The 288,358-nt window shown below is 36.2% G+C and overlaps 7 protein-coding genes and 1 pseudogene across 13 annotated transcripts in view; 5 read left to right on the plus strand and 3 right to left on the minus strand.

Moving 5' to 3' along the window:
- tle2b (TLE family member 2, transcriptional corepressor b) overlaps positions 1-3,918 on the minus strand; it is an 86,325-nt gene extending 82,407 nt beyond the window's left edge. For both annotated transcript variants that reach the window (XM_056447579.1, XM_056447578.1), the window contains exon 1: positions 3,330-3,918. In XM_056447579.1, coding sequence (XP_056303554.1) covers positions 3,330-3,353 — 24 coding nt within the window. In that variant the 5' untranslated portion in view covers positions 3,354-3,918. The remainder of the gene's footprint in view (positions 1-3,329) is intronic.
- A 34,892-nt stretch (positions 3,919-38,810) lies between these two features.
- Positions 38,811-91,559, minus strand: tle5 (TLE family member 5, transcriptional modulator). 2 transcript variants are annotated; one of them, XM_056448260.1, is made up of 7 exons: positions 91,138-91,559; positions 60,462-60,550; positions 51,655-51,718; positions 47,074-47,118; positions 44,257-44,319; positions 42,745-42,819; positions 38,811-41,294 (listed from the first exon to the last, which is right to left on the minus strand). In XM_056448260.1, the coding sequence occupies exons 1-7, from the start codon at positions 91,162-91,164 to the stop codon at positions 41,067-41,069; spliced, it is 591 nt and encodes a 196-aa protein (XP_056304235.1). In that variant the 5' UTR covers positions 91,165-91,559; the 3' UTR covers positions 38,811-41,066. The 2 variants fall into 2 exon arrangements, with proteins under 2 accessions (XP_056304235.1, XP_056304234.1); XM_056448259.1 differs by having other exon boundaries at positions 38,811-41,297.
- Positions 91,560-95,518: 3,959 nt separating this feature from the next.
- LOC130216025 (guanine nucleotide-binding protein G(q) subunit alpha-like) lies at positions 95,519-148,899 on the minus strand. Of its 3 annotated transcripts, XM_056447907.1 has the most exons (8): positions 147,986-148,899; positions 121,467-121,651; positions 120,953-121,107; positions 115,092-115,220; positions 114,680-114,808; positions 101,704-101,833; positions 99,691-99,844; positions 95,519-99,578 (listed from the first exon to the last, which is right to left on the minus strand). In XM_056447907.1, exons 1-8 carry the CDS (start codon positions 148,119-148,121, stop codon positions 99,388-99,390), a joined length of 1,209 nt encoding a protein of 402 aa, XP_056303882.1. In that variant the 5' UTR covers positions 148,122-148,899; the 3' UTR covers positions 95,519-99,387. The 3 variants fall into 3 exon arrangements, with proteins under 3 accessions (XP_056303882.1, XP_056303884.1, XP_056303883.1); XM_056447909.1 differs by lacking the exon at positions 115,092-115,220; XM_056447908.1 differs by lacking the exon at positions 114,680-114,808.
- LOC130216700 (guanine nucleotide-binding protein G(q) subunit alpha-like) lies at positions 148,228-163,866 on the plus strand (annotated as a pseudogene).
- A 1,847-nt stretch (positions 163,867-165,713) lies between these two features.
- LOC130216242 (guanine nucleotide-binding protein subunit alpha-11-like) lies at positions 165,714-176,033 on the plus strand. 2 transcript variants are annotated; one of them, XM_056448140.1, is made up of 9 exons: positions 165,714-165,820; positions 166,620-166,741; positions 167,897-168,048; positions 171,213-171,397; positions 172,773-172,924; positions 173,119-173,247; positions 174,730-174,859; positions 175,511-175,664; positions 175,752-176,033. In XM_056448140.1, exons 3-9 carry the CDS (start codon positions 167,916-167,918, stop codon positions 175,952-175,954), a joined length of 1,086 nt encoding a protein of 361 aa, XP_056304115.1. In that variant the 5' UTR covers positions 165,714-165,820; positions 166,620-166,741; positions 167,897-167,915; the 3' UTR covers positions 175,955-176,033. The 2 variants fall into 2 exon arrangements, with proteins under 2 accessions (XP_056304115.1, XP_056304116.1); XM_056448141.1 differs by lacking the exons at positions 165,714-165,820; positions 166,620-166,741 and adding an exon at positions 169,337-169,439 and having other exon boundaries at positions 167,980-168,048.
- Positions 176,034-192,994: 16,961 nt separating this feature from the next.
- Positions 192,995-201,866, plus strand: LOC130216642 (serine/threonine-protein kinase pim-3-like). The gene is made up of 4 exons (XM_056448530.1): positions 192,995-193,060; positions 197,804-198,185; positions 198,953-199,117; positions 201,769-201,866. Exons 1-4 carry the CDS (start codon positions 192,995-192,997, stop codon positions 201,864-201,866), a joined length of 711 nt encoding a protein of 236 aa, XP_056304505.1.
- Positions 201,867-208,246: 6,380 nt separating this feature from the next.
- Positions 208,247-221,897, plus strand: LOC130215887 (guanine nucleotide-binding protein subunit alpha-11-like). Its single transcript, XM_056447748.1, has 8 exons — positions 208,247-208,362; positions 209,840-210,003; positions 213,918-214,102; positions 214,181-214,335; positions 214,473-214,601; positions 219,768-219,897; positions 220,002-220,155; positions 220,263-221,897. The coding sequence occupies exons 2-8, from the start codon at positions 209,856-209,858 to the stop codon at positions 220,463-220,465; spliced, it is 1,104 nt and encodes a 367-aa protein (XP_056303723.1). The 5' UTR covers positions 208,247-208,362; positions 209,840-209,855; the 3' UTR covers positions 220,466-221,897.
- Positions 221,898-232,537: 10,640 nt separating this feature from the next.
- LOC130215886 (guanine nucleotide-binding protein subunit alpha-11-like) lies at positions 232,538-256,185 on the plus strand. 2 transcript variants are annotated; one of them, XM_056447747.1, is made up of 8 exons: positions 232,538-233,085; positions 233,786-233,941; positions 236,510-236,694; positions 237,561-237,715; positions 239,300-239,428; positions 242,188-242,317; positions 243,995-244,148; positions 255,787-256,185. In XM_056447747.1, the coding sequence occupies exons 2-8, from the start codon at positions 233,791-233,793 to the stop codon at positions 255,987-255,989; spliced, it is 1,107 nt and encodes a 368-aa protein (XP_056303722.1). In that variant the 5' UTR covers positions 232,538-233,085; positions 233,786-233,790; the 3' UTR covers positions 255,990-256,185. The 2 variants fall into 2 exon arrangements, with proteins under 2 accessions (XP_056303722.1, XP_056303721.1); XM_056447746.1 differs by lacking the exon at positions 255,787-256,185 and adding an exon at positions 248,178-251,446 and having other exon boundaries at positions 232,665-233,085.
- Positions 256,186-288,358: the final 32,173 nt, after the last annotated feature.

Below are 288,358 nucleotides of genomic sequence, written 5' to 3' on the forward strand. Positions count from 1 at the left end.
TAGCGCCAGTTTATCAGGAAGTGACGATTTTGTTCCCTTTGACTCGTTGGATGGAATCGCTGCTTTATTCCCACATCTTTTATGTGATATTCTAGTTTTGTGCATAAAGTAATTCGCATTTTTAGAAGGAAACATAGCTAATGTTGCTTTGTAGTAAGCCAAAAAACACACTGCAACTAGTGGAGGTTTAGTCAAAAACATATAGCATGGTAAGTGCAGTCCTATTGTCTTAGGTCTTTTAAAAGAATCAAACATACTGTAAAAGAGCATTTACTGACCTACTCCAACTCACTTGATGAACTGCTTTCATTATATCGGAAAAAAAAAATGAACCAAGGACTGCTACTTTATCAAGTTGTGCCATAAAAATTCATTAAAAGGTCTATATAAACACATTTTTGAAGTTGAAATTCAATAAATATACAATGAAGCATACAATTGAGTTATTATACTCTTCTGAAAATTCCTGAGGGTACTAAATGCAGTAAGTACTGCAATAAGTACTTCTTTATTCTAAACATTTTTCCTCACAAGTGCCTACTAAAAGAAATTGTTAAAGGAAGCATTCAGAGGAATGAAAATAAATTTTCATCCTTCATAATCTAAAAATTAAACATCCTCATCCCTCCCCAAAACAAAAACCAAACATATATGTTGCTGTGTAAAATGTAGCTATGGTATATTCACTAGCTAGACATTTTCTTTCCTATCTTCACCATTGAATCACAAGCTCGGAGTCAGTTTCCATATAAATGTTCATATCATGAAACAACACACACAGGCAACTGCCTGCAAAAGCCTCATAAATCCAGCCAGTGCAAATACAGGTACTATTAGCGAGAGCACAAACACGGCTCATGTGCTACGTGCGCTAACACACTCGTATTACAGCCACTTATTTGTATCAGGTTCTCCAACTGCTCATCATGTCAAACATCCACAGACCTCCTGCAGAAAGAGTTCACAATTCTCACACTTTTCACACAACATCTGCAGACTCCTCACTCTTAAATATTGACAGAAGACCAGCATTAAACGCTCGATCTTAAAAACAATGTGTTGCGAGGTTCGAACAGCTTGGGACGTTTTTGTTCTGTAACAGTCGGAAACCGAAGGTGTGGCTGCAGTGGATTATGAGCTTTCCCTGCATAGCTTTTTTTTATTGTTATTGTTTTTGGCTCAGAAGCACGGAGCCCTGTAACCTTTCTCTCATCCCACCTTCCAATCCCCCTGCTTCAGATAACACTAACCACAAAAATCCAGTGGAACCAATTACCAGTCCTCCTGATGCAGTTTGCCTTGCAAATCAGGCCTTAACCCATTCAATAGGCAGGCATGTGCAGACTATGACACATGCAGACACTCATTTCACACTCATAGGCTTCATGCGATTTGCACTGGATGGTGCTGAATGGTCAATGGAAAACTACCAATCTGATTGGTAAAGTATGCAAAGACAGATTGTTTATTGCTAGGAAAAAATAAGATGAGGGCTAGTTGGCAAGGCATTATTATGAGGTTGTTAAGGAATTCTAAGTGTTTTCATGTATACTATGGCTAATTCGCACAGCACAGACAGATGTTGACCAACAGGCACTTTGTCGGATCAGTGTTACCGACATGTTGCCGTTGGTCGGCGCAGTGAGAATTGGCCTTTAACTGTGTTTTGGTTGGTTGCATACTGGTCCAAGTAGCAAAGAGTAATCTTTAAAACAAAGGTTACTAAGTTTTTGCATTGATACCATAGAAAAAGCATTTGGGGTTCTGCAAGGAAGCTCTTTAAACCTCTCAGATATTTTCTCCATGATGAAGAACCTGTTTGTATAATTATTCTTTATGGAATGATGCAATGCTGGGCTGTTTTATGAATATTTTAACGAAGATGTAGGGTTAGCCCATATTTTTCGCAAATTTGAGTTATAATATTCTACAGTAGCATATTTTAGAGTGTAGGAGCCAGTGAAGTGATGACTATTTTAAAATGTATGATTAACAGCAATGCTTTTACAAGAAATAAAATCTAACCATCTGTTTTTGTGATTTCTGAAAATAGAATTCTCACGAACATGGACATGTCTAAAAGTTACAGAACAGGAAAAAGGTGCAAGCATAAAGGCAATGTTTATGCATGGATACACAGACCTTTCTCACACCTTTTTACTGTTGTAGGTCATGTTTCACAAGCCATGAGGGTAAAAATAAAACCTGGCTGTAGATTTCACTGGTCCTTTGGAGTTTGTTCACTGTATCATTAAAACAGCATCCAATCTCTCAGACTGAAAACCTCTGGACATATTTATGCATTAAACAACTAAACTGTACTATAAACATTGTTCAAGATTACCACAAAAATAAAATTGTTATAAAATGTTAACCTCAAAACCAAAATAAAAGATATACTGTATAGAAAATTGTAATGCAGAAATGTCCTGCCAATTTTTAGCTTTATGTAAAATGATAAAAAGTATGATTCTGATGAAGAAATGTTTGAGTTTTAATTCATAAGTTATTAAGATTTTTTCCCTGTCAACACTAATCCCAGTGGGAAAAATGTTCCAGTAAATTGTAAATACAATAGAAATGAAAGGTTAAAAATAGTATGATAAAATGCAGAACTAACATTTACACCATGTATGCTCTTGCTGTTTTAACATCTTACATTGTTGACGTTTCTTGATTTTAAAAGGTCCGTCCAGGTAAACTGGGCAAGTACATCATCAGCATTCATACATTATCAAGGGACCTTTCATTCATTACAAAACATATCTAATGTCTTCATTGATGAAGTGGAAAAGACATTTACCAACATCCTTTTGTCAAGTGTACATACAAACCAAATCAGTCTCAAGAGACCCGTCATTCATTCAGAAACACATCAGACGCCTTGTGCTGTCATATATAACAAGTTTCGACTTGTACTCTGTACCACAATCAAAACAGGCTGCAACATACGGTAGATTCTTTGGATTCTAAATACATCAAAGATGGGTCACAGATAACAAATAAACTTCCCACAGCGAGACCTATCCAACCCCACCCACATACACACACACATATATATCTAAAGCACTCTAGATGTACCCAAACGCACTATGACATCTATTAGAGGAGGCGTTGAGAAAGGTTCATTACACAAACTAATACAGCCACACTATTGTGTTTGATTCCTCCCACACAACTTTCTATCAGCTTGCTCTTGTGAACACCTAGGTGAAGCTGAATATGCCTATATGGGACTGAAAGTCTGAAGAGATGTCTCTCTCTCATCTGATAGCTTCATTTGTTTAGTTTGTTGAGGACGTTGGAGGATGAGATAGAGGAGCACTTACCGGGTGTCTACCCTGTGGGTACATGGTCAACGGAGGGATGCCGGTTTGACGGCCAATGCACTGACCCTCCTTACTCTTGTGTTCCCCCTCTACCAGGGGACTGAGCCCCGGATTGAGCTCGGGAACCCGGCTCTGTCCTTTCGGAGCCGCAGAAGATTGTCAGTGCATCTGACAAGGAGTCCTCCAGAACAGATCCCCTTACTTCACACTTGGACTGGATTTCCCCCCAGAATTCCCTGATGTCCCACTTTGTTACCGTCCGACAGATCAGGAGAACGGGAGAAGCAGGGAATTCCGAAGAATCACGTCCAGCTCTCCTTAGACTTGTCCTTCTGCAAATGTCCCCAACAAGCTACAAAAACAAACACGTATCTCCATTCGAGTCTTCCAACCTTGTAACAGTCCCTCAAAACTACAGGGCTTCTTTGCAGAGGTCTAAAAAGACAAGGGAGAAGGAGGAACGGGCTTTGTTTTTAATCTAAATCTAGAGAGGAAGAAAAAAACACACACAGGAAAGCAGGAAAGAACAGCAGGTCACTGGAAGATCCAGCAGGCTTTTCAGCAGCGAGCCCTAGACTGTAATATATTGTGCCTGTTGGCTTCAACACAAACACGACAGCCTGCTCAAGCTGCAGTTAAGGTGGACCGGCTGAGATAGATGGAGGATAGATAGACGGAAAGATTGAGACTGAAATAGACACCAATACATGTGTGCAACCAATGATACAATTTCCTGTTATCACTGTAATCATTACACTGTTAGGTGATGATTATGCAGACAAACCTATGAAAGGAAAAGGACACACATAAGAAATCTATTTATCCTTGATTAATTGGAAAACAAATTTAGATGTTTGCTTAAGTGTCTCATATTTTTCTACTATGAAAAGACCTCTTACCTCAGTAATGTCTCATGTGTTTCTTCTAGATCAGCTCTCGTCAATTTCTCAATGTGTGCTCCAATTTTCCCTGTCTGATATCAAAATGAGATATTTTAATATGTACTCATCGTTTTTCTCATCAAATATCCGAATTATGCTATTTACATTAAAAACACAAATATAAATGCATTGTATTTTAAGAATTTCTTAAACATAAATGTTTACTTACTATGTGTTAACAGCTGTCTCATTTGGCTCTCAACGTATTCTTCCTTTATTTTGAAAAACTATCACAAGCAAAACCTATAGGCTAAAAGGGGGATAGTTCATTAAAATGTACTCACTGTTTACTCTGTCAAGTGGTTCCAAGCCTTTAGGAGTTTCTTTCTTCTGTTGAACATAAAAAAGATATACTGAAGAAAGCTGAATGCCTGTAATCATTGACTTCCATGGTCAAATATGTCTATGGAAATCAATGGTTAGGCTTCCAGCTTTCTTCAAAATGTCTGCTTTTTTTGATCAACAGAAGAAAGGAACTCATTCAGGTTTGGAACAAGTAAAATGCGAGTAACTGATGATATTTAGGGGTGAACTATTCCTTTAACCGAGATCACAAATAAGTCTCCTAAGCTTTGAAAAGAGCAACCTCTGAGCAATTAAATTTCACTATCATAAAACAAAGGATCTAAAAAAAAAGAATGAAAGAGAGATGAGGAATGAGCCAATTTGCCAGCAATTCCGTGAAAGCACCATGTGTGTCCATCCCCACATTTGCACATACGCCTCCACCAGATGAGCATTTATCTGCGCTTTGAGAAATAAATGGGCAAATTTAGTTGTGATTGTATCATTTATGACTTGATTTAATACAGAACAAGCTTACTTTGCTTGTTTATGTGCCTGAAAAGACACACAAACCCCTACCAGACCAGTATCGTTCTCATCTCTTCATCTTTCTCTTGGTCTCCTCAGTCATCCTAGCGTGATCTCAGAGGTGTCCCTTGTTAGTCATCTCTCTGTCTGCGACACCTCTCAGGTCAGGGATTGCCCTAATCGCCGTTATCTAATTGTGCGGATTAGAAAGGTAATTATTCACATGACTCTCTCCCTCTTACTGATACGTGATGAAGCTGGCTGAGTACAAACAGACATGAAAATGACCGATGGGTCTTGACAATAATCTGGCCTTAGCTAGACGGGCTTCTGCATCCTGGTATAGGTAAAGGGTAAGCAGGCTTAACACAGGATCTGAAATAAGACAATAGGAAAAGAAGAGGAGGAAGGACTGGGTAAGGTATCACAATTGCTGCATTTTATTTTATTTATTTATTGCTAACATCAGCAACTTACGGCTATTTCATGGCAAAATGGATTGACATAAAAATATTACATGATAAAACAAATTCGTATTACAATAAGAAATAAATTAATAAAATTCACACAAAAAATATATTCAAATGTAAATATTTTTCAGTTCGATTTTTGATAAATAATTTAGGACTCTTCCTGGTGGTACCTTTTTAAAAAATGTCCATCAAAGTACTCTCCTTTAAGAAAAAAATTGTCTAATTGTGTTCAGATTTTCACATCCCAACAAAACATGTTTCATGGTAAGGGCAGCTTGGCAGTAATTACATTTAGGTGATGCTTCGTTATTCAGTATACAAATGAGTCAACCTAGAATGTCCAATTCGTCATCAAGTATAAACCAGGGGTCCCCAAACTCGGTTCTGGAGGGATGGTGTCCTGCAGGTTTTAGCTCCTACTTGCATCAACACACCTGCATGGATGTTTCTAGAAAGCCTAGAGCTTGATTAGCTAGCTTAGGTGTGTGTGATTAGGCTTGGAAGTAAACTTTGCATATATGCCCCTGGTATAGACAGTTTGTTCATGCCTGGTCTCAAAATTATAATTTGCATGTCTTTCATTTATTTTCAGGTTCATTTTGTGTTATTTATAATTTATGCAGTTGTCCCATTCCCTTTGCTATGTTTCGTTTATATACAGATTAATAGTAGGTTACAGGTCATCAGCAGGAATTAAACATTCTGTCACTTTAAAGGAGATTTGCTGCTTCATCTGCCAGTTCGTTCCATGCAGTCTACTGCATTTTTAAATACTTTATTTGATTTTAAGTTATTCTGGCTTTTTAACATTTCTGTCTTATACAGTATATGTACATAAACACGCATACATACACACTGTATCACTAGTAGAAGTAGTAGAGAATATTAAAAAGCTCCTTGCATGTAAATAACTAATAATGGAAACAAACAAAGCTAACGTTACTCATATTTAGGTTTCAGTCTTTATAAGTAGGCCTAAGTTGGTATATTTACATATTTTTGTCCTATTTTCTGTCTTCTAACTATACAAACAGTTGAAGTCAGAGTTATTTGCCCCCCTCTGAATTGATTTTTTTTAATATTTCCCAAATTATGTTTAACAGAGCAAGGAAATTTTCAAAGTATGTCTAATAATATTTTTTCTTCTGGAACAAATCTTATTTGTTTTATTTCAGCTAAAATAAAAGCTGTTTTATATTTTTTTAAAACCATTTTAAGGTCAAAATTTAAGCTATATTTTTTCGATAGTCTACAGAACAAACCAACGTTATACAATAACTTGCCTAATTACCCTAACCTGCCTAGTAAACCTAATTAACCTAGTTAAGCCTTTAAATGTCACTTTAAGCTGTGTAGAAGTGTCTTGAAAAATATCTAAAAAATATTATTTACTGTCATCATGACAAAGATAAAAGAAATCAGTTATTAGAAATGAGTTATTAAAACTATTATGTTTATAAATGTGCTGAAAAAAAATCTCTCCATTGAACAGAAATTGGGAAAAAAAAACAGGGGGGCTAATTATTAAAGGGGGCTAATAATTCTGACTTCTACTGTACAATGGTATAAATGGCTTGTCATAACCTTGATAAGCACAATTTTCCACAATTAATCGAGTTAGCATCTGATAAACATTCACATTTGATCCAATACAGCACCAGATAAGATTCGTTCCTAAACAATGTAATAAAAAAGTTTCTTGTCCTAATAAACTCATAATAAAAGGAAAGAAAGCACATTAGTAACATGTGTACATATACTGTACAATATTATAAACTGTATTTGTAGAAAGCCATTAAACGTATCTGAGGCGAGAGTCCTGTCAGCTTTTAAGCGGGAAAATAAGGTGGAAAAAACTAACTGCGATGTGGCCTACGTAAATAATTTTAATGACTCCACTATTTATTTGTGTTTAATATATAAAACACGCTATTAAAATATCAAGAGAGTGAATTACACGAGATAAATCAGACCCCTCACCTTTCTCCAGACCACCTTAAAACTTCGCGGCTGCCGAGCTGTCTCCAGCGCTTCGCTGATTGGCTGTAACGACCCATCCGTTTCAACCAATCAAACCCACGGAGACCCACGTTGGAGCTTGACATCGAGCTCGAGCCGACCAATGGCAGCGTTTGCGGTTGCTGGTTGGCTGGGATGTGTGAGAAGGGCAGTGTACAGTCTTCAGGGATTGTGGGCATTGAAGTTCCAATTATTCCGCACCCCCGCCGCTCCCGCCCCCATCTGCCAATCACGCAGCAGAAATGATCACCTATGACTGCTAATGAAAAATGATCAACATGTAGCACCTAGTGTCGACTGCCTCGAACAATTAAGCGAAATAACAAATAAACACTCTCTTTATTTGGTGAGTCATAGTGGCTCTATGATAACCTTGTAAATTAATGAGCAGATTGCTTATTAAACAGATGAAAATTCTGTCATCATTATTCTGTCATGCTGTTCCAGACCTTTACGACTTTTTCATGTGTGCAACAAAAATAAAGAGCATTATAATAGCTGTCTCATCTTTATTATGTACCACTGTTTCGTTAGGTTGGATGGTTTGATCATCTAATGCACTGTAAAAATACAGTGACGATAATTCAGATCATATTGAGGCATTTTGGGGACTTTACATTCTACTTTTCAGCTACAATAGCCTAATATTTAAAATATTTATAGTTAAATTACATATAATACACTCAAAAAATATTTTTAACTTGTTCAAACTACTTAATTAAAATGAGCTGAAACAACACAATTGTTGAGATTTCATTGCGACAACTTAATTTTTTATGTTCAATCAACACAAATTTGTTAAAAGTGTTAAACATGTGTTGGGACAACATGAATGAGCTCTGCATTTTTTACAGTGTACTCGTACTACTAAAATAAAAAATTGATAATAATTAGCCTGATTTATTTTTGTGGCTTTAAATATTTAATATAACATTTGTACATTTTAAAGTTTATATACTGCATGCACTAAGATTCATTCACTTTCTTTTCGGCTTAGTCCCTTTATTATTAGAATGTCCCTTATCCAGAATGTTTTAGGCAGCGGATATCTTTATTACTAATACTAATACTAAGATAATAATAATAATTATTAACATTAGTTGTGGTAGTAGCTTGTTTTGTAGTTTAAAAATTACAATCTAATCAATAGGATATAAAGAATATATTTAAATATCTTACCATCTTGAACATAATTAAAATGTTCCTATGATCTTTTTCACCTTCATTTTTTTTTCTATCAAACCATATATATTCATTATCATATATATATATATATATATATATATATATATATATATATATATATATATAGATAGATAGATAGATAGATAGATAGATAGATAGATAGATAGATAGATAGATAGATAGATAGATAGATAGATAGATAGATAGATAGATAGATAGATAGATATAAATGAAGAGTTCAGATGCAAAAACGATTTTTATCAGGCTCCTTTGTGTAGGTTCAGTAATATCACTTTCATGGCAAAGCTTAAGTCCTTTTTATGGTCTTTAAAGCGAAATATCTCAACATAAACAAAGGAGGCTGAGAAAAATGTAAATTTTCTATATATATTTCAGACGGCACTTAGAGACTAGATATATATATATATGAGTAGTATCAGACTCGTAGCATTCAGATATGGCTGTATATCATCACTGGTGGGAGGCGTGCCTTAGTGTCCCACCAGTGATGATATACGTTTATGCGTTTAAACAAAAGTTTGACAGCATAATCATATATATATATATATATATATATATATATATATATATATATATATATATATATATATATATATATATATATATATATATATATATATATATATATGAGAAAATCAAACATGGAGAGTTTCAAAAACCTTTTGTAAGAGGAACTACTTTCTTCCGCCATTCATTCACATCTGCAGCTGACATCAGATCAGCAGAAACCGTTGCAAATTCACTAACGTCACTTTAGACGTAGAATTTAAATTATTCTCTTGTGCAATGTCTAAAGTGTTGACAAAACAGGTGATTTTGCTCACATTTTAAGATTATATGGCTGAACGGAATGAAATGCCACCAGTCTACAGAGATTTCCCAGTATTTCTCTGTTACGATCGGGATATCACAATAATTAACCCTGAAAAAGCCAACGTGGCGCAAACACTACAAGATTACTGTTGCGTTTGTGATAAGGAAAAATGCTAAACATGCAGGCATTTCTTCTTTCTTATCATTTTATTGGACTAGTCTGCAGTAACGAAAGCAGGAGATTCATTAGAAACAAACAGATGGCCAACCAAAAGTAACTCAGGGTTATACAAAGAGTGGCCAACACAAAATCCGTACATTCCTGATATGTGAGTCCCTTCTCACACTCAATACACTACAATTATATGGTATAAATACAGCACTACAACATACTAAAGGGAGAGATCGACTTAAAATGTTATTTACCAGTTTTATAATGATTAGATCAGCGGCAACGTCAACCATCTTTGCTCTGCTCAATGACAGGCTAATGGCCGCCAACGCGCTCTCTCAGAAATTTATTCATTCATTCATTCATTTTCTTTTCGGCTTATTCCCTTTATTAATCTGGGTCGCCACTGCGGAATGAACCACCAACTTATTCAGCATATGTTTTACCAGCGGATGCCCTTCCAGCTGCAACACATCACTGGGAAATCTCTCAGAAGTTATAAATATTTAAAATAGGCACTATTCTTATAAATAAACTGCATAGTTGCAATCTAAACAACTACATTCTCATCTAAAAAAGCCTCAAAAGTACATTTTGTTGTCCAACAGCTGCAATATTTGGCAAACTGTAGTAAGTTTATTGATCTGCTGTCACTCTATGTGGGCGGAGTAATACACAAGGGGTTTTTCCCTTTATTTCATTAACTAAATTTTGCTTTAACATCAAATCACACACACACACACGCACACACACACGCACACACACACACACACACACACACACACACACACACACACACACACACACACACACACACACACATAATACAATAATAAAAATGTACAGAATACACATACATTAATTTGCATGTTTATAATCTACATTTAACCAATCAAGAGTTTCACAGTGCAGTGTTTTGTTACAGTGAGATGTTTGTGCGCGCTCAAATGCACGTTATCCTGCTGTCGAGCACGCGCATGCACACAATGAAAGAAAAGAGAGACTAGCTCTGTCAGTGAGAATCGATTGCTCTGATAGATGGGGTCTATTCTTTAACTGAACTAAGCTCCGGTTGCTAGCGAGCGCATCAGTGTGGTCGGGCCTCCATCTCTCCAGTAATTAACTTCAGGCTTCACCTGTTGTGGCAGTTTGGATCGGAGTATCGTCTCGCGCCATCACACACGACACAAGTCTTTTCTCAGTCATCTGCCTGTGAGCGTGTCACCAACTACAGATCTTTATCCAAATTGTGTTCTCGGTTTCAGCAGTTTGCTATGTACATATTATTCTAGGACACACAGACAGACATCTAGCAAACACGTCAGTGTGCTAATGAATCTGCCTCTCGCGTTTATTGACGCCATTGTTAGAATCGCTATTTACCATTGTACAACAAATTTTCTCAGGGAAATTTGAAAATAAACGTAAACATCGCGTCAAGCTGCAGATTTCAAACAGAAAGCTGGTTGGATTGAAGATGATTTTTGTGCGAGACGTGTTTCATCTACATCTCTGAGTACATTTATCTCTCATTTAGATGAGTAGCATAGCCTATTCTGGCGAAGACGGATATGAAATCTTTTTAGTTTAGTTGTCAAATCTTTTATCATGAATTCTGATATTCTGATAATAAAAACTGATTCCATGAAATAACTAAACACAGAAATCTTACTACATTTGTAAAAGAGGAGCGATAGGATATGCTATACCGAATGCAGCAGAGTGCTAGTTGCTATGCAAATGCTAATAAACTAATCAAAGCACCTTGGAAAGTAGCGGTTGTTGCTAGATCAGAAGTGGCTGCGGCCGGAAGTTAGCAAAATTTATTTATATTATTTATTAAATTTCCCATTAATTGTATTTTATTAACGTCTACCCCACCCCAACCCTAAACCCAACCATCACAGTAATGTAAAAACAGTAGTTGTACCAAGTATTATTTATGTTATCTATTAAATTACTCAATAATAAATTGTCTTTTTTAACATCTACCCCACCTCAACCCTAAACCCAACAGTCACGGTACTGTAAAAATATGAATTATTGTTATACAGTGTCATAAAAATTGCTGCAACATTGACGGGCATATCACACTTTCGGCTGGCCTTGTATCCTAGACTTTACTGAAAGTGGCTCATTTTGTTAAGCTATCAAGGCAAAATGTGTCATTACATTAAATATTTACACATCAAAGACAAAGATAAAAGACCTTTGGGTGTTTAATAGCTTAAGCGTTGCTAATGACACATTCGAATTATAAACAATGGAAAAATAAAAAACTATCTATTTAAAGTTGTTGATCGTATCTATATTTAAGTATTTTGAGAAAGTAGGAAGACTAGCTACATCCGAAATCACATACTTCCATACTACACAGTGCGCTAAAAACAGTATGCGAGAAGTACCCGAATGACCTACCACTACCGGCGAGATTCTGAAGTGTGCATCCGATGCATGCTACGCTATCCGATGATGCCCCGTGAGAAAATTCATAAATGAGAGTGAAGCGACGCAAATGAAGCGGATATATCATGTGATTATGACAAAATGGCAGATGCAGTATGTCCGAGTTCCATTCATACTACAGACGTTCATACTGTATAGAACGTACTTTTCTAACGGCCGTGTAGTAAATTTTAATTCAAATGCAGTACCTATAGGCGATTTCGGACGCAGCCTCTATTACATCCTTCACAGTGCTTCATGGGAGTGGGCGGAGGTTTAAAAAAAAGAAGAAAAAGAAGGTATATTTGTGTTCTGCCTCTTGCTTATTGGTGGAAGTGTTTAACTTTGTTAACTAAGTCAATTAAGAGACAATGCTGCCCTGTCATCGACAAGTTTTTACAGCACTCTGTTAAGTCTATGACAGAAAGGGAAATGCTAGCTCATGTACTGAAAGAATTACAGGACTTCAGGGTCTCATTTGAGCAAAATATCAGATCAGTGTAAGTGTAGATCAGATCAGATAGCACAGCCTGATCTCACAAGGTACATAACTATTTACGTTTTGTCAGTTTAGTGGTTAATTCGTATGAATACATACAAGTTCAGTCGGGCGAAAAATTTACAGTTTTGAAGAAAGCGTGGCACCCAACAGCACCCCACCTGAACCCAACCATCATAGGGTGATGAGCAAATCAAACTAAAATGAATGAGGTGTAAGAATTAATATGAATAAGTGACTAAATCAAAAGGTTACGAATTGTGGTCAAATTGTGTTGGATTGCATGTAAAAATTAGGAGTTCTACAACTTGCCTACTTCCTTCTTTATCAGGGCTCACCATTGCGAAATGATTTGCTCCATTGATCTTGAAGTTATGTATGTGTAATATATACTACTGTATATATGTCTATGTATTTTTGCATTTTTTCTAAAATAGTTGAATGAAACTCATTTTGGGTGATAAAACAAATACAAATAAATATTCTGAGGGCTTTTAAACTTAGATGAAAATCATCAAAAATGTTGTCAGTGGGTGGCAACTTTAAAACAAACTGCTGGGAAATGAATTAAAGAGCATTATGTGTAATGTAGTTTGTAAAAATGTAGTCATCATTTTATAAAAGTCAGATTAAAAACCTTGGTGTAATTCTACAGGCACATTGCCATTTTTACAAGTGATTTGAACGCATCTGATTACAACATGTAGTGATCTTTACTTGCTGCTGTATAACCTTGCTGTTACGAGAAGCAGAGGACAGTCTGGGTGAATTATGACTGATCCTTTGCTGTCCTAGAGATTGATGGATAGAGAGTGAATGTTAGATGTTGACATTGAGAGACACATTTGCATATCGTCTCATGATAGAGTCTAAAAATAATATTTATCATTCACTCATTCTTTTTCGGCTTAGTCGCCACAGTGGAATAAACCACCAACTTATCCAGCATATGTTTTACGCAGCGGATGCCCTTCCAGCCACAACCCAACACCGGGAAACACCCATACACTCTCATTCCCACACATACACTATGGAAAATTTAGCTTACCGAATTCACCTACAGCGCATGTCTTTGGACTGTGGGGGAAACCGAAGCACCCGGAGGAAACCCATGGGAAAACACGGGGAGAAAATACTCCACACAGAAACTGACACAGCCGGGGCTCAAATCAGCAATCTTCTTGCTGTGAGGCGATCGTGCTACCCACTGCGCCATGGTGACACCCAAACAATATTTGTATGTATTAAAAGCCAAGATTAAAATGACATTCACAACCAACTTGTTTCTTTAATATGACATATGAGTAAAACACAATATTTAATGGCGGAATTAATGAGGCTAATTAACATTAACCAATGGCCCTGCATAGCCTACTGTAGGTGACATAAGAAAATAAAGTCGTTTGAAGTTATTACATTTTGAGTAAAGATCACTTTTTCTTTTTACAATAGGACTAGGAACATTATATAATAATAAATAGGGTCAGTTTTGATTTCATGCTGACGTTGTAGTCACATGACCGCACCACATACACTTTGACACTGAATGAAATTATCAATGGGCAAATCAATCTTTGTTATACTTCTAATTTCTCAGGTCTTATTTCCTTTGGATTGATCTTAAGCATTATGTAAGTGTAAAACGACGGCGAAGGTTCTTGTGACCAGATGTAGTGTGCGAGAATGGATAGAGCTCAAGAAGGAAAACAGGGTTTGTGAAATAATCAACAGAATGAGAGAGAGGACAGGAAGATTAAGAGAGAAAGTGTATGCGCTCTGCCTGAGGGCCAGACAGTGCGAGTAAACACTGAAAAATTCCAGATACCGTGTTTTGAGAATCCGGAGGGAGTTTTGTGGTTTAAATGGCCTAAAAAACAGCTCGGCTTAAACTCATAGGGGAAGTGAATTAACAGGCAGAGAAGAGGATTTATGCGATTTATTATAGGCACATGTTTCAGTCTGAGGACACGGCACAGTGTGCGGGAAACAAGACTACGCACACACAGACTTTACGGACACATCCACAAGCAATCAGGATCTGAATTTAAGTATGGCCTGCAATAATAAAGAGTACACGATGACAACATACCCCAATAACGTGTCGTAATAAAACAAGAAGTTGTTTTAACTAACACGTTTTGTACCAACATTCTCCCTCCCCCAGGATTTGAACTTAAATCAATTGCATCCTAAAATTGCAGCAGATGTATCTGGCTTTCATGGCTTCAGAATTCATAACCCTAATTTCTTTCCATTAGTGGGTCAATGCAGCGAGAAGCAGTACCAGACTTTTATTTAGGACACGTTTTTACCTTCCCATGATACTCTCTGAGATCCAGCCTGGTATGGAGAGCAAGTGAAAAATGTGTTTTATTTTTACCGATACATTAACAAAAGCTACACACTTTGTAGAAGTTTTGGTATACAAAACTTAAACATTTAGAAGTCAAGTATTTCTATATATTATTAAAAACAGTAATAATAATAATTAGGCGACACGGTGGCTCAGTGGTTAGCACTGTTGGCTTCCGGCAGCTAGCTCTCTGCAACCCTCACATGGTCGCCCACTGAAGCTAAGCAGGGCTGCGCCCGGTCAGTACCTGGATGGGAGACCACATGGGAAAGCCAGGTTGCTGCCGGAAGTGAGGCCAGCAGGGGGTGTTCAACCTGCGGTTGATGTGGGTCCTAACACCCCGGTATAGTAAAGGGGACTCTATACTACGCAGTGAGCTCCGTCTTTCGGATGAGATGTTAAACCGAGGTCCTGACTCTCTGTGGTCTTTAAAAATGCCAAAATTTGCCCACTGACCTCTGTCCATCATGGCCTCCTAACCATCCCCATATCATAACTGGATTCATCACTCGGTCTTCTCTCCACCAATCAGCTGGTGTGTGGTGTGCAGTCTGGTGCAATATGGCTGCCGTCAAGTCATTCAGGTGGCTGCTGCACACTGGTGGATGAGCAGAGTCCTCCCTTATTTCACGCGGCCACCATTTTAAAACACGAAAGCGAGGCTGAGGTGGGAAGGATCCTGGAAGTATAGAATCAGCACTGTAAACATTGCAACAACATGCTGTGGACTACAAACTTTCAGCTGTTGCCGCGATTACAAAACAGATATGGTGTAAACATCACTTGAATATCATTCAGTTACGTTTAATTAAAACAATTAAAAGCATATTAGGCATCAAGCAACACCACAATCTCTGTCAGAGTAATACCCTTGTGTCCTCCTAGACTTCAGTTCATGGCACCAGGTAAACAAGTGGGGGCTTCCCTGCTTGCTTCAGCCTCTGTAACCTGGTGAGTGATAAAACAGTGCAGTCCTCTGTAGCACATCCTTGTGTTGTCTGTAATAGTGTTGTCCCGGTACTGAAATTTTAAAAACGTCCATTTCCCACTAACATTTAAGCGCCGCTGAGCGCGTTCATATACAGTGCTAATTAGGCATAGTATTCACCAGCGCTCAACAGAAATGACTGTGATTGGCCGTCAAGGTCATCAGTTCACTGCACTTCACTGAGTGCAAACACAGATACACGAAGACTGGAGCGTTTTAAAGCCGCGAAGATCAGTCGAGTCATCAGCGGATCGCTCATCTGTTTGCACTCGGTAAACAGTGGTGAAGTGCAGTGAACCGATGACCTGCACGGCCAATCACAGTCTTTTCTGTTGAGCACTGGTGAACACTATGGCAATCAGCGGTGTTGTGTTCAACAGTGTTTAAATGTTAGCGGGAAATTGACGGTTTTTATAAATTTCAGTGCCAAAATTCAGTCTCATGACAAGTCTAACATAGTGAAAGAATCAGTTCATTAACTTGAGTTTGATAAATAGCATCTAAAACGTGTGTTTGGGAAAGAAAACTTTAGCTAACTGGTGCATATTCCCTTAACTTAGCTTAGAATGAGGTCTGATATTCAGAACGGACGTTTGGGTCACTCGGAAGACGGTGAAATGATAAATTTGTGTTGCTTTCTCTTTGCTGATAAGATATACATCCAGGTACAAAATTACTGTGTGACTCAGGTGATACTTCCGGGTTTCTTCCCACCGCAGCCTCGATTTCGCTTTTTTAATGGCGGCTGCGTGAATAGGCGCTATATAAATGTAAGAAATTATTATTATTATTATTATTATTACAAGAAGCAAGAAGGTCACTGGTTCGAGTCCCAGCTGGGTCAGTTGGAATTTCATTGGCGGTTCATTCCTCTGTGGCGACCCTTAAAAATAAAGGGACTAAGCCATAGGAAAATGAATGAATGAACAATTTTGCTAACCTCATAAGATTTTGTGGTTTTAACAGATTTTCAGGTTATATATGTAATATCTGACAATGATCTGTTTATGTTACAACCTCAGTGCACCCAAGCGTTCAGCATGTAGTATATTATTTATTTATTTATATATATATATATATATATATATATATATATATATATATATATATATATATATATATATATATATATATATATATATATATATATATATATATATGTATATATATACACGTACACACTACTTTTTAAACAGTAACAATATACTAAAGTTTAGGTTTTTTTAATAGTACAGATGACAGTATTGTTAAAGCAAAAATAACTATTTAATCCTGTATTATGCATGCCAGGCTTATAGGAAGTGATAGAAAAATACTACAGTGGTCAGTCACCATAAGGCGGTTCACCTTTCGCAGTCTCGCAGATTTTTTGGTGCAATTTGACATCCTTTTTTTACAGCGCATTGTGTTTTGCATCCTGATTGGCTGTAGAACATTGTCAGTCAATCTCCGTGCCGTGTCTCCTGTACAGTACCAAATTTGCCAAATTTACATAAATCTTTGATCGCTAGCAGTGTGATTCTGAAGTGCTGTACTGTATGTGTGCAAGCTTTCTCCTCAACAAATCCCATAATGTCGACAAAACATTCTGCACCGTCAAAGGCTAAAGGAAGGTAGAAGTTACACGAGTGTTTAAACAAGAGACAAAAATGTGAAAATGTTAATGCCTATCTGAGAAAAGTGTATAATGTGTGTAGTGAGGGGTTTTACAGCCTTAAAACATCTATAATATAAAATAAAAATAAAGCTGACCGTGGATTTTACCTATTGCAGGATATTTTTAGAACATAACTCGATTACAGCAGTCCCTCATGTGCACAAATGTCCAAAAGTTTGTCATTGTAGTTTTGGTTGTCGAGTACTCATTCATGCCTATAGACTGAAAATGTGATACACATGTGTATGGTGTTATTGCTTTCACAAAGTTGTTTTGTTGTTTACATGGAGATAATAACTACTGTGTATTAGTAAGGTCACTGAATCCACACTGAATCCAACATTTTAATTCAAAATATTTGCATGAAATTCAACCTCACATTGTGTCAATTGTGTTGACACAAAGCCTCCAAAACTTTTTCCGTCATAGAAAATATTAGGATCAGGTTAGATTTGTTTAATTTTTCGCATCTATATGAAGCATTTTGAGATTTCTGACAGTTCTAAGTACCGTACAATCAAATATCAAACTCCAGAATGCTGTCTCTTTGGTCACAGAGCACTTTATTACAAACAAAGTGCAAAATATAGACGGAATTTATTGGATGGTCAAGAGCCATTGCTGTACCTTTCACATGCCGATGTTTGCCAAGCGATTCTCTGTTCACGATTCGTTTATGAAAATTTGTGTTAGGTGGCTGCAGTATCACAAGCAAAGTACCGAAATGCCACTGATTTCCTGAAATATGGATTGGATTTGATGATTTTGTGTATTGGACTAAGCATCACTGCTTAAATTGACTGAATTGTTTAGCGGCTTGGCGGCTCAGTGGTTAGCACGGTTGCCTCACAGCAAGAAAGTCGCAGGTTCGAGTTCCAGCTGGACCGGGAGTTTGCATGTTCTCTGCATGTCTTTGTGGGTTTCCTCCAGGTGCTTCAGTTTCCCACACAGTCCAAAGACATGCTGCACAGGTAAATTAGGTCAACTAAATTTGGTCATATTGTGTGGATAGGAGAGTGTGTGGGTGTTTCCCCAGATGAAGCAGTGATTAAGCCAAAAGAAAGTTAACCCTCTACTGCACGGTGTCACCATATGGCAACATGATACTTATGTTCATTTCCCTGCCACTGTTTCTTTAAGACCATTTTTTTTTGGAAAGAGAAGACCTTAGAGTAGCCAATGATGCGCTTTGGTTAAGTCACATGACATGCTGTGTTTTTCTGTAGTGGGATTTCTGACAGACTGGCGTTTATTGTGAATAGTTGCTAAATGAAAATGTAAACGTCAATAAAAACAAAGGATCAAATCATCTCAGATCCACAAAAAAATCTGAAACATCACCTCCAGTAAGTTATGATGACATATTCACAACTTGATCCATTTGTAAATGGATCAAATGTATGTGTTACCAAATGGCAACACTGTGCATTAGTGGAACATGCAATATTTCAATGGGTTAGCTAGCTAGCAAGGTCAGGTTACTTGTGTGTTAATGGCATTTGCATTATGGATGAAATCTAGATATGAAAACAGGGAACAGTGTATTAGCGAGCACCACCATGCTCTATGGTAAATGAAATAAGAAAAGGACAGAACTGGCTCTTCCTGCAGATGAAAGTGAGGATGAGATGGGTTTTAGTGACCATGAGAATGATGCAGACTGGACATTTGACAGTTCAGGTAAGTTAGCTCTGAGGCAGAAAAGACAGGTGTAATATAGTATATAGGATAATATTTCAATATTGTTAGCTATTAGCTACATTATTCTGATGCATCTGGATATACTAGACTTGTTATTCATTAGTTATAATATTTACTGGAGAAAATATTTATATTTACTGTGTGTTGTATATATGATAATGCAATATTATGATTGTTTTCAATAATATTCAGCAAAAAAGAATAAATGAAAGCTGCCTATAATATGAGTTGTGGTAAAGTGTGTATAAGGTGTCATTTATAAGTTCTGTGTTAAAGCTTATAATACTGCAACACCAATTAAATCATTTCAAACAACAAAATTAATTATAAGGAAAGTTTTAAATTTGAAATTTCTAAGTTAGATTCACTGTTGGACGTTGTTGGCATCTGGCAACAATTCATAAACTACCTTAAAAAAAAACAATTTCCAAAATTTTTTACAGCACTTCAATTTAAGCCATTTTAAGCAAAGAAAAACAGTCAATTTTTTTTTTTCAGATTTATCATAATGCGTGCGGTAGAGGGTTAATGAGTCTCGCAAAAGACTAAGTAACATGCTAATTTCTGTGCATGACAACTTTTTCAGATATAAATATGAAAAAAAAAAAAACATGAAAAAAGCATCAGATTTCAGTGTGCAAAGACGTTAAAGCATTCAAATCTGTTTTTTACAGTTAACATTTTTAGGCCCTAACATGTAGATGTTGTGTAAACGAATGCCTTAAAAACACATAAATATTGCATAGTAAACATCAGAGGGAAAACCCAGATGAATATAAATTATATAAATGTGATACATAAACTTGAGTCTGATCATTTTTAATGTGATGATGAGAAGATATGCGCATAAACTGGTTTTAAACATTTAATAAAATCCTTTATGCAGATTAAAAAGTCATTTTTGCCCCAAAACCTTGAATAACGGCTAAACCGGGCGGTGATCTTATCGAACACTATTTCAAATGTTTCATTCGTTCATTTTCCTTAGGCTTACTGCCTTTATTCATCAGGGGTCGCCACAGCAGAATGAACCGCCAACTTATCCAGCATATGTTTTACACAGCTTCCAGCTGCAACCCAGTACTGGGAAACACCCATACACTCTCACATGCACAAACTTACACAACGGCCAATTTAGTTTATTCAATTCACCTATACAGCATGTCTTTGGACTGTGGGGGAAACCGGCGCACTCGGAGGAAACCCACGCAAACAAGGGGAAAACAAACAAACTCCCACAGAAATGCCAACTGGCCCAGCAGGGACTTGAACCAGCCACCTTCTTGCTGTGAGGCGACAGTGCTAACCACTGAGCCACCATATCACCCTCAAATGTTTCACTAATTCTTAAATATCTTAGCAAAAGTCCATCAATATTATGTTGTTTAAATGTCCTCCAGAACTGAAGTGTTTATTGCATAAACTGATTTTATATGCAATGTTATTAATATATTGTGCCAATTTTTAGGAAAATTGTTTTTCTCAGAAAATTGAACGGAAACTACTTCATTGGTTTATGTTGAAACATTAAATCTAATTTTGTGCACAAGTGAAGTGTTCTGTAATGTTAAAGGGCCATGAAACAAACTGGAACTGTGTCTTTTTTAAAAGGAGACGAGTGTCAAATCCGGATTCCACCATTTCCACAATCAAAAAGCCCTCGGGTAAAAAAAATGTTCCTTACAAACATATTTTTATCGCATGTTAGCAGACCACTGTAATCCACACGTGATCCACATGCAAGCTGTGCTGTCATCGCTGGTAAATGGAAACAAAACCTTTGTTGCGTCACATTTATAAACGCAACACTGACGACCCATGTCTCCCAGCCATTCTTCCTCTTCTAGTTGTTTGACTTACGGTTGGCAACTCAACGTGGCGTCTCTCTGAACACTGTAACAGGTAAAAACGTCTTCGAAGCTATATCATGCATATTAATGAAATTGCATCTCGTTCACAATAGAGCGCGCTGATTGGTTCAAACCAAGTCTTTCTCATGAATTAATGAACAGATGTGCTGAAAACTCAATGACGTCGCTTTGCACTGGCCGGTACAAACAGCCAATCTCCACGCTGGAATTTACACAATGATCTCATCGCTGTGACGTGGCATCAAAATTTCTTTTTTTTTAAACCGGAGGAACGAATTTGCTCTAAGCAATGCGAAATCAACAAATTTTCACTTGTTAGCTAAATATATGTCCTAATAGCGTTATTTAGCAACGTGGGACATCTATATGACTGTCAACATCTCAAAAAATGTTGGTGTTTCGTGACCCTTTAATGTAAAACAGCACACAGAACATTCTGCAAAATATCTTCTTTTTAGCTCCATGAAAGAAAGTCATTTGGATTTTGAACAACAAGAGGGTTAGCAAATGATGACACAATTTCAGCTGAAGTATTTATGCCTTTCAAGAGGTTTTGCAGTAATGTAGTGTTTGTTGTTGTTGTTTTGAAGGCATAATTGGACAAGGAAAGGATCTTGCAAATAAATGAGATGAAAGTTCTCTCTCCATGCGCAGCTGCAGAGAGGTCTGGCCAGTTGGCAGGGTGCCCGGCCCATGTCATGCCAATTAAGTTCATCAGCTAAAAGTCTTCCATCTGGGAATGCCGCCTGTTACAGACAACATTAACCCCTCCCCGATGCATACCGGAAAAACACAGCCTGAAAAAAGGGATGTAAGGATTCTTTCTCTCTGACACTTTCTTTCTCTCCGACCTTATCGATCTCCATCTCTTTTCTCCTTTGAAGCGGTTTAATTTTCTTTTGGTTTGATTCCAGCATTAACCCTTATTGTTTGAAACCGCGTTGGATTACAGTGCTCAAATAAAAATGGCTTGTGGCTATGTGCAATTGGCTATTACAGATCACAATCCAGCTAAATAACTCCATCTGCTGGGAGCCTTGCATTAAAGAGGCAAATCAAAATCACAAGAGTGTTCAACATCACCCATTTAACGCGTATTGTGAGGAAACTAAAGCTCGAATGTACCACAGTGCAGCTGTAAAACGACATTTCAGATCATAATGTTCTCTTAGCTTCTCTTTCAGTCGACTAACACTTGAAGAGGAGACGTGCCTGGTGGTCTCATTTGAGATTTCGGTCTGCTAATTACATAGGAACCAAGCATCTCATTGCTTTCATGAGTGAGGGGCGAAAGTGTTAACTAATTATGACGTTATCACATTGACAGTGAATTACATAACAATTCAATGCAAGCAACAGCAACAAAGACTACCAGTGGGAGTGAAGATATTGTTTACCGTCAACCACAATACTCCTTTCTTACTGATATATCATTCTTCAAGTCTCTTTTCATCCCTCCCCCCTCATCACCCCTTTTTTGAGACACAAACAGCTTTTCATGCCAGTGACCTGTTCTCCGTTGGGCCCTGGAGGGCCTTCTATTCCAGCTCTGACTGAAATTCACACTAAATATTGTATGTAGAGAAAGTTGGAGCGTAGGATTATAAATCACATTTATATTCAGACAGTTTGAGACTGTCTGTTGTGAATGTTCATAGGCTGCACTGCTGGATTGCGCGTCGGTTATACACTCTCACGCACATTCATACCTGAGTGTCAGGTAAGGAAATATCAGACGGGAAAAAATAACCTCGGGCACTGCTTTTGACTGACTGCCATTCTGAAAAATGAAGGAATGGAAACTTCAATTCAGGCTACATAAATATCAGATGGAGTTTGAGAGGAAATATTTTATTTTAAAGGATTAAAGTTGTAATTTCCCCCGAGACTCATATGTGTAACCATGGCTGTTTTTAATTATGGTTCCTGGGATTTAAAGTGCATGAATAAACTATAATTTTGTACTGAAGTAAGTCAAAGGGGGTCAACCTCTTCATCTTTAATATACAACTCTTTTTTTTTTGATTGATGTCCCCACAAGTCCAGTTAATTTGTATGTTTACAAGAGGTCAAGGACCATTAGCATGATTCACTTGTGATAGATGCCTTCAATGCATTAACATGAGACCAGAGGCTTCATGTGAATTGTACTGAACCGGCAAAACCACATGTACAGAGTCCAACCTAGCTCTTAGTCTTTACACATTGTGACTCCAGCCTGCCTAGTGTCTGCCATATAACCGCTCCAGTGTTGTAAAGAGACCACACAATGACCACATGCCGTTCACCAAGCCACCACTGTTTGGCAACAGTCAAAAGTACAGCCTTGTGGGAAATCATTTGGATGAGAAAGCAGGATCGGGGCGTCCACTAGAGACTCATTCAGCAGCGCAAGCTCCTCCTACTATTTTTTTAGCTATATTATGACAGGGGAATATAGGAGGACGGAAAGTGAAGCGGGGTTGTAAAAGACCTAGAACTCAAACCTTAAGCGCAGCTCTGCTACTACATGGCAATCTGCTGACTGCATGGTTATGTGACTGCACTGCATTTATCATATCATTTTCAGAGAAATACCTACTGAAGATGATTGGTTTGTAACAGGGTTATGTGCCATCCAGGGTTTTTATTTTCCTCTAAAGAACTGTTAGCCAACTGTGGTTGCAAGCTACATTGTTGCCAACATAGTTCAAGGATTTCCGATGCATTCAGAAATCACATGCTTTCCTAAAATGTAGTGTGTAAAAAATAGAGGTGTGAACCTACGCTGGTCTCACGGTTCGGTTACGATTATCATGCTATCGATTCGGTTCAATTCGATATCTCGGTGCATCGACGATGCTTTCCATACAGTTTTATATTTTATTCACAGTCGCAATTCTTGTATTAAAATGTATGAATATATTTATATACTATTTGTAATACAATTTTGTCATTTAATACAAACAGTCATATATATAAACTGTACCTTTAAACAACACGAGCATTTATAGCAAATAATATAAACAAATATAAATATCCGCTCACTTTCTGATTCTCTTACACCCCTTTGATTGGTCACACGCCAACAAAAAGGGCTGCGATTGGCTCTTGTGTGCTGCGCTCTTCACAGATGAGTGACACTGATAAGCGGAAGTGGCGATCACAGTAGTGATGGGAATTTAAGGTCATTTTACTGACTCTGACCTTTGAGTCTTGTTTATTGAGATGAACGAATCGTTTTTAGAGTCATTTCGTTCTTTTCATTTAATTTGCCAAAATATTATTAAAATGTTACAAGTTGCTTCCAAACTTCTCTACAACTAGCCCAGACGTTGACCACACTACAAACAAGTCATAACTAGAATGCTATAAGAAAGAGAAAATCATCATTTATTGTTTACCTGGTGTTTTGTCTAAGATTATCAGCTCACCTCTTTGGACAGGTCTTCAAATTTGAGTGGTTCGTTCACGTCACACAGACCCAAATAAGCTAAGCTTAAACAATGCATACAGTCGGAGCCGAAAGGAGCCATGATTCGTTCTCTCGAGTCTTCTGGTTTTTGAGTCGTTCGTTCATCACGTGGCAGCATGTAAAGAGAGATGAATCAAATTCGAAGACTCGATATAAACGATGAACGAATGACTTAAACCCGATAGAAGACTCGAAAAAGAATCTTCTGCTCCCCCTGCACAATTGTGCGCGTGCGCAAATAAACAAATCACCCCGAAAGGACTGGTCACTCTCGAGTCATACAAAAAATTCGTTCAAAATTAACGAATCGTTCAAGAACGACTCCTCGCTTGATGATTCATGATCGACACGGTGGAGAAAAATCTGCAGGCACGCGCTCGTGTCTGTATCCAGAAGTATTACTGTAAAACAACCTAAAGGAGAGGAAAAGTCACGCCAGCAGGTCAAATGGGCCACAGTGAGTGAGAGAGAGAGACATTAAGTTTACTTTCATTCTCTCAATCGCAGTGAAATAGAGTCTTCTGCTGTGTCAGTGAAAGACTGATCCAGCAAACACACATGCAGTGAAATTGTGCAGTTTTTGTGTTTTTAATTAGTTGGAGTGTTGTAAATACTCGCGCTCAGCCGCTCACCTCCCTCGCCATAGTCAGCTATAGCACATATGAGGTAAATGACATCAGTACATAATAACCGGTTATGATTATTACTGAACCGATACCGAATTGTCTGCGGCTGCATCGCGGTGCACCAAAGAAACAATTCATTTTGACACAACTAGTAAAAAAGTCGAGTTGTACGTCCAAATTCATAGTACAATCCCCAATCAGAAAAAGTTGGGACGGCATGGAAAGCACAAATAAAGTAGTAATTTACAAATTTACCGTATGAACACAAATCTTTCAGTGCGTAAAAGGCAAAGGCCCAAGCTTAAGTTGAACTACCATGATCTCCGATCCCTCAGGCGGTACTGCATCAAGAATCGTCATTCATCTTTAAGCGATATCACCACATGAGCTCAGGACTACTTTAGCAAACCTTTGTCAAGTACCACGGTACGCAGTTACCACAATGCCACCGTGCCACCTATGAAACATTAACATGTGCAAGATGATCCTCTATTGTATTGTGATATTTTTTTTTGAATTAGTAATCTTAAATCAAAGTCTGTTCGTGTACTTCCACAATTGGACTGGCAGTCGTTCTCTGCTGACATCCGTTTAATATTCTCAACTATGCCTCTCTCACCGTAGGTTTGCTATGAGGGAATGACATACAAAAAGAAAACTCCGCCCCTACACAATATTCTGCTTCAGTTGGAAGCACATCAATATACTGAAGTAAAAGTCTCATCAACCTCCGGTCACTCTTTTGGAAACACAGCCCATAATTGAGAATGACTTTAAAAATGTAATCCATGGAAAGTTACGGAAGATGGTGGATGAGTGACAGAATAGGTGTAGGAGCAGGAACAGACTGGAGAGGTGAGAAAGAGTTGAAAAGTTGAAGCAGAGACAGACAGTGGCAGATGGAAAGAACAATATGGAAAAGAGTGACAGATCAGGAGAGGAAGGAATGGGTAGATTGACAGCGGTCGGCAGAGGGAGAAGGGCAAAAGGGCAGTATTGTGCCGGTAGCCCGAGGTGTTTTCCTACTTCAGACGCCTGATGGATGGAGGAGGCGGTAAACGAATGAATAAAGAATGAGAATTTCAGATGAAAGAGCTCTCCAGGAATAACAGATTCTCTTCCATCAACACATCCAGACTGAGAGAGAGATAGAGGAAGCTTACGGTTCAGAGCGGACTGAAGTTTCTACTACTAACTGATCTACAAATTTTTAAAGAAGAGTTCATCCGAAAACGAAAACTCTGTCATCACGTACTCAAGCTCATGCTGTTTCAAATATTTATGAATCTATCAGAGAACATTAACTGAATGAATAATAAAGCAGCATGAACAATGAAAACAAACACAAGTGATTGGCTAAGTAACTAACTAAATAACCAACCAACCATTCAGAATGAGGCAAACAAGCTTTTATTATACTAAAAAGCACATATTTAAGCAGTTCCTTATCAAATTTACAAAATGTTAATTGAGTTTTCCAAGTATTATATCATTCAATACATTGTCAAATATAAATCTGTTTCACTTACTGTTCAACAAACTGTGTTATTTGTGACGAATGTACAATTTTAAGGTAACACACAGGCCAACACAAGCATATCAAACACAAAGCTCAACCAGCAACCAACTCTTCAACTCAATAGTTTGCAGACCACTAATGACGCACAGGTCTCTTACCAAAGTTTTTAACTTTAGTAATTTGGTTAGTAAACTTAGCTTAGTGGTTAGCACTGTCCCCTCACAGCAAGAAGGTCGCTGGTTCAAGTCCCGGCTAGGCCATTTGGCTTATAACTATGTGTAGTTTGCATGTTCTCCTTGTGTTTGCATGGGTTTCCTCCCGGTGCTCCAGTTTCCCCCACAGTCCAAAGTCATGCGCTATAGGTGAACTGGGTAAACATAAATAAAATTGGCTGTAGTGTACGAGTGTGTATCTAAATGTAAATGGGTGTTTTCCAGTACAGGGCATCCACCTCATAAAACATATGCCAGAGTAGTTGGTGGTTCATTCTGCCATGGCGACCCCTGATTAATCAGGGACTAAGCCAAAAGAAAATGAATAAAGTTAGAAAACTTAAGTAATTAAGTTGATAATCAGTATGTTAACGTTGTCTGTTAATGTAGATGCTTTGTACTTAAGGGTCCAACATTAAGGCCGGTGCTCACTGGGATTTTTTATAATCCTGAACGATTGTGGCATGTCAGACTGCACGAACATGGCTCTGATGTCATGTTCGTAAGATCTCAGCTGTCATAAAGTCAGACTGAACGACAATGAAGACGCGCCAAACACGAAAGAAAACACCCCCGGAGTTTGACGTCATCCACTCGCGACACTTTCACTATCCCGCGTTCTGAAATGATTCCAAACAGCAAACGTAAACAATCTGTAGTGGCAATTTTGCACACGGCGTGTCTAATTAATAAAACCAGGAAGAAAAAAACTCTTTTGACATTTCCCTGCAGTCATTTGAATTGTCGCATAGATTGCGTCATCAAATTTGGAGCTCCTATTGGTTTTTGGACTGATGCTCATCGCAGCTGTTGTCACACTGCAGGAAAGATTCTGAAATCTTCTGACACTCCAGAACATCGGAGGAAAAATCTGATCGCAACGGGTACTAAGCGGCTGTCAGTGAACATGTCAAACCAACGATCAAAGATCACAGATTTTAGCCTAGGATTTCAGGAATCTGTTAGGATTTCCCAAATTTGTCTTAGATGACAAAACCGTGGCTGAAATCTCACAGTGTGAGCAGGGCTTTAGGCTGAGATTAAAGTTTATCACCATTGCCTGCAGTAATGGTGTAGCATTTAAATACTTAAGAGTAACAACCTTCAGCGGGAAGACATGGTAATAATTGAATATCCCTACCTTTCTTGCAGTGTTCTTTGTAAATGAACATAAAAGTATCGACTGACTAATTAACTAACACTTTTATTCAAGATGAGAAGCAAACAAGCTTCTGTTGAGTACCATAAAGATTAAGTAACATCTTTCTGTCCAGAACAAATGGCAGTGAAGTTTCAATTAGACCAAAAATATTACAAAGGTTTACAAAATAACGAAAGTATTAATGAACTAATCATAGAGAACCAAGAGGAGAAAAGTACCTGAAAGGCAGACAAGTGGAATGAGTAACACCTAAGGTCGAAAAGTTTAGAGAGATTGATTAACTTTCATCCATTCAGAGTAAATTGTAGATCAGTTTAAAACTAAATAACTACAATCCATTTAGGAATAGAGGTAGCCATACCGTTAATATAAAAGCATCCAAAAAGTTGACAGAATAACCAATTAAATTATACTCAACAAAAATATAAAAGTAACGTTTTTATTTTTGCTTTCAGCTTAACTCAAAGATCCAAAAAACATTTCTAAGTACACAAAAGGCCTATTTATCTCAAATATTTCTTACGCGTTTGTCTAAATCTGTGTTTGTGAGCTCTTGTCCTTTGCGAAGATAATCCACCCAACCTCACAGGTGTTGCATATCAACATACTGATTAGACATCATGATTATGGCACAGGTGTGCCTTAGGCTGGCCACTCTAAAATGTGCAGTTTTATCCCATTGCACAATGCCACAGATGCTGCAAGTTTTGAGGTAGCATGCTATTGCCATGTTGACTGCATGAATGTCCTCCAGGGCTGTTGCCTTTGAATTGAATGTTGATTTTTCTACCATAAGCAGTCTCCAAAGGGAATTTTTAAAGAGAAATTGCCACTACATCCAACCAACCTCACAACCGCAGACCACTTGTAACCACGCCAGCCCAGGACCTCCACATCCAGAATCTTCACCTCCAAGATCATCTGAGACCGACCATCCAAACAGCTGCTGCAATAATCGATTTGCAGAACCAAAGACTTTCTGCACAAACTGTCTCAGGGAAGATCATCTGCATGCTTATCATCCTCATAAGGGTCTCAACCTGACTGAAGTCTCCATCATAACCAACTTGAGTGGGCAAATGCTCACATTCAGTGGTGTCTGGCACTTTGGAAAGGTGTTCTCTTCAAAAGTGAATCCTGGTTTTCTCTGTGCATTATGGTATGGGCAGGCATAGGTATATAACTGGCATTTTGACATCAAACATCTCAGTTCTTGCATCGCCAGCATACTTACTCGACATGTCACCCATTGAGCTTGTATTGGATGCTTGGGATTGCTTTAGCTCACAGTGTGTTCCAGCTCCTGCCAATATCCAGCAACTTCACAAAGTCATTGACGAGGAATGGACGAGCATTCAATCAACAACCTGATCAACTCTAATGCCGAGTTCAGACTGCATGATTTTCAAAGTAGTCGTGTCACAGATGTTTTCACACTGCATGATTATCTGAGGTAGCGTTGCGTCTGTGTCATCAGTGCTGATGCTCGGCGACAGTGGGTTTCACATTGCATGACTTTAAAATAGGAAAAAAAAAAAATCAGTTTTCCGCAGACAACGTTGTCCAAACTTTTTCTCACAACCAAACACATGCGAGAAGTGACATGAAAACAACGAGGTCACGTAATATATCTTTCATTATTAACTACATAATGAAAAAGAGAAGGCTTTAGTGCAGTAGAAAATGTACTTATTTTGCTCATCAGCAATTTCTCCTCAACTTTTTTGTACTTTTCAACCCGGTTGTGATATTGCTCAGATGACACATCAAACAGACACGGGGCTCCTGCTAAATTTACACTAGTTTTTCCTCCATTTCTTTGGTCCAAATAAACTAAAAACTAAAATACTAGTGACTGCTGCTCTCTCATTGGCTGTAGGTAATCGCCGCTGTTATTTTCAATCAGAACATATTTCATTAATTTGAATCACCAACAGCTCCAGATATAAGCATGCCAAATATCTCACCAGCGTCGGCACCTCATCTGCGATTCTCTTAGATTGCGTCTTTGATAGTTCCAACACAATCTCATGGCAATTCGTAACTTTTTGACTTAGTGGCCAATTCGTACGAATTTGTACGTTCTAATTCGTACAATTTAGTACGATTTGCTCATCCCCCAATGACGGTTGGGTTTAGGGGTGGGGTTAGGTGTCACGCCTCCTTTTTAAAATCGTACAATTTCGTACGAACTCGTACGAATTAGCTACTAAACTGACAAAACGTAAAATACTTACGTTTTCTCGTGAGATCAGGCTGATAGTTCATACTGTGTGAATGTTACCTACGTGAACGAGCACCGTTTTTTCTGTGATTTCGGGCATTTGTCTGCGATTTGTCGGCATTCGGGCATTTGTCGGCGATTTCTCAAAACCTTAATTATATTAAAATTAAGGTTTAATCCCTGTTTTATGCTCCAAAACAGGAATTAAAATTGTTACAATGTTTATTTTTGTTCTTGGTGCAGTTCTCTTTCACACAGCATAGTTTCTAAATGGACCAAAATAGCGAAAACAAGTCAAGTGGAAGTAAACTCGCGTCACATTGGTCAGAGTTTCAGAGTTTATTTAGAGTCCCGCTCAGCAAATTATTATTTAATTTATGATGATGAGCAATAAGACATTATAAGTGAAAAGCTGCCCTTTAATTTTGACACCCACAGACACATACCAAATATAAATCAGAGGTAAGACTTTCTCATACAGAGCCTTGGCTAGAATTATGCATTATAGGCTTTACATTATAGAGAGAGATAACAGATAAACCAAGACTGCAGTTCGGCTCTCGTTAGTAGTTCAGCATGCTTTCACTTTCGTATTTGGCATGAAACGCACATGTACCTGTAGGAATGACATCCCGCCCTACTCATAATTCTCTTTAATATAGCCATATATACCTATTACATATCCATAATACACTGTGATATAGCCTGGTTCGTTGGACCGTATTGCTTTCTCACTACAATCGATCCGATTCAGAGTTCGTTTCATTCGAGCCGAGACCACCTCATTCAGGCGATCTCAGACCAATTGATTTGGCACGATTGCTGGATTCACATATGTCAAACGAACCGTGCTAACTGGGGAAACACGCCAGGTTCCGAAACAAAAGTCAAGGTGTGAAAGCACCCCAAGCGAAAAAGATTTCTGGCACTGCATGAGGCAAATGGTGGTCAACATCAGAAACTGGCCTTGACTGGTGGTCATTTTTTGTGACGATACATTATAGGGGCTTCTTGCTGACCCGAGTTTCCATCAAAGGTATTCTGACTATAACTGTACCTACAGGTAATTTTAGATATTCTTTGATCTGTTTTGGAGGTGGTGTTTGATGGGATCTTTTCCATTAGGACTATTCTTTGATCCATTATTACTGCAGTTGCTTGTTTCAGGGTTTTGATGCCATTTTGACATTTGAGTTAATTTTCGATGAGTATCCTAAAATTTGCTATACGTTTTCCCTCCTCTAAACAATGTTTTTCTCTCTTAAAAAAATTATTTTTTTCTGAACAAACCATTTTTCATAACAGTTTAGAAAGTGACACATTGCTGACCGACCTCCGTAATAAAGAACTATTAACAACACCTGTTTTGTTTCCACAGAATGAATGAATCTCATTAAAGTCTACACTCTCAGAAATAAAGGTTCGCTAGCTGTCACTGGGTTGGTACCTTTTCAAAAAAGGTTTGTACTTAAAGGTAAAACTTTGTACTTAAAGGGTCCATATTGGTACCTAACAATTTTATGAGGAACACTTTTGTACTTTTTAGGGACTAATATGTACCCTTGAGGTATTAATATGGACTTTTTAGGTACAAATTTGTATCTTTTGAAAAAGTACCACCCCAGTGACAGCTCACATACCTTTTGGTATTATTTTGAACACATCCCTTCTAATTATTCAGAACAAGCAGCACGCGACACAACATCTAGTTTTTTTCCCTATTACATTAAATCATATGCATTACCCAAATCTCACAATAACAAATTACAGTGGATATAAAGTTTTTACAGCATTTTAAAACACAATTGTACATCTAAATATGCATCTTAGCAATACCCAACCCCAAAATAGCAGTACCTTTCTACTGCATTATGAGATAGATGTGTGTACAGCCAGGAATTCATTGGACTTCAGTATATTTTAAGGCCCCACTGCTGCTCTCCAGCCCAATTCTATTGTTTAGAGGATGTTTTTTTTCCCTTTTCTTCCAGAGATAAATGCTCTCAAATCTCAGAGCTGTCGGCCATGCAGTGCTTTCTATTTACAGGAGAGGTAGAATGAGAAAAGGAGGAGAGGATGGATGAGAAGAGAGGAGGATTAGAAAAACAGTCTGACAGTCCGTCTCTCCCATGGTTCAATACAGTCATTGGGAAGCGAACAAGAGAGATATCAGAAGACAAGAGGGTGAAAAGAAAAATGAGCAAGATAAAGATGACTACACTGACCCTCTCTGGAAAGAAAGAAGGGATGGGGTGAAAAAAGACAGAGCGAGAACAATGAGATGATGAGTTTGAAGCAAGCCTGAAAAAACAGAACAAAGAGAAGGAGAGATGGATGGAGAGAGAGAAGGACTGACAGGCCACATGAATAAACCAGAGCTGGATGTGTCTCCATTATCATGCAGTGAGAGAGAGAGAGAGAGAGAGAGAGAGAGAGAGAGAGAGAGAGAGAGAGAGAGAGAGAGTCGATCATGATTAATCAATGGCTGCTCGTCTTTAATAATCACCCTTTCACATGTCTCTTTTCCCATCCTCGACACAAGAAACCTGCCGACATCAGTAAGGTCAGTAACCTTTACAAGTGAAACGCAGCAAGTTGTGTTTATTTTTATGCTTTACTAGTGACTATTTAAAGATTTGTTGCATTTTTTGTTAGTTTTATTATGTATTTTAATAATCCATCATATAAATAATTGAAACTTGAAAGTGACGAGCCTTTAATTAAAAAAGTTAAATGTAAAATTAAGGTTTAAGCTATTTTTTTTGTTTAAATAAAATACAATTTTACTGTAATAACATTTCTTTACTGAGAATCTAATGAGAATATTCACACACACAAACACAAAAAAGCCAATTAACAAGGCTTCAAAGAATTTGTTTCAATGAACTTTTTCTGGGGATTGTAGCTCATTTGACTTTTAGATGGTTAAGTGTCATCTGGACACATACCCATTTTACAACCCGTATGCTTGCAACTTTATTTTAGCCTATATCTCGTCATCCATTTTAATCTTTAAAGCTGGCTTGATCTCACCGGGCTCTGTAAATTGATCACAACAGCTTTTAAGCATTAAAACCGTTGTGCTAAACGCCGCGAAAGCGACGCGAAATAAACAAAAGCCTGCCTTTCTGACAGCATTCTGACAGAAAATAGGCCACTTTCATTTTTATTTAAGCGCTAGGCTCAGATCCAGAGAAATCCTGAGAGACTTTGAGACAGAAAGAGAGAGAAAGAGGTTTTACCAGCAGCTGAAAACACCGAGACAAGGGCAGACTGTCATTCAAAAACCACAATCACGAGGGAGAGGCGCGGGAAAAAAAACCCGCCAAGATTACACTGGCACATATAGCGACGACTGAGAGAAACCTCCGCATCTTCAACACCACGATTAAAACACGATGACGACTGGTGTTAACAGGTAAACATTGGCCTACTCTAAACCAAACGAGAAGTTCATCCTTTTCTGTAGTAAATCTACACGGACGACGGAAAATCCAGTTTTGAACGTCTAAATATTTTAACTAGTGGACGTCGAATTTATAAAACCTCTGAGGAGTCTTTGTTTATCGGATCAGTGCAAGAATAACCTGCAAATACTTTTTTATTTGTGGTGATAAAATTATTATTTTAAATACTTCAGAGGTGAAAAACGTTATGGACACCGCACCTTGCTTACTATCCTGTTCAAATGTTTACTTTAACAGCAATTAGCCTATGATATGACATTTAATTGGCAAGCATAAAAATTAACAAAACACACATTAATTCTAAACAGCATGGACTCATTACTGTAATAACGCAAAGTCATAAAATACTGATTTTAAATTTGTACTTGACTTGAAAATAAGACTTTAGTTTCATAAACTAGGGCTTAATTAATATTTAAAAATCAAAAATAGCAAACTCAATACCATAATGCAAAAAAGCTAACTCAGGGTAGTCCAAACTCAGTTCTGGAGGGCCGGTGTCCTGCATAGTTTAGCTCCAACTTCCTTCAACATACCTGCCTTTGAGTTTGTAGTACACCTAGAAAGAGCTTGATTAGCTGGTTCAGGTGTGTTTACTTGGGGTTAGAACTAAAATATGCAGGACACCCTAGGACTTTGGACACCCCTTAGCTGACTCTTAAAACCATAATTTTAAATAAATAAATGAACTCTACTTACTGTAAGGACAAAAAACTTTTTAAAGAACTTTTCACTTCCATAAACCGTTCACTCATTACCGTAATGCTATAATCATTATTAATAATAATAATTCCTTGCATTTATATAGCGCTTTTCTGGACACTCAAAGCGCTTTACACATAACGATATCATAATTAACTGACTTCAAGTCTCTTAACTTATTTTTGTCTTGGAGTAATGAAAATTTAGTTTCAAGGGGTTTTTCTTAAAAAAAAAAAAAAGTTTTTTTAATTACTGCAATGTAATTAAAAATTGTAAATTAATAAATAACATTACCATAATCAAAAGACACAAGTTCAAATTATTTTCTATTTATGCAATTTTTTTATCTTGAAATTAACAAGAAATAATGCTGTATAAAGCTCACTGTGCATGATTTTTTTCCTTTACCAAAATTTCTTCATTACCAAAGCATACAATTAGGTCTGTATTTATTTGTGTTTAATACAGACCTCATTTCAAGTCGACAAGTATTTTTGTGTATATACAAAAATGGTTATATATTTGTATATATATTTTGTATTTGTATATATATTTTGTAAAAAAAGTGCATATATATATATATATATATATATATATATATATATATATATATATATATATATATATATATATATATTACTATAACATATGTAAAAAAATATATATATATACATGTGTATATAGTGTGTATGTGTATATATATATATATATATATATATATATATATATATATATATATATATATATATATATATATATATATATATATATATATACATATACACACACTATATACACATGTATATATGTATATATATAAATATATATATTTTTTACATATGTTATAGTAATATATATATATATATATATATATATATATATATTTACACATACACACACACACACAGTATATATGTGTGTGAAGAGTTCAGATGCAAAAATCTCTAAGTGCCATCCAGAATTTTCATCTTAAATGAGCTTTTTTCTCAGCCTCTTATGTTTATACTCAGTTATTTTATGTTAAAAGCGATGAAAATAAGCTATTCTTTGCCATAAAATTTATATTACTTAATCAAGAAAAGGAGACTGAGAAAAATTCTAATATTAGAAGAAAATTTCAGATGGCACTGGTTTTTGCTATATATATATATATATATATATATATATATATATATATATATATATATATATATATATATATATATATATATATATATATATATTTCATAAAACAGAACTCATGCTAATGTACAGGACAAAAAAACCCCACAATATTACTTTTCACAAACAACCAAAATAAAACCACGGACATTTTCTACATCGATTTGATTGATTTTTATTTGTAAGGCACCAGAAGCATTTCCTTACTGCAGAAATTTCCATTTATGTATAGTAAATGTTTATGTACTTTGTCTGTTTTTAATATGGAATGAAGCTATTTTATAACACAATTATTTTGCACTGTAGGTTGTACAATATACATAAAAATCAGGAGCTTAAAAAACAAACCGATAACAAAACAGACTTTTTATAAAGCACAGAAGGCTTACAATGCTTTTAACAAATGGCAAAAGGCAAGCAATGAAGTCTGGGGAGAAGGAAATGGCAGAAAGAAAGGAGGATTTTCGGCGACAACCTGTTCTTAAGTGCCTCTAAAACACAGACGTGTTCAAGACTGACACAAAAGCATCTGTTTGCACATAAAGCTTCAGGTCTATGAATAATGTACACATACAGTACACCTGCGGCCTGCTTTTAGAAACACTTCGCATTCGGCTCGATACGATTTTCGTTTACACAGCGACCACTACTTTTTTTTTTTTTTAAAAGTCTAAAACTAAAAAGATTTGAGCTAGCCATGAGGATACATCCTGACACTTCTTTCATAAAGACACAGAAAATAATAGAAGTTTTGTTTTGAAAGCCCTAAGATATTAATAGTTGGCTTTAACGATGTATTCTTATGTTGGCACAGCCGTGAGTCAAAACCGCGAATTAAGACGAGACACTGCAGGCAAAAACACATAAAACTGGCACATTCTTACAGCAAATCTTTAAGAAAACATCCACATTTTAAGTGTTTCTTTTGTTGCACGTTATCAATTTGTGTCTGAAATTTTCTAAAGGCTATCAAAGAAAAAAAAAATCTAATTTAAACCCGACTTTATCCAATATTACGATTTTTGCGCTAGAAGTGAATGCAAATTGATGCATATTTAATTTAATATGGTCTCATTTGCATATTTAAGCATAAAATATAAAAAAATAAAACTTCCAACTGGGGTAATAAGTCCAACATGGGAAGTTTGACGATAAATATTCATTCACTTTATACCCTGTTGACCTGCGGTGTCTTGCCTTAAGGCCTCCCTTAACATGCGAATCAGCTTCACTCCTGAATCCGATATGGTTTGAAATCAATTAGCATCAATAAAAACAACATTCAAACGAACAGATTATGAAACATCCAAACAATGACAAAACTATAAAAAAAAAGCCTAGTTTTCATTTACAGATTACATCGAAAAGAAAGATAGTTGGGGGGCGAGGGGGACTGGTAGGGGGAATGGAGTGGTGTACTTTGGCATACAAATGCATCACAATCTATGCCTACAATACTGCTATACCTCCAAATTATGCTTTCAGTTCGTCTTCTGACTGAATAAATGTTATACTGATATTTTTTTGGGGCACAAACCAACAAAGGGCGCATAAATGCCACAACTCCATACTAAAGTGACCCTCAGGATGTAAGTGTGGACTTGCTATGGACTTACTGCCCCCTCTTGGTTGAATCTCATACTACAACATGACACTGCGAGACTGAATATACACAAAAGTGAACATTTTATATCATAGCCTTTACCTTAAAACAAGAAATGTCCCTTGTTAAAAATCAACCATAGTTTTATTATAGTAAAAGTGTAGTAACTTTGCTTTTTGGCTTAGTGTTAACCATTTGTAGAACATGTTTTTACTTCAAATACCATGGTTAAACTGGTTACTGAAGCAAAATCATTGTTAAACTGCGTTCATCATGTTTTAACTTCAAAACAACGACATACAATTTTGTTTGTAAGAAATTAATGACAATTAGTGCAGCTAAATCATGGTTAAGGCTGTGGTTACCATGATTTAACTACATTAACTACAGATTTTTAGAGTAATTTGTGGTAAAACCAAGGTTCATTCTCCTAAAGGTGTTCCTGTAGAGCCATCAAAACAATGAAGGTGCTTTCTCAAATAAGATTTTCTTACAACTTACCTTCCAAACACCGTGTCTACACCAAAAAAAAAAACACGCTATAAAAACAGTGAATCCACACTCACAAACTCCAAGCGCTAATGACATGGAGGACAGATCCGATTCATTGGCGTGCAGTAAAACCCAGATTGAGTTTAGTGTAGACAGGGTGTAAGAAAAACGAAATTTTTAAATGACTCTCACTATGTAGACAATCAACATTACTATTTTAAAAAAAGACCAATAATATCATCTTTTAAACAGCGTCCCTTTTCACTTGGTGAGCAGGTTAGCTAGCATCTCAGAGGATTCATCTAATACTCTCTAAGACAGCACAACAAACACATTAGAAATCAGGCAGATAGATATACAGTACGTCGAAGTGCCGTGTAGAGATATTTTCTTTCTTCGTTTCAACACTATTCATCAAGTTTCATTGAGCACTTTTAAAGGGACAGTTCAAGCAAAAATGGTAATTGTGTGATTATTTACTCACATTCATGTCGTCTCTAATCTGTTTGACGTACTTTTATATGTAAAACACAAAAAGAGATGTTTTGAGGAATGTCCAAGCTGTTCTGTTCACAATGAACAGCTATATGGCAAATTATTATGTTAATAACAAATGTATTGAGTTTCTCTGGTTTCAGAACATTCAGAACATACAGTGCTCAGCAGAAATGAGTACATCTGTTGTAAAATGCATACAGGATATAGGATGCTTTTCAATATTTGTGCATAGACACATTAGATTAGTTAGTACCAGAGCCAAATCTGAAACTAATCTAACATAATAATTTAATCAACACAAATAAATACACCCCGTATAAAATATAAATTAGAATCATAATGAATGTGTGTGTGTGTGTGTGTGTGTGGTTGGGGTAGGTGGGGGGGGGGGGGGGGGGGGGGTATTAAATTAAAAAAATATATTTTCACCCACTACATTTATTTAAAATGTTAGTTTGTAGTATTTTTGTACATCATCTCATTAGAATTAAAATGAATTATCTTTCTATTCTTAAAGCTGTTCAGTGACCAAAGTCTTATGTAAATGAATAAAATTGTTGTTTTGTTTTCTCTATTCAATGAGAAAAGGATAAAAATATTACTTTGTGTGTACTTATTCATGCTCTCCACTGTATAGATTATATTTGTTATTTTTTTTACGGCACTATGTTCTTTTAAAAGCTCGACAGCTTTATTCCCCTTTCATTTTACTGTGCAAAAGAGCAGCTTGGACACTTTTTGAAATCTCTCTTTGTTTCCTGTAGCAGCCTTATCAATGTTTTCTTACATTGCTGCTTCCATAATTCTGCTATTTAATTGAATTGATACTTTTTCACACAATGAAGGTGAATGACCATAGCTTACAAGCAACATTTTTTAATGATTAACGACTTAAATTCTATATTAATATTAATATAGATCATTAATAACTTATAGTTTCTGATTTAGGTGGCTTATGCTACATGATATGTTACCATGTTTTGCACTATGGTACAGGAGTCACATTGACTACATTCTTTATGCTTTTATTGTGTTTTCAAAGCTTAACAGCTTTTATCCCCATTCACTTCAGTTGTATGTAAAAGAGCAGAGCAAGCATTTTTAGAAACATCTCTTTTTGAAGTCAGTCAGTCAAACAGGTTTGAAACAACACCACAGTTCAATAAATTAATCACGCCACATGCATGTTGTTCTAATCACATAAAAGTATTCAGTATTCAGAGTAGTATCCAAGCAACTTTTTCTATAAAATGAAAGTGACTATTAAATGTCAAAGGTAAACGTATAGTTCATCCAAACATTTCAATCCATTTACTCATGCTTCACTTGAAAACGACATTTATTTGAGTTTCTATCTTCTGGTCAGAAAAAAATAAGATATTTAGAAAAATGCTGGCACCCATATTTTTTTCATACTACGGAAGTCAATTGTTCCCAGCTACCAGCATTCTTCATATCTTCTTTTTTGTTCAACAGAAGAAAGAAACTCATATGGGTTTAAAACCAAACGAGGAAGAATAAATTAGATTTGGGTTAACTATCCAATTAAAAACCTAATATACAATTATATACTGTAGACTAAATTTGTGATGCTTTTAGATCTCACAACTTTGGTCCCCATTCACTTCAATGTAGGGAAAAAGAGCAGCGTGAACATTCTTAAAACATCTCTTTTTGTTTTGTTTTTTGAAAAAAGTTAAACATATTTGAAACAAGAAAAACATCTCAATCCTCGTGTTGTTCTAAATCATTATTACTTTTTTAGCATGTTTTTTTGGTTTCAGAAGTGTCCGAACTGCTCTTTTCAACATATTTCTAATATTTCTCCGCCTTCAGCTTTATTAAAACTACACAAATTATATAGACTAGTTCATTGTTTTTAATAATCATATCTTTGTCCCCTTTGACGCTTGATAAGAGTTAGTTCCCATTCATTGTAAAAAAAAAAGAAGAGGCAGCTTGAACATTCTTCAAAACATCTGCTTTTGTGTTAAATGAAAAAAAAAATTAGTCAAACAAGTTTGGAACAACACAAAAGCCCTCATTTTTAACTCGAACTGTCCCTTTAAGGTAGAATAGATGCAACAGCCGTGCTTTCTTACAACAACACAGATCCTTTAAACTCTAAATGGATTATGCCGCGGCTAAGTTTTTTGATTCAACGTCGCTTTTAGTCTCCGAGTTACAGCCTGGGGCCAAAGTGCTTTTGACTCAGTTATTGTAGATTGTAGCTTTAAAAGGTGAAAGATTTTAAGAGGAAGAGAGAGTGAGCGGGGGAGAAGGAAAAAAAAGGAGAAAAAAAAAACCAAAGAGGAATTATTACCGAAGGGTCGATGGTCCATTAACGGTCACACCGTTTTTTTCCACAACGAGCATAAGAAATATACAATATATATAGATATATACATATAGCAGGCAAGAAAGAAGTGTAAATAAAATCAAATCAAGCATCCGTAACACAATAAAAAGGAGGATCAGTATAAATACATAGAGAGAAAGCTGGTGGAATGAACCAGAACGAATGAGTTTAGCAATTCAGAGGGGAGATAGAAAGATAGAAGGAAAGTGGAAAATGAAGGAAAAGAAAAGGGGGGGAACAAGTGCTTCTGCTCTACGCTGAGCTCTGGATGATGATGATGATGATGATGATTGGGTTTGGCCGTCGACTAGTCGGATTTGTCTCCGTCCTCCTCGCGGTGGCTGTCGGACGTCTCGCGTGTGCTCTTGTCCTCTTTGGCCAGCTGGGCTTGGGATGCCAGGATGCTGGAGAGGGAGAAGAGGCCGGAGCTGGAGGTGACGGCGGGCAGGCCGGCCGGCTGGCTGAGGCCGAGGGGGAGAGGGGTCATGGGCAGCGCCAGCCCCTGCAGCTGGGAGAGCTGGTGAGCCTGGAGCTGCTGCTGCACAACACACACACAGGCATGCAGTGCTGTTACTTCAGGAATATGATCGTACTTTCTTAGATGAGTTTCAACATGGTTTTTCATGAGAGATGCACTAAAATTAAAATTCTGGGCCAAAACGGCTGAATTAATTATGTATTATTTCAATAAATGATATAAAGTAATAATAAATTTAACTCAATAACTTCTTAAATAAATCATACTGTTTTATAAAGCACAAGTCAATAAAATAAGCACATTTTATCAACAGTAAAATTGTTTTGGTGAAAGTGAACGAGTCGAGAGGCGTCAATTTTACTAACGTTTCCATGACAGCACAGTAAGGCTATTACAAGCAGCAGGAGCAAGTATACTACATAGAAATGTGTGTGTTATTTGAGCAGACTTTGCTTTTCCAGTGAGCCCAAGCAGTTCATGCATGGATAAATTGTGCGGAATATCCACAGAGTGTAATATTGAACTAAATTTGACAGCAGTAAATGCACAAGCAAGTGAACGGTGCAGCAACAGACCTCCATTAAACAGCACAAGCCATTGAAATGAACGGGTTTCATACTATGACTTTATAGTGAGCCATTTTTTATATGCGTAGTGAAAGTGCTTCACACCACTTGCGAGTACAGCAGGAGGAAAAGTGAGACTGGTCAAAAACCTAAAATGCCATTGCACATGCATCCCTAGTTATCAGTGAAAAGGAGGGACAGCATGACCATTTCTCAAAACATCTCCTTTTGCGTTTTATGGAAAAAATAGGTCAAATACGTTTGAAACAGAAGAAAATGTAAAAAACAAAGCCTAATTTTCACTAAAAGTTTGAAAAAGCAGAAAAGAGGCAAAAGCAATGCCTTCTTGGTGTGTGTCTGTGTACACAGCTATAGAATAAATTAAGAGAGCACTGTGAAACATTTTTCATTTATTATTTCATCTTTAAACTACTGATCATACTGTCAACCATTGTCATTTGGAGTATTTTCTGAGCATAAAAATAAGGCTCTTCAGAGATGTAGAATTGTATGTAGAATTTTAGACGTCACAATAGCAGTGTAACCTCAGAAGAGTTAGGAAAGCAATGTTTGGTAGAATAACCCTGATTTTTTCACCGAACTCATTATTTGAAGACAAAATGCTCTAAATTAAATGATTTTATTCTATTTTAGAAGAAATGTCCTCAGACCTTTAATAGAAAACAAATATTAACACTTTACTCAAAACCCTAATAAATCCAGTACATCCAGAGAATGTACAAGTGCTCGTAAATATCCACAGGTGTCGTGCACAACAATGATGCAGGAAAATCATTCAAAATGTGTTTCTGTATAAACCGCCTGTCACGAACTAACTCAAATGCATTTGCATAAACATGGCCTACTGTATAAGCCTGTGTATGCACCCACATGAGCCTCTCTCAAACACAAACATGCGCACAAACACACACACAGTTTACCCGTATGATGGAGTTCATCTCTGGTGGAGTGACCTGTTTGGCTCTCTCTATCGCCCCCAGAACCTGCTGCTGGTGCTGAAAAAGACACAATCACATCACACCTCACACAACACACAACACTCCTATCCTACAACCATAATAATGTCATGCATTTACACCACAAATACATGCTCTCCAACATCCTACACTCAATTTATCCACCTTTTTTCTTAAGTATGTCCTAAGAATTTGATATGTTATGAAATATATGAAGTGATTTGTTTCAGGTCTTTTGAAAGGAATTTCCCCCAACAGGTAGCGCAACCCATAATTTGAAACACATTAGCGATTTGATGAAAATGTTACAAGATTTGCAATTTTCATTGATAAATTATTATTTAAAAAGATAATTCGGTTACAAAATAGAATGTTGGAAACCATTGGCATCCATAGTATTTATTTTTCCTACTATGAATAAATGGTTAAGAGTTACAACATTCTTCGAAATATCTTCTGTTGTGTTCAACAGAACAAAAAAACCTAAGTCAAACAACAAGAACAAGCGGTTTGGAAAAGGTGAAGGTTGTGTAAATGATGACAATTTTCATATTCACCCCAGATGTTCACAGTATGATCATACACTCACTGGCCACTTTATTAGGTACACCTTACTAGTACCGGGTTAGATTTAGAACTGACTTAATGTCGACACATATCGGCATGCATGTAAACAACCAGGATCAGGAGAAGCACAGGTGAGGCGCGCGGGAATGGCTTTCTGTGCACATGCGTCAATTTATTTTCACCAGCGATGTTTCGGTTGTACATAAAGAATAACAAACTTACGTGTGCAAAAGGCACCAAATGTGAATAGCCCCTAACAGCCCCTTATTCTGAGATAACCACTTAATACATTTGCATAAAGTAAATCTTATCTCAAAACTGTTACTGGGGCACTTTTTTTTTTTGCACCGTCTCCCTATGCCACCCCCAGCAAGATGCCACTCTGGGCGATCGCCCATATTGCCCATGCCTAAATCCGTCACTGCCTCTGACCTCTGGCATCAACGAGGCATTTGCCCCCACAGAACTGCCGCTCACTGGATATTTTCTCTCTTTAGGACCATTCTCTGTAAACCCTAGAGATGGTTGTGCGTGAAAATCCCAGTAGATCAGCAGTTTCTGAAATACTCAGACCAGCCTGTCTGGACCATGTCACATTCAAAGTCACTTAAAACGCCTTTCTTCTCCATTCTGATGCTCGGTTTGAACTGCAGCAGATCGTCTTGACCACTTCAACATGACTAAATGCATTGAGTTGCTGCCATGTGATTGGCTGATTAGAAATTTGCATTAACGAGCAATTGGACAGTTGTACCAAATAAAGTAGCCAGTGAGTGTATGTGTGTGTGCGTGTGTGTGTGTGTGTGTGTGTGTGTGTGTGCGTGTGTGTGTGTGTAAATGTGCAGTGTGATGAATATAGTGAGTGTGTGAGTGTTTTGCTTCAGACTAAATGCTGCGATCTCTCTGTACCTCTTGAGACAGGTAAGGCAAGACTTGAGCACAGATCCCATTTAATCTCTTCACGATCTCTGCCTGCAGGGAGAAGCGCACGCACACACACACAGATACATACACAGGCGCACACACATGCATACACAGAGCTCAGCAAATTCTTCCATTTCGAAATAATCACAAATCCTCACAGTTGCTCAGCATTTAAACATAAACAGTTCTTTTAGTACGACTATACAAAGTAATTACAGTAATCTATCACTTGAAATCTATAAGAATTAATACACAAAACAGCTTATATAATAATATCTTACGTTTTAAATGCATGCATTTTTGGCAAACATCTAATAAAGCTATTAAAACACAACAAAATGTGTGAGAGAATCGTTTAAATCAGTGTTTCTCAACCACGTTCCTGGAGGACCACCAACACTGCATGTTATGGATGTCTCCTTTGTCTGTCACACCCATCAAAGGTCTTTCAGTAATGAGCTGATGATCTGAATCCCGTGTGTTTGGTTAAGCAGACATGGAAAATGTGCAGAGCTGGTGGTGCTCCAGGAACGTGGTTGAGAAACACTGATTTAAATATACAGTGGGTGACACTTCAAAATGACCATTAATGCCACGTGTGGCGCCCCAGCAGTATTGAGAGATAAAGAACGTGTGTTTAGGTGTTTTTGCGACTGTGCTGCCAGGGGGCCCAAAGGGACGGGATGTGACAGAAATATAGCTAGTAAATACCCTGCTACTTTTACGAAACGGTGTGTCTATAGGTTGGGCTATTTTTATATACAGTGGTCAGCATAACTGAGTACACTCCATTTAGAAAATGAATATTTTTATGCAGTTCTCAGGGAATATAGGCAATGTATTTTGGTGCATTTAAACAAAACAAATATACTTATTAAAATAATATTTTATTGACCGAACATATTTAGAAATTGAAAGATAATACAATTAAATTATTAAAATACAAGCTAAATATTGCAAAAATAAATGACAACCTACAAAATTTCAACTAAATTTGTCAATTTTTCTTGATTTTCCCTCTTTTAAATTTGTATTTAATATTTTTCAATAACATATCAATTTGTGTGTACTAGTTTTTGGACTGTTATTGTAAGTTACTTTGTTAGATAAGCTCCACATTTGGCTTCAGTACTGACCGATCTAATGTAAATGCACAAATATAACTGTATAGTTTCCTATTAAAAATATGAATTTAAAAGATAGATTTGTGAGGGGTGTACTTATATACACTGAGCACTGCACACCTACTATAATTTAAAAGACAGCTGCAAAGTGGGCTCTATTATTTAAATTCTAAAATATTCTATAATATTAAATGGTTGTGCAATTAGGGTATAGACTGTACAGCACCTGTCGAACAACGAAGAGCCGGTAATTAAATGCGTATATATAAATGTATATAACAAAAATTGATCAATAATTTATAAAGGCCTGCATATACAGTGTATATTCAAAAATATATTGTATATTTACACTTTCAACAATACATAATAATATAAAATGTAATTAAATAATGGACTATTGTAAATAAAAAATATACAAAATAAAAATGATAATAAAATTATGTTTTTTTTTTCTTTAAATGTTGTTTATAAAAAATTATACATACATTTATATAGACACAATATATAATAACTATATGTAAACTATGAAAATAAAAATGTGCACTATTACGATTTTACATGCATATCTAGAAACACAAATGCAATAGTTGAGTAAATATTCTACATATACAAGCATTACTCAATATAAGCTTATTAGATAAAGTATACACTACAGTTTACATTTTATAAAGGGAAAATATTAATAGATAAACACAGAGAATGCTCATGTCTGGATAACATGATTTCTCCGAGCATTAAAAAAAAAAAGCCTGTGCGAGCTTGAGGGAAAAAAAAAAAACATGCAGTGGGACAAAGAGAGGCAACAATAACCCTGTTTCAATAGGCTGCCATGCTGACAATTCATACAGCAGAGAGAGAGAGAGAGAGAGAGCGAAAGAGAGAGAGAGTGTGTGTTTGAGAGAGAAAGAGAGAGAGAGAGAATATGTGTGTGTGTGTGAGAGAGAGAGAAATGACTGCATACCAAACACTGGATGCCTTATTCTCTGCATTCATGACTGTATTTCAGTCTCACACTCGCTCTCTCTTCCGTGCCTGGCTGATTTTTTTTTAAAGCATATTTCACCTGTGTCACATGCAGGCCAGGACTGATGAATTGCAGCTGCAGCAGCAGTAAAGACGTGACTTTAAAATGCTGTTTTGTGTTTTAAACGTACTAACTGCTAACCCTCTGATGACTGACAAATGCTGAAGATCAACACTTACTGCGGACTTCCATTCTGTGGGCAATCAGACTGTTTTAATCACCAAATCACTTAAATATAGTCAGTTTGGCGTCACTACGAAGGTTTTTAAAAAGAAGCTTATCAAATCCGCAATAATTTGAGCTAAATGTATTTATATTTCACTGAACTAATCATTAAAAATATCCCACCTATCCTAACCTGGACAGTAGAGTCAAACATCAGGTAGTGAATAAACAATTCTTCCTAAATAGGCATTTTCTTGGTACCTCACTGACTGAAGCAGCAGCATTTAATAACTTTGATAAATGAAAAGGCATGTTTTTCTCATCATCAGGAGACAGTATCTTTTTCAACCATGAAACATCAGCACGATTCATTGTTGCTACCTTGTGGTCAAACTAAATAGTGTCACACAATTCAAAGTAAACGATTGTTTTGAAAAATGGCGTTGGAATAGTGCGCTTTGGGTTAAACGTAAAATTGGTCCAACTCACCTGCTTGTGCATTTCGATGTTCAGCCCATAAGACATCTCGTAATACTGTAAAGAAAACAATCCAATTAATACATGAACGCACAAAACTGAAGATTAGAGGGCTTTTTTCCTCATGCAGATTTTGCCATGCGATTACCACAACTTTGCGGTTTACCAATAGAAATCGAAGACATTTCCCAGAGCAAATTTCACAAGCACTAAACATTTTAATATAAACTAGGCGCAATGACTGTCAGAAACCAGTAGTGTAATTTAGTCTTCTTTGTATCATTTTTAGGGGTTTTCACCTTTGTGTGGGGAGCAGAGAGAGGGGAAGGATTGGCAAAGGACCTTGAGCCAGGAATCGAACTTGGGTCGCCGTAAACAGTGTAGTGTCACGTGGGGATGGATTAACCACAAGGCAATAAGTGTCAAGTGCAAAGGTCTTTCGTCGGTCCAAATGTCTCGTAATTTTTGTGCATTAAAAAGAAAAATACAACCTCACGGTGTCAATCCCAGTTTAAACACTATACCTTCAAAATTATTATGCTTCGTTAAAAAAATTAAGATATAGTGCATTTTTCGTAATCACATCAAGCATTTTGAGAATTTAGAGCCACCACACAAGCAAACAGTAAAATTCAGAATGGCGTCTGACGTGATCACAAAGCACTTTATGACAATCAAAGTTAAAAATACAAATGTGATTTTCATCATTCTCACAGCTCAATGGCTCCGTTCAGCATTTTTAAAGCTCATTTTTCGAAGCATATTAAATACCTACATGACAATTTTGTAAAAAATAAAATAACGATTACGAAAAAAATGAACAGGCAAGGGTTAAAGATTTTCCCATTCAGATATTGCTATAGGTTAATTTTTCATGTGGTTTTGGCAGTTCAACTAACAGAATTTGGGAACTTTATGAAAAGGTGAAAGATATCTTACAATTTTACATGCAATTTTGGCACAATGACCAAGTGAAATTTAATTTTGTGAATTGACCATGGTTACCAACAGGAATCAGAAATTACATACAAGGCGACCGATTTCACCGTTTTGTATTTCCACTTCAGTCTACTTTTCATGAAGATTAATTTAACAAAAAAAAAATTAAAAAAAAACACGTAGGAGTAAAATTTCCAACATAATCTCATGCCAATTCGTAACTTTTTGTTTTAGTGGCTAATTCGTATGAATTTGTACAATCTTATTCATAGAATTTAGTACAAATGGCTCATCTCCCAATGACAGTTGGGTTAAGGGGCGGGTGCCACGCATCCTTTTTAAAATCATATATTTTCGTACGACTGATCTTGTACGAATTCATGCGAATTAGCCACTAAACAGACAAATTATAAAATAGTTACGTTTCCTCATGAAATCAGGCTGGAAATTTCCCATTGCAAATTTCACAGATTTTTATGCAAATCAAAGTGATTGAAGTGACTGAAAAAAAGAGAGAATTTACAGATGAGGGAATTTAAAAATGAGTCCAAAATTCTGTCAATTCCTTTCGTTTCGTTTTTTTATACAACCTCACGCTCTATCAACGTCATTTACACAAATAAAATTTAAATCAGCTTAGCAAGAATGGACAATTTAGAGCCACTGAACAAGCGGACGCAAAACCTGTTAAGGCGTCAAATTTGATCCACTTCGTCTTAAAACAAAATTATGACAAAATACAAAATATAAATCCCTCTGTTTATGAAGAGAGGACAACAAAATCATCCAACAAAAACTCCATTCTGTATTTTTACAGATTTTTTTTTTAAAATGCCAATCATGCAATCGGTTTTTGTGCATATCATATTTTTCAAATGCCAAATACGGAAAGAAAATGCGTAGGAAAATTTGGCCTTGAGTGTGCAAAGACCTTTAGCCTGGCTCATCATTTGTGTGTTAGCACACAACCTCGGCTGCGAAACAAGAGCAGAGAGCATCAGTGATGGAGCCAGAGTTGGATGAGGGTCGGCTCTGCCAAGCAGCAGTGGGTCCCTAAAGCAATTACCACCAACGCAAAGAGGACGCCCACCCTCCCCATCAGGCAGCGGGTGTGGACAGAGCGGGGCAACCCGATAGGCTATTAGAGGAGTGAGGGAGGGCGCGCTGGCTGATGCGTGTGAGAGCAACGGCGCACAGATTAAATGAGATTAAGCCGGTCGACGGATCAATTAGAGGCGGAATATCAGACGGCAACACGAGGCTCCGGCCGGAGACAACCAGGTTACAGAGGAGGGGGGATGGAGAGAAAGACAGAGAGGAGGATGGACAAAAGAAAGAAAGGCAGACAAGGTAAAAAAAAACAGAGAGAGAGATGATGGGGGTGAACCAGGGAGGAAAGGAAGTCCAAGCATATGAGATGAAGATTTTTTTTTTTACCCAAATGGATTTCGAATTGCATTTCGTAGAAACACACATGCATCAATAAACATATTAGAAAAATTAAATGATTGTTGAAACATGTAACATTTAACATACTAAATATTAGGGCTGACCTTGCGATATTTTGTTGCAATATATATTGAGACATGACTACAATTTCAACAGATGACTTGAATATCTCTATTTGGAAAGGATTGATCATTTTAGATTGATTTGGATGATTCTGTAGGTGAGCGCATCTGCATATAATTTAATAAACACTCTATAAATACAATAAAGAAGCAGATACAATTGAAATAAACATTGTTTTGCCATTTGCTATCTAACAGTATCCAGGTAGTATCCAGGTACAGTAATAATAATACACTTAGATGAATCGTTACTAAAGCTAAAGATGGTAAAATTTCTAATGCCTGAATGTTTTTAAAACATTTATACAATCACAGGCCTCAAAAACATATGCAAATGGTGAATTAGTATACAAAATTAACATTGTACATCCTGTGATGTGACTATTGTGAATGATCGCATTGCGCTATCGATGCTGAAACGATATATTGTGCAGCCCTATTAAATATGTAATATTTTACATTAGAACTGACAATGAACAGAGAACTTAAAAATAAATCTAAAATGATTGTATAATATAATAAAGCAATAAACAACAGACATATAATGTATAAGAAGTAAATAAGATTGTAAATCAAATAAATAAGATAAAATTAATTAAGTACACAACAGTATAATAACACAGAATTTTTGTACTTGAACAGACTCCCCAGAAAACTGTCAAATAGAGATATTCAAACCATCATTTTGAAAATGGATACATATCGCAATATTTATCGCAGAAATACAAAATAAATTGCAATATCAGATTTTTTCAATATAGTGCAGCCCTAAATATTAATATTACATTTATTTATTACATCTGTATGTTGTGTGGTATAGCAATCAAGCGACACATAAAAATAAATCAGGGGATACACAACGCAGTATTTAGGGAAAAAAATAAGGAAACGATATTTCATTCATAGGATACAACTCAAGTTAAAGTGAAAGTAAAGCATAAAGTGTGCTGTGAACAGTTTACGTTGTACTGGCGCTTTCAGTTACAATTGTAATCAGCTTATTGTTCAACTAAAATAAATGTTTATTATTGCTATTAGTATATTACTTAACGACAGTGGGGCTGAAAGTAGATAATCCTCATTGAAATATGTCAAAATGACGAACAACCTTCAGTTTTTTCTGTCTCTGCTAAACAAAATATAAAAATAAATATTACATTTATTTATATATATAAAACATTTTCAATCCTAATATAATATAATATAATATAATATAATATAATATAATATAATATAATATAATATAATATAACATAATATGATATGATATGATATGATATGATATGATATGATATGATATGATATGATATGATATAATATAATATAATATAATATAATATAATATAATATGATATAATATAATATGATATAATATAATATAATATAATATAATATAATATAATATAATATAATATAATATAATATAATATAATATACAGGGCAGCATGGTAGCACATTGGATAGCACAATCGCCTCACAGCAAGAAGGTCGCTGGTTTGAGCCCCGGCTGGGTCAGTTGGCGTTTCTGTGTGGAGTTTGCATGTTCTCCCTGTGTTTGCGTGGGTTTCCCCCGGGTGCTCCGGTTTCCCCCACAGTCCAAAGACATGCGCTTGGTGAATTGGATAAGCTAAATTGTCCATAGTGTATGTGTGTGAATGAGTGTGTGTGGATGTTTCCCAGTGATGGGTTGCAGCTGGAAGGGCTGCGGAAAACATATGCTGGATAAGTTGGCGGTTCATTCTGTTGTGGCGACCCCAGATTAATAATAAAAGGACTAAGCCGAAAAGAAAATGAATGAATGAATGAATGAATGAATGAATAAAATATACACTCAAATCTGAAATCATCTATGGTTCCAAGTGAGCTACTGTCACCCTAAAAAAAAACATTTGATTCATGAATCCTCTTGGAGAGCAGCAGGTACAGAATGGTAATAGAGCAGCGGAAAGACAGCACTGAAGCAGACTGAGAGTAAGACACAATGAGACGCGACAGGTAAGGGTTAGGTTAGTGTCTGGCGGATGTGAATGTGTTCCGGCACATTGAGCCTACGGCGCATCCCTCTGGAGGAGAGCAGACTTACCATGATATAATGACGCTGCATTTCTGACTTCTCACTCGCCAGCTTGTCACATTCCAGCTTCAGACTGGACAGAAGAAAGACAAAAACCAACGGTCACTGGACGAAAAACAGACACTAGACTGACATTATGCAATAGAGTCTGAACAGCTCAAACTGGTTCAGAGATGCTTTCAGCCTTTTGCACATTATGATCAGCACATTATAGAAGACGCAATAAGCAATTTGTTTTAGGAAAATACAAAAGATGTGTGTTTGCTATGTATTAAATCAATTTTTGTGATTGCTCTAGACTGCAGCATTAATGTTGACAGCAAATTTTGATTTAGTTTTTGTATTCCTTTCAGATCTATTATGCTTTAGGCAGAATAAAACCAAACTGAATCTGAGACCGCACCAATGCGCTGTTTTTTGAGCTCATTGAGTCTATATATTTACTTAAATTAATGTCTGTAAATATATATTGATTTAATGTTTATATCAATTTCATTAATAATGTTGAATATACAATTTATGTACAATACGTTTATGTTAAATTCATTTAAGTGCCAAAATATAACCCACAAGCTAGTAAAATGAGTAAGAAGGACCCAGGAACTACCAAAGAATGGACTTGCAACCCATTGGTCAACAAATCAGGTGAATCCAATATATATGCGCAAGAAAAAGATCAACTGCTGTAGATTGTTTGCTCATATTGGAAGGTGTGCGACACTGGGCATTTCCCAGGTGTGCCCAGTTAAAAACATTTTCAGAATTATTTTAGACAAACACAAAACACCTGAACACTGCAGTGCTTTTTAATTTCAATTTTCTCCATAAATAAAACTTGCATCAGAGTTGCAGCAATGTTTTGTCAGCTTGTCATCCTTTGAGAAAACAGTTGATGGTTGCCTAGCAATCTACATAAATCTCCTACTGGGCCTACTGGTAAAATTGTCAAGCATTGACCGGTCCACTAATATTATTTACTGTCATCATGGCAAAGATAAAAGAAACCAGTTATTAGAAATGAGTAGGCCCACACGGATTCTCCGCGCGCAAAATTCTGCAGAATTCCACTGATTTTCAGCCCATTATTAATTCTGTTTGTTTACTCTTGTAAATGCGTCTAAAGTTATATTTATACAGTTTTTTAATTAATTTCAGTAATATTATTGACTAATATGAAAATATTAATACGAATTATTTACAATGCAGTTTGTACAGTAATATTTTCTGTCTTTTAGTAGATATATTATATAGAAGATTTGCTTTGTTTACAAAATAAAGTGGATCTAAATAGATTTGCATTGTAAACATTAAAAATTAAAAGGGTATTACTTTTTATTTCATATAATAAGGTCTTAGGTATGATACTCCCAAAATCATTCCGCATAAATCCGCAGATTTTTAACAAAATTCTGCACAGAAATAGCAAAAAATGTCCGCAGATTCCATCTGGCCATAGAAATGGGTTATTAAAACAATTATGTTTAGAAATGTGTTGAAAAAAAATCTTCTCTCCGTTAAACAAAAATTGGGAAAAAAAATAAACGGGGGCTAATAATTCAGGGGAGCTAATAATTCTGACTTCAACTGTATGTATGTACGTATGCATGTTTGTATGTATGTACCCTGAGCTCCTGAAAACCACAAAAAATTCATTGCGTGTTTACATACACTTGGCTAATAAAGCTTATCCTGATTCTAAACAATTCTAATTCTGGTTCTAATTGTATTTACATTGTAAACCTTATATAAGTTTTATGCGGTTTTACTATACTCAAAACAATTCTGTTTAACAAACAATAAATCCACAGATTAGTTTTTACTGCACAGAAATAGCAAAAAATTCAGTCTGGCCCTGTTTAAGGTCAATTTATACTTCTGTGTCGATACTTGATAGTTACGATAGTCACTTCACGTGGATAGTCCAGATATACTATCTCGTAGATAGTTGCATACCCTTTGCTTTATCCTGATGCAGACCCTGAATCGCACCTCTCAAAGGATATGTAACTACACAATAGAATGAGTGCAAGATCTGTGATTGGCCAACTTGGTAGTGGTGACAAGTGTGGAAAGGGCTGAGTGCTGTGGGAGCAGAGCGAGGCAGGTTGTGCGAGTGTTAAACAAATGTCGACTCCCGCCGAGATGTTCCAGAAAAGATTCTTTTGTTTTTTGTTTAATTTATAGTTCAAGTTGCTGAAAGTTTGCTGGTTCCCACTTCTTACTTTCCTAAATCGGTGTGATTTTGGGCTACGGCTTTAGTAGGATTGCATGCATTTCCAGCAAAAACTCAAAACGTTGGTAAAGAAACTCAACATACTCAACATTGCCCCCTAGCATTTCAGAAGAGATACTGCAAAAATACACAGATGTTTAAATGCTCACAACAGCTTTAAGTATTTGCAAGGTACATGCTGTAGGGTACAGCAATCGCGTGACGCAAAAGAATAAATCAGGGACAACACAATGATTAAGGAAAAATAAGCAAACGATATTTCATTCCTAGGATTCATATCGAAGTGAAAGTAAAAGTAAAGTATAAAGTGTGTTGTGATCAGTTTACGTCGTACTGGATAAACACTTCCAGTTTCAATTGTATTGTGTGAGTTGTCCAAATAAAATAAATGTTTATTATTACTATTAGCATATTATTTAACAACTGTGAAAGTAAAAGTAAAGAATAAAGTGTGATGTGATCAGTTTACATTGTACTGGAGAGATACTATCAGTTCCAATTGTATCGAGGGTGTTGTCCAACTTAAATGTTTATTATTACTTTTAGCATATTGCTTAACAACAGTGAAAGTGAAAGTAAAGCACAGTTTCAATTGTTTTGAGCGTGTTGTCTAACTTAATTGTTTATTATTACAATTAGTATATTACTTAATGACAGTGGGGCTGAAAGTAGATAAACCTCGTTGAAATTTGTCAAAATGACGAACAACCTTCAGTTTTTTCTGTCTATGCAAAAAAAATAAAAATCATGCCGTTTCAGATCAGCATTTCAATGTGTGCGCTTCACATCTGCTCCATCTCTTCTCCAACACATTGACATTTTTTTTACTTTTAATGAGACAAATACTTGCTTGCTTTCCTGCAGGTGGATCAGTATAGGCTACATTCCAGTTCAAATGTGCACAACTCGCTGACATGCAGGACATTCACTCTGACTGGATCTATTTCAGAGCGGCCCGTCCCTAACATTTTAGTTTTGTCGTATTTCTTCATGAAAATGTATAATTTTTTACTATTCAATTCAGTTTTTTTATATAGTATATTTAAATTCAATTATTCAGCAACAAAACAACCACAGCAAACTAGAACTAGCTAATCAGAAAAGCCCTATGCCTGTCAATCATTCAGCATTTACAGATTTTTTAATCCTTGTGCACTGTTCAAATTAACTACCCTTTTGTTATGTTAGAAATGAAAACATCCACTGAATTAAAAATGCATCAGATAAATTTTTTTCTTTTTTTTTTCTCCATGAATCTGTTAAATCAACCTCAGTCCTGATCAAAACTACTAAATTGCTTAGAAAGTTACAGGATTTTAACTCTTTAATTGCCAAATTCACAAATGATGTCACTGATTTGGTGAATAAAAACACAGAAAATGAAGTATTTTCGATATAAAAAGAAAGTATTTGTGGACAGTTTTTTTCCCTTTTATTACAGTCTTGGATATGTGAAAGATTAGAACATTGCCCTTAATGGATTGGGAGATTTTCGTTTTTTCTCCCTAATTTACTGTTAGTGGCTGTTTTTGCTCTACTGACTTCCATTATAAACACATTTGATGGCACATAAATACACAGTCTTTGTTTTTGTTTACCCCATGTAGTTCTGAGACCTGAAATGCATATTTAGATTTTCTCAGACACATCAAAATAACACTCAAGACTTTTTTTTTTTTTGCACAGGCCTATCTAAAGGGTTAAAAGAGTTCACGTGGATGGTCCAGCACAGCCTTTGCACAGTCGCATACCCTTTGCTTTATCCTGATGCAGACCCTAAATTGCACCTCTCAAAGAATATGTAAATACACATTGCAATAACACAGAGTGAAAGATCTGTAATTGGCGGATTTGGAAGCGTTGACAAGTTTAGACAGGGGTTAAAGCTGTGAGAATGGAGCGAGGCAGGTTGTGCGAGTGTTAAACAAATGTCAAGTCCCGCAAAGAAGTTCCAGATTGATTATTTTGTTTTTTGTTTAATTTATAATTAAAGTTGCTGAAAGTTTGCTGGTTCCTTCCTCTTTTTTTCCTAAATGTGTGTGATTTGGGGCTACTGCTACAGTAGAATTCCACGCATTTCCGACAAAAACTCAAAACGTCGGCTAAGAAACTCAACAAAGTGACAGAGGCCTATCTAAAGGGTTAATGGTACCAACTGATGGTCAACAGAAAAATTGACAAATTTTACCTCTTCCCAACAGGGAAAACCACCAACAATCAAAAATCCATGATTATATGATGTCATGGTTTTGTAATCAAAAGAATGTGGTTATAATGGAAGTCAATGGGGCAACAACAGACACCAACAGTAAAAGTAGGGAGAAAAAATGTAATAAAATCAAAAACAATGTTTCTTCACGTCCAAGACTTTGACAAAAGGTTTAAAATAAAAAAAAAACAGTCCACAATTATTTATATTGAAAATGTCATTTTGTGTGTGTTTTTCACCAAATCAGTGACCTCCTTTATGAATTTGGCAGTTAAAAGAGTTAAAATCCTGTAATTTTCTAAGCAATTTAGAAGATTTAGAAGAAGAAAGAACTGAGGTTGATTAACAGATTTATGCAAAAAAAAATGTATAATATATATGCATTTTTACAGCAGTTTAATTCAGTGGATGTTTTCATCGCAAACACAACAAAAGGGTAGTCAATTTGCCCAGAGTGTATCGTTGAGCTTTTTTTTTAATTCAAAGCATTTAACTCAAAATATGGGTCAAAACAAGATTTGTCACCAAAATCATTCTGTGAGCTGAAACAGAAAAAGTTAAGGCCAAATTAAGATCAAAATCACCCCAGAGTGGATGAAATATCCCCAATAGTACATAAGGGTTAAATATCAGAATTTGAAGAGAGCAAAATCGTGGGGCAAAGGCAGAAAATGCTTACAGAACCGTTAATATGTTGATTATTTTGTGTGATTAGTTAAGTGGATAATAACACAAGCAACGTTTTTGTGAAACGGGCAAGCATCAGACAAAAGAGCAAGTAGACGATCCATATACAAACAAAGTGATATGACAAACTGGGGTTTTTTGTTATGTTGGCGTACAACAAGCATTCTGTTTCTTCATCCCTCTTCAGACTGCTGCTTCCACTTATCCCAAAAAAGGGGGGGAAACGGGCTGTTATGACTGTGTAACATATATTGGGGGTTGTCATGGCGACCATCCTCCCTGCTGCCAGGCTACCTGTGATTGGCCATGCCAGCCACTGATTGGTCGAGACCTCCTGAAGGTTCCAAAGATGCTCTCGGGGAGAGAGAGAAAGAGAGAAAGAAAAAAAAGACGCCAAAAAAACGACACATTGATGGAGTTTTATTGCCGTTTCTTTCCGCCTCCAAATCGCTCCTGCTGTCATCCTTATTTTGATTTATGTATTCCCTGATCTATTTATGCATTTGTGGAAGGGAGCGACAGCTCGGCGAGGCTCTAGGGACCGCCTGCAGTACATTTCCTTTAAAAGGCTGAACGCAGCACCAAAAAAAAAAAAAAGCCCTTGTCTTTTGAATCTCAATTGAAGTCAATGGCGGCGAATCCATGCTCTGAATGCACATACAAAAAAACGTAGGGCCTATTCTTCTGTGAACACGGGTTAAATGAGGGTTTGCTCGTCGCCATGGGAATAGGGAGGGATAGACATGTTGCCTTAAAGATGGGACAGTAGGAGCGTCTTTGTGTCTTTAAAGAGTCTTCCGTCTCCGTCTACAGGAGTCAAAGCATCAGACGGATCAGATCACAGTGGTAATCGACATGGGATTGCGGCACTGGGGGAAGCTTGTTAGAAGCGATAAATGTAAAAAAAAAAAACATGTCAGCTAATAGTGAGTTTAGTCACGGCACTTTGTAGAGGGCCACCTTAAAGAAACAGTTAAATAAAAATAATTGCTGTTTTTTGAAAGCAAAATGAGAATATTTGATAATGTAGTGGTCGTATTTTGGAGTGTAGTCTGATTTGTGAGCAATATTACTTATATGATATGGTTCTTTCAAGGATAGTTGACAGTCTGGCATGTCAATGACAAAATGAACTCTCAGAATCCATCAGAGAAGTCACAAAATTAATTACAAACTTTGACTCACTCTCTCACTGAATCAAGTTCCTAATTTGATTCCTAGGACTCCTGTATACATTTGTCTTATGAACTGATTCTTTTAACCAATAGCAGACGACAACTCCGAATCAGTCTGGTGGTTTTTTACATCCTGATCTCACTTAGTCAGAGAAGTTACTGACTCATACTCTGAATCATAGTCCTTCTGAATTAGTCACAGATTGAGTTTGCTGAATCAATCAGTATAGTTAACATGACACACTCACTAAATCGCGAGTTGTTTCTTTTCAACTGGTTTTTCTCTTGTAGCTCCCATGAACTGGTTCTTTTAAAGGATTCATTCACCCAAAATAAAAATTCTGTTATTAATTACTCTCATTTTGTTCCAATGCCCTGAGACCTTGTTCATCTTCAGAACACAGATTAAGATATTTTAGATCAGTGGTTCTCAACTGGTTTGGCCATGTTGACCACATTCTTACATGGTCATCAAGCCTCAACGCCCACACCGGTGAAGACGAGTCGTGCAGCTTATCACTGCCGGCTTCCCATTGAAAATGAATGACTTCCGGCTACTTTGACGCTCTTGCTGCCTTTGGTCAGTTACGGTTCTTTTAACGAAAATAACACAAGAATACTGAATCAATCTATTGGCTCCATCTCACAACAGACTCATGACTCAAACTGAATCAATCAGACTAGTTAATAAGCTAGCATCGGACTCACTCACTGAATCTTTCCTACTCGTAACTGTAGTTGGATTCAAGAACAAAACTACTTTTGAATAAACTGCACTCAAACTAAGTGAACTATAAAACTAAACTGATCTGCCAATTCCTTCACAAAATGAACTCACAATCAGTCAGACCAGCTACTGAAAATGACATCTGACTTACTGAATCGTGACTCGTAAATCAGACTAGTAATGGGATGGTTATGTGCTGGTGGCATCCAAATGTTCACAAAAGTGCTTTAACCCTTGTGTACTGTTCAAATTGACTCCTCTTTCGTTATGTCGGTGGCTGTTATTACCCCATTGACTTCTATTATAACTACAATTTTTGATTGCAAAGCCATGACATCAAATAATCATGCAGTCATGATTGTTGGTGTTTTTCCCTTTTGGGAAGAGGTAAAACTTTTCATTTTTACTGTTGATCATCAGTTCGCACTATTAACCCTTTAGATAGGCCTGTGCAAAAAAGTTTCTGACTTTTATATGGAGTACTATGGAGTAAATTATAGTGTTTTATAAATACACTTACTATGGTTTGAGAGCTCAACTCCTTAATTTTTATTTTCTCAAACATACCATAGTAAGTACACAAAGATCTCTCTCACAGTCCCACACACACTGTATTTCATATAAGAATATAATTTATCCAGAAATTAAGCTTTTACTGCACTGCAACTGATGATCAACAGTAAAAATAGGAAATTTTACCTCTTCCCAACATGGGAAACCAGCTACAATCAATAATGCATGATTTTGTGTCATGGATTTGCAATCAAAAAATGTCGGTCCCACTTTATATTAAGTGTCCTTAACTAATATGTACTTACACAGAAATTAATAATTCGTAACAATGTACTTATTGTGTAAATACATGTATTTACTGTGTACTTATGCTTGATTAATTACCTTTATGTAAGTACATCTGTAATTTTCTTCTGTAATTACATTTGTAATTTTCTTACATTTGTAAATACACTGTTGACCATGCCTTACACCTTAACCCACCCTTACCACCAAACCTGTCCATAACCCTACCCTATATCCCAACCCAAGAGCACCATAAGTGTTCTCAAATACATTATGAACACAGTAAGTACATTGTATTTATTTTTTGATGCAAGTACATAGTAGTTAAAGACACTTAATATAAAGTAGGACCAAAATGTCATTATAATGAAAGTCAATGGAGCAAAAACAGTCACTAACATAACGAAAGGGCAGTCCATTTGCTGCAATGTTGAGTTTTTGAAAAAATTTCGAAGCATTTGCCTAAAATGTGTCGAAATAAGATTTGTCAACAAAATTTCATCAGTTTGCTCTAACAGAGAAAGTTGTGGCCAAATTAAGACTCAAAATCCCCCCAGAGTGGATGAAAACATCCTGAGTAACACATAAGGTTATACACATAAAACATAAATAAAACATGTCTATTTTGTAAGCCTGCTTCGGGTATATCTGAGACAAGTGAACCAATTCATCACACTTGAAACAAGAAACCAAATCAACAGATTCTATGAAATGATCCAAAACAACAACAACAATATATTTCTCAAGCAAGACATGGCCATTTGTTTCCATCAGTACACCAATAAAAGTCTGAAGTGAAAGTGAATGTCAAGGTTATACATTAACATTGATTTCATGTTCCTTGGTCAAAAATAAATGAATAAATACTACAATGTTTTATAAAAAAGAAGAACAATACAAGACTGGAGTGATTCAATTGAGTTTTAGTTAAGTGAACTCTTTAGATACTGAATGTGTGTGTGAGTAAGTGTGTGTGTGTGTGTGTACCTGTGGTATTGTGCTTGAAGGAACTGGAACTCGTCCTTGATGCGGTCGCACGAGTCTGACGTTGTGAACTTCAGCTGCTGTGATGAAGCCTGGAACGAAAACAATTTACGGTGGTCAATCGCATTATTCAGAAAACGTGTGTTGCAACATCAGCTGGCCATCTGAGGGGCGATGATGCACCGCCGCAGCCGTTTCAATGCCAAGAATGGAAAATTTCAGCCAAAACAGATGCGCCCGTCTAAACGTGGGGAATTCTGTAATCAAGAGTGAATTCAAGTGTACTGTATAAAAAAAACATTGAAAAATAAAACCTCGAAGGCTTACTGCGACATTCAAAGCTCATAATTTTGGAGGCGTCTGTCATGTCTGGAGCTTCACATCAGTCGTGGTTTCTGAATTACATGTATTGCGCTCGCAGGTGAGATTATTTCCCTAGTGTGGACGCCACACCTGCAGGGAAAATGCAGATGTTATTGGAGCGGTTTTGCGCTTTTCAGAGTGGATTTTTACTAGACATGGTGATTCGCTGGCACTTTTCCCAATAACCAACTGCCATTCTCGAATTTTGATGAATGCAGGCCTTGCAGCTTTCAGTGTAATTCTAGTATAGCTGAATAAAGAAGAAACCCCAAGACAATCTCTGGTGTCTTCCGTGTTTCAGATTTGGGCTACTTTAAAATGATCCCAAATTTATATGTTGGGTCATTTTGACAGCTCGAGTACATGACAGGAGACTTGCCTCAAATATTTCGGGGTAAGAGGGGGTTCAGTGACAAGAAAGCTATTCCTTGGCACTATTCAAGCCATTACTTTCAGATTTAAAATTAAATTAGCATATACAATTTAAATCAATCAATCAATCAACCATTCCATCAATCAGTCTATCTATCTATCTGAAACTACATCCCTTTAAATCAGTCTTATTTTAGTATAACTTTTTCCTTCACTTTCGTCAATCGGTGAAGTTTGTTCCTCACCACTGTCGACATTGGCTTGCTCGGTTTGGGACTTGTGGAGCTGCACATGGATGAATTTGCTCTTCAGCACTTAGACTTTTAGCAGTTAAAATTAAACCACACTGAACTGAACTAAACTGAACTTTAACTCTGAAAACTGTTTCAATTTGCTGCAATCTTCTATGTGAAGCTGCTTTGACACAATCTACCCTGTAAAAGCGCTTTAGAAATAAAGATGAATTGAATTGAAAAAGTATAACAGACATACTACAGTTTTAATGATACTTATTAGTTATCTCTTAATATTTTTCCTGTACATTTCCTTTTTATTTCTTTTTGTGTCCAAGTTCGCTTTTTAAGATCTAAATAGTTTTTATTAGTATTCATATTATGTTTTAGTTACTTAAAAAAACTAGGATTGTCGCCAGATTATTAATTAATGTTGTGATACGATAGTAGCTGAAGTATCATGATACAATTGTGATATTAGAATTCAAACTCAAATTCATGAAATAAAGAAAATTGTCAGAAATACTGTATTTTATGTTATAATAGATCTACTTGAATTGAATTAATAATTCTATTATTACTAAAAAAAACTATTTGCACATCACTTCATCTAAAATGTATTTATTTTGGTTATTTTGTAGATAACTGACCAACAAAAAATACATTAAAATAAAGATACAAATTATACCAAACGAAATTAGTTACAAAAACAGCCATTTCCAACCGAATGAGGCTTTATGAAGTGGTCAAAAATTGTTTCAATGTTTCCTGTATCTATTGTTCTTTTTTTCAGTCTTATCAGGTAAGGATCCAAAGTAATTCAAAATTTCACTTTGATTAGGGAGTCGCTCTTTTTAAAAGATTGTTGCGGTTGTTGTAGCTACTAAATCATATTGACAGGAGCAGAAATGAACTGATTCAGATTCAAACTGAAGCATCGGAAAACGTGCAATGGGCTACCATGAAGGTGCAAATTTTATGGTATCTGAAAACTGGACTGACAGATTTTCAATTTACTAGAACGTCTATGTTAAGCTGCTTTGACAGAATCTACATTGTAAAAACGCTATAGAAATAAACATGAATTTAACTGAATTCTACACAATTTTGCAACCTTAGAGGGCTCCATAAACTATTAAAATAAAATGGTCTATTGTTGCACAAATGTGTGAGCATTTTAGTGATTCCACATGCAACATTATATATTGTAGATAGACAGTTATTGACGGTACTACTGTTTACAAACTATAGTGGCAACGCCATATTTTGGAGCCATTGTATCATGATACTACCATAGTACCGGTAAACTGTGCAACCCAAGTACATACTATGTAAAAAAGAAAAATATTAACTTGCCAACCAGATACATTAACAGGATTTAAATGTCCTATAAAATTACTACATAAAAGGAACAACTTTTTATACAGATGTAATGTTTTAGTTTGAGTTAACTACAAGAACCCTTCATATGTTCTCAATAACACAAGACTTGAACGTTAACAAAAAATAAATATTCCAAGTAGGGCTGCCCGATATTGGAAAAATCTGACATTGCGAGGTTTTGTTTTTCTGTGATATTTATTGTGATATACTTTGAATTTTTGGTCACACTTTAAGGTTAAATTCTTGCTCCTGGCAAACAATTCTGACTTTTGCTTCAATCAACTCATAACTTGCTCCTTATTAATAGTTATTAAGGTAGTTTAGGTATTGGGTAGGATTACGATGTACAATAAGATTATACAGAATATAGGCTAGGGATGCTTTGATCGATCAACCGGAGATCAGTATCGGTCAATAATATAACGTAATAAACAAACTACAAACATAGATACATGCAACAAAGCAAAGATAAAAGTAAAATTAAAAGTGCATGCTAGGGTTGTCACAATTCAGAAGTTCGGTACCAATCGATACTAAAGTTTTAAAAACGTCCAATTTCACTGACATTTGAGCACTGTTGAGCACGTTCTTAAACAGCGCTGATTTGCCATTGTGTTTACGTGGTCAACAGAAATTACTGTGATTGACCGTGAAGGTCATCAGTTCACCAAACTGACATTCTTTTAAATTTTAGTATCGAATGGTACCGAATTCCAGTATCATGCATTTTAATGTAAAAAATTACACTGCAAAGTCAACTCAACATTGCATATCTATGCGATGGGACTATTGTGAATACACACATTGCAATATCGATGCAGAAATTATATATTGCGCAACCCTAATTCCAAAGATAGAGTACACAATATAAAAAACAATTAAAAACTATTGTGTTAATACAATTATAGAAAATATACTTTAACATTACCACAGCAATATATGCTATCAAAATAGCACTAATAATTATTTATCATTCATAATTCCACTGATAAATCATCTAACATTTTTTATCTCGATAATAAAATAACCACATTAACAATAATAAACGTGATGTCCCTTGTTAATTGTGACGTCACGCCAAGCAGCTTCTGGGTCCAAGCGCCATATCAAACATGGGGAGACTCAACAAATGGTAATAAACGTTTACAAAGCGATGTAATACTTTCGAAAATCACAATCGCAAAATATATATTTATGCCTAATATCCGATGGCCAGAAAGTGATAAATGTTTTATAAATTGTTAAAATATTGATGTCTGTGATGCAGCAAGTCCAGAGACTGATGTGTACACCATGATTTTATATAAGATAATGTGTGATATGACTAAAAAGTTATATTAAAGTTATATACGAATATTTTCTCATTTCAAATGAGTAGCGGCTTGGACACGTTATACGACACCGATACGTCACGACTAAACAAGTAGATAGTGCTACTAGTAATAACAAAAAGCAAACATAAACAAACAAATTTCAGACAGCGGTCATCAATAAGCATGCTCTGTTGTGATTTATTGACTGCTCTTGATCTCTTCTGAACAATCGAGCAGCTGATTCATCATGTTATTTTACAAATTGCCAACCTGTTCTTGACTCCGTTTTCAAGTGTTTGCATTTTTCGTTTCAAAAATCCCGAGCCACTCTACGGGTGAAGAGCTCGGTGGATGAAATTCTCCAAACCCACGGTACGAGCGGACCAACCTTTAACACAAACTGTGTACTTAGCCCGAGTGCTCCGTGCTCTGCTGCATATGAAAGAGAGGCTTGTGTCAACAGCGAGCACTTAGAGCCCAAACAGTCAATCTTTTTCAGACGCCGCTAACAGTAGGCCTCACATTTCTGCATTGGCTATGGGAGATACGGTTTCCTTGGGGAATTCTGGGGGATCGGGGCAGAGTGTCCGGCAACGAGGAGATCATGGGTGTTACGTACGACACAATACTCGCTTTCAGCGGCTGCTATGTTGACCTGTTTGCTACACCATCACGTCATCTGGACTGTTTCAGTTAACGCTGAACAGTGTTGGGCTGTGTGTTGAACAGAGAGAGACTTTAAAACCGCCGTTAATACATTAATACATGCGTGTTGAAACAGATTTACACATCTAAACATGTGCTTAGGGGCCCCTAAAGAAGTTTGCTCTGAGCAGAATTATGGTGCTTTTTTAATAATGACTGAACTTTGGCAGTTTTTCTTGTTCGGGGTTTTCACCTTTATTGGATAGAACAGTAGAGAGTATTGACAGGAAAGCATGGGGACCAGAGAGAGGGGAAGGATCAGCATAGGACCGCGAGGCGGAATCGAATGTGTCGACGCACTACCACTACACCACTGGTGACGACAAACTTGGCAGTTTGACATTTATTTATTTTGTGCTAGGTAACCTTTGGAAAGGGTACCCAAAAATATAGTATGGTACGGTTCACTTTTTGGTACCCTTTGACAGTGAAACGGGCATAAAAGCGCACCAACCATTACCGTACCACGCAGTGAAAACGGGCCATTACTAATGCTAACTAGATCTAAATCAGGTGTACCCACTCTTGTTCCAGAAGATCTATCTTCCTGTAGAGTTCTGCTCCAACCCTGATCAAAAACAAGTAAACCAACAAAGTAGGATCTGAAGGAACACTGGTAATTAAAGACGTGTGTTTGATCAAGGTTGTATATGAACTCTGCAGAAAGGTAGATCCCCAGGAATAGGAATTTTAAGTGAAGAAGTGGGTGAACAAGTGAGCAAGCGACTAACTGAGCAAGTCAATAATAAAGTAAATGAACAAATAATTGAGTAAGTGAATAAGAGTAATCAAGCGTGAGTGTGCAATTAAGCAAGTTAATAAGCAAGCAAAAAATCAGTGAATAATCAAACGAATGAGTAATTGATTAAGTGAATAAACAAGCAATGAACATGTAAGCTAGTATGCTAGAGCAGTGTTTCCCAACCCTGTTCCTGGAGGCACACCAACAGTACATATTTTGGATGTCTCCGTTATCTGACCCATTAACTTCAGGTGTTGGAGTCTCTTCTGATGTTATGATAAGTTGATTCAGGGGCGTTTGATTAGGGAGAGGTTGAAAATGTGAACTGTTGGTGTGCCTTCAGGAACGGGCTTGGGAAACACTGTGCTAGAGAACGAACGAATAAATGACCAAACATACATATAGAAATGAACTTTTTTGCGTGTGAATTGAGATAAGTGTGCTATTTTTGAAATATGTTATTCCCATTTAACATTTCACAAAGAACATTTGTGTTTATCCCATTAAAGTAGACCTGAGCTGTACAAGAATAACTGGAAATAGATTCTCGGAAACATGGCAAAAATAGCAGCTGAGTGATTTGACTCTTTAAACGTGACTCATCGCCTCTACCGGCTACAGATTCAGTTCACGAACGTAATGGGATTCAAACCTGCAACCCTTTGGTTAGCAGGCCAAATCATTCACCACCTACACCAGCCTTAATAAAGCGATTGGAAAGTTGCAGAGCTTAGTCTAATGATTTAAAGCTTTAGAGCAAATCCCGTATTCACTTTTAAAAGCAGAAAAACCACACACAGACGCACTCATGCAGCACGAGAGCCAAAATATGGGACAATCCCTAATTTGACTCTGCTTCTGTGCGCTTCTCCTTTGAGATGCAATTAAACCATTAAAAGGCTTTATACGCTGGTGGGCAAATTGTGAGTCTTCTGTGGCTAAATGGGATTCATCATTCCCGTAATTTACAGTTGTGCCTCCCACCCCACCGTTTAACAGAAAAAGAAATGTTCTAGAAAATTCTTTCAACTCTAATGTCGGCACTTTTTTTTCCCCCTGTCCCAAGGGATTGCGTACAAAGGCCCAGATGTAGTTATCTGAAGAGGAGAAGTGAGGCTTTTCACACTTGAATTGCAGTGAATGTTGTGAAAAGCCAGCAAACTAAGAGGCATTAGGACCACTAGAGCCAAATTCTCACTGCCAGTCTTCCTGTATCTGATGCGGAGTTGGAAATAGCAAACTAATCATGCTAATTCTGCAGTATACAGTATGTGCACCAAGCAAAGCAATACAAGGCCCAATGGGATATTTCATTCGCCACATTCTGTAGTATACAACAACATGCTGCAAGGCATACTGTATTCCACAATGTATTCTTAATATTTCATTATTTTATCCAAACTCACATAGAAGTCCTACAGAGAATGGAGAGTCTTTAAATGAATGATTTTAACAGTGATATTTGTTCTTTGGTTAATGCTAACCAATACATTTAAATGTCCTCACCCTTTACTTACACTCAAGTGGTTCAAAATTGGCAAATTTATTTCATTTGTTGTACAAAAAAAAAAAACAATAAATAAATTATATATATATATTCTGAAGAATATTGGAAAAAAGCACCCATTGACATGCACTACCTGACATGTCGCCTTGACAAGTTTTAGGAACAACAAATAATAACTTGACTTCTAGTTGATCATTTGGTATCAAAAGTGGCTTATATGAAAGGCAAAGGCCTCTAAATTACGCTTATTTTACTAAAAAAAATATGATCATGCCTTGATTTTTAACTATTTAATTAGGACAGTAAGGTCTGATTTTTCTTAGACAAAAATCGAGTCACTTAACAGAAATAGTGTACAGTGTAGAATATAAAGTCATGGTGCAGTGGAAAAGAGTTAATATTGTGTATGACTCCCATACATCTCTGCAATGACTCAAATAACTTAATAGAGTCATCTAAAATGGAAAAGAAAGCGTTCTTGCAGGACTCCCAGAGTTCATCGAGATTCTTTGGATTCATCTTTAATACCTCCTCCATCTTACCTCAGACATACTCAATAATGTTCATGTCTGGTGACTAGGCTGGCCAATCCTGGAGCACTTTTGGAACTCTGATGTGGAGGCTGAAGTACAAGAAGTAGTGCTATCCTGCTGAGGAATTTGCCCTCTCCTGTGGTTTATAATTTAATGGGCAGCACAAATGTCTTGATACCTCAGGCTGTTGATGTTGTCATCCAGTCTACATATCTCTCAAACACCCCCATACTGAATGTAACCCCAAACCATGATTTTTCCTTCACCAAACTTGACTGATTTCTATGAAAATCTTGGGTCCAAGCAGATTCCAACAGGACTTTTGGAACGATTGAAATGAAGATCAACAGATGATTCATCTGAATAAATGTTCTGCCAGTTTTCCAAATGATCAACTAGAAGTCACGTTATTATTTGTTGCATTTACAACTGGAATCGACGACAAGACTTCTGTCATGTAGTGTAGTAGGAATAAAAATGGAAGTCATTGGCGTATTAATTTTTTTTTTTTCAAATATACTTCAGAATATCTTTGGGTTGAACAGAAGAACGAAACTCAAACAGGTATGGTACAAGAGGAGAATGACTAATTAATAAAATTTTTGGGTGAGGTATTCCTTTAGTAGCATAAGCAGTGTATTATTAGGCCGTAATATACATGGCTAAAGTCCAAGAATTAAGGCAACTCAGCATTTTGACACATAAGCAGGTATTTGACCAATCAAGTCGCAATAAGCCACAAAAGAGGGTCTAAATAGTGTTTTATGCTGATGTCTCTTTCTGAGCGCGTTTCAAGTGTTTGCACCACCAAAAGTGTCCTGTCAGTTTTTTCACATTACTCAAACACATCCTAATCTTCCTTTGTTCATATCAACAAGGGACCAAGGATGATGTATACAAGCAGCACTGCACTGCATGGATGAGTTTACAGTGAAACAAAAAAAATCTATGTGTTCTGACATTATTATATTTCACCCAACCCACCTATCACACTTCTTCTGACATGCTGTCATCCCACGCTTGCAAAACATTTTCACAGATTTCGAATCGAGCACTTTATTTAAAATAAATAAATGCTTAAATAGGCCAGTCCTAAATTAAACGCAGTTAGCACTCCAGTAACTTTACAGTGTGGCTCTCAGATTTTATCCACAATATCGTCATTTTTGTTCTGAAGATGAAGGAATGTCTTCAGATTGATATGAGGGTGAGTAATTAAACAAGTCATGAGTGACATGACGTTAATACCACCATGTCTGCATTATTTATTTCTAAAGACGGCCCCATACTGGACAAGAAGCACAGTGCTGTTGAGTCTATGACAACTCAAGGTTTCGCTTTGTGGTGCAGCAAGAATTTGAAGCACAGAGTGGTGCCATGACTTGAAGTTTCTTGAAGTTTGTTCATTCATTTTCCTTCGGCTTATTCCCTGATTTATCAGGGGTCGCGCTACAGCAGAATGAACCACTTAAGTTTGTCCGTATTTGCCCAAATAAAGTGAATTTGGCAGCATACATAAATGAGCCTGTTAACATTTATTTTGCTGTTAATAGACACGGGCAGCACAGTGGTTAGTACTGTTGCCTCACAGCAGAAAGTTTCTGGTTTAAGTCCCAGTTGGGTCAGTTGGCATTTCTGTGTAGAGTTCATGTTCTACCCGTGTTCGTGTAGGTTTCCTCCCGGTGCTTCGGTTTTCCTCACAGTCCAAAGACATGAATAATAGGCGAATTGGGTAAACAACATCGGTTATAGTGGATGAATGTGAGAGTGTATGGGTGTTTCCCAGTACTGGGTTGTGGCTGAAAGGGCATCCGCTGCTTAAAACATATGCCAAATTAATTGGCGGTTCATTCTGCTTTGGCGACCCCTGATAAATAAGGGACTAAGCCGAAGGAAAATGAATGTTTGAGTGTTTCTAGATACTGTTGCTGTCCATTTTGAAACACAGAACTGATTCCGAACTTTTCTGAATCAATTCAAAATCTCTGGAGAAAGAATCCCAATGCACTGATGAAGCTTACAATAAAGTATTGCATTATATATCATTAGAAGTTTTCCAAATGCCATGGCTTAAATTTTATCTCAAAGATGCTCATGCACATTTAGAATCCATAATACAATCAGGTATTCAAACATATAACACTGAAGCAGTGTTGGGCGGTAGCGTCGCTACTAGTGATGCCACTAGCGTCGCTACTAGTGATGCTACTAGCTTAACTACATTTCTCAGTAGCGTGGCGGTAGCGTCGCTACTTTCTAAATCAAATAGTTTTTCAGTAGCGAAGTAAGTAGCGCAGTAGCGTCCACACAAGCTACATTTACCGATCACAGATCAATAAGTGACGGCACCAACATTCACGGAGCTTTGAGGCCGGTGTCTAGCCAATGAAAGCAAATCCATATGATGGCGAGAGTGACGATTTCTTCTTCTTCTTCCTGTTTTACGGTGGTCGATGAAAAACTTTTTGGTGCGTTACTGCCACCTCTCACTCTGGTCTGTGACGTTGCCAACCAATTAAGCTAACAAGAAACTTGCTTCATGGTAAGATGAGGGAGAGGAGTTATTTCTGAAGCAGGATTCCTCGTGACCATACTTTGAGAAGTACATGTTAAGATGCAATACCATTAATTGTAATGCTGTGCTCGATAAATACTTTAGTAATTTATAATAAGAACTATAATGTTTTTGAACTACACAATAGTGAAGTACATAAATTAATTTGTTGTGGTGCTTAATATTAATTATTTCCCTTTACAATAAATTACTATAGTATTTTAAATGTGAACTTTTTTAAATGTGTATTTTAAATGTGTAATTTTCAATAAATTACTATAGTATTTTAAATGTGAATTTTTAGTTTTTGCTGTTATATACTATCATTTGTTTCGGTTTGGTACAGCTACTAAAGAATATTATTTGCAGTAAATAATTGAACTGAACAATTCAGCCTCATATGTTTCATTGACTGGTTTATAGATCAATAGGATATGATGGACTTGGATTCAAGTTGCTTCTATTTTAAAATGAAAATTGCAAAAATAGCTTAGATGTAGCTAAGCTACTTTTGCCAAGTAGCTTTGAGCTTAGCTTGCTACATTTCCCAAATGGTAGCTTTTAATGTATTTAAGCTACATTTTAAGTAGCGTAGCTAATAGCTTAGCTCACTACATTTTTCAAGTAGCTTGTCCAACACTGCGCTGCACATAGCGACAATTTCTGACCGTTGAGATTCTGCAGTTTAGTCGATTCCTGACTACTCCTGACCAGCTTATTTGCATTTAAAGATACACACAAGCAAAACATTGGTTTTGCTGGCATCCAAATCGGCAAAATGGACAAGCCTAACTAAAATGTAGGGTATTTTGAGCTCAAACTACACAAACACATTCTGCAGGTGCCATTATTATATATATATATATATATATATATATATATATATATATATCGTCAAAAATGACATCATAAGACCTCTTCAAAGCAGTTCGATTCTTCACAGAGAAAGAAGCAACATGGGGGTTGGAGAACCGGAAGCCAGCCTGCAAAATTATAGTGAAGATTAATCATGTGTGGGGCAGGAAGTTGTTTTTGATGATTATCTCTTCACCAAGCCTCGGTCTTAGTCCCCTTTCGCTTTGGGAGAAACAGTGTTATCCCGATCCCCGCTTCAATCCGTCCTCATCGACTCGTTTGAAAGAGGATTATTCACCTTTTATCACTTCAGACGCCGCATGCTCCCAAACACAAGCTGGAAAGGCCAAGAGTGGCAGTCAAATTACAGACAAATAGCTGTCACACGGCATAAAGGATACACAACACAGCGGGTAGGGGGTAGTGAAAGAGCGAGCGATGGGAACGTCAGTCAAAAAGTGAGCACAAACAGCACAGAGCTTCGAAACTGAAAATTAAAAGCAGGCGGGTCAAGGTGATTGCGAGATTACAGGCAGAACAGTGGCGATCGTGATTGATGCCATGTTGGTAAAGAGCTCGGCACGGGTCAGAGACTCCGGAAGACAGCCGATTACTCCCGACCCTGTAACAAATGGCACAGCCACAGGAGGCGAGCCACTGCCCACAAATAATGACCCCTTGGAAAGATCCCTGCAGACTTCTGGACTTCACATTTCACAGTAAAACCAAAACAAAGCCAGATTGGCTAATTAACACTCAGCTGTCCTGTCAGACTGTGTTATTTAAGTAATATTTATATACTTTTAATTCAAGTTTCAGCAGCTTTAGTACTTCAGGGTAAACTTATTTTGTCTCCCTTTGTTTCATACATTATTCGTTTCTACTTTACCTAAACTACAAAAGAGTGCTGAAAAATTGTGTATTCTGGTTAAGATATAATCAGTAGGTTGGCGCCATTCGTCAAAGTCCATTTTTTTTTTCCAATTATGTACGACTTACATTGACAAGAAAATATCTTACATTGAAGACAAAAATACACATTTCTATTCTATATCTGATTTATTTTCACATATGAAAATGATATCAACTCCAAGTGCCGTTTTATTACTTACAAGTTCATAGAGTACGTCTAAATATGTAGTAAATTAATGTAATGAGGACTGAGTTTAGCTTGATCTACTAAAACAAGACTCAAAAACCAGACAGATTTTATTCAGAAAAATAAGTAGATGTTTGGAATAACTTTGATTAACTTTACTGGTCAAATTTACTGTTTGGTATTACTGCTCCACTGAATGTCTGCATTATAGGCTGAAGTCTCGTCATTCAGGTAATTGTGTTATATTTTCTTTCCTTTGGTCAAACTTTTGTCATACTTCATTTTAAGGTGCCATTCTCACTGGTAGTTTGCTATTTTGTCTTCGTGGTGGGACAAATTATGTTGAAGCATGTTTTCCCAGGTTATTGATGCACTCAGTTTTACTCTGTTTGTATTTTGTTATAAAAAAACCTGTTGTTTAACCCTATCAAATACCTAAACCCAAATATTAATAAGCAGCAAATTAGTTTTAGCTTAGTCTCATTTAATTGTTTGTTATCATTCAGAATAAAGCTGCTCACTACACATCTACATGTTAGCCACGAACACAGAGATCTACCTTATTTAAAACATTTTAACTATGTTTAATTCACAAAATGAGTGGGAACCCTACTGTTAAAGGCTATTTCTGAGATGATATCTTTAGTCCAATATATCATCTTATTTTTGTTTTTCGTCATGTGTATTTAAAGAACAGCTAGAATTTGCTATTCTTTTAGTTTGTTTGTTTGTTCTTTTCTTTTTTTCAGACCCGAGTTTGACAATGTATAAATGGTCAGAAGCGGGACATTTCACTGCTGAAATTCCCATCTCCGACAGTGTCTAGAACGCAGCATTATATTATTGGTTTCACATTAGGTAGTTCCGCGTTAATCTCTCTGAAGCAGCACCAACTCTGGCATTATTCTGACGCCATTTGTCATGGTAGCATATAGTGCTGTACGATATTGGAAAAATGTGATATTGCTATATTTTATTTTTCTGCGATATCAATATAGTTTCATAAGATGGTTTAAACAGCACTATTTGACGATTTTTTGGGGGAGTCTAAGAGTATTCAGGTACAGAAATTGAATCTTACTTGAATATTTTCTTTGTCTTGTTTCTAGAACAAAGTAGGGTTGTCATGATACTGGAATTTGGTACCAATTGATACTGTCATTTTAACAACGTCCATTTTCCGCTAACATTTGACAACTATTGAGCACGTTCTTAAACCACGCTGATTTGCCATTGGGTTCACATGCTCAATAGAAATGACTGTGATTGGCTGTGAAGGTCATCAGTTCACCGAACTCACCGCTGTTTACTAAGTGTAAACACAGGTACAGGCACACTGGAGTGTTTCAAAGTCACGTCGATCAGCTGGTTTGTCTATAAGCTGACCACTGATGAATCGCAGCTTCAAAACGCTCCAATGTCCCTGTATCTGTGGTTACACTCAATAAACAGCAATGAGTTCGGTGAACTGAGGACCTTTACGGCCAATCACAGTCTTTTCTGTTGAGCAAGTGAACACAATGGCAAGTCAGCACTCTTTGAGGACACACTCAACATTGATGAAATAATAGCGGGAAATGGACGTTTTTAAAATTTAAGTATCGATTCCAGTATTGTGACAACCCTAGTCCAAATATCTAAAATTTACTTTGTTTTGTTTTCAAACTTCAGAAGGAATAAGGCAAAATTAAGAGGTTATTCCTTAAAACAAGCAAAGGTATCCACCAGTGAAATAAAATAATCGAGCTTTTTCTTTGAAATGTAGATATTTGCACTAGAAACAAGACAAAAATTCTAATACGAAAAACATTTTTTGCATAAATCATATAAATTCTGTAAAAATACAGTAATTACATACAATTTTGTAGCTCCTGGTCAACTTTAATCCAGACTCAAAATTGCATATCTTGCGATGTGACTATTGTGGATGCATACATTGTGAAATCGAAGCTAAAACCATATATCAGACCCCCTAGTTTTTCCATGTTTTTTTGTGATTTTTTTCAACAAAAATGACTGATTTTGTGGCGGTAATTCCCAGACATTTGCTGACAATTATGCGATTAAAAATATATACAAACGGAAAAAATTATATGTATTTACTATATTAGGTAACCTACTATGTTAGGTGTGCAATCTGAAAAAATGAAAATGACACAAAGCTTCGTTATTTTAGTCTCTTGACAAGACAAATCTAAAACTGTAGAGATTAAGCCAAAGGAAGGTTTTATAACTCTTAATTTTATCCACGATCTTACTTTCGGTCAGATTTCACTCCCCGGAGCATCTGACATCATGTCACACAAAGGACATGCGTTAGGGATTCCCCAACCGTATTACATCTGATTGCCGTAAAAGTCTTCAAGGCAGGGAAGCGTTTGCTCTTGTTAAGTGCAGGGAAAAAGTTCAAAATGACAAATGATTTAACAAAATCATTTATCGATTTAAGGCTCATCATAATACCAGCCATACATGTAAAGCACAAATAATGTCCTTCAATTCGGTCACATCTAGCGGCCGTCACCCTTAAACCAATCTCATCTCTTGTCTGTTCTATTGCTGCGTTTGCTCCAACTTTCTTTTACAGTCTAAAGCATGTCAAACGCACAAAACACCCAATTCGCGCCACAAGATGCCAATATCGCATCTTTGCTATGACTACATGTAAATCACTCGCGCTTTGTTGGCGTCTGCTTACTGCACAAGCTGAAAACTCCCCCACGCCCCCTTCCATGTAATTTAATGATTGTGAGGGCACAGGTGAGACGTCATTTTTCGAGAGACACTCAAATACATCACGTGCGCTTGATTATATGGTTTGGAATTTGATGTTTTATGAGATTATTTGTTTAATACAATCGAGAAGTGTGTTTTCTTTGAGCAGATAAAATTACAGGTTCAATTCGTATACATAATTGCTTATATTTAAATTAAAAAAATGTATACTTTAAGTATTGTTGTCACAATATTGGTGTTCGGTACCAATTGATACTGGAATTTTAAGAACATCAATTTCCCGCCAACATTTGAGTGCTGTTGAGCACATTTTTAAACGGTGTTGATTTGCCATTGGGTTTAAGTGCTCAACAGAAAAGACTGTGATTGGCCGTGAAGGTCATCAGTTCTAGAGCGTTTTAAAGCCGCGAATCATCAGCAGCTTTAAAACTTGCTTATAGACAGCTTATAGACAAACCAGCTGATCGACGTGACTTTGAAACACTTCATTGTTCCTGTACCTGTGGTTGCACTCAGTTAAAAGCAATGAGTTCAGTGAACTTCACGGCCAATCACAGTCTTTTCTTTTGAGCAAGTGAACACAAATGGCAAATCAGCGCTGTTTAAGAACGTGCTCAGAAGTAGGGCTGTGTGATTTGGGGAAAATATCTAATTGCGATAAATTTTTTTTTGGTAGATATTGCAATTTCAATTTAATCTGCGATTTAATTTTGTGGTCAAGCTTCAGCTCAATAATCTGTATCGTAGCTTCTTTCTGCTACAATGCAGCAAGTGTTAGTTTTAAAAAGAAACCGAAAAGATTTTAACTTACTACAAATTGTTTTTAAATTTCCAGAAATTAAACACTCACTTTTCTCTAGAGCAAACAGTAAGCATAAATAATATGACCTTACCTTTCTGTAAACAAGTTGAACTCAAATTAGGGAGATATTGTAGCTTATTATGTAAAGAAAAAATAATAATGATAAAAATATAGAACACTCAGCAAACTAGCATGGTTAATAAGAGCCTTTCTGTAGCTTATATTGTCTAAAAAAATAGGCTAAAATAGGTGCGAGACGGAGGTGTATATCTCCTATCCTGCGAGGTACTGCGTAGTGGCATTAGTTATCTCCTGGATACGGTTGCACCAGATGTTCATGAGTTTTTTCTTATACTAGAAGGTAATGTCCACACTAGGGGCTTTGTAACTACTAGCTAGTTCGTAACTAAATTTGTTAAAATGTTCTTAAAGCAAACTGTAGTTAGTAAGTCGTAAGCTCTCCGTAAAGTAATGCGTATAGTCACATTGAATGACGTAGCATCCAATAAGAAGCCATAAAATTGGTAAACTGCCTTAAAATTCTGCAACTAATGCATCTATATATAGCTGTCCTATGAAAATCAACATGACAAATTATATTTTTATAGTACATTACAAAAGTAAGTCACTACTAGGCAAGGGCCGGTATAAGATTCTAATGGTATGATAAACTTAGATGAAAATATCACGGTTTTATGGTTTAGCGGTATTGTGATTACTGCTCTAAAATATATTCTTTTAAAATTTCTGGGTAAAAACCTGAAATTTTTTTTCCCTTTTAAAAACCATATATATTTTTAAAGAAACATTTCTAATATTTTGAAACAGTAAACATGTCAGGCTAAATATTTCAAATGAATTATTGACTTCTGCTGTCTTCATTTATTTCAAAAACGTTTTCTTTTTTTTTTAAACGGTATCCTTGGATATCTTTTCTGCTGGAGTTATTTGTTGTCCTAAAAAACAAAACAAAAAAAAAAAGTAAATAAAAAAAAAATTGTACACATACTTTACTACAGTATTGCAGAAAATTAACGGTTTTAAAACCTTGACTTTTCCAAACCGCGCCTAGTCACTACACCTCCCATGCCTAGTCACTATAGACGACGCACATACCTGCATCGCGGCTATGAAACTAAAATAATCTCATATTACCAATGTCCTGTTTTTCTTTGATATTAATTCGTCTATTAATGCTTCTGAAGTGGCAGACACCATCACCCAACTCATCCGCGCTTTCCTGTTTGTGTTTTTATTCGTGGGCGTTCCGCATAGTTCAATTGTGCAATTCTAATTGGGCAGAACGAAAGTGTGCTCACTCAATTAGCTAGTGAGACTGTCACACACAGACCCCATGCACGCATTTGCTCTAGGCGGAGGAAATTAAATAATTTATATTTCATACCGTAGCCTCTTAGCTAATCGCAACATTTCAAATCACGATTGCAATTTGGTTTCGATTAATCGCACAGCCCTGCTCAGTAGCGCTTAAATGTTACCAGGAAATGGACGTTTTTAAAACTTTAGTATCGATTGGTACCGAATTACAGTATTGTGTAGGGTTGTCACGATACTGGAATTAGGTACCAATCGATACTGAAATTTAAAACATTTCCTGCTAACATTTGAGTGCGGTTGAGCGTATTTAATGGCACTGATTTGTCATGGTGTTCACATGCTCAATAGAAATGACTGTGATTGGCCTTGAAGGTCATCAGTTCTGGAGCATCTGGAGCAAAGCTGCGAATCATCAGTGGATCGCTTGTATATCAGCTTATAAACAAACCAGCTGATCATGCTCAATAGCACTCAAATGTTAGCAGGAAATGGACGTTTTTTAAAATTTCAGTATAGGTTGGTACCAAATTCCAGTATCGTGCAACCCTAACTTGAAGTGAAAACGAAAGGATTGTCAATGCATTGTCAATGATATCGAATGAAATTGAACTGAATTGATGACACAATCACAATCGATTTACCAGTGTACCAGCAGGCATACAAAACACTGCACTGCTAGAAGCGTACATAGAGATCCAATCGTAGTGTTTGGTTGCGGAGGCGGAAGCGCTTTAGGAAGGGTTCTTTAGCCTGGTGTGTCAGTCGACAGGCAGGTCTGAGCGAGGTGCTGCCACATTAAACAGTCCCCCACCAGGCTGCTTTGTTCCAGACCGCTGCTTTACTCTGGGGCGCAGCTTTCCCACAGCGCAAGTCCATCACTGCCAGAGAATACTGATGCAGCCCGTCTGTCTCAGCACACACACACACACACTAACGCACACACATTCAGAAACATGTGTGCAACATACAAAGCCTCTAAGCCATGAGCAACTGGCAAAAAACCTGCGCTAGTAAAAATAATCCTGAGACGCAATTATCCCAGCACGCGTCCTTCACACCAAAGGCCAGGAGGAACACAAACAGTCAGACAAGCTAATTAAGCCATCCGTGCCTCGTCCTTTCACCACGGTTCAGGCCGAGTCTATTCGCAGCGGATGCCGTATTGTCAGCAGCTCTTTTGAAATTGCCTGAATTTTTCATTTAATGCAAGAAAAAATCAGGGGAATAAAGGAATCAGTATCACCTATACACACTTTTTCCCCCTCCTCATCCTCTCCCCGTACGCCTTTTCAGTCCAGAAAGGTGCGCGAATCCTATTTGCGATGCTAATGAGCGGTTATGCCATCAACAGCCAAGACATCTGCTCAGGAGTGTGTGCAGGTTACAATTTCAAGCTGCAGAAATGAACAATGAGTTTGAGGCTGCCTGTTTACCAGCTATATGCTGCTGCTTAATTGCGGAGGTATAAACTACTACACTTTGGAAAAATCATTTTCCTCATTAATAAGAGTTTTTACATTAATGGTGCACAAGACAAACCTTACAATTAAAATACTAACTACACACGCATATCTTTGGCCAATTAAGCAGTGCCATAAAGCTTGCGAATAGACAACATACTCATTGAATACATACACATGTATGAAACAAATCCCTCAAGTATTAGTGCAATATTGTGTGACGAAAAGTTGCAATAAACCAACAGTAACATATTATTAATTCATCCTTCAATAACTATTAAGGCTATTATAAAGATACAGCTTTAAAAACTATTTAAAAATGTAACATTGCCACATTTCCATGTCGCATTTCAACAGTAATTTCCGGGGAATGATTGGGCCTCATTGGACCTTCCTCAGGACCAATGGTAGGGCTTTTTTGGTCTGCCGAATATCTTGGGCAAAAGCAGGCTAACTGGGCCGGGGTGAAAACAAAGGGAGAGTTTTCCTGAGTAAATTAAACAGGGTCTGAGGAAAGATGCCTAATTCGCTAGTTTTACATGCGTGCAAAAACAGACAGTACTGGTCAGTGTAAAGGCGGATTTATACTTCTGCGTCGAGTGATTGGCGTGACCCACAACGCATGCCTAGCGCCTAGTTGTGCATTTATATGTCTGCGTGCTGCTTGTGTTGCTCCTCAATAACACTTCCGAAACACTAGCAGGCAGTAGGTCTTTATGTTTGTCTGTGTAGAGTTTTTTCGAAAGGCATGTAGTTTTTTTTCTGAACGCTACCTTAATGTCAAATAGCTAAAACTCACTCGTTCAGAGGCGGGAACCGGCGGACACGCAACCACTTTAATCATAAGGTAAACACAAAACAAAAGTACATCTGGAGCTCCTTCACGGGACTCGACACTTGTAAACACTCGCAGCTCTCAGCACCGCCCACACTCTTCACCTCTACAAGTCGCCCAATCACAGAGCTTGTGCTATGCGTTGTTGCGACATGTAGTTACATTTAAGAGATGTGCGTCAGCATCAGCCACAGCGAGGGCTATGTGATAGCGAGAAGGCTGCACCAGACCAAAATCTTGCGCTTGGCGCTGAAATATAAATCAGCATTAAGAATATCAGGGCTCTTCTGAGCAGATTGGTTGACTCCATCTGTCAAAAGAAAACGTTATAATAATGTTATATTTGGAAAGCGACAGATTCAATGCACAATTATCCAAGTCTGGGAAAATTATAAAAAGTTGCGGTGCCCATCTTAAAGGCATAAACACATTAAGGATGTCTATTCGCTGAAATTCGTATTAAAATATGTTTTATTTGTATTGTGCAAAGTATATATATGTAAGGTTTTTGTGCGAGTTATATATATTGAAAAGGGGAAAAAAATAAAATAAATTGTTGTATGAATGCTGTAATGTTTAAATAATTTTCCGTTAAAAATGTGTGGTCATGTGACCATCAGGAAGAACGCAGCATTTCATTTCTCACTGGACACGTTCTCTGTTCTTGCGAGTTCGTTCTTTCGAGGTATCTTGGCAAGACCGGTCTTCACAAGTACGTAAGTCCGTTCTCTGTAGGGCTGCTCGATTATGAGAAAATTTATTTTTTATAGATATTTCCCAAATGATGTTTAACAGAGCAAGGAATTTTTCGCAGTATTTCCTATAATATTTTTTCTTCTGGAGAAAGTCTTATTTGTTTTATTTTGGCTAGAATAAAAGCAGGTTTAAATATTTTGAAACCTATTTTAAGGTCAATATTATTAGCCCCCTTAAGCAATATATATTTTTTGATTTTCTGCAGAAGAAACTACTGTTATACAATGACTTGCCTAATTACCCTAATTAAACCTTTGAATTGCACTTTAAGCTGAATGCTTGCATTTTGAAAAATATCTAGTAAAATATTATGTGCTGTCATCATAACAAAGATAAAAGAAATCAGTTATTATAAATGAGCTATTAAATCTAATATGTTTAGAAATATGTTGAAAAAAAAAATCTTTCTGTTAAACAGAAATTGGTCACTAATAATTCAGGAGGGCTAATAATTCTGACTTTAACTGTATATATAAAGTTATTTTCCTCCCTGTAAATAAACTAAATAAATAAAATAGAATAAAAATATGGAACAAACTGTGCTTTAAGCATCTTCACTGCAAGAAAAAATAAATAAAAACTTTAATTATAGCTACAAAGTTTTTCAGTTAAGTGAGTGGTTTTCTCCTTTTGTTGTTTGATCATTAATGATCAAAACAGTCGGCAGTAGGAATATTGCACGCTGTCACTTTAAGAGCAGTACGATTCTGATTTATGGTTTCACTTTCACATGTCTTTTGATTCTCAACTCGTTTATTACATAAATGAGGGTTAATATGAATAATCACTAAACACAGTGTGTTGACACAAATTTGCACGTATTTGACCATTAAAGCGCTCACATTAAGATGACTCTAGATATGCGTGCTCTGTTCGTCTCTGAGGCTGAGCGCACACACACAACAGCATGCGATTTCTTTCGCGCTTTTAAAAAGATGAATGATTGGAATGTACATCAATGAACGATGCGCATCCCGTGCTGCAAAAGTTACATTACAGTACATGCTTTCAGTAATTTTCACGTGAAACTGAGCATTGCAGAGCAACAACTGTGTACAACTGGAAAGGGGCGGTATATGATGCAATAATCGTTTATCTCGATTAATGGTTTTCGAAATTCAAATCGAAATTCAAATCAGATTTTCGATTAATTGGACAGCCCTAGTTCTCTGCATTCTTGTCATTGAGAAACAGCCCTTGTAAATCAATATTTTTTACCTCACAGCCAATCAGAATCCATCTTGCTCTAAAGAGCTTGAGCATTTAAAGTAGCAGACAACAAAACAGCAGTACATGCTTATAAAAAGCGCTTAAACTTCCAGCACTACACCAGCAAATTAAGTTATTTTTGTAAATCCATTTTTTTTATCCATAAAAAAGTAAATATATTTTTTGATATGCATGCATGAGCGTGCAGGGGATCAAGTGGGCCTTTTGCTCATGCATGCATGCGTGTCAGTGTGTAAGAAACAGAGTTTATTTAATGAGCAAGATGTGGGACAACAGGGATTATCTGCCGCGTTGAGGGATTTAGAGAGGGAAAGACTGAGTTCTGTCCTGCTCACTCAAGCAGACTTAATAAATCTGCCCCAAATGCCCCACCCAAAGCATCAATTCAGGGGCAAAACACACACACACACATATTGGTGCATGTTTGTGCCAACTCTCTCTTCTTTTTCAAGCCATTACTGCAACAATGCCTTTCAAAGATGACTTTCCTTGTAAAGCCACGATCAATGGCGCACTTCAATTCACAAATCCCCCCCATCATGACATCACACGTCTGGATCTCGATTCAACAGACAAAATGGAGGACAAAATGCTATTAAATATCACAAAGAGAAGAGATACGGTTGCAGGTGCACTGCTTACTACTGTAACGTTCGTACAACGTTAACTCAACATTTAAAGCACACACAGCGGGATGCGCTTCAGATGTGGGCCGTTAAATCCATAATCCCTTCTTTTAACTCGGTGTGTTTGGTGTTAATACTCCAATTAAGGAAATTTCGTCACAAACATTGTTAGATGACCTCGGGGAAATAAAAAAAAAAGCTGGCACGAAGAAGAAAAAAAAAAGGCTGCCTGTACGCCTACAGAGAGGTGAACAATTGAAGTCATGAGGCGCTCAGGCTGGTCAGAGTAAACACCTTCTGTGTCAAGTCTGGTGAGAAGTCGTTGCTATGGAGTCACAGCGCCGTGGCAACAAAATAGTGCCGACTACTACGGGGCCCCCCATTTTCACATGCTCCCTGTCGGCCCTTCATTATCAGGCTGCAAAGGTGCTGTTCGCTTGACTATTTCAGCTCACACACCTGAAAATGTGATATGTGTTGCTGGATGAGATTTCCCTCACACAATTAGTCCAATGGAAAATCATTATGATTCAAGAGTGACCCCATTAAATCCTGCCTGAGACTGGCTCTTCACACAGATTGTTTTGGTGATGTTTATTTATCCATCTATCTATCGATCTATCCATCCATCCATCAATCTATCCATCCATCCATCCATCCGTCTGTCTGTCTGTCTGTGCTTCCCACACATAGACTTTAGGTAAGCCGCCCAGGTATATTATTGGCCTCCACAGTAAATTTAGTGACATATTTTTACTATTATCATCATCGTTTTACACTTTTTTTTGTATTCAACTAATAACCAAACATCCACGATCGATTAAGTAGTGGAAATTTTTCTCTCATATACCCGTTTCATTCTGTGTGTGAGAACGGTCACAACTCCCACATGTAATCTCATGTGTTCTGCAGACCTACAGAGATTTGCCTTTTTGGGACTTAAAAACCATCATAGCTATTAACGTCTACACCTTCCCCAACCCTAAACCCAACCATCATAGTCATTAATGTCTACACATTTCCCAAACCTAAACCTAACCATCATAGTTATTAACGTCTACACCTATCCCAAACCTAAACCCAACCATCATCATTAACGTCTACACCTTCCCCAACCCTAAACCCAACCATCAGTTATTAACGTCTACACCTTCCCCAACCCTAAACCCAACCATTATATTTATTAACGTCTACACATTTTCCAAACCTAAACCTAACCATCATAGTTATTAACGTCTACACCTATCCCAAACCTAAACCCAACCATCATCATTAACGTCTACACCTTTCCCAACCCTAAACCTAACCATCATTGTTATTAACATCTACACCTATCCCAAACCTAAACCCAACCATCATAGTTATTAATGTCTACACCTTCCCCAACCCTAAACCCAACCATCATCATTAACGTCTACACCTTCTTCAACCCTAAACCTAACCATCATTGTTATTAACATCTACACATACCCCAAATCTAAACCCAACCATCATCATTATAAACGTCTTGGCATGGGCTGGATAAGACTCCAGACTGTCTGGGTGAAAAACATAAAATATTTTGGAACAGTAAACATGTCAGGCTAAATCATTCAAATAAATCACTGACTTCTGCTTTCTTCATTCGTTTGAAAAACTCAGATTTCTGTACAATTTAAAATGGAATCTTTGGAGATCTTTTCTGCTGGTGATACTGTGTCCTAAAAAAACAATAAAAAAAATGTAAATAAAAAATCTGACAAATACCATAGGCGGTTTTAAAACCTTGACTTTTCCAAACCGCAGTATACCTTGAAATTGGTTATTGTCCCATGCCTATTAAAGTCTACACCTTCTTTAACCCTAAACCTAACCATCATTGTTATTATTATTGTTAATTATCTTCACCATAACTTTTCAATCCAGATGGACGGAGCAACCATCACTGCATACAAAATGGTAAAAAGCCTTGGAGTAACGATTGATGACCAACTAAACTTCTCTGACCACATTTCTAGAACTGCTCGATCTTGCAGATTCGCACTCTACAACATCAGAAAGGTCCGACCCTTCCTATCTGAACATACAGCTCAACTCATTGTTCAAGCTCTTGTCCTCTCCAAACTGGACTATTGCAACTCTCTGCTAGCCGGGCTACCAGCTAGTTCTATCAAACCTCTTCAGCTGCTTCAGAACGCTGCAGCACGAGTGGTCTTTGATGAACCCAAAAGAGCACATGTCACTTCGCTACTCACCCGTTTGCACTGGCTGCCAGTTGCTGCTCGCATCAAATTCAAAGCTCTGATGTTTGCTTACAAAGTGACCTCTAGCTTGGCTCCTTTATATCTGCTCTCACTTCTGCAGATTTATGTGCCCTCCAGAAACTTGCGTTCTGTGAATGAACGTCGCCTCGTTGTTCCATCCCAAAGAGGGAAGAAATCACTTTCCCGAACTCTCACATTCAATCTGCCCAGTTGGTGGAATGAACTCCCTAACTACATCAGAACAGCCGAGTCACTTGCTGTCTTCAAGAAACGACTAAAAACGCAACTGTTTAGTCTCCACTTTCCATCCTAATCTGCAACTGCCTCTCTGGCTATACCACTAACTGTGCCCTCTCTCTCTCAAAAAAAAAAAAAAAAAAAAAAAAATTACTAATGCTTTGCTTCGTAGACTTTACACACCTGAAACTTGTCTATAGCACTTGTTCACTGCTGCTCTTATAGTTGTGTGAATTGCTTCCTTGTCCTCATTTGTAAGTCGCTTTGGATAAAAGCGTCTGCTAAATGACTAAATGTAAATGTAATGTCTACACCTACCCCAACCTTCACAGTTGTTAATGTCTACACCTTTCACAACCCTAAACCCAACCATCATTAATGTCTACACCTTCCCCAAACCTAGTTATTAATGTCTACAACTACCCCAACCCTTAACCCAACCATCACAGTTATTAACTAACGTCTACACCTTCCCCAATCCTAAACCAAACCATCACAGTTATTAACATGCAGCCGCAAGTTGCGGAGGCTTTCATACTTGACGCGCTCGCCATTGTACTGTTATTTTGTATTGCCATTGTACTGATGCAGATTTTACCTGTCAGCAGGTGCACATGGCTCATGAATAGCATAAAAGTAAGAGAAATGGTGGATTTCTTTTTTTATTTCAGCAATGTTTTTTTTTACTTTAACCACTGAAAAGAAACAGTGTATAACAGTCATAATAAATAAAACTATTGTTAAAAATTAAAATTATGTTTTGTTTGTCATATATAGTTAACCGTTTATGTGCTGTGGGTAAACGATGTGTTTCAATCCGGCTACCATCGCAAGTATGTTTCAAACCTGTGGGAAGCACTGAATATTCTGCATAAATAAATATAAAATATTTTTATGCAAAAGACACAATGATAAAAATAAAAGTGAAGGAAATTAAAATCATTTTTTATTCATTATGAAAAGACTGACTTTATGTAACCTGCAAAAAATATGAAAATTGGTATTTTCAAGGTATACTGGTTTAATTTCACACATTTCATTCATGCAGGCCATTCTAAATGATTTTTCCATTCAAACTTATCTAACAAAAGCTCTTCATTTTGAATGAGATGATTTTTTATTCTAGTACATTTAAATTTTAACAACAGTTTTCATATTATTATCTTTTTTTTATTACTTAAAATATAAATATGCTCCTGAACTAACAGTGCATGATTTATGAGTGCAATAAAAAGCGTTTAATCTTTAAATTAAAATGTAACAAAGGGTCCACCTCTAAAAGTCCACTTTACACCCTGCAGCCAATCAAGTGCCACTCTGAATTGTTGTTCCATAATATACAGTTTCACTCAGAAACACCAATAATACATAGTTTGAGCATCGATACTCAAATAGTCCTCAATAGGTATTAGATACACAGATTGTGGATCCTCAATAGTCACATCGCATGATTCAATTACTTATTAAATATTAAAATTAAACATCAAATTTTTATATTCATTCATTCATTCATTTTCTTCTTAGCTTCATCGCTTTATCAATCAGGGGTTGCCACAGTGGAATGAACCGCCAACTTATCCAGCATATGTTTTACACAGCGGACGCCCTTCCTCATTTTTTAATTATTGCATAAAATTAATTATACAATGATGGCCATGTTATTTTACATTTGATTGTTACATTTTTGCATTAGAATACTGCTTAATACAGTATGTTCTCCACAGATTGCCACAAAGTAGTTTATTTCACTTTTAATTTGTTTAATTCAGTCGTATGATTGTAATTTATTACATTTTATGCAGATGCACTGCATATAAAAAGACTTGATCAACCCAGTCAATCTTAATTATTGAAATCTTCTCAAATAGAGCCATTCAAATCATCTGTTGAAATCATATTCATATCGCAGCAAAACTAAATATTGCAATGTCAGATTTTTCCAATATCGTGCAGTCCTAATTAGTGCTGCAAAAATTGGTTACATATCCCAATGAATCAAGTGAAAAAAAGTTTTATAAAGCAAGCCAAATCGTGTTCCCCGCTATCACCATCAAGTTCCCTTCCATTTCCAGATGTACAGCTTTAATCAAGAGCGCCTAATCAAAATATCTGTCATATTAGCTCATTAATCAGTAACAGCCTGCAAGAAACTCAACATGCGAGGAGTTATCACACACGAACCAATGTAGGCATATTGCAAACTCACCAAGGTTAGTTAGCCTGATTAAAACGCGTATCTCCATATACAAGCAGCGATACAGCGACTCTCCACTTTGGCTAAAAGATCAAGCGTGAAACACACACCTCCGATTTGCTGCAGGGAAACATCTTGCACAATGCAAATGCATGTCATTACAGATTTACACCTGGGGTTCTTGGCAAAACGCTTACCGTTCTTACTTTTAAAAAAAAGAGAGAGGAAAATGTATTATTCAAAAAGTGATTGTAGTGTCAGTTAACACATGGATTTTGGCACTGCATTTCAGCTACTGGCAAAATGAGGAGTTTATCAGGATCTCAACATAAAGATGAATTTTGGCAGCGTGAAAATCTCTTCATTTCATACACTGACAGCCAACGAAAATGGATATTAAATAAATATTTAATAGATTTGCTACTAAAGTTGCAGAAATGAACTTAAAATCAACCAAATGTGCACACAATATGCACATTGTTCTCATTTACAAACAGCTATCCACTGCCAAAGCATAAAATGAGGGATTTTAAGGTACATGCTGCACAATATATATTATTTAAGCATCAATATTGCAATGTGTGTGTCTGCAATAGTCACATCGTAAGGATATGCAATGTTGAGTTGGGATTATAGTTGATCAATTCAACATTTAAGAAAACATGAGCAAAGTATTTGAGCAAAAAAATACCAATACTAACAATAACCATATCATTTGCATGTGTTTAAAGGCATTTCAATAGAGTTTGGGCACAAAAAAAGTAACTTTAATGAAGAATAATATTACCAAATTAATACAAAGACTATATACAGAAATATTTTACATTACTTTTTGACTCTACGGAAATAAAGCACTCTTTATTTTACTTTTTTCGTTACTTTATTTTAATTATTCTTGCTTGCAATTTGCTTATATTTTATTATAATTTTTTTAGGGGTTTTCACCTTTAATGACAGGACAGTGGAGATGAACAGACAGGAAAGTGTGGGGAACAGAGAGAGGGGAAGGATCTGTAAAAGACCTCGAACCGGGAATCGAACTTGGGTTGCCGCGAGCACCTGGGTGCTATATGTCGACGCACTAACCACTAGGCTACTGGCGCAGACTATTTGCTTATATTTTTTTTATACATGAATTACACCCTAACAAAATTACCCTATTCAATCTAAATGAATCCATCTGGTGAAATTATATTCATATCACAACAATATAAATCGCAGAAAAGAAAAATTATCGCAATGTCAGATTGAAAAATACACTATATTAGAAGGTTTGTGTATGAAGTTTAACCAATAACCAATAACTATTTAGATTTGAAGACTGCTAGCTTATATTTTCTGATAAACAAACTAGGGCTGGCTGACAAAATCGATATCTGTATTTATGGACCAAACACCATTGTCGGTATTGATAATAAAAAAGTTTGGTATGAAGAGCTATAGTTTTATTAAAATAGTTGTAAAACCTCTAAACATTTCTGAATGTCGCTTGCGCACCGCGATTCATGTTCATGCAAGTAGAACTAACCAATCTGCTTCACACTTTGTATGGAATATACACATTTCAGTATTAGCAGCAGACTAATTACCTGAGACAAACACAGCAGTGCTTTTTACTTTTCTTTTAATTTCTTCTTCTTCTTTTAATTTTAAACAATGGTTTGTTCGTTTGTCATCATCTGAGAAAACTGTTGATTGTCGCCTAGTTTCGAGAGACGCCATAAAAAACGGGCGCCAAGGAAAGTACGCACTTGCCGCACTGACTTCAGGTCAGAATAACATAAAGATAAATGAGTGCCGTATAGCAGCAGTGAGGAGATTGTAAATAAATTTTAAAAATTTAAGGATGTCGCCAGAGTGGCCTTTTAGTTTCTTTTCTTGTGCATTATTTATTCTGACTAATTTTGTTATCAGATCGATAATAATAACACAGACACAAAAATAAAAAAGCATTTATCGTCCGATATTGATACAGCTGTCGATATTGATATAGCTGTTAAATGCCAGACACTGAAATATATCAACACAAATATGAACGCTAGTGTGAAAGTACAGCAATACAAAATAAATAATAATTAATAAAAATTACAATATTTAGGAGTTTTGTGACTCAAGGTGTATATAAGAACTAAATGAATAAAAAAGGCCAATTCCACTTTTTGCTATTTCTGCGCAGAATTTTGGTAAAAATCTGCGGATTGTCGGCACCAGTGGTGTAGTGGTTAGTGCGTCGACACATGCACTCCAGTGCTCACGGCAACCCGAGTTCGATTCCTGCCTCGTGGTCCTATGCCGATCCTTACCCTCTCTCTGCTCCCCACACTTTCCTGTCAATATTCTCTAAAGTCCTATCAATGAAACGTGAAAATCTGGAAAAAATTATTATAAAAATTAAAAAAAAATAAAAAATCTGCGGATTTATGCAGAATGATTTTGGGAGTATCATAACTAAAACCTTAATATATGAAATAAAAAGTAATACCTTTTTAACTTGTATTTAATGTTTACAATGCAAATCCAATTAGATTCACTTTATTTGGTAAACAAAGCAAGTCTCTCATATAATACATCTACTAAAAGACAGAATATATTACTGTACAAACTGTATTGTAAATAAATTGTATCAATATTTCATATTAGTCAATAATTTTACTGAAATGAATTTAAAAACTGAATAAATATAAATTTACACACATTTAGACAAGTAAATAAACTGAATCAATGATGGGCTAAAAATCGGCAGAATTCTACGCTCGCAGATTCCGTGTGGGCCTACTCATGACGTGATGAGAAAGTGAAGTATGAGGTGACGTGAATAAAAACGTTGGTCCATTTGGGTGGAAGTGGCAAACTACAAGCTTTACATGTTTATATTAGTTTTATATTTTCTAAATACAAATTGTCACTATTTTTAGGCACACTAACTTATAAATATCCTAAAAATGAATAATACTGACACTAACATATAAAAAAAACTACTTTATTTTAATTTCATGTCACAGACGCCGACTGAATACTTCAAAATAGATATGAATTTTGCCAATTAAATCAGTATATACAGGAATCAGAGAGTGAAATTCATTACCTTAAGACATTTTTAAAAACTCTTTCTGTACATTTTAAGACCTTATAATCACTTTAGGTTTCAACCGGAAACACTAGCAAGATTTTAACTTACAGTTTATTTTCTAAATATTAATATAAGAAACTAATCCAAAACTAAAAGATTATTCATATACTGGATAAAAATCTATTAAATCTAGCTAATCCAGCAGGTTGGCGCCTACAGATCTGCTAAAATAATGGTGTTGCCTTGGTTACTGCAGCAAACAAAGCAGCATAATGTCAAATCTAGTAGGATTTGATAAACTACACAGCATCCTGATATTTGCAGATTTAATTCAGGCAAACTTTACATACAACCATACATTGCATAGTCTAAAATTATATAACACTGAATACCTTAGAAAATAGCATTTAAGACTTTAATACTTTAGGGGCCTAAAATTTCCCTACATTGATTTATCAACTTTTAATACTTTTTAAGACCTCGCGGACACCCTGTAAATACCACAATTTTCATAGTTTGCCGAACAAAATGGCCTAACATGAAGTACAACCTAACAAATGAATATTTAAACATACAAATCATAATTAGACCGAAAGTTCCACATATAAACACAAAGTCTTCCAGTAGATAAGCGTCACTGAAATGTCAACATAAACAAGATTTCTGACAGTCTCTCGTAATTTCAAGTACAACCAAACAAAATGGATATTTAAAAAAGACACCATTTAGGAGGTTTGTGTATAAACTAGGATAGATATTTAAGTAAAGTTAGTATTTTATTCACACATTCGTTCAGTGACAACTTGTGACATGGTACTTTGAATATTCAGTCTGAAATCACATGCAAGAATGATTTTAAAACAACATTAGCACTATTTATTTGACTGTGAACAATGTCGTATTTTTGATGATTTGAATATGATTTCCCTGTTTAGAATTAGCAAATAATAGTTTTCTGAAATTATATTATTAAAGAGAAAGTCTGAATGTGTTAATGCAAACCAACTTTACCTCACTAGCATAAATTAACACCAAATCCACCAACACTGGCACTGAGATGTCAACATAAACATGCTTTGTGATATTATGAAACCACATTAAACATAATACACATAAATAAACCACTGCAAAAGTACAAACAAACAAAATGGATACTAAAAACACGCCACATTTAGCAGGCTTGTGACCGAAACTTGCATAAATTAGCACGGAATCCACACAAAACTGTTAAATGTCACAACCACTCTCCAAGCACACAACACACACACCGTTCCCGATTAAAAACATACACGTATCCACGGCCAAAATCACAAAACAGTGGATTTAAATGTAAAACGTGTGCTTTAGGAATCCAAAAGCAACACAAAATGCTAAATCTTTCACCTCAGCGATAAGTTTCAACACACGCGCACACACGGATGCCTCCTCTCCTGCCAATGCTAAGCTCGATCCAGCTAAACAACACCAACACAAACCGCTCGATTTCCACTCACCGAGTGCCTGGATTGTGGAAACATCATGTCAGTTTTGGTCTTCGGGCTCTTGCCTTGTGATCGTGAAGGCGCAGGGAAGCGGTTTGCTCAGCAGACGTTTATTTTCGTGTTTTTCTTTGTTAGCTGAAGCTCCTCCGGCAGCTACAGGCAGCTCCGCGCCGCCGCGATGCCGATAAAGCAGGCTGATGTGCGCCGCGCTCTTTAACGCGCTTTCGCCATGGAAGAAAAAAACGAGCCGGGGAGGATTTGCTGGATCTGCTGTGGCGTCTTTCCTTCGCTTTTCCTCGTTGGGAATGAGCTGTGATGAAGGGCTGGTGTGTGTGTTTCCCTCTCTCTCTTTCTCTGCTCTCTGGTTGGAGGAAATGATCGAGCGGCGGCTGGGGGAGAGATGAACTAGAGTTTGGGAGCTGATGGCTGCTGTGCTGCTGCTGCTGCTGCTGCTGCTCTCTCTCTCTCTCTCTCTCTCTCTCTCTCTCTCTCTCTCTCTCTCTCTCTCTCTCTCTCTCTCGTTTATTATTATTATTCTTTTTTGTTGCTTCTTTAGTAAGCGATATATATTTAACTTTTAGTGTAATCATATCAAATACAATAAAATATATTCATACGGTTAATTCATACAATTAATCATACAGCTATAATTGATTAGCATATGTATTAGCATAATTATTAATTTTTTCGCAAAGCAGAGACTACATCAAAGTAAATAATTGTACAAGTATAAGTTTATTATTTAAACATTTCACATATTTACAAATGAATTCAAAATATATCACCGAATAATGTTCAAAAACAAACAAATCTGTAAAATAATACACACCAAAAACATTATATATACAGATTGGTCAGCTGCATATCCATGATACAACTCTCCCGTTCCACAACATCCCAATGGTGCTCAATTGGATTGATACCTGGTGACTGTGGAGGCCATTTGAGTACAGTGAACTCATTGTCATGTTCAAGTAACCAGTCTAAGATGATTTGCGCTTTATGACATGGCGCATTATCCTGCTGAAAGTAGCCATCAGAAGATGGGTACACTGTGATTATAAAGGCAAGGCAACAATACTCAGGTAGGCTGTGGCGTTGACACGATGCTCGGTTGGTACTAATGGGCCCAAAGTGTGCCAGGAAAAAATCCCCCACAACATTACACCACCATCAGCGGCCTGAACCGTTGATTGAAGGCAGGATGGATCCATCCTTTCATGTTGTTGACGGCAAAATTTCTGACCCTACCATCTGAATGTCGCAGCAGATATCGAGAACCATCAGACCAGGCAACATTTTTCCAATCTTCTACTGTCCAATTTTGGTGAGCCTGTGCGAATTGTAGCCTCAGTTTCCTATTCTTAGCTGACAGGAATGGCACCCGGTGTGGTCTTCTGCTGCTGTAGCCCATCCGCCTCAAGGTTTAATGTGTTGTGCACTCAGAGATGCTCTTCTTCTTCTGCATTATCTCGGTTGTAACGAGTGGTTATTTGAGTTACTGCTGCTTTTCTATCAGCTGGAACAGGTCTGGCCATTCTCCTCTGACCTCTGGTATCAACAAGGCATTTGCGCCCACAAAACTGCCACACACTGGATATTTTCTCTTTTTTGGACCATTCTCTGTAAACCCTAGAGACGGTTGTTCATGAAAATCCTAGTAGATCAGCAGTTTCTGAAATACTCAGACCAGCCCGTCTGGCACTAACAAAAATGCCATGTTCAAAGTCACTTAAATGACCTTTCTTCCTCATTCTGATGCTCTTTTTGAACTGCAGCAGATCGTCTTGACCATGTGATTGGCTGATTAGAAATGTGCATTAATGAGCAGTTAGACAGATGTACCTAAAAAAGTGGCCGGTGGGTTTGTGTATATATATATATATATATATATATATATATATATATATATATATATATGTATGTGTGTGTGTGTGTGTGTGTGATAGTGTGATATTTTGTTTTTCTTCTGATATACATTTAATTTCAAAAGATAACTATTTTGAAAAAAAATCACAAGTTTACATTGATTGTGATGACTTTGTATGGGTGTGCATCTGTATAAAATACACACAATTATAATATCTTTTAAAGCACAGATGAAAACAATAGAAAAGTACAAATTAAATAAACAACAATTTATGGTTTTGGTGGAGTCTAACAGTATTGATATAGAAATTCAATAAATGTAAAATAAAAGTGTCTTCTTTTTATATATAATAGATTTTTTTCTTCAATGTTATATAATTTATATACATTTTCTTCTATTTATAAACAAAACCAATCAGTTGAATAATCTAATTCTTAAAGCAGAAAACGTTATATTCTCGTGTTTAAATGTTTTAAATTAACTTAAAATCTCTTAAGATCTTGCAATGTGACTATTGCTGATTTGCACATTGCATTATTTGACAAAAAATAAAAAATACTATATATATATATATGTATGTATATACACACACACACACACAGTAAATATACTACATAAATATTTCATAATTAAATTGTTATACAGTATTTCAATGGTATTTCCATACCTAAATATCTACATAATCAATACATAATCTCTAACAGATGTACTTTGTTGATCAAAACCATATATTCAACCTATGTATGCATATATGTACATATATATGCATATATATATATAGAGAGAGAAAGAGAGATATGAGTGTGTGTGTGTGAGAAATTATATATATATATATATATATATATATATATATATATATATATATATATATATATATATATATATAATTTATTTATTTTTTTATATTTCCTAAACAATGTTTAACAGAGCAAGGGAATTTTACAGTATGTGTGATAATATTTTTTCTTCTGGAGAAAGTCTTATTTGTTTTATTTCGGTTATAATAAAAGCAGTTTTAAGTTTATTGTTTTTAAAGCCATTTTAAGGTCAAAATTATTAGCCTCTTTAAGCTATTTTTTTAGTCTACAGAACAAAACATCATTATACAATAACTTGCCTAATTACCCTAACCTGCTTAGTTAACCTAATTAACCTAGTTAAGCCTTTAAATGTCACTAAGCTGTATAGAAGTGTCTTGAAAAATATCTAGTCAAATATTATTTACTGTCATCATGGCAAAGATAAAATAAATCAGTTATTAGAAAGGAGTTATTAAAACTATTATGTTTAGAAATGTGTTGAAAAAATCTTCTCTTCGTTAAACAGAAATTGCCAAAAAAAAAAACACATATATACATGTGTGTGTGTGTGTATGTATATATATGTATATATATATGTATATATATATATATATATATATATATATATATATATATATATATATATATATATATATATATATATATATATATATATATATATATATATATATATGTATGTATGTATACGTATATAAATTTATTTAGATATACATATACATATACATATATATATATATATATATATAAATATTTTTAAAATATAAATATATATATATAAATAAATATATATAAACATATATATATATAAACATATATATATTTATAAATAAATATATATATAAATAAATATATATATATATATAAATATATATATATATATATATATATATATATGTATATAAATAAATATAAATATATATATATATACATACATATACATATACATATATATATATATACATATATATATATATATATATATACATATATATATATATATATACATATATATATATATATATATACATATACATATATATATATACATATATATATATATATATACATATGTATATATATATATACACATATGTATATATATATATATGTATATATATATATATACATATGTATATATATATATACACATATGTATATATATATATACATATATGTATATATATATACATATATGTATATATATATATATACATATGTATATATATATATATATACATATGTATATATATATATATATACATATATATATATATATATATATATATATATATATATGTATATATATATATATATATATATGTATATATATATATATATACATATGTATATATATATATATACATATATGTATATATATATATACATATATGTATATATATATATACATATATGTATATATATATATATACATATGTATATATATATATATACATATATATATATATATATATACATATATATATATATATATATATATATATATATATATATATATATATATATATATATATATATATATATATATATATATATATATATATATATATGTATATGTATATATATATATATATATATACACAACAACATTTGAGGATAAAACATGTGATTCTGTATGATAAGGCCAGATAATATATCTTTAATGAAACTCAAGACACACAAAAGTTCAAGACAGACCCAAATGTATAGGAACAAATTTTATTCCAATTTAAAATGGATATTTTTTTCTTTAAAGGAGAAGGCTATGAAAGTCATTTTCATGTATGAATGAGGTTCAGGCAACAGTGGTTGAAATGAAACATACAAAAAGAGAAATATGTCTAAAATACTGTAAATGAACAATAATTAAGCCCCTTTGTCAGCAGGGTTTCGCGTTAACACGATTTCTTTCCCCGACCCTCTCCACCGAAAACGAACACATGCAATTAAAATGTCATTTCTCTTAAAAACAGCAGTTTGTAATCTTTAATCCTAAATACAGAATAAAATTGTCCTCTTCCTGTTGAGCGTTTACCATAATCACATACTTAATGTTTATTTCTTTTTAAAAACTGGACCATAAAATACACAAGTCCTTTTTTTTTGTTTTTTTAAATGATTTCCACAACATTGGCACTTGTAAAGAGTCTGGCTCTACAAATCAAAGGGATTGGCACACTCAATATAGTACATCATTTACATTTGGTATGCTTAAAAAAAACAAAAGAACCAAAAACAAAAAAAGAGCAACCAACTGAACAAGAAATACATTACAAAGTAATACAATACTTTGATTTTATACACCACTACACAAAAATGTATCTTTATCAAAAACAAATGTATTATATTAAAGTGTCCTACATACAAGTGTTCAGGTAATGCATCAACATCCAAAAAAAGAAAGTAAAGATAGCTTCATATTGTATGCATCCATCACGTCAAGCCAAAGTGTCATTTCTATTCATTAGTGTCTGCATCTCTCATCTCGAGTACCAGGAACAAGTTTGGAGGAACAGATACGTTACACCAGTGGAGTTAGCTCCATTACTGCCGAGTAGTTTCAGTGCATTAACTAACCCAGGGAGGAAAACTTGTTAAGAATGGCCCTTGAACATAGCACTTTTTAACACATTTCGATTTTAATGTTTGCAAAAAGAGTGGCTGTAGTGTTTTTGTTGGGATAAAAATAAAAAACAAAGCGTTTCTCAAATTAGGCCTAGCCCTTTAAAACGAAAGCCCTATTTACAAGCTTCACATGTTCAGAAACGGCGTCATAATTTGCAGGTCTGCTATGCGTACAAGGAAACCTTTGAAATTGGCGTATGACGTCTGACAGTACCTTTCCACCCAAGTAAACATACACTTTGAAATGATGGAGAGTTAAGCCCCGCCCACTAGCATGACAGTATACGAATTTTGAGTGAAAAAAATAAAGTAAAATTCAGCTTAACTGGCCTGGCATGGGAGGATCGAACTAAAGTTTTGCAATTTGGCAAATAAGTCATAAAATGCTTTAAAGATGACTGACGAATAGCTAAATCGGCAAATATACAGCTGCGGTTGGGTGAAAATGTGTGTGTAAATTATAAAAACGCAATTCATCATGAACCTTCAAAAATACATTCGAATGAAATGCACGAATAAGCGATCGCTCGAATTGAAATAGTTTCAATTTGCTGCCATTTTGTTTCGATAACACAAACAACAAAGCCAATAAGACTGTACGAGTGCTAGTGTGCGATAAATACATAGCCGATTGGCTAAAAAGGGTGCGCGTTAAATGTGTAAACTGGGACTCGAATGTGATACTGTCACGGACCCCAAAATGAAACCGTCGAAAAATGCGCAACAAAGTAAAATGCTAATACTTCATTCCTTAGCTTACAGAGTCGAAACAACTCATGTGAAGTAGCGCTGAGATGTAGCATAATTGTGGGACTCAATAAAACGACACCATCATGGCCGCCAAAGCCATCGCAAAAAAAAGTGCGCCACTAAAGTCAGGGCAAAATGTTAATGCTTCATCCCTCAGCATGTAGAATTGAAACTCATCTGATGTTGTGGCAAGTTATTACATATTTGTGAGGCTAAATAGAAATACTATCGCAAAAATGTGCGACAATCACTGGCTAAACGTTTATTTATTTATCCCTCAGCTTACAGATCAAAACAACCAGAAAGAAATTATGTTTTTGCGGGACTTAAACGTGATAACGTCATAGCTCCTACTACCAAATATAAATGTCCGAAACCATCATCACAGAGTAAAATGTTAATACGATATCCCTCGGGTTACAAAATCAAAGTTGCGTTCGTGTGGGACTCAAAAACGTTACCATCATAGTCCCCAAAAACAAACATTGAGAACAATGCGCAACACCTCCACAGAGTAAAGCACTACACTTTATCCCCCAGATGACGGAGTCAACAAAGTTGCAGCAAGGAATTGCACTCTTACGGAACTCAAAGGCAACACCTCTAAGGCCCCCACAATCACACATAGCAAAAAAATCAGCGACACCAACGCCATTCAGTAAATTGTTTATATTTTATCCCTCAGCTTACGGAACCAATGTAAAATTACTGCAAGAAATTGCATACTTTTTCTGAAGGCTTTACAAAAGGGGCTCCCTGGATGCACTGCAAGCTGAACCTACGGAAAAAACGGCAACTCCCGTGGCGTCACCAGCACCATCCCTGATTCACATACCCACTTCTGCGTACCTATTGCTCTATAGTCTTCATAGAGTCCTTTCATTCGACACCCACAATTAGCCCTTGTAATGAAAAGTATGAAAACTCACCTGAATTACACCGTAATGACTCCCTTCCCACCCCCACCCCCCCAAAAAAAGCCAGCTATAGCTACGGAATCCAAAAAAAGCCAAAAATGAAGCGAGAACTAAGATATGGTACTACGAAACAGAGAGTGAGCTCTCAAAAAACAACGCAAGCAGAGACCAGTCAAGAATTCAACCACTGATAAAATTCTCAATTTCCTATTTGCATAAAGCGACGTCGATGTAACGGAAATTCAACTTCCCGTTTTCAAGAAACCAAAAATGGCGACAATCAATTTACGAAATACCAAAAAGATCACTTGCCAATGGATTTTTTTTTTACAGCAGTAGGGACTCAGTTGCCGCTTTCGTTGTAGTGCACTCATGCGGAAAAAAAAAAGAAGAGTTCGATTAATTACACATCTGGTCCATAAATTACATAAATAAAATCACCGAATATAGCACTTCTGTGTTGTACTGCGTTGAAGAACAAAAACGAACATTTCTACAAATCACTGGATATCGAACGAATCAACTGGGAAAGGCGTTTTATTTGATTCCTTCAGATTCGAAAACCGATTTGTGACGAAGCATGTAAACAAATCACAATCTTCCACTACTAAATCTTTGAATACTAGCTGGATCCCTTTTATTAGACTTGATTAAACACCCAATACTGGCAAATGTGAGAAAACACTTCGCTCCCTAAATGATAAATTTAGCAGATACAGAAGCGAACTGGGTGTTTTCAGGGACTGAAATTACACTGTGGCCACTTTCGAAACTCGTTCCTCATTTTACAAAAAAAAAAAAAGTACTCCAAGTACTCAAGTAGTGATGGGAAATCACTCCTAAAATAGTATTAAATCAATCATCACCTCCACCTCTAGTGTTATAGCATGTGATTGCACGACTAACACTTGGTTAAATTCAGTGACTGGAGGTGAAGTCCTTCGCGAATGTCGCCCAGTCTTGGTTACAGACGAACACCGAAGACTTTCCGTCAAGTTCGTACCAGGTAGAGCCCACCTGCAGCCCGTCTACAGAGCAAACAAGTGCTCTTTGTCATTAGGCACCGGTTTGGCAGCCCGGCCTTCGTTTTTGGAGGAAGAGTAGATGATAAAGCTATCAACTGGAGGGGTCGATACCCAGGACGGGAGAGATAAAACAGGCAAAGAAAAGGACTTAGTGAAGATCCAGTGCCTAATGAGGGTGAAGGTGTTTCTGCATGTGAGGTGTGTAGTGCTTTCGGGCTGCAGGTGTCTCGCTGTTTTCTTTCTTTAATCGCTCTGTTTCACACTAGGTTGTACTCTTTGAGGTTGTGCTGCAGGATGGTGTCCTTGACCGCCGCGAAGACGAAGCGGATGTTTTCGGTGTCTGTGGCACAGGTGAAGTGCGAGTAGATGATCTTGTCACTGTCCGGGTTCAGGTCCACGAACATCTTCAGGATGAACTCTCGGGCCGACTGAGCGTCATTTTGTGGACCTGAAGGAAAACAAGCAAACAATTTGACTGATGTCTGGAGAGGCTGAGAAGTACATGCAGTTCTCTAGTCATCCACAAGATGTCAGTGTAGGCTTTGTTTAAATGCTTTTACCATCATATTCAGGGAAATAGTCCACCAGGTGAGAGCACAGGATCTTCTCCTCTAGAAGGTCCTTCTTGTTGAGGAACAGAATGACGGAGGAGTTCTGGAACCAGGGGTAGGTGATGATTGTGCGAAACAGCGCTTTGCTTTCCTCCATGCGATTCTGCATGTTTTAAAAACAAACACACACACACACCATAATAAAATTGACTGGAATAAGAATTATTTAACAAAATTTAAATACATTTAAATTTCCTAACATACTTATAGCTTTATCCTTTTTAGGCTAGTGTAATTAAGTAATATGCTGAAAAACTTGAATAATTTAGCAAAACGTTTTTAAATAAAACAAAAAAAATATTGTTTGATTTACACACAAAAAAATATTAGATATGAATAAAAATTACTACAACTACTACATTTAGAGATTTTCATATTTGATGCAAAACTTCTTAGAGCTAATGTGGATAATAATAATAATAATTATAAAATTATTTTACAAGCATACATTTAATTTATTATATTTGCTTGTTTATATGGTGTCTTAATAAAAAAATTATAATAAATTATTGTTTATTATTGTTAAATATTACTACTATTCACATTTTTTTTGTCAAACCTGAATTTTCAGCATCTTCAGCGTCACACAATCCTTACATGTTGATTTGCTGTTCTATTGTGATCAATTATTATTCTTTTATAATAATAACAACAACAATAATAATAATAGCAATGGTAATGATTATAATAAAATTAATTTACAAACACATTTAATTAATTACTTCCCCTCATGTTGTCTTGGGAAATATATAACAATAAAAATTATCATTTATTATTATTATTATAATTATTACAATATAAAGTAGCATTATTAAAAGGTTCATTTATAGTACCTTTGTTACACACACAATAAACGTATAACTAAAACACTAATTTGACTCATAGTACATATAATGTAAATAGTTAATAATGTAATTTATTACATAACATTATTAGTAATAAATAGTTAATAATGTAATTTATTATGATATAGTTATTGCTATAAAGAGTAGGTTATAGGTAGGGCCAGATGGAATCTGCAGTCGTTTTTTGCTATTTCTGCAGAGAATTGTGTTAAAAATCTGTGGATTTCTGCAGAATTATTTTGGGAGTAATAACTAAAACTAAATAATAACTAAAACTTTAATAACTAAAACCTTAATATGGTAAATAAAAAATTATATCTTTTTAATCTAATCCAATTAGATCCTCTTTGTTTGGTAAACAAAGCAAGTCTCTCATATAATACATCTACAAAAAGACAGAAAATATTACTGTACAAACTGCATTGTACATAAATCAGATGAACATTTTCATATTAGTCAATAATATTACTGTAATTAATTAAAAAACTGAATAAAAATAGATTTACGCACATTTACTCAAGTAAACAAACAGAATTAATGATGGGCTAATAACCTGCGGAATTCTGCGCGCGCAGATTCCGTGTGGGCCTAGTTATAGGCCTATTTTCTTTTAGTAAAGTAGTGATGGATTTATAGGTGTGCATTTTAAATTCTTATGCATCAAATATTTGCTCCAAACGGTTGCTTAACTGAAACACATGTTGAATTCTTCTTTCATCATTTGAAATGTCTCTAAATTGCATTGTTAGTCATTTTTCTTAACAATTTTCATATCCGTGTTATATTATTTTCTGCAAATCTGCTTGTGGCCATGACATGTCCACACTAAATGGTTTTAAGAGACGTGTTTAAGGGGTTATATGCAGCATCCTTAATTTATTCTCTTAGGTAAGGAGAGATCTCCACTTAAGCATCATACTTGCTGGGAAAATGTGCCTAATGCACTACAAAGCTTGAAGCATTAGAATCGGTACCATGACAAGGAATCGGTACTCGGTATCACCTGAATTCCCAGCATCTTCAGCATCAAACAATCTTTACATGCCGATTGGCTGTTCTATTGTGATCAATTATTTAGCTTTAATAATCAAACTTCAATAATAATAATAATAATAACCTCGTTGTCAGATTCCACAAGGACCTGGTCGTATTCGCTCAAGGCAACCAGGAACATGATAGATGTGACGTTCTCAAAGCAGTGAATCCACTTCCTGCGCTCTGATCGCTGGCCTCCGACATCCACCATCCTGAGACAGAGACAACGTATGAGTACACAAAACTGAAACCAACGTGACGTTAGAAACATTATACACTGTTTGATTGATTGTTTAACGTCATGTCAGCTTCTATGGCTATTTTCATGGTGAGAACTTGTATACTGCAGTTAGGTCTGTCTCGGTATGTAATTTGTGTTGTATGATATATTGCTCCAAAATATACTGCAATAAACAATATTACTGTTCTTTTAAGACCATTTTATGCCCCTCATTTTATAATGCCAGAATGACAGTTTAAGATTATTTAATTCAATTATAGTCATTTTAACAATAAGGCATTGGAATTAGAATGAGAAAACGCATATCCTAAATGAACAATAATAAATATTAATAAAAAAGTGCAAGGTAAAATGTAACAGACTGCAACACCTGCTACCAAATCTATTTTCAGTTTTGAGACATCCACATAAAAATATACTATAGTAATTTATAGTAAATACTAGTGTTTTTTAACCATACTGACACTGACACCTCCAATAGAGATAGAGATGTTGTACAATCAGCTAAATATTGCTAGAATTGGATATGTATGGGTGATACACTGAGCGGCCACTTTATTAGGCACACCTATCCAACTGCAAGTTAAGGCAAATTTCTTTTTCTTTTCTTATTTTTAAAGAGTTATTTTTGACCTTATTGCCTTTTGTCGTCAAGCCGGGATTCGAACTCGGGATGCCTACAGCACAATATGCTAACCACTAGGGCAGTGTTTCCCAACCCTGTTCCTGGAGGCACACCAACAGTACATATTTTGGATGTCTCATTAACCCATTAACTTCAGGTGTTGGAGTCTCTTCTGATGTTATGATAAGTTGATTCAGGTGTGTTTGATTAGGGAGAGGTTGAAAATGTGGACTGTTGGTGTGCCTTCAGGAACAGGGTTGGGAAACACTGCACTAGGGTATTGCGCCGATGTTAAGGCAAATTTCTAATCAGCCAATCACATGGCAGCAACTCAATGCATTTAAGCATGTAGACATGGTCAAGCAATCTGCTGCAGTTCAAACAGAGCATCAGAATGGGGAAGAAAGGTGATTTAAGTTCATTTGAACGTGGCATGACTGTTTGTGCCAGACCTGCTGGTCTGAGTATTTCAGAAACTGCTGATCTACTGGGATTTTCACATACAACCATCTCTAGGGTTTACAGAGAACGGTCCAAAAAAGAGAAAATATCCAGTGAGTGGCAGTTCTGTTGGCGCAAATGCCTTGTTGATGCCAGAGGTCAGAGGAGAATGGCCAAATTGGTTCCAGTTTATAGAAAGGCAACAGTAACGCAGATAACTTGTTACAACCGAAGTATGCAGAAGAGCATCTCTGAACAAACAACACGTCCAACCTTGAGGCCGATGGGCTACAGCAGCAGACCACACCGGGTGCCACTCCTGTCAGTTAAGAACAGGAAACTGAGGCTACAATTCGAACTGCCTCACCAAAATTGGACAATAGAAGATTGGAAAAACATTGCCTGATCTGATGAGTCTTGATTTCTGCTGTGAAATTCGGATGGTAGGGTCAGAATTTGTCATCAACAACATAAAAGCATGGACCCATCCTGCCTTGTATCAATGGTTCAGGCTGGTGGTGGTGGTGTAAGGGTGTGGGGGATATTTTCTTGACACATTTTGGGCCCATTAGTACCAATTAAACATCGTGTCAACGCCACAGCCTAGCTGAGTATTGTTGCTGACCATGTCCATCCCTTTATGATCACAGCATACCCATTTTCTGATGGTTACTTCCAGCAGGATAACGTCTCACATTGAACATGACAATGAGTTCACTGTACTCAAATGGCCTCCACAGTCACCAGGTATTAATCCAATAGAGCACCTTTGGGATGTGGTGGAACGGGAGATTCGCATCATGTATGTGCAGCCGACAGATCTGCCGCAACTGTGTGATGCTATTATGTCAATATGGACCAAAATGTCTGAGGAATTTTCCAGTACCTTGTTGAATCTATGCCACAAAGAATTATGGCAGTTCTGAAGGCAAACGGGGGTCCAACCTGGTAATAGTAAGGTGTACCTAACAAAGTGGCCGGTGAGTGTATATTGCATCATTGAAAATGATTGAGGTGTCTATGTGTTATGCGATAAGTTGATATATTGATTATTGCGACAGGCCGAACTGCAGTTATACTCTATTATATGAAGTTTTTACAATTTAATTTTGTTAAAATACTCTGTAATTGGTTTAACATTGTTAACATTATCCACTGTGCCAGTGTTAAATATGGTGTCCAACATGGGCCCTCAATAAAAATGACTTCCAGAAAAGTTGAGACTACATTTACATTAGGCTTTTCAGAAAACAATTGTGAAAAATAACAATAATAAAAATGTCTCTTAAGAGAAATTAGAGTCACTGTTTATTAAAGTTCACCCAAAGAGTCATATTTACTCTCAATTACCTCACCCTCAAGTTATTCCAAGCCTTTAAAAGTGTTTTTGTTTTTCTTTCAAACACAAAAGAAGATTTTCAGGAGATTTTTGGCAACCGGTATTCATTGATATCCATATAGTAAAGAAAAAAAATGATTGAATGGGAGTCTGACTTCTTCAAAACATCTTCTTTTTTGACAAAAGAAACTAGTTTGGAACAAGTCGAGGCCGAGTAAATGATGACAGAATTTGCATTTTGGGTGAACTATCTCTTTAAATCAAATCTAGTAAACCCTGCAATGACAACAAATGCACACTTAAGGATGGAAACCACTTGGCGTACCAAATTAGATCAAAAATCACATGTCGGCTATCATTATATTAACATTTTGGCAGGAAACCCATGTGGTTAATCGCATTACTTCTGGCATTCATTCTCACAAACATGCAGAAATTAAGCCATGACATTGTGCCGTTTCCAGGTATCAAATGTTCGATAAATATGCATGCGATTCAAACAAATCACTGTAAGCTGTGCCTTTCATAAAAGGAAGCAAAACTAACACACAAACATTTAGAGATGTGCCACGAATCAAAAGAGAACTGTAGAGTTTCAGATGCAAACAGGGATTAGAAACATCCATGCACAGACAAGGAAGGAGACGAACATGACGGATGGGGTGAACGAGGAAGGAAATGTTGTGTTCACAAACTTTGGCAGAAAATTAGTAAAGCCCCGAGACAGATGGAAAAACAGACATTTCGAAGTGAAAAGAATGATTCGGTCATGGTAGGTTATTGAGAAAAATGTATATGATGGTAGTTTGGCAAAACTTAATATCATATATATATATATATATATATTTCAAGTGAAGTTGACAGTTCTCAAAGAATGTTTTTGCTAACAGTCTGTAGTGGAAAAGACATTCAAAACATTTCTGAATGAAATACCAGCCTCCTTTATCTTGCTAATGCTAGTTGCATAGCTAGCATTCTTTTGTTGCAAACAAATATTCTCACACCTTTACTTCAGCTGACAATCATAAAAATTATCGAAAGTGTCACTCATTTTTTTTGCTAGCATGACAAATGGGGTGAACAAGCATGTAAACAATGTGTCAAAACATCTTAATGTTAACATGCTAGCCACTTTCTAAAACATTTTAGCACTTAATCACCGGCGGCTATGTTTAAAAAGTAAGTCAAGGCTTAAAAATGTCTAAAACATTACCAGTTACTTAGCTTTAACAAAATATTAATGTTAAAATATGACAGCGAAGTTCAAAAACAAGCTACCAATTTTTTAGAAGCGTATTTAAAACGTTTTTATTGTTTTTCGAAGAGTCAAAATGTATTCAGGTAAACAATATTTAAATAATAAAATGTAAAATACTGCATAGTCTTCCTTCGTTAATTCAATAAAATGAATCGTTATTAATTTTTCATTTACACTTTCTTATGCCTGAATGTATCTTAAAGTCCTCACACAGTAACAGGCCTCAAAAAACACCTGCAAAATGATCAATTATAATCCACCCTCAACATTGCATATACTTGTGATGTGACTATTGCGAATGATCAAATTTCGATATCGATTCTGAAACGATATATTGTGCAGCCCTATTAACAAATATATACAGTTGAAGTCACAATTATTAGCCCCCCTGTTTATTTTTTCCCTAATTTCTGTTTAACTGAGAGAAGATTTTTTTCAACACATTTCTAAACATAATAGTTTTAATAATTCATTTCTAATAACTGATTTATTTTATCTTTGCCATGATGACAGTAAATAATATTTGATTAGATATTTGTCAAGACACTTCTATACAGCTAAAAGTGACATTTAAAGGCTTAACTCATTCCTGTCAACCCTCCCGTTTTTCCCGGGATTCTCCCGTATTTTACAGTTCTATCCCGCTATCATCCCGTAAAAGTATTTTCCCGTATTTCTCCCCTATTTTCAGTCTTTCTCTGAAGAGTGGCAAATAAACATTAAAGAGCCGAGCCTCCCTATACGCAACCCATACCGCCGAACCACCAGGGGCCGCCCCTTGCTCTTAAATTTGAGTCTGTTCTGTGCTTTCGCTTTAAGCATGAAAACACTTTGAAATAAATGTAAAAAACGCGGGATTCCCTTTCCTTTTCATTACAGATGCCGTCTCCCCTTCATATGCAATCCTCAAAACAGTCATATAGTGGTGCATGACTGTCGATTCTGTACATGCGATTTGAAGCGGAGCTAAAGTCTGGGTTTAGGGTGCGTGTTTGAACAGACATATGCACATAATTAATGATAATAATATCTAAAGATGTCGATCATGGTGGGGGTTTTTTCAAACACAACAAATTTTTCCCTAAATGAGCATAAAAAGTTAGGAAAGCAATCAAAAGCTTTAATTATAACGTTAGATGTGTGCATTTTTAAAGAGATACCTCTGTTATTTAATGTAAAGAAAAAAAAAATTAAATAAATAAGAGATTCATTCATTGCTCTTTAATCAGAATGAGTAACTTATACAGTGAAGAAACGGCTAATGAGATTTGATAGCTTGATTCTATTTCATTATAATAGCTTTTAATTTTAATAAGCTGAACTGTTTGCTAATGTATTTGGGGGGTTGGGGTGTCAGGAGAATCCCTTATGGTGGGCATATCCCTTATTTTCACATCTCAATTTTGAAAGGTATGGCTTAACTAGGTTAATTAGGCTAACTAGGCAGGTTAGGGTAATTAGGCAAGTTATTGTTTAACGATGGTTTGTTCTGTAGTAAATTGAAATAATATATAGCTTAAAGGGGCTAATAATTTTGACCTTAAAATGGGTTTTAAAAAATTAAAAACTGCTTTTATTCTAGCCAAAATAAAACAAATAAGACTTTCTTCAGAAGAAAAAATATTATCAGACATACTGTGAAAATTTCCTTGCTCTGTTAAACATCATTTGGGAAATATTTAAAAAAGAAAAATAAATTCAAAGGGGGGCTAATAATTCTGATTTCAACTGTAAGCACATGCTTTGATTCATTAAAGCAAGGATTGTGTTATTTTGTTTCACTCCTAATGTGAACAAACGCTAAAATCAAAGTGTATTAAAAGAATACAGGTCATTCCCTTCTAAGCAGTCAGTCAGTTAACGCTCATTGCTCTTAAATTAATGCACAGAAACAAACTCACCAGAGATTCCAGCTGAAACACAGGAATAATCAGAGCAATTCTCTGCTCGCCCATTATTTCCCCCTTATCGCACCTGTACTTGGTAAGCGGAAAACATAAGAGAAGCCTTTTACTTTATGTAGGCAACACAGTCTAGCTTGCTCAGTCTCTAGCGGCCGGTGCGTAAAGCTTTTGATAAATGGACTCCTTCAGGAGCTACAACCTAAAATAAAGCCTCTTCAGCCTCCGTTCCTGCAGGAGGTACAGCTGACCTACTTACGAGGATAAGCGCTCGTACTCTGGAGGAAGACAACTCAACCTTCATACCGAATCTGGAGTTCAGCGAATTTAGCGTTGAGCTGTACAGGTTAGCGCACTCTCCGTTTACTCAGCCAATACACGGAGTATCTTTATACTGTTGAACACAATTGAAGATATTCTGAAGAATGTTGGAAACCAGTAGCTATTGATCCATAATAATGATTTCAAAAAATTCAGGGGGTACTGGTTTTCAACATACTTCAAAATCTCTTTCTTTGTGTGTGTTTATAAGAAGACACTCAAAAATACTTTAAAACTAATGGAGGTTAAGTAAATATTGACAGAATTTAGTTTTGGGTGCCAACATGGGGTTAACAGATTCAGTTGTTTTTGTAACAGAAATATTTCACATTATTTTAAATTATAAACTCCGATTACTGACATCCAGTGGCAAAATGGCATTGTAAAAGTACTATACTTTATAATGTTATACCGTAACACCACACGAACTAGCTGTCTTGTTCATCGTTGTGTTCTGTAGTAAAAAAAACCAAACTCTGACGTAAACTGTTCATGTTCTGTTCTGAATCATACAATTGTATGCGTCAGTCTCGCATAATGTGTGTTCAGCCATCACCACGCCAATGATTTGAGTTCATAATCCAAAAATTGTAAATATTTCTGTTACAAAAACACATCAACTAGCTTTATAAGACATGCATTAACCACTTAGTGGTGTACGAATTTATATACATTTGGAAGTTACAAAATAAAAGTCACTATCCAACACCATTAAGGGCCGATAACGTTAGGTAAGAAATAAGTGCGCTGTGCTTTTTTTGTCGCTAGGTATCGACTGAATCAGCTGCGTATTGTGCATGATCGTTGCTGTTGATATTGTTTTAATAGGGTATATGCATGGCTAGTGCGTCTTCCCATACCGATAAACTTCCAGTGAACGGTTAATGTGACTTTTTCAAATTTATACGGTTCCTTCTACAGCATCAATGGTGTAATGTAATTAAAATACAATCAGTTAAAAAGACTTCAGCGTTCATTTAGTTGTTCAAGAGTAAAACGAGATGAAAATGAAAAGCTGTTTACACACACATGCCTGTCAACATTAGCATACTAGCGCAGATACTCTATTGAAATCACTGGAGTAAAATAAATTTGTATATTTTTAAGACATGGTGAAGAAAAATTTAATTTAATGCAGTGCTTCTTGTACATTCTAAGACCCACTTTATATCATGTATCAATCAGGTAGAGGAGATTGTTCATTTTTATAGAAAACAGACCGCGCCGATTTTGTTGCGGCATACAGTTCACTGGAAGCGTTTGACCCAGGTTACTAATAAATGAAAAGTCCTACATGCTTCTGCATATACCCTATTGCAATATTTAATAATATTGTAATATTCAAGATTTGTGAAGTCATACAGCTTTGGATAATTCGAAACAGCGACCACAAGTCTCTCCTCCATCTTTAAAAAAAGTCTCTGTAGTTATCTTGACAACACAAACCCTGCTGTCATCTCAACCGAAACCCCACCTCTGCTTTCATTTGATTGGAGAATGAAAAAGACGCAACTGACTAAACACGGTTTTTCCTCTCAGAGCTGATTTTTTTTTTACTGCAGGCACACAGTGCGCAATGGCAAAACCGTAGGGTATAGCAGGCGAGCCTTGCAAGGGCCATAAGCTGCACACAAATGCTCATGACCTTTAGAAAACCATTCAAAAGATGTGCCTCTCAATGCAAAAAGCGCATTCAGTGTGATCAGGGCCTTATTCAGCATGGAAAAGCAGGATAAAATGTAAAAGTACACCGTTCATCTGAAAAAAAAAATTACATAATTTTCTTACAAAAATAAATGGCTGAGGGGAAAAAAATTGTGGTAATTTTCCTTTTTGAGTAAACTAGTCCTTTAAGGCTGCAAAACTGGGGACTTCTAGCCAAAAACACCAAAGCAGGCCGATCACACCGAACTCACTTTTCCATTCTAATAACGCGAAGCGCACCGAACTGCCTTTTTTGTAAAGAAAAAAGTGTGCTGTGCTTTATGTCGCTAGGCAATGACAGAATAAGCTGCATGATGTGCGCGATCGTAGCCGTTGAAGTTATAATTGTAATCTTTAATAATATTGTGATATTTAAGATTCGTGAAGCTTTGGATAACTCGAAAAAGCGACCACCAGTCTCTCCTCCATCTTTAAAAGCCTCTGTAGCTCTCTTGCCAAGACAAACCCTGCTGTCACCTCAACAGAAACCCCGCCTCTGCTTTCATTTGATTGGAGAACGAAAAATATCAAAACTGACAATGTGTTAATGCCTCCCAGAGTAGATTTTTTTTTAACTGCGGGCGCACAGTGCGCACTGACAAAACCTCAAGACATAGCAGCCGGATAAACTTGAGGCGCGCAAGGCCCAGAAGCAGAATACTTGTGGCCATTAGAAAACCATTCAAAAGATGCACTTCTCAATGGAAAAAGGCATTCGGTGTGTTAAGGGCCTTGTCCAGCAAGGAAAAGCAGGATAAATTTAAAAGCAACTGTGTTCGTCTGGAAAGAAAAAAAAAAAAATCATACATACAGAGGACGGCTTGAAGGCAAGTAAGTAAGTTCATTTTTGGGTGAACTAGTCTGTTAAGGTTGCAAAACTCAAGACTTCTAGCAAAAAACACCAAAGGAGGTCGAGCGTTTTCAAACTTGGCTCTAAAATCTCAGAAAAAATGTCAGATATACTGAATTTAAATCTAGATAAAAGATGTATTTTATTAGCGAAGCATTCAAATAACGTACCTGACGATATATTACTACATGTTTAGCTTAAAATGTTGTGAAAAATAGCTACACTGATCTGTCTCCATTTGCATTAGGTTTCTACATAAGGATCCAAGTAAACAGATTATACCAGTTCAGTTTTAAATAATCAAACGGTTTTCCCTCACATCACAATCATGATCACAGAATGTATTCATTCATCACCTTAGTCACGTTCATTCTGCTTGAATTCTGTCATTACATGCATGATTACACTTCTGCAATATGAGCATTATTTGAACACTAACCTATGATGACCACGTTACTCTCAGTTGTAAAGTAGAAACACGCTGTCTGTAAAGCTGTTTTTAAACGTTATGCATCATAAAAAAGTATTATACAAATAAACTTGGATTGAATCGCTTTAACCGAAACACTTCACCTGTATTGCATAACATAGCCTCCACAGTTCATCAGCATGTAATAATATGCGACCCATAAAAAAGACGCACCATAATTTAGATGGAATGTGACCTAGCCACCGTTCGGAGCTGTTTGGAATCGAGTGTTTGTTTGAAATTCTCAATAAACATTGAGGGAGATTATTTTTTTTTTTTCATGTTAAGAGTGAAGTTATTTTTGGCATCGGTGTGCGTAGGAGGGGTTTGACACGCTGGCTTTCAATCGATTGGTGGGCTTTTGTGATTGGCTCTCTTCAGAGGCTTTCTCTCTCATCTCATCTGAACAGGGGGGTTGTGAAGGGGCTTGTTGTTGGTGCATCACCTGCTGTTCATAATCGCCCCCCCCTTCATAGTCCTGAGCTCAAACTCCTGGCTGTGTGCTAATGCTCTTTTGTGTGTGTGATCTAGTTGGCGTTCAGGACTCAAGAGCTGTTGTCTAGCTATTGTCAAAGAACAAAGAATATGATTACTATTTTTAATACAAATAATTAACCAGTTTTTTGCTGAACTTAATTTTGTGATGGTACCTACGCCTGGCATTAATTGGCATGAGAAAACGTCCAAAATTCTATTTCACTTTCTGATTTATTTAGGTTTTTAAATAGGTAGTTATGACAGTTATGAGTCGGGTTTGAAAGTTTTATTCTCCATAAGAGTCAGAATAAATTAAAACCAAACTTGTGAATTTATGACTTCAATTGATGCTTTGTTCCTAGATAGAATTCAATTTTTTTCCTCTTAAATCTTTAACAATGTAACACAGCAGCCCTTAAATATATTTCTCATGAGGCAGGCACTAGGACCTAGCGGGAGGCTGCTTGGGAGTGATATTAATTAATTTATTCACTCATTCATTCATTCTTCTTCGACTTTTCCCTTATTTATCAGGGGTCGCCGCAGCGGAATGAACTACCAACTATTCCTTTATATGTTTTTACGCAGTGGATGCCCTTCCAGCCTCAACCCAGTACTGGGAAGACCCAAGTACGGGAAGAACATAAAAATTTCACACAGAAATACCAATTGCCCCAGCCGGGACTTGAACCAGCAACCTTCCTGCTGTGAGGTGACAGTGCTAACAACTGAGCCACCATGCCGCACCGGGAGCAATTTTTAATAGTACAAAAGGAGGAATAATAAATTAAATACTAAATTAAAATCTGTACAATTGGTGTCACATCGGTAATTGGGGGACATTGTCCATCTTTCGAGGTTTTAGCACTACACAACTGACTGTTTAATTTATTGAGGAATATTGTACACAGAGTTATTCTGTACTCACATTCACAGTTAAGTCAGTAATCCAAAACAGGTAATCTAAATCACAGGTAGAAGTTCACCTCATATTACTGAGCTGATAGGTTACTGCGAGAGCTCCAGTCAGCACTTTCTTTCCGCCATGTCCACTCTAATATGTTTTGTTTAAAAATGCATATTTTTCTCTCCATTTTGATCTTCCGTCCAGTTTTTAGGAAACCAAATTGTATCTTATTGAAAACATTGTCCAAATTGAATACATTTGAAAAAGCTGTTTTCGTGTTGCAGTGTGGATTGTGAAAAGAGATGCTTTCGAAAACAATGACACATTTTAGTCATGTGACCTATTCAGCGAAGATAATGGATGACATTGTAAGGCAAGTCTTTTTAATGCTGTATGTTATGACTGTTTTAAAGATTATTGTCAGTTTATACATGCTCCATATTGCTTCTTTAAAGAACATGAAAGCAACAGTTCAGCGGCAGAAGCAGACAACGAAGCAGACACAAAGTTTCAAAGAGATGTAAAGTAAATAAAGGTGGATATCACACAGGTAAAATCGCCATATGTCTGTGCGCATGCGCAGTACTGAACAAAAGCATTTTTAGTCATTTTAGTGTAGATGATGGAAAGAATTTAAAACGATAGTGTGGACAGGGGAGTGTTTTACAGGGTTTCTGCAGGTTTTATCAAGTCAAATTTAAGACTTTAAGGCCCGGTATTATCATGAGTAATTGCTTTTAGTGATTTCCCTGATTAGGGAATTTAATTTGGAGAATTTGCTGTAAAAATGTCTACTACCAGCTGTTGTGAACTATTTCTTTGCAATAAAAACTTAAATATAAAAAATAATGTTTTATTGAGATGCATTGTTGGTCATTCGATGGATATCAGCCCAAATTAAGTAGCTTTACTTGGAAAAAGCAAAACTAAGATCTGTTTAAAGTCCTACAACACAATATGTCAGAGAATTTCCGACTTTTTAAGGCTTTAAGTAATTTAGGTTTTGAAATTTAAGACATTAAGACCCAGCGGACACCCTGTTTTCTAAGACAAAAACAGCGTTTTCAAATTTATCCGAATGAGCAGCATGAAACCCCACAGATCCCATACATGTTAGCCACACTCACTTATATACATGTTCTGGTATACATTTATATATATCAAAAATCTATTATGGTTGACAATTTATTACATGGTAGCAATATATACCATCATATATCTTAACCCTACTCATTACTTGTCATTCAAGTGATTGTTGTACCACACAACGCAGCCCCTGCAAGTAGCCAATGCCATCGTAAGCATTTATACTGCTATGTTCTGGGTTGCTCTGCAATAACACTTAAAAAAATGCTAGTAGGCAGTGTGGTTTCTATATTCTACTGTTTTGGGTTTCTTTCCCAGTGTTTTGAGTTTGTCTGAAATGCATGAGATGCTGAATAAAGTCTCATTTTCTATCTTGATCTGACTATGTATGTTTTTTAAATATTTTTATGCATATTTATTACATCTTATATTCAAAACAAAAAAGTCTTAACGTGCATCGCAAATCGCATACTTATGCACTATTCTATGCCATTTTGTGAACACTGAAAACACTCTAAAAATAATAAGTGCACTTTAATTACCCGGATCAGTCACTTATTCAGCCGGTAAAATGAAGTGTGGAATGTTGGACACTTCACACACTCAACGACAGCAGCTTTGCTCACATAGTGGAAGGGGCGGAGCTATCGGGCGCACATGTTGGATTACTTTATTTATTTTGGATTGTGAAAGCAATATTCTCCTATGAGAGTGATTATATGGCCTACCGATGGGCAATGCGTGTTATACGCATGGTAGGTATTATTTGGTATTTTGGTCATTTATTTCACTAATTTGGCCACCATCAAACATCACCAGGGAAACGGTTTCAATTTCCGCTTAGTAAAAAAACATTGTTGTTCCAGTTGGGATGACACTACATACACATGCTGTTGAGTGTGTAAGTGAATAAGTACATGGTGCATAACAGCATAGTGTGCCATTCTGGACTCAGCTAAATACTTTAGAATTTTTTTGGCAAGCACCCATTTAGCTGTATGTCTTAATATACTGCTAAACATAAATGCATTTAAAAATGATAATTATATTAAATAAAAATATAATATTGTACCATTACATACAAATAAATAATATTTTTGTACGAAAACTGTTGCCTTTCCTCAGTTTTTCTACTAAAATTCGACCCAAGAATCGGGACTTAGTTGAATTAAGTATGACCCCCTTATGGTTAAAAAAATTTTACAATCCCCTGACTATCGTCAGCATAAAAAGAGACAAAAAATTTAATTCATGAATGTTAATGAAGTTAATGACGCAAAGAGGTTAAAGACTAAAAAGGAAATGAACAGCCATTAACAACTCACAGATGATCACAGTGAACGCATCAAATCTCATTCGTTCATCTGGCCTACATCAACGTTACAAACATGAAGACATTCAAACCGGTGCAGAGAGTCCTCTCCGACATTAGGATCTACCTGAAAATGATGCTTTGCAAGTCGAAGGGATATTCGATAATCCCTGTGGTAGGGATGCGAACCCTAAGCACGTCTTGCTGAGTCGGCAGATACGACGGGTCTGAGATACGCTCCAAATCGCTTAGATAGCTAGAGACAAGGAGAAACGGGGAGAGAAAAGGAAGAAAAGAAAGAATCAAGCATGGCAGCATATCCATTTTAAAGCTTCAGAAAAGGAACTCAGGATCCAGGGATGCGACCCTACAACCTTCTGCTTGCTCAGAGCACCTCAAAAAAAAAAAAAGTTGCAAAGAAACAACAACAACAACAAAGGTGAGAATGCGATCAGGGAAGGCAGCAGTGCAGTTGCAGCAGCAGGTTAAAGGTCAGGAAACAGCAGCGGCAGGAATTGTGTGCCGTGGATTGCCGATACCTGAAGATTATATTCTCCAGGTCAAACGGATACTCTATGATGCCAGTAGTGGGCACTCGGACCCTCAGTACATCCTGCTGGGTGGGCATGTATCCCCGAGATGATATACGTTCTAAATCGTTAAGGTAGCTGTGGGACGAACAGAGTAAATGTACATGTGTATATGCAGAAACATACAGCCAGACCCACACGGAATTTGCTCATTTTTTATACATATTCCAGACAGGGTTGGAAAAAAATCTGTCAAATGGATTTAAAAGTGGTTAAAAAGAATAGATTTAGAATATTTGTGTATAAACTACATTACCTGACAAAAGTCTTGTCGCCTCTCCCAAGTTTTAGGAACAACAGATAATAACTTGACTTCTAGTGGATCATTTGGTATTCGGAAGTGGCTTATTTGAACATCAAAGGTCTACAGATTATGTTTATTTTACCAAAATAAAATATGATCATGCCTTGATTTTTATTTTTAATTAGGACAGTAAGGTCTGACTTTGCTTAGACAAAAGTCTTGTTACTTAACAGAAATAATGTAGAGTGTAGAATATAAAGTCATGGTGCAGTGGAAAAAGAGTTAATATTGTGTACGTCTCCCATGAGCTTGGAAGACTGCATCCACACATCTCTGCAATGACTCAAATAACTTGTTAATAAAGTCATCTGGAATGGCAAAGAAAGCATTCTTGCAGGACTAGTTGATCAAGATTCTTTGGATTCATCTTCAATGCCTCCTCCATCTTACCCCAGACATGCTCAATAATGTTCATGTCTGGTGACTGGGCTGGCCAATCCTGGAGCACCTTGACCTGCTTTTAGGAACTTTGATGTGGAGGCTGAAGTATGAGGAGCGCTCTCCTGCTGAAGAATTTGCCCTCTCCTGTGGTTTGTAATGTAATGGGCAGCACAAATGTCCTGATACCTCAGGCTGTTGATATTGGCATCCAGTCTGCAGATCTCTCGTACGCCCCCATACTGAATGTAACCCCAAACCATGATTTTTCCTTCACCAAACTTGACTGATTTCTATGAGAATCTTGAGTTCATGTGGGTCCCAATAGGTCTTCTGTAGTATTTTTGATGATTGGGATGCAATTCAACAGACGATTCATCAGAATAAATCTACCTTCTGCCAATTTTCCGAATGATCAACTAGAAGTCAAGTTATTATTTGTTGTTCTTACAACTGGGATCAATGACAAGACTTTTGTCGGGTAGTGTAAAACTTATTGACATCATTCCAAACCTTTATCAAAAGTCAAAAGAAAGTTGTATTTAATGCTGCTCTTCTTTTGTCATATACTGTAGTCATGAGCCATATAAATGTGCTGAAAATATATAAACAAATTCACAAAGTATCTTAGTTCTTTCTTCAGAAGTCAACAGAAAGTTTCAATACTGTTAATTAGAAATAAGCTCAGAGCTGGGCGATAAAATATCTTGGTAAAAAAAAAAACGTTTTATGCAGTATGCAAACAAAATCTACATAAAATACTGCATGCAGCTTTTCAAATGTATTTATTTGCGTTATAATAAATACTGTCAGTTTATTGCTACAGTTTCTCATAACAAATAACATAGAAACTAGGGGTGAAGATGAATAAAAATTATGGGCTGAAATCGAAACCAAAAAATTCTGCATGCACGAAAAACCGAAATCAAAAATGTTTTTTTTAATAATTATTATTTTATTAAATAATATAACAATTTCATAAGAGTAAATTTAACTCACTAACTTAAAACATACTGATTTAAAAACAAACAAACCACAAACTAATTAATTAGCCACAATTAACTGACTATAAAATTTTATTGATAGTGAATGAGCCGAGAGGTGTCATTTTACCAGGGATGCCATGACTGCACAGTAGCAGCAGGAACAAGTATACTACATAGAAATGTCCTCTCCTTTCTGATGAGCACGTTTGGTCCATGCATAACTAAATTTACATGTAAATGAGTGAAATACCCACAGTGTGGAATATTGAGCTATTTTCAACAATGAACAGAGTGTAAGCTAGTAGATGAAAACCAAAAAATGCCATTTCAGCCACAGATTTTCGGTGCATCCCTAATACAAACTATATATTATTGTTTTTAGTATGGTAGTGAGGTGATATGTGGGTGGTTAAACTAATTCAAATACTATCGAAGTCCATTTGATCATTTTTATTAACTTAAACATTTACATTTTACTCTTTACAAAGACAAAAGTATCCAGAAAGAAAAAAGGGTAAATAAGATAAAACATTCAGCCTTTTTGTCATATTATTGTATTTATTGTGTTTATTTTAAGACATATTTTTGCATCATGACAGGCACTGCTTAGTATAAACATTCAATACAATGGGGGCAAAAAAGGAGCAGCATGAACATTTTTCAAAACGTATTCTTTTGTGTTCCACAAAAACTCAAGTTTGGAAGATATTTAACACAAATCCAAATATTTTTTTAATTCAGTGTGGGTATGACCAAATTATGCAACTTTTAACAACAACAAAGCTGATAGTCTTAAATTATAACAGCCCATTCACAATAGGGTCGACAACTGTAACTATACAGTTTTAACAGTCATTTAAATAGTGAAATTAATCCACACCTCAACTAAACCAAAAATGGCACACATAAATAAATCAAGTTTAAATCCTTTTTAGATTTATTTTCTAGCTGACGAATGATATGAAAAACAACAAATCAGAATCCACTTAATGTTAAAAAGCTTAAGCCATTAAAGCAACAATACAAAACAGAACATTGAGCAATATCGGCCCTTGGTGTGGACACAAATATAGTTACAGATAGTTATCGTTCTTAAGGCTGATTTATACTTTCGCCTGGCACCCTGTCGCAGACCTCTGCTGACTGTGAGTGCACCTTACGAAACGGACAAGGCTTTTATACTTGACACGTTCACCGTTGAGATATTCTTTAAAATGACAGGGGGTAGTCAAAGGAAACTTACCGTAAAATCAGAAGGATAAACATAGAAGTAGGAAGTTTCCAGAACTACGTCATATCATTAATATCATTCAAGATTTTTAAAACTATTTATTTTTATAAATTACTTTAATGATTATAAGGATTTTTTTACAACCATACAAGATTTTTATTTTTTAAATCAAACTTTGATGCATCACTTGCTTTTGTTCATATCTCAGACCGTTCTACCCATTATAGTTTATTCAAATATTAATGACAACAAAACATGAGTTGCTCTTCAAATATATGTTTTTATTATGGAAAGAATTTAAGCAAAAAAAAAAAAAAAACTAAAGGTACACTTACAAAAAAATACTGATGTTTTTTTAATTTAGTTCACTACACACATTCCTGACTATTAATCACCAATAAAGCCTAGAAAAACAGGGCATCAGTATATTATAAACCGATAAGTTCAAATATTCTTTTCCAGTTATCAAAGAAATAATTTGTTACTTTATTTTACTTTTGTAATTATTAAATTGTTTCAAATTCAAACTTGTAATATATACAGTGTAAAGCCTATGAAAGGTGGATAAACATATTCTTTAGTTGTGTATTAAAACCACATGGGTCTTCACTTTTGCCCCGGCCTCTCTTTTTGCTTTTGACAAACTTGTGCATCATGTTTTTCTAAAGTTTTTAACAAAAGCTTTCCTCCTTTCCAATGACTGTTGCAATTTCTAGCCAAATATTATTAATCATTAAGTTATCCCTATGATCACACATGGACGAATCACAAAGATGTCTGTACAGTCGTACCTGTTTCAGACTAAATCTCTTCAAAGTGATTTATATTCAACTGAAATGAAATGAGGCATCGTGCGAATTGTTCACTCGAGTCTCAAAAAATGTAGTGCGCTCTGCCAGCCAAAATCATGTCTCACGCACCCAAACGAACCTCCGCAAACACAGAGATGACGTCACAGTCACCGCGCGCACCCAAACGAACCTCCACAAACACCGAGATGACGTCACGGTCGCCGCGCGCACCCAAACCAACCTCCGCAAACCCAGAGATGACATCAGTTACCGCGCGCACCCAAAGCGAACCCCCACAAACACCGAGATGAATTCACAGTCGCCGCGTGCACCCAAACGAACCTCCCCAAACACTGAGATGATGTCTCAGTCGCCACGTGCACCCAAAGCGAACCCCCACAAACACAGAGATGACCTCACAGTTGCCACAATCATCCAAACGAACCTGCACAAACAATGAGATGACGTCACATTCGCCGCGTGCACCTAAACGAACCTCCGCAAACACAGAGATGACCTCACAATTGCCACAATCATCCAAACGAACCTCCGCAAACACAGAGATGACGTCACAGTCGCCGCGTGCGCACCCAAACGAACCTCCGCAAACACAGAGATGACGTCACAGTCGCTATGTGCACCCAAACGAACCTCCGCAAACACAGAGATGACATCACAGTCGCCGCGCGAACCCAAATGAACCTCCGCAAACACAGATGGCGTCACAGTTGCCACGCGCACCCAAACGAACCTCCGCAAACACAGAGATGGCGTCAGTCGCCGTGTGCACCCAAACGAACCTCCGCAAACACAGAGGTGACGTCACAGTTGCAACGCGCACCCAAACGAACCTCCGCAAACCCAGAGATGACGTCACAGTTGTCGCGCACACCCAAACGAACCTCCGCAAACCCAGAGATGACGTCACAGTCGCCGCGCGCACCCAAATGAACCTCTGCAAACACCGGAATGAATTTAGTCACCCCACAAACCCGAACAAGCCTCCGCAAACACAGAGATGACGTCACAGTCGCCGCATGCACCCGAAGCGAACCTCTGCAAACATGGAGATGACGTCACATTCGCCGCGCGCACCCATATGAACCTCCGCAAACACAGATGACGTCACAGTTGCCACGCACACCCGAACGAACCTCCGCAAACACAGAGATGGCGTCAGTCGCCGTGTGCACCCAAACGAACCTCCGCAAACACAGAGGTGACGTCACAGTTGCCACGCGCACCCAAACGAACCTCCGCAAACCCAGAGATGGCGTCAGTCGCCGTGCGCACCCAAACGAACCTCCGCAAACCCAGAGATAACGTCACAGTTGTCGCGCGCACCCAAACGAACCTCTGCAAACCCAGAGATGACGTCACAGTCGCCGCGCGCACCCAAACGAACCTCTGCAAACACCGGAATGAATTTAGTCACCGCACAAACCCGAACGAGCCTCCGCAAACACAGAGATGACGTCACAGTCGCCGCATGCACCCGAAGCGAACCTCTGCAAACATGGAGATGACGTCACAGTCGCCGCGCGCACCCAAAGCGAACCTCCACAAAAACAGAGATGACGTCACAGTCGCAGTGCACACTCAAGCGAATACGTCGAGTATAAATCAGCCTTTAGTGTGAATGGGCCTTAAAAGGAGAGTTCACCCAAATAATGAACATTTCATTGCCATTATTTACTTTTCCTCCACTTGTTCCAAACCCATCTGAGCTTTTGTCTGTTGAAAACAAGAGATGATATTCTGAACAATTCTAGAGCAATTTTGTTTTCCTATTATGGATAATAGGTTTCCAACATTCTTCAAAATATCTTCTTTTGTCTTTTAACAGAACAACAAAATCCAAAAATGAATATTTGCCACTTAGCGCAATTTTTTTTTGTTTGACCCTCAAAGACCTGCGTTTGATCAAGTTAAGGAGGAAAGTTTAGTCTAAACTATATATTTTTTTCATTTTGGGGTGAAATGTCCTTTTAAAACAGCATTTGTCCGTGTAGGACTTGCTTTCAGACACATAAACTGACCTCAAAAAGAAAATCAACGACTCATTTTAAAAGCAATAAACCTAAAAGCAGCCAATAGCCAATGACGACACACACACTTACTATTTAGTAGAGTCAGAGAGCTGGTACTCTCGCCTGCGGTCGTACGCTTCCTGGATGCCCGGATCCATCCAGAGCTTATTAATTGCAGCAACATAGGGCTGGTCAAAAGAGCAAACCTTCTCCACATCGACCTCTCGCACCAGCAGAGCGTTTTTCTGCGGATAAAGACACAATAAAAACACAACCCACTTTAAGACTTGACAGCGGTGTAATACTAATGACTTCCAGAGCAGCTCGCAACCAACTAGGCCACAAGTCGTGTGGAGTTAAACTTTAAGGATCTTCTTTAGGAAATATTAACTGATTCTTTAAAAGCAAAAAAACAAAACATGAGAATAATTAACTATAATCCTGCGCAGAGGACAGCTGACCGTGGTGTGACTGCAATAAAATTTACAGGCGAGCCTTGTAGTGCTTTTTATAGCCACGTTTATGGCCTATCTGGGTTTGATTTGCATCTTGACGTGCATCAAAGCGATGATAAGAGCTGGGGTTGTCGGTGTGCTGCGCTCACCTTGTTGTCTTCGAATCTGAATGGGATCTTGAGGTGCTCGGTGGCGCGGATCATAGCCTGCATGGAGGTGAAGATGTTCTGGTAGACGAGTTTGGTGTAACCACGCTTGTCCTCGTCGGTGTAGCCTGTCCCGTGAATGATGCGCATCTGTTTGATGAACGTACTCTTGCCGCTCTCGCCTGTCCCTGAGGAGCAAAACAGACACAGGTGTTGGTAATGACGGTTATGATCTGAAATTTGGATAGTTGTTACTTAATAAATAGTTCTTCTTATTAAATAAATCCAAATTAAAAAAAAAATAATAGACAATAAAAGCCTTTGGAATCTAAAAGGCAGCAACACAAACAGATAAACTGCAGTAATTTCTTTATTGTATAAAGATTAAAAATAAAAAAAACTAAAACATTTATAAACAAAAGTGTATTGGAGTATATTATTGCAGTTAAACACACTACTTTATTGCAAAACACTCACACTTTTAGAATTCAACTAATGTTAAACAGTTGAGTTTTGCTATTTTCGAATGCGTTCAGCTGATCGGAGAGTCGGACGGGAGCACTTTAAGCTTAGCTTAGCATAGATTATTAAATTGGATTAGACCATTAGCATCATGCTTAATTCAAAGAGTTAAGATAAATTAAAGCGGGCTTTACTGTAGTTAGTTATATTGTGTACTAAAGGCTTATTTAGACTTCTGCATCAAGCACACGCCTATGGTAAGGCGCAGTATTCACACGGTCGTATAGCCCTCAACATGGCCAACGTCGACGAGCACCTCTCAAAAAAATTTTCTACACGTCGCAACAACTCAAAGCGCAAGCTCTGTGATTGGTCAGCTTGGTAGTGGGGATGAGTGTGGGCAGTGCTGAGAGCCACAAGCCCTCTGGAGCGAGTGTTTACAAGTGTCAAGTCCCGTGAAGGAGCTCCAGATAGAAACTTTTGTTTTGTGCTTACCTTATGATTAAATTTGTTAAATGTCCACCAGTTCCCGCCGGAATGAGCGAGTTTTAGCTACTTGTACTAAGGTAGCGTTCAGAAAAAACAACACCTGTGAAGAAACTCGATACAGAGGAACATAACATAACCTACTACCAGCTAGTGTTATTGCAGAGCAACACAAACAGCACGCAGAAGTATAAGTGCATAACTACGCACGAGGCATGTGCTGGGGGTCTCGGCTATCACTCGACACAGAAGTTTAAACTAGTCTTAAGACCGATGGTAAATGACAAGTTGCTATTTCAGTTATAACTATACTGTCATTTCAGCACAGTAATCAAGGAACTTCGAGGCTGAACCATGGCAAATGTAAACGCATTAAATTAAATGTATCAAATGTATTAATGGTTCGGTAGCCATCTCATAGACTTGTTAAATAAAGCTAATTACACACATTTTATTTTAAAATCAGAAAAAAATACTATGAAGTACAGTCAAGAGCACGCCAAAGCATCAGATGGCGATATACACCTAAACGCAAAGCCATGCTGGCCAATCAGAAGCCTCAAAAAAGGTTATTATTGGGTCTGATTGGCTGGCAACTTGGATCACCATCCATTACACAAATGCACATCTTGTAAACAACGTAGATTTAGGTGTACAATCTGACATCAAAAAGAAAACAACAAAAAACTTTGACGTCGACTACACATACTCTGCCGTATTTTAATATCTTCACCCTGACAGGAGTTTTAATACAGTTTTTAGGATCTGGAGGATCCCCGTGGCTTTTTGCTGGTCGCCAAAAATAGTGGTTAGATCGGCCAGCCTGATCTTCCGAGGAAACGTAACTATTTTATGCTTTGTCAGTTTAGTGGCTAATTCGTATAAGTTTGGTCATACAAAAATGTACGATTTTAAAAAGGAGGCATGCCACCCAACCATCATTGGGGATAAGCAAATCATGCTTAATTGTACGAATGAGATCGTACAAACGCATACGAATTGGCCTCTAAATTAAAAGTTAAGAATTGCCTAGAAACTGTGTCGGATCTGCATACTAAAGGCTGGTTTATACTTCTGCGTGTTGTGATCGGCGTGACCCACGGTGCCTGCCTAGCGCACAGACATGCATTACTATATGCGCTGTTTGTTGCTCTGCAATAACACTTTCGAAACGCTAGCTAGCAGTAGGTTTTTACATTCCTCTGTGTCATGTTTCTTCGTGGGTGTTTTGTTTTTTCTGAATGCTATGCTACCTTAACGCACAAGTAACTAAAACTTGCTCATTCAGAGGAGTGAACCGACAGACGTGCAACAACATTAATTATAAAGGTAAACACAAAACAACAGTTTCCATCTAGAGCTACTTCACGGGACTCAACACTTGTAAACACTAGCTTCAATGAGTTCGCACAGCTCGCAATCCTGCCCACACTGGTCAGAGTTAACAAGCCAACCAATCACAGAGCTTGCGCTACATGTAGTTGAATTTTTTTTTGAGAGGTGCTCGACAGCTATGGAAGGCCGTTAGGGCCAAAACGACTGCAACTAACATGTTTACATGTTATTATTATTATAAAATTTGTAAAAAATTATTATAAAAGTTACTATTTCTTTATTATTATTATTTTTTTATTATTAATACTTTTATTCATTATTAATATTTGCCAATATTGCATTTGTGTGTGGAGGAACAGCCACAACTTATACAAAAAGCTGCTTGGTACATCCTGCCTTTGCAGTTATCAACGCAAATAAATGGCATACAGTGTGCATATACCCTCATAGAAATCAATGTTTACAATTCCACAAGGCATGGTGCACTGTATTTAGTGTGCGTCCTGCTTAAATTCTTTATACAATACTCCCTACCATACAGAAAAAAAAAACTGAATAACGTACAAAAATGTACAAACTCTTACATGCTTAACTTCACGATCTAATCCTACAACATCTAAATGAACATAGCAGCACTTTAAAACAGAAACTCTATAAACAGCAGCGTCTCCTCAAGTATTACACTACTCCTGATGACTTTCCTGATGACTCAAAGCAGTAAAAATGTTTCATCCCCAAAGTTCAACAATACCACTTCCCTGGAAGCTTGGGAGGTCTTGGATCGGCAGGGGGGAAAACAAGTCGAGTTACTCTTCCAGTTTTCAGCATTTATTACCATCTTGACAATACAGAGTCAACAGTTGAGAAAGTCGGTCTCCGATCGGTATGATAACCAGCTCTGCAGGTTTTATATCTTGACACACATACAATTCGAGTATTGACATCCTTGACAACTGCCTTTTATTTAAACAAACAAGAGGGACAACAATTAAAAAAGAATAAAAGGTGAACGGAGGTCCATTAATCTCACATGGCTTTATAAGAGCTTCCTTGTGGTAGGCAAACATGATTTTGCACGAAAACCACATCACCTTCAAGTTTCATTTTATTTAAAGGGATAGTTCACCCAAAAATGAAACTTTACTATTTACTCATGCTCAAGTGGTTCTAAACATTATGAATTTCTCTCTTCTGTTAAATAGAAAACAAAATATTCTGAAGAATGCCATTTATATCCACCGTAGGAACCAAAAACATAAGTCAATGGCTCACAAATGTTTTTCCAAAATTCTTTAGTAAATTTTCCTGTGTGTACAACACAAAGAAAGAAAGTCAAACAGGCTTGGAAGAAGTGAAGTAGTAGAGTAAAGGACGACAATTAAAATTGAGTGAACTATCCCTTTAAGCATTAAACTAACGTGGCATCCAAAAACCTTTTAAAGAGAAACATATCAGTGTTTTAAAAGATCCTTATGGGATATTTATTCAAACAATTAGGGCAAACTTGACAAAATAGTGTAATTAAATGATAGGTGAATAAATTATGAACAATACATTTATATAAATACATTTGTGCAACAAAACAAAATAGCACTAAATACCAAGCAAAATAACTTCACAATTTGAAATCAAATTTCAGGAATCTTAATTAAAGCCGCTGAATAGAATTACATAAAAGTTAATCATATCACCATGTTTTAGAAATCTTTGAGAATTTATTTAAGAATTGGTATATATCAATATATGATGAGCTCATTTGGGCAATGCGGGTTCAATTTCCCATAAATTTTAAAGGATTTTATGGCAACCTGTCAAATTAAGTTTAAAGTTAACGCCCCTCGCTGCTGGAATCAGCTTCCAGAAATGATCAGATGTGCTCCAACATTAGGCACATTCAAATCAAGACTGAAAACACATCTGTTTAGCTGTGCCTTTACTGAAAGAGCACTGTGCTACGTCCGACAGATCGCACTATTATATTTTTCTCTTCTTTTTAATTCTTTTATAACACATTTTATCTGCTTTTATGCTTATTTATTTTATATTATTATTATTTTTATTTACCATTTTTATTGTTTGTTTTTATTTCTCTTATACTTGTTCTTTTATTCCTGTTTATGTAAAGCACTTTGAATTGCCACTGTGTATGAAATGTGCTATATAAATAAACTTGCCTTGCCTAAAGAAATTGTGACAGAAAAGAATTGTGACAGTCTAAATATTTCCTAAACATAGTTTACTGATAAAGAAGGAAAAATCCCATTCATAAATCACAGATGATTTAAGACAACCATTAAGTGATTCCATAGTTGTGAGAATATTAGTCACACTTATCAACGAAAGCACTTAAAGTCAACATTTACTCTTCTTGTGGATATATATATATATATATATATATATATATATATATATATATATATAGATATATATATATATATAGATATATATAGATATATATATATATATATATATATATATATATATATATATATATATATATATATATATATATATAGATATATATAGATATATATAGATATATATATATATATCTATATATATCTATATATATATATAGATATATATATATATATATATATATATATCTATATATATATATATATATATATATATATCTATATATATCTATATATATCTATATATATATCTATATATATATCTATATATATATATATCTATATATATATCTATATATATATCTATATATATATCTATATATATATATATCTATATATATATCTATATATATATATCTATCTATATATATCTATATATATCTATATATATATATATATATATATATATATATATATATCTATATCTATATATATCTATATCTATATATATCTATATATATATATATCTATATATATATATCTATATATATATATATATATCTATATATATATATATATATATATCTATATATATATATCTATATATATATATATATCTATATATATATATATATATATCTATATATATATATCTATATATATATATATATCTATATATATATATATCTATATATCTATATATATATATCTATATATATATATATATATATATATATATATATATATATATATATATATATATATATATATATATATATCTATATATATATATATATATATATATATATATCTATATATATATATATATATATATATATATCTATATATATATATATATCTATATATATATATATATCTATATATATATCTATATCTATATATATATCTATATATATATATCTATCTATCTATCTATCTATCTATCTATCTATCTATCTATCTATCTATCTATCTATCTATCTATCTATCTATCTATCTATCTATCTATATATATATATATATATATATATATATATATATATATATATATATAAATAAATATAAATCAACAATGTATTTTTACATTTATAATTATTTGGTGAAAATAATGTTTCTCTCCTGAATTCGTCCATTCATCAGTCTTCCTTCATTTTGTTAGCAACACCCAAATTTCAACAATCCAATCGGTTCCCAAACCCAAAATCATGCACCGCCCAATATTTTTTTTCAGGACCATTTCAAGAGGATGTACATGGATGGTATATGATAGAAGCAGGATAATCATAACTTCCGTTTCATGGCGACTTTAAACCTTGGCTGCGTCCAAAATCACCTACTACTCAGGTACTGCATTTGAATTTAAATTTACTACTAGTCCTTCAGAAAAGTTCGCTCTCAAACTGCCGACCCGCGGGCTATTTGCGGCCCACCCTTTGGCCCAAAACATACATTTTTGAATCACTGTATCATTGTTGTGCAGTCGCATATAGCCACTTGTGGTTTTGACCACCCCACCTACTGGACCTCCTATGAATTGTCAGTCACTGATATGGCCCCCGTTAGTTTGAGATCCCTGTTTTATACAGTATAAATGTGAGCAGTATGAGCAGTTTGAGTGAGCATCTATCATTTTTGTAATAATCACGTAAACCTCCTTGCGTCAGTTGCGTCGATTCACTTCTGTACACGAATTCTCTCGCGTGGCACCAAGGGATAGCGTAGCGTGCATCGGATGCGCATTTCAGAATGTCGCAGGAAGTTGTAGGTAATCCGGGTACTTCTCGCATACTGTTTTTTGAATTCTATGAATTCAGACATACTACTCGGCTCGCATACTTTTTTATAGCATACTACATAGTACGGAAGTATGCAATTTCGAAAGCGATGGGGAAAATGGGAAAAAAGTGAAGCTGTCAATATAGCAATTGAAGCCCCGTCTTTTAGTACAGGAGGCATTCATGGATACACAGTGGGAGGGCCGTGAGTTTTTGCAGATTTTATGTGATTCGAAAGATTACAAATGAAACTAAAGAGACAATGGTTGTTTAATTTTATTGGTGATTCCTAATATGAAATTTTATTCCAAAATCCTATTAGCTTGGCAAGCAATTTTGGAATTAGATGTTTAAAATTTTAATTATTCAAACAGAATTCCCGAGCATACTGCCCGAGAGGCGGGTTTCAAAGATGGCCACTCGGTGAAATGACTTGCCTTTAAAAGACTTTGTTTACTACTAATCAGAGAATGGTAAATAAATCACAATTGTGTTATCATTTTTATTTATCATGAAACACTAAGCTTTATAATCAATAAAACGTTTTAAAAACTGATTGATTTTATAGGGTCCTGCATAGGCTTTAATCCAAACCAATAGCATGGTAGCGTAAGTGGGGGGGAAAATATAAATACATTTTTTTTTAAACCAACAACAACAAAGCAAAATGACATTACTAAATCTTCACCGGGCTTTTGGAATTCTCTTCTCGAAGGCACAATTATGTGGTTCATTCACAGGATGAAGATCTGTTGAGCTCATCTGGGTAATGCAGGTCTGATTTCCTATCATTTCTCCCTGCGCTGAGTCATGGGTAGTTTTTCCTCCAACAGCTGGATTGTCCTGCTGACTCTCTGCTCAGTCTCTCTCTCTCTCTCTGTACTGACAGGGGAAACCCAATAAATGGCCTGCTTGCATAAGCCTTGCTCTCCTGACTCCATCGGTCTGCCAAATAACTGAACCTCCCCGCAGCTTTACAACAGTTGCGCCACAGAGATTGAAAGAAAGTGCTCTGAACATTGCTGGAGCACCTTGATATCAGGTTTTCCTCCATATTAGGTCATTTTGAGGGAAACCAACACACAAACATTTGGTTGAGTGACAATTCGAAGGCCATAAGAGGAAACTTCAGAACTTGTAGTTAAACAAATGGAGGTGCAAAACAAACTGCCACAAAGTAAAGAAGTAATACAAGTAGGGCTGGGAGATCACATCGGTATCGGTATTTGACCTAACACCATTGACAAGAACGAAAAAAAAGGTTGGGTATGAAGCGTTATAGTTTTATTAAAATGTGGGTGCTGAGCGCATGCCTTGGAAGGAATGCCAATAAGCTTAGCGTGCAAGTTTGTCATTTCCAAAGGAGGCGCGCGACTTGCATGGCGTGCACATGGTGTGCAAACCACGCACATGTGACATGCGTGCATTTTCCAGGTACACCTACTTGGAAAAACATCTGAATTTTTCCAAATGCTGCGAGAGCACCGTGATTCATGTAACTAGAATTAACCAATCTGCTTCACACTTTGTTTGGAACATACGCATATCAGTAATAACGGTAGACTAATTCCCCGAGACAAACACAGTGCATTCAAGCACTGCAGTGCTTTTTACTTTTCTCCATAAACTTGTATCAGAGCTGCAGCAATGGTTTGTCCGTTTGCCATCCTCTAAGAAAACGGTTGATGGTCGCCTAGTTAAAGAAAGACATCAGGGGAGCGTGAGTGCAAAGCGCATAGAAAATGGTGAAGAAAACCATGCGTGAGCGGCTTGTCATTTTTTGTGTTTTACTATTAACATTTTTTGTAATGTTGGTAACTTAAAATGAAGTGGTTAAATAAAAAAAATAAATCCCAATATTGCTAAATATATTGTTAAAAAAATATTAAATAATTATTGAACCAGCGACGTTCTTGCTGTGAGGCGACAGTGCCAACCACTGCTCATTCGTGCTGCCCCTTTATTGTTTTTTGCAGAATATTTTGGAATAGTGTTCATTTGAAATATTTAGTGACGTTGTACGCATCTCTGCTGAGCAAATGTACTAGTTCTTAAATAAAATTGTTACAATATAATGTTTCATATCATTCACTAACAATAATTATAAAAATGAATAGCAAGTATAAAAAGATATCCTAAAACTTTATTTGATCTGCATAATTGATATTATGCAGAAAATAAAATTTGCATAATATGTCATGGTATTACTTTATTTTGATGGTCCCTTTATCGCATTTTGTTGAATTAAAGTTACATTGCATCTACACGTCAGCTAACTCTCAATAGATTATGATTAGACTGTTAGGTTGGGGTTAGTGTAAGTTGACATGTACTTGCAAAGTTTCTTATAGTCATTTAATTGTCTGCTGAAGGAGCAGTATCAGCAGATATTAAGCAGACAGTATACTAATACTTAAATGAGAATTAATTGGCATTTAGTTGCAATGTGATTTTTAGTCCACAAAATGTGCAATAGGGACCATCAAAATAAAGTGTTACCCATGTAATTATTTGGAACAATATTAAACAGAATTTGGGGGGAAAAAAACTGATTTCACAGGGTCTTACAAAGGCTATTAACATAGTAGCATCTATATTTAGAAAATACATAAATAACTACTAATTAATATTTAAAAAAATACTAGGACTGTCAAAATTAATAAATTATCTGATTAAAGTTATTCAAAACAAATCACACTGTTGTCTCAAATTCATATATCAAATTCTGCCATCCAAATATTGATAATTACATACTATATTATATAACTTTTAATTTTTACAGCATTAAAGTAAATAATATGAGCCAATTTTCATTATACTATACTTTATATGCTATATTACTTTTTCAATATAACAAAATTATAATTACTTTCTAATAAAAATAACATCAAAACAGCAAAATCTCAATCACAATTGTAATTGAGAAAAAAATGAGCACTTAAGAACAATTTTATTTAAGAACTAATACATTTACTCAGAAGAGATGCATTCAAGGCCACTAAATATTTCAAATAAACACTATTCCAAAATAATCATCAAAAAATATAATATGAGGGCGGCACAGTGGCTCAGTGGTTAGCACTGTCTCCTCACAGCAAAAAGGTCGCTGGTTCGAGCCCTGGCTGGGTCAGCTGGCATTTCTGTGTGAAGTTTGTATGTTCTCCCCGTGTTGACGTGGGGTGCTCCGGTCTCCCCCACAGTCCAAAGACATGCGCTGTAGGTTAATAGAATGAATTAAATTGGTCGTAGCGCATGTGTGAATGTGAGTGTATGGGTGTTTCCCAGTGCTGGGTTGCGGCTGGAAGGGCATCCGCTGCGTAAAACATATGCTGGATAAGTTAGCGGTTCATTCAGCAGTGGCGAGCCCTGATAAATAAAAGGACTAAGCCAAAAGAAAACAAATGAATGAAAACATAATACAGTTTCCACTGAAATATGAAACAGAGCAGATATTTTGCACTAATTAATAATTATTGGGCAGCAATTCTGAAGACTGGAGTAATGATACTAAAGATGTATCTTTGGATGACAGGAATACATTTATAATACAATTGAGTAGAAAACAACTGCTTTAAATATGAATGATTTTTTTGACAACATTGAATTTTTTGATATGATATATACAGAATTAGTGAACAAGTCCAAAAAACAACGTCCTTTTGAATGTAAATTATCATAAAACAAACTCCTGCATATTAATCCACAAAGAACCCATTAACATAAATTCCATTAGTTCTGATTATATAAAAGCAACATCTCCCTGAACTTTACACTGCAAACCACATATGGCAGGTCAAACATCAGGGCCCGAACGCAGTCTCTTTACAGAGGAAGGACGCAGTGAGACTGAATCCATCCTATATTCATGTCTGTGAGCTCACAGTGCAGCAGTGCAGGTTTCCAATGGCAACATCTTTCAGCATTTAGCAGTGATTCAAAGAGGAGCCATACATTATAGAGTCCTGCTCTTTCAGCGTCAGACCTGCCAATCCTTGAGCAGAGAACCAAACACAAAACGGCAAGATGCAATTCGAAAAAGATTGGCCGCATTGCTGCTTGATTTACAGTAATATGCATGCGTAGTATGAATAATATGAATATAGCATAGCACATTTTGTATTGGTGTAATATGACTGGACAGGAATTGAGGTGATGGTGTTCACGCTTGTAGTTCGGTTTAGGAAGGGGCGGATGATCGAAGGTTCACATTTTGTCAGCAAAGCCGGTTCGAGTAAACTTCTTGCACATCCATTTTTGCTATACCTATTCGTAGTTCACGCCAAAAGTTGATCTTAAAATGATATTTGATTAAATTCTTACTAAATACAGTACAAGATATATATTTTACAATTGTTTGTGCCACATCCCCCTCCTTACTAGACTATAAATAAAAACAATGAATAAATATATAGATTTTAAACAAGTCTTGATAAGAATAGCCAGAAAAATGCTTTTATAACCAAACGTGAGCATTATTTACGCAACACTGTTGTCAATAATAAACCAATTGCAACCAGTGATGGACAAAGTACACAAATTCACAACAGTAAAAGTACAGATACCCTATAGTCAAATGTTACTCCATTATTAGAAGTCTTCCTTTTCAGAATTTCAATTCTGATTAATTCAATATTTCATTAACTTAAGTATTAAAAGTAAAAGTATTTGCTGATGAATGTTTATTTAGCAAGAAAGTTGATGTCGCCCAGATGACAACACTGATAATTCATGATGATTTAAGTGAAAACATGTGAAACCATATTCACACACTCGACCACGTTCAGGTCAATCTGTAAAATCAGTGAATCGTAGTCTCACTCTGAACGGATCATTTGAATAATTGGGTTGACTCATTCACAAATGTCAGTACAACTCACAAATTGCCTGTTCAGTGCAACTCGTGAAGCGATTTTTAATTAAGTAATTGCCCACTATCTTGCTTCTGAGCAAGTGACCTCTTTCGAAACTACTATGTACTCCTATTCATTCAGAAGATGCAGTGGAAAAATAGCGTGTTTTGTCATGTAATGCAGTAAAAGTGTCGTTATCGTCTACCACTGATTGCAACTTTAATCTTTCTGGCCACTCATAAATACAACAGCGTTTGTAAACCAAACCCAAATTTTTAAAAAGAGCTAGCACAAACACAGACATACAGATGTTTGAAAGCCGCGTCTATCCACTGATCTGTCAGTGTTTATCTCATAAATTTGTTTACGCCTGATTCACACGGGGCTCCAGCATCAATGTTTGACAGAGGGCATATCTGAAGTTGAGGCTGACACGATCGTCATTGCAGCTTCAGCTAATAAAATTAGTCTGCAATCAGCTAGTTTGAGCTGGGGTATTTGCATAAAGTGATCTGATTGGCTGTCGCTTCCATTAGCGCTTGAAAAGTTCAGAAATTCCTAACTTCTACAGCGATTATAGATAGTGTCATAGATGGATCAGCTGATAGACGCGGCTTTCAATGCTTCAGTACTTTGTGAACATCAGTGAAGTCAGTGAACATCAGCCAATCACAGTCATATTGGTTGAGTACTTGAACATAACAGCCAATCAGCTGTGTTTATGAATCTGCACAATCAAATGCAAGTGGGAAAAGGACATTTAAAAAATTTCTGTATCGATTGGTACCGCAGTCGATACTTTTGACAACCCTATGTGTATTATAATTTCAGAAAAATGCCATGTAGCATTTAGATTAAGCATAACAACAATGGTGAAATATAGCACTGCATGTACGAAGATAGCGTTTTTTTTTTTAACTGATATCGCCATCTACTGGCCTGGCATGCAGAATACAGCTTTAATTTCAGCTAATTTTGCAAATCTGTGTAAACGGGGATCGTTTTGAAGATTATAAAATAAGTGTCATTTTTAAAGTACATGTATTTTGATGTAAACACACTGTGATTTTTATGTTGAATCTAATTTAGCAAATATACTGGCCAAACAACTAAATGGTCTGAGAAATATCAGCCATTTATCCCATGCATATTTTATGGAAACCATTTAATTTGAACCTTTATTCTATAACTTACATATAGAATCTGATTATTATTCTTTAAACTACTTATCATTTTAATAAGTTCCAGATCTACATAACCGGTTTCTCCTGCCAGTGTAAAATGGCGGATACCCACAGAAAAATCAGCTCACATCAGCTAATACACCCATGTCGGGATACAAGTGTGTGTGGGTGCATGCCAAACACACACACACACACACACATACTCGAGAACTGGAAGCGAGGGTAAGACAAAGCTTCCATATCAACATATGTAACATTTGAATCATGCACTGAAGGCAGATTATGCAATGTTTTTGTAGCCTATTTATGACTTCAAGTCACTACGGTCCACAAAAGCATACAGAGATGCTTGCATACAGCAGAAATAAAAGAAATAAATTGGTAAAAAAACAAAAAACAACAACAACAACAACAAAAAAAAAAAAACATTAAAATAAAAAACTGAATAATAAAATCATTTTAAAATTAAAAAAGGACCACAAAACAGCACTAGAGAAATAAAACAAAGAAAATAAGTAACAAAACTACAGTTTACTTTGCCGATCAATCCGATTGTTAAAAAAAAGAAAAATAAATCTAAATAAAAATCACAATTCATAAAAATGAAATCTAACAAATTCTGAAATTAAATTATAGAACTTTAATACTATTGTTATTATAGATTATATTGTTAATCTTTAACAAAATATAAAAAGAATTATTAAAATAATTGCAACAATATTAAAAACCAAGACAAAAACAATGATATTAAAATTACGATTAAAATAATTACAGATCATAAATAACAGGAAAATTAAACAACAAATATCACTGTAGTAGTTTCTAAAAGAACGCCAGCTACTTCTACTTAGCCAATCCCTCCTGTTTCACGAGACTATCATGAACCCGATACTGGAAACTACTTGTTGAACAAACACAAATACTTTTTACAGTCTCTGCAACTCCAGCCTACTACTTTGAACATGGAAATCATGAGGTGTGTATTAGCGGGGGTATTTGCATGGTTTTAAACTTGCATGCAAATCCTGAACTCTTATCGTTATGTGGTTGCAAATACTAACCTGGCGTTTCATAAACACCACCACAGTGGTCAGATTGTGCCGCTTGAGTGAGGAGCAGAGTTTGAAATCAATTACACCAGTTTTTTTTTGTTTATGTTCTTGAGAGCCATTCAACAAGAGCTAGCCAAATTATACATAATAACAAGGCCATATAATTCTACTTTAAAAAGCCATTATTGGGCGGTATAAAAGAGTGTTAACATTTTTTATTTATATACCGTTCATTATTGCCGTTCCCAGTATGCAATGTTTCTATTCCCAGTCTATCTAAAATAGTTTGACTGAGATGGACAAAGCCACTCCTTCTGAAAAGCCCAATGGTTCCCTGGTTGGCCAGCTAACACATTAAATCTGATACCTGGGGTGTTTGGCCAATCAAAATTCAAAGTTTCAGTACAGTATAGTAGATATCGGTTCTGTTATCAATACTGATCTCTATAATTTGATACAAAAAGGAAAATTATGTTAAAATGTTGACAATTACAAGTAATTTTATATAACTGTTAAACCTCACTGCAATTTACAAATACCTACAAGAACAGGTGTAGGTGTATAAAATACAAAGACAAACTAAATATGGCGCATTGCTTGAGTTGGATGCCATGTTTTGTTAGTATATTACATTACTATAATATAAAGTTGCCAACTTTGTTACATTTAGCAGACGCTTTTGTCCAAAGCGACTTACAATCGAGGCATTCAGCAATTCAACAAGAGAAGGCAATACACACAAGAAGTGCTAATTATATAAAATTATACAGTGCTTAGAGAATTAAGTGTTAGAGTGAGGAAGAAGGGGTGTTTTTTTTAGAGAGAGAAGAGTGTTTCTACAAGTAATTTGTCAGGCCCACTCACCTGTGAGTGTGTGACTGTGTGAGGCAGTCATGAATGCAATGTTTTTTGGTGTGTGTTTTTTAGAGCTATGGAGTGATTCCAAATAAGGCGTCTGGTGCAAATGTGGGTTGAACTGTCAAAGAGATGAAAGAGTGTTTTCTACAGGTGGTTTGTCAAGCCCACTCGTTCACAATTACCCTATTGGACATGTAAGACACAATGTACGAGTACACACTTTTGAATGCTTCAGCCTAGCCTGAATGTCTACACCTAATCACACACTGTATATGCACAAGGATATCACATATATGGCGAACAAACATTGGCCATGTGAACAGAACATCCTTCAGGAACATAAAATGATAAGCAGCAGCTTGATAGTATCACTAAAGTAGACATGAGCCGGTATAAGTTTCAGACGGTATGATAACCTTGGATAAGTATTGTGATTACTGCTCTGAAATAAGTTATTAAATGTCTTGGTAAAAAAAAAAAACTTTTATTCCTCGAACACAAAGTATTTATTTTAAAGAAACATTTATAATATTTTGGATCAGTAAAGATGTCGGGCTAAAAAAAATCAAATCAATCATTCTACTCATCTACTCTAATCATTTCTTTACAACACATTTAAAAAAAAAAACTTACATATACCTTAGGAACGGTATAACAGAAAATTTGAGCCGTTTTAAAACCTTGACTTTTCCAAATCACAGTAAACCTTGAAACTGGTTATCGTGCCATGCCTACATCAAAGTATTTAGAGACAAAAATTGCGAGTATCGTTAACATTCAATTTGTCCTGAAGTTCACTGGAAGTCTGCTATTGACCCAATTACGCAATTACACAAAGAAATACCAATCACTAGCTTAATTAAAGTCAATTTCATTCATTTTCGAGAATTTTCAACAATTCACTAAAACCTTAACGTTATCTTCACATATTTTTTGACCCAGCATTATAATAATGTTTGAAAAATTTAACGTAGATGTGTGCAGTTAATGAATGACAATTATTTTGAATGGATCATTCCTTGAAACCATTATTTTTTTACTCACTCACTTTGTTCGATTATTCAGAGTTGATCGCTCACTTAAGCAGATTATTTTTAGCTAGGCTAACTCTCAAATGGCTTATTTTGAGCAAGTTATTAGCTATGTTTCCATCCAAAGATGTGAATTAAATTTATATGCATAACTAGAATAATCGCATATAAAAAACATGCGAATAAAGCACCGTTTCCATCAAATGAGTCAAAGAGAACAAAATCGTCACTTCCTGATTACTGGCGCCAAGTATCAACAGTAAAAACAGAATTTTCTGCGGTAGGAGAATCTGCGTGAATCTTTTTGATTTATTAAATGACTTGCACCTCAGAAGACAATCCCGACACGCAATGAATAGGTGGTGGTGTTTGTAGGCATCAGATGCGGAGCACAGACGCTCTTTACAATTCTGGAGGTGATGACAACACTAATACTGACATTTCAGAATGACCAAAACAACATTTCAGATGTTTTACAATGTGCTCAGCCTGCTGGTTTATCCATTCACACACATTTTCATCACTACATGATCTGTTAAAACGAAATCACATGACTTTTTTAATGCGCATAATAGAATTTGTTTGATAAAAGTGTTTCCATCTTAGTTTATGCTCATCTTTTTTTATCAAATAAAAAGTTAATCCTACTCAGTTATGCGCATAGGTTTCTCATGCGCATTTTCAAAATTGATGCGCGTTTCCATCAACCGTTTTTTTATACGCATATAAAAAACGCGTATAAAAATAGATGAATGAAAACATAGCTATTGTGTCATTACCTAATTATGTGTGTGTGGGGGTGTATGCATCATTTACCCAAAACAATTAATCAGGGTTCATACACATTTTAACTATTACAATTTTAAGACTTTTCCATGACTTTTCCAAAACTTTGAGGTAAATATTCATGATGTTTTATGTAATGTGTATGTACATGTGGTAAACGAGAACTAAAACGTAAGTTTAAATTACAGCATATCAACAAATATGTGACAATCTGTGTAGTTTATATTTAGTTTTAAATCTGCAAAACAGTTTTTAGAAAGTATCTTGCTCTCCGTGTGAAAATACTTTAGAAATATTGGCTTGTGCTATAAATGATAGTATATTGTTTTACAAATTAGCCTTAGCTAATTAGCACCCACAGTATCTTACCTCTGTAGTTATTTGAGTTTGTTTCTGGACAAGACACTCAAAATGTATCTTGAATTACAATGAAAGCGTGTGAAGGAGGGGCGAAGCTAAAACTGCGAGTTGTGAAGAGACAGCCAGTGCAATTGTATTTAAAATGTACCCGATGTTATCATCTCAAATCTGTTCAAGTACACAGATATTTGTTAGTTTTGGAAAAGTCATGATAATTTGTTTGAGGTAAATATTCATGATGTTTTATGTAATGTCTATGTACATGTAGTAAACGAGAACCAAAAATTTATTACAGCATATCAACGGATATGTGACAATCTGTGTAGTTTATATTTAGCTTTACATCTGCAAAATAGTTTAGAAAGTATCTTGCTCTCCGTGCGAAAATACTTCAGAAATATTGGCTTCAGTGGTTTAGTCGGGGCTATACGCACGTATGCCTACTTTTTTTCATTAGCTGTTTGGGTATTACGACTTCTGAGGATCAATAATTGCGTATACCCTCGGTATACTCACTTGTTTTGCTGTATAGACTTGTTTAATTTACATATATTCGCATCCCTTAACTGTATAACAAATGTTTTTTTTTTTACTCTCATCTTAATTTGTTGCAGTTGGTGCATTCTTGTTTATATTTTGCGCCATTTCCCCGCCCCCTGACGACCTCAGCAGGTGTGAGAAAATTTCGTGAGTTTTTCAAAGTCTGAATGATGTCTCGCTGAAACGTTCAGGTAAAATGATAAAACAGCATGGGCGAGTTGGGTGGGTAATAGTACACCACTTTTTTTTTTTTAGGACATCACCACTGATTGGCTTGTGCTATAAATGATAGTATATTGTATTATAAATTAGCCTTAGCTAATTAGCACCCACAGTATCTTACCTCTGTAGTTATTAGAGTTTGTTTCTGGACACAACACTCAAAATGTATCTTGAATTACAATGAAAGCAAGTGAAAGAGAGGCGAAGCTAAAACTGCGAGTTGTGAAGAGACAGCCAGCGCAATTGTATTTAAAATGTACCTGATGTTATCATCTCAAATATGTTCAAGTACACAGATATTTGTTAAACAAATCATCATGACTTTTCCAAAACTTTGAGGTAAATATTCATGATGTTTTATGTAATGTCTATGTACATGTGGTAAACGAAAACCAAAACGTATGTTCAAATTTATTACAGCATATCAACAAATATGTGACAATCTGTGTAGTTTATATTTAGTTTTACATCTGCAAAATAGTTTTTAGAAAGTATCTTGCTCTCCGTGTGAAAATACTTCAGAAATATTGGCTAGTGCTATAAATGATAGTATATTGTATTATAAATTAGCCTTAGCTAATTAACACCCACAGTATCTTACCTCTGTAGTTATTAGAGATTGTTTCTGGACACAACACTCAAAATGTATCTTGAATTACAATGAAAGCAAGTGAAAGAGAGGCGAAGCTAAAACTGCGAGTTGTGAAGAGACAGCCAGCGCAATTGTATTTAAAATGTACCCGATGTTATCATCTCAAATATGTTCAAGTACACATATATTTGGTAAACAAATTATCATGACTTTTCCAAAACATTTGGGGTTTATTTGTTTCTCCAAAAGTTTTCCAGGCCTGGAAAATACCATGTCAATATTCCATGACTTTTCCAGGACCGTTTGAATCCTGATTAATTTGAGTGAGTGTTTATTTTAATTTAAGTGTATTTTTTTGCTATTCAAAAGCTCTCGAATTGATCGTGCGAATTTTATTTGGTTTGATGATTGTAGGAGAATTGAGATCTCTAATTTTGCACAAAACAAACTGCAATCCTCACTTGTAACAGCTCTGCTGGATTGCATTTTTGTTCGATACAGAGGCAAACGATGAACTTTGTAACTTTTACTGCTGTTATACAAGCATAAACCGATATATCATAAGCCAAATGAAAACGAAAGCATCGCGTGGCCTCTTTAAAATTCAGAAACAAAAAAAGAATGACACAAAGGGGGAATTTATTTACAAAAAAAGTGAAAGAAAAACGGGCCATATGTTTGTTGCATGAGAACAGTGTCAGCTTTGTGCTAGGCGTGTCCAAAAAAAACAAACATTCTGTACAATCTTTATGAGTCATCCAGCTCCTCCGCAACACTCAGGTGTTATAGACTCTATACCCCGTCGCATTTTCAACTCGGCTAGGTAAATATTGGCTAGAGCTGACCGTGTGGCGTAATAAGAAACCTGGAAGTCCGGGTTGTCATTCAGACGAGCCAGAAAACAAGTTGCTTAGTAGCACGTTTTTCGTGAATAAGGCATTCAAGTGAGTGACGGACGAGATCCTTTTCCTTGCTTTCTTTCTCTCTGGATCTCTGCATCCGGATCATGTGACACAGCAACAGCGTGCATTCATGTGTGCAGCAGAAGTGTGGGCTGGAAATGAAGAGTGGTTGCCCTCGGCTCAAGTCCCTCCAGCAGAGAACGCCAACACACGCACAAGCTTGTCTCTACCTCAATCGCCCTGCATCCTCAGTTCCTGCGCTAGAGAACAAAAAACGCTGCCAATACACAATATATGTGTCCAAATCGTACAAATCGATGAATGAAAATAGCTGAAGACGATTGTCCAAAAAAAAAAAAAAACACGCTGGATTTGATGGGTTGGTGCATGAATTTCGCAATGTTTTTGTTTAGGGATGCTGCACAACGTCATATTTGGTTACTCTGTGAAACTATATAGCTTTTTTACACAATGTCAGTGCTTTTATTTCTAAAATGTATTGCTAGAAAAATAATTAGAGGGATATTCATACAAAAATTAGAATTTTTTTTATATCTTAAACACAAAAGAAGATATTTTGAAGACAGCTAAAAACTGGTAACCATTGAGATCCATAGTAGAAACATACTATGAAAATCATTGGTTATCGGTTTCCTGCATTTTGCTAAATATCTTCTTTTGTGTCTAATAGGGCTGAACAATATATCGTTTCAACATCAATATCGCAATGTGCATATCCGCAATGGATGTGCAATGTTGAGTTTATATGTTTGGATTATAGTTGACCACACGACAAATCAGAACATATGAGAGTTTTCGGGAGAGTTTAAAGCATTTGGTCATAAAAAAAATGCATCATTTGAAACTTTAATAATAATTCATTCTATTGAATTATTTATATGATGAAAACTGTTTAATTTTATATTTTATTATTCAATATCTGTGCCTGAAAACTGTTGGATTCCCCAGAAATTTGACTTTTATTATTGCTCTATTGCCGAGATGCCCAAACTAGGGCCTGCGGGCCAAAGTTGGCTGTTGGTAACCTCTGATTTTGCCCGCCAATCCATCTGAGAAGAGAGGAAGAATGATGGGGATGGTTTTGAGATTGTGATTTCAAATGTAATGTATTGCAATAAGTTATTATTTTAATTGTGTTAAAAGATATACTGCATTAGTTAGTAATATTTAAAAATAATTAGAAAACATTACTTTAAATCCTATGAAGTAAATTAGGAAATTACCAATTTTAATGCAACTTTAATGTAATACAGTTCGTCATATTTACCTTCGGCCTACGGCTCTCCATGATATTTGGTTTTTGGCCCTTTACACAAAAAAGTTTGGGCACCCCTGCTTCATTGTATGTACCTATGCTTGTAATTTGTTTCCTATATTCTAGGCATGGTTCGATCTCCTACAGAATCCTCCATTCCATAATAATGAATTCTTTCCAAATAGAGCTATTCACCATCTGGTGAAAATGAATTGACATCGCAATATATAAATCGCAGAAAATCCAAATATCGCTATGTCAATATTTTTCAATATCGAGCAAGTTTTGGAACCAGGTTTGTGTTAAGTGGAGAGTGAGTAAATGATTCTCTAGCTATCATTATCACAAAATACTCAATCAAGTATGTTGATTGTTCTGGGTCATGTTCTGACCCGATATATATATTATAATTTGAATTTTAAAAAAAATAGTACATTATAACCATGCAAAAATTTTACTTTAATTACCTTTTTATATTAAGTGCTATATTATTTATTTATACATGTCAATACCTAATAATACAATTTATTTTACTTAATAGCTGCATACTTTTATTTATAAAAAGAGAGAAAGTGTGCTAGAAAAGATGAAATGTCACAATAGCTTAGCTGGTTATGTAAATGAAAGATGTTAAGATCTTGTTATTGCACAATATTACAAAATCTTTAGTAAGTCATCATTAGGTAACAGATATTTCATTATATGTCATGCACAGATCACACTGAAACATCTGAAAACATATTCATGTCCCACCCTATACAATGAATGAGCAAAACTGGCCTAGCATTTTGCCACCAGAAACATGTAGGCAATTACATAACATTGTCATATAAAAAAAGCAGCAATATGAAGTAAAATGCAAACTGCCATGGCTTACAAACATGTGAACAGGCAAAACTATGGCGGTACAACAATATCCACCATCATGTATTGGACTGAATGGCCCAGAAGACTAAAAATGCGCAATTGTTTCTAAAGTTCTCCGTTTTCACCGTGTTTAATTTATCTACTTTGAAGGACATTTTTAAAAAAAGCTGTACTCTTGTAAGTTAACATACCATCGTTGTGTGTCCAAAAATCACAAATGGAGAGGAAAGTACAAAAAGTAAACAAGCGCACAATTAAAAAGAAAATATCATATCATAACTGAGACAAGTGTTAAGATGGTTGTATGGACTGCACAGCACCAAAACATTAGGTTTTCAATTGGCTTTCTATGTTCAATGTGCTGAGTTTGTTCAGTTGTGTTGAGGCTACTACAAACTAAGGATACAACAATTAACCAATTTCACCATTAACCACGCTTAACTTTGCCACGGTTAATTAATCGTAAAGGCTTCTCAACACCGCGTTTCAGCACACAACAAAACTGCTGCAACTAATAAAAGTTATGCCAACTGTGCAGTAGTTTAAGGGCGTACTCACACTATGCTATCCGCGGATCGTTTGAGAAGTGAGTGCTCGGAATCGGGCTTGAGCGCGGTTCACTTGGGCTGAAGACAAGACGTGACATTTAAGGGACTGTTTCATATGGATTTAGTCATTCTTACTGTTTAATGAACGCAAACTGTCGTAGATTATTAAAGACGCAAACCCCTCACTACACGACAGCTGTATCTTTAGCAAACCTCCTAATTCCTGGAGCACGAGGACTTTAGGATTGATAATGAGCGTCAAAAGTGGCTGATCTGTTTGGCGAAATATTTGACTGCGTGTCACTGCATCCCAAACGACTAAAACGATATAACTAAAGAAATCTCCACTGCGCTGAGCGAGAGCGCTTCTTACTGAACAGCGCATCAGATGACGCAAGCGTGCCTAGGCCCGAATGTAATGTGAATGCAGGCCATCTGGGGAGACAGTAGGGGGGGACAGGCGTGCTTCGGCCCGGTTCAAGGCAACTGTACATAGTGTGAGTACGCCCTAAAGTTCTAAGCTTGTACTAGGCACAGGACGATACCCGTTTGGAAAATTCAAGGTTTTAAAACCGGCAACATTTTCTGCTATACCGTTGCTATGGTGCTGTATATGCAAGATATTTTATTTATGTTTTTTTTTCTTTTAGTTTTTTTGTTAGGACGACAGTATCTCCAGCAGAAAAGATCTCCAAAGATGCCATTTTAAATTGTTAAGAAATCTGTGTTTTAGAAACTAACGAAGACAGGAGAAATTGATTCATTTAAATTATTTAGCCTGTCAAGTTTACTGTTAAAATAAACTGGAAATGTTTCGCAAAATAAAATATATTTTGTTCAAAGGGGAAAAAAGTTTTTTTACCCAGACAATTAAAAAGAATATATTTTAGAGCAGTAATCACAATACAGTGAAACCATGACATTTTTATCCAAGGTTATCATACTGTCAGAATCTTATATTTTGCGATTAATGATATTGTGATCTCTGCTCTAAAATATGTCCTATATTTAAACAACAACATCTTTTTTTGTTTTGAACACAATGTATTTTATTTGAATAAAAATGTTAAATATTTTGGAACAGTAAACATGTCAGGCTAAATAATTAAAATAAATCATTTACTTCTGCTTTCTTCATTAGTTTCAAAAACACTGATTTCTTTACAGCTTTGGATATCAGTCTTTTCTTGGGATATAAAGTAAGCCACCGCACTGTTCAGCTCTATAGCATGCTTGGATGTTGGTTTAGAAGCAATTTGCTTTTCAGATGTTTGCTGAATCGTGCCCTGACCAATAGCTTTTGATGTGGAGATAAAGTTGCCCTAAAAAACCTAAATAAAATAGTCTTAAAAAAAACGTAACTATAGCAGAAACAGTAAAAAAACAGTATAGCAGAAAATTTGGGCGGTTTTAAAACCTTGCCTTTTCCTAACCGCAGTAAACCTTGAAACCGGTTATCGTGCCATGCCTAATTTGTTTACTAAGAAGCAATAAATACCACTTTAAAACATAAAGGTTTTCTAAACTAGTAGTGTTTTGATACGAATAAATGCATAATAATTGTGATAACCATGATTATTCCTCAAACTACAATCGTTCAACCAAAATCTATAATCGTTGCATCCCTACTACAGACAATGGCAACCGATCTGAGCAGATTATGTTGAAGATAATCGATGTTGAAAAACAGTTACAGTAAGCAAAGTTACTAAAATTGAAATGCTAAAATTGCTAAATGCTAAAATTGAAGTTGATATGTATAACCCATGAAATAGTTGAGGCAGAAGGTGAATTTTTCTGTGCTTTCGCAGCAGAAATGCACAGTTAAATATGCAATTCTATACCAAGCCAAGCAAACACAGATCTTGCAGTCATAACAATGTGTAGAAACCATTTTTAAGGGGTAAATTATAGAATTAGGGGTGTACGCTCGATACAGAAATGTAAACTGCGAGCATGAAATTAGCATGCCAATTTCCAACAATCGTGTTTTGAGTGAAAACTTTGACAACTTGGAGGAAAAAGGTTATGCTGAAACAGACTACAAAAGTAATCATAGTATCAATTTGAACTCCCTAGAGTTCAAATAATCAAGGTTTCTGGAAGACAGAGGATAAACACCACCAAACATCAGATCTCAAATAGACGCCGAGCATCACATGCAGCAAACTCTGACACATTAGTCTGGAAGAAAACGACAAGTCGGGGAAAAAGAAGTCACGCTAACAAGCTAATCAAATATTGTGAGTGAGAGCAAAGGCTTCGAATCATGCCAATTTAACCACACTTTAAGAATCCGGTTAAACCAGACATCCATAACAGTTGTTTTTCCTGGAATAACCTCGAGGGAGGAAGTCAAAGTGTTTGAGAATTTCTGTAGAACACCACAAGAAAATGCATAAAATTTATTAGCATAACAAGAAATCTGACTGACCCAATGAACCCAAAGCAATGACAACTTCCTCTAAGCTCCCAAAAGGCGCAGTTGAGAATCTACAAAGAAGGTTAACAGCACTTGCTGGCCATGCAAAGCCACTTTTTCTTCCACATAGCCATACTGTGAGTCTCGACACAAAGGCTGGTTGTGTTGCACGCGGCGAGGCCTGAGCTTTCTAAGGACATGTGAACCGCTTTTATGGGTCAGCCTACACTACACAACTAGGCCCCGTGACAGTGTCTGCTCATCTACGCAATTTGAGGATCCCTCTCTGACCGGGCCTGCCATTTCTAAACAGCACCCTGGCATGTGTGGCAGCCGGATTAACAGTTTTTGCCATTTTTGGGAACAGGATCGGCTTGTAAAAGCACCAGCGGGTCAGAACAAGTTTCATTAACCTGAACATACTCTGAAAAGCAAAAAAAGCTCAACTCTTGTTGACTTTAGCAGTCATAAACTAGGATGCAAACACTGTCCTAAATAGATTTTGCAACTCGAGTTTCAAATTAGGGCTGTGATCTAATTATTTTTATAGTTACTGCATCTCTCCGTTCTGAGAACAATGCAGGGACATGTGTTATGAAACGCTCTGCGCTACTGAAGTATTCAGATACAATCTTAAGCTTAAATTGCTGACAATTTAGCTTTGCTTGCTGCCACAAATGACCTAATGGCTCTGACACCAAAACGAAAGCAAAGAGCAGCCTAATGGTCAGATCACGAGATGGCTGTAAACCGACACTCGTGCAACTCAAAGACTCTTTGAAACACTTAACTCCATGTTTATTGCTAATAAATTAACGTTCAGACCATCCACAACAGTTTATGGTTCAGGAAAACACTCAACAGTTGTTGGGGACACTTCAACACTTATGGAATGTGCTATAATTTGGGAACAAGTGAAACAGAATTTCACCTGTCAAATAGGATCTTTTTAAAGATTCGCAGAGAATATGCGGTTTAAAATTTCCACACCTTTTCCGATGATTTTCCATGACCACAAGTGATTATAGCTTCCAAAAAGTATACAGATGTCAAAACTCAATTTCAGGTTTAAAATAGGGCTGAGCGATTTGGTCTAAAATCAAAATCGATTAATCGAACATTTTAACTCGATAACGATTCATGAATGATTATTTTATTCATTTATTTTATGTTTTTGCACTCATAGTTCAAGTTTTGTACAGTAAATATGCTCACAAATTACAAATGAGAGATTTCTGAGTGAAGGGTGCGTTACTTGATTTTAAAATAACTGAAGGAAACATGATAATTTTAACGTAATGGTAAATATGCCGTCTTAAGGCATCTCAGCGCAGCTTCCCGTCAGTGTAGTGCAAAGTAAGGCTCAAGAATGGGTCCATCGTCCTACCTGACCAGAGCTCAGATGTGGCTGCTGAAATATAAATCCGCCTTAGCCTTTAACAGAGCGGGGTCACGTGACTCCACATGTGGTAGGGAAAGTAATTGAAAAAAATCATCCTGGAAAAATTCGATTAAAAGTTCTGAATGTCAATTTCCTTTGCTTCTCAATTAATCGCCCAGCCCTGGTCTAAAACATAATTACAAACTCATATTCCTCCAATATGTTCATATAGTCACGGAATAAGCTCTGGATATTTATATATAAATTATATATTCAATATTTAACAATATTTCATATTTTTCTTCATGCAAGCTTGAAAAAGTTCATCTAAAAATGAAAATTTACTCATAATTTATGCACTATCAAGTGGTTCCAAATCTTTGAGTTTCTTTCATTTGTTGAAAACAAAATAAGATGGAACGCTGGAAACTGATAACCATTGACATGCATGGTTGGAAAAATAAAAACTATAGACATCGATGTTTATCAGTTTCTGTCACTTTGCACAGTATCTTCTTTAGTGTTCGACAGAAGAAACTCAAGCAAGTTTGGGACAAGTGAAAGGTGAATAAATTGATGACAGGATGTTCAGTTTTGGGAAACTATGCATACACATTTTGCCATTTTATATTCAGATTATCTGTGCACATTATAATGTTGCAATGTCAAAATTCCCTTTTTTAGGATTTTTCAAGTAATCTGAAAAATGTATGACACAAAATATTTACATGACGATGGGAAAGCTGGATCTAAAAGTTAATCTATTTTTAAATTACAAGAAATACTGCAAAATAACAATGCAAATCACATTCACCAAATCTATTTTAAATTTGACTTGTACACCTCGTCAGCATCACTATGCATGCATCATATCCCAAGCAATAAGCTTTAAATGGATAGTTTACTAAAATATGCACATTCTGTCATTATTTATTGTGCCTTAACATGTTCCAAAGCTGTTTCTTCATTTTATTGAACACAAAGGAAGATTTTTGAAGAAAGATGTAAACCTGTAACCACTGACTTCAATTGTATTTGTTTTTCCTACTGAGGATGTCGATGGTTCCATGTTTTCAGCTTTCTTTAGATGTTATTATTTACTCATACACGTTTATAAGCACTGAGACACAGTAAAAAATAAGCAAACGTTCATTTTAGGCGAACTATGCCTTTAAAGTCAAACCTCATGCCAAAACCTGTCGATGAGAGAGCAGCAGCTGTCAGAGATGCACTTACCCAGCAAGAGGAGTTTGAGCTCTCGCCTGGCATCTCGCTTGTCTCTCCGGAGCTGTTTGTCGATCTCGGCGTTGATTCTTTTGGACTCCTTCGCCTCTTCACTCATGCAACAGGCCATCATGGACTCCAGAGTCATCACCACAGCGTTTGGAGATCCCAACCCCCGATCTGACACACTTCTGCGGCCCGCTTCCCTTTAGCAACCGCGTCGAAAGAGGAACGGGATGGATTTTGGGGGACGAATGGCGTTTAAAACAGAATCGATGAAGCGAAATAGACCGAACGGATCTATCAAACAAGGCCAAAGACTGGATGAGATCGGAGGCCAGATGTGAATCTCAAGATCTCCACTATCAAACCCGCTAGAACCCAGTTTTGTTTAATGAAAAAAAATCTGATGACTACCAACCAGAGTCCCGAAGGGACAAACCAGCCTGCCACGACATCCGTGCTGTCCTTTGCTGTCTCGCTAAGCTAACCGCCCCAGTGCCCAGACTCACCGCAACACTGTCCATCAGCCGCCCGGATCTCTAGCTAACACACGGCGACAGGTGGCAGAAGACAGCCATATGAGCTTTTATAGACGCTCTGTGTGCACAAAACACTGCCTACAGTGCGAACACTTGATTTCGAGCATCCAAAAGCCCAAAAGTTAATTAGCTAAGCGCACTAACTAGCTTAATTGGGGTGGGCTAACCTGCTAGCTAGCCGGAATCTTTATTTACAGTCCACGCACTGGTTTCACCGCTCATTTCTTTGCATCCGCGGAATATTTGAAGGATGGTAAACTGGAAATGGTGACACAGGTGCTGGCTTCCCCCCTAACCAAAAATCGACGGAGTGAAAAAATTTCCAGATGATCGCACCGTCCAGTCCGGTGTGAGTCGCACACAAACCTGGAGCTGCGACAGCTGGAAAATGGAGCGTGAGTGACAGGCAGAGTGGCCAATAGGAGGGAGAAGCGCATGATTGGGCGGGGTCTGGAAGGAGGCAAGGTTGGTGGAGGTACCACGCGGGGCGTGTCCCGCCACAAACCCTGCTATTCGACTGAATGGACAACGCCCATTCCTGCTCAAACTGCTCTAACTAATTTATTCATAAAATATCTATGATCATTTGAGGTAATAATACATATTAAGAGCATAAAAGCTATTGTTTATTATTTAGACCTTTTACCGACTATAAAAGCGACGTTTCCGTTGCGTTAAAACTTGAAGAGACTTGTTATCGTCAAACGGTGACAAACTTGGAGATTTGCAGGTGATTTCTAGCTCTTTATCGACACCATGTGGGAAATGTTTGGAAGAAATATTGGTAAATTGTTAATATTATCCTTTTAAGTCTTATTTTCTAAACACGTAACCGTAAAAAATAACCATTACTTCATTTCAGTGAAATAAATGACATAATCTAAATAATGTCTTTTAACAAATGTTTTTAACAAAATTAATATTTGATATTTTAATATTCAATGTGCTAAATAATATTTATGCAGTAGTTATAGCTTACATGTCTAACATTCTTTGAGCAGCACATGCAAATGTGTGTGGTTTTCAAATATAAACAATAACAAATTAAATTTGATTAAACAGAAACACACACACACAAATCTTAAAGAAAATTTGTTTTTGTGTGTTTTTTTTTTTTTTCATGACAATAAAGTTAAACTTTTATAACATTTTTTGTTTTGTGACATGCGACGCGGTGGCGCAATGGATAGCACGTTCGCCTCACAGCAAGAAGGTCGCTGGTTAGGCCGGTCGCCTCGGCTGGTACAGTAGGCGTTTCTGTGTGGAGTTTGCATGTTCTCCCTGTGTTCGTGTGGGCTTCCTCCAGGTGCTCCGATTTCCCCCACAGTACAGGTGAATGGATGAACAAATTGGCCATAGTGTATTAATGTGAATGTGAGAGTGTATGGGTGTTTCCCAGTACTGGGTTACGACTGGAAGGGCATCCGCTGTGTAAAAAATATGCTGGATAAGTTGGTTAGTAAGTTCATTCCGCTGTGGCGACCCCTGACTAAGCTGAAAAGAAAATGAATGAATGGATCTTTTGTGGTAGAGTCTAGTATAGTAACTAGACTATTTAAAACACAAATAAACTAAGTGATCATTGATAGGACTCAAAAAGACTAAATGGTCCTAAATAACTGCCTGACACTAGATATTTTCCCATGTAACATGTAGTTCCCTTCTTTTTTTTTTACCAAGTAAACAGAATTAACACAAGACTGCTACTAAACACTGCAAACAAAAGAAGGGACACATTTTTCAGGGATCTCCTCCCGCAACATACCCAGCATAACATAACTTTTAGACCCATTTAGTCATGTCTAAACCTCTGGGAAGTGCAACTAAATTGTGTTAATTCAAAAACTGATGTAATAGACCACAAACACACACACAGTCAATTGAAGTCAATTTAGCTGCCTTTATTTAAAAGAAAAGAAGAAGAAGATGAACATTGTTTCTCAATTTACACAGCAAGTTTTACGAATGAGGGTGAGTACTTCTCTGATTTCTCAGTTTAACTGTACAGTCATGCGTTACTCTTTATTTGTTGCCCATAGAAAAATCTGAAAAACATCTATATATCTTACTAAAATGTATATCCATTATTTAATTTATGTTGTTAGTCTCCACTTGTTGTGTTAAGATTCACATACTTTAAAAGTATCACACAAACAAGAATGCAGTGAACCTAAATGTCAAGTAACAAAATGAAGTATAATGTATAGACATTAAATCAGCCAGAGAGTCAGTGAAGGGTATCTACAGGGTCTTAAAAACTCTTAAATATCAAAAACTCAATTTTAGGCCTTAAAAAGTCTTCAAAAGCCTTAAAAAGTTTAAATCTTTTTTTAAACAGGTCTTCATTTTCCTTTGTTTATGTAAAGCTACTCAACACTCACCCTATAAATAAATAAATAATAAGCTTTAAACTTTTTTTTTAAAGAATACACTTTTTAACTCTATTTACTATAATGGTTTAATTATTGTCCTTACAATAACATTTGTTTAAACATTTTCCATGTATTTACTGCTGAGGAAGCTGACCTGGATTGTGACAGACTGTTGTGCATGCATTAAGTTTATTATTGTTTTTAAAACCTTTAAAAAAAAATTCAAATTTTTTATTTTTATTTTTAAGAAAGGTAATGTTGAAAAAAGTGTATGTATACAACTGTAGCTTACTTTTTGACAATATTTAAAATATTTTGTTTGGAATGAACTAAAATAGGATTATTTTTGAACTATTTAATTATTATCATTATTGCATTAATAAATTCAATTCAATTCAATTCACCTTTATTTGTATAGCACTTTTACAATGTAGATAAATTATTTTATTAAAATGTATTAAATTATAAAAAGTTTGATAGGGCAAATAAAAATCTAATCCAGCTGGGCCATTTTAAAAACCTCCTTAGCGTTTAGACCTGTATGAGTCTAGAATTTCATTCATAATGGTCTTAAAAATGCCTTTAAAAGTCTTAAATTTAACTTGCTGAAACCTGTAGAATCCCTGCAGCATTATGATCGATGTTTTGGTATTATCTTCTATTATTCAACAAATATGGATTAATTTTGTTTCATTATGGACTTGTTCTTGTTTGCTGTTTCTTCAACCAAGATCTGGCAACACCACTGAATCAAGATGTGTCATTCCTTGTAAAAAAAAAAAAAGGGTGGATACCGTTGACTATTGTGTTGCATTTTTAACCCCAGATTTATTTTGCTTTTATGTATGATTACAGGGAGGATGTTGAAAGCTGTTGTCGAGAGGACAAATTACTTTTATTAGGTGAGATGATCTTTTACCAGATACACATCTGGGCGATTTGGCCTAAAATCTAAATCTCGATTAATTAAACATTTTACTTGATTAGGATTAATGAACGATTATTTTATTTATTTATTTGATGTTTTTGCCCTCATAGTTCACTGACAGGTTTTGTACAGTAAATATGCTCACATGTTACAAGTGAGAGATTTTTGAATGAAGGGTACATTACTTGATTTTAAAATAATTGAAAGAAACACACACTATCTACTATCTCTGATTATTTATTGAACATCAACATTGAACAACTGAAATTAAAACACGCTTTGCCTAAAAAGAACAGTCAAAAAAGAACAAGGGAAAATAATTGAAAAATTTTACCTGGAAATATTAGATCGATTATAGGTTAGGAATGTCGATTTCGATTACTTTTCGATTTATCGCCCAACCCTAATAAACATCTACGTAATCTTATTGAAGTCATCATGTGTGTTTGTTTTTCTCAGTATTGATGCTAAGTTAATTCATTTTCATTTCTTTTTTGCAAGTTCCCATTTCTATTCAACCAAAGCATGTGATTTGTTTTTTGCATTCATGTAGGTTCACCAGAAAGTGGAAAGACAACGTTTATGAAGCAGCTGAGAATCACTAATGGAAGTGGATACTCAGAATATGAGAGACGTGGCTTCACTTATCTGGTGTATCAGAATATCTTCCAGTTAATGAAAGCAATGACAAACACCATGATCAGGTTAAAGATTCCCTACTCCAACCCACAGAGACCAAAAGTGTGTTTTTAAAATATAGAGATAGATCCCAGAGATTACTGAAGGCTACTTTATAACAACACCCTTGTTATACTGTACATTCATCAAAAAGATTGACAGAATAAACCATTATATTAAAAAAAGGGTTATAAAAATTAGAGATTGATATATTGATGGACACCTGATTTCTTCAGGAATTAATGAATGAATGTATTTTATAGCACTTTACTAGACATTCAAAGCATTTTACAACCATATTGGGTGGTTGTACAACAACAAAAAAAAGTCTGTTGCAAAGTGGGCTTACAGATCTTTACCCCTTACAGAGCTGAACTGGTGATCAATTTGACAAAGTTGGTGCCAAGTTCATCAGTCAAAAAAGGTTTGTCAGATAATAAGAAAATGACTAGCCTGTTTAACCCCATAATCTTGGAGGAATCTGGAAGGATGGCTGTACGGTGGCTCAGTGGTTAGCACTGTCACCTCACAGCAAGAAGCTTGCTGTTTCGAGTCCCAGCTGGGCCAGTTTCTGTGTCAGTTTCTGGCATTTCTGTGTGGAGTTTTCATGTTCTCCCTGTTGGTTTTCTCCGGGTGCTCCGGTTTCCCCAACAGTCCAAAAACATGTGCTATAGATGAATTGGGTAAACAAAACTGGCCGTAGTGTATGAGTGGATGTGTAAATGAGTGTGTATGGGTGTTTTCCAGAACTGGGTTGCGACTTGAAGGGCATCCACTGCATGAAGCATATGCCGGAATAGTAAGCGGTTTATTCCGCTGTGCCGACCTCTGATAAATAAGGGACTAAGGCAAAAAAAAAATTAGTGAATTAATGAATCTGGAAGCAGGGACGCCACTAGGGAAACCCCTGTGGCACCCCACCCTTCCCCCGCTCTTCACCTCTTCACTTTCGTCCACAACACCACCTCACCACTACCCGCCCCACCAACCCCCCAGCTCTGAACTTTTGCTTTCGTCCGTGGCACAATCCCAGCCCCCACCCCCCGGTCTTCACTTTCGTCCTTTCAAATAGCTTTCATAGGGTTTGTACCAACCCCTGTCTGGAAGTGTTTACTAATTTTGATTATTGATTCTCATCTTTTTTTTTTCAAATATAAAATCAAATAATAAATCTCATTATAGGTTCTATTTTGGGCCTATGTATGCATGTATATTCTGCGCTTATTTAAATATGTAAGAATGTTTTGCCAATACCTAGTGGTTAAGTGCATCGACATACAGCACTGAGGCGTTGACCTTGACCCGAGTTCAATTCCCGACTTAAGGTCCTTTGCCTATCCTGTTTCTTTCTCTCTGCTTCTCACACTTTCCTGTCTCAACTCTACTGTCCTATACAATACAGATAAAAAGCTTCCTGTTTCAAGTCCTACCTGTATATATCTTTGATATACAGAAGTCAACATTTGAAATAGATCAACAGTTTTTCAAAATCATCCTAAGATAAGAACAGGTGCTTCCCCAGAGATGGGTTGCGGCTGGAAGGGCATCCGCTGCTTAAAATATGTGCTGGATAAGTTGGCTGTTCATTCCGCTGTGGCGACCACAGATTAATAGAAGGGACTAAGTCGAAAAGAAAATGAATGAATGAATGAAGAACAGGTGCTGTTCTATATCATTTTAGGATAACTCTGATAAAAGGTGATGATGCGCTTCAAATGTTGACTACTGTATATATCAGGTCAATATATATTTGAAAAATAAACAACAACATAAAAATGGTAACGTTGTTGATGGCAAATCGAGGAGTCTCCCTTTTAATGGCACAATATGCCATCTGATGTCTAGGGTAAAAGACAATGGCTTGCAGCACTTAATTTCAAGTCCCATAACATTGCATTTTTCAAATAATCAATCTAGGAGGTGGCACTGGTCAACAGCAATATTAGTGCACAGACACTAAAATCAATTAATTAAGTTTCCAATCTGCTTGGACAAGCTGTGCAAATGTAACTTTAAATGACTCAAGCTGCCAAACAGAAGTTCAGAGCATCCTCATTGTACACACGAATGGATAATTTTGCATTGAAAAAGTTCTATAGGTGAAGTAAACCAAAGTCCCTTAAAGGCAAGTCATTTTACTCGGTGGCCATCTTTGAAACGCCTCTCGGGCAGTCTGCTCGGGCATTCTGTCTGAATAGGGAGACATCTAATTCTTCAAAACTGCTTGCCAAGCTAACGATTGAATTTCATATTAGAAATCACCAATAAAATTATACATCAACTGTCCCTTTAGTTTCATTTCTAAGCGTCCAAATCACACAAAATCTGCAGAAACTCACGTCTGGTCCAAGCCCCTCCCCCAGAGTATCGTCAGTCTATAGCGATCAACGATTGGCTCCTGTACTAGAAGGCGGGCTTTTTTCACCATATGGCGATCGATGATTGGCTCCTGTACTAGTAGCTTTATTTACCATATTGATGTTACACTTTTCCCCATTCAAAAAGATACAAGTGACATGTCTTGTGTATTCTATAGTCTTTGAGTAAACAAAAGTAAATTGGTCATATTGTGGGAGTGTGTGTGAATTGGATTGTGTGTGGGTGTTTCCCAGCATGGGGTGTCACAAATTAGTGTAATCTCAGTGGGTTGCATCAGGAATGAATTTCACCGGTAAAACATGTGCCCGACTAATTTTTGGTTCATTTCGCTTTGGTGACCCTTGATATAGAAGGGACTAAGCTGAAAAAAGTCAGTGAGAAAGTGAAGATAAGTTAAAAATAAGCAGTGGTCATGAAATTCATGAGATTTAATATAGTCTTACTGTAATATTCAGCAATAAGAAAGACTGGATCTTGTACTGTACTGGTCTGTATTATCAGGTTTATGCTCAGTGGTTCCAGGATCAAGACCCACACCAGATAACAGAGTTGCAGAGAAGTTATGAGGAGGTTATTCTTCATCTAAGGTTTTAAGAGTTGCTACAGTCGGCGCAGAGAGTATCAGCTACTGGTCTCAACTAAATAGTAAGTGTGTTTAACAGTTGTTGACTGTTCCGTGTTTTCCTGCATCTTTGTCTGTGTCCTGTTTTTAAACTAAATTAATGTGAAGTGTGTCCTGCAAATATGCCCTTAATAGAAATTCTGATACATGGTAGACTTTGATAATATACAACCCCAAAACAATGCAGACAATACAACAACATTATTTAATTCTTTATTGGTTTTCTTTTTAAAATAAACACGTTTATTAAGCCAGTAAACCAGTTTATTGAGCCAGTTTTTCTGATTTGGGGTTGTATATTATTTTGATCAGAGCCTAATCAGATTTTTTATTAAGTCTTTATTTGCAGGAATCTGCAAAATCTGCCACCATTTATTAAAAATTTAACGTCAGAGGAATTTAGCCACAAGACATTGTAAAAATGTGACAGAAAGAACAAATTTTAGGAGCAAAGCCAGGCTTGGTATGAATAAAACACAGATGATAAAATAGAAAAATCTAATAAGAGGGGGAGGGGTGTTTGGGTGGTTTTTAAGACCCACCCCTCACTGACAAAGGTCCAGAATTTGTCCCATACATGAGCTCATTTGTCTTATTTTGACTACTATGCCATCATAAATAGTGAAAATAACCCACTGAAAAAGGCTTTAAGACCAAGTGGAATCCTTTTGACTTCAGCTAGTAAGTTTTGGCCAATGTTAACAAATATTTTCATTTTACAATCTGACATAAGAGAAGTCATCTTTCGCTGCTGCATTTTTATTAAAAACATTTTACAGGCAACTTTTATTTTAAATCTTGGACCTTATTCTTGAAACAAAAAAAAGCACCAAAAGCGGGATCATATTGAAATAGATTTAAGTACTATTTGGGTATTTTTCAAATTTACTTCAATGGTTTTTCAAATTAACTTTCAAATGTACTTTTCCTTTTAAGAGAGGCTAGAAAATTTGTGAAGCTCTACATTATTATTATTATTATTATTATTATTATTATTATTATTATTATGTTTTACTTATTTTTTTATTCAAATGGCCAAATTCTGACTGCGGAAAGTTAAATGTGCTGGCCAGTTTGTTATAAGCTACAGTTTTTAATTTAAGATTACAATTTTATATACAATTTATATACAATTTTATATTACATTTTTAAGATATACAATGTAACAAATATTTATTTTAAAAAAGTATTATTTCACATTTCTTTATTATAAATCTTTAGGAAATATTTTTGGTATATCAATAAGTGTGGTTATGATGACCATCCAACAAGCTAATTCAGCTAAAAATGCTCAAAATGTTACTAAAATGCAGTATATAAATCTCATTATTAAATCGTAAATGAGGCAAATAACTTCAAAAAGGTCCACTTTTTGAGGTAAAAAAACACCCCATTCATCAGGCTGGCAAAGGGCCTGCATTTTATGCATCTTGCAGTGCCCTCTATTGGTGATAATTATCGCTGCACTGTATGTTGGACTGTTGAATGATCTCGTTTGTCAAATCTGATTCACATTTCCTTTCTTCTGTCATTTGTCGCCATCTTCAGGCAGTCCCAGGAGTTTCTCCGACGCCTTCGAGTTCATAGAAAAGTTATACACACAGAAAGCATTGAGCAGCGACAATTATAGTCAAAACAAACTTAAAACTTCTTGGGCTTGATGGCAAACATCACTGCGAATCAGACTAATGCAATCTGAGCTGCATGCAATGCTTTTTAATAGGCTCACCTAACCTCTTTTTTATTGCATAACAAGAACAAAAACATACAAAAAAAGAGGAATACAGTGCTTACAGTTTTTATCACATGAAAGGAACAAATCAATAGAGAATAAAAACAAAAAATAATACAAATTGCAGGCATATATAAATAACAAGAAATTCACATTAAAATAATTACAAAATTGCATGCATAATTATAGCTTTTTTAGTTTTGGGCTCACCTAACCTATTTTTTTAATAGCTTGAACTGACAATACAAGAACATCAGAACAAAGTCCAAGGGATCACAGACAGATCTTAAAAAAGATACTGTACACTTGACATACTGTAAGGTGTCCTTGAGTGCTCTGAAAGGCGCCTATAAATAAAAGGTATTATTATTATTATTATTATTATTATTATTATTATTATTATTAAAAAAGGTCAATAATATACATAGTCAGAAGAAGAAATATAATCACATACAAATACAACTAACATACCATTAGACAGAAAGGGGGAAAAAAAAAAGAATAAGAATTATAGTATTAATAACAATAAAATAATAATTCTAAAATTACTAAATTAAACAAACAAAATTAAACAAATGAATGAAATTACAATGACACTTGAACAAATAACCACAAGAAAAGCAGTTAAAATCGAGGATCTTCTGTATAAAATCTGAGGTTTGTTTGTTTTTTTAATAAGATGAAGTGATTTTAGGAGGGAGTTAAATTCTTTTCTAAAACGAGCAAAGGATGGATAATTATTAGCAAATTTACTAGCAAAATAATGTTTTTTAGACAAAAGCAATTCACAGCATTGGCAGAATCAAATATAAGAGAACTTACGAGTGACCAAAATTGCTTGGATATTGGACAATCAAAAAACATATGTACTAATGTCTGCTCTGCTTGTTTCCAGAAAGAACAGGAGCTGTCGATGTCCAAAAATGTAGAAATACTAGAATTTACCAGATAAATTTTATGTAAAGTTTTAAAATGTATTTCTTTTGCCTTGCTGTAAATGCAATATTTCCCAGGTAAAAGCCAGCTTCTAATCCAGTCTATATCCTCAACCAAGGACCTCCAGTAAAACTTTCCTCTAGAAGAAATTTTCCTTTTAAATTAAAAAATTTGATGCACAAAACTATTGTTACATTTCTTATCTAACACCTTCTAAAAGCAAAGAGAATGAATATTCACTGAGCTCCTTGGGTTAAATCTACAGTGACTTTTAACTATACAGTAGGTGAACTAAACCGGGTGATATTACTTTAACCACTTTATTAAATTCTTTAGGAGGAGTTGGGAAACTGCGGTATGTTATAAATTGTTCATACGAAAGAATATTTCCAGCATCATTAAACAAGCAAAGGATACAATTAATATTATTTTGAAATCACCTTTGGAAAAATAATGATTTGTTTCTGATTGTAATATCTCAGTTATTCCATAAAAAAAATCAGTGGGGAGAAAAAAGCAAGCAGACACTCACCTAACCTCACCCCTAACCCTATACCTCACACTGACGTCACTAGCTCCATTGAGTGCATTGCGTCTGACATTACATCGCTGAGAGATGCAATCTCAGCTTGCATCATAAAGGCTGCATCCAGATACTATTGGACTAATCAGTATCTGCGTTCACTATAGCTCATAAATGAACATTTGTATGATCAGCACGTGTTTGTTTTATTATTATTTTATGTCAAATCATGATTTAAACAAATACAATTAAGGGTTCATTTCCAGTACTTAAAATAAAAGATACTAGTGTCTAATAAATATACACTAGTGAATAACTTCTACTATCTATCTATTTATTAAGTACTAGTACCTAATGAATAAGTACTAGTATGTAATACACTGAAAAAAGTGTTGCATGCAAAACTGTTGCAAACATTTTATTTGTGTTGAATTTAAACAAACAAATTAAATTGAGTAACGTTCAACTTAGTTTGTTTGTTTAAATTCAGCCCAAATAAATTGTTTACAACCACTTAACGTAAAAAAAATTTAGTAAATCCAAGGAATCATCTTTGAATATTTTTTTTCAGTGTACATAAGTACTAGTATCTATTATTTGGTATTAGTACCTTATTAATAAATGCTAGTAGCTAATAATTAACAACTAATACATAAAGATATGTACTAGTTCCAGCTGGAATACATACTAGTCAAAACTGAATAGTTGATTTCCCAATGACAGATCCCCATAGAAATCAATGGAAAATTTTTATATTTGTTACTAGTCACTATTAAAATAAGTACTAGTATCTAATAAGACATCCAGATATTATTAGACTAATCAGCATCTGCGTTCACTATAGTTCATAAATGAACATTTGTATGAACAGAATGTGTTCGTTTTAATATTATTTATGTCAAATTATGATTTAAACAAATATAATCAAGGGTTCATTTCCAGTACTCAAAATAGCAGTTAAATAAAAGATTAGGTAATACTAGAAAGATTTGGTGGCATTTGCAGGATCTTTTTTTTCGCATATCAAGAAGTATTTAGTCTGTCAGAATCCCACTAAGGGCAGTTTTCAAACACAAAACACAAGTTCTTTAGCAGACACAATAATTTGTTTATTTTGTGCCACAACGACCGAGCAAAGTTTAAACACTGAAATTTACTTATTTTCACTTTTATTTTCAATACATTTTTACAATAAATTATTTTATTTTACAATAACCTTGAATGGGGCGATGCAGTGGCGCAGTAGGTAGTGCTGTAGCCTCACAGCAAGAAGATTGCTGGTTCGAGCCTTGGCTGGGTCAGTTGACGTTTCTGTGTGGAGTTTGCATGTTCTCCCTGCATTCACGTGGGTTTCCTCCGGGTGCTCCGATTTCTCCCACAGTCCAAAGACATGCGGTACAGGTGAATTGGGAAAGCTAAAATGTCCGTACTGTATGAGTATGAGTGTGAGTGAGTGTGTATGGATGTTTCCCAGAGATGGGTTGCCGGTGGAAGGGCATCGGCTGCGTAAAACATATGCTGGAGAAGTTAGCGGTTCATTCTGCTGTGGCGACCCCAGATTAATAAAGGGACTGAGCCGAAAAGAAAATGAATGAATGAATGAATGCACAATCCTGAATATTAAAATTCCACAGAAGGAGAGCAGCAGGTAGGGAATAAAATATTTACAATATTCATAGTACACAAAGAATATTAGCAGAGTGATTTGGTTAAAGCAACTACAATGACAACCACAAGGCATTTAACAAGGGGGTATCAACCGTAATTGTGCAATACATCATTTCACACAACAAACCCAGAGTTATAATACACCACACTGCAAATATCGAAAATATAAATGCATCAATAACACTAATAAACACCACACAGCACTCAAAATATACGCTACTATCAATACCACTCCAGCTAAATATCAAGCTGTCGTCATGCAATATTTCATGTACAAACGTGAACTGACCCTTTACAAAAATTAAACTTGTCACATTAAATTTGGCTTATTAGAAATTAAACTCAGATGTTGATCGCCTTGAAACTGTTTTGGGAGGCACAGCTTAGACTTCGCATTGTAATGATTAAAATAAAAAAAGCATAAAATATTTATTTATTTTGTTATAGCCTGTGTTGGGAACTATTGTATTTTTAAAAGGCAAAATTGACTTTGGATATAGGTTTCTACAAAGTGTTCATAAAATCATTCAATTCAATTCACCTTTATTTGTATAGTGCTTATACAATGTAGATTGTGTCAAAGCAGCTTCACATAAAAGTTCACAGTAAATAGGAACAGTGTAGTTCAGTTTGTAGTGTTTAAGTTCAGTTCAGTTGAGCTCAGTTCAGTGTGGTTTAATAATCACTACTGAGAGTCCAAATATTGAAGGGCAAATCCAACGATGCGCAGCTCTACAGATCCCGAACCATGCAAGCCAGTGGCGACAGCGGAGAGGGAAAAAAAACTTCACTAATGGCGGAAGTGAAGAAAAAAAAACAGTTGGGCACGACCATTTTAATTTCTCCGCTGGCCAAACGTCTTGTGCAGAGCTGCAGTCTCAGTGGCGGAGGCTGGAAGCTGGCCTCAGCGAAGACTCGTCTGTCTCTGGAGCGTCACAGGAATCAGTCTCATGTTCTCCACTCTTCCATGACCATCACAGTAGCTGCTCAGGATTCGGCCTGGTCCAGGATATGGAAACCTTGGGATCATCTCGTCGTTGGTCTTGGATCGAATCAGTGACTCTGCATAGTCTGAGGGCCTCGGGAAGAGTATCCCCAGGTGGAAATGGAGAATAAAGAAAATAATTAGCGTAGCTGCTGTTTATAGTTTATATCAACAAGATGCAGAACCTGTGTGGAAGCCCCCTAAGTGGTGCACTAAGTGTATGCTTTACTGAACAGATAGGTCTTTAATCTAGTTTTGAATTGGGAGAGTGTGTCTGAGCCTCGGACGTTATCAGGAAGGCTATTCCAGAGTTTAGGAGCTATAAATGAGAAGGCTCGACCTCCTTTACTCGACTTTGCTATTCTAGGTACTACCAGAAGCCCTAAGTTTTGAGACCTTAAAGAGCGAGTTGGATTGTAGCGAGACAGGAGATTGGTTAGATAAACAGGAGCTAGATTATTTAAAGCTTTATATGTAAGAAGCAATATTTTAAATTCAATACGAAACTTGGTAAAATTGGTGTGATGTGATCAAATTTTCTAGACCTGGTAAGAACTCTGGCAGCTGCATTTTGTACTAATTGAAGTTTGTTAATAGAGGATGCTGGGCAGCCAGCAAACAGTGCATTACAGTAGTCCAGCCTAGAAGTCATAAAAGCATGGACTAGCTTTTCTGCATCTGAGATGGATAGCATACTTCGTAACTTAGCGATATTTCTCAGATAAAAGAAAGCAGTTTTTGTGACATGGGATATATGATTTTTAAAAGTTAAATTGCTGTCTAATATGACACCGAGATCTTTTATAGTAGAGCTAACACTAACTTTGTATCCCTCTAATTGTAGGTCGAGTTGTGAGATCTGTTGTGTACAGGATTTAGGCCCAATAAGTAATAATTCTGTTTTGTCTGAGTTTAAGAGAAGATAATTGTTGGTCATCCAGTCTTTAACATCTTTAATACACTCAGTTAGCTTGGACAGATTAGACGTCTCGTCAGGTTTAGTTGAAATATATAATTGAGTATCATCTGCATAGCAGTGAAAGCTGATGCCATGTCTTCTAATAATGTCTCCCAGGGGTAGCATGTATATTGTAAACAGCAAAGGGCCTAAAACTGAACCTTGAGGCACCCCGTATTTTACTGGGCTGATTTGTGAAGGCTGCCCATTAATATTCACAAACTGGTAACGGTCAGATAAGTAAGACTTAAACCGTTGTAGAGCCTGTCCCTGGACACCTGTAGACTTTAAGCGATTAATGAGGATACCGTGGTCAATGGTGTCAAATGCCGCACTAAGATCGAGTAGAACTAATAGCGAGATGCACCCTTGGTCAGCAGCTAAGAGTAAATCGTTGGTTATTTTCACTAATGCAGTTTCTGTACTGTGATGAGCTCTGAAACCTGACTGAAACACTTCAAAAACATTGTCATCAATACTAGTGCACAATCTTTGTATTTAAAGTATTTACCTTTCCTCCTTTGGGTCTCCTTTCTGCTGTTGAATCTGTTAATCTTTGTGCTCTTCCTCTCTTTGTCTCTAGAACCGCATGGAGGAGAGTTTGTCTCTGTTCAACTGTCACCAGATCGCCATGGTTTGCTAACAGCTCCATCCTCCTCCCACTGAACAAAAGAGACATCCTAGCCAAGAAGATTCAGTTCTCACATATAAAAACGTTCTTTCCTGAATTTGAAGGTTAAAAAGCTGCTAATTATGTTTTTTAGCTTTTGTGATTTGCAAGTGTTTTCTATTTATGGTTATGAATTGCATTATGGGACCTTGAATCTCTGTTGACTTTTGATAACAAAAATTAATCTGTGCAGAGATACAGACACTTATTGACATGTTAGTAGTTTGAGACACTTTTTTTATATATTGAATCATATAGAGAGAATTCTTTAAGTCTTAATAAGTCTTTAAATAATAGAAAAATTACTGATGGTTTACTCAATTCAATTCATGTTTATTTATATAGCGCTTTTTACCATGTAGATTGTGTCAAAGCAGCCTAACATAGTTCTAGTAAAGCCAAGATTTCAGAGATGAAGTTCACTTTAATTTAGTTTAGTGTGGTTTAAATTTTTACTGCTGAAAGTGAAAGTGGTTTATCAGGGTTTTGTTTCAATCCAGTCAATTTATCACTTTGAAATATTACAAATGACAACAAAACTTACTTTTTCAAACGTTTCAACTTCATTAGTGGTCCCATAATGAAATTTAAAAGCTTGAACAAACAAAAAACAAAACACGAATACCAAAATACAGAAAACAGTTAATTTACGGAGATTTTCACGTTGCATATTAAAAGAAGTGAAACATAGCATCATGCACAACTTCTTAACATTTCTTATAACCGCTTCGCTTTCCTTTTCTTTGTGTTTTGGCGCCACCTTTAGGCAAAATTCAGAACAAAGACGATGCCATGAAGTTCATACTAAAATCATATGAACGCAACGTGACACAAGGCCAATGGATTTACTGTCAGTTCACTATTCTCAGACAGGCATTGTCAAAGTTTAAATTGCCATAATGAGACTAAATCGCACTAACAGGAGCAGAATGTTTCGGGGTCATTGTACAAAAATATTCATTATTTATTCTGTCCCTAGACTTAACAGAAATATTACACTCGGAAAAGTCTTTATTTTTTGCAATTTCTATATATTTTAAAATTAAACAATATGTTATTTGATCAATTACAGCCTTTTGAGTCATCAATGTGGCAACAATTGGGTCACAAAACTGCGTTTAACCAAAAAGGGATTTTATGATGTATGCAAACATGTTGCAAATGTTTATTTGTTTGTTTAAATTCTGCCCAAATAAATTGTTTACAACCACTTAACTTAAAAACATTTAGTTAATCCACTGAATCCTCTTTGAATAATTTTTTTCAGTGCATGCAAAATCCAATAATGTATTCATTACAAATAAATATATGACGTGAATAACATAAAAAAGGGAAATTAATAAATATTATTAAAAAAATATAGAATGAAAGTAGTAGTCCCCTTTAGTGACACTGTAGTGACACTGTTACTGTTTAACAAAAATCTATATTTTGGAAATAATAATCACTGCTGACGTAACTTTTATTCTTTCTATTTCATGAAGATCTCCATTCACATTTTTCAGTTATCAGAAATTGGTCAATTTTATGTCATAATTTTAATGTGACGCTTAAGTTTGCATCACTAATGTGACCTCCTTTATTGTTAGGGCATTGTACAAATAATTGAATAGGAATTGCAATTAATTACATTAATTACACTGTAAAACCCAACAGCCAACTTTATCAAATGAAATGAGTGTAGTTAACTCAAAATTGACTGAAATTTAATTCTACTCATTTGAAAACAGTTTTGAACTCAGTGTTGAAGGTAATGAGTTAATTAAATACCTCAATATTTTAATGGAGTCAAATATTTGAATCGGTTTCCTCAAACGTTTTGAGTTGCCGTAACTTGTTGGGTTTTACAGTACTCAGTTGGTTTAAGTTCTTTTCATTTATTGGGTTTTACTGTGCTCAAATTGCTTCGTTTACTCAAGTGGATTAGGTTCCCAGTACTCAGGATTAGTTTTTAAACTTAAATGATTTGTTGCAATCGGTTTCCTCAACTGGTTTTAGTTACCTTAACATTTTGGGTTTTACAGTGTAGTAATAATTTATTTTAGTATTAGTATTAGTAATTCAGTTGACCCATTTCCACCTAAGTAGTAATTTAGTTGACCCATTTCCACCTAAGTAACCTAATAAGCCAAAAAAGATAGTAAAACTGCAAGTGCCAGTGTTCATTGATTTGAATAAATAATGTCAGGGCCCAATTCTCAATAAATCACTTCGAACTATTATAAATGTCAACAACAGATACTTTTTCAAACGCCTCGGATTCCTCTGATAATGCAATTAAACAACATAAATAAACAAAACAAAACAAAAAACATGAATACCAAAAAATTGAAAACATTTAATTTGCAGAGATTTTTTACACTGCACAATAAAAAAAAAATTGGAACGTCGCATTATGCATGCAACTTATGCATAACTTGTTTACATTTGGTTAAAACCGCTTCCCTTTCCCCTTCTTTGTGTTTTGGCGCCACCTTTAGGCAAAATTCTGGACATTAAAGTAATCTAATAAACCAACAAAGATATAAAACTGCAAGTGCCAGAGTTCATTCATTTGAATAAATTATGTTATGGCACGTTTCAACAGTAAATCACTACGAACTATTAAAAATGTCAACAAAAGTTTTACACATACTGTTACACATTTCTCTGCCTTGCACTGGTTCTCTTCTCCACTGCAACACGCCCAGCGTATAAAAAGCAGACTTTCGGGAAATATCAGTTATGCTATAGTCAATGAACGTGACAATAAGGAAAACAGCGTCTGAAAAAAACTCCTTCAAGGTGTCACAGCCAGTGTTTACTTCGTCGAAGATATTGTTTTCATTTCATGCCGTATGTTTTATGAATAAAGGTGAGTGATTCTCTCTGTTAATTTAGTAAATTTAGTACTGCTGCTAGTAATTTTTTATTTTGTGTAACACTTTACAATACAGTTTGTATTTACACATTGTTACAATAACAGTGTCTTAGTTACAATATCAATGTGTTCTTTAAAGTAACAACAAAGCAATGTGTGTTTTAAACATTATTATTAACTATGATGATGTAAATGTAAAATGTGACGAGTTCAGGAATGTACTAATCAAGAACTAGCTTTCACTACAACATGAGACATGAGTTCATGTGTGAATAATGACTAGCTCAATTACTTGTTGTCAGTACACCCTTCACAAATCTATCTTTTAAATTCATATTTTCAACAGAAGCTATACAATATTATATTTGTGCATATACATTAGATTAGTCAGTACTGAAGCCAAATCTGGAGCTTATCTTAATCAAAATAACTTATGATAAAGGTCCAAAGACTAGTACACTCAAAATGATATGTTATAGAAAATATTAAATACAAATTTAAAAATGAGAAAAAAATCAACAGAAGCAAAAAAAATGTATGAAATTTTGTAATTTGTAATTGTTTTTGTTATATTTTGCTTGAATTTAATTGTATTATCTTTCAATTTCTAAATATGTTCAGTGACTAAAATATATTTTTTAATAAATATATGTTTTGTTTAAAAAACATTGCCAATATTCACTGAGAAATGGATAAAGATATTCATTTTCAAAATGAGTTGTACTCAATTATGCTGAGCAATGTATGTTTGTAAATTAATGTATTATGGTCTGTACTGAATATGTTTTTCCAGACATTGAAAGAACTGGGATTCTTTCTCCGTATGGAGGATGAGAGAGGTCTCAGATTTAATCTGAAACATCTTAATTTGTGCTCCAAAGATAAACGGACCCAAGGAATTGGAACCACATGAAGGTGAGTAATTAATTAAGTTTCATTTTTTGGGTGAGCTAAGATACAGAGAGAAAAAAAGAGGACCAAAGACTGAGCCCTGCAGTACTCCACAAAAAAGCGAGGCCAAGGAGGACATAGAGTCAGTACAATTGACACAAAAAGTGCGGGTATATGACCTGAATCATTCAAGTGCACTTAATGCCCATCAACTTATCCAAAAGAGAAATCTAAATTTCTTTGTCTCCAGAGTCAAACGCTGCAGTTAAACCAAAAAGCAGAAGAATAACACAATCACCAGAATCAGTAGCTATAAAAATATCAATGAAACTTAAAATTTTATATTAATATTTCAGATAGGTCATCAACTGGCTACAGACAATCTTTTCAAGAATGTTTGAAAGAAAGGGTAATTTGCAAATGGGCCTAACATAGCCGTCATTTCACCGTCTGGGGGAAGTATAGACCAGATGTATTCCGGCCTCATGTATCCCAAGTATAACCCGAATAACCTTAAATTTGGTTGCATGTTGTTTTTTTGCAAAATAAAGCTTATGATATGTATGATACTCCATCATGTAAGCAAAGTCAATGACATTTATGACGTACCTGCAAGTAATAGCTCTAGCCCCAAAAAACTTAAATTTGGTTACATGCCTTTTTTCACAAAATGCCTTGTAATATGTATGATATTCCTTCAAGTAAGGAAAGTCAATAGCATTTATAAGGTGTTTGGGTTTTTTAAAAAGTAGGAAAAAACTCTAGGAGGTCAAGTCTAGGAGGAACAATATCATATGGAGAGCCCGAGGGCTTTAAATGGACAAGTCTTCTGCAACAGATATAGTCACAGGCTTAAATGTGTCAAAGACAGCACGTATGTCATGTACATTATAAAAAATATCATCAACCACTTAATAATATAGGTCTATGGTTCAAACATCCTACTTGGTGTAACAGAGGCCAGCTAGTAAAGTACTGCGCATGTAAACCGCAGTCCTCTGAACCCGAAAAGGGGCTCTAGTGACAGATCTTTAGAGCAACCGACTCCCATCCAAAGAGTCGCCAGTTCAATCCTAGCTCTGAGCGGGTGGGTGATGTAGAACATGTGGGTTACATTGGCTTATAACAGTAATAATGCAGAATATTATGATATATGTTGTTGTTATTTTGTACTTGTAGTTTTATTCATGTTGGAACAATGGAGAATTACTGCTGCATCTGTTGCTTTTCTAAAGAAGAAAGGGAAAAGACTGCCATACATAAGGAAATCAACCGCACGCTTGCTGAGCAGGAGAAACAACAACAGGCACAATACAAATTACTTTTATTAGGTGAGATGATTTATCATTGTTTTAATGAGAGATTTTATCTCTTGAATATTTCACGTGTTTACTTTCTCGCTTAATATATTCCTCACACACAGGGAGGAAGGAGAAGGTTGTCAATAATTATTAAATAAAGTCAGGGCATTAGATGTGACCAAATGCATAAATATCATATACCGCATGTGTTCACTATGCCATCTATTTTGGACTTACAAGACCTAATTTAAGAACTAATTATAGGTCTAGTGAATCTTTAACTTCAAGAAGTCATTTTAGATGGCTTTATTTCCCGTCACTTGAATGTCACAGCTTCACAGTATATTTTAAATATTAAAATGATTCATTCATTTTCTGCCGCTTTTCTGGGGCTGGGTCGCGGGGGCAGCAGTCTTAGGAGAGAAACCCAGACCTCCCTCTCCCCAGACACTTCCTCCAGCTCCTCTGGGATGGGGGGGGGGGGGGGTCCCGAGGCACTCTTAGGCCAGCCGAGAGACATAGTCCCTCCAGCGTGTCCTGAGTCTTCCCCAAGGCCCATGCCTGGAACACCTCCCTAGGTAGGTGTCAAGGAAGCATCTGAAACAGATGCCCGAGCCACCTCAGCTGAATTCTCTCGATGTGGAGGAGCAGCAGCTCTACTCCGAGCTTCTCCCGGGTGACAGAGCTCCTCACTCTATCTATAAGGGTGCGCCCTGCCATCCTGTGAAGGAAACTCATTTTTGCTGCTTGTATCCGAGATCTTGTCCTTTCGATCATGACTCAAAGCTCATGACCATCGGTGAGAGTAGGAACAAAGATCGACCAGTAAATTGAGAGCTTGTCTCCTATATTAAAATGATAATTGTATTAAATTATTAATAATAAAATTATTTTGACAAACCTGTAAAATATTTTACATAATTCAAGTTTACTTCATGATTTTTGAAAAGAAATCATTAAGTAATGTTTTTAAAGAGCCCCTATTATGAGTTTTTGAAAATGACCTTCTATGCAGTGTGTAACGCAGCTCTAAGTGAAGTAAAATATCCAGCTAAGACTTAAATCTGAAAGTGCACCGTGTTTAAAACTATTGATTCATCTATAAAAGAGTCGATTCAGAGTGGTTTAAATGAATCGTTGGGGTAATGAAGTGTAAAGGAAGGTAAGTGTTACTTTCCCTACCTAAAGATAAGGCAGTGAAGAGTCAGTGGTTGAAGTTTATTTTTGCAAAAATACCTAAGCATTATAGCCCCAGCCTTGTGCTGTGTTCCCATCATTTTTCTGACGAGTGCTTCAGCAATCTACACGCTTATAACAGGAGATTCGTCGGCTGTTTGTTAAAGGAAAAATCAGAAAAGACTACTGATGTATGGGACCTTGTACACAGTCTATGGATCAGTTTCTTCTTCCATTTCACAAGTGTAAGTAACTTAAGTGCGATTAAAATGTGTGCCTACTTGTTTTCTCTAGCTTGGAAAATGTGTATTTAATAGCGTTTTGTTACTCGTAACCGCTCCACGCGGCTTGTAGTGTATCTGGTTAAATCTCTATATTCACATATCGCTTCTAAAACCACGCGTGCCGCTTTCTTCATGGATTTAAATGAGTTTGTGAGCTTGCGGTCCTCTGCTGTTGCTATGGCCACCATCAGCTGTTCGTACACACATGTGGCGGTCAAGTTTCAAAATGTGTGTCATGGTTAAGAATAGAGCAATATGCTGGTGTTAGACCCAATCCCAATTCTACTCCTTAGCCCTTCCTTTTACCCCTACCCCTCGTTTTGCGCGTGCCCGTGAATGGGTAGTGGTGTCCCAATTCTTTTTATATTGAAGGCGTAGGGCTAAAGGCAATGGGTATACACCCCTTCAAACGAAGATTTTTCAGCACCACACTCGAAACCAAGGGGTAAGAAAAATTTCCCAGAATACATAGCCACATCTGCACCCGGAAGTAAGGAGATCCACAAATTAGTTTTTTTGTCGTTATTACGAATTTTTACAACAAACAAGCACATGTTTTAATATATTAATAAACGCGTTCATGTTTTACTGTCATGCTTTAAAAAAACAAAAAACGCTAAAATAAAAACCGCTAAATTTCGATTTATTAGCGATCTATAATCCCTAATAATAACTTTTGTACAGCAGTCCCACAACATTCTGACACTCGATGACACTGGAATACCCTGTCAGAAAAGTCTAGTGGCTGTCAATGGGCTTTTTACAGTGTCTGCTATAATGTTAATGCTGTTTTTGGTGTGTTTACATTGATGAATATGGCCACTGTGTAAATGCACACTACAGTTACGATCTTATTGCCACATTAGATCGTTATGATAACATAATATATGCCTTCAGTGATTTCCTGAAGAAAAAATAACACAACTGTAATAACTACAGCCATTGTGATTGTCTGATCTGAAGCAAGAGATCGCGATGACGTGTACAGGTGCTGTAGTGTTGTCCTAATTCTTAGGGGTAAATTTTGAAGCCCTTCCCCTCAACCCTCGGTTGTAAGTTCCAAGAGGAAGGGGTAGGGTTACAAAAATAGAATTGGGATTGGGCCTTAAATTTCATTGCTTTAATGCACTCCTGCATTGGGCTCACACATACACTCTGCACTCTGACTACTTCAAAATTGTTGATAAGCCGTGGTGGGCGATTCTCTCTGTATCACGCTGAACACAGTCGACCAATCACAACAGACTGGGTCATCGGACCAATCAGCACAGATTAGCATTGTGCTAAGGAGGGGATTGGGAACAAAATAATTGCTGAACGAATCATATGGGAGTCGTTGGGCTAATTAGGTAAAAAATAAATGTGTATTATAAGACAATGAAAGTGCTTATTAATCTTGCATGCAAATCAGCAAATCAGTTGTTGGAGACCCCCAATACCAAAATATGACATTTTATAATGCATAGTAGGGGCTCTTTAATTTTCAAATCTAAAAGTATCTGTGCTTACACTGAAATAGGATGTAAAAAATATACAATAATATTTTTCAGTTTAATACATTTAAATGAATATCAAAGTAAGACACAGATTATTGCATACTTACACAGGACCGATAGGATTCCACTGTGCATAATAGCAAATGACTCTATGTAAACCTGTTATGCAAACCAGTATATTTACAGATGTTTGCAGGTTTTTATTACTGAAAACATGATTTTTTTTGTCTTCATTTAGGCACAGCAGATAGCGGAAAGTCAACATTTATGAAGCAGCTGAGGCTCATTTATGGAAAAGGATACACGGAAGAGGAGAGGCATTGCTTCGCTAGACTGATTTACCAGAATATCTTTAACGCTATGCAAGTACTTATACGAGCAATGATCGAGTTAAAGATTCCTTACACCAGTCTACAGAATGAGGTGAACAATGGTTTTGTTTTAACGTAATTTTAGGGCTTTTTAGAGATGATTAAAGACCAATTTATAATAACAGATATGGGTGGTGGGGGGATTGGAAAATACAAAAGTAAAATATTTAAATTATGGACAAATATGAATTGAATTATTTATATTTTTTCAAGCATTTTACACATGCATAGAAAACTTCAATGATCATAATCATTTCTATGCATTGCTTTTACGAAAGGATTTAAGGAAGACATATGGTGAAATTCAGTATCAAATAAATGAACGTGCATTGTTGCGATAACAACATATTTTATAAGACTGAATGGCTTTATTCTGCGAAAAAGACTGCCTGGATGTACTTTATACTGCTTATTACTTATAAAACATTGTTTGAAGCTGAAATAGTTTATAAATTTTTAAGTAAACACAAAACTAACAGAAACCAAAAATGGCTGAATGAAGCATACACTAACCTGCATAATATTCAGAGACATGGTGCCAGATGGTCAAACACAGCAGCGAGACAAACAAGCCAGGTTTTATATGTCATAAGGAAACATAACTACTATAAGCCCGATCAGGTTTTTTTGTGATCGAGTCCGAGTCATTTGATTTTGAGTATCTGTCAATACCGAAACCCGATCCGATACTTCTATAATACATAAATAAAAGAATAAAGATCCTGATTTTTTATTTAATCTCTTTATTTTATTTCAACATTCAACAACTCTGTAAACAAACAGAGCACTTCTGTGAGGTAGCTTGAACAATAAAGTAATAAATAACATCAATTCTTCACTTTTGGACTTTAAAAAAATCTAATATTAAAACAAATAGCACCTCAACTTAAAAATACCCAGCCGGCAATCCCAAGTTTACTATAAAAATGCTGTCGTCATCAACTTTATAATACCTCCAGACTGTAGTCATACTCGCACTTTCCGCTTCAAGCTGAATATATATATTTGAGTCCTGATCGGGCCGTAACGTCCGATTCCGAGCGAGTCTGAAACCACCTGATCGGGCCTGATTTCCGATCACGTAATTGGATCTGGACATTCTTAGTAACTACTTGACGTTTTATCAGTTTAATGGCAAATTTGTACGATTTCATACAATTTCAGCTGTACAAAAATGCAAGATTTTTTAAAAGGAGGCATGTCCCCAAAACCAAGCCTCATTGAGGGATAAGACCTAAAATGTAAGAAAGAGATTGTACAAATTCACAGGTCTTTGGTTAATATACCTGTTAAAGTAATCTTTTTTACAGCTTAGGTCAACACCGTGTTCAAACTGTAAACTGTAATAAAAGCTTTAGCAATTATTAAAAAAAAAAGATATCCGCAGAAGCCTAATTCTTTATTTATTTTGTCTGTGAGATCAATAGATTTATGCTCAAAGGATCCAAAATCAAATCCCAGAAAAGGTGACGAAGTTACAGAGACATTATGTAGAAGCTATTCGTCATCTATGGGCAGATGAGGGCTTTCAGATCTGCTACAAAGACGGCGGACAGTTTAAGCTGGACTCCACTAAGTAGTAAGTGTGGGCATTTATTTCTTTTATGCTGCTGACAAGTCATGCGATGAATGTATAATTATGTATAAACAATTGTGCAATTACTGTGCTTTTATAGGCTTTTCAATAGCACAAAGTGTAGCTGGTAATTAAAGTGATGATGATGATGATGATATCATTGATAATAATAGCAAATGTGTTTGTTTTTTAAATAGCTTCATTGATAACTTAGACCGCATCGCAGCTGATGATTACATCCCTACATGTCAAGATATTCTCCGTGTCCGTTTGTCTACAACTGGCATCATAGAGTACACTTTTAGTGTCCAGAAGATTATACTCAGGTACAAAAGCCTACAACTAAACACCTTATGAATTAAAGTTTTGCTGCCATTGAAAGGAGCAGTTCAGACATACCGTCATAATTATGGAATTCTGTCATGTCAAGTAAAAGTTCAGCTGCTATGTTATTGAAAATTGAACAGAACTTAATAGAAAATGACAGAAGAGAAGTTTAAGGGTCTAATCCAAGCCTGATCAGAGTCAGGAGCTACATTTATTTATTAATTTTTTTGAAAAATAGCTTCTTTTCATATCTCAAATGCATTTAAAATGAAAAAGACTAAACAAAAAAACTACTTTCAGTCATTATGCTGACCCATGTTCATCATGTCAAAATACAATGCATGTTACAACATAGGCTCATTATGAAAATGTGAGAATTATGTAGCCAGAGGTACATATGGCTGCATTTCATTTTTTAAATGAACGCTACGGGGCGGTATGACTCCATTCCTTTTCGAGCTTATCAGCTGACCGCTTACCTCCGTATGGACGGCTTTCCCGCTGTAACCAGTTTGTCTTATTAGCTCACCATGTACATCGGCAGACTTAAGACACAGAGAGGAGTTGACCACTACGATGAAGAACAGTTACAGAAAGTGGGTAAGACCAAAATTGAAGCTATAGAATAAAATAAACAAGTAAATAACATGGTAATAATGTGGTAAAAATCAGACGAGGGCTTTACTTTTTCTGGATAGCTTTTGAAAATTGTTGGTTGGGTTTAGGAAAGTGGGTGGGCGGGTCAATCAATAAAATTGGTTGGATTTGGGGAAGGAAGAGGGTGGGTCAGTCGATCGGTTAGTCAGTCGATCGGTCAGTCAGTCAAACAGTCAGTCAACAGCGGCCTCTGGTGGGTTAACACGAGAACAGCAGGTGAGAATGGCACTCGTGAGAGAAATTTGAGATCTGAAAAGGCATCCACAGCAGCCTCTCGTGGATTCGCGAAAACAAAAACTGCAAAACAACGTATGCCCTGGGACGTATTTCGCGGTCTTCAGAAATGTATAAAGAGGTACGTTTTCAATGAGCCTGGGTTGGCATGTTAACAAATACTTCCTTTTTCAAGTGCTGGAATGCTAATCCGTAAATTATCCCTCACATATATCTGTATATGTATATGAACACACACATAAATATATACTTATGTTTGTGTGTGAATACTTACATGTCTAATTATTATTATAAAAAAATCTAATATTTGTCAATACTACATCTACAATACTACATCCCTGCAATGAGCTAGCTATATCTCTGAAAAACTAAATAAAACAATTATTTATCCATTTATTTTGTGTAAATTATAATATAGTATGGTTAATAATAATAATACAATGGTAAGCAATTGTTTACAAAAGATTTTCTCTGATATGACCCTCAAACGAACACAAACTTTACAACTATTAAAATGAGTTTGGATATTTTACCCACCTCTTGGTCTGATACAAACTGAAATGAGGATTTTTGTCTCTCTGTCCTTCCAGGTTTGTAGATGTTGGGGGTCAAAAATCAGAGAGAAGGAAGTGGATCCATCACTTTGAGAATGTGACAGCGCTCTTATATGTAGCTTCTCTCAGCGAGTACGATGAGGTGCTGATGGAGAACAGCAGTGAGGTCATTTTCTTCTCTTCTTTTTTCGTTTGAGGCCTAAAGGAAGACACCTTATGTATAAATATAAAATATTCCCACAATATGAAAAAACAACTATTATTTACTGATTATACTACAATTTTGGAATAATATTAGCTTTTATTAAACATTTGCGTTAATTAGTGGTGGCGTATTCTGCTGTGGCATCCCCACAGAAATAAGAGACTAAGTCGAAGGAAAATAAAAGTATGAATGCGTTAATTAGTACTTAATACACATATTTCATATTAAGTGGTCTTAAAACTGCATGTACCTGCATCTACAAATAAAGTACAATGTTCTTATTGTATTCATAGTGTATTGCACAACACTTCTGGTGCTACTGAGGTGGGATATGATTAAGGTTCGAGACAGATTTGTTAATTTGGGTGGGTTTAGGTTTAAGGAATGGGTCACCAGGGTGGTTAGAAGTGCAATTAAAGAGAGATGGAATTACATGCAGATACATTTTTAAATATAAGCACAATGTAAAACAGTGTAAAAAAAAAGTATATAAGTACAATGTAAAACCATGTATGTTTATAATAATTCATTAGTTTTTAATTCTGCTGTTGCTTAAAAATTCCATGATGTTGTATGTTGTATGATGTACCCTTCAACTCTCTTTGCTTCTAGAATCGTATGAGAGAGAGTTTGGCACTGTTCAACTCTATCATTCGCAACCCGTGGTTTACTAAATCCTCAATCATCCTCTTCCTGAATAAAACAGACATGCTGGAAGAGAAAATTCAGTTCTCCGATCTAAAAAACAACTTTCCTGAGTTTGAAGGTATTTGGTGCATATTAAAGTGAAGAGTATTTTGTGTGTGATTTTTGATAGTTTCTCATTTTTCTGTGGTTTTGGCTCCACTTTCAGGCAAATGTCAGGATGTTCATGGTGCAATGGTGTTCATCAGAAAGCTTTATGAGCAAGAAACATTCTGCCAAGAGACAAATACCTCCAGAAACATCTATTGTCAGTTCATCTGCGCCATGAACACCGCAAAAACCCGCGAACTCTTCGATTATGTCAAAGACATTGTCCTTACTGAGAGTCTAAAGGAGAACAAAACTTTATAATGAACTTAAAAACAGGTCACAATCCCTGATTATTGGTGGACTCCTTAGTATTGTGAATTAAAAAGCTTTGCTCCTGTTAGATCTTGGACAATCATGTACTTCCTGTTTGTGGACAGGCTTTCAAGGGGTAGAGACCACAAGTCGAGACCACAAGTGTGAGTGTTGCGACATGAATGATGGATAAAGTGAGAGTGTGTGTGACGCGTGTGACTTCCGTAATACATATATATATATATATATATATATATATATATATATATATATATATATATATATATATATATATATATATATATATATATATATTTTTTTTTTTTTTTTTTTTTTTTCGGTATGCTCAGTTGTTTTGCTGATTACACTTCCTTAATTTAGGTGTATTTGCATTCCCTTTAACTGTATACCAAATGTTTATTTAACTCACATCTTAACGTGTTGCAAATGGTGCATTTTTGTTTGACTTGCACCATTCCCCGTGCAAGTCAAAGTCAAGTTTATAAAATTATAAAACAGCATGGGTGTTGTTTTAGGCCCCCTATATTTCTATTCAGCTTTTTTTTCCAGTTTTTCATTGAAAAACGCTTAGAATAACATTGGAATAAAATGCTATAATATGCTCAGGGAATGGTGGATGTAGACAAAATTTATTTTGGAAGTATAAAACATCATAGCATTTATTTCTAAAGGAAAAAAAAAACTTCATGAGGTTTTGTATGTAATAAGTAGAAAATGCCACTTTTTAAAAAATCATTTTACTTGAAATTCTGGAAAATTTTCTGTCTGTTCATATGTTTTTGGACCAAAAAATATTTGAGACTGGACCTTTAAAAACAAATTGAAGCTTCCGGTTCTCCTGTTTAAAATAATATATGACACTTGAGGCTGACTGCTAAAATAAAAATAAAACTGCTTTTTAAAAAAATAATAATATAGGCCCATTAGGTGACCACAAAATAGCTCTAGATCTTTAAGGGTTAATAAAATGAGTAACAATTAAAGTTGTATTCTTACTATAACATTTTGAAATTAGTGAACAGTTTCCAGCCAAAAGCCTGCGAGCAATTAATGAGCGCGACCATTTTGAAAAGATCAAAAAAGCCTTTCCACTGCCTGCAGTGTCATGAATATCAACAAGAGGGCAAAATACAAGTATCAAACTATATACAACAGGCTTTCAAGCAAAAGAATGACCAGGTTGATATTATACAGATCTTATAAACTTGTGTGTTAAATATGATACGTGCTGCTTTATAGGATAAAGGTCACATAAACCCTCGTAGAAGACGAGGCGTTGCTTGGCAACAGCAGAACGCGCTCTAACGCTCTACAGGGTCTGCAGACGCGCGTAAACTCAGTTTCAATAATCTGCAGGAACGGAAAATGAAAGTTAATTGTGAAAGTTCCTCTCAGTCGATAAACACGTCGAGGAAAACAGTTGAGCGATTTCAGACGATGTCTACAAGACCTTTCGAGTTTCTAGCAGAAATGAAGAGTTTTTGGACCTTGATTGGTAAGTCCAGCCACTAAAGGCTCAATTTCCACTGACTGGTACGGTTCGGTTTGGTACGGGTCACCTTTATCAGTCTTGCGTTTTCACTAACAAGGGTACCCTTTTGGTGGGCGTGGTGTATGACAGAACGTTTCAGTCGACGTCATTCTCGCTCGAGGAAATGTCTACAATAAAGCTGTACAGGTCACTTACATATCATATGAGAAGCACTTCTCACAAAACAGATGCTTCATACACATAAATACTTCTGTATAATGTTTATTACTAACTTTTCAATGAACATGATTTGATTATAACTGCAGATCAATGACAGTGCGAAACAGACTACTGTAACGTCTGTAATTATATTAAATAACTAAATAAATGAACATATTTAAACACATACAGCCCCTTACAGTCTCCGATATGTTATCAACTACAGAAGAACTACATACAGCAGAGATTTCGCCCATATTTAGGTTCAAAACAACACTTCTGCTCTACTCCATGGCTTTGTGGCTGTTTATCAAGACGATGACAAGGTTTGTTTGAGCCCGGATCGACCATGGCTCGTTATTATATGTATTTATAATTCCGCTGTAATCTCTCGGCTGTGCGTGTATTTTAAACATGGCGGTTTTTTTGTTTTCTTTTTTTTTTTTTTTTTTTTTTTTTTTTTTTTTTTTTTATTGAAAATACAAAATCCAAATACAACAAAATGGGATTCAACTTTACAACTTGTGTGTCATATATGGAAGGCTCAACACAAAATAATATACAAAGATACAAATGTAATATACAAAAAACATTCAAGTTAAAATAAATCCAAGAGTAAATGTAAAAAGCAAAAATTAAATAAATAAATAAAAAATAAGTACAACATATATATCAACTATGACAAGTTATATTCTACAAATAAATTGAACATTTTTAAGGCAATTTTGGTTTTCATTTTAACCAGGGCATCTGAAAATATTTTAAGTTCTTTTATAAATACAATTAGTAATGGAGGTGTTTTGAAGTATCTACATTTATGAATAAAATATTTGGCTAACAGAATTATCATATTTATCAAATCGTGCAAAGTAGAGCAATCTTTAGTAATTCCATATAGTATGTCTTGTAATGTAAAAGTCAAACCTTCAGCATTCACATTTTTTATTGTCAACCAGTCTTGTAGTTTTTCCCAGAATGATTGAATGGCGCTGCAAGAGAAAAATATGTGTTCTGTGTCTTCACTGAGATGTTTACATAAATGGCATGGTGAGTTTTCTAAGTTAAATTTTAGGTGTAAGAATCTATTAGAAGGGTATATATCATTTAATATTTTAAATTGTACTTCTTTTACCTTGGGGAGAATAGGAAATTTAAGATATGTTGTTCTAAAATATTTAACAGTGTTTTTATCCACTGAATGAAATAACCTATTTCTTAATACTTGATGAGGGAAACAAGATTGGATAATAATTTGTCTTAAATGTTTATTAGTGCAAAGTTTATTATCAAATTCAATTTCACCAATATATAATAAGGGAAGAACTGGAGTAATTTTGGAATAGGATAGGTAACTTTTCATTAACATTTTTATGCCTGAGGGTATAGCATTAATAACAGTGAAAAATTGCTTTGGATGACAAGCAAATCCGTGTCTTAGAGTGAAAGTATTGTAATCTAGAATATTGCCCCTTCCATCCATTAAGTCTGTCACTGACCAAATATTTTTATTTAACCATTCTACATAAAAAATGGATTTGTTCCTGTGTAGAATATACTTGTTATTCCAGATAGGGGTATTGTGTGGTGTAAAATTGTGTGTGTGCGCTAGTTTCCAAGATAACAAGACTTGTTGGTGGAATGCTGAAAGCTTCACTGGGAGTTTAGGCAAATCAAAGTCACATCTAAGAAGAAATCGGATGCCACCTAGTTTGTTAAACAAGGCACAAGGAACATTGTACCAGAAACTTTCAGTATTACTCAAAAACCTTTGAAGCCATTTCAGTTTTAACATGGTATTCATACTTTCAAACTCAATAATATTAAGACCACCTTCTTCATACGATTTGATAATATCAGATTTTTTAATATAATGGGTTTTGTGTCTCCAAATAAAGTCATACATTTTTTGGTTACTTGTTTTTATGATTGCTGAAGAGGGAGCTAAAGCCTGAGCAGGATAAATTAGTTTTGATAGATATTCAACCTTGGATAGAAGAATTCGTCCAAATATTGAAATATCTCTCTGCAGCCAGCAATTCAGGATACCATTAGCTTTATGTACTTTATTTTCAAAGTTTTCTTTGATGTTAATGTTTGAATCTTTTGAGATTAAAATGCCTAAATATTTCACAGTTTCTTTAACTGGGATGTTATACAGGGATAGGTCTGGACTAGGGTGAAGAGCTAAAAGTTCACATTTGTTTAAATTTAATTGGAGGCCAGATGCTTTACAAAAAGAACTAATTAAAGAGATAGCTGGAGAAATTTGGTCTTTATTTTTTAAAAATAATGTGGTGTCATCCGCTAACTGACTAATTCCTATTGTTTTTCCGAAAATATTTAGTTTCTCCACTGAATTATCATATTTAATTTTTGTGGCTAACATGTCTACCGCTAAAATAAATAAAAAAGGTGACAAAGGGCATCCCTGCCTTATCCCACGGCCAATCGGAAATCTATGCGTAGTGCCAGAAGGGAGAGATACTGAACTATTCATATTTCCATAAATCATTTTGATAATATTAACAAATTTCTCACCAAAGCCAAATAATTCTAAGGACTTGAAAATGAAAGTGTGCTCAATCATGTCAAAGGCTTTCTTAAAATCTAAAAAAAGGATAAAACCATCATCCTCTATTAAGTCACAGTACTCTACCAAGTCCATCACCAACCTTATATTATTATGAATAGACCTACCTTTCAGAAAGCCTGACTGGGATTCGTTAATTAAATTATGAATATCTTTTTTTAATCTATTAACATATGCGTGTGTGAAAATTTTATAATCACTGTTGAGTAAAGTGATTGGGCGAAAGTTATCAATCAATTTTAAGTCTTTATCAGGTTTTGGAATTAGTGTGATTAAACCTTGGTTCATACTTGGACCTAAAGATCCATCTTCAATAGATTCACGAAAAGCATCAAATAGTAATGATCTAATATCATTCCAGAAAAATTTATAAAAATTAGCGGTGAGACCGTCAGGACCAGGAGATTTATTCAATTTAAGCTTTTGAACAGCAGAGTCAAGTTCTTCAATTAGTAAATCGGCCTCACAGCCTTCTCGCCACTCGTTGTTGATATGGGGAATATTAGGTAATATTTTATCAAAAAATTCATTTAAATCAGAATGAGAGAGGTTGGAAGAATACAAGTCACTGTAGAATTTAAAAACGTTTTCCCTGATTATAGTGGGGTCTGAGCATTCTGTGCCATTTATCAATAGAGAAAGTATAGAGTTATTCCGTTGTCGTCTCTTTTCTAATCTACAGAAATAAGAAGTACTTTTCTCACCTTCTTCTATCCATTTAGCCTTAGAACGTATATAGGCACCCTTAGCTTTTTTAATGTAGAGGTTGTCAAGTTCTAATTGTAAAGAAATTATTTTTGTCTTTTCTAACTCAGTTAATGTACTATCATTACAACATTTATTAATTTCGTAAATAATATTAAGTTCCTGTTGTTTCCTGACTTTTGCAAGTATTTTACTATAATTAATAGAGAATTCACGAATTTTATATTTCAGAAATTCCCATCTGGCTTTATTAGAACTAAAATTGTTACTGTTTTTAATATCTAGAATTAGCTCCCTTATTTTTAGACAAAATTTTTCATTATTAATTAAATCAGAGTTAAATTTCCAATAACCCTTAGTTTTTAATGAGGTATGAACTGTTTGTATTATTAAGGAAATGGAACAGTGGTCTGTTAAAGGTGCTGCAGACATTGTACAGTCTTTAGCAAATAAAAGTAAGTTATCTGATAATAACCAATAATCGATTCTTGATTTGCTAGCTGCATTGGGTCTAAACCATGAGAATTGCCTAAGGCTAGGATGAAGATATCTCCAGACATCAATTATTTTAAGGTTAGAACAGAATTTGGAAACCAAGGGATTTAGCAGAGAAGATGTGCTTTTAGGAGGATATCTATCATAAGTTTCATCCGGTACCACATTAAAATCTCCACCCACAACAATATTTTCTGTAGGGTATGATCTCTTTAAATCGGAAATTACTGAGGATATTTCCTGCAATAGATTTTGATTCAATTTAGAATTATTGTAACCATATACGTTTACCAGAATGAAAAAAAAGTGCTCAATATCTAACACCACTGCTAGCCAATGTCCATTAGGGTCATATTTAGCAGAAATTATTTTCCCTGGACAGTTATTAAATAAAATTGCAGTACCAGCCGAGTGGGAGGAGCCATGGCTAAGTAAAACTTTATCTCCCCATTGACTAGACCAAAACGAAGAATCTGAAACAGTTGAGTGTGTCTCTTGTAAAAAAATGCATTGAGAACCATTACTTTTACAAAATAAGAACATTGCTTTACGTTTGACTTTATCTTGGATGCCCCTGACGTTAAGTGACATGAGAGAAATTTTGAACTTAACTGGAAACATAACAAATATAGCAAAAGAAGAAATAAAATAACAGAAATTTGTTCACAAAAGAGGAAATCTCAGAACGGGTGGTATAAACCTCAAACAGTTATAACCACAACAGAGCATACCTCCCAGCCTAGCGTTCCATAACAGTCATATTTCAAACTGCCCTACCATAAAAGGACAACTACACAATCATGCGGCGTCAATGCGTTTCCCTTCAATATACCCGAACGGTCCACGGTAGTAGGCTATCTTTCCTGCTTTGCGCGCCTGATCGATTAAAGGCCACAGCGCAGCGCGGGCCATCCGATCCTCCTTCGTCATATCCTCCGTGAAACGAACTCCGTGGTCGCGGCACACAGATGAATTTTTTGTAGATCTCCAAATTTCGTCCCTGTATTTACGCATTGTGAACTGCACAATCACTTGCCTGGGTTTACCTGGATCCTTCTTGCCAACTCGGTGCACTGTGTCAACAATGTCTTCTAATTTATGAATCAAATGCGGAACAATTTCAGCGATCATGGCAATCGTTTCTTTACGGGCGTCCTCCTCGGGCTTCTCTTTCATCCCGTTGATCCGGAGATTCCATCTCCTTTTATATCGCTCTAATTCTGACGTTCTGCTCGCCAGGTCTTTGTGTGATGTTGTTAGATATAGGAGTGATTTGCTCGTTTCTGCACATTTTTCTTTGCAATTTTTAATTTCAGCAGCATTGAATTCAACCGCCTTAGAAATCTCTGCCACCATGATGCTGTTCTTTCGCATCTGATTCGCCATGTCTTCTAACTGTTCATTTTGTACATCAAAACGAGCTGTCAGTGATGTTATGGCTTGCAAGAGAGTTGCGTTAGTAATGTCATCATCATGAGGTTTAAGCTTTTTTTTATCATTGTCCTTGGTCGGGGTGAAATGGGATGCATCACGCCGTTTGTCTGTTTTAGCCGTCTGTACCTCCATTTCTGGATCTGAGGCCGCGTCCTTCACTGAAGTGATGTATATCTTTGGGTGGGTAGTCTGCTGTGAAGATTTCGGCATTTTATCGATGTAAAACACCCCTGTGGTGTTTAATTGTTGTTTTAGGTAGGTGAAGATGAGAAATTTTGAATTCTACAGATAAATTAGAAGTTTCGCTAGGCTGCTCGGTGAAAACGCATGCGTTCAGCCCGCCATCTTGTCCCCCCCGTTTTTTTGTTTTCATTCTGGCTTGTTGCATAAGCGAATGACGTATCTCTGTAAACCAATAGCGTTCAGCTGCGCGTCTAGCTCCGCCTTTTGGTACCCTTTCTTGTGTTTGGTACCCTTTCAAATGGGTGCAGAAAAAGTGGTACGGTACGGTTCGAGTCGGTACGCCTTTTGACAGTGGAAACGGCCATAAAAGCGTACCAAACCGAATCGTACCGTACCGTACCACTCAGTGGAAACGGGCCTTAAATCGCTTTTTTTTAAATCACAACACGTGTCTCGTATTTGCCTGTTTTATATATCAGATTTTTGACACTTTAAAATAATTTGTGTACTTATTTTGGATTATAGAACCATGCAATATTACACTGCTGTGAGCCCGTCTTACTGTCGTTTTAGATATGAAAACAGCTTTTACCCGTTTGTGTGTATATTCAGCTGTGTCTGTTATCCAGGTCAGGGTTCAACGCTAAGGATTTTTCCACTGGCCCCACCAAAAAAAGAAGTTAATAGCTATTTCTTAGCCATATATTTTAAATAATGTGTCAAAAGTATAATTATATACATACACTTTTTATGCAGCATATATATATATATATATATATATATATATATATATATATATATATATATATATATATATATATATATATATATATATATATATTTCTCCAGCTGGGGTGCCGGGAAAAAAGTAAAATAACAGAAACAAAAACAAAAATTTACCAGAAATTTGAATTCAAGAAAATATCTGTAATTTAATGTCCGTTATTTTATGTTAAATGTCTGTAATTTAAGTGTCTTTATTTTCCGGCACCCCAGCTGCTGGAAAAATATGCAAAATTTTGACAATGAAACAATTTTTTTTACAGTGTATATATTATAAGCTAAAATTGAATTTTGACATCCACAGACATATAAATCAGAGAGGTCAGACTTTCTCACACAAAGCCTCATTTCGGTTTTGTAAAAATCTATCTATTGAATTAATCAATCAACTAAAAAAAACGTTGGCTTGAATTATGCATTATAGGCTCACATTATAAAGAAAGAGAACAGATAAACCAGTGTTGTGCCAAGAAATCCACCCCTGCTGTAAATTGCACCCCCTCTGAAATGTGCATATATTAACTTAAATTTTTTTTAATTAATAATAAAAGTTATGACAACTAATGACTGGGCCAGAGGTGAGTTTCATGAATGGAACCTTTATTTAACAGAAGATCAGAAGATATATATTTAAATAAATAGATTTAATTTAAATACAATACTGATTGGATTAATTCAAGTGAATGGTTTAATGTGTGGTTTAGTTGAAAACTACAACAGTTTAATGTTTTTCGTTTATTTAAAAACCACCAAAATGCCTAATTTTAGAAACAGGCTAATTACATCAGTCTATACTGACAATATTTTTATTTTTCATTTATTTGTAAACCTAGTTTTGAAATGCATTTCACTTGTTCTTTCTTGATCCATCAAAATTATAATCATACTAGCCTACGTTTTAATCAATTATGGCCTTTGATTTTTATTAAAATGTAGACTATGAATGTTAATGAAAGTCTAAGAAGGGGTGCCTGCATTTTACCGCAGGGGTGCATTTCTCGTCACAACACTGGGACTGCAGTCAGACCTTGAAGCAGATCTTGATCTTTCTTTCAAAGTGACGGTGCATAAATGAACAAAACAATAGGCCTAATACAGGATATTATAAAATGAAAATACGGAAAAATGATCAGATGGTAAATTCGGTCAATTTTCCTGACGGATAAACAGCACTAGGTAATATCTCAGCATGCTTTCACTTTCGTATTAGACATGAAATGCATTTGCCGGTAGAAATGACATCCCGCCCTGCTCATAATTCTCTCTTAGTAAGTCTATTACGCAACCATCAAACACTGTAATATAGCCTGGTCCGTTAGTTCGCTGGATCGTTTTGTTTTCTCACAACAATCGATCCGCTCAATCGAGCCTAGACCACCTCATTTAGGCGATCTCGAACCGATTGATTTGGCACGGATCCCACGCGATTGCGGGATTCACATATGCCAAACTGGGCAAACGAGACAGGTTCCGAAACAATTGTCTGGGTGTGAAAGCATCCTGTCTTTTCACGCACTTGACAAACAGTCGCAGCCAAATTAAACTTTAGTGACAAGGCAGCACTGACCCGATCGGTCCAGTAACCATTCTCTATACTCTCCCGAGGGTCTCGCACGCTGGCCCCGGGCAGCTGCCGGTGCTGCTGTTTAGCCGAAATATGGCGATCATAACTCGATAACCTGACGGTACACAGAGGTGTTTTCAGAACATTCTAAATATGAATGCAGATTCAGTGTTTTAGTGAACAACATCAGTCTATTTAATACAATAAAACACCAGAGTAAAATGCAGATAACCTACTAAGTCAAAGTCAAACAACGAATATATAATGATATCCAGGCCTGTAGCCAGCCTGGTGGAAATGGGGCTTGTTTTTCCTCAAGATGTGGACCTTTTTACAGTTATTCGCCTTATGTTTTACTTAATAATGAGATTTAAATACTGCACTTTAGTGACATTTTGAGCTGGATTAGCTTGTCGGATGGTCATCATAACCACACTTTTAGATGTACCAAAATATTTCCTAAAGATTTAGAATAAAGCAACATGAATAAATACTTATTTTTAAAATACAAATTTATTACATCATATATCATTAAAAATATGAATCTGTTAAAGTTTTAAATTAAAAACGGTGGCCTAATGTCATTTATTAGGCAAATAACAAACTGGCCAGCACATTTCACTTTCCTCAGTCAGAATTTGGCCATTTCAATAATGAAACATGAAAACATAATAATAAAAGAGCTTCATGATTTTTCAAGCCTTTCTTGTAAAAAAAGTACATATGATTGAAGATTCATGGATAACAACAATAGCCAAATTAGTATTCAAATTAATTTTAATACGGACCACTTTTGCTGCTTCAACACGCTTTATTGGTAATTTTTTGTTTCAAGAATAAGGTCCAAGATTCAGAATAAAAGTCACTTGTAAATGTTTTCTCTATTTAGCAACAATACAGTAGAGAAAGATGACTGATTAGCTGAAGTCACACTGATGTGACCGGCAACAGATGATTTGGCTTGATCTTAAAGCATTTTTCAATGGGTTTTCACAATTTATGATGGTGTAGCACAAATGAGCTTACGACAAATTCTGGACCTTTGCCATTGAGGGGTGGGTCTTTTGAACCACCCAAACTAGATTTTTTATGAATTTACGACAATAAAAATCCTGATTTAGATAAAGAGTTTATTGTTCGTTGTGTTTTAATCCACATTAGGAGGCAAAGGAGAGAAGCAGAAAGCAGAGCTGGAGAACACAAGAGACACAGAGATGACCAGCTATCAGGAGAAAACGAGCTCAGGTGTGTCTCCATAAACACTTCTACAGTTTCATCACCACACATTTATTACCACTTAAAATTCTGAAACATGAAGCAGGGTGCAAAGTGTTTTACTCAGTTAGCTGGTAAATCCAGTGAGCATGGGGATATTTTGGCCAATAGGCAAAAATACATTGTATGGATCAAAATGATTGATTTATCTATATTATATTATGATCATGTTCCATGAAGTTAAACATTTTCTACTGTAAACATGTCAAAACTCAATTATTAATTTGAACTTAATTTGTCAACTTTAAAGGTGATTTTCTCAATCTTTATTTTTTTTGAGATTGCAACAGAAATCTGGAATGAATTAATGACAATTAAACAAACATGATTGATTAATTGAAGAGTTTTTTGTTCATTGTGTTGTAATCCACATTAGGAGGAAGAGGAGCGAAGCGGAAAGCGGATGATGCTTTTCAGAGTGTTTCTGGTGGAGGCAAACCATCTGCCCACCGGAAACGCATCAAAGTTGCAGAGCTGGAGAACACGAGTGTAGACGCCGACACAGAGACGTCCAGCTCAGGTCAGTCCACTCTTTATGACTGGAAAAATACTGGAAAACTATTAGCACTGCTGCCATTTGTTAAATCCCAGAGTAAAATAAATGCCAAATATTGAAATAACCGATTATTAATAATTCATTATTGACTGTAATCCACATTAGGAGGAAGAGGAGTGAAGAGGAAAGCGGGTGATGATTTTCAGAGTGTTTCTGATGGAGGCAAACCATATGCTCTGCGGAAACGCATCAGAGTTGCAGAGACGTCCAGCGATGAGAACAGCAGCTCAGGTCAGTCTCCTGTTACAGAATCACACTTTTCTACAGTTTTATCACTTAAGATTCATAATACAGAGGCAAGGTGCAAAGTATTTTAATCAGTTAGCTGCTAAACCAATGGCAGAAATACACTGTATGTGTGAAAATCGACTTTATTTATGCCAAAAATCATTCAAATATTATATAAAGATGATCCTCCACGAAGATTATTCATATATTTTCTACTATAAATAAATAAAAACTCAATTTTTGATTTGGCATTTATTTGACAACTTTAAGGGCTCCTATTTTACCCCTTGTACACGATGTAAGATCCGTTTTTGGTGTCTCCAGAATGTGTAAAGTTTCAGCTAAAATACCCATCAGATCATTGGTTATACCCTGCTTAAATTGTCAATTCTGGGCTCAGAGGAAAGTGTAGCTTTTTTGCATCCTGTGCCTTTAAATGCAAATGAGCTGGTTTCTCCCCGCCCATGGCTGTATCTGTTTCTCCTGCATTATTTATGTCAGATAAACAGCAGTCAGTTACAGAGACAGACACGGCTGAAGCAGAGATCCAGTTTATGAGTAAAAAACACAGAGTAAGGTTATTTGGTGTATTTGTGGAGTTTATTCAAGCCTTTCTGCCATGATGAGTCTCACACACACACACACACACACACACACACACACTTAACTTTGCACAGCTTTTGCATATCTATTCGCTGTAAATTTGACAGGATTCAGGTTAGTATACACTGCTGTATGAATACTGTACAAAGCAATCAGTATTGGTGGGTGTGGAAAACTGCTGTGGTGGATTTCAAAATCACTGGGAGGTTTTAACGTAAGAAAATAAAAAGAAAGAGACTTGTTGTGTTTCTAACACTCCAACATGACTGCGGACACACAGTATCTGCACACAGTTCTGTCCAAACAGCTTACAGAAGTAGATTTTGCATGAAAGGAGCCCTTTAAAGGTGATTTTGTTAATGTTTAGATTTTTTAGACCCTCAGATTTCTGGGAAATAAGAGATGAACTTTCAGTAATCTGGGATAAATGTACCTTTTTCACCAGACTGTTATGAGGCATTTAACACTCATCAACATCTTAAATCCTTGATAGTTTAAAATTTTTATGTATATTTTTGAAACCGTATGAACATTTACATGTATTTAATTCAAGAAAACGAAATCGCTTGCTTGTGTGAGGTGTGTGTAATGCAGTGTGTATGGGGGCAGGACAGTAAATCTGACATTATTCTCTCTTCTGGCTGCCGTTATCAGTCTCACACTTTTGTTTTCCTCTTCTGAAAGTCTTGATTGCACAGATTACACTATTGTGTCTTTCTTTTATTTTTTCATTCTTTCATAACCTGTTTTAACACATTTTAATCTGTTTTTATCTGTTTTTAATCATTTTTATTAGTAGTTTTTTTATTTATTCTAATACTTGTCTTTTTTATTCTTGTTTATGTAAAGCACTTTGAATTGCTTCTGTGTATGAAATGTGCTATATAAATAAACTTGCCTTGCCTTGATAACACCATCGTGAAGTTTTTCTCTTATTATTTCAGAAAGTAGGATTGTAAAATAAAGATTTGTTGTCCTCTCCCATTCACTATGCTCTCAGTTTACCAACTATGATGATTTTAATGCTGAGAAACACACAAATTCAATTCAATTAATCTTTATTTCTATAGCGCTTTTACAATGTAGATTGTGTCAAAGCAGCTTAACATAGAAGATTATAGTGAATGGAAACTGTGTCAGTCGTTTTCATTGTTGAAAGCAAATGTGAAAAGGCTCCATTAATGACAATTAAAAAATATATATGATTGTTTATATCAAGAGTTTTTTGTTCACTGCGTTGTAATCCACATTAGGAGGAAGGGGAGCAAAGCGGAAAGCGGATGATGCTTTTCAGAGTGTTTCTGGTGGAGGTAAACCATCTGCCCACCGGAAACACATCAGAGTTGCAGAGCTGGAGAACACAAGTGTAGACGCCGACACAGAGACGTCCAGCTCAGGTCAGTCCACTCTTTATGACTGGAAAAATACTGGAAAACTATTAGCACTGCTGCCATTTGTCAAATCCCAGAGTAAAATAAATGCCAAATATTGAAATAACCGATTATTAATAATTCATTATTGACTGTAATCCACAGAAGCTCCAAGGGGACAGAAGAGAAAGGCTGGATGTCTAGATCAGGACGGCAGAAATCAGGACACAGGGGCTGCAAAACGAGTGAAAACAGCACAGATCCAACATGGCGGCAGCAGCAGCGGCGGCGGGAAAACTGCAGCTGAAAACAGCAGCTCAGTTAAAGACAGCAGCTCAGGTTCGTCTTCTGTCATAATGTTTTCTGTCTAATCTGCAGTAGGGTTTTGTATTATTTTTCAGAGTTTTACAGAATTATCTCACGATTAGAACAGAATACTCACAGTTAGGCTTGTGCCGGTATTCGGTAATGCGATAAATCACGGTAATGAATATGCACGATATTGTTATCGCGGGCACTTCAAAATACCGTGAAATATAATAGATCCGAATTTATATTCTTAGAACGCGCCTTAGCTTATTTTCCATCAACCGCTTGAAGAAACACTGCGTATATGCTGCGCAGAACTGATGCGCACTCTGATGTAAACAATCCCCACATGTAGAAGCCTTGTGTGCAGGCAGTGCGCGCCGCCGCTGCCACCGCGCTATAATCCTCACACGCAGGGGCGGGCTGGCCATCTGGCAAACCGGGCACTTTCCCGGTGGGCCGACGTACTTTTTGGGCCGGGCTGATCATCGTCTTATGATTTGATCGGCCCATAAAAGGCTTAGCAGCCTATCGTTTTTTTCTGCCTTATTGATTGACGCTGCTGTGATCTGTGACTCTCTGAAAGTAGATGTTTTTTTTCCCGGACAGACAGACCGGGCCAGTCCATGTGACACTCTGCAGCCCATTGGCTCTTTTCGGTATTGACATTGGGCTGGCTCAATCACAAACTCCTATTTTGGACTCCGTGTGAGCGTGCGTCGTCTGTGTGTATTTGTCAAAATAGTCGAGAGTCAGAGAGAAGAAACGCAAGGGAGGCGCAGAGAAATCGCGGGAAATACACCGCGTTTCATTTAGCGATTCTGAAAAGTTCTCTGTTCATTCTAGTACACGGCTAAAAACGCTAATCACGTGACCACACACTCTCTGCCCACAGCTGCAGCCACTAGTTCAGCGGGTGAGCATAAACCCCAGGTGAGAGTATAGTGCATGTCAGACAGTTCATCTGCTGGGTGATCTCATCTCACTATAGTTATTAAACGTGATATTGAATTCCTCTTGTTGTCTCTATCTAACAATTCTTATGTCTTTTGAATCACTTGTTCTCAGTTAACTGTTTTGGCTGAGTGCAAAGCTAATATATTAATTTATGTAACCACATACACTGATTCTGCACATTGACTGATTGCTTACCTTTATCGTTTAAATTTAATGCACGTTATACTGTTATAATGGCCATTATTGGTTATTAAAACTCATATTCTGCAAAAGAGACAGGGTAAATCAAATATCAAAATGAAACAAATTTGACTTATATTATGTTTTCATTGTTTAGATAGTGAAACAGCAAGCAGGATGAGGTGAAAGGTTAAAATGTAACACTGTTCCCTTTGAAGATTTACCCATGCATTAGCAGGCAGTTTTTGTTATGTTTATTATTGAATATAGGCTGAGTGAATAGTGTATTGAATAAGCTAAATTGACTGTAGTGTATGAGTGTGTGTGTGAATGAGTGTGTATGGGTGATTTCCAATATTGGGTTGTGGCTGGAAAGGCATCTGCTGCATAAAACATGCTGGAATAGTTGGCAGTTCATTCCACGATTGCTGATCGAAGACGGTTTCCCTTTGCACATTCACTTTGATATAATTGCTCAAGTTTACTTTTATATTGTGTATTATTTTATTTATATTTATTTGTATTTAAATGTTTGAAGTACTTTTAGTTAATTAAAAAGTTATTAAAGTTACTAAGTTGACGAAACTGAAGTTTTTTGTGTTTTTTTACCTGTTTCTCTAGTAAAATTACAATATTGTGATAATACCGTATACCGTGATAAAAGCTCAATCAATTAATCGCAGCATGAAAATGTGATACCGGCACATGCCTACTCACAGTAATGAGCAATGTCATAAATCTGATTTATTTTTCTCCAGGATCTTTACTTGACAAATATGTGCTTGGAAAGAAGCTGGGAGAGGGATACCATGGCACTGTCTATGTGGCTACACGGAAATCTGATGGTCAGAAGGTAACATTCACTTTTCCTCTGCAATAGACTGATTTCACGCGGCCGCCATTTTTAAAAGCGAAATCGAGGCTGCGGTGGGAAGAAACCCGGAAGTATCGTTGGGAGTTACATTGGAACGTTGTGTAGCTTGCTGTATATCTTAATAGCAAAGAGAAAGTGACACAAATTTATAATTTCACCGCCTTCCGAGTGACCCGAAGGTCCGTTCTGAATGAATGGTGAAAATAAAAAGGGATATCAGAGCTCATTTTCAGCTAAGTTAAGGGAAATGGCACTAGTTAGCTAGCGTTTTCTTTCCCAAACACACGTTTTAGACGCCATTTATCAAACGCGAGTTAATGAACTTATTCTTTCACTATATTAGACTTGTCATGATACTGAATTAAAAGAAAAACCATCAATTTCCCGCTAACATTTAAGGCACTGTTGATGGCTTTCTTAAAACAGCGCTGATTTGCCATTGTGTTCACGTGATCAACAGAATAGCTTGTGATTGGCCGAGAAGGTCATCAGTTCACCCTCCGCTGTTTACCGAGTACAAACACAGACGAGCCGAGCGATCTGCTTGATGACTCGACTGGTCTTCATGGCTGCTTCGCGCTCGCGTCTCCGTGTATCTGTGTTTGCACTGGGTGAAGGGCAGTAAAATGAGTGCAAACACAGATACAAGGAGACTGGAACGCGAAGCAGCCGTGAAGATCAGTCGAGTCATCTGCGCTCAGCGGCGCTTCAATGTTAACTCAGCGGGAAATAGATGGTTTTAAAACTTCAGTACCGGGACAACACTATTACAGACAACACGAGGGTGTGCTACAGTGTTTTATCGCTCACTGGGTAACATAGACTGAAGCAGGGAAGCGTCCCCACGGTGTTTACCTGCTGCCATGATCTGAAGCCTAGGAGGACACTTGAGCATATTACTCTTATAGAGATTGTGATGTTGTTTGATGCTAAATTGCTTTTAATTTTCTAAATTAAACTTACTGAATGATATTAAAGTGATGTTTACACCAGTTCTGCATTTTGAAATCTCGGCAACAGCTGGAGGTGTGTACTCCACATCATGTTACTGTAATGTGTACAGTCCTTGTCCTATACTTCCGGGTTTCTTCCCACCGCAGCCTCGCTTTGGTTCTTTAAAATGGCGGCCACGTGAAATAAGCGTATGGTCTGTGTGCGTGCGTGTGTGTGTGTGTGTGTGTGTGTGTGTGTGTGTGATTAGACATCTCTCTGGTTGAATAAGTTTTGACTTTATGTTTTCTTTGCAGGTTGCCATAAAAGTTGTGAATAGAGAGTTTCGAGGAATGCGGTACATTATGGTAAGTATGCATACTCTACTGTAAATATATGAAGAGAACAGATGAACTCTATGTTTAGTCATGTTTTTATGTTGTGTATTGAAGGGTAAAAATGTAAACAACTCGCTTTATGGAAAAGACTGAAACTGGACGTGTTTAGTCATTTCCAGAAATCCTGTTTTGACTGAGAATATTAAAGAGTTTCTGAATATTTCTAATAATGGGGGATATCAGCTTTTGCAGATGAACTGCGGAGCACAAAACCAGTATTAGGGCTCTATTTTAACAATCTAGGCACAAAGTCTAAAGCACATGGTGCAAAAGCATTAAGAGCGTGTCTGAATTCACTTTTGCAATTGTAGGGGATCAACCTACGTTATAAGATCGATCAGGGTTTATTAGCTCATTTCAATGAACCAGATCTTGAAGATTCGAATCATTGATTCAACTCAATTGAGTTAGACTGAATCAGATAAAAAGATTCACACTTTATCTACCATTTGTCCCGCAAATAGAAGACATCGTATCTTGTATATATTATTTCCGTGGCCAACGATAATAACATAACACATTATTGGGTTAACTTTTAGCAAGGTAACAAGATCTACAGCTTGAGGCAATGACTTAGAAGCACATAAACAAGAACACAGTTCTTACAAAATGAGAACAAAGATTTATTGAGCTACACTACGATACATGAAACTAACTACGTAATAAGCAAACAACAAACAAACGCACACACACATGCATACACACAGAGGCAGTTTGGAGGATACAAAATGAGTTGACAACCATCCCAAATTAATTCTAGTACTTCTAACAAGATCTTAGAATAACACCTGAGAAACCACAAAAGCAGAGATATGGCTTATCTTTAACTGCTTAAGATCAATCTGCACCAGATCAGCAAGAGACAACATTAGTTTGTGTTACTTGCAAATTTGCTGAAGTCGAGTTTCCCTCGCCGGCTGGCCTCGGGGAAGCATGGTGCTCCTGATTGGCTCGTGGCTTCAGTGACGCCCTTGGGATTTGCTCGTGGGCGGCTGTCGGTTACCGTGGTGACGGACTGCTGAGAGTCGGTTTGTGGAAGTTCGTGCGGTTTCGGCGGTCCCGAAACTTAAGAGGTTTGCATGGAGAGTTCGTGGTGTCTCAATCGTGTGGCGGCGCGGTGTCCGAGCAGGCGAACAGGGGCAGAAAGCGATAGCAAGCGCAAGCTAATGCAAAAAGCAACGTTTCTTTGTTGCAGGTTGTTTTAAGTGACCTGGTTTGTCCATCCCTATGGCACTGTCTTCCAATGAGCAGTTGCCATGAAGGGCGAGGCCACGCCCCATACCATCATAGTAAGGGTCATTCATGCAGTCATCAGACTGCATGTAGATTTCACGTGGGAAGTTTTTAACTATATTACATCAAATGTTACAAGACGAATACTGTTTGTACAACTAGTTTTTCATTTACACCAATGTATCGCAAATGTCACTAGCTTTCGTTCAATACCAGACATTATACAAATTAGATACATACAGATCATTTTAATCTGCTATAAGGGTTAAAACAACACAATGATTAACCTGGTTGGTTGGAATAAACACAGCATATGAGAAAAACTCTGGCAAATTATTCAAAGATACATCTGCCTTATTCTAACCTTTTAAGAGATAGTCTTTCATTCGTGTGCATCAATTTCCAGTGATCTCTTTGTTTTCTACGAAATTGTACATCTGGCAGGATGTGCCCAAGGCGAGCACATGACCATGTTGGGGAGTCATTCAAAGGAGTCAATTAGTTGAGTTTCCCCGCTGAAAATCCTATAAAGCCCAATTGTTAAATGATTAAATCATTTATTAAGTTGGCTAAAGGGTACCAGAACATCTGCGGCCAAAGTATTGGTCAGAATAGTCCAAATCAATTGCTGCTCTGTTATCGCGATGATATCAGCCCTCGATACAGTTCAGTGACCAGACAATGTGCACTTGACCAAAATTTCAGATTCAACTCGTGTTGATCACTGCAATATGCCCATGAGTTCCTTCACTATTTTAAAGATGGATAAATACGCTCTGTGCCCCTGCACATGGTTTAACAGGCATACCTGCCAACACTCCCGTTTTTTCCAGGAGTCTCCCGTATTTCAGACCCATCTCCCGTTTCGTCATTTCTCCTGGAAAACTCCCGGAATTTCACCCCTTTCCCCGGTCCTCAGCTTTTTGGTACAATCTGTAACACCCCCAGATTGAAAAATATTCCGATTGCAGCGGCTGTTACCCAGTGCGTAAGACAGTACCCCTTTCAGGTCGCTTTAAGTTATCCAGAGCTGTATGAATTTACAAATCTTGAATATCACAATAGTATTAAATATTACAACTGTAACAACACAGACAGCAACACTTATGCACAATCGATACCCAGCTGATTCAGTCGTTTCATAAGAGGATTGCGCTTCTTCTCTTCTTTTTTCCTTGTCAACATATAAAGGCAGGTGCGCCTCGCGTTTTTGGAATGAAAAAAGCTTGTTAGCTGTGTCGGCCACTTGTTCAACTGCAAGACATACTTAACTAGCGGGACGATAACTTATAACCCGTGGCTACAGACACATTTGCCAAAGAAGCAAAATGGAAGAAGAATATTGCTGTTTGAAACAGACGTGTTGATACCAAACCAGCGCTGATGTTGACCTGGATCTGCGTCATAAACGCAACAAATGGGCTTTACCTTTTATTTTACAGCTTATAAAGCATGTATGCACATTAATGCAATATCATATTTAAACAACAAAACTGTTTACAAAAAGTCAACATATGCGTGCGTGTTGTTGTCTTTTCATCAAGCAGCGCGCGCACTTGAACCGCGAGGGAGAGAGAGGAAACCAAGACATAATCTTTAAAATAATAATTTCTATTAAAAATGTAAAAAGGTTTTGTGATTATAGTAATAACAGCGGGGCATTAAATAAATGCATATTTTCCATGGAGCGAGCGATTTGAGGAAGTCTGCTATTTTTATTTGACGGAAGGCAAAAATATGATTGGAAAAAAACAGCCTATGCCGGTTATTAAAAATAATCAGTCAGTGTTTTCGATTTGTAATATAAATTATTATTTAAGTGGAAAATAATTTAGGGCAGTCCTATTTATTTTATTTATTTTATTTAGTTTATTCTGCTCTTCTGTGCTAAACACTGCAGGTGCGTGAAAATGCTCTGTTGTCTTGTTCTATTATTAATATGCTAGCATATAAAAATAAATCAGTATTTTAAAATGCAATATTTAATGTGTCAGACACAAAATAGACACGTCAATTTGTTTAATATAAAATTAATAGTAATCTGACCAGTTAACCGTTAATAACCGATTAATGAGCGGCGGTTGTCGGTTAGCAAAATTAACCGAAATGAGCATCCCTACACTGAACATTTATTTTTCTTTGTTAAGCACAAAGATTTATGTCAAAACTATTTCTAAATTCAGTTCTAATTTCCAGCAAAGAAATAAATGAACAATAATAACGAAGTGTGGTCATAAAACACACGTCATGTTATATCCAAACACACGTCCTGTTCTTATGCCCCACATGCAGATGTCTACAAAACCCCACAGCTGGACAAATCTAAACTTGTCTTTATTAAAACAATTATAAATATGCATATAATAAATAAAACTACTAATAATAACGTTATAGAAAAGCAAATTGTCATGAATAAACTGAAAAAGCCCCTCGAGGTGAAGAAGGCATGGAGGCAGTGGTGTTTATATTGATGTAGAAAATAATAATGTTTGTCACATTTTAATCTTTTAATTGTATTCATCTGTAAAGATATCTGTGTATTGCTGTACATCCTGTGTGTATTAGGCAATGTGTAAGTTTTTAAAGTGCATAACTAACACGCTCTGGCACTGGACTTTAGAGCAGCTTTCAGCTGGTCAATCGCACAATCTACTTCAGTTTCTCAAAAAACTCAGAATTTTCAGTTTTTCTAAAAATACACCCGAATGACAAAAGACTGGTTTAGTGGTCCAGGGTCACATGTAGTGTTGAATTTGAGTTAATATGTGAACATAGTTCTGTTTCCATCCACCTGTTTTCATGCGCATTTAGAATTATCTCATAAACAATGCTTTATGAAAACGCCAAGATGCACATACATGTTCTCATGCGCATAACTTACTAGGATAAACTTTATTCCAGAAGAAAAAATGTGCATAAACTACGTCAGAAGCATTTTTACTTAATAAACTCCAGCATGACATTAAAAAAGTCATGTGATTTAGTCAGAAGAGGTCATGTGATGATATAAATGTGTGTTCAGGGTCTTTGTGTCATTAATGTTGGTTTGCAGCTTTCCATTGTGTCAGATGTGAAATGTTGTTGTGCTGATTGTAAAAGGCCTCAGCCCTCCGTCACTCCGTCATCACTGTGCTTCAGTACTTTTCTTCTATTTTTATTCCCTCCAGAACTTGAGCATCTGTCTGCGCTCCCGTCTCCAAAAGCCACCGCTTTCACCGCGTTCATTGCGTTTGGTCTTGGTCTTCTGAGGCGAAACTCATTTTTCTGACTAATATTTGCCGCCAGTTTATAATTCAGTGATGATTTTGTTCTCTTTGACCATTGATGGAAATGCTGCTTTATTCTTTTGTATGATATTTCAGTTTTGCGCATACATTTAATTAGCATCTTTGGATGGAAACACAGCTAGTGGCACATTACAATGTCATTTATATATGAGACACTCACTTCTAACCTTTTCCTGACTTTATTTTTCTCTAGTGGGGATTTTCTACACATGTGATCCCAGAAGCACATCATATGATGATCCTCAAGAGACCTCCGCTCTGCCCGCACATCATAGAGCTCTACGAGTACGCCATGGAGGGAAGGAATAACTACCTGGTCATGGAATACGCGCCCTTGTACATAACCTTGGGAAAATTCATCAGGAAGAACAATGGCCACCTGAGTGAGAGTGTTGCCCGGCCGCTGATCATGCAGCTCATTATTGCAGCACAGCGCTGCATTGAGCATGGCATATACCATGCGGACATGCATCTAGAAAACATCCTGGTCAATCCAAAGACCCTGCAGCTCAAGCTGATTGATTTTGGCTACAGTTTTTATATTCCAAGAGACTACTGGAGATGCCCCACTCTGGGTGAGTTGCCTTTTTAGTGCTGTTTATTAAAGGGATAGTTCACACAAAAATAAGGATAGTTTTAGTAATGAATAACTCTCATGTCGTCCCGAACCCCTGAACACAAATGAAGACATTTTCGATGAAATCTGAGAGCTCTTTGATCTTCCATAGACAGCAATGGTCTATAAAAGGACCCAAAACCTCCTCAAAACAGACCATATGCCTTCCTTCAGTGGATCAAACAGCATTATCAGACTCAGAGAATACTTTTATTTCCACATAAAGCTAAAATAATGACTTTATTGAACAGGTTCTCATCCTCAGTGTCAGTATATTGCGCACGTTCAGGAGAGCTCTGAGGCTTTAACACGTTTCTCTCAGTTGCACTGCTGATGTATCATCTTGGATGCGCCTGTGCTGTCTTCCAATCAGAGGAGGAAATCAGCGGTGTACGCCACTGCACAGAGCTCTTCTGAGTGTGCGCAATATACTGACACTGAGGACAAGAAACTGTCCAATAAAGTCATGATTTCCAGTTGAACCTCTGAAGGCATATATGGTCAGAGGTCAGAGAGCTCTCGTATTTCTTCTAAAGCATCTTCATTTGTATTCAGAAGCTGAATGAAGGTCTCAGGGGTTTAAGACGACATGAGGCTGAGTAATTAATAACAGAATTACATTTTTGAGTGAACTGACCCTTCATCTGTAACCTCCTGTGTGTGTATGGTGATGTCAGGAGGGCAAAGATATTGTGAATTACTAACATGACAATCTCTCACTTGCAGGAGTAACGAGATACCGTAAAAAGGAGAGTGAACCCTACAGATTAACTATTCATTCTGTTTGTCAGAATGTCTGTGCTATTAGAGGACTGCTGTCATATATGGTTAATGGATATCGCTGTTTCTCCAAATATGGACGTCCACGATTTCACCCCAGTTTGTCAGTAGGTGAGAAAACAACACTACACATGGTGCAGCTCATGGGTGTTACTAGGCCACTTATTTTCACTCAACCCCCCTAAAGGTTTTGAGATTAGCTCATGAATGGTCCACTACTATATTATTGCCTCAGTCCCCTTTAAATTTGATATGAAAATGGCGTGGAGTGAGAGCAGAAGCTGTGTGTTTATCGATAGATTGGTATAATATCTGCATATTTGCAGTTCTTTGCTGTAGAAACACTTGTATCACTTGTACCCCAATGGGTCATGGAGAAGCAGTTGAGTTTCCCATCTATCTACAGTTTCCTCAGCGCTCCCCTCATCATCACAGCTGTTTCCTTCAGTGAACATGTAACTCTTAATGAACATTTTGCTTTGTTTATTTCAACATTAACTCTAAATATAAATAAAACTCATTACAGTGGATGTGGCATTAACTATAGCGTACATTCATGCACAGAATTAAACAGTGACAGAAACACTCAGTGAATGCACTCACTTTAATATCAAGTGACATCAGAGGAAAACATAATTTCAAGAGTTCACACTCAGATATTGTTTGACAACTGTTAGCAGGTTTGGCATGCTGTCCCGGGAGAGAACCCTGAGCTCGGAGATAGTTGAGCCCAGGGCTCCCGCCTGGTCCATAGAGCATGTGAGGGGAGTACAAGATCAGGTGATTATCGAGAGCTCCCTGTGGTAAAGGAGGAGAAGGTGTGGATGGGGGGGTTTCTTCGGAAAAACGAAGATAAGGGAGTAGTTCTAGCTAGGCTACTTATAGTGAGTTTTGGCTAACTAATGCATGTAGATGAGTGGCCAGCTGCAGTCAATCATATCACGTGCTCCTCTCGAAATTAGTTTGTGAAACTTCACCTGTTGTATCATATTAAAAATTATTTCTTAATTCGACTTATATTGTGATTGTGAAATATGTAAATTAGCATGTACGATTTTTAAATGTTCATATTTATGCCATTTTGAATGAGAAAAGTGTCGGTTTTATTTATTTAATACATGGAAAAATGTAGTGGTTTGTACCACAGTAAGCAGGTGTGTTGAGCCTATTTCACTCATTCAGAACTCAAATGGCTATGCCTGTCTATAAAATACAGTGGAATACAGCTAGTTTAGTATACAACCCTGCCATACAGTATTAGTCAAACCTAAAATGTGTTATTAGACCAATATGCATAACAGTTGGACAGGAAACAGCTGGACACTACTGCCTCCATATGTCATCATGGCTGTAAATAAAAGCTGTCACATTAAATGCACAATTTAAAAGCTTTTTTCATACAAGTAATGTATAGTCAGTAGATTGCCGCATGTTAAAGGATTTTAAATGCACACAGCAGAGGCAAGAGCACACAGTAATCCATTGATAATCCCACTTATTCCATTGTCATTTTCATAGATAAAAGCCCCTTTCACGCATACAGACTTTTCCGGAAAATTACCGGCAATTTTCCGTTATATAAAATACCGGTAAATTCGTTGCGGTAACATTACAAAAGTTGTAACATTACCGCTAATTTGCCGGAATGCTGTTCTGAGTGAATGCAGAGGGATGATTGCCGGAAAGAGCTTGATCACGATTAGAATGCGCTGACGTGAGACGTCTACTCCAGCCAATCAGAACACTCAGACACATTCACATCCCGCTGTTATTGAAAATAAAAGCCTTCGAATATTTTCCAGACACATTTAGCTGCTAGATATTAGTCAGAGAACGTTTCTATGTTTTTCTCAATGCAAACTGTGTAAATAATTATTGATAAAATGCTTATGATAAAGCGCTGTTTGTTTACCTTCAAGCTCTGCTTTAGTTGCTTGACGCGTGTGCACATAAAGGGGCCGGTGAGCACCAGCACACACACATATTATGTACATCTCAACACGCAAACGTGTTCCTCCATATGTTTTTATCAAAGTTGTTCACAATACTCATCCATCCACAGAGTTTGTAATGCCGTTGAACGTGTAAACATTTCGCTGTGGTTTGTGCTTCGGCTTTGGTTGTCTCTGAGACAAAGCAGCTGCGTGAATGCTAAAGCTTTAAATAAATGTGACGCCATCAAGAAAAGCCCGACCCCTTCTATGTGTACAAACACAAGCGCAGCCGTTTAGAGCTCATTTCTGCTGGATGATGTCAGAATTTATCCTGTATTTTGGAAAATTCTGGAACGTTCTTGCCTGTGTGAACAGCGCTTTATTAAATTTACGGTAAAGTCATTCCGGTAATAAAAAAGACAAGATAAAGTAGTATTGCAGCACAAATTTGACTGGATCTCTGTCTGTTAAGACTCGGTCGTGTGTTTGATGTTAAAGCTCATAGTAACATGTGTTAGCTACCTCATCTCATCTGTTTCTAATCGTATTTGCGAGTTGGTCAATCCCCATTGGCTCACGATGAATGAAAGCTCTTATGAAAGCTTCAGCAATGGTCACCGAGTTGCTATGTTTACTGCTAATGTTTGTGTGTGGCACATTCATCTAGAACTGATTATAACTGAATGACTATAACTGACTGTGGATTTAATGATTTCATTCCAGCCAATCAGAATTAAGAATTTCACCAGACCATTGAATAAATCTCTGTGTCGTATCGTCATCAAGAGCATCCATGACTAACATGTTCTCTCTTTAATATTTCTACAGAGTGCCGGGATCTGTTTAAGTGGTTAATCAGTTTCCTTCCGGAAACAGGACCCGTTTTAGAGGAGATTTTAGAGCACAAGTGGTTCAGCATGACGTAGACCCCACCAGCAGCAGGAAACAGGTCTTCATTCTTCCATTTTTGTCATTTGTTGTTTTGCTGTTTTCCGCTTCTGCTTCTCAAATTCTGCACTTCCTCCTGCGAGGGTTGCAGTCAGAGCTGCATGGAAATGAGGGGTGGTTGAAGCTTCCCCATTGGTCCACCAGCTCTAGACCGACAGCTCCCCCTCCAACCAATCAGGCGAGGAGGGAAGCTGATGTCACTCTAATGGCGGCCGATGAGCACAGGCGACGCCGGAGATTGAGTGTTAGCCGCTAATCCTCAGCTGGGGTAAAATATGTCTGCGGCAGGACAGCATTAATCGTTTGAAATAACTAAAGGGAAGCAGGTTGATTCACGTTTAAACAGGACGTAGTCTTTTTATATGAACTGGGTTAGCACTGACTGTAGAGTAAATAGTAATATTAAGGGAAATAGTCACCGATTAATCAATCAAACTGCTGCAAAGGGTGATTTATTTGCATACTGGTGTGGTTTATTTCTACAGCTGTAGGAATAATAGTCAAAGATAAAGTCAGCATATTATTACTGTAGTGCGTCAATACTTTTAAAAAGACAAAAAGCCTAGTTTTGACAGTCGTCAGAGCTCTAACGAGGCTTTAGGCAGGTTTAAGTGAGATAAGCGTATATAACGGGCGTCGTGGGCCAGTTTTTAGGGCTCATTAACAGAGATAGGATAGGATGGTGTAGATAGCACTGACGGGGCACGACTATATGGGCGAATAAACTAGAAATAAGAGCCTCCTGCCACAGAGATATTTTACCCCAGGTGTGGATTTCTCAGATCTGATGATGATTATTTCTAGTGCTGGTGCTCACACGTTTCTGCTTTCTTCTTCTTTTCACTGTTCTACAAGCGAGCGCTGGATTTCTGGAAATGAGCTTTAACAGAAACGAGTAGTTCAAGTAGTTTAATGGGAACATTTTGACCAGCAGGGTTTGGTAAATAACAGCATGTTAGTCAAGACTAGGAGATTTAGTCATTGTTTATGGACACAAATGTAGTTTGGAGTATGACTTTAATAGATTTTTATTGATATTAATAAGCTTATTGATGTTAAGCAAACGCTCTTATTTCTGCTTGTGTTCTTTAGATAATGTGCTGGAAATCCTGTGCTTGTTTGGAGAAAATCATTGGTCCTCATTGATGAAACATTTGTAAATATTGGAGTAAGTTAATGAAGGTTTGATAGTTAAACGTGTTCGTTAATGAATTATAATCAGTCAGGGTTAGGGTTTAGGGTTAGACATACAGAACATAGAGGAATAATCATCTTTCACTAAATCTCACCTCTTTCTTTCTTTCTTTTTCTGCTTTCCCAGTTCCCTCTAAATATTTGATTATTGGTTTTTAGTGTTACGGTGTTTGTTAGGGTTAGGTTAGAGTTAGGGTTAGGTTAGAGTTAGGGTTAGGTTAGGGTTTGGTTAGGTTAGATTAGGGTTATGGGTTGATTAAGGTCATTTTTTGCTTTATTTTTGGTTTATTTAGTTTCTCTTGTCTTTCTTCTCCGTCACTGTTGTGTGATCACTGCAGATTGTTGTTTAAGAGCGATTGTTAATTATTATACACTTCTCTGTCCTCGCCTGTGTGCATCGGCCGCCATTTAGAGTGATGTCAGCTTCCCTCCTCGCCTGATTGGCTGGAGGAGGAGCTGTCAATCTAGAGCTAATGGACGAATGGGGAGGCCTTAGCCAGCTCTCATTTGCTCGACACTCGCAGGAGGAAGTGCACAATGTGGGAAGCAGAAGCGGAAAACAGCATAATGTCAGAAAACAATGGAAGTATGAATTCCTGATGATTTTATTTTGTCACTGACCACATGTGTGCTGCTCTTCCCATCATTTCTATTAAATTAAGACTGTACGAACCCCTGACGGCCTACGAACCCCATGGAGTGTGTTGAAGCTGTTTTCTGCTGATCAAACTGTAAACTATTGTCTTCAATAAACTGTATCTCTGACTCCTGGTCTTTGTTCATCACACCGGCTCCTTGCATTAACATAACTGAAATCCTGCAGCGTAGTGATATGGGACTCTAATGCACTCAAAACATGCCTGAACTACTTTATCTGTGTTTATCTGACAATAGGTGTGAACACAACACAAAACAACACATAGAATATCTGTTTTACAAACTGCAGACTCAATTTAGCCTTTATAGAACAATATTTATGCATCATGTAATGTTTAAAGCACCTTGCCTTGCCATGACAATGTGTAATATAAGAGTGTGTTGACTGTGATTTGAGTAATCCTACTGTAATATCTAGCACCAGGGCTTTTTCAATGTCACCACCAAATGTTGAGCTTTAGTCACATGACAATGGTTAGAATGGAAATGACAGAGGCACACAGTTCATTCATTCATTTTCTTTTCAGCTTAGTCCCTTTATTAATCCGGGGTCGCCACAGCAGAATGAACCACCAACTTATCCAGCACTTTTTTACGCAGCGAATGCCCGTCCAGCCGCAACCCATCTCTGGGAAACATCCATACACTCTCATAAACTATGGACAATTTAGCCTACCCAATTCACCTGTAGCGCATGTCTTTGGACTGTGGGGGAAACCGGAGCACCTGGAGGAAACCCACACGAATGCGAGGAGAACATGCAAACTCCACACAGAAATGCCAACTGACCCAGCTGAGGTTCAAACCAGCGACCTTCTTACATTTAAAATGTAAGAATGCAATATACAGTCCTCCAATAGACTGATTTTATGCGGCCACCATTAAAAAAAAAAGCGAAATTGAGGCTGCGGTGGCAAGAAACCCGGAAGTATCGCCTGAGTCACCCAGCAATGTCTTGTACCTGGCTGTATATCTTATCAGCAAAGAGAAAGCAACACAAATTTATCATTTCACTGTCTTCCGAGTGACCCAAACGTCCGTTCTGAATATCAGACCTCATTCTAAGCTAAGTTAAGGGAAATGGCACCAGTTAGCTAAAGTTTTCTTTCCCAAACAAACGTTTTAGATGCCATTTATCAAACTCAAGTTAATGAACTGATTCTTTCACTATGTTAGACTTGTCATGAGACTGAATTTCAGTACTGAAATTTATAAAAACCGTCAATTTCCCGCTAACATTTAAACACTGTTGAACACAACACCGCTGATTGCCATAGTGTTCACCAGTGCTCAACAGAAAAGACTGTGATTGGCCGTGCAGGTCATCAGTTCACTGCACTTCACCACTGTTTACCGAGTGCAAACAGATGAGCGATCCGCTGATGACTCGACTGATCTTTGCGGCTTTAAAACGCTCCAGTCTTCGTGTATCTGTGTTTGCACTCAGTGAAGTGCGGTGAACTGATGACCTTGACGGCCAATCACAGTCATTTCTGTTGAGCTCTGGTGATTACTATGGCAAATCAGCAGTGTTTAAGAGGGCGCTCAGCGGCGTTTATATGTTAGCGGGAAATGGACGCTTTTAAAACTTCAGTACCGGGACAACACTATTACAGACAACACAAGGATGTGCTACAGAGGACCGCATTGTTTTATCGCTCACCGGATTACAGAGGCTGATGCAAGCAGGGAAGCCCTCACTGTGTTTACCTGGTGCCATGAGATGAAGCCCAGGGGTCCGTTCTTCGTACGTGGATTACTCAGTTAGCTGCATTTGGATATTGACGATTTGGCACGATCCAGGATCGCTTCGTTCTTCAAAACTCATCTGAGATTAGCGACAGTTCTGGTAGCTTAAACCTGCTTGGGAGCAGGCTCATTTCATATAAGGGTAATTCTTCAACTACGGGCACTTTTATGTCCGTTGATCATATATATAAATATATCTTTAATTTTGTTCAAATTCCTCTTTCTTTGTCAAACTAACAATAAAACCTACTTTAAAAAAAAATGACTAGCTTTCTATTATATTTTTTTCATTACTTAAAATATAACAAATATAATATAAAATATAACATTACTTGTTACTTAAAAATGTGTGTGTGTGTGTGTGTGTGCATGCATATATATATATATATATATATATATATATATATATATATATATATATATATATATATATATATATATATATATATATATAATTGTATTATTGTAATGTTTTAATTGTGCCCACCACTACAGGGAATGACACTGTCTTCTGCTGACGCTATTACATACTAGTTACCCTTTTAAATCGCATATTGTTACATGATTTATGTGTTGTCTTTGCCACATCGTTTTTAGTGTTCTATCTAGACTCCTATTAGCTTGGTTTAAAACAAGCATGCACAAATGTGACAATCAAACATAATGGCTGATTGATGTTTAAAGGAGCCTATTAAATGTAAAGTAATAAGCCAGTAAAGTAAGTTAAAAAGCTGTCTTTCTATGTATGCACAGACCCTATTGAGTTAACTTAAATAAAAGTTAACTAAACTGTTGTAACTAACTTGATTGATTCTTTTTTCAGTATTAAAATGATTAAATAAGCGTGTGCAGCTTATTTGAGTTATTGAAGAAGTGTGTTTTGCTTTTGTTTTCCTGATTTGTATTTTAAATTGACAGTTTATGTTAACAACATGGAATACTTGATACAGCTGTCTTGAAACATGATTTTTTGTACAGTATTAAAATAAAGAAATTTTTTTTTTTGGAAATAGGCTCATTTGACAAGTCCCTTTAAACAGATATCTTTACCACAGGTAAATATACTCAGCCAATCTCTGGATATGCTGGGGGCACTATTATTCACTCATTCATTCATTTTCTTCTCTGCTTAGTCCCTTTAATAATCTGGAGTCGCCACAGTGGAATAAACCGCAAATTTATCCAGCATATGTTTTACGCAGCGGATGCCCTTCACGACCCATGACTTGGAAACATCCATACACACTCATTCACTATGGACAATTTAGCTTACCCAATTCACCTATACCACATCTTTGGATTTGTAGGGGAAACCGGAGCACCTGGAGGAAGCCCATGCGAACATGGACAGAACAGGCAAACTCCACACAGAAATGCCAACTGACCCAGCCGAGGCTTAAACCAGCGACCCTCTTGCTGTGAGGCAATCGTTCTACACACTGCGCCACCATGACACCCGGGGGCACTATTAGCTAAGCGTAAAACATTGAATAGAATTAGACTATTAGCATCTCACTTTAAAAGATTTTTAAAAAAATATTTTTCCTTTTTAAATGGATAGTTCACCCAAAAAAAGGAAAACTGTCATCATTTACTCAACCTTTACCAGTTGAACACTCATTTCTTTGCCTATATACTTTTATTAAAATTTTGATAGGGTGGGTAATAGTACACCACCTTTTTTTAGGACTACACCTCCGCCAACTGCAGCAATATTTGTAAAAGTGTAGAGTGTCCTCTGCTTGTTGCTGTATGTGGGCGGAGTAATACAAAAGTGTGAAGGGTGAAGAGGCTGGACGAGTGCTTTTATTTGAAGAATAATACAACGCTATAAGCCAATCAGATTTAAGAACCAGACAGAACTGTTGTGTATGTAAATACACACACACACATTCACTTTCTCTCCTTTAAATGTTGCTTTCATGAAAGAAAACATATAATGCAACTGTCACAGTTTGGCTGTAACCATGTTCATAACACAGAAGGGTGATGTAAATGTTATGTTAATAAATTTATCCACCATGCCTCAAAATTTGAGGGAAAAAAAATCAAAAAGTGCAGTGGACTGATGGGTTGACACTTCATCCATCAATAGTGCCATATTGACATCAATCTGTACACACACACTCACACATGTTCGAATATGCCATTTATGGGGCCACAAATCATATAGGCATAATGTATTTTATGCTGTAAAAATGCTTATTAAGTTGATTTACTGTAACTCTACCCTTAAAACCAACCTTACAGGAAGCCTGTGGCAACATTTGAATGAAAAAATGTTGTTAAGTAGGATTTTTAAGTAATATAAATGATGAGGACAAAAGCCATGTCCTCATATAGCCTACCACATCAACATTGTAACACTGTCATACCATGTCATTAAACACATTTGTGTTTTCATATACACACACACCCACAGAGAGAGACAGAGAGAAAAAGAGAGAGCGACAGAGAGCAAATGACTCCACAAAAGCTGACACAGTAATAGCAATTTACATCCTCAAATTGAATAAAAACACCTGCTTAATGAATGAATCCTTAATGAATACATTAAAATGAAAGGAAACATAATAAATCAATAATAACACATCAACATTTAGTGAAAAGCACTTTTAAGTTAAAAACATGCGTGCCACTGTAAACGGTAGTTCGTAACCTGAGGAATAATGTCAGGGCGCATTCCTCTGGCTCACATACCCTGCATGTTATGCATTAAAGACTTTCGGGAAGCTCGACTAGTTTGTACAGTAAGTAGCCAAGTGAACCAACGTGACACAAATGACATAACACTCACTGTTGGCACAGCCGCTGTTCACTTTACGGAAGATGGATTATGTCTTCCCTTTCACTCGGTGGTTTTGACGAATGAAGGTGAGACATTTAACGCTGTTTTATAGTTATTAAATACCGTGATGTATGTCTGATTGTTTGGTTGGTTTCCACATCATTTTAATTTTCCATTAGACTCAGACTCATATTTTAGCACAGACGCACTAGAGCAAAGTTTACACAGTGGTTAGGATCCACCCATATTATTGTAAACATATAGTGTGTATGTGTGTGTGTATATATATATATATATATATATATATATATATATATATATATATATATATTTTTTTTTTTTTTTTTATTTACAGGTTCTGCTGGTTGCAATTTCCGAATTTTCATTACCAATCTTAAGCCAATTGCAATCGTTTTGTTTTTAATTCAATTCCGAATTTCCGCAACCATTGCAGAGCCGGGGGGATCAGGGTGAGTGCTCCAGCTTGGCCCCACCCTGATCCCTATGCCTAAACAGTTTTATTGTTTTTTATCCTCATCTGTGAAGTTCTAACATTATTAATAGTCTACATATAATACATTTTAATGGAAAATTGTCAAGTTTGCACTACTTGTACCATTTTTTGTACATTTGAATCTATAAAAATGGTCGCATACTATTTCTTTAAACCTTTCCTCAAACCGAAATCTTTCGTCACTTCTATAAACAGTAACCTAAAGCCCATTTTCTCTGATCCCATTGGCTATTCCAGTAATTTTGACAGTGATGAGCGCTGTTAAACCTCATTAAAAATATTAGGACTGCATTCTATAGGCTATATATGACTCATTCCAGGATTGCAGGTACATTTCAGTCATTTTCCATTCATTTTCCTTGAAATCCAATGACAGACAATGTACAATTTACAGCGAGCTAAAATGGTTTAATGTAATTTAACATGTAAATTAAAATGTAACTGGAACATGCGATGTTACTAAATGTTATTTAACTTAGGCTATTGTTAAACTTTCTATAACTACTAACAGAGTTGACATTTTCCACCATATTGTGTTTGAGATGCAGAATACATTTGAATAGAAAACTGTCAAGTTGCACTACTTGCACTACTTTTGTACATTTGACATTTGCATCTATATACCCGGTCAAAACATTTGCACCAATAAAAATGGTCAAATACTATTTCTTTAAACCTTTCCTCAAATCGAAATCTCACTTCACTTCTTTAAACAGTAACCTAAAGCCCATTTCCTCTAATCCTATTGGCTATGCCAGTAGTTTTAAAAGTGACGAGCGCTGTTAAACATCTTTTCAGATATCAAGATTCCATTCTATAGGCTATATATGACTCCAGAATTGGTCATTTTCCATTAATTTTCCTTAAAATCTAATGACAGACAACAATGTATAATTTACAGCAAACTAAAAATGCTTTAATTTAACATGTAAATTAAAATGTAACTGAAACATTTGATGTTACTAAATGTTGTTTAATTTAGACTATTGTTAAACGTGTCGGATATCATTGTAAACAATTAAACACATGATTTACTGTTGTTTTTGTAGTGACTCTGTCTCTGAAATGGGCCATTACTACTACACCTGTCCATGTATCGTCTGGTTCTTGTCTGAAGAAGACAAGAATGCCATCGACATAAATAATGAAATCAAACGAATCCTTCAGGAGCAGAAGAAACAACAAAGAAAAGAAATTAAGGTGCTTTTATTAGGTGAGTTCAATAGCTATTTCTTTAAAACTTGCATAGACATGGAAGTTATCAAATTGTTAAAAAGAAAAGGAATAAAACTCTTTAAATTTAGTCAGAGCATTAAATGTTTTGTCAGTTAATGTAATTTTTGGATTTGTCACATTTTGAGGAAACATTCCTGATCGTTTAAGAGCTGATTAAACATTTGGTTCTCAAAACTAACTTCACTTTTCTGGTTGAGGTCATTTCAATGGATGTGACTGAAGTTCCTCTTTATGAAATGTTTTTTTATTAAGTGTACCTGTGTTTCCATGTCAATTGATTCAATACTGAATTATATTTGAAAGTCATACATTTCCAGTGCTTTTTTATGATTCTACATCACAATAAGAACTATTGCAGATCAATATTAAACTAGATTATTAAAGTTCGTCGAGACAAACGTTGAGGCTGGCTTGTGAAAGCCTGTTGGTAATAGTTTATTTAGTTTAAAACTGTTTTAAAAAGTATGAAAACATAGATAGATAGATAGATAGATAGATAGATAGATAGATAGATAGATAGATAGATAGATAGATAGATAGATAGATAGATAGATAGATAGATAGATAGATAGATAGAACGATTAGCATGATTCTAGCATGAATAAGCATGTTATTAGCATGATTATAGCATGAACTAGCATGTTACTAGCATGATTCTAGCATGTTACTAGCATGATTCTAGCATGAATAAGCATGTTATTAGCATGATTCTAGCAAGAATTAGCATGATTCTAGCATGAATTAGCATGTTTTTAACATGATTATAGCATTAATTAGCATGTTACTAGCATGATTCTAGCATGAATTAGCATATTTCTAGCATGTTTCTAGTATGAATTAGCATGATTCTAGCATGAATTAGTATGTTACTAGCATGATTCTAGCATGAATTAGCATGTTACTGGCATGATTCTAGCATAAATCAGCATCTTACTAGCATGATTCTAGCATGAATTAGCATGTTACTAGCATGATTCTAGTATGAATTAGCATGTTATTAGCATGACAGATAGAGGTGGATGGATGGATGGATGGATGGATGGATAAAGTGGTGTTCTATAGATTTTCCTTAATGTTTAGTAAGCATTTCTAGCATGTTAACATACTTAGCTATACATTATTAGCATGATGCTAGTCACTGCTAGCATGTGAACCATGCAGGATTTATGGTGCGCTAGCATTAGTCAAACAAGCCAACCCTGCTTCTCTACGATGTTCTGATGCTGAGATATAGCTGCTGTTATATCGTTGCTAGGTTAGTCTGTTTTGTGGCTATTAAGTTGATTGACAGCTTAGACTGATGATGTATCAAAGCTTCTTGCCAGTATGTACAGTTAAAAACAACCCCTATGTCTCTACAACACTGCAGCACAACGATATCAATCTGGGCCTCTATAATGGCAGTCTATGGGACAGTTGCTAGGGTGCAGTATCCTGGTTGTTATGGTGTGGCTAGAAAGTTAAAAGGCCATCAGTGATTGGCTGCTGCCTAGACTGAGTTAAATGAGCTCAGCCATTAGTCTGTAGGACAGTCTGATGCAGAGTTATGAGCTCACAAAATTTGATCCAATGTAAAGTCAATGACAGTCTTTTGTAGTGGAAGTCTATGGGACAGTTTTTAGGGTCCCAAAAGTGGTTGCTAGGGCGTGGCCAGAAAGTTAAAAGCTCATCAGTTATTGGCAGTTAGGTAGTCTGAGTTAAATGAGCCCAGTTAGAAGTCTGTGTGACAGTCTGATGCAGAGTTATGAGCTCACAAAGTTTGACTCAATGTTAAGTCTATGGGATTTTTCCGGCGGTCCCGGGATGTTTTTCGGAAAACCGATAGTCGGATCGGTCAGAAAAGATATAGCAACCCGAGTCAGACCAGTTTGGAGGTCTGGTGTGAGTTTGGTGGTCATAGCTCGAAAGCTCTAGGAGGAGATGCGTTTTGTTTTTTTAGTCTCAGAAGAAAAATAGGATAACAGTAGTCTGGCTTGCTACACAAGCCAGCCTAATAACTAGACATTTTGGATATAGGACACTTATCGGCACTTTGAGAGTCAATAAATAAATGATTAACATTCATGTAATACAAAATAAAAATACACAAGGCTCCTAAAGATATATTGACCACATTTGAAGCGAAACAATCCGTCTACAAGAAACTGAATATTAATGTCATTCTATTTGATTTTTTTTTCAGTTATTAAAAAGAAAAAAAAAACATAAATGTGAATTACTGTAGGTGTGTTTCCATCTAGTTGTTAGAGTAGCTGACTGTATGGTAACCTATAACCAACAGTAAACAAGGCAATCATGATGGATTCACGTTTGTGTAATGTTCGATTTGTGGAATGTTCGATGTTTGCCTCTTCAGTTGTTACAGTACATCATGTACTAAGAATGGTGGAAAATGAAGAGTTGTTGTTTTCTAAGCCAGAATAAGAGTATAGTTGCAAGCCGGCTTAAAAAATAGCACATTTTTATTTTCTATTGATTTTAGTACATTATGCAACTACAGAAAAGTCAAGCTTTAAATAGGAAAATTTAAATAGAAAAAACGTTTTTGAGAGAGATGCTAATGGTCTAATCTGATTTAATGATTTATGCTAAGCTAAAAGTGCTCTTTTCAGACCATAGATATTTACATTAGATGTCCCTTACGCTGTTGTTGTCTATTGGATGGAATGCGTCAATAGAGCCGCCATTTTAGTACAGGGTAAAGCTCCTTTGAAATGAATGTGGAACAAAGGTGCAGTGGAAGACTGTCCATCCTATATATATATATATATATATATATATATATATATATATATATATATATATATATATATATATATATATATATATATATATATATATATATATATATATAGATGTATGTATGATTGGGAGTATTCCCGGTGGTCAGTATGCAAATGTTTTTTTATTATGAAAATTATAATTTTACATAACTTTTCTACATCAATGGATGAGTGACCGTACGGGCATTGCCCACAAAGAGCATGTGTTTGTATGCATGGAAATGTATTATCCTCCCTCCCTGTTAAATCTGATCTAATTTGATGAAAGTATGCACATTGAGGCGCAGACACATGTTATCAGGCACCATTATAAGTGACCTCAAAAACTAGCCGTTTCTTCACTTAGCCGACAATAATACAAGTTTCTGGCACCGCAGAATTTCATATTTCATTTACATTGTTGCTGATTATATTCAACAAATTTAGCATAAGCCTAAAAGTTAGTGCAAGTTGGTGCTACTTTGCCTTATGGTCAGTGCAGTAAGTGACTATTATCATCAATAAAGTTAGCACAAAACTTCGTAACTTACAAAATCGTAAAAAAACAAATCTTACTTATGAAATGTTATGCCTTTATGATTTGTTTTCTTTGTTTGCGCATTACTACACCCATACGCAGCGCAAAAGTCAAGCATCTTCACATTGGCTTTAGTCTTGACTAGTGCGGTTGAATGACATTTGTCATGGGAGCACTGTACAAATGTGGTGGCAATATTGACGCATGCTCAGGGTCCGTATGCAATATCTAGTGTGTATTTCTATGCTTTCAGACATGACGATTGGCTAAATAGATTTAAAAAAATGATGAAACTCAACTCTATAAGAGTATTTTTATAAGAAAGTGTAATGTAAACCCATTTTCAATATCCTAAACCACTTCAACTCAACAGGTTTGGTGTTTTCATCAATACTGTCTCAAGCAAAACTTTAAAGTGCACATTAACACAGTGTGGTGGTGGAAACCTCAAAATCATCAGCCACTAGTATGACTTTGTACTGTCTGTATGTTTTTAAGACTTTGAAATCGCAGGTTGCCATTTATTTTCTTATTATGAATCAACAAGGACCTAGTTAAAGCAGTGTAAAGTGACTTTTTGTTTTCATTTAGGCTCCGGAGAAAGCGGAAAGACAACTTTTCTGAAGCAGATGAGAATCATTCATGGACAGGGCTTCTCAGATGACGAGAGGCGTGTCTTCACCAAACTGGTGTACCAGAACATCTTCCAGTCTATGCAAGCAATGACAGAAGCCATGAGCGAGCTAAAGATTTCTTACGCCAATCCACAGAGCGAGGTGATTAGATAAATGAAAAAGATGAAAGATATCTCGTTCTGTACTGTACTGTCAGTCTCATTAGGTCTGTATTATCAGGTTTATGCAACGTGGTTCCAGGATCAAGACCCACATAAGATAACAGAGTTGCAAAGAAGTTACGTAGAGGCTATTCGTCATCTATGGGGAGACAAAGGTATTAAGTGTTGCTACAGTCGGCGCAGAGAGTATCAGCTACTAGACTCAACTAAATAGTAAGTGTGTTTAGCAGTTCCTGTCAACTCCTGTACCTTTGTCTACTTTCCTGATGCTGTAACATCACTTCATTATAAATGTTATGAAAATAAGGTCTTCATATGCAATTTTATACCAATTTATGTGTTTTTTAAAGCTTCCTTAGTAACTTGGACCGCATCGCAGCTGATATCTATGTCCCTACAACTCAAGATATTCTTCAGGTCCGATTCCCCACTAGCGGCATCACAGATCATAGCTTCAATTTCGAGAAGATGATTCTCAGGTAAGGTGATGAACAACAAACACCAATAATATCAGTAAATCATGCTGACAGAAAGAAACAATTCACACAAGCACCTATTTTCTGTGGAACATTAAACTAAGATATTTAGGTCCTCCTTGGTGATTCATATATAAACTCAAACTAGAAAAGGTTGGGACAGTATGGAAAACGTAAGGAAAGTGATTTCTAAATTTACTTTGACTTTTATTTCATTGCAGACAATACAACAAACATTATTTAATGTGTTCCTCTGTCATGATTACCAGCGATCTAACCACCAGAGGTCGCTGGTAAACACTCACATTCACATGGACTACATCTAATGAACTACAAATTCAGCCACACACACACACCTGCTCCAAGTCTCCACTGATTGGACTCCCACAGCTGATGCTGCTTCTGGACTAATCACACACACTACTTTAGCAGCACACACACTCACTTCCTGGCCGAGTCTTGTTAACCTGTAAAGTGACAATTCAACGCGGTTTCCTTAGTCTTGTTTCTCAGTGTTTTGACCCTTGCCAAGTTTGTCTGTTTGTCCATGTTCACTGCCTGCCTTCTGACCTCTCGCCTGTTATAGTGACTACGATTCTGGATTTGCCTTTATTCATCTGTTTGCACCTGTGTTGACCCTTGCTTGCCTGACTACCGAATAAACCTGCACTTGGATCCTAACGTTGTCTCTGTCATCCACGTGTTACATCCTCATGTTTTTTATTATTTTTTTATTGTTTTTTATTGTTTGTTTTCCAAAATAAATATTTCAATTCCAATTTTTGTTCTTGCAAAATTAAAAAGGAATTTAGGGTTAGTAATCAGGTAACAGGTCAACGGGTGATTGTAATTATGATTTGGTATAAAAGCAGCATCCAAGAAAGGTCTAGTCCTTTAGGAGCAGAGACAGGCTGAGGATCACCAGTTAGCCAACTAATACTATATGTGAGAAAATTATTGAAATGTTTAAAAACAATGTTCCTCAAACAAAGACTGGAAGAAATTTGGATATTTCACCTTCAACAGTGCATAACATTATTAAAAGATTCAGGAAGCTGGAGGAATTTCAGTGCATAAAGGACAAGGGGGCAAGCCTAAGCTGAACTACCGTGATCTCTGATCCCTCAGGCAGCACTGAATCAAGAATTGTCATTCATCTATAAGCAATAACACCACATGAGCTCAGGATTACTTTGGCAAACCTTTGTCAAGTACCACAATACATAGTTACATCCACAAATGCCAGTTAAAACTGCACTGTGCCAAAAGGAAGCCCTATGTTAACAGTGTCCAGAAGTGCCGTCAACTTCTCTGGGGTTGAAGGTGTCTGGGATGGATTGTGGTTTTGGAATGTGGTTTTTTGGGTCAGGTATGGAGAAATGGATGCTGTGTGCTCCAGACCAAAGAAAAAAAAAAGGATCATCCAGACTGTTACCAGCAACAAGTCCAAACGCCAGGGGCTGTCATGGTATGGGAATGTGTCAGTGGTAACTTTCACTTCTGTGATGGCACCATTAATGCTGAAAAATACATAGAAATTTTGGAGCCAACAAGACAACAAGATGTCAACAAGACAATGCAAAACCACATTCTGCACACATTACAAAGTCCTGGCTGCAGAGGAAGAGGATACAGGTACTTGACTGGCCTGTTTACAGTCCCGATCTGTTATTTAATAGAGAAAATGCGACAATGAAGACCCTGTACTGTTGCCCACCTTAAGACTTGTTTGCAGGAAGAATGGGACAAAATTACACCTGAAATACTCACTTGGTCACTTCAGTTCCTAAACGTTTTTTAAGAGTTGTGAAAAGGAATGGCAACATTACAGTGTAAATGCTTTACTGCTCCAACTTTTTTTGAAATGTGTTGCAAAAACCAAATTTGGAATATGTGTTTATTTAAAAAAAAACATGAGGAACACATTAAATCATGTTTGTTGTATTGTCTGCAAAATAATATAAGTCAAAGTAAATTTAGAAATTACTGCATTCTTTTTTATTTGCGTTTTCCATACTGCCCCAACTTCTTTTGATTTGGGGTTGTAATGCAAGTCAATAGCCCCTTTTACACATACAGACCTTTCTGGAAAATTACCGTCAATTATCCGGAAAGATCTGTATGTGTGAACAGGCCCTTTTTAAAAATACCGGTCAATTCGTTTCAGCTATTTTCTGGAAAGAGAAGTTGTAACATTACCGGTAATTTGCTAGGAATGCTGCGCTGTGTGAATGCAGAAGATTGCATTCACGTCTAGAACACGCTGACGTGAGACGTCTACTTTAGCCAATCAGAACACTCAGACGCATTCACATCCGCACTGTTTATAAAATTAAAAGCCTTTGGATATTTTTCCAGACACATTTAGCTGCTAGAAGTTAGTCAGATATCGTTTCTATGTTCCTCCTTAATGCAAACTGTGTAAAAAAACAATTATCGATAACATGCTAATGATAAACCGTTGTTTGTTTACCTTCAAGCTCTGCTGGAATGAGCGCCAACACACACACACATATTCTGTACATCTCGACATCTGAAAGTGTTCCTCCATATGTTTTCATATAAGTTATTCACAATAACTTACTTATCCATCCATAGAATGTGTAATGTAGTCAAATGTGTAAACATTTAGCTGCAGATCGCGTTTCTGCCTTTGGATGTGTCACTAAGCAGCTGCATGAATGCTAAGCTTCAAATTAAAAAGAAACCAGCAAGAAAAGGCAGACCCCTTATGTTTAGTAATACAAGCGCAGCCGTTTAGAGGTCATTTCTGGTTAATGATGCCATAATTTACCGGTATTATGGAATGGACGAATGGTCGATTCCGCAAAAATTTCGGAATGTCCGTGCCTGTGTGAACACCTTTATTATGAATTTACCGGTAAAGTCGTACCAGAAGTTTTACAGATATTTACCGGTATCACTGTGTAAAAGGGGCTAATGTCTACCAGTGCTTTGAGAGTCAAAAAAACTCATATAGGCAATACAAATCTTATACATTTAGCACCAGATGAAACACAGAGGTCTTGCTATTCAATACAATCAGCTTTGAACATTAACTTTCATAAACATCAATGGGCTGAATGTCCAAAGTCTGTTTGTCACACAATGGCAGGGAACAGGAGCAGAGAGGATCAATTTGCAGCCAAAAAAAAAACATAATCCAGCCAACCAGGGAACAAGAATAAAAAATCCAAACCTTCAGCCTATGCAAAGAAAAGACCCGATAAAGAACTTCACGACAGTTAGAAAAGTGAAATCTTTACTCTCAAAAAAATCTTCGGAACCATTGGGTTAAAAAGTGTCATTTAAATTGAACTGAAAAAAATTAACCCAACATTAGATTTACCCATCTTTGTACCAATGTTGTATGAAAGCCTTACATTCTTGAGAGTGTGTAGAGTATGAAATATGACTAGTGTGATTGGAATCCAGACATACTGCATCCGCCATGTTGTTGTTATCACATGACCTACCAGCATCAGACGCTTCACTTCACTTTTATTCATGACGTTATCTTAGATCATTACAAATCACAGGACGGCCTTTGAAAAGAGTAGGAATGTGAGATCATGGCCAAATTTGCCTTCATGGCCTTCATCATGGCCTCCCAACATCTACCAGTTGGCTTCATCTTTATACATTTTACAAAAACTACAAGAATTCTTATCTGGTAAAGATACCATCACGCGTATTAATTAATGTTGTGTTTAATAGACGTCTAATAGCGTGTCTAAAACAAGGCTAGATTTGGGCGGTGAGTAAATACCTAATAGACGTCTAGGAATAGCCCAAAACTAGACTAGTCATCAAACACACAGATTGGACAGACTTCACGTGTAGTCATTCATTCATGTGTATTTGATGATTAGTCAAGTTTTGTTACAAGTTATTACAAGTTCCAAACTTGTTTGAGTTTTTTTCTAGGAAACCTCTAAAGAGCAGGTTTCAAACTCAGTTTCTGGAGGGCCGCAGCTCTGCACAGTTTTGTTCCAACCCTAATTAAACACAGGCTTGTTTGAAATCTGCAGGTACTGTAAGTGTGGAGGACCAGGGTTGGAACTAAACTGTGCAGAGCTGCGATCCCTCCAGAAACTAAGTTTGACACCCCTAAAAGATAGAGAGAAGAATTTAAAAAAAATAGTCACTAGCTATACATCCATCTAAAGATGTGAATCAAATGTATGCGCATAACTGGTATTGCATAAAAGACGTTCGAATAAAGCAGCGTTTCCATCAAATGAGTCAAAAAGAACAAAATGGTCACTTCCTGATTAACTGGTGCCAAATATCAAAAGTAAAAACTGAATTTGCAGAGGTAGAAGAAGCTGCGTGAGTCTTTTCTTTATTTAATAAATGACTTGCACCTCATAGGACCGTATGCCAACACGCAATGAACATGTGGTGGCGTTTGAAGGCGTCAGACACAGAGCACAGATGCTCTTGGCAATTCTGGAGGTAATTAATAATATAATAACGCTAACACTGGCATTTTAGAATGACCAAAGCAACATTTCAGATGTTTTACAATGTGCTCAGCCTGCTGATTTATCCATTCACACACACTTTTATCCTCACATTATCTATTATAAAAAAACCACATGACTTTTTTAATGCACATTCTGGAATTTGTTCAGTGAAAGTGTTTTCATTGCAGTTTATGCGAATCTTTTCTTATCTAATAAAACGTTTATCCTAGTCAGTTATGCTCATGTTTTTTAAGCGCATTTCAAAAATGTATGTCCGTCATGGCGTTTCCATCAACTGTTTTTTAAGTGCATAAAAATAGGTGGATGGAAACGTAGCTATTGACATCCATGGTATTTTTTGTTCCTAGGATGTCAATAGCTGCTTTTTCCCAACATTCTTCAGAATATCTTCTTTTGTGTTCAACAGAAGAAAGAATTTCATAGAAGTTTACAGCCATTAAGTGTGAGGAAATGGTGAGGAAATTTTAATTTTAGTGTGAACTGTCCCTTTAAAAGTAGAGAAAAAGAAATTGAGGTCTAAGATTGCATACATATTTATAAGACAAGTAAAACAGCGCGATTAAAAAGCACATGCATTTACACTGGCATCTGACAGAGAGTTTGTGTCAGTAATCTAGAACAATGGCACAACCAACCACAGACCGAACAGAGAAGCGGATAAAAACTCAACTCTTTTCAGGATTGTAGATGTCGGTGGTCAGCGAGGACAGAGAAAAAAGTGGATCCATTGCTTTGAGAATGTGACGTCACTCATATTTGTAGCCTCCCTCAGTGAATATGACCAGTGTCTGGAGGAGAATAACAAGGATGTATGTTTCTATATCTTTCCCATCATACTGTATATCTCCTTCCCTTCATGTGTAATATTGATAAACTTATTTTCTTCGTTTGCTCTTCTTCTCTTTCTCTCCAGAACCGCATGCAGGAGAGTTTATCTTTGTTCTACACGACCATACACTCAAAGTGGTTTGCTTATTCCTCCGTCATCCTTTTTTTGAACAAAATTGACATCCTAGAAGAGAAGATTCAGTTTTCAAATCTGAAGTCATACTTTCCGGAATTTAAAGGTAGTTTTGGTGCACATTAAACGAAGTGAAATACAAAATGATTACGTTTTCTGTTCCTGATTCACTCTTTCTTGCTTTTCCTCTATGGTTTTTGGCGCCACCTCCAGGAAAACATCGGAATAGTCACGACGCCATTCAGTTCATCAAAGAATTATATACCCACAACACGTATTCCTCTGAGACAAAGAGCTCCAAAAATGTCTACTTCCACTGTACCTGCGCCACGGACACAAGTAACATCCGGAGCGTCTTCTCTGACGTGAAAGACATTCTCCTCCTCCAGGCCTTACAGGACTTTGAGATGGCATAGTGAGGCACATTTACGCTACTTGGAATTACACTGCATTGATTTTAATGCCAATCCACTGTGCATTTAAAAACACTTTATTTAATATGAACCAAAATGCTGGGTTAGTTAGCTTGATAAATTATCTATATTTATGTGCTAAACTTAGTTTATTGAGATTTGTAATGAACTTCATTGATAACAGTTTTGGTGGTTTGTTCTGAGGCTTAAGCATCAATTCAATTAATTTAATACGAAAACAAAATTCACATTTAAATTTAATATCTCAAATTAAAGAAATAGTTCTACCAAAAATGTTAAATTATGAGTATTTACTCACCCTGATGTGGATTCAACCCTTTAGAGGAGAGCGGGACATAAAGTAACACTTTTTGGTTTTGGCCAAATAATGAACGAAGTAATGGGGTTAGACAAACCATATTATTACTACCAACAACACACAAGCCTCTCCTACAAATGAGCACTAGTTGTATGATTGCCGGACATATGGTTTCTGTGCAGTATTGGCTAAAGTGCCAGGAGTAAAAATGTTACTATTTACCCCACCTGTGGGGCAAGTTCTAACAGATAGAGGGGTAGTTGTAACATGTTTAAAAAGTCAAATTTCACACAATTAATTTAAATTCAGTTAACTTTAAATAGTATATTTCCTCCGTACTTATAGTTAAATTTTTTTTATTCTACATAGCACAGCATGTTTATTTATTTATCTGTTGGACAAACACATTTGGATTTATTTGCATTATTATACAATGCATTAATTTGGATTATCATTCATTCATTTTCTTTTCGGCTTACTCCCTTTATTAATCAGGGGTTTCCACAGCGGAATGATCCGCCAATTTATCCAGCATATGTTTCACACAGCGGATGCCCTTCCAGCTGCAACCCATCACTGGGAAACATCCATACACACTCATTCACACATATACACTGCGGACAATTTAGCTTACCCAATTCATCCATACCACATGTCTTTGGACTTGTGGGGGAAACCAAAGCACCCAGAGGAAATTTGCCATGGGGAGAACATGCAAGCTCCACACAGAAATGCCAAGCCAGCCAAGGCTCAAACCAGCAGCCTTCTTGCTTTGAGGCGATCGTGATCCACTGCGCCACCGTGACACTCTTTATTGTTATTGTCAGTAATAAAATTTAATTTTTTTCCTATAAAAATATATATTCTATTAAAAACAGTTTTTATATGAAAAGTTGTCGACATTACACTCAAAATTAAAAAATTATTTTGTTTGTGTAGTTGGTGTCCAACAATGTGTGACATATGTAACACCCAGTTACAACTATATCCACAGTGTCATGTTTTCCTCAAAACTGGCTAGCAGTCACTGTTTTTTATATCTTTCAAAATGGTTCCATCTTTTAGCCTAGAAGACGGTAATCACAACAATGTAAGATTTTACATAATACTTTCACAGACTTTTTTTAAAATAAAAAAGTATTGAGTATAATAAAAATACTTTTATGCTGCAAAAATGGTGTCAATAATTGTGAGGAAGATGTCTGCTGATAGGGCTGTGCGATTTGGGGAAAATCTCTAATTGCGTTTTTTTTTTTTTTTTGACAGATTTCGATTTGATTTCTGATTAAATTCAAACTTTAAGCTGATTTTATCTTAATTCAAGCTTCAGCTCAATAATCTGTAAGCCGTGGCAACAGTTCTGTGGCAGCTCTTAAAAATGACCTGTTTTTGTTCGATGTCTGTGACAAATGCTGTTTTTCTTTGATATTAATTTGTCTATTAATGCTTCTGAAGCAGAAGACATTATCATCCCACTTGCCATTGTTTTCCTGTTTGTTTTTTTATTGTGGATGTAGTTCAAATGCGCAATTCTGATTGGGCAAAACGAAAGTGTGCTCACTCAGTTGGCTAGTTATAAAGCCCCGGTCAGATCACACTATTTCGGCACGATTTCCTGGATTTAGAGAGTCAATCGTTTCTTCTCGTGTAATGAGGCATAGTTCACGACAACCGATACCATGTCTGCAATGCCTCACAACACCATCGCAGAAAGTCTAGCACGTTTAATTTTCTGAAGCATAGCGGACTGGTTTTGAAGCACTTCAACTCAGATGCTATTGCTTATTCTTGTTAACATATATACATATATCTTTTATATTGAAGCCACTTGTGATTAACAAATCGCAATGTTTTAAATTACGATTGCAATTTGATTTCAATTAATCGCACAACCCTAGCCAACACTGTGGTGAAAACCTCAGAAGAATGCCATGTTAACCCTAAGCAAATACCTTAAAACTCTGTGTTACTTTGTTCCCCGCATTCCCCTGTGATTTTGTTTGTTTGTTTGTTTGTTTGTTTGTTTGTTTATTTATTTATTTTTCTGTTGGACAGAAAAACAATGTTTTAAAAGATATTACAAACCGGTGACCATTGACAGCCATTGTAGGAAAAATAAACACCATGGAAGTCAATGGCTACTGGTTTCTAACAAAAATATCTTCCTAACTCTGAAGGGAAGCGAGTGAAGTGAGAGTAAATTGTGAACTAACCCTTTAATCAATAATTAAATTCCCCTTAAAAGTGCACATTAATGTTGTAATAGTTTTTTTTTACATTATAATGAGCCATTTTTATATCGTACAATTCAAAATAAAACTAAAACAGTGATTTTCTCCCAAACTCAAAGAGCTAAAATGCCAAAATATGTTTGCACTACCCATTATAAATGTCATAGAAGCCTTGTAAGCATTGTAACCAACCATTTTTTGTTTTAAAAAGTAATACTGATTGAAAGGCAGCACGGTGGCTCAGTGGTGTAGATTTTTCATGTTCTCCCCATGTTGGCGTGGGTTTCCTTTGGGTGCTCTGGTTTTCACCCACAGTCCAAAGGACACACAGGTGAATTGAATAAACTAAATGGGTCATAGTGTGTGAGTGCGAGAGTTTATGGGTGTTTCCCAGTACTAGGTTGCGGCTGGAAGGGCATCCGCTGTAAAAAACATATGCTGGATAAGTTGGTAGTTCATTCCGCTGTGGCGACCCCTGATGAATAAAGGGACTGAGCCAAAGGAACATGAATGAATGAATGAATGAATGAATGAATGAATACTGATGGCAAGAAAATAAAAAAACAGAATCAGTGCTTTAAATGAGTCATGTACTGTACAAAACAAACGTTTTAGTCCATAATCATATACCCTTGCTTAGTGCGTTTTTTTTTTTTTTTTGGATTAATAGATATGCCTCAACATTTAAAGAGGTGGTCCACTACGGTGTGACATTTTACACTTCACCTAGTGTGAAATGTTGCTGTGTGAGCATAAACAACATCTGTAAAGTTACAACATTCAAAGCCCAATGGGAACTGAGAAATTGTCTTTTACAGAGTTAGCAAAGCTAAGCATAGTGCAACGAAATACATCCGGGTTAATGATGTCATAAACCCTTCAGTTAAAAACTGGCCCCTGGCGTGGTCACACTGGCATGTAACATTAGTAGATAAATGTAAATGTGCTGTCCAAAAGTTACTATTTTCACAGTGCTTGTCCTATATGAGTTTGGGCTTCCAAGCATACCTGTCAACATTGGGATGTAAAAGTTAAAGTTACTATAGACCTTTTCCTTGAAAGGTGTGTGTTAAAGCCGTTATAATCTGTCAGATGTGGTTTAAGTGCAAGAGAAAAACATTCTCCTAGTTCACATGTCTGCCATCAGAAATACAGTGTGTATGTGTGTGTGTTCCCGTCCTGTCACACACACACACAAACGCGCAATACTTCACTGCATTATAGAGCAAACCAGATTACTGGCATGAAACTTAACAGGAATGTAAATCATGTAATTTACAAAAATGACCAATAAAAGTCTGTTATTGATACTCTGCTGGCTGATTTGCATGTTGATTCAACCAAGAGCCGTTTATGTTTCATTTAGTTAGTTTGTGTTGTGTAGTATGTACCACGGTATGTGTGTTTCTGTCATTTCAAAATGCCATTTTATTTTCACTTTGTTACACTTAATCAATCAATGCCTTAGTGGGACAATACAGTAGGCTACGTGTGTGTGTCAAACATTTTGGTGAATTACATTTGTTTGGGTTTGTTATATGTTTGAAAGAAAGAAAATGTTGATTTAAGCGATGACGAGGCTTCATTTAAACGGCACAAGATGTCGTCTGAAATGAGAGGATGGCTTGCAGCAGTTGTTTTTCATCCTATTAGATCGCATTTTTTAAATCATCAGTCCAGGAGGTGGCGCTGATCGACAACAGTTTTAGTTAAAAGACGTTAAAAGCGAATAAAATAGATTAAAACTATCGTTTCAAAGCCGTCCAAATGTGACTGTTTATACGTATCAGCTGCCGACCGGAAGTTCTTAGCATTCTCCTTGCGCATACACGCAAATCATAATGAGTAAGTTTGCGTTCTAAGAAAAAGATCTATAGCATACCTGTCAACCCTACCGTTTTTCCCGAGATTCTCCCATATTTTACAGTTCTATCCTGCTATGATCCCGTACAAATATTTTACCATATTTCTCCCGTATTTTCAGTCTTTCTCTGAAGAGTGGCAAATAAACATTAAAGAGCCGAGCCTCCCTATACGCAACCCATACCACCGAACCACCAGGGGCCGCCCCTTGCTCTTAAATTTGAGTCTGTTCTGTGCTTTCGCTATGTTTAGGCATGAAAACACTTTGAAATAAATATAAAAACGGCGGGATTCCCTTTCCGTTTCATTACAGATGCCATCTCCCCTTCAAATGCAATCCTCAAAACAGTCATATAGTGGTGCATGACTGTCAGCTGACGCGCTCCATAGTAATAAATAGATGCTGTTTCCCAAACGGATTCTGTACACACGATTTGAAGCGGAGCGAAAGTCTGGGTTTTGGGTGCGTGTTTGAACAGACAAATGCACATAATTAATAATAATATGTAAAGATGTTGATCCTGGTGGGGTTTGCTAGATGTGTGCATTTTTAAAGTGATTTAATGTAATCAAACGAAAAAAATCTAAATAAATAAGAGATTCATTCGTTGCTCTTTAATCAGAATGTGAAAGTTATACTACTAATGAAATGGCCAATGAGATTTGATAGCTTGATTCTATTTCATAATAATAGCTATTGATGTTAATTATCTGAACTGTTCACTAATGTATTTGCTGCTAATGAATACTATTTAATTTTTCTTTTGTAAATAATAATAATAAAACATATTACATATTACTGACCATTTAACTATTTATTTACAATGAAACCACTCCAAATGAACATACTTAGTAATTTAGGGATTTTTTAAAGGGGGGGGGGGTCCCTTATTATGGTGGGCATATCCCTTATTTTCACATCCCAATGTTGACAGGTATGGTCTATAGTTAGAGCAGCGATCTCTGTTGCTACTTTCAGTTTTTATAGAAAGATTAAAAATACAGGAGAATTTTGGGAAAAAACTTAAATGGGATGATAGTGGGATCGAATAGTAAAACACAGGAAAATCTGGGCAAAAATGGGAGGGTTGACAGTATGCTTGCTTCGGGTTAGGTATGCTTCCAAGAGACATGGCACAAAGACATGGCAGAGAGGTTCCAGAGAGTTACATGATCTATTTATGAAAATATACATTTACCATCTTGTCCTCATCCCAAGACCTACCAGCATTAGAGTCATTTTATGGGATAATAAAGTGTCAATCAGAAACACACTTCAGAAATAGTGGGTCATTCTGGGTACTTTGCATCTAATGTTTTATAAGTACAGTAATTCTAAACATAATACTCCTCACAGTCTGCTTTTAGTTTACTAAACAGGAAGAGAGTATGCTTATTCATATGCAGAATCAGGCTGTGGATGAAACCAATATATATGAATATACCAGAATATGGCAGTAATCTGTTTTCTCATTCCACAAAGGGAAATCGGACTTCTGATGCGCACATACACTACCTGACAAAAGTCTTGTCGTGGATTCAGTTGTAGGAGCAACAAATAATAACTTGACTTCTAGTTGATCATTTAGAAAAGATCATTTGATAGATTTTTGTCATGAAACATCTGTTGAACTGCATCCCAATCATCACAAATACTGCAGACGACTTATTGGAACTATAGGCTTGGGCGGTAATACGGTAATATGGTATACTGTGGGATCTAAAAATAGCAACAATGTCAGTTTCAATACCATTATACCATCATAAAAAATGCACTTAAATATGAGAGAAGTATTAAATAATAAATATTATTTATTTAATGCCTAAAAATGCGTATGCACGATTGTCATCACGGGACAGTGTGGAGGAGAGAGAGAGAAAGAGGAGGTATGATGGCGAGTAACGCACCAAGTGACCTGGTCTCGAAAAAGAACACAACCTCTGCAGTTTGGCAGTATTTCGGGTTTTGACCGAACGAGAAGTGAGATGTGGTAAATACGAACTAGAGGTCTGCATTCCTACTGCTGTACCAAAAAAGTGGACCTTTTTGCAGTTATACGCCTCAGTTTCTAGTTAACTATAAGATTTAAAAACTGCATTTTAGTGAATTGTTTTGCTGGATTAACTAGTCAGAACATCATAACCACACTTTAATGATGTACTAAAAATATTTCCTAAAAAATTGCAAATTAGAAAAATTTAAACAAGGCTAATTTTTAAAACACTAATTTATTACATCATATATCATTAGGAAAAAATAGCAATCTGTTAAAGTTTTAAAGTAAAAAAAACTGTAGCCTACTATCATTTATTAGACAAAAAACAAAGTGGCCAGCACATTCAACTGTCCTCAGTCACAATCTGTCCATTTCAATAAAAAAATAATAATTAAAACATAATAACAATAATAATAATAATAATAATAATAACAATAATAATAATAATAATAATAATAATAATAATAAACCAATAATAATGAATTCTTCTGAATTTTTCTAGTCTCTTTGGTATAAAAAGTACATTTGAAAATTCCTGGATATCAACAACAGCCAAAATATATTCAAGTTAATTTAATACGGTCAGCTTCTGGTGCTTCACACCTTTTTATTGCTCATTTTTATTTCAGAAATAAGGTCCAAGATTTAGAATAAAAGTTACCTTTAAAATGTTTTCTCTGTTTAAAAACAATACAGTAGTGAAAGAAGACTTCTCCTACATCAGATTATAGTCCCACTGAAGCAACAGCCGACAGAGGATTCCGTTTGGTCTTAAAGCCTTTTTCGATGGATTATTTTCATTACTTATGATGGCATAGCAGTAAAAATAGGACAAATGAGCTCATGTATGGGACAAATTCTGGACCTTTGTCAGTGAGGGTGGGTCTTTCGAACCCCCCTGGCTAAAGGCCTGAAAAGTTAGAACATGTTTTATGCTTATAGTAAACATGTTTTTAATAGAATTTTGGCTGTAAAAGCGCACCTACAGGTGTTTCAGGCACAGGGCAGACTTTCTCCAGGTTATAATTTAATTTATTTATATTAATTTTATCTAAAAAATGATTAGACCTGTCCAGTTTCATCTGGAATGCATCCCAGATCACCTTCTGAAGTGGTTTGAGTGATCGGATATCTTATCAGAATAAAATTAATGAAGTGAGCAAACAGCCTCATAAACACAGATGTGATGGGAGTAGCGCCTTTTGCTGTGAAGTGACATCTGAAGGCTGAGGACTCCGCTTGCCATTAAAGCCTTCGTCGGACAGGTATTTAAAAAAATTGTGTCAAAAATAGGGAAAGGGAGGTCATGTACTGGACAAGTTAATAAACATACAGGACGTACCGGCTAATGCATCCAGTTAGCCTAGAACCTCATGGATATGGACAGATTTTCATCTGTTAGGAAGTACGTAACTTTAGCCTTACACTGTTTGGAAGTCTTTTTGAACATATGTTCAATATTTTGCGATAATGACGCCGCTGCCTGCCTTTTCTGCCTCTCTTGCTCTTTTCGACCCATAGCATTACTCTGTATGGACAAAGAGCATAGTTCTAAGCTCTTTGCTATGGATGTCGCATCAAAGATTCAAATATGGGTTATGTCACGTGACTCGCGGCTTTGAGGCTTGAGGCCATAGTTATTTAAAATTACACTTTATTACAATATATATTAAATATATATTTAATTATATTAATTATATAATAAATATAATATATAATATTAAATTACATAAAATAATTAAAAGGACAAATTCTGGACCTTTTGGCCGTGGGGGTGGTTCGTTTGAACCACCCGAAGCCCCCTGGCTACGGGCATGTGTTCTGTATGTGTGTGTGTGTGTGTGTGTGTGTGTGTGTAAGAGAGAGAGCGTCCTGCACAGATCTCTAATACGAACAAGACAAACAGGTGACCGCGAACCTAAAGTCGCATATAAGTATTCAGTTACTGAATGGTTTAGGCACAAGCCAACAGTTTGGTGACGCTGTCTGAGCCTTACATCATAATTTGGATACCGCCCAAGCCTAATTGGAACCCACATGGATTCAAGATTCTCACAGAAATCACAGAAGTTTGGTGAAGAAAAAATCATGGTTTGGGGTTACATTCAGTATGGGGGGGTTCGAGAGATCTGCAGAGTAGATGGCAACATCAACAGCCTGAGGTATCAAGACATTTGTGTCGCCCATCAGACTACAAACAACAGGAGAGGGTAAATTCTTCAGCAGAATAGCGCTCATTCTCATACTTCAGCCTCCACATCAAAATTCCTGAAAGCAAAGAAGGTCAAGGTGCTCCGGGATTGGCCAGCCCAGTCACCAGACATAAACATTATTGAGCATGTCTGGGGTGAGATGAAGGAGGCATTGAAGATGAATCCAAAAAATCTTGATGAACTCTGAGAGTCCTGCAAGAACACTTTCTTTGCCATTATAGATGTATAAGATCTATGGATGCAGTCGTCCAAGCTCAGTGAAGTCATACGCCAATATTCTTTTTCCACTGCACCATGACTTTATATTCTATACTGTACATTATTTCTGTTAAGTGACAAGACTTTTATCTAAGCAAAGTCAGATCTTACAGTCCTACTTAAAAATCAAGGCATGATCATATTTTATTTTGGTAAAATAAGCTTCAGATACGAAATGATCAACTAGAAGTCAAGTTATTATTTGTTGTTCCTAAAATTTTGATAGGCGACAAGACTTTTGTCAGGTAGTGAATAAACCAAAGCAAGCTTTAGTACCATTACACTGTACTTGTCACTCACCACCATGGAGGGATTTGCTCGTGCAAACATGTCTGATAATCTTATAATCCAATATTGTTTCAAATTTTTAATGAATGCAGCCAAATTATGGTCAGCTTTTGTGTTTTCTCTCTTGATTTGAATTGTTTACATCGCTTCAGTTTTTGATTTTGCACTCTGATTCATTGCTGAAGAACCAATCAGAGTGCTCTCTTCGGTTGAAGTCGATTCTACATGCTTCATCTTGCCAGAATATGGCATTTCTTCAATAATTATGTATCACTCAAGGCCCAAATTTGCTCAGCTGTTTTCATATTTAGCTCAGTACTAGTGTAGTTGCTAAGCTAGTTTAAGGCTTTATATAGAATTGGTTGAGTAAATAAATACAAAATGTAGTCACCTGTCAACACCTACTGGTATAATAACATAACAGTTTTTCTGCAATATGTAAACATGCACATGCTTAGTGACACAAGAAAGTCACAGTGCTGCGTTGTAAAACAGATTATAGCGGCAGTTAACACTGGACCAGTCAAAAATATTAAATTAAATACAATGTCAAGGATTTCCAGGAACACTGTGCATACACATAATCTAGCTGCTTTTCAGGGCAATAATACAAGAACACAGTGTCTTGTTGTAACCAAAAAGCCACAGCATCTCATGACCACTTAAACCTATAACACAAAAAAACAGAGGATACATGCATTTTCCAACCGACAATAAGTCATTGAACAAAAGAAGTGGAAAAAGTACATATTCTGGTAAATGGAAGCACATGCTTCAATTTGATGTCGTTAATGGCAGTTCAACTAATCCAAAACACTGGAATCGTTTTAGTATCAAAGCTAAATCATTCTTGGAGGCCTGAATCTACATATTTATTGCAATGCAGGTAGAACGTGCGAGCCAAAAAAACATTCAATTTTGTATTTGGAGGGAACAGATAATCTATTGCACTGCAGCCGTCAAAACAGATGGTGCAAACAATCTTCACACATAAAAGACTCAAAAACATATCTTCCTCACTCTTGTAGTGAAATCATTATAATAATTTGTGTTATTATATTATATTATATTATATTATATTATATTATATTATATTATATTATATTATATTATATTATATTATATTATAATGAAACTGAAAGTAATAACATATTGACATTAGCAGGACACCCAGCAGCCTAATACACACTGTTTATTTTAATTGAGCTTGCCTGAATACAAAAGCCCTCATCATTCAAGTGCTTTCCAGGTCACCTTTTCCACCCAATTCAGCTGTGAACCAAACAAAGTTGAAAGTAGGTCTGAAGGTGGAGCCGTTCTCTCTTTCTAGGCCTTTAACATCATACACAACGAAAAAAGCAAATTACATTTCCTTAACATATAGGCCTATGATTTACTCTCCAAACCTGAACGTCATTATACAGTAGATGCACAACTGTATACATAAATAAATGGTACACTTTCATTTAAACAGTATATTTGCATGACTAAAAACTTCTTACAGGTTTTGCCTGTTTATTTACATGACAACAGCATTTTGGGGGCCTGAAAACGTTACCATCATTCTCTTCATGAAAATGCTAATTAGTAGAAGTGGTTATGTATATGTATTAGTCAATGAATATCAATCATATTATAGCATAATTCTTGAGATTCAACAATGGCAGATAGGACATATATACACTTCCTGACACTACCTGTCTTGTTGTCGATCCCAGTTGTAAGAGTAACAAATAATAACTTCTAGTTGATCATTTGGAAAACTGGCAGAAGGTAGATTTTTCTGTTGAACTGCATCTTGATTATCACAAATACTGCAAAGACCTATTGGAACCCGCATGGACTCAAGATTCTCACAGAAATTAGTCAAGTTTGGTGAAGATAAAATTATGGTTTGGGGTTACATTCAGTATGGGGGTGTGCGAGAGATCTGAAAAGGGGATTGCAACATCAACAGCCAGAGAAGTCAAGAGAAGTCCACTAGAAGTCAAGTTATTAATTGTTCCTAAAACTTGGATACAAGACTTTTGTCAGGTAATATACGCATATAAAACACCTAAGATCCAATAATACACCCAAATTAATCTGTTAGTGAAAAATCGTAAATAAAAATGTGAATATAGTTGAAATGTTGTAGTTTGTAACTTGTTTGAGTTTAAATATATTATTGCTTAATTATTACTGAAGGTGTTCGTTGACCAAACTCTTATTTTAATGGATATAACTGTTTCATAAAACTGTTTTTTAAATGCATAATAAATAAATATTCATACAATATGAATAAATATTCATTTTCAAAAGGGGATGGACTCATTTATGCTGATTATATAAAACAGCTGCTCTTTTGCTAGAAATTCTGTCCGCTTTTTGATGGCACCATGTGGCAACAGTCTGGAATAACTAAACTAGAAATAGTTGGTATTTGGCAATTGGTATACTGTCTTGATATTACACTTCTGTTCTTGAATATGAATACTAAAACATTTTTTAAATTCCCAAATCACAGTTTTCCCTCATAGACTTTGACTTACCTAGTTTGTATGGCAATATGTGGACTATAGGCAATCTCAATATCTCACAAGACCGGGAAAGACTTGATAAACCGGTTCTGCCTGTGGAGACAAAAGAATGACTTTCAGTAGAGCCCAAGAGAGAGGAGTGTCAAATACCTGCACGGCCATTTAAGAACTTTACACCACCTGTGACTTGTGTAACAAGTTTTGTAGTTTTCTGCCTTCAGACAGAAATTATATATTTTATATACTATAAATGCTTTAATTTCTGTAAAAACCATGACTTAATTTCGTAAGGGCAGTGTAATTATGCTATCATCACCAAGTTCTGCCTATTTGTTTATTTATTATATTCAGTTTTAATGTTTACATAACTTCAGCGCTTACTTTGCTGTTAATCTAATGTCTGTCTCAAAACACAGCAAACTGTCTGCCGAGGAGATGTGATACCTGAAAATGCTGACTGGTACACGCCTAGGGAGGCGTTCAGATGGGGCAAGATCATGTCGATACTATTTTTGCCTTAAATACGCATGCGTCGCATTTCGTCAAACTAAAAACTTTTGGAAACACGCCTCGAGACCCCCGCGCGCTAATATAATCTGTCAGCAGCTTTCAGACACGAGAGCGCGTGCGGTGCGCGCGCATCCCGATTGCCCAAACCGCTGTCTTTTGTAGACAGGTGACCAGGTGTTGAGACAGCCCATATTCTGCTGACGGACAATCTGCGCTGAGAGAGAACTTTCCTGAATTGTAGGCAAAGCTGACTGAAGCCAAAGGGGGGATGATGTAACGTTTACAGAAGAATTTGGATGTACTGGGGGAAACTTTTGAGAAAACTTCAGGATTACGTTGGTCCGAACCCAGTTCGACTCAGGAAATAATGGATTGTGTTTCGTAAAGGCATTACTGACTCTGTACCGGTGTGTCGACGAATGCAGGTGAGAGATTCCTTCTCTATTTAACTTTTCTCAGTTTTTATGATTGTTGCAAAAATACATCGCGCACCTGGAACAAGTATTAGGTTTCCTATTTTCTTCTTAGGGGAAGTCCGAGATTGGGAAATGTGTCAATAGAGCTTTTACATCGATATCAAAATTAAACTCTTTTCCTTTTTACACGGATAATAGCTTATTGTACACATGCGTGTAATTCACAGGTATACACACTTTCAAATGGAATTTAATACAATTTCTAAGTATATTGATAAAAGAAGTTCGGCTCATTTTATCGAATCGGTTCGTTTGAACAACGTACGATTCTGTGAATCTTTTGTCACAGCGCACCTGTCTATGACATAATACAAACTTGTATTTAACAGTTGACATTGTTACAGCATAAATGTCTCTTTAAATCAAGGTATATTTGTAAATTCTTGCAATTTGTTACATATAGACTAACTCAAATAAAATTTTCACAGGGGAATACGAGTTGAACTCGAGAGCGGTTTGTGAACCGGTTCGATCGGTTCATCGAAACAGTTTCGATTCAAAACAACTTCGCTACACGTTTTAAATGACGTTTTTTATTATTTGGTTATTATAAGTAGTAATTATGCACTTATTAAGGACTTCGTTTTCTAAAAAGAACATTATATTATATGTTTTTATCAAGTTTAAATGTTCTTTTTCTCTCTTTTAGGTGAGATGGGGGCCTGTTGGAGATGGTGCTACACGACGTGCATCTGTTGCTTGTCTGAAGAGGAGAAAAACGCCATCGTCATTCACAATGAAATCAAAAGAATCCTTGCAGATCAGAAGAAACGGGAGAGAAGGGAAATCAAAGTGCTTTTATTAGGTGAAATGTTTCAGCGATTCACGAGTTTGTTTATTTAAAAATTACTAAATTATAATAACAACTTATGTGGGTCTCTGAGTCATCTGAAATGTTAAGACTAAGGGAGTAAACAATTATTATTGAAAATACTTGTATATGCAGGCTGTGATTGACAGTGAAATTTAGAAAAAGTGGACAAATCACAGACACAAATTTTATGCATTCTTCAACAGACATTTTATAAACTGATAAAGCATGTTAAATATATGTGTCTGCTGATATGTTTCATGTTTTGCTTTTATAAAAAAACGTACACAAAAGAGGTGGAATAATATTCCATTGTCATATTAATGTAAACATGAAACTGCATATTTGTTCTAACCATTATTTACTGAAAATATGACAGAAAAAGTGATCATAATATTAAGTGAAGTTTATTTATAAACTCATATCGAGAGCATCACGTGCTTATGATTGCTAGCAGCTGCATCCACATCATCCAATTCTCAATGCACCAATCAGACAACTCCTAAGCTACTACAAATACCCTGGGTTACGTACCACTGCTATCTTCGTTTTGAAGAATCCCCCCTTCCACCCCTACTCCTCATTCTTCCTAGATGGGTGACACGGTGGTCCAGTGCTTAGCATTGTTGCCTCACAGCAAGAACATCTCTGGTTTCAGGCTTTACCAAACCAGCAGACATTTCTGTGCGGAGTTTGCACTTTCTCTCCGTGCTCACGTGGGTTTCCCCCGGGTTCCCCGGTTTCCTCCCACCATCTAAATACATGCAACTTAAGTTAATTGACTAATCCAAATCGACATCATAGACATGCTTCAAGTAAGTAGTTATCTCCTAAGACCAATCACTATCTGTTCATTAGTTACTACAGCAGGGGAGTTCTCAAGATCTACCTGATCTCAAACTCCCCTCTCGTCTTGCAACGGGAGGGAGCCCCGGGCTCGGGGATCTTATGAGCTCAGGGCTCTCTTCCGGGACAGCATGCTAAAGTAGCTTATAATTAACCATCAGCTAAGAGTGAACTCTTGAATATACTTTAAAAGACAAAAGCTTAGGCAAACGCTTAAACCTAGTGGTTTGAAGATTTGAAAAAAACTTTATCAGTATTTATGGTGGTGAACTATCCTTAAAATAGTTTACTAAATTTGCCATCAAGTGATTCTAGATCTAAATATGTACGATGAGATTTCTGAACTTGTTAACTGAATGACATTTTACTTTAAATCATGGTAAAAGTATCCAATAGTCATTGTTGATCAGAAACAAACATCAACCACGACACATTTTAAAGTATTAAATGATTGTTTTGTTCTAAATTAAAGTAAGATAAACCAAATTACAGCCTGCAGTCATATTTTTAACTGCAATTTTGTTGAAGAAAATGAACATATCACAGTGACAGCACACTCTTGTGAAAATTAAATGGAGCTTTTAAATGTGCTGTAAAGAAAATTACTGCTTGACATGTCACATCCCTGTCTCAATGTGCAGTTTGTTTATCATTTGAATGTGTATTTTTATTGGTTTACAGACTTATAACATCTGGAAATGCTAATTTGTACTTTCTTATGGAATGTTAATTAATGTACACTGTCTTTTGTTGTGAAATAAATCAACAAAGAAAAAAATTCTGTCCACCTACATAGTTGACAAGTTAGTACAAGTTAGTACAAGTTAGTCTCTTTGCCAACTTTTAAATGCATCACGTGACGTCACGAGCGACACGTTTTTGGAAAAAGGTCAAGATCATCAAAGCATGCTTGACATTTTTTTGGTAATGGAGTGGGCGCAAACGTGGATTTCGCAATGCCGAAAAATTCGATTTGTGCCGTCAACGCTTACACTGATTTGATGTGGGATTGTTTGCCTGTCAAACATTTGCGGTTTGAGAGCAGCTGTGAGTCAGCGATAACTAGTTAATGCTCGCTTGAATCAATTAAACGAAGACAATAGATGTTGGAGCAGAGTCTGTGGAGAAAATGATGTTAATCTCAGTTTAAACACGTCCGACCACATGCTTTCTGACTCTGCAAAGCGTCTCGCTTTCGTGATTTCTTTGTTAACTGGACAGATAACATTCCTGTGTAGAACAGTCTCGCAGGCCATCACCAGCAGCTTGCATTCCTTACTCTTCTCCATTGTTGTCATTCATGACCCGGTTGAAGAACTAGTGCTTCTGTATATATGATATTAATTATTTACATGTATTTGATTTATTGACGGTGGCTCATTGGTTAGCACTGTCGCCTCACAGCAAAAAGGGCACTGGTTTGAGTCCCGGCTGGGCCAGTTGGCATTTCTGTGTGCATGTTTTTCCTGTTTTCGGGTGGGTTTCCTCCGGATGCTCCGGTTTCTCCCACACTCCAAAGGCATAAGCTATAGGTGAATGAGAGTGTGTGTAAATGTAGAGTGTATGGGTGTTTCCCTGTACTGGGTTGCGGCTGGAAGGGCATCTGCTGCATAAAACGTACTGGAATAATTGGCAGTTGATTCCGCTGTGGTGATCTCTGATAAATCAGAGACTAAGCTGAAGGAAAATTAATGATTTATTGACTTTTGATTTCAGGCACTGGGGAAAGCGGGAAGACAACTTTTATCAAGCAAATGAGGATCATTCATGGAAAGGGATTTTCGGAAGAAGACAGACGTGGATACATTAAAAATGTCTATCAGAATATTTTCACAGCGATGAAGGCAATGACAGGGGCGATGGAAAGCTTGAGGATTCCCTATTCAAACCCACAGAATGAGGTGAGTGGATGAAGAAAAACATGATACTGTTGTTTTTTTTAAGACATCGCAGTTTTAAAGTTATGAAGTGCACAGTCTCTTTAAAATCCACAGATGGCACAGTTAACACAAGCAGTTGCTACCTGCTTTACATAACACGTTTATAGGCATGCAGAGAGATTATTGAGTCATTCGCTCAAAAGATCCATTTTAGATCCATTTTAAAGATCATCTTTAAGATCCATTTTAAAATTTTACCAAAATGATATACTGCATATAAATGTACTGCATACAAATTCTATATATGTAAGTATATATATATATATATACTGTATATATATATATATATATATATATATATATATATATATATATATATATATATATATATATATATATATATGTGTGTGTGTGTGTGTGTGTGTGTGTGTGTGTGTGTGTGTGTGTGTGTAATATAAAGAGCTATAATTCTAGTATAAACACATAAATTTACACACACACACTCACACAAACACAAACACGCACACACACACACACACACACACACACACACACACACACATACATATATATATATATATATATATATATATATATATATATATATATATATATATATATATATATATATATATAGTATATAACTATAAAAATCCATTAGTTTTACAATTTGTATAAAATGCCTTAAACCAAATATATTGTTTATATTATATAATTTGGAATTATAACTCGTTAAGTATTATAAAAATGTATTGCATAAATATAGAAATAATAATATTTGCATAAATAGTCCCACAAATAGAACTCTGTACTTTCCACATTCTGCTACACCAGGATAATAAAAAGATCTACACAATATCCTCAAATGTTTCCATTCACATCTTCAGGCATATGGGCAGCAGTTTAAAAACGTGGAAATCCGTCAGGTGACGCAGCTAGACAGAATGTATGTGGAGGCCATCCGGCGGCTTTGGGCTGATGCTGGAATCAGGGCCTGTTACTGTCGCCGTAGAGAATACCAGCTTCTGGACTCGACTGAATAGTAAGTACTTTAATCTCATATTTGTGATAATCACCTGACTACACATTAGCATGTTCGTTGCATGAAAACATACCAAATAATAAACACCTGGACATGGAATATTGATTCCAACATGAACCGAATTGATCAAACAACACACAAAAGAGCAAGAACTACTTATTGTTAGCAATAAAGATATTAATTACTGATTGTTCTTTAGCATTTGAGCCTTTTTAATGTTGAGGGGTTTGTCTTCTATTTAGTTGTTATGTATTTGCTGTATGACGTTATTTTAATTAGCATTGATTGTGTTCAGCACTTTGGGGTTGTGTTGTAAAAATGTGCTATATAAAGTACATAACTAAACTAACAGAAATATTAAATCTTAATTTTTATTATTTTAAGTAAATATAACTTAAATATAATAATTCTAAACTTAATATTGGCCTTATCTATCTATCTATACATCCATCCATCCATCCATCCATCTATCTATCTATATATATTTATATATCTATTTATCTATTTGTCTATATATATATATATATATATATATATATATATATATATATATATATATATATATATATATATATATATATATAAAAAATAAAAAGTACTGTAATGTATAAATTACTTTTCCGTTTTTTGTTTATTTTATTTTCATTATTTTTATTTATTTATTTATTTTTATTTTACACATACAATTTGATATCAAATATAAATACATTTCTGATATTATATTTTGCCATTAATTTATATTTGTTTAATCTTTATTTATTTATTATTTATTTATTGTAATTAGTTATGTACTTAAATGAACAATATTATTTAATATATATCATTTAATATTTAAAACATTAAATGGACAATTAGGTGAACAATAAATATAATATTACTGCTAAAATATTTAATATTACAATATTTTTATCATTTAACTTTTTGTTTAATGTAAATAAAAAACCCTCAGTGTATAAAATGAATATAAAATTATGTATGAATGTTAATGTTTTAAAAAAAGCTGCAATGTTTTGTGCAGATCCAAAAGGCACCATTGGAGGGCAATGCAGCTATATCGATAAACAAGCCAGTATTGCAGTAAACCACTCTGTTGCATTAAACACTACATAAAAACGGTTTTCTTTATATTCTCCTCCACCGACACGTGCTGCACTGTTTTTCATCTTCAGCTGGGTCATATTACCATCTTATTTTCAGTTCTCAAAACGTTACAAAGCAGAAACCGTATATTTTCATACTAATGCTGTTAACACCCCTGACGCCTGTTAAATTAAGCTTATTGTTAAGCAAATTTCCTGTAAAGCACATCAGAGTGTTGTTGTTAATCGTTACCTAATCACTCCCTTACACAGTTCTGCATGTCCTTCTGGTTTTCTCCTCCTGCTTCCCCGATGGTGTTTTCACTTCTACAAACCTGGCCATGATAAGAAACACAAACAAACCAGGACGTTTAATTAAACTGCCGTCCAAAGCACAAACACCAATAAAGCAGAAGGCAAACATCACGACACTTTATCACACTCACACAGTTCTAAAATGCATACACTCAAGTATGTTACATTTTCTTCTCTGTTTTGTTTTTAGCTATATGACAAATTTGGAACGTATCGCGGCTCCAGACTACATCCCTACAGCTCAGGATGTCCTGCGAGTGCGCCTCCCCACCACAGGCATCAACGATTACTCCTTCAGTGTGGAAAAGATCACTCTTAGGTACCCTCATCAATACATTTTTCATTATAAACTTGGCATTAAAGCTCATGCAGCTGTTTATGGAAAATAAACTGACACAGAAGAGCATGAAATAAGTTTACATGTGTTTGTTGATGGAATGTGCATAATTTCAGTCTCTGGATATCAATGAAACCCTTTATCAATATCTATCTGGACCCTCAAACAGTGTAGTTGTTTCTGAGAGCTGGAGGAGGTTGGCTTGTGTTGTTGACATGTTGTGAATATGCTGGAATCCATACTAGCATACATTTTTCCACAATTTAGCACCAAAAATGAATGCTAGAATTTTCAGATATATCACAACAGTCTTTTTAGTTTTGGGGAAGCCCCCAGTGTAGATATTTGGACAAGGTAAAGGGTATTTAAGTTTAACATGCACTCTAATTAGACCAATAAAAAAACACTGGGCCATCAGACCAATCAGAGAAGGGTAGGGTCATCTGACCAATCAGAGCAGGGTAGGACATTCTGACCAATCACAACAAACTGCACTATCTGAGCAACGAGAGCAGGGTAGGGCCATCTAACAAATCACATTAGGTTGGCCCATCTAACCAATCACAACAGACTTTCTATCTGATCAATCAGAGCAGAGCAGGGCCATGTGTTTAATGAGAGCAAAGTAGGACCATCTAACCAATCACATCAGACTTGCCCATGTGACCAATCACAGAAGATTGGACTATCTGGCCAATGAGAGCAAAGAGATCAAATCACAATAGGCTGTGCTATCAGACCAATCAGAGTAGAGTAGGACCATCTAACCAATCACATCAGACTGGCCCATCTGACTGTGCTATCTGATCAATCAGAGCAGAGTAGGGCCATGTGACCAATCACAGAAGATTGGACTATCTGACCAATGAGAGCAAAGTAGGGCCATCTGGCCAATCACAACAGACTGCTATTAGACCAATCAGAGTAGAGTAGGGCCATCTAACCAATCTCATCAGACAGGCCTATTTGACCAATTACAGAAGACTGGACTATCTGACCAATCAGAGCAAAGTAGAGCCATCTGGCTGATCACAACAGACTGCTGTCAGACCAAGCAGATTGTGACCATCTAACCAATCACATCAGACTGGCCCATCTGACCAATCACAGAAGATTGGGCTCTCTGACCAATGAGAGCAAAGAGATCAAATCACAATAGATTGTGCTATCAGACCAATCAGAGCAGAGTAGGGCTAACTAACCAATCACATCAGATTGGCCCATCTGACTGCGCTACTTGACCAATCATAGCAGATTAGGGTTATGTGAGCAATAACAGAAGATCAAACTATCTGACCAATGAGATCTAAGTACGGCCATCTGGCCAATTACAACAGACTGTGCTATCTGACCAATCAAAGTAGAGTAGGGCCATCTAACCAATCACATTAGACTGGCCCATGTGACCAATCACAGAAGATTGGGCTGTCTGACCAATGAGAGCAAAGTAGGGCCATCTGGCCAATCACAACAGACTGTGCTTGTAGATCAGTCAGATTAGAGTAGGGCCATCTAACCAATCACATCAGACTGGCCCATCTGACCAAAACAGAAGATCAGACTATCTGACCAATGACACCAAAGTAGGGCCATCTGGCCAATTACAACAGACTGTGCTATCTGACAAATCAGAGTAGAGAAGGGCCTTCTAACCAATCATAACAGACTGCGATATCTGACCTATCAGAGCAGAGAATTGGCATCTGACTAGGCACATTAGACTGACCCATCTGACCAATCACACTATTTGAATAATCAGAGCACAGCAGATCCATCTGACCAAATCCCAACACAGTGGGCCATCTGACCAATCAGAGTAGAAGGGATTAAGAGAGACTGGATCCTGGAATGAACCATTTCAAACACTGTTAGAAAAGATCTGTTACTGCAGTGTACTGTATATATTATGAGAAGATAAACCTTTTAACCTTGCATGGATGTTTATCTAATGCAGGACACCTCCAAAACAACAATAGCAACCTTTTCAATGCATAATTCATTTTCTTTTCGGCTTAGTCCCTTTATTAATCTCAGGTCGCCTCAGTGGAATGAACCGCCAACTTATCCAGCATATGTTTTACACAGCAGATGCCCTTCCAGCTGCAACCCATCACTGGGAAACATCCATACACACTCATTCACACACATACACTACGGTCAATTTAGCCTACCCAATTCACCTGTACCGCATGTCTCTGGACTTGTGGGGGAAACCGGAGCACCCGGAGAACATGCAAACTCCACACAGAAACACCAACTGACCCAGCCGAGGCTCGAGCCAGCGACCTTCTTGTTTTGAGGCGAACGTGCTACCCACTGCGCCACCGTGCAGCCCAATGGATAATTAATTGGATAATTTAAATACTTTATGGACTTGTGTTCACAACTGTGTAATGGGGCACTTTAAATCAGTGTTTATCAGTCTTTTACCTTTACATTTACACTTTTAATACACGTTTCCCAAACATGTTGAAGGATTCGGCCACTCAGAAAACCACAAAAACATAACTGAAATAGACTACAACCACTAGGATCACATTTCAACTACATAACTGTGCTTCTACAGTCTTTGTGAGAATTGTGAGGTAAACACGTTTGACTAAAAGGAAGTAGGAACAAATTATAGTGTTTTACAGTTAACGTTGAATATTTTTGGTTTAGACAGACAGCGGCGAGTATAAACAAGAGAACTTGATCTTTCATCTTACCACTTCTATTCATTTGGGTGTCGTTTTCTGAAGGATTGTGGATGTGGGTGGCCAGAAGTCGGAGAGGAGAAAATGGATCCATTGCTTTGAGAATGTGACATCGCTCATATTTTTAGCCTCCCTCAGTGAGTACGACCAGGTGCTGGAGGAGAATAACAAAGAGGTGAGCAGCTCCGTCAGCCTGTTTGTCTCTATCTCTCTCTTTCGCTCTCATCCCAATCAATGCATTTGATCATTGCATTAGTTTGGCCTCTGACAAATATTTACCACAAATACAAAGCGTCTTTCCAGCTTGCTTAATAAAACCTATTTTGAGAATCATTAGCTTGATATTTGGATCAATTAAGAATGAACAATGTTTTTCAGCATTTCTTTGTTTGTAAATGAAAGTTATTATACAGCTGTCTGGAATACTCAATTTTGATTGGTCAGTCATGACCTTCCACGGTATGTTAACATTCACTATATAACACTGGCTTACTAATATAAAAAATGTGAAGAAATTATGTAGAAGTACTAAAATTACTGAAACTAAAAACTAAAAAAAGTGAACATTATAGCAATTAATAATAGTGTGTATAAACAATACTTTAAATGTGCTGTATGTAAGTTTTTGACTCTTCTAAAGAATAAAAATACCTTAATATGTTTGCAGATATTTAAGAAACATGCTAAGTGAACATTCTTGTTCATCTGAAAAACAATGATAAAGTCAGATATTCTGCTTTGAAAATGTCTGTTACATGCCGGAACATCTGTCTTTGTTCTGGACATTTAACCTGCCCAATGCTAGTTTAGCCAATTATATATCAGCACCCCAGGTTGCCTTGGTGGAAAACAGCGTATTTAATTAATTCAGTCATGAAGGCTCTCAAAGCATGTGTGGGTGAGCGAAATGCGACCTCTGGTGGACAGTAGTAGACTGTGAAATGAGATGCAGATTTAGAGTTCCACATGAGGTGGTTTATTAATTAGCAAATAATATAAATATTATGAACGTCAACATTAGGTGAGCAGGTTACATTGTCCTAACAACACGTTATGTGTCAAGATTTGCAGTGATAAGCAGTTTGGCTGTTTACATCAGGTGAAACATGACAGAAATTTAAATACAGCCATTCAGAAGCACAGAATAGTGCACTCACTGCACTCCAACAAATGGTAAGGTTTATAATCTAATTAATACATATTAAACGACATAAAACGACTTAAATCAGCATTTAGGCTTGAAAGTCAAGCACACTACCATTGATATTGTCAATCTGGCAACCTGCGATTACGTGTGTTTTGAACCAGGCGTGCAATACCTAGTTCAACCACTGGGTGTCAAACTAACATACTGCACCTTATTCAGTTGCGAAAATTATCTAGTCTCAACCCATGTGGGTTTTTTACATGTCATACATTTAATTCAGTGTAACCAAGAGTAATGGATATGTTTAATTACTTTTGTATTGCATTAATGTCAAAGTGTTGTTAAAGTTCCAAAAAAAAGAAAATTTGCAAAAATTCAATCACTATACCAAGCATCAGCATTCCACACATACAGTTTAAAGAATATTTATCTGTACATAAGAATGCCTTGATTTTATTCATCCTGAAAATAACGTCACAACATCTAAGTTGTCCTAAAAATAGGCTTCATTTTATTTATGCACAAATATAACCTTTTATTCCATTGAGGAGAAACATGACTCGACCATTTCTTGACAGATCCAAGTTCGTTTGCACCTTCTCTTCACATGTAGCACCCATAAATTACGTAATGTCTCTACACCTCCTGTCTCTCTCTCATTTAATTAACTGGTGACACAAACGTTTCCTCTCTCTCCGGCTCCAGAACCGCATGAAAGAGAGCCTGTCGCTCTTCTACACCACCATCCACTCGCCATGGTTCGCCGGCGCCTCCATCATTCTCTTCCTAAACAAGATGGACATCCTGGAGGAAAAGATCCAGTCATCTGATTTAAAAGCCTACTTCCCTGAGTTTCAAGGTACGGATACAAGACTCTGCACATAAACACAATCACAGCTATGCTCCTAACTTTCATAAATTTCATTGTTTGTTTGTTGAAAAATGGCCCTAGTTTGAGTGCTTTAAATCTCTTGTAGACCAAAGATGTTGAAAGCAACAACCAAAAAAATTCCAATTGAATTTTGATTAACATCACAGAATAAATAATTATTTAAAAACACATTAAATATATTCATGATTTCACAATATTACTGATCAAATAAATCAGTACGCTGGAATTATTACCATATTTTTATTCTATGCGAGTTCATTTAAATAATTAAAAAAAAAAATTAGACTACATTTTGGCATCCCTATATCATTTTTGCTATTTTAAAACTGCTCAGAATGCAGATAAAACCTTTTAAATCAATAGTAATTAACTCCAAGTACTTTCTAATCAAATAAACAGTATGTAAAAAGTATGTAAAAGAGCTGCAATGGCACATTCTGCTAAACATCTCCATGTACACTCCACAACAGGAATCAAACAGGGTCAATATAAGATCCCTGTATTTGCATTTTTGAAGGAACAGTGTCTTTAAAACAACATTAACCCAACACAAAAATCAGCTACTAACTTTGAGCTCAATTCGCCCCAAAAGGGTTCAATAAAAAGGCGCAGTGTGTGATTTTCGCCACTAGAGGGCACACATTCACAACAAACAAACATGTAATTTGATGACTCATGGGAGTTGTGGTCTTCATTAGATCTAAAGAACTGTGGAAATTAAAGGTTATTGCACACTGAATCTGAAATTTTCGTCTGTAATTTTCGCACCTCAGGTTGTGTGAATCGTATTGACACACGGCCTTCAAAACTTCTGTTTGTCTTAAAAAAATGTGACGTTTTTTTCGCATCCGAAAAATCGCTTTGAGAGGTTTTGACAGTTCAGAGCACCGTACAACGAACGGCAAAATACAAAATGCCGTCACTTGAGCCACAGATAACTTTATGACAAACCCAGTGCATAATATAAAACAGAATGTGGCAGACAGTTGAGAACCCATGATGGATTCTGTGACTGTCACACCTCTCCCCTGCTGCTGTTTGGGGTGTGTGTGTACATGTGTGTGTGCGCTAGGGTTACACCGGTACTACGGTAGCACTGCGATACTATGGCTCTAAAATACTGATGGTGCCACTACAACAGTAGTATTGTCATTAACAGCTCTACAATATGGAAAAGTCACTAAAATGCTTAAACATTTGTGCCAGCAAATAATCAATAGACCACTTTATTTATTTATTTATTTTAAATGCATTATTTATCAGGATTTTTTCATACATTTATTAAAAAAAGAAAGGGAGACCATGTTTTAAAAAAGTTGTTTTTTGAACCTCTGAGAATAAATTAGATATTTTCAAGCTGAATAAAACACATCACGTCTTTGATCCATCTACTATGTGTTGGGGCCTCAGTTTTTTTTCCAATACAGAAGAATTAAACGCCTTGCCAATAGCGTGGTAAAAGCAATTACTCTACATATTTCTTCTTTAAGCACAATATTTTCTGGACTGGTTCCAATAGACCACTTTATTTTAATTTCATTTTAACTGTCTGCGTACGGGTCATAGTTTGCTGCAGTCATGACAGATCATATGGCGTGATCAATTATTTATTTATTTATTTATTTATTTTATTATTATTATTGCAATAACAAAAGATTCACTGTATATACATAAACAGCTATTAAAGTCTGTACAAATAATATGTTTTCAATAATAATGGAATTGAATTTAAGTATTATGACATATAAAATATAGTATTTCTGACAATTTGCTTTATTTCGTAGATTTGAGTTATGAATTATTACAGTATTGCGATACTACTTGGTATCGTGATACTTCAGCTGGTATAGTATCGTGGCCTGAATTGATGGTATCGTGACAACCCTAGTGTGTGCCCATACATTTGACGCATAATCGACATAATAGACATAGACATAATCACCTCATGGTCCGCTTCAGTCCGTTGCTCCGATACATCAACGCGGCCGTCATCTATTATAATGTCTATAGCTACTGCCAGTCTCTGTTCAGGATTTGTTTACGTACGTCATAAGAACTATCATAAGAAATGTATCAAAACTCCACTGATTTCCTGACATAAACTTTGCATTTGGGAATAATCCAGCGCAGCTCTTTGATAAGGAGGAGAGCTCTCCTTCCTCTCTATGTAGGCTAGTATTGGATGAGCACAATATGTAGTAGGGCTGCACGATTAATCGAAAAAAGCTCACGATCTCGATTCGACCCTTCACACGATCTTAATTCAGCTTTTCTACGATTCAGCCAATTATATTTTCAAGGTCAGGAGAGAAGCACAAAAGTCTTCACAGCAACATGGACACCTTCAAATGGTGTTAAAAGTGTCACATACTGTATTTATAAGGTATAATTCACCCAAAAATGACATTTCTGTCTTTATGTAATGATGTATTCACGGTCGCGAAGTCACACGTGAGCTGTTGCTTACTGTCGAGAACACGCGCGTGCACGCAAATGACGCCTACTTTAGTGAACAGAACCTGCATAGGCTGTGAATAACAGGTAATAAAGTTGTAAATAATGTTCAGTTTGTTGCACAGAGGGATCGTTTGAGGGCCGTGCGGGAGGTTTGATTTGAATGATTGTGTTTTTTCTCTCAGTGAAAGCAGCCATGAGCCGCACTCGGAAGTGAAAGTGAAACCTGTGCGCACACCGTTTAAATGATCATATCGCGTTTTACATATAGACGATTACGACAAGCATTTGCTATATTTTATCTTTTATAGCGAACACATAGTGTTGTGGATGAAAATAAATGTTTAATGTGTCAGTATAACAACCCTTGCCTATATATAATGGAAATATAATGGTCTAATAATGTTCTCAATAGCAGATGACAAGCACATGTCTTAAACAAACATAATAAATCAACTTTATAATTATGAATAGTTATATTCTGATGTCATCATTTTACTGTGAATAAACAGGACATATTGAAAGTCTGTTCAAGTCCACCATAATGACTATACAAAATTTGGCCTAATATTATTATTGTTGTTTTACCATATGTTTGAGAATAAACAATAATAATAGGCTAATCATATAAACCTTTATTTTACATTTACAGAATCGTGAGAAAATCGTGATCTTGATTTTACGTAAAAAAAATCGTGATTAACATTTTTGCCAGAATCGTGCTGCCCTAATATGTGGTCTATTCCTCTTCCTTTTTCTACTTTACAATGCATCACTGCTTAAATTGACTCTGAAATGTTTTGCGTTTTTTTCGGAATGGATTACGCATCGAACTCAGCGTGCAAGGTTTGTTTACATGACGAATTTTTCGCATATGAATACGGAAAAAATGCATATGAAAATTTCGGACTTCAGTGTGCAAAGGTAATTAAGTTCATTAATGAGCTAAAATATTCAGAACATATATCATGCTAGTACGAAGCAGAGTAAAGCTGCGGAAATCTGTAAAGTAAAGCTGACGTGGCACTACAGCAGCGAAGCTTTTATTATGACACAGTCCAGAGCTTCCGGAAGAAGAAGCAGCGCTGTTTTACCATAATTAATAGATTTTAATGTTCTGTAATAATGCTGCTATGCGTAATATTACAACATTCACAACATATTACAGTTTCTTTGCTGTTTCCCTGTTTTCTATAAAATCATAAGCAAATTGAGGGTGTGTGATGTCATTAGCATGACCACAAAGAACACATGACACTACTTAAAATTGCTATTTTCTCTAGATTTGACCATTCTTCAAAACATTTGTTATAATATAAGTGCATAAGTCTGCAAATATATAACACTGTTCTAGTGGGCTTTTAGATATTTTACTTGTACATATTGTGCCTTTAATTCTCAAGCAGAAGCTCTTAACAAAAACGATTGCCTAGTCAGACTCTCCCTCTGTCCCCGCCTCTTTTAATTTGCATGTGCTCCTCCCAGTTCTCTTGCAAGCTTGCACTAACCCCTATCCCTCCTCTGTGGTGCCGCCCCACGCAGGCAGACGACGGGACATGCAGGAAGCCAAGACCTACATCTCCCACATGTACGAACAGAAAGCCAAGTGTACCGAGACAAAGACGACCAAACAGATCTACCCTCACTTCACCTGCGCCACGGACACCAATAACATCCGGAAGGTTTTCGGTGACGTGAAAGACACTGTCCTCATCAGGTCTCTGAGGGAATATGGAGTGCTCTGAGTGGCCCACTTCTTTTCAGGACGTGCCTTGCTTTTTTGCTGCAGGCTTGATAAACTGAGCTTGGATGTTATTTTGCCATTTCTATGCAACCTTCCATTCCTTTGTCTTTCGCCACGTCTGATTTTATCTACTTCCGACAGTCACAATCCATTAATATTGGCACCCTTTTTTGTTAAAGGGTGACAAAACACAGATGCTCACTATGGCGATTGATTGGGTCAGATTGGGTACGGCAATAACTCAATACTAAAGATTCAATCAGGCTTTAGAAAGATGCAGAATTTTTTTATTGTTGTTTAACCTTTTGCTCCTTTTGTATGAGAGTAGAGGGGTTTTTTTTTTGTACATGAGGTTGGATTTCAGTTTTTGGAGACATTCTGACACGTATGCTGGGTTCACATCAAATGTGGAAGTATTCATTTACATTTAGTCATTTAGCAGATGCTTTTATCCAAAGCGACTTACAAATGAGGAGGTATTCAGCGATTCAACAAGAAGAGGTAATACACACAAGAAGTGCCAGTTATACAAAGTAACTTGTTTTTGCTCAGAGAATTAAGTGCTATAGTAATCCCGCGGTCACATTAGAGTTTAAGCATGCAAAATTCTGTCATACGCCGCTGCAAAAAGGAGCAGGATTAAACAATATGATTAAAAAAAGTGAGCGATTGGTCCATATTTAAAATTTCTGTCCAGAGAGGTCATGTTTTGATCTTCGATTGGTCTCACGCAGTCATGTGATGTGATTTTGCAGGTCAGAGTTCACCAAGCTTGAACTTTCCAACGTAGCGAACTGCAAAAATTGTCGCACGAACTAACGTTTCCAGTCTGCCGCATTCACATGTGCATGAATGAAAGTCTATGGGGTGAAAAGTGCAGTGTGACCACAGCTTAAGAGTGCTAGAGTTTGGTTTTTTGGAGAGAGAGAGAGAGAGAGAGAGAGCGAAGGTGATTCTACAGGTGGTTTGTCAAGCCCACTCACCTGTGTGAAGCACACTTTATACATGCAGTGTTTGTGTCAGTTAACGTATCAGTGAGATGAATGTGTTTTCTATAGGTGGTTTGTCAAGCCCACTAACCTGTGTGAGGCACATTCAGAATTTATAGTATTTTGCGTTTGTGTATGTTGAGGTGGAGATAAAGAAAAGGGGTCTAGGTTTTATTTACCAGGGGGTCAGGCGCTCTCAGAAAAGGTGGGTTTTTAGTTGTCATTTGAACGATACCAGTGAATCCGCAGTCCATGTGGGAATGAGAGGATCGTTCCCCAGTGAGGAACATTGAATGAAAAGGTTTTGGAAAGGGACTTATCACTTGGGCCAGACAGAATATGCGCACATTTTTTGCTATTTCTGCTGAGAATTTTGTAAAAAATCTGCGGATTTATACGGAATGATTTTAGGAGTATCTTAAGTAAAAACGTAATATATAGAATAAAACAAATAATACATTTTTAATGTTATTTGACGTTTACAAAGCAAATCTAATTTATTTAGTAAACAAAGCAAGTCTCTCATGTAAAATATCTACTAAAAGACAGAAAATATCACTTTACCAACTGTATTATACATAAATCATATGAACATTTTAATATTAGTATTATTATAGCACAATAATATTGAATGTAATTTAAATACAAATAATAATTGAATTAATATAAATGTACACAAGCAAATACATAGACTCAATGATGGGCTAAAAGTCTGCAGAAGTCGTTTGCAGATTCTCTGTGAGCCTACTTATAGCCTCTCTGCGATGGTACATCCAGCGAGTAAATTAATCAAATGACACAGGGCTTCACGTTTGGTGTAAACCCACCATAAGACATAACTAACTTCTGCAATTGTCCAGCTGTTATTCCTGGAGATCTTTTGGTCACTGAAACCGTCCTCTTTGGGAAATATAGACACATGTCCTCTTCTAGACCTGCAGTTTGCTGACATTTCTTAACATTGATGTTGATGGTGGAACTGGCCATTTCCTCCATTTTGCACAACTCAACAACATTTTGCAATAAATCACAGCTGTTTTTGGGCTTTTGGTCATGATGAATGACTGAGCAAGTTTGGCCTGAGTTTTACCTCCTATTTCTAGCCCTGTGATGATTAAACGAGTGTACTAAACAAGTAAAATACCAATGGGAATCTACTTCAAAAACATTTTGCTCATATGAATTCATTGGGGTGCCAATAATATTGGAGCTTATATATTTATAGAGATAATTGTTTCTGAATAAACTACCGTGTGCAATTGTTTGTCCTCAATGAGAGCAGGGTTTTTTGTTAATATTTTGAGCAAAAGATCAAAAGGTTAAACAATTATGACATTTCTTTCACAGCCGTCTTTTGCTAATATTTGCCTAGGGTGCCAATATTAGCAGAGGGCTCTTCTGTTTATTATTTTGCTGGATAAAAACTGCAGTTTCTTATGCTGTGACACACTTCATTCCCATTATCAGATCACTGTCTCTTACTCACTCTGAAACTATGAGGAAGCTGTTGTATCAGTCCCCGGGAACGACATAATGCAGACAGATCTTCACCGTGTTTTTGGTTTCGAGGGGGTGGTGGGACAATCACATCATAGCTGCAAGCAAGAAGGACAACGATGAGAGATTTTCCAGAAATGTTTGACTTCATTTCTTCAACAGAGCAAAATAGCGGAGAGTTAATGCACCATTGACTGTTTCTTTTATCAAATGTTAATAAAAAGTAAATATTTCCTTTAAGTAATATTATAAATACTGTATTTTCCAGAATATTGTATGTGTTTTGTAATCTGAAATATGGCGTGACTTGCATTCCAAAGGGCTGTTCACACAGAAACACCACGAGTTCTTCTGATTGGTCCACTGCTTTGGAAATGACACTGATAAATGGTGTTGCGTCACGCCATCTTAAAAACAAAATATGCAAGACGTGAGACCAATGGTCATGTCCATCCATCAAGTGCTTGCATGTTTACATAGAAAAACAATGGAAAAGTAGCACACTAGAATGGAAAAACATATTCTGTGTGAACGGCCCACTAAGGTGTCTTATACAATACAGCAACATTTCTTTTTAAAAATATGACTCCTGATTCTTTGCTATCAAAATGATTAGACTCTGCAGCTCATGACATCATTTTCCATCACAATAGTTTTTAGCCCAAAAAAATAACAACTTTTCAAATTCCTCTTAGGCTGCTTGTTTGATTTTAATCAAATTTGACCCAACTTTGGGTTATGTTTACAAATGAGATTTTAAACTTAAGTTGATTAGACAAACTGTTCTTGAATAGCATTTAACCCCTTAACTGTCACCAAGCGTTTTGAGTTATGACTTGTTATGACTTTTACATGTGAGACACTGTAAAAATGCAGAAAATTCCTTCATGTTGTCCCAACACAAATCGATTAGGTTACCTTATTCATTTTTACAAATATAAGTGGACTGAACATAAAACTATTAGGTTGTATCAACATAACCTTAAAAATTGTGTTTCAGCTCACTTTAAACAAGTAGTTTGAACAAGCAAAAAATATATATTTTTTTTTTGAGTGAATACTGTTGCTCAAGAAAACGTCCACAAACTAAATGTTCTGTCATTCTTATTCTATGGAGCTAGATCAGGCTCAAAAATAATACATTTACAAAATCCTCAAAAGTTCAAAACACAATTCATAAATACAAAAATCCAATTTGCAAATTCAAAACATGATTAATAAATACACAAATCTAGTTTATAAATTCAAAACATAATTCAAAAATCCACAAATCCAGTTCGTAAATTCAAAACAATTCAAAAATGCACAAATCTAGTTTGTAAATTCAAAACAATTGAAAAATACACAGATCCAGTTCGTAAATTCAAAACACAATTCGTAAATACACAAATCCAGTTCGTAAATTCAAAACAATTCAAAAATACACAGATCCAGTTCGTAAATTCAAAACACAATTCGTAAATACACAAATCCAGTTCGTAAATTCAAAACAATTCAAAAATACACAAATCCAGTTCGTAAATTCAAAACAATTCAAAAATACACAAATCCAGTTTGTAAATTCAAAACAATTCAAAAATACACAGATCCAGTTCGTAAATTCAAAACAATTCAAAAATACACAGATCCAGTTCGTAAATTCAAAACAATTCAAAAATACACAAATCCAGTTTGTAAATTCAAAACAATTCAAAAATACACAGATCCAGTTCGTAAATTCAAAACAATTCAAAAATACACAGATCCAGTTCGTAAATTCAAAACAATTCAAAAATACACAGATCCAGTTCGTAAATTCAAAACACAATTCGTAAATACACAAATCTAGTTTGTAAATTTAAAACACAATTCGTAAATACACAAATCTAGTTTGTAAATTTAAAACACAATTCGTAAATACACAAATCCAGTTTGTAAGTTCAAAACACGATTCAAAAATACACAAATTAAATTTGTAAATTCAAAACATGATTCATAAATCTCAAATCCAATTCATTTGGCGAAAATATAATTTTCACTTGTGAATTCACGAATTGTGTGTTGCATTTATGAATTGTGTTTTGAATTTACAAACTGAATTTGTAAATGTGACGTGTGCTGTGCATGTATGAATTTTATTTTGTAAATGTATTATTTTTGAGACTAATCTGGCTCCATATTCATCCGATTTTAACGAAATCTGGCTACACCATCTTCAGACCATTCAGACTGAAGTAAAGAAAACAAATAGCTTGAGTTGATTAGTCAAACTGTTCTCAAACAGCAAAAATTGATGGAAAAGCTGGCCAGGCTATATCTCTTTTCAGATAAAATGTGACTTACTGTGAATGAATTTATTGTGACAAAGCAATTGAATTTTTGATTCACCTGTTTTGACCTGTTTTCTAGAAAATACAGTATTTTTAATACACAAATTTGCCACAAAGCAACATCATTGGAATTTGGAGATGTGTCTTTTATGCTAATTGCCATAATCTACAATATCTTACTGACTTGCTCAAATGGAGCTCATACTGTTACTTTAATGTCATACAAGTTTAAATTGTGATAAAATGAAAGAAGTTGTTTGTATATACTGTACATGATGTGCATGCATTTGATCTGTGTACAAAATGTAGTTGTGCTGACAGTTCTGATGGTCTGTTTGTTCAATATAACAGTATAATAGTATTTTTAACCACAAAACTGATATCTGCTAAAACTTACATGTATGAATGTACAGTGCATCCGGAAAATATTCATAGCGCTTCACCTTTTCCACATATTTTTGTTACAGCCTTATTGCAAAATGGAATAAATTCATTTATTTCTTCAAAATTCTACACACAATACCCCATAATGACATAGGGGGAGAAAAAGATTTTTTGAAATTGTTGCAAATTTATGAAAAATAAAAAAGCTGAAAAATCACATAATTATTCACAGCCTTTGCTCTAAAGTGAGCTCAGGTACATTCTGTTTCCACTGATCATTCTTAAGATGTTTCAGCAGCTTAATCGGAGTTCACCTGTGGTAAATTCAGTTGAATGGACATGATTTAAAAAGGCATACACCTGTCTATATAAGGTCCCAGGGTTGATAGTGCATGTCAAAGCACAAACCAAGCATGAAGACAAAGGAATTGTCTGTAACCTCCGAGACAGGATTGTCTCGAGGCACAAGGCTGGGGAAGGTTACAGAAAGATTTCTGCTGCTCTGAAAGTTCCAATGAGCACAGTGGCTTCCATCATCCGTAAGTGGAAGATGTTTGGAACCACCAGGATTCTTCCTAGAGCTGGCCGGCCATCTAATCTGAGTGATCGGGGGAGAAGGGCCTTAGTCAGGGAAGTGATCAATAACCCGATGGTCACTCTTTCTGAGCTCCAGCGTTCTTCTGTGGAGGGAGGAGAACCTTACAGAAGGACAACCATCTGTGCAGCAATCCACCAATCAGGCCTGTATGGTAAAGTGGCCAGACGGAAGCCACTCACTACCTGGAATTTACAGAAAGGCATCTGAAGGACTCACAGACCATAAGAAACTAAATTCTCTGGTCTGATGAGACTAAACTTGAACTCTTTGGAGTCAACGCCAGGCGTTACATTTGGAGAAAACCAGGCACTGCTCATCACCAGGCTAATACCAACTGAAAGACTAGTCAGGATAGAGGGAAAGATGAATGCAGCAATGTATAGAGACATCCTGACTGAAAACCTGCTTCAGAATGCTCTTGACCTCAGACTGGGGCGACGGTTCATCTTCCATCAAGACAATGACCCAAAGCACACCACCAAAATATCAATGGATTGGCTTCACAACAACTGAAAATGTCTGTACTCTGTCGCTTCCCATTCAACCTGATAGAGCTTGAGAGGTCCTGCAAAGAGAAATGGGCAAAACAGGTGTGCCAAGCTTGTGGCATCATTTTAAAAAAGACTTGAGGCTGTAATTGCTGCCAAAGGAGCATCAACAAGGTATTGAGCAAAGGCTGTGAATGTTTATGTACATGTGATTTCTCAGCTTATTTATTTTTTTAATAAATTTTCAACAATTTCAAAAACTCTTTTTTTCACATTGTCATTATGGGGTATTGTGTGTAGAATTTTGAGGAAATAAATGAATTTAATCCATTTTGGAATAAAGCTGTAACAAAAAAAGTGGAAAAGGTGAAGCACTGAATATTTTCCAGATGCACTGTATGTGGATTATTTTAATGTTATTCATTAAAACACCTAAAAATACAAATATTTTTGCTAATTTATTATAAATGAAATGAATCATTACATTCAAAAGTCAATGAATGACTAACTTGACATGCAAATTAGGGCTAATATTTTCTCACTGGCATGAACTACAGGTGAGATATGATGCGGTTTACAAAAATACAGTACGAAAAACAAATACTTTGGTTTTTTTTTTTTCCGAAAACTTTTACTGAAACTTTTGGATGAACTTTTCCCTATTCATTATCCTAAAAAAAACGTCATGCACAAAAACATAGATGCACAGAGTCCAATAGATATTATAAATTCCACTGTGATAAAAAAAAAAATAAATTACCAACAATCCCTGATACATAATTTATTTTGGATAGACGAAAGTTTCGGAAGCAGTGTGTAAATATAATTAATCCAACGTGAGGTTGAATATTATTATCAGACTTGAAAGGTAAACTTGACAAATAAATTTAAAACGACAATTTCTTTAATAAACACTGTTTTTAGAAAGTGCTAGTGATGTCATAAAAATAGTTTGTAACATAGCAGCTCATATCTAAAAAAAGTTTGCCCTAATGCTTATAAAAACCGAAATGCATGTAAGTGCCTTTGTTTTTCTATGGAGAAATGTCAAACGTCTTGCTCTTTTCTTTTACTTTTTCTCTCTCTTCTTTCTCCCTTTTTTAATCTTAATCTTTTCCATCTCCACCCTTTCATGATGCCAGGCAAAAAGCGAGACAAAAACGACGCCAAGATGTACATCAGCGGCCTGTACCGTAAAGAAGCTTCGAACCGAGAGAGTGGAACGCACAGAGGCTTTTACCTGCACTTTACCTGCGCAACAGACACCAACAACATCCGCAAGGTCTTCATGGATGTCAAGGAGACCATTCTGACCAATGAGCTCCAGTCTATAGGGATGCTTTGAAACGCAGAGGGGCGTCATCCTCATTGGAGACCATTTGAACTGCTTTCTGGAAAGACATTTCAGTTGTGAAGGTTAATATGTTACTGGTTTCCATTCATGTAAATACTGATTATTATACTGATAGCTTTACTGACTGATTCATTAGACTTATTGATAATATATTTAGCATTATAAAGAGCAAAATGTAGCCTTTTGACCATTTTATGAAGATTTTCTGATTTGATTAATATAATAATATAAAAACGTGCGTTAATCAAATATTAAGAAAGGAATTTCATTAAATAATAGTTCAGTGAAATGGACAACCTTCAAACTGTCCTCTAAATGATTATATTATAAGTATCTGAATAAACAAGGTTTGCTGAATGACTTGCTGAAGTATTGCATGTGTTTATTCCATATTTAGAGAAACTTACACATGGAAAATGATATTTTATTTAAATGTTATATTTTTAGTATAGGGTGACGCAGTGGCACAGTAGGCATTGCTGTCACCCCACAGCAAGAAGGTCGCTGGTTTGAGCCTCAGCTGGGTCAGTTGGCATTTCTGTGTGGAGTTTGCATGTTCTCCCTGCGTTCGCGTGGGTTTCCTCTGGGTGCTCCGGTTTCCCCCACAGTCCAAAGACATGCGGTGCAGGTGAATTGCGTAGGCTTAATTGTCAGTAGTGTGTGTGGATGTTTCCCAGAGATGGGTTGCGGCTGGAAGGGCATCCACCGCGTAAAACATGTGCTGGATAAGTTGGCGGTTCATTCTGCTGTGGCGACCCCGAATTAATTAATAAAGGGACTAATGAATGAATGAATGAAGGTTTTTAAGTATAACTGAAATAGTTCACGTCTAAAATGCAATTTATTGTAAGATTCGAAAATATTTTAAACATTAAAAAAATTATTCTAACCATTATAGAATTTAAAAAAGCTGAATTGTGTATATTTTGTTTTAGCATATATCAGTGGTATCACTAACTGTTATTTTTATGTGTATAGACATATATATATTTTAAAAAATTGCCAATTTAATAACAAACATACAAATTCGAACCTACACAGACAAAAAAGACAGAAATAGTAACAATGATTGTAACTTAACAGCGCAAGTTAAATAATATTTCAAATACAAAAAAAAAAAAAAATCTGACTTGATTTTCCCACGTCAACCATTTTGAATTATGTCAAAAATTGCTATATTTTACAGACGCATTGGTAAATTGTTATGAAAGTCGTTATGTGTCTTTTGGTTTGGAGTGGTACGGTACAGTTCAGTTCACTTTTATGGCCGTTTCCACTGTCAAAGGGTACCTAAAAGCGAACTGTACCGAACTACTTTTTGGTTACCCTTTGCAAAGGGTACCTAGCATGAAAAAAGAGTACCAAAAGGCGGAGCAAGACGCACAGCTGAACGCTATTGGTTTACAGAGATACGTCACTCGCAGAACAGGAGAATAAAACCAAAGGAAGCGCCATTTTTAAAAACACAGCCGAGACATTACACCGTAATAATATATACATTTGATAACTGGCCATGGTCGATCCGAGCTTAACAAACCTTGTCGTCGTCTCAAATTATTCCTTGGGTCATGCTGACAACACAGATACCAATTATGCCATAATCTGCCAAACTTTCTGTCCACCATTCTGAATACAAAACAAAACAAACAAACAAAATGTTATATTAAATTTCAAAATGTAAATCTCTGTCAAATTCTCCCTCTCGTCTCAAAAGGGATGGTGGGCCAAATCAAAGGTTGTGGGCCAAAGCTAAAACGGTCAATTTTAGCATACCCAATCCACCTGTACCACATGTCTTTGGACTTGTGGAGGAAACACACATGAACACGAGGAGAACATGCAAACTCCACACAGAAATGCCAACTGACCCAGCCGAGGAACCTTCTTGCTGTGAGGCGAACATGCTACCCACTGCGCCACCACGTCGCCCCTTACATAATTTACAATATTTATTTATTTATTTTTATTATTTTTTACAATGATGGGTTGCGGCTGGAAGAGCATCTGCTGCGTAAAACATATGCTGGATAAGTTGGCGGTTCATTCCTCTGTGGCGACCCTAGATTAATAAAGGGACTAAGCTGAAAAGAAAATGAATGAATGAATGAAAGAATGAATTTATTTATTTATTTATTTATTTTATTTTATTTTATTTAATTTTTTTTAGTAAATAATAATTTTACGTCAATAATTTTATTTTTATTTTTCGTTAACTACAATAACCCGGCAATATATATATTCAGACCACACAACAACAGAAAGAAATCCCTGCATTTTTGCTGGAACTATGTGTATGGTCTGTTTCCCATCAGAATTGCTTTGCTCCATCATAACCCACTCAAGCTTGAGGATATTCCAGTAATCCTCCTGCTTCACCTTCTCCTCCACACTACAATAACTTCACGCCACAACCTATTTACTAAACCAAGCAGGGGTCCGGGAGCTCTCAAACCAACCTACAATCCCTTTTTCATGCTTTTCACGCAGAGAACAGTAATAATAGCAACCACAGAAGGCTTCTGCTGCAACTGGCGGAATTACATCACACTACATTTCGCCCGTCTTCTGTCTGTGCTCTTTCCCCATTTAATTTGATGAACGGCTGAAAGTACTTGAGTGGTTTTTATCTTCATCGCTATAGAGGCCTCGTCACACTTGTACAGGCTCTTTTGTGACCTGAGAGAGAGAGAGAAGAGCCTCTAATTGTTTATCATTTAAGCACAAATCGAAGCACAATCACATGCAGACCTTTGAGGAGGTGTTTCCCTCAGCCGCTCTCACTTGAGAGTCTAGAAAAATACCATCCTCAAAAAAGCTTTTGTAACAGAGGCCAGCTAGTGAAGTGCTGTGCAGGTAAACCTCTGTCCTCTAAACCCGAAAAGGTTCTCACATGCAGAGAGTCGCCAGTCCAATCCTAGCTCGAAATGGATTGGATAGTGCATTGGTGCCGTGACCCGGATGAGAGTGAGGTTTAAGGGGGGTGAGTGTAACAGAGGCCAGCTAATGAAGTGCTGTGCAGGTAAACCTTACTCCCCTGAACCCAAAAAGGTGCTCTAGTGAGAGACTCTAGAAGCCATGGTCTTTAGCCACCTTGTTAAAGCAACCAACTGCCATGCGGAGAGTCGCCGGTTCGATCCCAGCTTGGAACGGGTTGGGTGGTGTAGAACTTTTAGTGAACATTATCAAACTACGACTATACCTCTGTGGGCACACAAAACAAAAAGTATCCTGACTAAACTCATGTTTAGAAAATATAAAACTGATATAAACATGTCACTTCCATACATTATTTTCAACGTCCTATCATACTTCAGTTTCTCATCAAATCTTGACCAAATCTGCCCCCTTTAAGACGCTTCTCATTTGCTTTTATTTGATTCGCTTGAGCTCAAACACTCTCATTGGCAGAGCTCTGATAAAAAACAAAAAAAAAACACTATTGGCTGTTTTTTAAGGGGAGGAGCTTCTATATGTCCCGTCTTCTCGTCATTTTTAAGTCAAACATCTATAAAAAACACACATTTCAAAGCACTTACATTCAATCTTAAAAAATGTGCGCAATATACTGACACTGAGGAGAAGAAACAGTTTAATAAAGCCGTTATTTTGGTTTTATGTGCACACAAAAGTATTCTCCTAGCATGATAATATTCCAATTTCACCACTGGAGGCATATGGTCTGGTTTGAGGATGTTTATTTTGGTATTTTTCTGGACTTGCTGTCTTTGGAAGATGAGAGAACCCTCGATTATCAATTAAAATGTCTTAATATGTGTTCTGAAAATAAACTAAAGTCTCAGTGGTTTGGAATGACACAAGAGTGAGTAATTATTCATTCATTTTCCTTTGGCTTAGTCCCTTTATTCACCAGGGGTCGCCACAGCAGAATGAACCGCCAACTTATCCAGCATATGTTTTACACAGCGGATGCCCTTCCAGCTGCAACCCAGTACTGGGAAACACCCATACACACTCATTCACACACTACGGTCAATTTAGTTTATTCAATTCACCTGTAGCGCATGTCTTTGGACTGTGGGGGAAACCAGAGCACCCGGAGGAAACCCACGCAAACATGGGGAGAACATGCAAACTCCACGCAGAAATGCCAACTGACCCAGCCAGGACTCGAGCCAGCGACCTTGTTGCTGTGAGGTGACATCGCTACCCACTGCGCCATTGTGTCGACCGGTGAATAATTAATAACAGAATTTACATTTTTGGGTAAACTAACCCTTCAATCACAAAATAAACTAATACCTTTTTTGATGAACATTAAACTTTAGAAAACTCTAGAACTTCTGCTGGCTTATGATTAATGGCGAGTACGTCTCTATAACCTCAGGTTTAGACAAACGCGTAATTGGTTTGGTCGACACGGTTTGATCTCTCGGCGTGTTGCAATAACTTTGGGGCCTCAAAAGAAAACGTTTCAGATTGGACTTGCTCAGAGTGTCATTTCTGCTAATGAGTCGCCCCATATGCTGATTAACTCGTCTGGCCGAAAGCTCAGTCGGGAAATACATTCAATGGCATGCTGATAATCACCCTGCATGAGCTGAAATCTAAAAACAAGATCTTCTGAAATCCACAGACACTATGAAAGATGAGGAAGAGAAGAGTGAAAATGAAGAGAATCATGGACGCTGATCATAATGTGTACACAAAAATATTGGTTCTTCAGCAGTACTTTGTGGTAGTTGAGGAACTATTTAGCATCGCTAAGTGGTTCTTATAGGCTCGTAATTATAGGGGAAACAATTTAAGAGCTAAATGTCAGGAGCATTGGTCCTTTAGCTGATCAAAGTGAAAATTAGGAGAATCATAGACGCTGATCATAATGTGTTCACAAAAAAAATTGGTTCTTCAGCAGTTCTTTGTGGTAGTTGAGGAACTATTTAGCGTAATATAGCTACATAGCACCATCTTTAAAGATATATGGTAGGTGCTGTGTAGAACTTAAATTAACACTCCACTTCTTTGAGTCCATCAAGCCTATCTGCAATGTTTGACAAGAGCACATTTAGCTTAGCTTAGCATAGATCACTGTATCAGATTAGACCATTAGCATCTCACTCAAAAATGACCAAAGAGTTTCAATGATTTTCCTATGTAAAGCTCGACTCTTCTGCAGTTACATCATCTACTAAGGACAGAAAATTAAAAGTTGCAATTTTGCCTGTTTAACTATTACATTGTCCCTGCTGCAGTTATGTTCTTTGATTATTACGCCGGATTAAGAAATGTAGGTTCGTTCTGAAAATGTAGCCCTATATATATATATATATTCCTGGAGATTGTGAATTATGTAGCCAGAAGTATGTATGGCTGCATTTAATTTTTTAAATGAACGCTATGGGGCGGTATGACGCCGTTCCTTTTCATGCTTACCAGTTGACCACTTACCTCCTTATGGACGGTTTTCAGACTATTACCAGTTTGTCCAGTTAGCTTGCCATGTACGTCGATGGACTTAAGATGCAGAGAGGAGATGACCACAAAGAAGGGGTTTGAGTCCAGTGAAGAACGGTTCCAGAAAGCAGGTAAGACAAAAACAGAAGCCAAAAAATAAAATAAACAAATAAATAATAGCATGAGAACGAGGTAAAAATCAAATGAGGGCTTTTATTTTTCTAAATTGCTTTTTAAATTTGTCGGTTGGGTTTTGGGAAGTGGGTGCTTATGTGCTTTTTAAAATACTATTAATTGAGTTAAGGGAAGGGGAAGGGTGGATCAGTCGATCAGTCAGTCATTCAGTCAGCCAGCAGCCTCTGGTGGATTTACAAGAGAACAGCAGGTGCGAGAGAAATTTGAGATCTCAAAAAGCGTACACAGCGGCCTCTGGTGGATTCGCGAAAACAAAAACTGCAGAAAAAAGCATACCTCCTGGGACGAATTTGATGGTCTCCAGTAACGTATATAGAGGTACGTATTTAGAATGAGTCTGGGTTGGGAATAAGAGAACAGAGAGTATATAGCAATATTGACCTAGCAAATAGCCACTTTTCATGTTCCGTTGATATATACATATTGTAACAACAGAAGAATTCTTTAAATGGGAAAATTATCAAAACTCTTTGTCATTTTTGATCGAGATGCTAATAGTCTAATCTGATTCAATGAAGTTAACAACTTCAAATAGTAGTATGTCAATTTTTCTAGTAGTACGTGGAAAAAAAACGTGACAATAATGAAACTGGCTTTGTATAATGAGCCAACTTTATTTAAAAAATCTCTATGTACTGGATTCATTAGGTTTGAATCCAGAATGAATTTGCTTCGTTCTGTACTTTTTACAAATTTGCTTACTTATTTTTGAGCATTTTTCATTTTTTCTAGACAATGCCAGTTGGTCAGAGTAACAGATATTTTCATTTCTTATGATTGAAAACAGGGTTATTTCACCAAATATTGATTTTGTAACTCTGAACTAAAAAAAAATGACATTGTGTTGTTTAAAAATTAATATGAAGTCTGAAAACACTGTTATTTTACAATCATTTAACTTATAATAGTTTACCATGCATACACTATACTATATTTAGTAAGGATGTTTATAAAATGATACTTATATAAGGTTCTGTGATTCATTATATATACTATTTTTAGAACAAATATTATTGCCATTATCAATAAGTTCAAAATGAAACACTGATAACCTGCAGGAACGTTCAGCATAAAGCTAAAAAACACTAATATAATGTAAGTGTACAAAAATCTAAGACAATGGAAATTTCATTTTTGTTCGTTTCTTGGCCTGTTGATAAGAATTATCCAAAGACTGTTCAAATGGTCACATGACAGCGCAGGTCTTGACCAATGACTCACAGGGGCATCTGCTATTGTTCAAAGTGTCATGAAAGATTAGTGTGCTAATGTACACAAAGAGCAAGTCAGACCAGCCCGAAAAGACTTCCTTATTTATTTAGCATTACAAGACAAATTGAATCTGCACTCGGACCAGAAAGCACGCACTGAACTGTGTCACGTTTTCAAATGTAGGGTGATATTTGACACAGCAGTTTTTAGCAATGTAAATATTGACAAAATACCATGGTCACTGAATCATAGCTACTGGGTTTTGTGTAAAGCCTAATAGGCGTTCCTTTTTGGCATCTGCGTAGAAAGTCATGACACATCGCAAATATATATTTGTTTTAAATAGGTCAGAATAGCAAATATTTTCATTTGTTTTAACTGAAAATCAGGGTTATTTCGAAGGTTACTTCCAACACTGATTTCTTAACCCTTCTGAAGTCTAAAAAGGAACTTAATTATCCAAAAACATGGCAAATTTCTCGTTATTTTATGCAAATAAATGCTCTGAATGACAACTTTTTTATTATATATTAGGAAGAAATGTGATCTGTAGTTCACAGAATAGAACAAAAATTATGTTTTACTCAAAACACATTATTCTATATTGTACATTCAGAAACATTGACAAAATTTGAAGTGGAGTTTTAATAGTTTTATTTTCATATATACAGTTTAAGAGAAAATGATTAGCCACCTGTGAAATTTAGATTTTTTTTTTTAAATGAGAGGAATTAATTGGAAAAAAAATAACACAAGAAGCTAATGATTTTGCCTTCAACTGTATATACACTCACCAGCCATTTTGGGCATCAGAATGGGGAGGAAAGGTGATTTAAGTGACTGTGAACCAAAAAAAACACTCGATAAAACCGAGGTATGCAGAAGAGCATCTCTGAACACACTACGCCTCGAACCTTAAGGCGGATGGGCTACAGCACCAGAAGACCACACCAGGTGCCACTCCTGTCAGTTAAGAACAGGAAACTGTGGCTACAATTCGCACAGGCTCACCACAATTGGACAATAGAAGATTGTAAAAACGTTGCCTGGTCTGATGAGTCTCGATTTCTGCTGCGAAATTCTGATGGTAGAGTCGGAATTTGGCATCTACAGCATGAAAGAATGGGCACATCCTGCCTTGTTTCAATGGTTCAGACTGCTGGTGGTGGTGAAATAATGTGGGGGATATTTTCTTGGCACACTTTGAGCCCATTAGTACCAATTGAGCATTGTGTCAACGCCACAGCCTACCTGAGTATTATTGCTGACCATGTCCATCCCTTTATCACCAAAGTGTACCTATCTTTTGATGGCTACTTCCAGCAGGATAATGTCATAAAGCGAGAATCATCTCAGGCTGGTTTCTTGAATATCAAAATGAGTTCATTGTACTCTAATGGCCTCCACAGTCACCAGATATCAATCCAATAGAGCACCATTGGGATGTGATGGAATGGGAGATTGGCATCATGCATGTGCAGCTGACAAATCTGCAGCAACTGTGTGATGCTATCATGTCAATATGGACCAAAATCTCTGAGGAATATTTCCAATACCTTGTTGAATCTATGGGATGAAAGATTAAGGCAGTTCTGAAGGCAAAAGGGGGTCCAACCCAGTACTAGTAAGGTGTACCTAATAAAGTGGCCGGTGAGGGTATGCTGTTTAAAGACGAGATTTTTTTCAACAAATTTTTTTAAAACTTAATAGTTTTAATAACTCATTTTCTTTGTCATGATGACAGTATAATACACAATATAATATATTAGTTTTTAGCTATTTTGCAACATATTATGCAATTAAAAAGATTAACTAGGTTAATTAAGCAAGTCATTGGGTCATAGTGGTTTGTTGTGTAGCCAGCTGAAGTAGAAATGATACAATTTCCACCGAAAATTAATAATACTGAGATTAAAAATTATTGTATTTTTGTATAAAAAAGATCTTAAATCTTTTTACAGATTTAATTTCATTCAAACTAAACAAAATAAAACTTAAAAAATATAATAGAAAATATTGTGCAAAAAAATCTTGCTCTGTTAATTATCACTTGAGAAATATTTGAAAAGCTGTTCACATTAGGGCTAATAAATGCACCTTATTTAACTACGTTTATGTATCCTACATCATATTATTTCTAACAGTACTCAAATTTGTAGCAGTGTGTTTTATTTTTATTAGTAGGCTCATATTTACCGCAGTGTAGCATTTATCAACATAAACAGCCAAAATATAGTCGCTGAATGGTTGCTATTGGATTATGCGCAAAGCCTAATAATAGGCGTTGATGTTGACATACTGCATAGACAGTCCTGACACCAGTTTACCTACCCACGCGTACTAATAGACGGCGAGCCGGACAGGCGTGCTGAAGTGCGTCTTGATGTGTGATCCGCCGGCACTGCTGACTGTCATTCTCTGTTAGCTGAGCTGACACTCTCCCCGCTGGGCACCTTGTGAGTGTGTGTGTATCGGCTTCTACAAGCGACAGCCGTGGCGGTGCCAGTCTCAATGCCCTTGTCACTGCCTGGAAATGCTTGACATTCTCTCCGACAAACTCTGCTGCCCTTCTCCATTTCCTGTCCTTTCCATAGTCCAAATTCAACACTGAGGAAAAAAACAGAATGAAAAATCTGTCATTCCAAATATCCTTTTTTTTTTTTTGGAGGAACATAAGAGAAGATGTTTGGCACAATGCTCAAGCTGTTCGTTTCCTTACTGTGAAGACGATGTAAAGCTTAAAGGAGATAACATAATGTTTTATGTCTTTTGAAGCTAAAATGCAGCACCATAAAATACCTTCAAATAAATAATGTTTCAAGAGTTCCCACTTAGATATGCTTGCCGTATAAAGCAGGTTTGGCATGCTGTCCCAGGAGAGAACCCTGAGCTCGGAGATATTTGAGCCCAGGGCTCCCGCCCGGTCGATAAGCATATCAGCAGATCCGAGATCAGGTAGGTCTCGAGAGCTCCCCCTTTTGAAAAGGGAGGAAAAGGAGGAGATGGGGTGGAAGGGGGGATTCTTCCAAACGAAGATAGAACAGTAAGGAGAAAATGATCCATTTATAGTAAACTAGGATCACTCTGATTGGATTATTACTGATTACAGATGCGTGGCCAGACGTGCTCAATCATATCACGTGCCCCTCTCGAAATTAGTTTATGAAACTTCACTTTTCACAGCCATGCAATAGGTTTTGTGTGAGGAACAGATCAACTGTTTGTTGCTCATACTGATATAGAAACACATTTCAGCCAAATAAGAAACACAAATTATGTTTTGGTGCATCATGATTATGATGTCAGGAATCATAATTGTGAGACAATAATAAAATATAATACATTATGATACGTTATGGTTCCGTCGTTACAAACATAGTTCGTTGATTTGGCGTTTCCCAAATCCATCGTTACAACGAACATTCGCAAAACTGCGTCACAAACTTGTACGCTTGCAACTACACCTTTAGAGCTGTAGTTAGAAACATAGTTCCTGGCTGTGTTCTATTCCCAGTTATCCCCCATGCCCTTTTCCTTTCGAATGTCCAACAGTTAAACTTGGAATATATTGCAATTTTTTATGGAAAACAAGTGCATGTTTTTATCAAAACAAATATTTTTTTGACACACTTAATAAATCTATGAACATAAATCTAGACCCTAACCCCTTGACAGCCCTTTTTGGTATTTCAGAGAGAGTTGACTGGACTGTTGCATCTCGCCAAGTTATTGCTTTTTCTACTCTTTTAGCTAGACGAGCCATTCTTATCAAATGGAAACAGGTGATTCCTCCATCACATGACATGTGGATCCGAGAAATCTTTAGTTACATAAAACTTGAGAAATTAAGATGTTTACTCGCAGGATCTCTCAAATCTTTTTACAAGACCTGGAACCCTGTTTTAGACTATATCAAAGGCTTACCCTGTTCAGTTGATATCAGATCTAATACACAGTAAATAATTGGAAAGAGAAAATATTGACTCCTTAATGTGAACTTTTTTTCCGATTTTATTTATTTTTATTTTATTTTATTTATTAAAATATATATATTTTTTGCTCTTATCGTATACTCGCTCATTTATCATTAATATTTTTTTTAAAGAATTTATTTTATTTTTAATTTATTATCATTATGTTTTTTTCCTTTAGAGGATATGTTTGTTTATAATTCACAAATTAATTTTTTTTTTTTTTTTGAGGGGACAGTGGGGAAAATAAGAAAAATAAGACAAAGTGTAATTTTTCCTATGTTGTATTGTATACAGTGATGTATTGTCTTGTTAAACACCAATAAAAAAAATAATAATAATAATAATATTTTATATAAAGTAATAATATAAACTATATATGCGTGACTTTCTGAATTATTACTCATGTGGTGTTCTATTTGATTGGTATTGCTCAATGAAAATATATATATATATATCACAAACATTATGCGACAAACGATGGATCTGCGACAAAGTAGTTACGGTTTTGGGAAACGCTTCTCACTATATCGTTCTTTTCCCAAACGATGCATCATTAACTTTAAAGTTAAAGCATTCTTACAAGACTGATGTAAGTTGAGACGATTAGAAAAGTAATAGCGTGTTTAAAACTGGATTAAAAGCGCACATATCTCGCACATAATTGCTAAATCGTAGTGGTGTCAGGTGACAATAAGTTTATTGCAGTATTTAAAATAAATCATGTAAACAATATGATTTTACAAACCAATATAAAAATAATACAGTAGTTTAGAGTAAAGGCTAGTACTTTAACTAATATATAGGCTAGTTAATACTATACAGTAGCATTTAGCAATAAACTGTTGTAAATAAAGTGAAATACACTTCACTTTAGGGTTCTAAAACACTACAGTATTTCATTTTAAATAACAATATTATTTTTCCTCTGGTATACTTAAATTATTTTGTATACGTATATTAATTTGCACAGATTACAAATTAATTTATTATAAATGATTTAAGTCAATGTCAGTTTTGTGGTTTGCATTTGGCATTTGTTGTTCTGCTTTGTTTAGTTACAGAGCTCAGCATATACAAGTACACGCCTCACAAATCTCTCTTTTAAATTCATATTTTTAATAGGAAGCTGTACAATATTATATTTATGCATATACATTAGATTATTCAGCCAAATCTGGAGCTTATCTAACAAAATAATTTATGGTATCGAAATACAAATTTAGTTAAAATTTTGTAGTTTGGAATTTTTTTCAATTGTATTATCTTTCAATTTCTAAATATGTTTGGTGACTAAAATATTATTTGAATAAATATATCTGTTTAATAAATCTGTTTTGTTTAAATGCATCAAAATACATTGCCTTTGTGCGTGTACAACAATATAAATTGCACAAAAAAATTATGGGTTTTTTCCTCTCAAGAAGTAATTACTGTTAAGTAGTTAAGTTGTAGCTGCTCCACCCCGCTTAGAGCATCATTAAGGACGTTTTACGTTATAACTAATGTGGTTCAAACGATGGATCTGCGACAAAGTAGTTACGGTTTTGGGAAACACTTCTCACTACATAGTTCTTTTCCCAAACAATGCATCAATAGCTGCGAGTTATGTTGTTGTTTGGAAAACGCACCCCAGTATGCAAGTTGAAACTTGAAAGCACAATATGAAGATAATCCTGAGGTATATTAAATACAAACATTAAGATCTGACTGTCTTATAATTATGACAGGAAAGTCCTAATTTTAAAAACAATAATATTTATTTATATTTATTTATTCATTGAAATTTTGAAATTTAGATTTAGTCAAAATTTGACTTTAGTGATTAACATATTAGACTTCATAGCTCCTTGAGTTACTTTGAGTTTTTTGTTTGTCATAATTTTGACTTGAATAATTATTTCATAATTAGGTTTAGTATTTATCCATTTCAAACTTTTTTAATTATGACTATTATAACATCATATATACGTATATTGTATTATCTATTCATTTAGATTTTTTGCCTTTGTTATAATTTTGGTATTTTATCTAAATTTTTAACCTACTGACTTTAATAATTATGGCTTAATATATTATAATTCATACTTTCTGTTTCATAATTATAAAATAAATATTTTAAATAAATAATTTCTGGATATTAAAAAACAAAGAAAACTTGCTTTTGTGTGTCACAAATTTTTTTTTATCATAAATCATCTATACTATAAATATATAGAAAAACAGACATTCAACAAAAAATAAGTTAATGACAGATTCATTGTAAATTATGCCTTTAAACACATATACAATGCCTCTTTTACAAGATGTAAGATAAGCCTTTGGTGTCTCCAGAATGTGTCTGTAATGTTTCATCTCAAATTACTCATCAGATAATTTATTATAACTTCCAGAATCTGCCCATTTTGGTGTATAAATTTAGTGTAGCTGTTTTTGTAGCCTGTGGCTTTAAATGCAAATGAGCTGGTTCTCCCCGCCCACCGCTCCGACGTGTACGTCTCCTTCTCATGCGTTATGTCAGATCAATAATATCCAGCTGCAGAGCCGCAGACCCACACACAATTCAGCACACGATCTAGGCAGGGGCGAATCATGTATGGTTAAGATGGATGTTAATGTTATTAACATCTTCTCGGACTTTGTCATCAATATATTTCATATATATTGTTAATAAATAGTGTACACAATAGACAATAATGTATACTATTTGACAAATATGGCGATCGAGACAGGTGAATGGGGAACATTGTTTCCGATCGCCATTCAATATAATAGACTGAACAGTTTTCTATCTGTCATCATAGATGATCAGTTATTATTTATCTGACTGAGACAACATAGCAGATACTCGTTTGCTGGCTTGAAAGATTTTTCAGAGATATATAAACATTCATAATTGGACAGGTTTAATTTATATTATGGATTCATTATGATGAAGGAAATAATAGCAAGTTAGGCTATAATACATCTTTTTTTGTTATAAAAATCGTTACATTTAATAAATGTATAACACTATATTAATATTTTACTCCAGTGATTGATATTTATTTGCTTATTTTTCCAATAACTTTTCTATTAATGTTTTCCCACATTAAATACTATAGTAATTTATAGCAATACATTGTTTTTAAACCATAAAGTACTGGTAATTTATGGTAATTATAGTTGCAACAAATATAGTAATACAAACAAATGAACTGTTAATAATCAATTTAAATATATATAAAGTGACGCATTATTGTTTGTTATTTATATTTTACTACAAAACTATTTTAACTAAGTATGACACTTATTTATTACACTTAACCCTACAATTAGACGGTCTATTATGTTTTCTTTCTGTATGTGGATACGTGAATGAAGTCTTAAGTGTTTTAACTAATTATTTTTATTTACATAATTTAAGTACCAAAACTGCACAGATGTTAAAATATTGTTACGATATAATAATGAAATAATGACTGAAATGGCAAACCCTAAACTGTTCACAGTCTACTGATTGGCAATCATAGAATGGAGTCTTGATCGCCATATTTGTAAAATTCAGTAGGTGGCGATAATGCTCCTAAGGAGTTAGTCGTCATTAAACAAGAAAGAATAGAAGAAGCCTGTTCTGTTATTAACTGCGGCTGTTTCTCAATTCCAAGAACGCATAGAACGAACTTGCATTCTTCTGGAGACCGGTGTTGCTAAGTTACCTTGGGAGAATTAACTTGGAAGACCGGGAGAACGCATCCCGTGAGAAAAGAGATGCTGTGTTCTTCCCTGATTCTTCCAGATGGTCACATGACCTCCACGCATTTTTAATGGAAAATTATTTAAACATTACAGCATTCATACAACAATTTATTGTTTTTCCCCTTTTCACAATACATACTATGCATAAAAACCTTTCTAATATACTTTGCAGAAACAAATAAAACAGATTTTAATAGTAATTTCAGCAAATAAACATCCTTAATGTGTTTATGCCTTTACTAAGATTTTCATGGTAATGTTTACTTTCACTGTAAGTTATAAAAGTTATATCTGTGAACTTTAATAATAAATCTATATAAAATGCTGTGTTTCCCACCTCCTTTAATCAGCTGCAATGACTTTTGGGACTCCTCAAGCAAGTTTTGCGCTCAAGTCTGCATCGATGTGTCCTCAATATCAAGAACACATCCGAGAATTCATCACACGTCCTCCGTTCTTGCGGTCTTGAGTTTTGGAACTGAACTTTGGCAGTTGATGATGACGTTACACGCGAACACACGCAAGATCGCTGAAAAACGCATACTGAGAAACAGTCTTAATATGGTTCGCCCCTGACTAAATTGTGCTTGCTGGATTGTGTGTGCTGAAACCTGTGTGGGTCTGCAGCTGGATAGATCTCCGTCAGATAAACAGCAGTCAGTGATAGCGACAGACATGAAGCTGAAATAAGGTCACGAGTCAAAAATACCAAGTAAGTTTATATCATGTATTTGTGGAAGAGTCTTTTCAAGCCTTTCTGAAATGATGAGTCTCACACACACATTTATATTAGCGTTTACTGACACCATAATTATAGCACTTAAGAATTACATGGCGATTTTAGTCTCTTTATTACAAACATGCACTATTTTAAAAACATTTTAAACTTATAAAATTAATTATTGAGGTGCAGCTGATCATAGAGAGATGTAATGTGTTTTAATACCTGTTTCCTTGCAAAAAAATTTTTGTGGACATGTGTATACATGTTTTTTTGGAGACATGGCACCTGTCAATCAATTTGGTGGGCGGGGAAAACAGCACTCCTACGTCACATTGTGGTGGACATTACAAACCACTGGAATTTGGATACTATTTTAATAGTATTTTTAATAGTATTTTAATACTATTTTAATTTTAATATTTCAATATGACAGTAGACACACTGTACCTACACACAGTTCTATCCAAACAGTTAAAAAAAAGTTGATCATCATAGGTGCTCTTTAAAAAATCATACCAAAAAGAAATCCCCAAGCTGAGCCAATCTAAGATTGCACTTGCACCAGGTTTTGATTAAATCCCTGAGTTACTTCAGCGCCCATTTAAGAATGTCACCGAGTCATTATGTGACATTTAGAAAGACTTACTCATCTACAGCCTGAGATTGATTATTACGACACGTTGGTGCCAATGTGGGGTAGACCAAAGAAACCATTCTCATAAAAAAAACTGGTTTAAACAGAGTCTTCGCTGATTTACTGAGCCAAATATAACATTACAAACTCAGTATGACGGCTCACCGAAAACTGCCGTCTGCCCTCATGTTAATAAAATCCGCAGGATGCTCTGGCGCAGCTGGAGTTCAGGTAGCTTTAGAGAGATGCTGCTCGCATTAGCTGCATGGGCGGCCATGGTGTCAGTGTGGCGCGGACTGCATTTGCTGATAAGACGCTGCCAATTCCATCTCAAACACACACATAAGCACACACACACACACATCTACAGGAGGGAGGAAGCCATTTAGGCAGAGAAATCCACTGGCTAGAGTCATTTTTGTACATTAAACAAATGGCTTCAGCATCGATGTTTGGAAATTGTTAGTAATTTCCATCTACTGTAAGGAAAATATCGATAACTTGACCACAGGGAGGCGAGGGGTTGTGAGAGGTCTGTTTCAAAGTCCATTTTCTGTGTGAATACCTGTCCAGTGGCCTTGGGAAACCTTAACTGACCTTGATTTAAATGGAAATGCATTGATTTCTTCTAGTTTTCCATCCTTCTTTTGTTAGTGGTGCTTGTTATGGCAGTTGATACAAGGTGAATTCCAAACTACCTGCAAAATAAAGAAATATAACAAATGATAAAAACATGTCTTATATTGCACATGTTTATTTTGACAATAGCTAATAGCTTATTTCTCTTTTATGCCAAATATCATTAGAATTCTAAGTATAGATCATGCTCAATTATAACGTATTGTAAATTTCCTACTGTATATATATCAAGAAAATGTTTAATTATATGTATCGCTGACAGCTTCATTTGCACAACTTTAAAGAGGATTTTCTCAGTATTGAGATTTTTTGAACCATCATATTCTAGATTTTTATATAGTTGCATCTCAGAGAAATTTTGTCCATCCTAACAGACCATGTGTCAATGGAAATCCAACTTTTTTAGTTTTTAGGGGATATATAAATCTTAATAAAAAAAAGAATGGTTTTGTGGGCCTGGGTCACAAATACAACACAATTTACTTTAGGTATGTATCACTTATTGCTCATATCTAGGGTTGTACAACTTGTGTAAAACAACTGAAACTTTTTTTACTGTAATTTTTTGTTGTTTTATTGTAATTGTTTATTGTGTACTATGGCAGTGGTTCTCAAACTTTTAAGCCAGCGACCCCCAATGTAAGATCGTCAAGAACTCGTGACCCCCCACTACCAAAGCATATACAAACAATTAAAATGACTTCTTTTAAGCTGTTCACAATATTTTAACTATATTTACTATACATTACAGGGCTCGAAATTAACATTTTTGATTGGTAGCTCTGGTGCTCCTAACTTTAAAAATGTAGGCACACCAGCCAAAATTTAGTGGCACCCACCAATTATCGCACTGTTACTACAAGTTTTATAAACAGATTTATTGCATTTGAAATCAACACTAATCAAAACTAACAAGCAAAAAATATATATGCATGCGTGAGGAAAATATATCAACGAAACCCCGTTATCACAAGAAAATACAGTTTTCTAACATAATTGAGTGACCAAAAGATACACGGACCGCTCACCGGCCCTGCACACACTGCTTGACATGAATGAATCTGTTAATGATAACTGTGCTGTGTTCTCACAGATGGTGTCTGATATTGCACAGATGCTTTTAACATATACCTTATTATTTGCATACGTCATTTTAATAGCAATACCGCTCTTTTCATGAGCTGCAAAATTAGTTTAATCTTAGTCAGTGCAAGCCCTTTTGCGATGGTGTACGTGATGTTAACTTTTACATAATGAAGGATTAAACAGAACCTCTTGTGCTTAAAATGTGTAGATGTGGCAAACAATTACCTGAAAATTCCGTCCCACAGACTTTACAGTGAATGCTTTAGCTATTTTCATAGCGGACTTGAAGCCACTGGAAGTTTTTTATCCACTCTTCGAAAAGTGTAGATGGTGGATTAACATTCACCATATGACCAGTAATCAGATGTGCCATTATTTGTAGCTTTAGGTGGTTTCTAAAACTAAACCTGTCAGTGTTGTTTTCATTCCATTCTTCAGAGCTTTTAGCGCTTTTTTCGCAGTTGTCGCTCCTGTCATCTAAAGGCATTGAGTGATTGACAACTGATTTTAACCAATCCATTCGCGTTCAGTTCTAGAGCAGTGGGCCAATAAGAAGAGCGTGAAGGTGGGCAAGCGTTGCGGGCTTTCTTTACTGCAGCAAGTTGACATGTCAACGGTTTTAAACTGTTCCTGAGCGCTGCGTTTCAAGTGCAAAGATGCATTCTGCCTGAATATGTCCTAAATACTTTATGAATTCATCCTGATATTTCTGACGTTTCCTACTTTTGTCTGATGGGGTCTCGCTCTTATGCTTAGTCAAAGTAGACGGTCCCGGTTTTCACATCCAGATGCGTGCTGTATTGATAACTAGCGAGTTATTCGCTGCACAGTTATGATGTTCCATTGATTTTTTTAAATACTAATCAGTAATATCTTTAAAAAAATCTCAAAATATTTGCTTTCACTCGTAATACTGAAAAATATATGTTATAATCACTGAAAATTACACAATTTTTAAATCACTCTCGCAACCCTGAAATTATTCTGCAAGGGGACCCCCAGTTTAAGAACCACTGTACTATGGAATGTGATTGAATTTTGAAAAACCTTGAATTAAGGAATTGAAAGCAGAGCTGTATACAATCAAATCATAATGTAGACCAGGGTTTACCATTTCAGAAGCGTTTCTCCATTTAATTTAAGAATAAACTATTTTCATAAATTGTATACTTAAAAAATGCTCAAGCTTCTTCACAACTTGAAAAAAAATGATCACAGAAATACATGACTACTGAACGTAGAAGTAAATTACAAAAAAGAAAACAACGAAAATAATTAGTAAGGGATAATCAGTGGCTTGCCGTGTGTTAAATGATTTTAAAAGGTAAAGAATGATCATATGCCAAGTTAAAACTAGTTTTGCTCTTTTTAGTGCAATATTTGACCTAATGGGTATTAAAAAAATTTCAGTTACAACATCTGTTAAATAGGCAGACAGAGAAACAGAGAGAGACTGTGTGTAATACATGACACAGGCATGTCTAATAGCTCACAATGACACATGTTACGTGCGCACGTCATGATTTTGTCAAGTACGATGCGATCCTGAGTTGACATCTATGTTGATCCTGGAACATCAGTTTTGTTCGAAAATGTAATCCATACCTATTCCCTACCCCTAAACCCAACCATAACTGTAAATTATTCCCAAAATCATAGGGAAATAATAGCTGAATCACAATCATGTAGAATTTGATGTAGATTTTGAACAGTAAACAAACTGACTTGAACTAACTGTGCATTTATAATGCGTTTATCAGTCATCAGCATCTTAAATTCTTGATTTTTAAAAAATTTTGGTTTTTAAAAAATCTATTTATGTATGTATTATATCATATTTGCATCAAATTACAAAAAAAAGGAATTACCGCTTGTGCGATGAGAATGACATGCAGAGTATATGGGCAGGACAGTACATTTAACGTTGTTCTCTCTTTTGGTTGCCGTTATCAGTCTCACACAATTTTTTTTTCCTTTTTCTGAAAGTCTTAATAACAGCATCATAGAGTTTTTCTTTTATTATTTCAATAATAATTGATTATTATTTTTATAATCAATAGGATTATAAAATATTATTTGTTGTACTCTCATTCACTGCACTCTAAGGGGCCGATCACACCAAAAACGCTTTTTCGTTCTAAAGACGCGAGGCGCACCACATTGCCTTTTTTGTAGACAAAAAAAAGTGCGGTGTGCTTTTTATGTCGCTAGGTAACGACTAAATCAGCTGCGTATTGTGTGTGAGTGGTGCTGTTAATACTGGTATAATTTAAATTTTTAATAATATTGTGAAATTCAAGATTTGTGAGTCATACAGCTTCAGATAACTCAAAACAGCAACCACAAGTCTGTCCTCCAACTTCACTAGTCTCCGTAGTGGTAAAGACAACACAAACACTGCAGGCACCTAACGGAAACTCCGCCTCTGCTTTTTTATTTGATTGGAGAATGAAAAAGATGCGACAGACATAACATGCTTTTTCCACTCAAAGTTGACTTTTTTCAACAGAGCACAAAGGCAAAAACACGAGGCTCAGCATGCGGTTAAAACACAAGGCACACAGGGCGCATAAGCAGCACGCAAAACGCTCACGGCCATTAGTAAATAATCCAAAGAAGGTGCCTCTCAACTCAAAAAGCTTTTTCGGTGTGATCGACCCCTAAGTTTACTCAACTATGACGACTTCCGCTACAGAGAAACTCAAATGGAAAATGGTCCACTGTATGGTACACATTCGAGTCAAGAATTCCAACAGACCATAGAATAAGCTAAAGATAATGATAATTATTATTGTTTGGAAATACTTTTGTTGTGAGCTTTACATTTAATTATACAACAAAATCATCAGAAAACATGAAAAAATGGAATTTGAGGAAAAGTAAGAGAGAAAAAATGTATCACCCATAAAACGTTAGCAACCACTAAGCAAAGCCTTGACAATGTGCTTGCAAATTTTGCCCAATAAAACAACTTAGACCATTTCCCACAAAATAATTTTTTAAAAATAGTTCCAACCGTCTGTTTTTACAAATTTGTCTTCATTTAGAACCCAGTCTGTGTGATTTGCTCTCGCTGGAACACAAGCAGGCACGCAAACGCACCTGTTTTGAGGCCATTAATTAGATTTAACCAAAACAGCTCAGGGCTTTCGCTTTATTAATGCCGAGAAACACCAAACACAAAATGTTCCCAATTAAAACAAAGATGAATGGCAGGGCACGTCCCCCCGTCGAGCCTCTGCGTCTAAATTATCACCATGCAGACAAACCATTAAATCCGCAGCCCTCGCCCCGTCCCGACAGACTGCACCCGAACCACCCACTGCGATCTGTCTTTCTCGCTCTTGTTTTCTATTTACGTCTCTGTCGGCCCCTTGTTCTGTCACTATAGGTGACGAGACAGTCATAACAGCTTCAATAAAACACTCATGTTTTCTAAATGAGCTGCATATATAAAGACTCAACAGCTAATGAGAGATAAACAGCGTAAATAAACACCTCTGAAGTAAAATATCAAAGTGTTTAAACAACATTTATCTCAAACCTGAAAGGATGCAAGATGAAAGCATGAGCGAGACACGTTTAAAGGAGCCATATTATGAACCTTTTGCTAAGATGTAAAATCCTTTCCTGCTGTCCAGCTACCTCTCTGCAACTCTTACATGGTCGCCCGCTGAAGTTGCGCCCAGCCACTACCTGGATAGGAGACCACATGGGAAAGCTAGGTTGCTGCTGGGAGTGGTGTTAGTGAGGTCAGCAGGGGTTGCTCAACCAGTGGTCTGTGTGGGTCCTTACACCCCAGTATATTGATGGGGACTTTATACTGCTCAGTGAGTGCTGTCTTTCGGATGAGACTTTAAACCGAGGTCCTGACTCTCTGTGGTCGTTAAAAATCCCAGGATGTCCTTTAAAAAAAGAGTAGGGGTTTAACCCTGGCATCCTAGCCAAATTTGCCCACTGACCTCTGTCTATCATGGCCTCCTAACATCCCATATCATAATTGGCTTCATCACTCTGTCTTTACTCCACCAATCAGCTGGTATGTGGTGTGTGGTCTAGCATACGTTTGGGCGATGTCAACCAATCTGGCATCGTACGATGTCTAATGTGAAACATTGTGATGGACAATGGCATCGTCGCCGTAGGCGGCGGTGAATTAATTATTTATGAATAACAAATTAATTATTTGAAGCCTACCGTTTCAACTTCCTGACCCGCATGGTCTTTGTTTTACCCATAACTAGACCCACACGGAATCTGCGCATGCAGAATTCCGCAGATTTTCCGCAGATTTCAGCAGCTTTTTAGCCCGTCATTAATGTTTATTTACTCTTGTAAATGTGTGTAAATCTATATTTATTCAGTTTTTAAATTAATTACAGTAATATTATTGACTAATATGAAAATGTTCATCTGATTTATGTACAATGCAGTTTGTAAAGTAATATTTTTAGTAGATATGTTATATGAGAGACTTATTGGATTTGCATTTTTAACATTAAATAAAAGTTAAAAAGGTATTATTTTTTATTTCAGATATCAAGGTTTTAGTTATGATACTCCCAAAATCATTCCGCAAGAATCCGCAGATTTTTACAAAAATTCTCCGCAGAAATAGCAAAAAACGTCTGCAGATTCCATCTGGCCATACCCATAACCAAAACATAAATAAATGAAGTGACACACAAATTACCACCTGTCAATCACTTTTTTCCCGTGGGACTCTGGCATGAATAGGCAGGGATCTGTGTCGTTATAATGGGGTCGACAAACTTGATTGGTAAAAAAAGGTGCACAACCAACAGGAACTAACCAACAGTATCTGAGGTTTTTGCAAAAATTACTAAGTACAAGCGTGAAAACAAAAGATTGAAGCAGTGTACTAATGCTGTGACACGTTTCCTGATAGATTCAAAAGACTGAAGAGTCGTTGGATAGTGACAAGATTAATTAAATATCACGTTTATGTCACGTGATGTGCATTTTCAGAGGTATAGTCTGGATAGAGCGCTGTTCAGAAATGCTAGATGAAATGCAAGTGTGAATGTGGATTGTTTTCGTTCTAAAATGCGTATTAGTGTAAAAGGGCCTGAGTGTGTGTTTTTCGCGAGTGGGTTGCTGCTACGACAGGGGCGGGGCGGAGGATCGCGAAACCGGCTCAGCGTCATGATGTCTATCAGCGATGGATGATGGCATAGTCTATCAGCCCAACCCTAGTCTGGTGCAATATGGCTGCTGTCGTGTCATCCAGGTGGATGCTGCACACTGGTGGTGGATAAGGAGATTCTCCACAAAAATGTGTGTGAAGCGCTTTGAGTGTCCAGAAAAGCTCTATATAAATGTAAGGAATTATTAATATTATTATTATTATTAAAATAAATCTCTGGTATCCCCACAATGTGTTTGTGAAGTTTCAGCTCAAAATACCATACAGATCATTTATTAAAGCTAGTCAAATGTGCCCATACTTGGGTGTAAGCAAAAACATGCAATTTTTGTGCCTTTACACGCTATTCTGACAGAAACAACAAAACAAGCGAATCTCAATTGTCAGAAATGACCACAGATTAAATATTTACATGTTCAAACAGGGTCAGACAATGATGGAGACACTGAAGAGACTGAACCAGGATGTTTCTGAACTGTTAGTTGGTCATTGTATGCAGTTGTTGTGAAGTGAAGTTGATTAAACTTGTTGCCTTTGCAAATAAATGTAAGAAATATGTATATACAGTGGATAATAAGTACAGTACGTGTTTTTGATTTACTCTGACTTTAAGCATCGGAATTAATCTAAAACCTGAAACCTTTTTGTTAAAATATAAAGTGAAATACTTGCTTTGGATATGAAGTTAAATATCCATCCTCAGAACATTGCTGATCTGACCCCCACTGGCTGTGGTGGAAAGAGTACGCAAGTAAAAGTACCTTTACTTGCAAAAAATGTACTGCAAGTAGAGTAAAATAGTCTAAATACTACTCAAAATACGAGGTTCTGCTTATTTGCCACATTGTCATTGCCTATTTGTGCATTGTCAGTAAATCATCTGCAGAAAATTCCACACTGTTAGTGCTGTTTTGGAATTGAGCTCAGATTTGCCATTTTGTACATTGTTAGTTTGGAATCAAGCGGCAACATCCCACTTTCCCTCATGAAGCCAATACAGAAGTAACTGAAACTGCAGTTCATCGACTCGCCTTTAGGGGCTGGCTCCAGGAACTCCAGATGTTCACTGACTGCAATGCTAAATTGGCCAATTTTACAGGTGATGAAAACATGTTTACAGCCTGGTACAAAAGGTGGTTTTGGTTCAAACAGCTAATATTACCCTTCATGACAACTGTGAGGGGGTGAATTTTTTTTATAACTTCTCCGTTTTGTTTTTATTAAGTTTTATTAGGTCTGCATAATTAAGGCCAGAGCCACTTGAGTGACAGCTAGGTCTTGCTGCTCGCTGTCTCGTCACCTCAGCTGATTAGCCGCTGAGCTCGGCATCATATTTATGTTTTGTTTCATGTGGCTTTACACAGTCAGTTGCTTTTCGAAATTATTTCCTACAATTATCAGATGATATGGCATGCTGTGTGCACTTAATTGTGCTCACAAACCATTCAAGTGGCCTTCATTTCCAGGTGAGTGAAATTCCCATATACTTATGATATCTATAAATGTATGTGATTTACTTAAGATAATTTATCATTTATAACTTTCTTTAGAATTATAATGCACTCCAGAATCTGACAGATTGGTTAGCTGTAGGCTATAAAACAGTCATCTGAAATGCTGTCATACAGTGTTACGCCTAAATAGCCTTGCATTTACTAACACAGACAACAGTTGAAGTATTTGGAAATAATTTGCGTTTTCCTCCTGTAGAAAAACGCCGTAAGAAAACAATGTTTAGTGGCTCAATGTATTACAACAGTGTTTTTATAAGACTAAACACTTTATTGATATAGTACACAACCAAGCACATGTGGTCAAAACACAAGCGAGTCGCAGGTAATGAAGTACTAAGCATTTAAAAAGCCTGTTTAAGCTAAATGTTAGCAGGCATCTGTAGCTCCGTTCATTCTCTGCCTCTTTGCCCTTTTTTGGTAACCCTCGGTCGGTGCGATGACGCACAAACAAAATGGCGACGGTTGGCCACGCCTATTTGTAGCTTCATTTGTGTTCTTCAGAAACCTATCGGTGATGTCACGGATCTTTTACAGTCTATGTTTGGAATACACCACAGTCAAAATAAATGGTGCCAGTAAGAAAACCGCAATTTTGGTTAAATATGAGCGAGACTGTATCAGATATGTTTCAATCCTGATTGTTGCAGTATTGCTGTCTTTATTATATTTTACTTTTCGGTTGAGTGGCTCTCGGGATTTGTTGTATATAGTTCAAAATCTAAAACGTTCAATAAAAAAAATTGTCATTTTGTAAATCTTGCCCCTCTAAACGTCTTACGTTAAAACAAGCCTAAATATTCGTCTGTTAGTCAAAATCTAATAGACGTCTATCAGTAGTCCAAAAATCGACTAGTCATCAAATACGAATGAATGACCACATGTGAAGTCTGGCTAATCTGTGTATTTAATGACTTGTTTAGGACAATTGTTTGCATATATTAGAGTTTTACTTACATTCCAAATTTAGCCTCGTTTTAGCCAAGACGACTACGCTTAAACATCTATTAAACATTTAAATACAAACTTGCATCTTGGGAAGCAACCTAGTCAACACGAGGCTTTAATTTCCTTGCTCTTTGGACATCCTGTTTGACTCTTTGTATCACATCCTGAAAGGTGCATTAATGAACCATCCAACCAGTCCAACAGATGGTTGTAAAATAGTTGAAACTGTTGACACAAGCGTTGTTAGAAAAACAAACATGCACAAGAACAAAATGGTGCCACCGAGACACGTCCATTTATACACTCTCTCCAGCACAAGAAAGAGGAGGGAGAGTTTTATCAGTTCCTCTAAAGCCTTCAGGCACTGGATCTGTTGTTTGTTACTGCAATTTCTGATAAGTGCAGAGAATAAGTACTATATTGTAAAGCCAGGCTTGTGACATAAAACAAAAACAAACGGCGCTTTAATGGATTACACAGAGCTGTGGTGCACAAAACTAAATTCACCAGTGCTTTGCAGAGTTTCTACATAACAACTTAAACAAGGCATGACGCACATTTATATACTGAAGCTAACAAAAAGATTAGTAATGTTCATTTTTTCCCCTGAGGCAGCTGCTACTCCAGAAACTAGGAAATGCAGATATGTCTACATGCTTTCTAAAATACTGCTTTGTGATTGTGTTTCTTTCTTTATTTCTTCTTGCACAGGAGAAAAACAAAAAAAGAAGTGCAAAACGCAGAATTAAATCTTCACTTTTGTGTGTTTTATACAGTATAATGATAATAATAATGAAGATATTTAGTGTATATAAACTACACTCACCGGCCACTTTATTAGGTACACCTTACAAGTACTGGTTGGACCCACTTTTGCCTTCTGAACTGCCTTAATTTTTCGTGGCATAGATTCAACAAGGTACTGGAAATATTCCTCAGAGCTTATAGTCTATATTGACATGATAGCATCACGCAGTTGCTGCAGTGCTCTATTGGATTGAGATCTGACTGTGGAAGCCATTTGATTACAGTGAACTCATTGTCATGTTCAAGAAACCAGTCTGAGATGATTCGCACTTTATGATATGACGTGTTATCCTGCGGTCATAAAGGGATGGACATGCTCAGCAATAATAGTCAGGTAGGCTGTGGCATTGACACAATGCTAAATTGATACTAATGAGCCCAAAGTGTGTCAAGAAAATATCACCCACACCATCACCACCAACCAGCCCGTTGATACAAGGCAGGATAGATCCATGCTTTCATGTTGCTGACACCAAATTCTGACCCTGCCTTCCAAATGTTGCAGCAGAAATCGAGACTTATCAGGCCAGGCAACATTTTTCCAATCTTCTACTGTCCAATTTTGGTGAGCCTGTGCAAATTGTAGCCTCAGTTTCTTGTTCTTGGCCGACAGGAGTGGCACCTTGTGTGTTCTTCTGCTGCTGTAGGCCATCCGTCTCAAGGTTCGATGTATTGTGCGTTCAGAGATGCTCTTTTGCGTACCTTGGTTGTAACATGTGGGTATTTGAGTTACTGTTGCCTCTCTATCAGCTTGAACCAGTCTGGCCATTCTCCTCTGACCTCTGGCATCAACAAGGCATTTGCACCCACAACTGCCTCTCACTGGATATTTTCTCTTTTTCGAACCATTCTTTGTAAACCTTTCTTCCCCATTCTGATGTTTGGTTTGAACTGCAGCAGATCGTCTTGACCCTTTCTACATGCCTAAAAGCATTGAGTTGTTTAAAACTGCGTTAACAAGCAGTTGGATAGTTGTACCTAATAAAGTGGCCGGTGAGTGTGTAAACGACATAATCAAGTCCAAATTGTTAGAAGTAAGCCATTTGGTTCACACCAAAAAATGAAGTGACTGTATATACATAGAAAAAAGTGTAATGCTTTATATACTATGAAATTAAAAATGTCTATGAAAATATTAAATCTGGGTGAAATAATATTCCACTGTCATTTAGTTTAAGATATACTTAAAGAAAAAATGTAACAACATTCTTATTTGGACCAGTATACTTAATAAAATACATTTAAAATCATATTAATCATAATACATTTTTTAAAATATTTTAAATGATTAAAAGTTTCTAAAAGCCAATGTAGATATAAAGTCAAAATTATTAGATTTTCTATTATTTATTTATTTGTTTATTTTTATTGGTGTTTAACAAAACCATACATAGTTTTCTTATTTTCCCATTAACTCCTCAAAATAAAATAATAAAATTTTTGAATTAAAAACAAGCATATCCTCTGAGAGAAAGAAATATAAATAAATAAAATTAATAAAAATATTTTGAATTAAATTTTTTTTTTTATTAAAACTTCAAATTAAAAATAAATTAAAAGAGTAAGAAAAAAATTAAAAGTTCGCATTAAGAAGTCAATATTTCCTCATTTATTCATTCATTCATTTTCTTTTCGGCTTAGTTCCTTTATTTTTAAATATTTTCTAATTGTTTTACAGAGCAAGGAATTTTTCACAGTATGTCTGATAATATTTTTTCTTGTGGAGAAAGTCTGATTTGTCTTATTTCGGCTAGAATAAAAGCAGTTTTTAATTTTTAAAACCATTTTAAGGTCAATATCACAAGCCCACCTAAGCTATTTTTTATCAGTTGTCTACAGAACAAACCACTGTTATTAAAAATAAAACAAGAGAGAAAAAACAAATATGACCTTCTAATGCTCTTTATTCTTTATAATATAGTATATTCGATACTTAAACTATCTATTGTATACTCACCATTTTCGTTTTGTTGATTCGATCATTGAAATTTTCCTCATTTGTAAGTGTCTTTGGATGAAAGCATCAATTGCACTGTAAATATAAGTGTAAATTATTAATAATACTTTTATTTTACTTAAATGTTTAATAATTATTAATATTTAATATGACAATTAATTGGTATTTAGCAGCAGCACGGTGATCATCACGTGTTTTAATATGTCATTAAGTGGTAAATATGCCTAACAAAATCTAGTCACACCGAATGACATCTCAGTAAGCGTCATCTGCTAATTTCATTCATTCATTTATTTTCTTTTCAGATTAGTCCCTTTATTCATCAGTGGTCGCCACAGCGGAATGAACCGCCAACTTATCCAGCACATGTTTTACGCAGCGGATGCTCTTCCAGCTGCAACCCATCACTGGGAAACATCCATTCACATTCATTCACACATACACTACGGACAATTTATCCAACCCAATTCACCTGTACCGCATGTCTTTGGACTTGTGGGGGAAACGGGAGCACCCGGAGGAAATCCACACCAACACGAACCAGCAACCTTCTTGCTGTGAGGCGAACGTGCTACCCAATGTGCCACCGTGCAGCCTCTTCTGCTAATTTAATATTATTAAATGATCTTTTGCTCAAAAACAGGACACGTGCTGTACTGGAAAAGAAAAAATAAGTAGCTGTTGGCGCCAATAGCCTAGAGGTTAAGTGCGCTGACATATAGCACCATGGTGCTCACAGCGACCCAAGTTCAATACCCAGCTCGAAGTACTTTACAGACCCTTTCCCTCTCTCTGCTCCCAACTATTTCCTGTCAATTCTCAGCACCATTCTATCCATTAAAAACCCCTAAAAAATTATTTTAAGTAAAAAAAAAAAGCTGTTTTTATTACACATTTACTATTTAATGCTCGAAAATGCCTTTCATGTTTACGTTTTCTGCACTTACAGCACAATTACTTACATTGAAAGAATATTTTCATAATTACAGATTTCTCGTCAGTCATCCCAAGCTCTCCACACACATTATTGTCTCCGTGGTAACCAAACATGCTCGCTTAAAAAAAAAAGGTGCACCATTATTTGTTGTGATGAGAATGACAGCCACAACTGAAGGTCAGGGTTAATTTGAGTTAAATGCATATTAGCTAAATCAGTGCTGAACGTAAATGTCAAGCTTTAAACGCAATAATATCTGTATGGATAAAACTACGATTATTTTACGGTTTAAGAAATAACGTGTATGTGTTTAGTGGACTATATTTACAACGTTGTCTGCACAAATGGCTCAGTGACATAAATCCCAGTCTTGAAATCAGCGGTGGTGGGTGGACAAAGCTGAGACTGTTACGTCTTTGGCTGGAAAGAGCGAGCTCTCATATTTCCATATTGAATATTAATGAGTGTTTGATTTGAGAGGGTGAACGAAACTGACCTTTCCTGCCACACTATACCAGTGATGAATCCAACACACACACAAGCACATCCACAACACACACACATACATGTTCTAATTGTAATGGAGAGACACCTAACAGAGATACACATACAAACACTTGTGGATTTCAGCCATGCCACTTTGGAAAGGAAGATTAATTGTTTGCAAATGACACAATTTTTTTAGACATTTACTAGTGGAAATGTCCAGGTTATACCAGTGGTTCATATACTGCATACACAGAGCAGGGAAATTCAGCTGGCAAAATGCATTCAGCATTTAAATTAACCTAAAAAAATACAGGTAGTGCACAAATTATACACAGTTTAAATACATTACAATATTAATACAGTCTACTAATTCACATGAGGTTTTCCCACTTTATTTCTGTCTTTAAGTCTGTTTTAAAGACCTGTCTATTTTCTCTCGATTTTAAGCCTCCTTGATTACTGTTTTTTATTGCTTTTACTTATTAAATGTTTCCTTTACATTTTATTATATTCTCTGTCTTTAGTACTCCTATGTACAGCACTTTGGTCACCTTTGGTTGTTTTTAAATTCATTCATTCATTTTCTTTTCGGTTAGTCCCTTTATTAATCTGGGGTTGTCACTACGGAATGAACCAACAACTTTTCCAGCATATGTTTTACGCAGCGGATGCCCTTCCAGCTGCAACCTATCACTGGGAAACACCCATACACACTCGTTCACATACACCATGGACAATTTAGCTTACCCAATTCACCTATAGCGCATGTCTTTGGACATGTGGGAGAACATGCAAACTCCACTCAGAAATGCCAACAAACCCAGCTGAGGCTCGAACCTTCTTGCGGTGAGGCGATTCTGCTACCCACTGTGCCACTGTGACACCCCATTGTTTTTAAATGTGCTTTCTAAAAAAATATTGTATTGTATTGTATTGTATTGTATTATGTGATATATTGTAACTTATTGCCTTTATTTATTTATTTATTATTGCCCCCCTGAATTATTAGCCCCCCCCTCCCCTTTTCCCCCAATTTCTGTTTAACGGAGAGCAGATTTTTTCAGCACATTTCTAAACATAATAGTTTTAATAACTCATTTTTAATAACTGATTATTTTATCTTATTATTTTATTTAATATTTGACTAGATATTTTTCAAAACACTTCTATACAGCTTAAAGTGGCATTTAAAGGCTTAACTAGGTTAATTAGGTTAACTAGGCACGTAAGGGTAATTATGCAAATCATTGTATAACGATGGTTTGTTTTGTAGATTATCGAAAAAATATATACCTTAAAGGGGCTAATAATTTTGTAGAGGAGTGAACCTAGAGGATGCATCACGGTGCATTGACGATGCTTTGCATACACAATTTTATACTTTACTTCACAGGTGCTGTTCACCGATGAGTGACACTGATAAACGGCAGCGGCGCAGTGTTGCCAGATTGGGCAGTTTTGGATAGGCATTTCGGCGGGTTTTGGATAGTTTTTGAGCTGGAATCAGTCAGCTACATCTGGCAACACTGCAGCGGCGATCACAGCTGATCAATGATAGACGCGGTGGAGAAAACTCGCTCACTCGTGTCTGTATCCAGAAGTATCGCAATAACAGCCAAAAGAAGAGGAAAAGTCATGCAGCCGGTCAAATGGGTCACAATGAGAGAGAGAGAGAGAGAGAGAGAGAGAGAGAGAGAGAGAGAGAGAGAGAGAGAGAGACAGAGAGAAATGGAGTTTACTTTCATTCTCTCAATCGCAGTGTAATGGGGCTTCTGCTGTTCAGTGTCAGCGAAAGACTGTCCAGCAAACACACACGCAGTGACAATGTGCAGAGTTTCTGAGTTTTTAAGTAGTTGGAGGGTTGTAAATACATAGAGCATATGAGATGAATGACGTCAGTACATAATAACCAGCTATGATTATTACTGAACCGATAAAACTGATTTCGATGCACCGAAAAAACTATTAATTTTGACACCACTAGAATTTTGAACTTAAAATGTTGTAAAAAAAAATTTAAATCTGCTTTTATTCTAGCTGAAATAAAACAAATAAGACTTTCTTCAGAAGAAAAAAATATTATCAGACATACTGTGAACATTTCTTTGCTCTGTTAAACATCATTTGGGAAATATAAAAAAGAAGAAGAAAAATTCAGGGGGGGGGGGGCTAATAATTCTGACTTCAACTGTATATACATCGCTTACCATTTATGAGAACACCCCTCACAGATCTCTTTTTTAATTTTTTTCTATAGAAAGCTTTTACAATACATCAGTACGAAAGCCAAAACTGAAACTAATCTGACAACAAAATAAATGTGTTCACCCAAATTAAAGTAATATGCTATTTAAGCAAAAACTTGTTTGAATTTAAATGTATTATCTTTCTATTATCGCCTCACAGCAAGAAGGTCGCTGGTTCGAGTCGCGGCTGGGTCAGTTGGCATTTCTGTGTGGAGTTTGCATGTTCTCCCCGTGTTGGCGTACATTTCCTCCGGGTCCTCCAGTTTCCCCCACAGTCCAAATATATGACCTATAGGTGAAGTGAATAAGCTAAATTGGCCATAGTGTGTGTAAGTGTGTAAGTGCAAGAGTGTGTGTGTGTCCCAGTGGTGGGTTGCGGCTGGAAGGGCATCTGTTGCGTAAAACATATGCTGGATAAGTTGGCAGTTCATGCTGTGGTGATCCCTGATTAATAAAGGGACTAAGTCGAAAAGAAAATAAATCAATGAATGAATAAAACAGTTTTTTTTAAATGCACCAAAATGTATTGCCTGCACTCACTCAGAAATGGCTACAAATTTTCATTCACATAATGGGGTGTAGTCATTTATGCTTTGCGCTGTATTGCAATATTTTTGCAATATGTCAAAATTTATTTCCTTTTTCCAATTTTACAATACTTGTATCACCACATAATATCACAATTTT

Source organism: Danio aesculapii, chromosome 22 (assembly GCF_903798145.1).
Source record: "Danio aesculapii chromosome 22, fDanAes4.1, whole genome shotgun sequence".
Taxonomy (NCBI): Eukaryota; Metazoa; Chordata; class Actinopteri; order Cypriniformes; family Danionidae; genus Danio; species Danio aesculapii.

What these genes read in the sequence shown, in the direction of transcription:
- tle5 (XM_056448259.1), bottom strand. Translation starts at nt 91,164, where the DNA reads ATGATGTTTCCACAATCCAGGCACTCG. An exon ending in TTCCACAATCCAGGCACTCG is followed by an intron (nt 60,551 to 91,137) that starts GTGAGTGGAAAT and finishes TTTTCGTTCCAG; the next exon opens with GCTTCATCACAGCAGCTGAA. An exon ending in ACATCGAAATGCACAAGCAG is followed by an intron (nt 44,320 to 47,073) that starts GTGAGTTGGACC and finishes TTCTCCCTGCAG; the next exon opens with GCAGAGATCGTGAAGAGATT.
- LOC130216642 (XM_056448530.1), top strand. Translation starts at nt 192,995, where the DNA reads ATGTTTTCTTTGCAGGTTGCCATAAAAGTTGTGAATAGAGAGTTTCGA. An exon ending in GAGGAATGCGGTACATTATG is followed by an intron (nt 193,061 to 197,803) that starts GTAAGTATGCAT and finishes ATTTTTCTCTAG; the next exon opens with TGGGGATTTTCTACACATGT. An exon ending in TCACCCCAGTTTGTCAGTAG is followed by an intron (nt 199,118 to 201,768) that starts GTGAGAAAACAA and finishes ATATTTCTACAG; the next exon opens with AGTGCCGGGATCTGTTTAAG.
- LOC130216242 (XM_056448140.1), top strand. Translation starts at nt 167,916, where the DNA reads ATGGAGAATTACTGCTGCATCTGTTGCTTTTCTAAAGAAGAAAGGGAA. An exon ending in ATACAAATTACTTTTATTAG is followed by an intron (nt 168,049 to 171,212) that starts GTGAGATGATTT and finishes GTCTTCATTTAG; the next exon opens with GCACAGCAGATAGCGGAAAG. An exon ending in ACACCAGTCTACAGAATGAG is followed by an intron (nt 171,398 to 172,772) that starts GTGAACAATGGT and finishes TGAGATCAATAG; the next exon opens with ATTTATGCTCAAAGGATCCA.
- LOC130215886 (XM_056447747.1), top strand. Translation starts at nt 233,791, where the DNA reads ATGGGGGCCTGTTGGAGATGGTGCTACACGACGTGCATCTGTTGCTTG. An exon ending in CTTCTGGACTCGACTGAATA is followed by an intron (nt 237,716 to 239,299) that starts GTAAGTACTTTA and finishes TTTTGTTTTTAG; the next exon opens with CTATATGACAAATTTGGAAC. An exon ending in CTACTTCCCTGAGTTTCAAG is followed by an intron (nt 244,149 to 255,786) that starts GTACGGATACAA and finishes TCATGATGCCAG; the next exon opens with GCAAAAAGCGAGACAAAAAC.
- LOC130215887 (XM_056447748.1), top strand. Translation starts at nt 209,856, where the DNA reads ATGGGCCATTACTACTACACCTGTCCATGTATCGTCTGGTTCTTGTCT. An exon ending in ACGCCAATCCACAGAGCGAG is followed by an intron (nt 214,103 to 214,180) that starts GTGATTAGATAA and finishes CTGTATTATCAG; the next exon opens with GTTTATGCAACGTGGTTCCA. An exon ending in ATACTTTCCGGAATTTAAAG is followed by an intron (nt 220,156 to 220,262) that starts GTAGTTTTGGTG and finishes CGCCACCTCCAG; the next exon opens with GAAAACATCGGAATAGTCAC.
- LOC130216025 (XM_056447907.1), bottom strand. Translation starts at nt 148,121, where the DNA reads ATGACTCTGGAGTCCATGATGGCCTGTTGCATGAGTGAAGAGGCGAAG. An exon ending in TCAGATTCGAAGACAACAAG is followed by an intron (nt 121,108 to 121,466) that starts GTGAGCGCAGCA and finishes CTTTATCCGCAG; the next exon opens with AAAAACGCTCTGCTGGTGCG. An exon ending in CTCTCTGACTCTACTAAATA is followed by an intron (nt 115,221 to 120,952) that starts GTAAGTGTGTGT and finishes TTCGTCCCACAG; the next exon opens with CTACCTTAACGATTTAGAAC.